Raw genomic sequence first — 267,495 nt, 5'->3', positions numbered from 1 at the left:
AAGCTGTGATTGGTTTTAAAAGATGTATACGAATTCTTTGATCCTCCTCTCTTCCAATGGTGAAGTCTAATTCTCCCCTTGAGTGTTGGCTGTACTTAGTGAATTCTTCTAATGAATAGAATGTGGAGGAAGTGACATAACTTCTAAGTCATAAAAGGCATTGTGCCTTCCTCCTTGATCTCTCTTGTGGATTACTAGCTCAGGGGGGAATCCACTGATGTGTTATAAGGATACTCAGCAGCCTAAGAAGAGGCCCACATGGAAAGGAACTGCAGCCTTCTGCCAACAGCCATGTGAGTGAGCCATCTTGGAAGTGCATCCTCCAGCCCCAGTCAAGCCTTCAGATGAGTGTACCTCTAGATGACATATTTTTTTGGTAACAGCTATACTGAGATATATTTCACATATAATTCACCCATTTTAAGTGAACAATTCAATGATTTTTAGTATGTTCAGAGTTGTGCAGCCATCACCACTAATTCCAGAACATTTTCATCACCCAAAAGAGAAACCGCGTACCCAATAGCAGCCATCCTGCATTCTTCCCACCCCTAAGTCCCTAGCAACAACTAACCTACTTTCTGTCATAATACAGTTGCCTATTCTGTACAATTCATGTAAATAGAATAATATAATATGTTGTCTTTTGTAACTGGCTTCTTTCACTTAGCATTATGTTTTCAAGGTCCATCCACGTTATAACATGTATTAATACTTCATTCATTTTTCATGGCTGAATAATACCCCATTGTATAGTTATACCACATTTTGTTTATTCATTCACCAGTTAATGGACATTTGAGTTTTCCTACTTTTTGGCTATTATGAATAATGATGTTATGAACAAGTTTTTTTTGTGGACATCTTTTCCGTTCTCTTGGATATATATCTAGGAGTGCAATTGTTGGGTCATATGATAAATCCATGTTTAGTATTTTGAGGAGCTGCCAAACCTTTTCCATAGTTGCTGTACTGTTTTTTGTTTTTGTTTTTGTGCTTTAAGTGAAAGTTTACAGTTCATGTTAGTTTCTCATACAAAAATTTATACACACATTGTTACGTGACCCTAGTTGCTCTCCCTATAATGTGACAGCACACTCCTTTCCACCCTGTATGTCTCATGTCCATTCAACCAGATCCTGTCCCTTTTTGCCATCTCATCTCACTTCTGGACAGGAGCTGCCCACTTAGTCTCAAGTATCTACTTGAGCTAAGAAGCACACTCTTCACGAGTATCATTTTATATCTTATAGTCCAGTCCAATCTTTCTCTGAAGAGTTGGCTCCGGGAATGGTTTTAGTTTTGGGCTAACTGAAGCCTGGGGCCGTGTCTTCTGGGGTTCCTCCAGTCTCAGTCAGACCATTAAGTCTGGTCTTTTTACCAGAATTTAGTATTTTATCTTCTTGGGAGCTACTGTAAATGGTATTGATTTGGTGATTTCCTCTTCGACATTGTCTTTGTTGGTGTAGAGGAATCCAACTGATTTTTGTATGTTTATCTTGTATCCTGACAATTTGCTGAACTCTTCTATTAGTTCCAATAGTTTTCTTGTGGATTCTCTAGTGTTTTCTGGGTATAAGATCATATCATCTGCAAATAGAGTTACTTTTACTTCTTCCTTACCAATTTGAGTGCCTTTTATTGCTGTTTCTAGCCTAATAGCTCTGGCTAGGCCCTCCAGCACAATGTCGAATAAGAGCAGTGATAAAGGGCATCCTTGCCTGGTTCCTGTTCTCAAGGAAAATGCTTTCAGACGCCATTTAGGATGAGGTTGGCTGTTGGCTTTGTATAAATGCCCTTTTATGTTGAGGAATTTCCCTTCTATTCCTATTTTGCTGAGAGTTTTTTTGATCATGAATGGGTATTGGACCTTGTCAAATGCTTTTTCTGAATCAATTGATAAGATCATGTGGTTCTTGTCTTTTGTTTTATTTATGTGACAGATTACATTGATTGTTTCTCTAATGTTGACATCCCTGCATAACTGGTATGAATCCCACTTGGTCATGGTGAATTATTTTTTTGATATGTTGTTGAATTCTATTGGTTAGAATTTTGTTGAGAATTTTTGCATCTATGTTCATGAGGTATATTGGTCTGTATTTTTTTTTTTTTTTTTTGGTGTCTTTACCTGGTTTTGGCATCAGGGTTATACTGGCTTCATAGAATGAGTTTGGGAGTATTCCATCCTTTTCTATGCTCTGAAATACCTGTAGTAGTAGTGGTGTTAACTCTTCTCTGAAAGTTTGGTAGAATTCTTCAGTGAAGCCGTCAGGGCCAGGGCTTTTTTTTTCTGTTGGAACTTTTTTAATTACCTTTTCAATCTCTTCTTTTGTTATAGGTTTATTTAGTTGTTCTACATCTGTTTGTGTTAGTTTAGGTAGGTAGTGTGTTTCTAGAAATTTGTCCATTTCCTCTAGGTTTTCAAATTTCTTAGAGTACAATTTTTCATAGTATTCTGTTCTGATTCTTTTCATTTCAGTTGGGTCTGTTGTGATATTGCCCATCTCATTTCTTTTTGGGTTATTTGCTTCCTCTCCCATTTTTCTTTTGTCAGTTTGGCCAGTGGTTTATTGATTTTGTTGATCTTTTGGAGAAGCAGCTTTTGGTCTTGTTAACTCTTTCAATTGTTTTTCTGTTCTCTATTTATTATTTAATTCCGCTCTAATTTTTATTATTTGCTTTCTTCTGGTGCCCAAGGCTTTTTTTGCTGTTCTCTTTCTATTTGTTAGAGTTGTAGGGTTAATGTTTTCATTTTGGCCCTTTCTTTTTTTTGGATGTGTGCTTTTATTGCTATAAATTGATCTCTGAGCACTGCCTTTGCTGTGTCCCAAAGGTTCTGATAGGAGGTGTTTTCATTCTCATTGGATTCTATGAATTTCATTATTCCATTCTTAATTTCTTCTATAACCCAGTAGTTTTTGAGTAAGATGTTGTTCAGTTTCCATGTGTTTCATTTTTTTTCCTTACTTTTTCTGTTATTGATTTCTACTTTTATGGCTTTATGGTCAGAAAAGATGCTTTGTAATTTTTCTATGCTTTGGATTCTGTTAAGGCTTGCTTTATGACCTAATATGTGATCTATTCTGGAGAATGTTCCATGTGCGTTAGAAAAGAAATTATATTTGGCTGTTGCTGGGTAGAGCGTTCTCTATACGTCTATGAGGTCAAGTTGGTTGATTGTGGCATTTAGATCTTCTGTCCTTTATTGAGCTTCTTTCTGGATGTTCTGTCCTTCTCTGAAAGTGGTATGTTGAAGTCTCCTACTATTATTGTGGAGCTATCTATCTCTCTTTTCAATGCTGTTAGAGTTTGTTTTATGTATTTTGGAGCCCTGTTATTGAGTGGGTAAATATTTGTTATGGTTATGTCCTGGCGTATTGACTCTTTAATCATTATGTAGTGTCCTTCTTTTCCTTTGTGGTGGGTTTTACTTTAAAGTCTATTTTGTCAGGAATTAATATTGCCACTCCTGCTGTTTTTGGATTGTTGTTTGCTTGGTATATTTTTTCCATCCTCTGAGTTTTAATTTGTTTGTGTCTTTAAGTCTAAGGTGTATCTATTGTAGGCAGCATATAGACAGATGGTGTTTTTTATCCATTCTGCCACTCTCTATCTCTTTACTGGTGCCTTTAGTACATTTATATTCAGCGTAATTATTGATAGGTATGACTTTAGCACTGTCATTTGATATTTTGTGTGTGTGTGTGTATGTTGACAGTTTCTTTTTTCCACTTAATTTTCTGTGCTGAGTTGTTCTTCTTTATGTATTTTCTTTTTATCTTTTTCGTTGTTGTTGATTTTGTATTTGCTGAGTCTTTGTTTTCTTGTTTTTTATTTTGATGTGTACCCATTGACCCATTGCCTTCGAATTTCCATTGTTGTTACCTTAATACTTACACCTATTTTTTCTAAGTTTAAACCAAACTTTTATCTCCTTATTCCAGCTTGACTTCCTCTTCATATGAAAGATCTATGACTACATTTTTTAGTCCCTCTTTTTTGTTTTAATATTGTCATCTTTTACATATTGACATCTCTGTTTCCTTACTTTCAGTGTTTTAGCTTTGATTTATTTTTGTGACTTCCCTATCTGGGTTGGTATCTTGTTGCTCTGTCCTGTGTTCTAGTTTTAGGTTGTTATCTAATATTACTGATTTGCTAACTGTAGGACTACCTTTAGTATTTCTTGTAATTTTGGTTTGGTTTTTGCAAATTCCCTAGACTTCTGTTTATCTGGAAATGCCCTAATTTCATCATCATATTTGAGAGACAGCTTTGCTGGATATATAATTCTTGGCTGGCATTTTTTTTTTTTCTTCAAGACTTTATATATGTCATCCCATTGCCTTCTTGCCTATGTGGTTTCTGCTGAGTAGTACAAGAAAAAAAAAATTTTTTTTTTCTTATTGACTCTTCTTTGTAGATGACTTTGCATTTATTCCTAGCTGCTCTTAAAATTCTCTCTTTATCTTTGCTTTTAGCAAGTTTGATTATAATATGTGTTGGTGACTTTCTTTTGGGATCTGACTTGTGTAGGGTTTGGTGAGCATCTTGGATAGATATCTTCTCATTTTTCACAATATCAGGCAACTTTTCTGTCAACCAAACTTCAACAATTCTCTCCGTATTTTCTGTTATCTCCCCTTGTTCTGGTACTCCAAGTACTCATAGGTTATTCCTCTTGATAGAGTCCCATACAATTTTTAGGGTTTCTTCATTTTTGTTTTAAATTCTTTTATCTGATTTTTCCTCCAATAAGTTGGTGTCAAGTGCTTTATCTTCAATCTCACTAGTTCTGACTTCCATTGCCTCAGTTATGCTCTTATGACTTTCTATTGAGTTGTCTAAGTCTGAAATTTCATTGTTAATCTTCTGGATTTCTGTTTGTTGTTTTTCTAGGATTCTTACAGCCTGTTAAATTTGTTATTATTCCCTTGTATAACCTTTTTAAGTTCCTCTATTGCTTTGTCTGTGTATTCCCTGTCTTGCTCTGTATTTTACTGATCCCTTTTTCGTCTCTTAATGAGTTCTGTATATTAACCTTTTCTGTTCTACCTCCAGTAATTCCAGGAAGTTATCTTCCTCCAGAAGATTTCTTGATTCTTTGGTCTGGGGGCTTGCTGAAACCATCATGTTCTGCCTCTTTATGTGATTTGATATTGACTGTTGTCTCCAAGGCATCAATAAGTTATTATATTTATTTATTTTATGTTTACTTATGATGTCCTAGCTTCCTGTTTTGTTTTGTTTTGATATGCCCAAATAGGCTGCTCGAGTGAGGTAGTTTGATTGCTCCTGCCTTTGAAGCTCTAACATACTGTCGCCAGATGGTTAGAACTGTTACTAGGTATGTAAGCCCAGGAATCCATGTACTTTTTTTGCATGGATTAGCTTAGGTGTCCAGGTAGTTGGTAACCAAGTGCGTGGTGCAGGCCCTCCCCTTCAGTCCTAGATGGGCAGGGGTGATTGTTGTAGGCACAGGTATCTGCCTGCAGTAGGGGGTCACATGCTCAGCAAGGCAGGGGGCTGACGGCCGCACCTGAATGTCTGGGAGGAAAGTGTGCCCTTGTTCCCCAGAGCATGTAGGTGGGTGGGTTTTGCAGCCAGACTGCGGGCTCCTAATGTTGTTGGCTGTAAGGACTGGGAGGCACCACTTATTCCTGGACCTCTGTCGGGGGTGGATAGGTGGCATGGGTGAAGCCACCAGTCCTCAGGCCCCCGATGTGGGTAGGCGAGGGCTCCTCTTAATAGGCAGAGTGGTATCAAATGTCATGAACCTGCCACTCCACCATATAGCCGATACAGCTGAAGTTAGGCTTCATGTCTATACCCTGTTGTTCTCTACTAATGAGGGCCTATGCTGTTGAAATGGGCCCACTTGGGTCTATGCAGGTGTGAAAGGCATTCAGAGTCTGTGGACCCCTTATGCCTGTGCCTAGGCAAAGAAGCTGTGCCTGCCCTGAGTTCCTGGCTTAGGGGAGCTGGCAGATTATTTTTTTCCTGTTTATTAATTTATTCCCTCTCCAAGGCCAGGAGAATGGCTCAGGGTGCATGACAGGTCCTACTCCCAGCCCAGGGGACATCGCAATCTCTGAAGCTGGCCTGGGACCTGGTGCAGAGCGGGGAAGGTAAATGGGAGAAAGGTTTTTCTGAAAGGGGCATTTTTTTGATCTGTGCAGTAGGTTAGATGCATGTACTTATCTTTTGCCAGTTGAGCGCTGCTTTTCATTGGCTCTGGAGACTTGAGTAGACTCTCCGCCTCTTGGTCTCTCCTGATGTAGAAAACACACCCAAGTGCCACTGCCTGTCTCACTGCTTGTGCCTGCCAATCCAGCCTGCAGGGTGCTGGTTCCTACCAGGTCAGATCTGGCAACTCCTTGCTGCTTCTGAACTGTCTCTCCTTCCCTCTGCCACTCAGACCAATCACTCAACCTTGCCTTTGATGTTCAGAGCTCCTAGACTGTCATATATAATCGATTCACTTGTTTTTTTGGGTCTTCATTGTAAGAAGGACCACAGAAAGCATCTGACTACTCTATCATCTTGGCCCTGCCTCCCCTAAAGTTCTGCTGCACTGTTTTATGTTCTTACCAGCAGTATATAAGGGTTCTAATTTCCCCCACACCCTCACTAATACTTATTATTGTCTCTTTTTTATTATAGCCATCCTAGTGGATTTTTTTTAGTGGGTGTGAGGAGTCCCTGGGTGTTACAAATGGCTACCACACTCAGCTACTAACCAAAAGTTGGCAGTTCAAATCCACCCAGAGGCACTATGGAAGAAAGGCCTGGTGCCTACCTTTCTTACCACCCAGGGGTGTGGTAAGGATCACAGAGGGAAAGGAGCTCACAGGAAGACATTGCAGTCATATTTTGAGTGCCTTCCGGTCTGAGGGACTGTAGTGCAATGGATCACTTTTGTGTGACCTCTCTAGCCATGGTCTTGTAACTCCCACCCAAGTGATTGTGTGGGACTGTGCAGGTTTGGTAATTGTGGCCAAGCAAAGAGATTGGCCAGTTTTGCCATCCTGCAGTTTTGAAATGAGCCACCACAGAGATGGGAAAGAAAAGATCCCACCCCCACCAAGGAAGAACAGCCAGGAGCCAGCACATCCTTTGGACCCAGGATCCCTGCACTAAGAAGCTCTGGAACCAGGAGACAGAGAGAGAGAGAGCTGTAACCCTGAAGATGGCAAGAAGCAGTGGCAGAGACACAGCAGCAGAGACTGGTAGCAGGAGGTGGCATGGTGGGCTTCTGGGCCCATGGAGAGAAAAAGCAGAGCACCTTTGGGCAGAGGCCAAGGGCCAGGCAAAGGTGTCCCTGTGAGCACAGCTGGGAAAAGGCTGTCCTGATGGAATGCCTGTATCCTGAGTGTTTCTGAACCTGAAATGTACTTGTTACTTCCCTAATAAACCCCATAATCATGAGTATTGTCTGTGAGTTCTGTGTGGCCATTGCAATGAATTCTTGAACCTAGCAGAGAAGTAGACAGTGCTGCCACGGAGGGACGGTTGGTGTCAGGATTGGTAAAGATGGTGGAAAGAGGAGGCATGTCTGACCTCTGCCTCATAGGAATCAACCTTGGGCTGTTGATCTTGTTTCTCATTCCCCCTTGTGAAGTTAGAGGAGGTCAGACACCATCCTCATGCCATTTTTACAGAGACTTATCTGCAGGCAGTATATTAGACAATGTTGCTCTGGTATTCGTAAGGCCAGGAGCCAACTGCAGAACAGACCATCAGTTGCTCATATGCAAGTTCCAGTAGAAGCTGAAGAAAATTAAAACAAGTCCATGAGAGCCAAAATATGACCTTGAGTATATCCCACATGAATTTGGAGATCATCTCGAGAATAGATTAGACCCATTGAACACTAATGACCAAAAAGCCAATGAGTCATGGGATGACATCAAGGACATAATACATGAAGAAAGCAAATGGTCATTAAAAAAAGAGGAAGGAAAGAAAGAAAAGACCAAAATGGATGTCAGAAGAGACCCTAACTTGCTCTTGAATGTGTAGTAGCTAAAGCAAATGGAGGAAATGATGAAGTAAAGCAGCTGAACAGAACATTTCAAAGGGTGCTTGAGAAGACAAAGTATTATAGTGCAAAGACCTGGAGTTAGAAAATCAAAAAGGAAGACCATGCTCAGAATTTGAAGAAAACATTCAAGTCTCGAGTTCCAATTTTTTAGGATTCTATGGGCAAAATATTGAACAACAGAGGAAACACCAAAAGAAGATGGAAAGAATACACAGAGTCACTGTACCAAGAAGAATTGGTCAACAATCAACCATTTCAGGAGGTAGCATATGTTCAAGAACTGACGATATTGAAAGACAAAGTAAAAGCTTCACTGAAGACGGTGGTGAAAAACAAGTCTTCAAGAATTGATGGTATACCAATTGAGAAGTTTCAAACAGATGCAGTGCTAGAGGTGCTCACTCATCTATACCAGGAAATTTGGAAGACAGCTACCTGGACAACCAACTGGAAGACATCAATATCTGTGCCCATTCCAAAGAAAGGTGATCTAACAGAATGCGGTAATTGTTGAATAATATCTATATCATACACGAGAAAATTTTGCTGAAAATAATTCAGAAATGGTAGCTGCAGTACATTGACGGGAAACTGCCAGAAATTCAAGCTGGATTCAGAAGAGGACGTGGAGCAAGACACATCATTGCTAATGTCAGATGGATCTTGGCTGAAAGCAGAGAATACCAAAAAGATGTTTACCTGTGTTTTATTGACTATGCAAAACATTCAACTGTGTGGATCATAACAAATTATGGATAACTTTGTGCAGAATGGAAATTCCAGGGCACTTAACTGTATTCATGCAGAACCTGTACATAGATCAAGAGGCCATTGTTCAAACAGAACAAGGGGATATTGCGTGGTTTAAAATCAGGAAAAGTATGTCAGGGTTGTATCCTTTCACTATTTTATTTAATGTGTACGCTGAGCAAATAATTCAAGAAGCTGGACTATATGAAGATGTCTGGGGTATCAATATTGGAGGAAGAATCATTAACAACCTGCAATATACAGATGACACAACCTTATTTGCTGAAAGCAAAGAGGACTTGAAGTACTTACTGATGAAGATCAAAGACTACAGCCTTCAGTATAGATTATACCTCAACACAAAGAAAACAAAAATCTTCACAACTGGACCAGTAAGCAACATCATGATAAATGGAGAAAAGATTGAAGTTGTCAAGGATTTCATTTTACTTAGATCCACAGGCAATGCCCATGGAAGCTGCAGTCAAGAAATCAAAGGACGTATATTGCATTGGGCAAGTCTGCTGCAAAAGACCTATTTGAAGTGTTCAAAAGCAAAGATGTCACTTTGGGAATTAAGGTGTTCCTGACACAAGCTATGGTATTTTCAATTGCCTCATATGCATGTGAAAGCTGGGGAATGAATAAGGAAGACCAAAGAGGAATTGATGCATTTGAATTATGGTGTTGGCAAAGAATATCAGATACACCATAGACTTCCAGAAGAACCAACAAGCCTGTCTTGAAGAAGTACAAGAGTGCTCCTTGGAAGCAAGGATGGCGAGACTTCGTCTCACATACTTTGGATATGTTATCAGGAGGGACCAGTCCCTGAAGGACATCATGCTTGGTAAAGTAGACGGTCAGCAAAAAAGAGGAAGATCCTCAACAAGATGGATTGTCACAGTGGCTGCAACAATGGGCTCAGACATTGCAACCTTTGTGAGGATGGCTCCGAACCAGACAGTGTTTTGTTCTGTTGCCACTATGTCACTATGTGTTGGAACCAACTCGATGGCACCCAACAACAACAGATTGAGTAATAAGCCTTTTGATTCTACAGCCAATGATTGAAGTTCTCAAGCACGGTTTTGTCTGTGCATTTTTCCAAGGTCAATGGCAGAGGGATGGTGGCTCCAGGACCATACCCCGAGCCTCCTGGTGCCCAGGGTTCCCATTGTAGCCCTGGAATCTGGATAAGAGAGTCAAGGAGCAGCCCCCTGTGTCCAGGCCAGTGAGATGGGAGCTGGAAGGCCCATGGGAAAGCAGGGTGGACCAGGCCACTGGCCTCCAGAGTTTGTTCCAGCCTCTGCTGCCCCTTAATGAGCACCCAGTGCCAGCACCTCTTTAAGAAAACCTTGAGCAAGACTGTCTTAGGCCTTTTTGGGTCCCTTCTTGTAGCCAGGCTGGACACTCAAACTCACTGTATGACCCTGGACAAACCTTTTGTCTTTTTGGCTCTCATTTCAGTTCTCCAAACTGCAGCAGGCCTAATCTTTCTAAAATGTAAACCTGGCCAGGACCTCCCTATTTAATCTGCGCCCTGCCTCCCTGACTCCCTGGTCCTGGGTTGAAGCCTGGCACGCCCTGTGTCATCTGACAGTTGACCTCACCTCTCACTCGTTGCTTCTACGGTCCAAACACAAAGAGCTACGTTCATTTTTCCCAACACCTGAAATGCCCTTTGCCTGAAACACTCTTCCCCCTCCTTCACCTGGCTTGTTCCTACTCATCCACGAATGTTGGCTTAGTCTTCCTGTTATGGACTGAATTGTGTCCCCCCAAAATAAGTGATTCCTAGCACCTATACCTGTGGTCATAATCCCATTTGGAAATTTGGTTTTCTTTGTTATGTTAACGAGACAATATTAATGTAGGGTGTGTCTTAAATCAATCTCTTTTGAGATACATAAGAGATTGAACAAGCAAGTAAGAAAACCCTGCCTTACTTGCTTGTTTAAGCAAGCTGCCAAGCCACATGAAGATTGTCCAGGAGGAGAAGCTCAAAAGAGACAAGGACCTTCGTCCAGATCTGACAGAGAGAAAGCCATCCCCTACAGCCAGCACCCTCAATTCAGACTTCTAGCATCCTAAACTGTGAGAAAATATATTTATGCTTGTTAAAGTCACCCGATTATGGGATTTCTGTTATAGCAGCACTAGATAACTAAGTCAGAATTTGGTATCAAGAGTGGGGTGCTGCTCTAACAAATACCTAAAATGTGGTTTTAGGATTGGGTAATAGGTAGAGACTGAAAGAGTTTTAAGGTGCCTAATAGTAAAAGCTTAGATTATCTTGAAGAAACTCTTGGTAGAATTATGGTTGTCAAAGGCAGTTCTGGTGAAGGCTCAGAAGAAAGTGAGCAGAACTATAGAGAAACTCTCTATTATCTTAGAGAATACATATGGTGCCATCAACAGAATGTTGCTAGTGTGACCCCAATACCACCCAGCATGTCTTCTCCTTTTTCAAAACGGGCAACTGAGAGCTTAACATAACTAAGGCCATGATAAACCTATAAGTTGTTCTTCCTCTGCCTGCCTCCTCACATACCTCTGTTAATGACTGTTTTGGCCAAATGTTAATGACTTTGTTCTCAACTGATGCAAATAACCTTTTGTTCTGGTGGGACTACCTGTGGCATACAAACCCCCCCAGGAAAGTTGGAGCCCAGGTATGAGATATCTATGTCTTTAGCCTAACAAAGAAATGTCTGGCAGGGAACTACAAAGACACTTGTAACCCTTGTAAGATTCTCTATAAGCTCTAATGTAAAACTGCTCTTTGGGACTCCACAGAGACAGCCTGTGTTGCTGCCAGGTCCCCAGTGCTGTATGCATCTCCTTAATAAACTTTTTCACTCTTTCTGACTTGGAGTATGTTTCATTGGCTCGACTGCTCCAGGGCCCAGACCCTAATTGGTAACACTAGGCATGTGGACATTAACTGTGCTTCCGGTGAGGCTTTAAAAGAATATGATGAACATGTGATTGGACAGTGGAGGAAGGGTGATGCTTTTTATTGAGTGGCAATGAACTTGCCTCAATTATGTTCAAATATCTGGCAGAAGGTAAAACTTGTAAGTGATGAACTTGGATATTTGGCTGAGATTTCTAAGTAAGTTCTTAAAGGGGCCAAGTGATTTCTTTGCCACATGTAGTAAAATGCAAAAAGAAAGAGTTGAACTTAAAAACATACTGTGCAAAATGGAAATAGAACTTACAGAATTTAGAAAATCCTGTTGTACAAATGAAGGATGTGTGTCCTAGAATTTTCACCAAGGGTATGGCTATACAATCTTTTGTTAAAGAGATTAAGCCTATGACTGATGGATCTAACCAACTGCCACAGCAGAAAACCCATCAGCTTATACTGAAGGAGACTGTCTTCATTATCTAATGCTGCTATAACACAAATGTCACAAGTGGATGGCTTTAACAAACAGAAATTTATTCTTTCACAGTCTAGGAGGCTAGAAGTCTAAATTCAGGGCACCAGCTCTAGGGGGAGGCTTTTTGTCTGTCAGCTCTGGGGGAAGGTCCCAGTCATCAATCTTCCCCTGGTCTAGGAGCTTCTCAGAACAGGAACCCCGAGTCCAAAGGATAAGCTCCCCTCCCAGCACTTCTTTCTTGGTGGCCTGAGGTTCCACTCCTCTCTGATTGCTTCTCTCTTTTATGTCTCAAAAAAGATTGAGTCAAGATACAATTTAATCTTGTAGACTGAGTCCTGCCTCCTTAACATAATGGCCTTTAATCCTGCCTCATTAACATCATAGAGGTTAGGATTTACAACACATAGAATAATCACATCAAATCACAAAATGGTGGACAACCACACAATACTGGGAATCATGGCCTATCCAAGTTGACACACATTCTAGAATGACACAATTGAATCCATAACAGAGACAGAGATAGGACAAAAGGAAGGAAAGCTACCTCTTGGCATTCTACTGGCAGGAAACATACCAAAGGAGCTACATCTGTTGTCCTCCATGAAAATAAAAGGGCACCATCCATGGAGCAGCTTGGAGATCAGCAGTACTTTTGGAAAGAGCACAGGAAGCAGGGCTGTCTCACTTCCAAAAGGTGGAACCAAGGTTTCAAAGAGTCAGAATTCTACCAACCAGTTTCTGGAGAGTGGAGCTGCCATGCTCAAAAGCAAAAAGGATAGGGCCTCCACCAAAAACTGAGGGGATGGAGCTGCCATGCCCAAGGGGCGGGAGAACAGAGCCTGCCATGACAGGGTGGGGGGGGGTATGGCCGTCACTCAGACGGACGAGGAAAATGGGGCCACCCAAAGCTGAGGGAGCAGAGATGCCATCCCAGCAGGCCCGGAAGGTGGAGCTGAAGGCAAGGACTAAGGGTCTCCACCCAAAACCCAGAGGGCATGGCCATCGCCCAGAGTCTGGAGGGTAGAACCATTCCCCAGATGGTCTCAGAGAAGCCAGGATTTTTTTAAACCTTGAAAGCTGATGTAATTTGTTCTGCTGGGTTTTGGGCTTGTTTGGTGTCTGTTAACCCTTCTTACCCTCCAATTTCTCCCATTTGTAATGCAAAAGTCTATCCTGTGTCTGATCCCATTGTGCTTAGGAAACAGATAACTTACATTCCAGATTTCACAGGTTCACAGATGAAAAGGAATTTTGCCCCAGGATGGAATATGCCAAGAGTCTTAACTCACCCATATTTGATTTAGAGGACCCAGAAGGTGAGATTTGGGACTTGGAATTGATTTAAGACATTGGGGTGATGTGATGAGGTGAATGTGTTTTACATGTGGGAAGGACATGAATTTTGGGGGGCCAAGGGTGGGATGTTATGGATTGAATTGTGTTCCCCTCAAAATAAGTACTGTAAATCCTAGCCCTTTTATCTGTGGTTTTAATCCCACTTGGGAATGGGTTTTCTTTGTTATGTTAATGAGACAGTAATAGTATAGGGTGTGTCTTAAATCAGTCTCTTTTGAAATGTAAAAGAGGTTAAACATGCAAGTGAGCAAGCAGAGATGGAAGAAGAGAGATGCCAAGCCACATGAAGATCACCCAGTAGCAGAAGCACAAGAGAGACAGGGACTTTCCTCCAGAGCCGACAGACAGAAAGCCTTCCCCTAGAGCTAACACCCTGAATTCAGACATCCAGCTTCCTAAACTGTGAAAAAATAAATTTCTGTTTTTTAAAGCCACCCACTTGTGGTATTTCTGTTATAGCAGCACTAGACACTCCCGCTCTGGAAGCCTTCTCTTTTGCCCCATCCCAAGGAGAGCAAGCTGACTTTAGATCCCTACTGAAGAGTGGTTGAGGTCTCAAGATGGGACATGACCTTGGAAGAGGTTAAATGGCAGGTCACAAAGCTCTTCATCAGGCTAGAGGTTTGGGGGAGCACTGTGGGTAGCTGTAGGCTCATGACTCAGACCAACCTCATTTCCTATCCCGTTCTGCCACTACTCCATCTCTCTGAGTCCCTATTTGATGGGCGAACACGTCAGATTCTATCTACACAAGCATTGAACGATAAAACACTAACGTGAGCCACAAGTGTAATTTTAAATTCTCTAGTGTACATATAAGGAGCCCTGGTGGCACAGTGGTTAAGTACTATGCTGCTAACTAAAAGGGTGACAGTTCCAACATAACCAGCAGCTCCTCAGGAGAAAAGACCTGGCAATCTGCTCCCCTAAAGATTATAGCCTAGGAAACCCTATGGGGCGGTTCTACTCTGTCCTATAAGGTAATTATGAGTAGAAATTGTCTAGATGGCACACGACATCAATGACAACAATAAGTAGCCATATTTTAAAAAGTAAAATATGTGAAATTAATCTTAGTAATACATATTATTAATCCAACATGTAAACATGTAATCATTATTTTAAAATTATTAACCAACTCTTTTACATCCTTTTTTCATGCTAAATCTTTGAAATTCAGTGTGTATTTTACACTTACAGCACATCTCAGTTTGAACTGCCACATTTCAAGCGTTTGAAAGCCACATGAGGCTAGAGGCGGCCATATTGAACAGCACAACTCTACATCTTGATCTGTGTGGTGGTTACACAGCTGTGTCTATACGAGTGAAAATTTGTGGAGTTGCACACTTAAGAATTTGCCCTTTATTGTATATAAATTATATCTAGTCTTTAAGAGAATAAAAGGAACAGCCACAGGCTGGGAGAAAATATTCGCAAAACACATATACAATAAAGAACTAGTATCCAAGATACACAACCTGTTATCTGTTACTGTTGAGTCGATTTCAATTCATAACAACTCTATAGGACAGAGTAGAACTACCCCATAGGGTTTCCAAGGCTGTAAATCTTTATGGAAGCAGACCATCACATCTTTCTCCCACGGTACAGCTGGTGGGTTTGAACCTCCAACCTTTCTGTTAGCAGCTGAGTGCATAACCACTGCGCCACCAGGGCTCCATAAGATACACAGAGAACTCTTAAAATCCAAAAATCCATTTAAAAAATGGGCAAAAGAGCTGAACAGACATCTCACCAAAAAATATACACAGTATGTACTGTATGGTTCCACATGAAATGTGTGTCATTAGGGAATCGCAAATTAAAACAGTGAGATATCACTACTGTCAAAGGCTGGGTTCTTTAGAGAAGCAAAACCAGTGAAGCATATAAATACATAGAGAGAGAGATTTATATAAAGGAAATGGCTCATTCGGTTGTAGAAGTTGGAAAGCCCCAAGTCCATGGGTCAGGCTGGAGGCTTCTGACTCACGTAGCTATAGGGCTGGCAAACTCGAGATCAGTAGGTCAGGCAACAGGCCTCTTGCTCACAGGCTGCAGAGACTGTTGAATCCAAAAACTTGTAGGTAAGATGGCAGGTGAGCTGCTAGCTCATGTCCTAAGAACGGGAAGTCAGATGAACAGGAGCCAGCTGCAGGATCTAGAGTGAGCAAAATCCCAAGAGCTTTGCCAGGAAGTCCACCTATAGTGGATGCAGGCCACACCCCCAAGGAAACTCCTTTTCAACTGATTGGCTGCTCATAACAGATCTCATCATAGAGGTGATTACGTTATATCAGATCTCATTATGGAGGTGGTTACATTATTACATAACTGCCAAACTACATCATAACTGCCAAGCCACTGAGAATCATGGCCCAACCAAGTTGACACACGACCTTAACCATCACAACTACATACCTATTAGAATGGCTAAAATCCAAAACACTGACAACACCAAATGCTGACAAGAATGTGGAGCAACAGGAATTCGAGTGCACTGCTGGCGGGGAATCAAAATGTTACAGCCATTTTGGAAGACAGTCTGGCAGTTTTTTATAAGGCTAAACATAGGCTTACCATATAACCTAGCGATCCACTCCTAGGTATTTACCCAAATGGATTGAAAACTTATGTCTACATGAAAACCTGTACAGGAATGAGTGTTTATAGACATTTTATTCATAAAGTTAAATATTAGGAAGCAACCAAATATTAGAAGCAGCTGTCTTTCGATAGGTGAATGGGTAAACAAACTGTGGTACATCATGACCAAAAGAAAAAAAAACGGTTGCCATAGATTTGATTCTGACTCATGGCAACCCCATGTTTGTCAGAGTAGGACTGTTCTCCATAGGGTTTTCAAGGCTGTGACCTTTTGGAAGCAGATCCTCAGGACTTCTCCTCCCCATGTGCCTCTGGGGAGGGGGTGGTGTCCATACTGCCAACTATGCAGTTAGTAGTCCAGTGTTTAACCATTTGTACCAGCAGGGATCCATACAATGGTATATTATTCAGTGATAAAAAGAAATGCCCTAACAAGCTATGAAAAGACATGGAGAAACCTTAAATACATCTTGCTAAGTGAAAGAACTAGTGTGAAAAATCTACTAGTTGCCATTGAATTGATTCTGGCTCATGGTTATCAGAGTTGAACTGTGCTCCACAGAGTTTTCAATGGCTCATTTTTCAGACTTAGATAGCCAGGTCTTTCTTGTGAGGTACCTCTGGGTGGATTTGAACCAATGACCTTTTGGTTAGCAGCTGAGCATTTAACTGTTTGCTCCTGTATATACAGACTGTATAATTCCAACTATCACATTCTGGAAAAGGCAAAACTATAGAGACAAACTAAAAGATCAGTGGATGCCAGGGGTTCAGGGGGAGGGAAGGAGGGATGAATGGGTGAAGGACAAGACATCTTTAGGACAACGAAACTATTCTTTATGACACTGTAATGGTGGACACATGACATTTGTCAAAACCCATAGGACTGTACAACACAAAGCGTGAACCCTAATGTAAACTGTGGACTTTAGTTAATAATGATGCGTCAGTATTGCTTCATCAATTATAACAAATATATCACACTAATGCAAGATGCTTGAGATTAAGTTTCAACAAACGGATGCAATACTGGAAGCGCTAACTCATCTATGCCAAGAAATCTGGAAGACAGCTGCCTGCTTAACTGACGGGAAGAGATCCATCCATATTTGTGCCCATCCAAAGAAAGGAGATCCAACAGAATGCCGAAATTATCAAACAATATCATTAATATCACATGCAAGTAAAATTACGCTGAAGATAATTTAAAAACGGTTGCAGCATTCATCAACAGGGAACTGCCAGAAATTCAAGCCGGATTCAGATGAAAATGTGGAACAAAGGATATCATTGCTGATGTCAGATGGGTCCTGGCTGAAAGCAGAAAATACCAGAAAGATGTTTACCTGTGTCTTATTGACTATGCAAAGGTATTCAACTGTGTGGATCATAACAAATTATGAACAACATTGAGAAAATAGGAATTCCAGAACACTTAATTGTGCTCATAAGGAACCTGTACATAGATCAAGAGGCAGTTGTTCGAACAGAACAAAGGGATATTGAGTGGTTTAAAGTCAGGAAAGGTGTGCGTCAAGGTTGTATCCTTTCACCATACTTAATCTGTACGCTCAGCCAATAATCGGAGAATCTGGACTATATGAAGATGAACACAGCGTCAGCATTGGAGGAAGACTCATTAACAACCTGCAATATTCAGATGGCAAAACTTGGTTTACTGAAAGCAAAGAGGACTTGAAGTACTTCCTGAGGAAGATCAAAGGCTATAGCCTTCAGTGTGGATTACACCTCAACATAAAGAAAACAAAAGTCCTCACAACTGGACCAATAAGCAATATCATGTTAAATGGAGAAAAGATTGAAGTTGTCAAGGATATCATTTTGCCTGGATCCACAACCAACACCCGTGGACACAGCAGTCAAGGAATCAAAGGATACGTATTGCCTCGGGCCAATCTGCTGCAAAAGACCTCTTTGAAGTGTTAAAAAGCGAAGATGATGTCACTTTCATGATTAAGGTGTGCCTGACCCAAGCCATGGTATTTTTCAATTGCCTAATATGCATGTGAAAGCTAGGGAATGAATAAGGAAGACCAAAGAAGAATTGACGCATTTGAATTATGGTGTTGGCAGAGAATATTGACTATACCATAGATATCCAGCCGAACGAACAAATCTGCATTGGAAGAAGTACAGCCAGAATGCTCCTCAGAATCAAGGATGATGAGACTTCATTTCACGTACTTTGGATATATTATCAGGAGGGACAAGTCCCTGGAGAAGGACATCATGCTTGGTAAGGTAGAGGGTCAGAGAAAAAGAGGAAGACCCTCAAGGAGATGGATTGACATAGTAGCGGTAACAATTAGCTCAAACATTGCAGCGATTGTGAGGATGACTCAGGACCAGGCAGGGTTGCATTCTGTTGTACATAGGGTCTCTATGAGTCAGAAGCGATTCGACAGCACCTAATGACAACAACAATGCAACAGGTAAATAACAGAAGAAACTGTGCAGGGGGGAGACTGACTGTATGGGAACTCTCTGTACTTTTGTGTAATTTTTCTGTAAATCTGAAACTGCCCTAAAAAATAAAATGTGTTTTAAAGAAGTTAACAAATATTGGGAACATCCAGCTCAATTGCCATAACGTAGTTCATAAAGAAAAGGTTCTACATTCTACTTTGGTGAGTAGTGTCTCGGGCCTTAAAAGTTGTGAGTGGGTATCTAAGATACTCCACTGGTCTTACCCTGTTAGGAGCAAGGGAGAATGAAAAAAAACAAAGACACAAGGGAAAGATTCGTCCAAAGGACTAATGGACCACAACTACCACAGCCTCTATCAGACTGAGTCCAGCACAACTAGATGGTGCCCAGCTACCACCACTGACTGCTCTGACAGAGATCACAAATAAGGTACCCTACAGAGCTGGAGAAAAATGTAGAACAAAATTCTAACTAACAACAATAAAAAAAAGACCAGACTTACAGGCTTGACAGAGACTGGAGAAAACCCGAGAGTATGGCCCCTGAACACCCTTTTAGCTCTGTAGTGAAGTTGTTCCTGAGGCTCACCCTTCAGCCAAAGATTAGACAAGCCCATAAAACAAAATGAGGCTAAATGGCCACACCAGCCCAGAGGCAAGGATGAGAAGGCAGGAACCCAAGGTCGAGAGGGGAGAGTGTTGACATGTTGTGGGGTGGGTAACCAATGCTACAAAACACTATCGGTAGTAATTTTTTAGCGAGACGCTAGTTTGTTCTGAAAACCTTCACCTAAAGTACAATTATATATATATATATATGGAAGCCCTGAGGACCATGGCCTTTAGACACCCTTCAGACCTGGTACAAAACCCACTCTGGAGATCACCTCTCAGCCAAACAATAGGCAGGACTAGATAGTGAACAATAACACCCATAAGGAACGTGCTTCTCAGAACAGTCAACCATGTGAAACCAAAAGGTCACCATTTGCCCAAAAACAAAGTTCTGGAGGCAGGAAGGGACAGGAAAGATGGGCAAATGGAAATGGGGAGCCTGGAAGGAAGGGGATAGAATGCTGTCACATTGAGGGAATTACAACTGATGTCACAAAACAAAACGTATATAAATTGTTGAATGGGAAAATAATTTGCTCTATAAACTTTCACCCAAACCACAATAAATATTCAAAAAAAAATTAAGCTGACTAATGATGTTAGCATGGTATTATTCGTTTGTCAAAATCCATGGAAAGGTACAGCCCAAAGAGTGAACCTTGATGTAAACTATGGACTGCCGTAACAATGTATCACATGCTGTGACAAGGACGGACCTTGAAAACATGATGCTAAGTGAAAGAAATCAGACTCAAAAGGACAAATCTTGTATGATCCCACTTACATGAAATATCTAGGATAGGCAAATGCATAGAGACCAAAGTTTATTAATGGTTTCCAGGGACCGGTAGGTGGGGAAGAAGAGTAGTTACTGCCTAAAGGGCACTGAGTTTCTGTTGTTGTTAGTTGCCCTCAAGTCAATTTCGACTCGTGGCAACCCCAAGAGTACAGAGTAGCCCTTCTGCATAGAGCTTTCTTGGCTGTGACCTTTCAGAAGCACGTCTTCAGCCCTGTCTTCTGAGGTGCCTCTGGGTAGGTTTGAGCTACCAGTGTTTTGGTTAGTAGTCAAGTGCTTAACCATCTATACTACCCAGGGAGCCACGTTTCTGTTAAGGGTGATGAAAAAAAATTGAAAATGAGTAGTGGTGATGGTTGCACAACATCGTGAATAATTCACGCCGCTGAAATGTAAGTGTAAAAATGTAAATTGATTGAAATGGCAAATGTTCCATTTTATGTATGTTTTACCACAATATATTTTTTAATAATGTATAAATATTAGCTCATCAGCTGTAAAAACCATAAGGGAAACTGTGCCACAGGAGAGGAGGTATTTGGGAACTCTATACTTTTTGTGCAATTTTTCTGTAAACGTAAACCTGCTCTAAAAAATAAAGAGTATTAATACAGAATATATATATATATATATGAAGCTGTGGTGGCACAGAGGTTAAAAGCTTGGCTGCTAACCAAAACAGGTCAGCATTTTGAATCCATCAGGTGCTCCTTGGAAACCCTGGGGGCAGTTCTACTCTGTCCTGTAGGGTTGCTATGAGCCTGAATGGACTCGAAGGCGAGTTTGGAATGCGTTTGGGATACGCATATACGTATATATAGTCTTGGGAAAAAAGAGAAATTCTCAGATTTCTGGCCTGAAAGTGGATTGACAAAGTGGGACAATTTCCTGGGATGAGAGAGGCTGAGCGTGAACAGGCGAGGAAAGCTGAGTCTGAGGCCTTTTGTCCTTTTAGTTTCTCCTTGTTGACAGGCCCTGGGGACGGTCACTCGGCAGGGAGTATGCAGACCTCGGCTGCCCCCTGGTGATCCGATAGCATGTGGCAGGCAACCGGTGATGCTGGTGCCTGGGTTTCCTCCCCAAAGCCTGGGAGGGGTCACTGTGCCACCCAAAATTCCCTCCTGGATCCCACAGTCTTAGGCTCTGCCAGTCCGTGCTGTCGGGACCATGCGGATCGCCTCTAGTTAGGATTGCTATATTTAGGGGAAAAAAATACCACCTCCGAATTAAATTTTAATTTCAGATAAACAACAAATTATTTTTTTTTTAGTATATCCCAGGTAATATTTGGGACATGTTTTTAAATTAAAAATTATTTATTGCTTGAGTGAAGTTCAGACTTAACTGAGCATTCTGTATTTTATATGGTAACTCTACCTCTAGCTCATCCTCCAGGATTCAAAGACAGAAAATCTGGCCCTACTTTCTCACCTCTTTGGGCCTCAGTTTCCTCCTCTGTAAAATGGGCCAACAATTCTTTCTTCAGTGATCTGTTAAAAGGCTTTACTAAGAAAAATGTAAGAAAAAGACTCCCCCACACATGTAATGCCTGTCACACCCTTTTCTCACTGGGTTCCCATAGGCACAGGGCAGAGATAGTCTGCCCCATGAGTGCCTTGCTGCTCTCCCCACACTATCCAAGGTTTGGACTCCATGACTTCTCAGTGTCCTTCCAGGTTTTCCTCCCCTGCACTAGTTATTTCTTTCTTTGGGTTCCTAAACTTTTGTCCTTTCCTCACTGGTGTTGGAAATCCCCCAGAATCCTTTGGGAAGAGCCTTGCTCCCAGGAATAGAGTCCTCCTGATGCAGATCTCAGAGGGTTCCAGAATATGGTCTCAATACTACCTAGTGGCTATGTCCCTAAACAATACAACCCAGATCTAAACCCAGGAGGATAAGCTGATTCACTCAGCCCCTGACCCAAGTGAGATGCTGTCCTTGGTGAGCAGGGCCACCATATGGACAGGTCCCTGAGCAGTCCCTGAGCAGAGGACTTGATGGCACAGGTGCAGTGGGCTTCAGTCTAAACCACTGGACCCAGGCACAGAGACTGAGAAGAGTCTGAGGCTCAGGGGGTTAGATGCCATGCTTGAGAGATTTGCCATTCACTCCAGGTCCCATGGCTAATAAGGCCATGCTCCAAACCTGCCCACCTCCTCTGTGGAAGGTTTGGGGTTGGGGAGGACTGGGGGAATGCCTTAGTTACCTAGTGCTGCCGTAACACAAATACCACAAGCGGGTGACTTTGCAAAACAGAATTTTATTTCCCCACAGTTCAGGAGGCTAGGAGTTTGAATTCAGGGTATAGCTCTAGGGGAGCTGCTGGCAATCCTTGTAGATGTATCTGTCTCTCTCTTCTGCCTGTGTGTGTCTCTGTGTCCATTCTGCTATTTTGTAACTCAGAAGTGATTAGATTTAGAACTGATCCTACTTGGGCATTGCTTGATTAACATAATAAAGAAAACCCTGTTTCTAAACAAGGTCATATTCACAGGTTTTTAAAAAATCAAACCCACTGTTGTCAGTTTATTGCTACCCTATATAGTAGAGTAGAATTGTCCTATCGAGTTTCCAAGGTATAATCTTTACAGAAGCAGACTGACACATCTTTCTCCCAAGGAGCGGTGGGTGGGTTTGAACCGTCAACCCTTCAGTTAGCAGCCAAGCACTTTTCCACTGTGCCAACAGGGCTCATTCGTAGGTATACCAAACCAAGAACCAAACCTGTTGCTGTTGAATCGATTCCGACTCATAGCAACCCTATAGGACAGAGTTGAACAGCCCCATATGGTTTCCAAGGAATGGCTCGTGGATTCGAACTACTGACCTTTTGGTTAGCAGGTGAGCTTTTAACTACTGTGCTACCAGAGCTCGCATCTGTAGATATAGGGGCCAGAATTCCAATACATAGCCTGGGAGGACACAATTCAGTCCATAACAGGAGACTTAGGAGTGAATACTGAGGGTGTTTTCTCTGGCTTATTCTCACTCATTTCTCCACACAAGAGGGTAGACTCGCCACACCCAAGGTAGTTATGGGAGACTGGCCAGGCCCAGGGAAACTTCTCTGCCAAAACAGGTGAGGAGACTGAAGGAGAAGGTGAGGCCACCTCCTCTCCACCTACTGAAGCTGGGCTGGTTCCTGGAATCCTGGAACCCCCTTTTTTTGCATGAAACAGATGAGGAAACTGAGGCCCAGAGAAAGGCAAGGGACCTGTGAGTGCTAACAGATCAAATGGGCCAGAAAGTCCCCAGGCTCCTTGTCTCGCCTCATCTGGCAGGTCCCAGTTCCTTAATCACGCCCTTCTCCTACCTGACAAGTTGCCCTTTCCCACTCTTCAACTTCCCTTGTCTTCCAAGCCCTTTGCCTCAGGACCTCGCTCCCCCTGAAGCTCTGCAAATGGGCTCCTACTTCTTTTGTGTGCCAAGGGCTCCCCTCTCACTGCCCCAGCACCTTCCTCCCCTGCTAGCCCTATCCCTCCCTCTTTCCCTCCACGTACCCTACTCTCCGGCCCAAGGAGGTGAGGCAGGGTTTCAGTAAGAGCAGGCTTTGTAGGCAGATTCCAATCGTGAGCCCAAGTCTTACCAGCTTTGTGGCCTTGGGCATGTTGCTTAACTTCTCTGGGCCTCTGTCTCCTCATCTATAAAATGGGAATAATAATACTTGCCTCACCAAGCTGGGGTGAGGATTAAATTACATAAAGCCCTTAGCATGGAGTGTGGAATATTATAAGCATTTAGTAAATATTAGCTGCTGTTATTGTCATTTTTATTATAGAGAGGTAAAGGAAAGGGATGGGAGGGTTTGGGAAGGGGCAAAAGGGAGTTTTAGGGATATTAAAATGAGAATCCCTGGGTTGATCAGAGTAAGTAGAGGAAGAAATCAGAACAATTCTATTTACTTTATTCTTTCCCACCAGAATTAATATTTTTTATTCAGCACAATTTGTTACAGGCATGAAATAATATTAAATCCATGCTGGATCCTATAAGGGTAAATGCAAACATCACCAACAGATATTCCAGGGCGTATGAGTAACTTTGTGTGCTAAAGCAGAGAAGATATTACTTCATATATTTCTAGTGACCATTTTTCATAAGAAGAACATGAATAAACAATGCAGGTTCCCTATTGTTAAAGTTTCAGGAATTTGGCTATTGCTTTCCAGAAGAGACCATGAGAATCATCTCATTTCTGACAAAGGAAAATTTGAATTCGCCTTTAATCTGCCTTATAAACCAGACAAAAAGAGCAAAGGAGAATATAATCAGCCACCTTTTTTATTTTTTTTTTAAATTTAAGCTGATAGCTGTCTTTTCATAATGACGATGGTCTGTGTCATTTTCAAAGGAGGTAGTAGCTCAAGGAGGAATTTTTCAAAGTAAATGGAAGTGGAGGAGCCCTGGCAGCACAGTGGTTCAGTGCTTGGCAGCTAACCAAAATGTTGTTGGTTCGAACCCACCAGCTACTCCGAGGGAGAAAGATGTGGCAGTCTGCTTCTATGAAGATTACAACCTTAGAAACCCTACGGGCAGTTCTACTCTGTCCTACAGAGTTGCTATGAGCCGGAATCTGCTTGACGGCAATGGGCTGAGTATATTGAAGGGGAATGGAAAAGGTTGCCTGGAAAACAACTGACTATGGGGATGATAGAGGGGGAAGGTTTTTATGTGCCTTTTAGTTTTTGTAAAAAAGAAAAACTCAGAAAGAATGAAGAATACATTTTATATCTGATTTTTACAAATAAAGATGGCTATTATAATGGGTGAAAAAAAAGCATATTGAGAGCTCACTCTGTACTAAGGCTGTTCTAGGTATCCTCACAGCCTTTTCAGGTAGGGATAAATCTATTTGAACAGATGAGGAAATGGAAGTTTCCTTGAGTGAAACTACTATCTAAAATGGTCACAAAGCTAGTGGTGTGTGAGCTGTTAACACCCTCCAGCCAAAGACCATAAGCAACACGCCTGTGGTTGAACAAGTTGGATTTATTACTCATTACCTCCAGGGAGACCATGACCGTAGGGAACCGTGAGACACCTCATTACCAGAATGTTAGAAAGAACTTCAAGGGTTTGGACTTGTGTTAAGTGTTTTGGGACAGGGTTTAAGGAAGCAGGGCTTTGCTTGGGATTAGATGCTGTCTGTGATTGGGCTGGAGCTCTGGTGGCAAAGTGGTTAAGAGCTCGACTGCTAACCAAAAAGTTCAGAAGTCTGAATCCACCAGCTGCTCCTTGGAAACCCTATGGGGCAGTTCTACTCTGTCCTACAGGGTCCCTATGAATTGGAACCAACTTCACAGCAATGGGTTTGGTTTTTGGTTTTATGATTGGGTTTGGTATCTTAATAGATCTTGTATAAAAGAAGGGAAGATTAGACTGAGGTAGAGCTGAAATTGGCAAAGCAGTAGCAATCTCCATATGAGCCAGGACAGGGAAATGCTTGATCATTTTCATGATTTGGCTAATTAGCATTGGTTAATGTTTTGTCTGAATTCAGACATGATCACGGAGGGGTCTTGTTTTTGTTTTGACCCAGTCACAGAGTGGTCTTGTCTGATGTTGGTGTCCTGTGAAACTGTTTGTGTTCAACAGGAGAACCCAAGGTCTAGCTGTGTCAGGCCAGCTTCTGGACGTCGAGGCTGTTCTTCTCTTTCCCAGAACCTGGACTCAAATCCAGGTTTCTGTAATTGGAAACATCCACTGTGTTACTGCCTGTCCACAGGAACCAGAGAAGGCTTACAGATGAGGCATTTCAGACACTAGCCTCTGGGAGCTAAGCAGGTACACCTGTGAGTTAATTTCATTGACTACCTTCACCTCCTCTTCAGGCTCCATCCATAACACAATGCCTGGGATAATGGTAGGCATTTAATAAACACTTGTTGGATGAATGAAACAATGACTATGGGTGTCAAAAATTCCAAAGAACAACTGCCTAAGTTCAAATTGCAGCTCTACTACCTATAAGCATGTGATATAAAAACTTTTCTATTAAATGAAACAAGATCCATACCTCATACCATGTACAAAAACAAATTCAAAATGGATCAAGGAACCTAAATGCTAAATCTTAAAACCATAAGGTTTGAGGGTGGATGAACCCCTGAAACTACTGCCCTGAGATAATCTTTAAACCTTAACCAAAAATATCCCCTGAAGTCATCTTAAAACCAGACAGTAGTTTAGCTTCATTAGTAAAAAAAATGTCTGCCTTAAGCATTGCACTCTTTTAAGAACTATACGGGATAAAATGACAACAGCAACTCGAAAGATTAGATAGGAACCTTACAGGGTGTCGTGGATTGAATTGTGTCCCCCAAAAAATGTGTGTATCAGTTTGGCTGGGCCATGATTCCTGGTATTGTGTGATTGTCCACCATTTCGTTATCTGAACCATAAGCTATGTGTTGTAAATCCTGTCTCTATGATGTTAATGAGGGGGGATGGATGGCAGTTGTGTTGATGAAGCAGAGGCAGGACTCAATCTACAGGATTGGGTTGTGTCTTGAGCCAGTTTATTTTGGGATATAAAAGGGAGAAGCCAGCAGAGAGACAGGGGGACCTCATACCACCAAGAAAGCAGAACCAGGAGCAGAGCTCAACCTTTGGACCTAGGGTCCCTGCTCCTAGTCCAGGGGAAGATTGATGAGAATGACCTTCCTCCAGAACTGACAGAGAAAGAAAGCCTTCCCCTGGAGCTGACACCCTGAATTTGGACTTCTAGCCTACTTTACTGTGAGGAAATAAATTTCTCTTTGCCAAAGCCATCCACTTGTGGTATTTCTGTTATAGCAGCACTAGATAACCAAGATGGGGGTGGGGGGTGAAGAATTAATTTTTGTTGATGGGGAGGGCAATCAAACCCACTGCCGTCGAGTTCATAGCAACCCTATAGGTCAGAGTAGAACTGCCCCAATAGAGTTTCCAAGGAGCGCCTGGTGGATTCAAACTGCTAACCTCTTGGTTAGCAGCCATAGCTCTTAACCACTACACCACCAGAGTTTCCTTATGTTGATGAGGGAGGAACAACTCAGAAGAGGAGGGTGAGAATGGTTGCACAACTCGAAGAATGTAATCAATGTCATTAAATTGTACATGTAGAAACTATCGGTGTATGTTTTGCTGTATATGTTCTCAACAACAACAAAATAAATAAAATTTAGGAAAAAAAAAAAAAAGACCCATAAAGTTCTTGGAAGAAAATATAGGAGCAAAGCTTTGAGACCTAGTTTTTTCAGTGATAGATTATCAAACACAGCAATAATGCACGAGCAACAGAAAACAAAATAGTGGCTTCATAGGGATGATATAACTGATAGGGGTCTAATACCTAAAATATATAGAAAACTTGTACAATTTAAACTATAAAAAGACAAATAGCTCAATCAAAAACTGGGCAAAGAACATGAAAAGACATTTCACAAAAGAGGGTATTCAAATGGCCAGTAGACACATGAAAAGATGCTCAATGACATTGACCATCAGAAAAATGCAAATCAAAACCACAATGAGATACCACTTCACTCCCACTAGATTGGCCAAGATTAAAAAAATAATAGTAACAGGTGTTGGAAGGGATGTAGAGAAATTGGAACCCTCATCCACTGCTGGTGGGAATGCAAAATGGTACAGTCATTGTGGAAAACAGTCTGGCAGTTTCTCAAAAAACTAGAGGTAGAGCTGCCATACCCAGCAATTCCACTCCTAGGTATATGCCCTAGGGATCTAATAGAAGTGACATGAACAGATACATGCAGCCCTATTCACAATAGCAAAAAGATGGAAACAACCTAAGTGTCCCTCAATGGATGAATGGGATGTGCTACATACATATAATGGACTACCACTCAGCAATAAAAAAAATATGAGTTTCTGAATGGGGGATATTACATTGAGTGAAATAAGTCAATCTCAAAAAACAAAACCAAGTATTTATGTTCCTACTTTTATGAAATCACATGAAAAGGTAAATACATACAGAAACTAGTGTCCATTAGGAGCCCTAGTGGCACAATGGTGAAGAGCTCAGATCTACCAGCTGCTCCTTGGAAATTGTATGGGGCAGTTCTACTCTGCCCTATAGGGTCACTATGAGTCAAAATCGACTCAACGGCAATGGGTTTGGTTTGGTTTTTGGAATGTCCTTTAGTGATTACCAGAGATGGATGGTGGTGGGGGGAATTCACTCTCTAGACAGTAAACACTTGTTATTTTTGGTGATGGGAAAGGTGACACCGAATGAGGGTGAAGTGTGCACTGCATGACCAAGGTAAATGATGTCACCAAGATGTACATAAGAAAAAAGCATCTTTTGGTAATTGCTATGGCATGTATAATTTTGCAACAACAACCAAAAAATATATGTTGGGGTATGTATGTAGGCATGTATGTGCATAGGTATATATATATATGTGGGTAGATATGTGTGTGTATAGGTTTATGCATACATATATACATATATATGTGTGCATGCATATGTATTCATATATATATAAAAAAGCACACAAGAGCATAGTTACAGATACTTCCTAGACATAACCAAACACATTGTAGGATTTGTGTTCTGGGTTTGAAGGCTTAGGACCATAGTCTCATGGAACAATTAGCATAATATACCTCATAAAGTTTATGTTCTACATCCTACTTTGGTAAGTGGCGTCTGGGGTTTTAAAAGCTTGCGAGCAGCCATCTAAGTTACAACTCTTGGTCTCTACTCGTCCAGAACAGAAGAGAAAGAAGGAAACAACAGACTCAAAGAACTGGTTACAGAACTAATAGTCTACACAAAGCATGGCCTCATTTGCCCTGAGTCCAGAACAAATGGCGTCCAGCTACCACTACTGACTATTCTGATCAGGGCTACAACAGATAGATCCTGATAGAATGGGAGAAAAATGTGGAGCCAAACCTCATATTCTAAAAAAATCCAGATTTACTGGACCAGTTGAGACTGAAGGACTCCCTGAGACTATTGGCCTGAGATACTCTTTAAACCTTGAATGGAAATTAGGCCCTGAGGTCACCTTTTAGCTAAGTAACAGATGGTCTAACAAAATAAAGAATATCACCTGTGAGTACTGTGCGCCTTTAAAAAATCATCTATATGAGACCAAATGGTCAACAATTACTTTAAAACAAAGATGAGAAGGGGACAGGTAAACTAGATTAATGGGAACAGAACAGAAATAATAATGGTAATGCACTGTGAAGAATGTAACCAATGTCACTGAACAATTTGGGTGGAAATTGTTGAATGAGAACATAAACTGCTATGTAAAGCTTCACTGAAAACACAATAAAGTATTATTTAAAAAAAAACTTTTTATTGAATGATAAAATTGTGCAAGCTTTAAATTTTCCTTTACCCATCTGTAAAATGGAGATAATCACCAAAGCCATTCATAGGGTGACTGTAAGGACCAAATGAAACACTGTAAACCTAGTTATGCTGAACAAATGATAACTGTCATTATTTATTTTTATTATGATTTAGGTGAAAGTTTACATAGCAAGTTAATTGCTATCATTATTTTTTAAGATAAGTAGTCTATTACTCAAAAAAAAAAAGGTATTTGCAATGAATGTCATTGGTCTTGCAAAATTCTATAACGCGATCTCCAGTGTCATTTCTATCACCAAGCCCATATTTTCCAACTACCGATCCCTTTTCTTTGTTTCCAACTTTCGCATTCCAATCACCAGTAATTATCAATGCATCCTGACTGCATGTTTGGTCAACTTCAGACTGCAGAAGATGGTAAAAATCTTCAATTTCCTCATTGTCTTCCTTGCCTAGTGCTGCTATAACAGAAGTACCACAAGTGGATGTCTTTAACGAAGAGAAATTTATTTTCTCACAGTCTAGTAGGATGGAAGTCCAAATTCAGGGCATCAGCTCCAGGACTAGCTCTCTCTGTCAGCTCTGGAGGAAGGTCCCTCTCATTAATCTTTCCCAGGACTAGGAGCTTCTCCATGCAGGAACCCCAGGTCCAAAGGACATACTCTGCTCCTGGCACTGTTTTCTTGATGGTATAAAATCTCCAACTCTCTGCTCACTTCCCTTCCTTTTATCTCTTGAGTGATAAAAGGTGGTGCAGGCCATAGCCCAGGGAAACTCCCTTTACATTGGATCAGGGATGTGGCCTTAGTAAGGATGTTACAATCCCACCCTCATCCTCTTTAATGTATTCTAATCTTGCCTCATTAACCACAGACAGATATTAGAATTTACAAAACACAGGAAAATTTCAATCACAAAATGGAGGACAGCCACATAATACTGGGAATCATGGCTTAACCAAGTTGACACATATTTTGGGGGGACACAATTCAATCCATGACACCCATCTATGGCATTAGTGGTTGGTGTGTAAATATGAATAACAGTCTTATTAACTGGTCTTCCTTGTAGATTTATGGATATCATCCTATCACTGACAGCATTGTACTTCAGAATGGATCTTGAAATGTTCTTGTTGACAATGAATGTGGCACCATTCCTCTGCAATTTGTGACTCCTGGCATAGTAGACCATATGATTTTCTGATTCAAAATGGCCAGTATCAGTCAATTTCAGCTCACTAATGCCTAGGATGACACCCAAATTTGTGGAGCATTCCATATTTTTTATGGAGCCATGGTGGCGAAGTGGTTAAGAGCTCAGGTCACTAATCAAAGGTAGGCAGTTCAAATCCACCTTTCCACTCCTTGGAAACCCTATTGTGCAGTTTTACTCTGTCCTATAGGGTTACTATTAGTTGGAATCGACTCGATGGCACACAACAACAACAACAACAATGCCTACCATATAGGTCTTTATGCATACCATTTCATCTTTGACGACTTCCAATTTTCCCAGATTCATACATTGTACATTCCACGTTGTGGTTATTAATGGATATTTGCAGCTGTTTCTTCTCATTTTGAGTTATGCCACATCAGCAAATGAAGGTCTTGAAAGCTTTACTGCAACATCATTAAGGTCGACACTACTTTGAGGAGGCAGTTCTTCCCCAGTCGTATTTTGAGTGTCTTCCAAGCTGAGGCGCTCATCGTCCGGCACTATATCAAACAATGTTCTGCTGCTGTTCATAAGGTTTTCATTGGCCAATTTTTTCAGAAGTAGACTGCCAGGTCCTTCTTCACAGCCTTAGTCTGGAAGCTCTGCTAAAACCTATCCACCATGGGTGACTGCTGGTATTTGAAATATTGGTGGCATAGCTTCCAGCATCACAGCAACACGCAAGCCACCACAGAACTACATACTGACAGACATTCATTGCAGATACCTTTTTCAACAACATAAACAGTGACTATACATGTGGATCTCACTGGATGGAAAACACAGGAACCAAATCAACCATATCTGCGGAAAGAGACCATGGAAAAGCTTAGTATCATCAGTCATAACAAGGCCACAGGCTGACTTCAGAACAGACCATCAGTTGCTCATATGCAAGTTCAAGTTGAAGCTGAAGAAAATTAAAACAAGTCTGCAAAAGCCAAAATGCAACTTTAAGTATATCCCACCTGAATTTGGAGACCATTTCAAGAACAGATTCGACGTGTTGAACACTAATGACCAAAGACCAGACAAGCTATAGGATGACATCAAGTACATCATACATGATGAAAGCAAAAGGTCATTAAAAAGACAGGGAAGAAAGAAAAGACCAAAATGGATATCAGGAGAGACTCTGAAACTTGCTCTTGGATGTAGAGTAGTTAAAGGGAATGGAAAAAAATGATGAAGTAAAAAAGCTGAACAGAATATTTCAAAGGGCAGCTTGAGAAGATAAAGTATTATATTGACATGTGCAAAGACCTGAAGTTAAAAAAGCGAAAGGGAAGAACATGCTCAGCATTTCTCAAGCTGAAAGAGCTGAAGAAAAAATTCAAAACTGAAGTTCCAATTTTGAAGAGCTTGTCTGCTAACCAAAAGGTCAGCAGGCGGAACCACCAGCCACTCCTTGGAAACCCTATAGGGCAGGCCTACTCTGTCCTTTCAGGTTGCTATGAGTCGGAATCAACCCGGTGGCAACAGGTTTGTTTTTATGGGTGTCATGGATTGAATTGTGTCCCCCCAAAATATCTGTCAGCTTGGCTAGGTCATGATTCCCAGTATCATATAATTGTCTATTGTCATCTGCTGTGATTTCCCTATGTGTTGTAAATTCCTATCACTGTGATGTAATGAGATGGATTAGTGCCAGCTATACTGATGAGAGCTACATGATTACATAGTATCTTAAGCCAATCTCTTTTGAAATATCAAAGAGAAAAACGAGCAGAGAGACACAGGGACCTCATACCACCAAGAAAGCAGTGCCAGGAACAGAGTGCATCCTTTGGACCTGGGGTTCCTGCATGGAGAAGCTCCTAGTCTGGGGAAGATTGATGACAAGAGCCTTCCTCCAGAGCCAAGAAGAGAAAGCCTTCCTCTGGAGCCGATACCCTGAATTTGAACTTCTAGCCTACTAGACTGCAAGAGAATAAATTTATCTTTTTTGAAGCCATCCACTTGTGGTATTTCTCTTTTGCATCATTAAATGTCCAAGACAATGGGGAAAATATTGAATGCTGCAGAAGGCATCAAGAGCAGATGGAGGAATACACAGAGTCACTGTACCAAAAAGCTTTGGTTGACATTTAACCATTTCAGGAGGCAGCATGTGATCAAGAAACAATGGTATTGAAGGAAGAAGTCAAAGCTGCACTGAAAGCACTGGTGAAAAACAAGGCTCCGGGAATTAATGGACTATGAAGTGAGATGTTTCAGCAAACAAATGCAGTGCTAGAGATGCTCACTCTTCTATCCAGGAAATATGGAAGACAGCTACCTAGCCAACCAGCTAGAAGAGATCCATATTTGTGCCCATTCCAAAGAAAAGTGATCCAACAGAATGTGGAGAGTGTCAAAGAATATCATTAATATCACACACAAGGAAAATTTTGCTGAAGATCATTAAAAAATGGTTACAGCAGTACATTAACAGGGAACTGCCAGAAATTCAAGCTGGATTCAAAAGAGGACATGGAATGAGGGATATCATTGCTGATGTCAGGAGGATCTTGGCTGAAAGCAGAGAATACCAGGAAGATGTTTACCTGTGTTTTATTGACTATGTAAAGGCATTCAACCGTGTGGATCATAACAAATTATGGATAATATTGCAAGGATTGGAAATTCCAGGACAGTTAATTGTACTCATGTGGAACTTGTACATAGACCAAGAGGCAGTTGTTCAAACAGAACAAGGGGATACTTCGTGTTTTAAAATCAAGAAAGGTGTGTCTCAGGGTGTATCCTTTCACCATACTTATTCAATCTGTATACTGAGCAAATCATTGGAAAAGCTGGACTAGATGAAGAAGTACACAGCATTAACACGGGAGGAAGACTCATTAACAACTTGCAATATGCAGATGATACAACCTTGCTTGCTGAAAGCAGAGGACTTGAAGTACTTACTGATGAAGATCAAAGACTACAGCCTTCAGTATGAATTATACCTCAACATAAAGAAAATAAAAGTCTTGACAACTGGACAAGTAAGCAACATCATGACAAACAGAGAAAATATCAAAGTTGTCAAGGATTTCATTTTACTCGGATCCACAATCAACACCCATGGAAGCAGCAGTTGAGAAATCAAAAGACGCATTGCACTGGGCAAATCTGCTGTAAAAGACCTCTCTAAAGTGTTGAAAAGCAAAAAATGTCACTTTGAGGACTAAAGTGTGGCTGACCCAAGCCGTGGTATTTCCAATCACCTCATATGCATGTGAAAATTGGACAATGAATAGGAATAAAGAAGAAGAATTGATGCCTTTGGTTTACGGTGTTGGCAAAGAATACTGAACATACCATGGGCTGCCAGAAGAATGAACAAATCTGTCTTGTAAGAAGTACAGCCAGAATGCTCCTTAGAAGTGAAGAATGATAGACTGTATCAGGAGGGATCAGTCCCTGGAGAAGGACGTCATTCTTGGTAAGGCAGAGGGTCAGCAAAAAAGAGGAATACTCTCAACGAGATGGATTGACACATTAGCTTCAACAAGGGGCTCAAACATAACGATGAACGTGAGGATGGCGCAGAACTGTGCAATGTTTTGTTCTGGTCCATTACTTGTGTGATTACAAGTTAGTTTAACATCTTTTCCACTAGGCATAAAAGCACATTATCCTGTCTCTCACTGCATCGCCAGTGCCTGGCACAGGAACTGGCATGTGGAAAGCAATAATCAAAGTTTAATAGATAAATAAATGAATTGGCAAGGACCCAGCCACCTCCCCCCACATTTTTTTGTAAATTTTAATTTTTGTATCATTTCAAACTTACAGAAAAGTTGCAAAAACTATATAAGGAACTCCCATACAAGCTTTACCTAGATTCACCAAAAGTTTGTTTTGTCTCATTTTCTTAATCATTCTCTATTTTTACATATATGCATTTTTTCTAAATCATTTGAAATTAAGTTGGAGAAACTGTGTCTATTTACTCCTGAATACTTCCGTGAGTATTTCCTAAGGACATTCTCTTAACATAACTACAGTACAGTGATCAAGTTCCGAAAATTTAACGTTGAAAAAATACATATTAATAGCTAACCCATAATCCATATTAAAATCTCATCACCTGTTCCAGTGTGGTCCGTTAAAGCTATCCCCTGCCCCCACCCCCAGTCCAGGGTCCAATTTAGAATTACACATCACATTTAGTTGTCGTTTGTTTTTAGTCTCTTTAAACTGGAACAGTTTCACAGCCTTTCTCTGTCTGTAATGACACTGACATTTTTGAAGAGTACATGTTACTTATTTTGTAGAATCTCCCTCAATGTGCGTTTATCTAATGCTTCCTCTTAAGGTTCAAGTTAGACATTTTTGGCAGAAGAGATGTTCTGTCCTTCTCAGTGCATTGTTTTCAGAGGCACGTGATCTCTACTTGAACTCCTGGTAATCTTAACGTCCATTACTTTGATCATTTGTTCCACTGTGTCAACCAAAAACCAAAACCGTTGTCGTGGAGTCCATTCCGACTCATAGCAACCCTACAGGACAGAGTAGAATTGCCCCATAGTGTTTCCAGGGAGCACCTGGTGGATTGAAACTGCCGACCTTTTGATTAGCAGCCAAACTCTTAATCACTACGCCACCCGGGTTTCTTCCCACTAGGTTACACCTCTGTAAAACTAATACTTTCCTTTTGTAGTTAATAAGTAATTTATGGGAGACACTTTTACAGTCTAAATAACCTATTCCTTTAGGATATTTGTTGGTTCTCTATCATGTTTATTAGTTGGCATTCTACTATAGAGTTTTACCGTCTTCTCCATTTATTTATTTATTCACTTCTTTATGTCAGCAAAGACTCATGAATTACTATTTTGTTCAATTAGCTATATTCCATTACTATCATTATGTATTTTGATGCTAAAATTGTCCCAATTTGGCCAGTGGGATCCTCTTCGAGTTTGCTTGTGTCCTTTGACATATGCCTATTATTCTAAGAACACCTCCTTAAATTCTGATGGAACAAGCTCATTCCACACTTTCCTTGCCCTAGCTCTGGTTATCAGTCTCTTCTTCAAAGAACCCCTACTCTAGCGCTTCGAAAAGCTAACCGCTTCCCGTCCGCAGGCGGAACCTTAGATCCGGGTCCTAGACCCGAGAACGGCGCAGCGGACCAACCTTTTCCGGTCGCGGCCGGAAGTCCTTAAGAGGGGCGGCTCCGAGTCAGGTGACTAGAGTTCGCGTAGGTGGGGTCGAAGGTCTTGCCACACGGACTCCTTGGCCGGTTGACTGGCAGGTCAGCCGACAGGCCGACAGGGTGGAGTGGCCTAGGCGGCGTTAGGTGCGCGGAGGCAGGTACGTGAGGGTCTGGGGTGGCGGGCCTGGCGAGGCTGGGAGCCGGGGACGTGGGACCGGGTTCTGCCTTCCTGGGGCCCACGGGCTGTGGCACCTGAGACCCGGAACTCGGAGGCAACAAGCACGGCCATGCCCTGGGCCTTCTGCCTCGGAAGGAAATGGGGCTAGCGTCTTGATTTTCCGTCCCGAAGAAGGGGAGAGACTCCCTCCAGCGCTCCCTTCCAGACAGGGACTGACCCTAACTCCCTTCGCGCCCTTCCACCCCCGCACGGGACCTCCTGTCTCACCGTGGGGTTGCTTTTAACGCGTTTGCCCTAGTATAGAGGCCGAGGCTAGGAAACGTGGTGAACAGAGTTGGACTGGGAGTCAGAGACCTGTGTTGGAGACTTCGCCACCTACAGTCAGTTGTGTGTTCTGGGCCAAATCTCCTTCCTGTGCTGGGCCTCGGCTTTCTCATTTGTAAAACGGGGTACTACTCGTCAAAATATGATTCTCACACCATCTGCTTCAAAATCCCCCGGGATGCGTGTTTTAAAATGCAGATTCCTGGGCCTCACATAAAACCTCTGGTTTAGAATCTGGATAAGAGTCGTGGGAATCCTATACGTACTCATGTTTGAAACCCACTAATATTAGGTGCTTTCTTGCTGGGAGTACAAGGATTCATTCTTCGCTTTGAGGCAGCTAGAGCCTGTTCAGGATCTTGAAAGAATTGTAATGGTTAGCCCAGCAAAGAGTGCACTGGAAGGGAGGAAGTGTCGTTAAAAAGCAAAAGGTTTTATGTCAAGGAGGGCTTCCACTTCTTTGGGACTGAAGGAGGCAGAACTAGTATCAGGAAGAGAAGATTTTGACTTAATAGAAGCACTTAATGGAAGAACCATCAGAGGTGAGCAGCAATGGAATAGATTGCCTCAAGAGGTAGTGACTCCCTGTTCAGGAGGTGTGTAGGCATTAGGTGGATGTTTTTTCCACCTTGAAAGTCTCTGATTCTAAGTAGTTATTTTGACCCTTTCTGGTGCTGACTCTACCCTCAAAGTACATGTGACTTCTTTTTTCTGCCTCTTTTTCTTGGATGACCCCCAACCCTGGGAGTAAAGCCAGTGGGTCTGGCCTTATGTAATCTATGCCTGCTTATTCTTTGCACCATCCCTCTTTTCAGGGACTTTGGAATGGCTCAACATCTCATAGGGGTTCCTTAAATGTTTGTTGAACAAATAACTAAGCAGTTCCCCATCTCCATCGTTTAATAGTTTATTTTCTTAGGACACCTTGGAAGTGCCCCCTTAAGATTTTGTGTTTGATCAGGTAAAGCCAGTGAACTCTTTGGGTTACAGAGTGGAGAAGTCTCAGTTGGAAGGACACTTTGAGATTGTGCAGGCCAGCCTTCTCCTCCCTCAGACATAAATCCTTCCTTAATCCTCTCACCAGCAGTGTGTGTTGTATAGATGTTGTGCAGACAGAGAGTTTTTGCAGTCTATTGGCTAACTTTTCATCCAGCATATGAAACCTGTCCTCTTACGGACTTAACCGGCCAGTTCATCGTCGCTAGTGTGTAATCTGCAGATAGTACTTCTGATATAACTTTAGTTTTCTAATCGGACACCAGAGTTCCTTATTTTGTGATCTGCAGAATTCAGAGTAGTTCACTTTTTAAAAGTCTGTTAGAGTGGTTAAGAATGCATAAGTTGCCCTATGGAGCCGAGAATCCATGTTACGACTCAATTCTGCTGACATGCAAAAAAAGAAAAGGTCGGAGTTGAGCCAAGACTTCCTGCCTGTGTTTATCTGCTTGTTTGTGTGTGTTTCCCATGTTTAAAAACAGTTGTGAAATGCTTGTTCAGATACTATCCAGGTGCCAGGTGAAATGATCTTAATTTGGTGGTTGGGAGATAAGTGTTTAAAACTTCTTAATCTAAAGGTTTCCTTTTTAAAGAAGTACCTAAATTAACATTTTCATGAGTGTGCTCTTCAGGTCACTAATCTGAAGATATGCTGCTGAAAAGGTGGTTCTGTGGTAAATATAAGTTCGGGAAAAGCTACGTACTATTATCCCTTCTTGAAATTTCTCAGTTTATAGTACCATATTAAAGGCACTGAGAAGTTTTGCAATAAAGAAATGTGTTTAACCTTGTTTAATACTGTCAAACTTATTTGAGTAAAACACTCTTGCTTTTTAAATGAAGCACACATTAGCCAGTTCTCACCTAGACCAGCGGTATGCAAACTACAGCCTGTGGGACAAATGTGACCCCACTGTTTTTGCATGGCCTGTGAGCTAAAAATGGTTTTTACATTTTTAAATGGTGGGGAATAAATCAAAAGAAGAATAATATTTCATGATATGTGAAAATTATAGGAAAATGAGGTATCAGTGTCCATAAATAAAAGTTTTCCTGGAACACAGCCCCTCCCATTCATTTATATATTGCCTTTGATTTCTTTAATGCTACAACAGCAGAGTTGAGCAGTGGTCACAAAGACCATACAGCCCACAAAGTTTAAAGTATTTTCTATATGGCCATTTCCAGAAAAAAAATTGATGACTGCTGACCTGTATCAGGTACAATTTTTTTAAAGTCTTTATTTTGAAATAATTTTAGATTTAAAAAAAGTTGCAAAAATAATACACAAATTTTTTGTATACCCTTTACCCAGCTTCCTACATAACCATAATAAAATTATTTAAACAAGGAAATTGACATCAGTACACTCCTAGCTAATTTATAGACCTTATTCTAATTTTTTCTATTCCGAAGTACAGTGCTATCAGTGAAAGGATAATATCCATGTGCCTATAAGAAAGACCAGTTAATACGATGATTGTTCAAATTTACGCATCAGCCAGTAATGCCAAAGATGAAGAGACTGAAGTTTATTTTTTTTATTATACCAACTTCTGCAGTCTGAAATTGATCAAACATGCAGTCAAGATGCGTTGATAATTACTTGTGGTTGGAAACGAAGAAGAATCAGCAGTTGGAAAATATGGCCTTGGTGATAGAAACGACACCGGAGATTGCATGGTAGAATTTTGCAAGATCAACAACCTGTTCATTGAAAATACCTTTTTTCAACAGCATAAATGCTGACTATACCTGTGGACCTCACCAGATGGAATACGTGGGAATCAAATCAACTACATCTGTGGAAAGAGCTGATGGAGAAGCTCAATATCATCAGTCAGAACAAGGCCAGGGGCTGACTGCAGAACAGACATCAGTTGCTCATATGCAAGTTCAGTTGAAGCTGAAGAAACTTAAAACAAGTCCACGAGAGCCAAAGTATGACCTTGACTATATCCCACTGAATTTGGAGACCATCTTAAGAGTAGATTTGACACATTGAACACGAGATTGAAGACCAGACGAGCTGTGAGATGATGCCAAGAACATGATACATGAAGAAAACAAAAGGTCATTAAAAAGAAAGAAAAGACCAAAATGGATATCAGAAGAGACTCTGAAACCTGCTCTTGAACATACAGTAGCTAAAAAGAATGGAGGAAATGATGAAATAAAAGAGCTGAACAGAAGATTTCAAAGGGTGGGTTGGGAAGACAAAGTATAATGAAATGTGTAAAGACCTGGAGCTAGAAAATTGAAAGGGAAGAATACACTCAGCATTTCTCCAGCTGAAAGAAAGAAAAAAAATTCAAACCTCAAGTTACAATATTGAGGGATTCTATGGTTTTGGTTATGGGCAAAATATTGAATGATGCAGGGTCCACTGAAAGAAGATGGAAGGAATATACAGAGTCACTATACCAAAAAGATGTGGTCAACATTCAACCATTTCAGGAGGTAGCATATGGCCAACAATCGATGGTATTGAAGGAAGAAATTCAAGCTGCACTGAAGACATTGGCGAAAAACAAGGCTTTAGGAATTGACGGAGTACCAATTGAGATGTTTCAGCAAACAAACACAGCACTGGAAGTGTTCACTCAACTATGCCAAGAAATTTGGAAGACAGCTACCTGGCCAACCGACTGGAAGAGATTAGTGATCCAGCAGAACATGGAAATTGTCAAAGAATATCATTACTATCATGCGCAAGTAAAATTTTGCTGAAGATCATTCAAAAACAGTTGCAGCAGTACATTGACAGGGAACTGCGAAAAATTCAAGCTGGATTCAGAAGAGGATGTGGAACGAGGGATATCATTGCTGATGTCAAGTGAATCTTGGGTGAAAGCCGAGTGCACCAGAAAGATGTTTACCTGTGTTTTATTGACTGTGCAAAGCATTTGACTCTGTGGATCATAACAGATTATGGGTAACATCGCATAGAATGGGAATTCCAGGACACTTAATTGTACTCATGCGGAACCTGTGCATAGACCAAGAGGCAGTTGTTCAAACAGAACAAGGGGATACTTCGTGTTTTAATATCAGGAAAGGTGTGTCTCAGGGCGTATCCTTTCACCATATTTATTCAGTCGGTATGCTGAGCAAGTAATCCGAAAAGCTGGACGAGATGAAGAACACAGCATCAACACTGGAGGAAGATTCATTAACAGCCTGCAATATGCAGGTGACACAACCTTTCTCGCTGAAAGCGAAGAGGACTTGAAGCACTTATTGATGAAGATCAAAGACTACGGCATTCAATGTGGATTACCCCTCAACGTAAAGAAAAGAAAAATCCTCACAACTGGACTAGTAAGCAACATCATGATAAGCAGAGACAATATTGAAGTTGTCAAGGATTTCATTTTACTTGGATCCACAATCAACCCCCGTGGAAACAGCAGCCAAGAAATCAAATGTTGTATTGCATTGGACACATCTGCTGCAAATGATCTGTCTAAAGTATTGAAAAGCAAAGATGTCACTTTGAGGACTAAGGTGTGCCTGATCCAAGCCATGGTATTTTCAATTGCCTCATATGCATGCAAGAGGTGGACCATGAGTAAGGACGACCAAAGAGGAATTGATGCCTTTCAGTTATGATGTTGGCAAAGAATATTGAACGTACCATGGACTGCCAGAAAAATGAACAAGTGTATGTTGGAAGAAGTACAGCCAGAATGCTCCTTAGAAGCGAGGAATGCAAGACTTCGTCTTAACTTGCTTTGTACATGTTATTGAAGAGGGACCAGTCCTTGGAGAAGGACATCATGCTTGGTAAAGTAGAAGGTCAGTGGAACAGAGGAAGACCCTCAATGAGATGGATCGACATAGTGGCTGCCGCAGTGGGCTCAAGCATAACAATAATTGTGAGGATGACGCAGGACAGACATTGTTTCGTTCCGTTGTACATAGGGTCACTATGAGTTGGAACCGACTCGACGGCACCTGTCTTAAGCTGGATTCTCTAGAGAAGCAAAACCAGTGGAAGTATGTATACATACATACATACATATATACATATATATATGTAGAGAGAGAGAGATCTCAGGGAATGCTCATGCTGTTGTGGAGGCTGACAAGTCCCAAAGTCTGTGGGTCAGAGGTTGGCTGGAGGCTTCTTCTGACTCATGTAGCTGCAGGGGTTGACAAACCTAGATTCAGCAGGTCAGACTGCAGGCTGGTGGCTCACAGGGCTGCTGAGCTGACAAATTCCAAAGTCAGCAGATCAGGTGACAGGTTGCAGGTTTAAGCCCCAAGAACCAGAGATCAGATGATAACAAGCCAGGAAAAGTATCCAGAGCAAGCAAGAGCTTTGCCAGAATGTCCATATATATATGTAGGGTGCAGGCCACACCCCCAGGGAAACTCCGCTTATAACTGGGTGATCACATTATGGATGCGATTACATTTTGTCACAAAATGGAGGATAATTATACCAGATCATGAAGTGGAGGATAATTACATCAGATCACAAAATGGAGAATAATTACATAATATGAGAATCATGGCCTAACCAAGTTGACACCTAACAACAACAATTCTAATTTTACCACTTGTCCCACTTACATCCTTTTTCTGTTCCAGCACCAAATCCAAGATCCCATATCACATTTAGTTGTCAAGTCTCCTTAGTCTGTTCCAACTTGGGACAGTTCCTTGGTTTTTTTTTTTTTTTTTTTTTTTTGTCTTCCATGATTAACACTTTTGAAAAGGACTGGCCAGTTGTTTTATAGTTTCTTTCAATTTTTTTTTAATTGAGATTTAATTCATACGTAGTAAAATTCACCGTTTTATGGTTTATAATTCGTTGGTCCTTAGTATATTCACAAGGTTGTGGAACCATCACCACCTGTTATAGATTGAATTATGTCCCCTAAAAAATGTGTGACCAGTATTGTGTGATTTTCCTATATGTTGTAAACTCTGTCTTTATAATATTGAGGGAGGATGGGCGGCAGTTGTGTTAGTGGGGCAGTACTCAATCTACAAGATTGGATTGTGTCTTCAGGCAATCTGTTGAGATGTAAAAGAGAAGCGAGCAGAGAGACCGGGGTCCTCATACCACCAAGAAAGCAAGAGCAGAGCATGTCCTTTGGATCTGGGGTCCCTGCATGGAGAAGCTCCTAGTCCAGGGGAAGACTGACGAGAAGGCCAACAGAGAGGGAAAACTTTCCCCTGGAGCTTACACCCTGAATTTGGAGTTTTAGCCTACCTTACTGTGAAATTTCTCTTTGTTAAAACCATCCGCTTGTGGTAATTCTGTTACAGCAGCACTAGATGACTAAGACACCACCTATATAATTTCGGAACATTTTTATTACCCCAAAAAGAAACTCCCCATTCATTAGCAGGTGCTCCCCATTTTTCCCTCCTACCCCTAACCAAAAAAACTGCTGTCAAGTCAATTTCTACTCATAACAACCCTATAAGACAGAGTAGAACTGTCCCATAGAGTTTTCAAGGCTATAAATCTTTAGAGAAGAAGACTGCTACATCTCTCTCCCACAGAGCAGCTTGTGGATTCGAACCACCAGAGTTTTGGTTAGCAGTTGAGTGGTTTAACCACTGCATCATCAGGGCTGCTTCTTCTATCCCCTACTAGCCACTAATCTATTTTTTGTTTCTTTGTTTCTGTGGATTTGCCTGTTCTGGACATTTCATCTAGATGAAATCATGTAATATGTGGCTTTTTGTGTCTGACTTCTTTCATTAAGCACAATGTTTTCAAGGTTTATGTTGTAGTATTTATCAGTGCTTCATTCCTTTTTACGGCTGAATAGTATTCCATTGTAGGGATGTAGCACTTTTTGTTTATCCATTCATCAGTTGATGGACATTTGGGTTGCTTCCACCTTTGAGCTATTGTGAATAATACTGCTATAAACATCCATGTACAAGTGTTTTGAACTTATGTTTGAACTTATGTTTTCAATTTTTGGGGTTTTTTTTTTTGGAGTGGAAACAGCAGTCAAAACCAAATGATGTATTGCATTGGACAGATCTGTTGCAAGAGACCTCTTCAAAGTGTTGAAAAGCAAAGATGTCACTTTCAGGCCTAAGGTGCACCTGACCCAAGCAGTGATGATTTCAGTTACCTCATATGCATATGAAAGCTGGACAGTGAATAAGGAAGACCGAAGAAGAATTGATGCCTTTGAATTAGAGTGTTGGCAAAGAATATTGAATAACCATGGACTGCCAGAAGAACAAACAAAACTGTCTTGGAAGAAGTACGGCCAGAGTGCTCCTCGGAAGCGAAGATAGTAAGACTTCGTTTCACGTACTTTCGGCATGTTACCAGGAGGGACCAGTCCCTGGAGAAGTACATCATTGAGTTGGTTCCGACTCTGTGTCAAACAGAACAAAACACTGTCCAATCCTGTGCCATCCTCACAGTCATTGCTGTATTTGACCCCCTTGTTACAGCCGCTGTTTCAGTCCCTCTCGTTGAGTGTCGTCCTCTTTTTTGCTGACCCTCTACCAACCATGCTGTCTTTTTCCTGGGGTTGGTCTCTCCTGAAAATGTCCAAAGTGAGGATAAAAGTCTCACCACCCCACTTTTAAGGAGCATTCTGGCTGTACTTCTTCTAAGACAGATTTGTTCATTCTTCTGGCAGTGCATGGTATATTCAGTATTGTTAGCCAACATTTTGGAGAAATATGTATGCAAATCCTTTGTCCATTTTGTAACTGGGTTGTCATCATGTACATGTTTGCAGATCTCATGCAATCCCTTGAAGTAACTCAGTGAGCTGCTTTGAAGAATCTGAGGCAATGCCATTAACTCCCTGATCTGAATATAGTTGGATTGAGACATGCTGAAGCTCAGAGTGAATTGTCCATTTAAAACTGCTGTCTCTGCAGATCTTGGCTCAACCCCAACCACTGCTGACCATGCAGAGCTGGGGTGGCCATGACCAAGTGAAAGGGGTACTACTTAGTCTAAAAACTAGAACATCATCCAAGATGTGATCAGATCACTAGGGGATCCTGCTGTTTGGGGCTACTCTGGTGTTCATCTGGTCCCAGGCAAGGAGTAGAAGAATCAGTGGTGACTTGGAATGCTCTGGACTGGTAATGGTCTTGGGCAGCTTCTCATGGTGGCAGAGCTACCAGTGCGCCCAGGCCTCTCTTGACCCCACAGCTTTGGCTATAACCAGATCAGTCTAGGACATGTACTTAAAAAATAAGCAAATTCAGTAATTCTAATTGTGAAAGTAATTTGCGTTCATTTTAGACATTTTGGAAAATACAGAAAAGCTTCCTCCCACGCCCACGTACAAACACATCCCAATGTCCCTAGCTCCCGTATCCATAGAGAGCCTTCGTTACATTTGCTTTATTTCCTTCCTGTTCCCCACTCCCCCATGGGTAAATTTTTTATGGTTGGGATCATTCAATGTATACAGTTCTATATCCTGTCCTTTTTTTTTTTTTTCCTATTAACATCTAAATAGATCTGTCTCCGTGTGTTTGCCAGCCTCTTCTGTAAACATTCTAATGTCTGTAGAGAGATCCATTAACCTAACCATTCCCTTACTCGGTAAGTCAGTAAGATAGACAATGTGAATAACAAGCACTTGGCGTGTTCTTCCACCATTTGCCGTCGTAACTCATGGAGACTCAGTGATAAAACTGCTCCACAGGATTTTCAATGGCTGATTCTTTCAGAAGTAGATCACCAGGTCTTTCGTCCAAAGCACCTCTGGGTGAACTTGAACTTGCAACCTTTTGGTTAGCAGCTGAGCCAGCAGCTTAGTCATTTGCGCCACTGAGGGACTTCTCAGCATGTTCTTTGTGGGGTAGAAATGTGGTTTTTAAAAGTAAGGACCAAAGGGGCTTCTGGCTTACAATTCTAAGATGTGGGCCTAATTGCTTTGTGGCTCTCATGGCCCCTACTTGTCTTCGCTTTACATCTGCTGAACATGACATAGCTTCATCACTTCCTTTCATTGATCAGTGGGAACAAAGCACCTGAGGGGTGGGCCGTTGTCCCCCACTTGGCATAAGGACACATGACGATCAGAAACAACACTTTCATGGTCATTGAGCCTGCTTCTGTGGAGATGGCAGTTCCCCTCTGGGACCAATCACCGGGTTGACCCCCCCCCCACCAGGGTAGTCTCTATAGCACCTAACCATTTAATATACACTCTCCCAGTTGCTCCACAGAAGCACTTCTTGTTGTGTGCATGGCGGAGGCTTGTAAACATGATCAGCTCTCTTTTCAGGGACAGAGTAGTAGGGGCGGGGGTCTGGGGACCATGGTTTCAGGGGACATCTAGGTCAGTTGTTATAACGAAGTGTACGAAGAAAACATTCTGCATCCCACTTTGGTGAATGGCTTCTGGGGTCTTAAAAGCTAGCAAGTGGCCATCTAAGATGTATCAATTGGTCTCAACCCACCTGGAGCAAAGGAGAATGAAGAACATCAAAGACCGGAGGAAAATATGAGCCCAAGAGAAAGAAAGGGCCACATAAACGAGACTCCATCAGCCCGAGACCAGAAGAACTAGATGGTGCCTGGCTACCACTAATGACTGGCCTGACAGGGAACACAACAGAGAATCCCTGATGGAGCAGGAGAAAAGTGGGATACAGATTTCAAATTCTAGTAGAAGACCGACTTAATGGTCTGACTGAGACTGGAGGGACCCCAGAGGACATGGCCGCCGGACTATCTGTTAGCCCAAAACTAAAACCATCTCCGAAGCCAACTCTTCAGACAAAGATTAGACTGGACTATAAGGTATAAAATGATACTGGTGAGGAGTGTGCTTTTTAGCTCAAGCGGACACATGAGACTGGGCAGCTCCTGTTTGGAGGCGGGATGAGAAGGCAAAGGGGAACCAGGAGCTGGTTGAATGGACACAGGAAATACAGGGTGAAGAGGAGGAGTGTGCTGTCACATTATAGGGAGAGCAGCTAGGGTCACATAACAATGTGTGTATAAATTTTTGTATGGGAAACTGACGAATCGTGAACTTTGACTAAAAGCACAATTAAAAAAGAAAAAAAAAATGAACGGCTCTCTGAATGTGATGGACCTTGAGCACTGGTGGCACAGTGGTTAAGAGTTTGACCACTAACCAAAAGGTTTGCAGTTCGAATCCACCAGCTGCTTCTTGTAAACCCTATGGAGCAATTCTACTCTGTCCTATAGGGTTACTATGAGTTGAAATCAACCTGACGGCAGTGGGTTTTTTTGGTTGGGCAAAGCCCAGGAAAATTTTTGTTTTTTCTTAACATACCTTTGCCCAGGTACTTCTCAGTTGAGGAGCTTTAAAAAAAAAAAAAAAAAAGTTAAATTCTGAGTGGACCATGGACTCCTTGAGGGTAGGAACCAGAACCTTGTCTGATTTATTTTTGTTGTTGAGCCTGGTGTTTGGCATTCTCTGAATATTTGCCAAACTGACAGTAAACACAATTAATGGAGGTAGCTTGGGACATAAGCCTGATTTGTAAACATATAAAAAAATAGTCTACAATAAATTCTAAGTAGTGGTAGTTTAGTTTTATTATTTTTAACCGTGATTGGTATATCTTAATGCTCTTCTGATGCCCTCCTTAGAATCTCCAATTGAAAGGAAGGGTGAGATCATCGTTTTTGTCGATTATATGTTATTAAATGCTTAGAAAGTTTTCTCCTCCATTGGTTAAATCTTGTCAACCTTATTTTCTTTTTATATTTTACCTTCAGAGTATTTTAGGTGTCTTTAGCTCTACCTAAGTTAAAAAATCTGAATTGAGATATTATAGAATCTGAATTAATGTGGTTTTACTGACTGCATAAAAACAGAAGCAAAACTCTCATTTTGTAAACTTTTCTGGTAACAAAGGCAGGGTAGGAATTATTATGTGCCCATGTGCCGATGAGGACACCGGCTTAGTGGGTGGCAGAGCTAAGACTCAGATTAGGTCTCCGAATTGCTTCTTTCACTGTGTTATTGGAGAAACCCACAGGCCTTCACCTTCACCAGAATCTGCCCAGTCTGGAGATCTTTTCTTTGATCAAGTGTTTTCCCCAGCTGTATTGGTGTGACTTGAAATTGTCAGATCCCTGTCATTCATTGTCATATATTTATTGAACATTTATCTACTCTGTGTCTGGCACTGTACCGATGCCTCTAGGAAGTGTCTCACTAGAATTCAGTGGATAATTCTCTTGGTGAGGAGTATCATTTCAAGAGGTAGGCACCAACTTGGGAAAACCTGACCTGACCTGACTTGAACTTTTTTCTTGTTGCTGATCCTTGATTTTTTTTTCCATTTACTCAAGAGTTTTGGGCGGTACTTCTTACAAAAAAAAAAAATTCTGACTCTAAAACAGTTGTGTAACATTTCCAGTTCTGAAAAACGTAATCACTGAAGATTAGGATACTGATTTTCCACAACTTTAGTTGACTAGATTGACTTATAGTGAATTGTGCTATTTTAAGTACTCGTGTGCTTCAGGTCCATTAACTTGCACGCATTTATGAGGTGTTCCTGAGGTGCCTGGTTCTGAGCTGAGTAAGGCACCTGGAAACTGGACCTGGGCTTGAGGAGATCATTCGGGTCCTGTTTGTGAAGCACATTGGCTTGGGAATTGGGAAACTTTCCCATTGACTGGCTCTGTGACTGTAGGCAAGTGACCTAACTATTCTGAGTTTTAACTTCCTCATCCCAGGGATGCTAATGATGATACAATAGTGTTTACCTCTGAGTAAAGATTAAATGAGATAATTCATGTGAAGAGCTGAGTAAGTGTTAGCTAATGTTATTCAGAGTGATAATAAATATAGCAACAAATGCCCCTGATTTTAATACTTTGGGGGAGAATCTGATTTTGTCTGGATCAAACTAATTGTCTCATTCTAGATTTCCCTTCAAGACATAAACATTAAGTTCTGATGTCTCAGGACTTTGCCTTCAATAGACAATACTCATTCAGAAAGGGAAGTTGTGACTCATTCATTCAGCAAATTAACCAAGTACTTGTTGATTACATAGCTCTTGGGGAATATAAAGAAGCAATACACCTTCAGTGTACCCAGAGACCTTACAAGGGGGAGGAATTAACAATTCTTGAGCACTTAAGTAACCTTGCTTTTGTCTCTTTAATCTTTATAGCTATCCTGTGGGGGAGGTAATAGCTCCATTTTCACAGATTTTTTTCTTTTTTTAAACAAAGGCTCAGAGACAAAATAACTTGTCTAAAGTCATAGAATAAACGGTAGAGCTGAGATTTGAACCCAGTGCCATCAGGTTCTTCTGTGTCATTGCTAGTTTTTAAGGATGAAAGTCCATAAGAAGGTGAAGAGCAAGTGACAACAAAAGGCAGCTTCTTCAATGACTCTTAAAACTTCATGCCATCTCCTGTCTGGAGGGGAGATGGGAGGGTAGAGGGGGTTAGAAACTGGCAAAATGGTCAGGAAAGGAGAGACTGGAAGGAGGGAGCGGGGTGACTCATTAGGGCGAGAGTGGGAGTATGTAGTAAGGTGTATATAAGTTTATATGTGAGAGACTGACTTGATTTGTAAACTTTCACTTAAAGCACAATAAAAATTATTAAAAAAAAAGATAACACTCATAATGGCAAGCAAAAATATAAAGTATCCACGACTCAGCTTTAACAAAGACTTCTTTAAAGAGAACTATGAAAATCATAGAAGCCTTAGAAAACCTGTTGTTCAGAAGATCTGAATAGTTCCTGGGTGGGACAACTTCATATTATAAAAATGTTAAATCTTTCAAAATCATTTAATACAGTTAGTGCAACCTCAAAAAAAAAAAAAAAAAGTTCATGCCAGTGATAGTCCAAATTGCGTTTCACCCTTTCTTATGAAACCTAGTAATCTTTAAGAAAAATCATTGGAGCTTAAAATAAAAAAGCCTTTGGATTCAGAAATAGTAGAAGAGAAGACTGAAAAAGCAAGAACAGCTGCTCCTAGAATCTCCACTCAAATATTTGTCACATCTGGAAATTGTGCGTGGAATATAGTAGGCCGCGATAACTAATTAGTGAATCTGTTAGTGAATTTAAAATATCTTTCCAAACTGCCAAAAATTATGCTATATTTCTCATTTTCTTGTTTGAAAACATACATGTCATTGGGAAGGATGGGGGGAAACAAGCACTCATAGGTATTGCTTCAGAGTATAAATTGGCAGATACTTTTTGGAGGGTGTTTTGGCACTATCTATCAAAATTAAAAATAAAGATACCCTTTAACCCAGCAGTTCTATATTTAGAATTTATCCTAAAGATACAGTCTAGGACCATTTGTTTCCAAGGTGGGAAGCAGGTTGACTGGGTGTCATGGATGATGGGAGAGAGACTTTTTAGTCCATATCCTTTTGAATTTTGAGCCATGTGAATGTTATGTTAGTTGCCATTGAGTTGATTCTGACTCATGACAACCCTGTATTTTAGAGTAGAACTGCTGCATAGGGCTTTTCTTGGCTGTAATCTTAACAGAAGCAGATCGCAAGGCCTGTCCTCCGAGGTACCACTGGGTGGGTTCACACCTCTAACCTTTAGGTTAGCAGTCAATGGCAAACCATTTGCAACACTTAGGGATAAAAAAGAAGCAATAAAATTTTAAAATGCCGTAATCTCAGAGAATTATTATGCTAAAGATAATTCCTACCTTAGAGTGCATTTCCTTAGATTCTTTTTTGTCTCCTACTGAGATCTGAAGGTAGGAGTCCTTTAACGTTTTTTTCCTTATTTTTTCTGAATATTAAAGTAGCAAGAGAGTACTCACTATGAAAGAAGTGGAAAGTACAGGTAAGTGTTAAAAAAAAAAGCTTAGAAAAGAGAGTGGAGGGAGGGAGTGGGCTGTCTCATTAGGGGGTGAGCAATTGGGAGTAGGTGGCAAGGTGTATGTAAGTTTCTGTGCGAGAGACTGACTTGATTTTTGTTCATTTAAAAACCAAAAAAAAAAAAAAAACCAAACTCACTGCCGTCAAGTTGGTTCCAAGTCATAGTGACCTTATAGGACAGAGTACAATTGCACCATAGAGTTTCCAAGGAGCACCTGGTGGATTCAAACTGCTGACCTCTTGGTTAGCAGCTGTAGTACTTAACTGCTGAAGCACAATAAAAAAAAAAAAGATAAATAACAAATTGGCTAAAAAAAATAATGAATATTGCCTGTAAGTACTGTGCTCCCTTAAAAAATCACCTATATGAGGCTAAATGGCCAACAATTGCTTTAAAACAAAGATTAGAATGAAAGGGAACAGAGAAACTACATTAAAGGAAACAGAACAACCAGAACAGAAATAATGAGAATGTTCACACATTGTGAAGAATGTAACCAATGTCACTGAGCAATTTGTGTGTAGAAATTGTTGAACGGAAACCTAAACTGCTATGTAAACCTTCACCAAAAGCACAATGCAATATTATTTAAAAAAAAAAAAAAAAAAAGCTTCAGAAATTTGCCTATAATTCCACTATTTGGAGAAAAATACAGTTAATATTTTTGGCCCTCTTTTCCAATATTTCCACATATTTTTAACATTTTGATACCATACAGTATGTTCAAATGTGTATATAATTTTATACCCTGCTTTTTTTACTTAACATTATGTAATTAAAATTTCCCATGTAGGTAATTTTTTTACACAAGTATCATTTTTAGTTGCCTTATGTTATGTGGATGTACCAGTTTACTTAACCAGGGAATGGGCACCAGTTGGCGAGAGAAAGAGAGGTTGGAGTAATGGAGCCCTCTGGAAAGATTGGTTCTGGGTTAGGGGCCCCGGTAGCCCAGGGCTGCCAGGCAGGCCAGGCTGAAGAGCACTAGAAATCTAAGCATCCTGTAATAGCATATGGCATATGGACGCTTCATGACCTGGCCTCTACCTTTCGTCCTGCGTCAGTCCCAGCCCTTGCTGTCCTACCACTTCCATATGTGCCCAGGGCCCCAGCCGCACTGAACTCAGCATGTGAATTGAATTGTCCACTTGTCCTGGATGTTGTGTCTGCATCTTCCCCAGCATCCCTTGTCCTCAGGCACTCCCTTCACATCTCTGTCAGTGCCCAGTGCACTGGGCTTCTCGTTGATTCACTTGTTTTAGATCCACTTTGGACTGAAACCTTATCTCTCTATCCTGAATGCTTGGCAAATAATAGGAACTTAATAACTCTTTGAAGGCAGGAAGGGGCTTGGTTGAGTAGATAGGGAGATTAGAGGGTGCCAGAGAAAGGGACCAGTGCAGCTCAAGGGAAAGTAGGCTGGTCTTCTCGACCTCACCTGCCCTTCTGACCTGAAAGGCCATCCATGCCCTTGGTCTTCTATATGAGGGCGAGGCCTCTGTGAGCTAGCATAGGAGCCTCAGTACCGCTTAGTGTCTAAATTTTAGAGCCTGGTATCTGTGTGTTCCAAGTTCCAATCAAGTCACTCAGAGATTTTTTCCTGCTGTAACCTTCTGTGAGTATGATGTAGACATTCTCGGAATGCGGGTCTTGCCTCTGCCTGTGTGTGATCCAGCAGCAGTCCCATGAGCCACGGAGGCAGGCTTAGGCACGCCAAGGTTCCTGCGGAAATCTCCTGTGTGAACAAGCATGTGCCTACAGGAATAAGACCTCTGCCAGGCCCCCTTTCAGATGATGCCAGTTTTTTCTCACCCAGATTTGTAATCTTCATAACTAAGATTCATATCTCTAGGTGCCTCTGTGTGCCCTGGTCCTGGAATTTTTAGAGTTAAAGGGACAGAGAAGGCAGATTATGAATATCTGTAGCTTTGTAGAACCTGAGAATTGAACATGAGAATACTTCAAAGACACTTCCTCATGAGGTCGAGTTCCCTGTTGGTTCTTGCAGGGATATGCAGATCTCTTGTTGTTTTCCTTGCTCAGTTGCTACAAGGTGGTCCAGGGCAAGTGGACTGAAGATCACTTCTGGGAAGGTGATAGGAGTGAGGCATCTGCTGCCAGGCTTGGAATTCCTAAGGGGTCATTAAGGATTGCAAATCTGCCATATCCCAGCACCACAGGTATCACCCTGGCCATCTCAAATTTGGGAATGTTTCTCAAACTAGGTGTGAACTCGTTTCTTAAATGGTCAGCTCTGGATGGATGGACCAGATGCTGGCTGGCCTGAGATCTCAGCAGACTTACATCCTACCTCCCAAGTTTATCTGATCTCTCTGTGGTCCCTGGGGACAGTGGCTGGGGGTCATGCAGACTGAAGTCACTGACTCTCACAAGCACTGTGAGCTCTCCCTGACCTACGTGTGAGTTTCGAAAATTCTGCTCATCAGAGAATCATCTGGGATGGGGGTGGGGTCATTTATTAAAAAATATAGGTTCGTGGGCTCTATCCAGGTCCAGATTTAAATCACTGAGGGGTTTTGGGAACCAGCCGTCTGGGACGGTGCCTGGTTTAGGAAAAATAGGCAAAAATTTGATGGAGCCCCTTGTTAAGAATTCTTATACATGTGCCTTGCTTAGTTCCTGTTCTAGACTCCAGGGCCTCGATGGTCTTCCAGTGTTGTTGGTACTGGGGAATTGTTAGTTGAATGAGTAATGATTTTACTCTGCTCACTTCAAAGAGCTCAAAAGTTACAGCATTGCAGGAAGAATTTGAGGGAAAACAAAGACCAGGTGCTTGATTTTGTAAAGCTATGTGTTAAAGGGCCAACATGTGAGAGTGGAAAGAGCATTGGATGTCTCATTGAGAAGTACGAATTTGGTACGTACATGGTGGCCTGGACTTGGGCAAGCATTCTAACCTCCCTGGCCTAGTGTCCTCATCTGTAAAATAAGGTGAGGATCACAGTGATGATAGGGAGGCAGGGCCAAGATGGCAGAGTAGGGACCACGATTTCTGTGGTCCCTCTTATAACAAAGACCTGAAAAAACAAGTGAATCAATTATACATGACAATCTGGGAGCCCTGAACATCAAAGGCAAAGTTGAGGAATCAGACTGAAAAGCAGGGGGAGGGAGAGATGGTTCAGAAGCAGTGAGGAGTTGCCAGACCTGACCCAGCAGGAACTGGCACCTCACAGGCTGGATCCACTGGCGCCAGCACGGCGAGGCACGCCGTGGTGTTTGGGACACGTTTTCGACATCGGAAGAGACTGAGCAGCAGAGAGCCCACTCCCCTCCAAAATCAATGAAAAGCAGCGCTAAGTCAGCAAAAGATAAGTACATGAATCTAACCTACCACGTGGATCAAAAAACACCCCTTTGGGGAAAACTTCTCTCCCATTTACCTGCCCCCTTCCCGCGCTGCAGTGGGTCTGAGCCAGCTTCAGGGATTGCCACATCCCCTTGGCCGAGAGGACCTGCCACACACCCTCAGCCATTCTCCCTGCATTGGAGAGGGAACAAATAGGAAAAAATACCTGTTGACTCCCAGGAACTCTGGGCAGGCACAGCTCCTTTGCTTAGGCACGGGGATAAGGGGTTCATCGATTTGAATGCCTTTCAATCCCTGCAGAGACCTGTGTGGGCCCATTTCAACAGCTGTGGCAAGTTCGTGACATTTGACACCACCCTACCTATTAAGCAGGGTCCTCACCTACCCACATCGGGGGCCTAAGGACTGGTGGCTCCACCCATGCCACCTAGCCACCTGTGAGAAAGGTCCAAGAATAAGTGGTGCCTCCCAGTCCTTACAGCCACAGCATCAGGTGCCCATAGTCCGGCTGCAGAACCCACCCACCCACCTATGCGCTGTAGGGAGCAGAGACACGCTTTTCCTCCCAGACAGGGGCAGCTGTCAGCCACGCTTTTCCTCCCAGACAGGGGCAGCTGTCAGCCCCCTGCATTGCTCAGCGTATGATTCCCCCCACTGCAGCCAGACACCTGTGCCTACACCAGTTACCCCTGCCTGTCTAGGACTGTAGCTGAGAGTCTGCACCTCACACTTGGTGACCGACTACCTGGGCACCTGAGCTGAATCCATACAAGGAAAGTAAATGGACTCCTGGGCCCACATACCTAGTAGCAGCTCTAACCAGCTGGTGACAGGACATTAGAGCTTCAAAGGTACCAATAATCAAACTAGCTTAAATGAGCAGCCTATTTAGGCATATCAAAACAAGAAGTTAGGACACAGTAAATATAAATACAATAACTTATTGATGGCTCAGAGACAACAGTCAATATCAAATCACATAAAGAGGCAGACCATGATGGCTTCAGCAAGCTCCCAAAACAAAGATTCAAGAAATCTTCCAATGAAGAGAACTACTGGAGTTACCGGAGGTAGAATACAAAAGATTAATACACAGAACTCTTCAAGAGATCAGGAGGGAGATTAGGTAAAATGCAGAACAAGTCAAGGAGCACACAGACAAAGCAGTAGAGGAATTTAAGAGGATTAGAGAAGAGCATAATGACAAATTTAACAGGCTGCAAGAATCCATAGGCAGCAAACAGAAAAACAGAAAATTAACAATAAAATTTCAGAATTAGACACCTCAAGAGAAAGTCATAGGAGCAGAAATGAGGCAACAGAACTCAGAATTAGTGAGATTGAAGATAAAGCACTTGACACCAACATATTTGAGGAAAAAATCAGATAAACAAATTTATAAAAATGAAGAAACCCTAAGAATTATGTGGGACTCTATCAAGAAGAATACAAGTGATTGGAGTACCAGAACGGGGGGATAACAGAAAATACAGAGAGAATTGTTGAAAATTTGTTGGCAGAAAACTTGCTTGGTATCTTCAAAAATAAGAAACCTGTCCAAGATGCTCGTTGAACCCCACGTAAGGTAGATCCCAAAAGAAAGTCACCAAGACATACTGTAATCAAACTTGCCAAAACCAAAGATAAAGAGAGAATTTTAAGAGTGGCTAGGGATAAACAAAAAGTCATCTCCAAAGAGAGTTAATAAGATTAAGCTCAAGACTACTCAGCAGAAACCATGCAGGCAAGAAGGTAATGGGATGGCATATATAAAGCCTTGAAGGAAAAAATTGGCAACGAGGAATCATATATGCAGCAAAACTGTCTCAAATATGAAGGTGAAATTAGGACATTTCCAGATAAACAGAAGTTTAGGGTATTTGCAAAAACCAAAATTACAAGAAATACTAAAGGGAATCCTGTGGTTAAAAAATGAGGAACATCAGATAACCCAAGACTAGAACACAGAACAGAGCAACCAGATATCAACCCAGATGGGGAGGTCACAAAATTAAATCAAAGCTAAAGCACTGAAAATAGGGAAACAGACATCATTATGTAAAAGATGACAACATTAAAATAAAAAAGAGGGACTAAAAAATATAGATCTTTCATACAGAGGGGAAGTCAAGGCAATATAAAGAAATAAAAAATTGCTTTAAACTTAGAAAAGTAGGGGTAAATATTAAGGTAACCACAAAAGAAACTAACAGTCCTACACATCACAATAAAAAAGAAAAACAAAGACACAGCAAATAAAAAAATCAACAACAATGAAAAGAGAACACACAAAAACAACTCAGCACAGAAAGTTAAGTGAAACAAAGAAACTGTCAACAGCACACAAACACATCCAGATGACAACTCATACCTATCAGTAATTACACTGAATGTAAATGGACTAAATGCACCAATAAAGAGAGAGTGGCAGAATGGATTTAAAAAAAAAAAATCTCTCACAGAAGATCTACTTCCTGCTCTCTGTTCTGGTTGAATAAAGACTATCCCAGAGTGACCGTGGGAGCCGCATGTTTAAGTAGCTGAGTCAGGACATGAAAGGGGCCTGGGTCCCTGTATCACTTTGTGAAGGAGAGCTACCTGACCAGGACTACCTCTCCTGGGCTAAGTGTGAGTGAGAATAAACTTTATAACACTGTTGGGCTTAAAAAAAAAAAAAAAGGTGATGATAGATGTAAATAAATGTGCTTTGAAAACTAGAAAAGTGGATTCAGGTCAGGTGAAGAATGGTCAGGGTAGAGAAGGGGGCACAGAACCACCCCCATGTGGTTGCTCTGGGGTCATGCTAAAATCCATAGGCCCTACAGGGACCAGGAGAGATTTTAGCAGGACAGTGGCTCAGGTATACTCAGGGCCTGCTTCCGTATTGCTATGTCCAGGTCCCGAGCTAATGAGACCGTTCGGGGCCCTCTGTCCTCTGGGCCACTGTCCTAGCTGTGCTGGGCCCAAGAGACCATGATCCCTTTCTGTGGTCCTGTGGGTATTCGGTGCACAGTTCCCTGGGGATGCTGCCCATCTATGCCTTGCCACCCGGTGTGGTACATGGAGGTAGGGAGGAGGTCAGGCAAGGAAGCTCCAGGGGTGGGCGGCCTGCTCTGGGGCCTGGTTTTTGAGCTGTCAGCCAGGGAGTTGACCAAAATCAGTCACACGCCAGCACCCACTCACTCAGCAGATGTTTGAGTGTAACTAGGACGAGGCTGTAAGGCCTTGGCAGGGGCCATGTGGTCAGTCTACTAGGAATTAGAATGAGAGTGATATTACTAAGTGGTCTGCTTAGAGTTGGAATGTGTAAACTAGAGAACAGGCCTGTCCCGATGCCTGGCCCCCAACTGCTATCTTGCTGCAAGGCTGCCACTCCCTGAAAACTTGATGCTGACCTTTTACTCTCTCAGTTGTCTCCTCATTCTTATTGTAAGAAGTGTGGACCTGCAGAACCTTAGTGGGTTCAGGGAGTGGAAAGGGCAGCAGACTAGGGGAAGTAGCATGTGTGAGCACCTCCCCAGCAATAATGATCCTCCTACCCAGGTGGGGCCTCTAGGCCACAGGTAGTCATAAGACCACCTCAGCAGCCCTGTAGGTGTCATCTCACTTTTCAGGTGAGAAAAGAAATTGAAGCCATCAAAGGATATCCAGGGACACATGGCTAGTCAGTGATGGGGTCAGGACTTGAACTCAGAGCTCGTTAGGATTGAAGAAAACTGGAAAATTGGGGGAAGATTTTTTTAAAACGTTACATACAATTTTGTCTGGTTTCAAAAGTAATACATGTAAAAATATCAGTATTATAAACATAGAGGACTTAGAGAGTACAAGTCATCCTCCCACCAATACACAGATCCAAAACAACCAAACCTGTTGCCGTCAAGTTGATTCCAACTCAGAGCGACCCTATAAAAAAGAGTAAAGCTGCTCCATCGGGTTTGCAAGGCTTCATCTTCACAGAAGCAAACTGCCACATATTTCTCCTGTGGAGCGACTGGTGGGTTGGAACCACTGAACGCTTGGTTAGCAGTCCAGTGTTTAACCATTATGCCATCAGGGCTCTTTAATACAGAGATAATCACTATTAACAACTTGCTATGTTCTTCCACATTTTTCTGGATATTTTCTAGCATTTATATTTTTTATTGTTGTGACAAATGTAACATGTTCTGTAATTATTTAAAAAATGTTCTTATATCTGCTTATTACAAAACATTAAAACAGGATAAAACCCATTGCTGTTGTGTCAATTCCGACTCATAGCAACCCTGTAGAACATTGTAGAACTGCCCCTAGGGTTTTCAAGGCTGTAAATCTCTACAGAAGCAGATTGCCACATCTTTTTCTCACACACGGGCTGGTGCATTCAAACTGCCGACCTTTTGGTTAGCAGCCAAGCACTTAACCTCTGTGCTACCAGGGCTCCTTTTAAAACAGGATAAGAATGTAAAAAGTCAAAGTCTTGCAGCCGTCATAATCCCGGAAGTAACTGTTGATAGTTTAGTGTATGCTTTCTAGACATTTTCTTTGCATATGTATGTATGTACTTATATATATACTTTGTTTTTACCTAAATAAGTTCATATATGTACTCTTCTGCATCCAGACCTTCTTTTTAAAAACAATTTTCAAACACAAAAATAGACCAGTACAGCAAACCCCCATTTATCAACCATTTTCAACCATCAACTTTCTGTCATGCCTGTTTCATTTTTTTCTGTCTGCTTTCATTTTTCTCTTGGAGTATTTTAAAGCAAATCCCAAACATCTTACCATTTCTTTCATAAACACTTATATATCTAACAGATAAGGATTTGTTTTTAAAATAATTTTTATTGTGCTTTAAGTGAAAGTTTACAAATCAAGTCAGTCTGTCACATATAAGCTTGTATACACCTTACTACATACTCCCATTTACTCTCCCCTTAATGAGTCAGCCTGCTCCCTTCTTCCAGTCTCTCCTTTCGTGACCGTTTTGCCAGTTTCTAACCCTCTCTACCCTCCCATCTCCCCTCCAGACAGGAGATGCCAATACAGTCACAAGTGTCCACCTGATACAAGTAGAATGTCATTATCATGCCCAACAAAACTAATTCCTTAATCTCAACTAATTATCCAAGCTAAATCCAGTTTTTATCACTCGTCTTAGCGAGTGGTTCCAGCAACATCCACACACCACTGATGGTTGGTTGGTCTGTCTCCCAAGTCTCAATCTGTAACTCCCTGCAGGCCCCACATTCCCACTGCCCATGCTATTTATTTTTTGAAGAATCTAGGTTATTTGTCTTGTAGAAAGTCCTACATTTCAAAGTTGTCTGATTCATAGAGTTGTTCCACACATTTATCTATCCCCCATGTTTTCTGGAAATGGGCAGTTCGTTTTAGAAGCTTGGTAAATGTCTATGCTTGGAGGCAAGAGCACTTGATTGGTGATGTGTTGGACTACTACGTCACATCAGGAGTTGGTCCTGCTTTTAGTAATGTGAAGTGTGATCAATGAGCCTAACTTTTTGTGGTTGTCTTTCCATATCTGTACATTTAAATCTTGATTTTAAAGGTACGTATTTTTAAACATACTTGGGTTGGGTACTTGGGGGTACTTCAGCTGGAACAATGAGCAAGGGTCCTGGAAACAAGCTATGTCTTAGAGAAGACAAGAGCAAATGGGTTGTGTGGAGAAGTGGAGGCACCAGGTCAGGGGAAGGTCTTGGTGCTGCTGGCAGCAAGCTGCTCTTCTGGGACATCACGTAAAATGATGTAACAGAGTGAAAAAGTGACAGTGAGTGTCCTCCTTTCCCTGCTCCAGTCACTGAGCTCACTTGTGGTGAGGAACACGCATGAGCCAGGAGCTCTGAGTCTGTGGTGTAAAGGAGGGCTTCTTGATCTGAGAAGACTGTTGACAGTTTGTTTCTTACTTCTTCATACTTTGGAAGCTCAAATCAGAGTAGTCCCGGCACTCCTGTGGTGAGTCCCAGACTTGAGAAAGGGCCACCTGCTTTGGAGGGGATGGGTGAGATGACCTGACTCAGCTGGAGGGGAGACTGAGGAGACCATCTTGTCCCATGGTTCATTTTACAGATGTGAAAACTGGCTTGGAGAGGGAAGGGAGATTCCTTAAACCACTTAGCAGACTGGAGACTGGGCTGAGGCCAGCATCCAAGGCTCTAGTTCTCTGACTGTGGTACCCAGCCAGCATTCCTACTTGGGATTTCTGAGATGGTGAGGGTGGCCAGACTAGGCTCCTGACATAACCTGCATCCCAGATTTCTATATATCGCTGGTGTTGGCCTCTTTCTCTTCCTTGTTTGGCCCCTAGCCAGGTTCTCTGACTTGGAGGCTATAGTGGACAACGTTGTTTATACCTGCATTTGGTGGCCAGCTTTATATATTTATTTTTTAATTTTATTGGGCTTTAGGTAAAAGTTTACAGAGCAAATTAGTTTCTTATTCAAAAATTTATATATAAATTGTTTCACGACATTGGTTGCAATCCCTGCAGCGAGAGTGTCAGCACTCTCACCTTTCCACCCCAGGCTCCCTATGTCCATTTGTCCACTTTTCCCGTCCCTTCCTGCCTTCTCATCTTTGCTTTTGGGCAGGTGTTGCCCATTTGGTCTCGTATACGTGATTGATCTAAGAAGCATGTTCCTCACATGTGTTATTGTTTGTTTTATAGGCCTGTCTAATCTTTGGCTGAAAGGTGGACTTTGGGAGTGGCTTTGGTTCTGAGCGGAGTGTCAGGGTGCCATAGTCTCAGGGGTTCCTCTAGTCTCTGTCACACCAGCAAGTCTGGTCTTTTTCGTGAATTTGAATTTTGTTCTATATTTTTCTTTCGCTCTGTTCAGGACTCTCTGTTGTGATCCCTGTCAGAGCAGTCAGTAAGTCCAGCTTGATCTTGGTCGTGTAGTTGTTTGAACACAAATTGATGTCTGGAGTCCCAGTCTCAGCTCCATACCTGTCAGCAAGCTGAGCAATCTCAGACCTCAGTTCCCTGAAGAGATTGAACGAGATCAGGTTTCCCCAAAGCATGTCTGAGTATGCCAGATGATACCAGGTGATAAAAAGATAAACAGCGTTTCCCTCATTGCATTTGTATTGACCTTTTGCTTATGGTGAATAATACTAGTTTTCCATTTATAGCATTGCCATAACTTCCTCTTTAAATGTATTGAGGCTAAAAAATTGATGGATTTAAACAAAATAAAGTAGGTGACATTCCAACGTGGCAGAGGGGGAACACAAAAGATTGAAGTGTACAAGACACTGGGCTGGGTAACCTTTCTGGTCCTTCCTGGTGCAAACCTTTCATCGTTACAGGATTTTCTTTATAATCGGGCATATACCAGTCATGAGCTCTGGCCTGAGCAGATTCATCTGCCTATAGAGAGCTGGATCATAGTTTAGACGTTCAGTGTGATTGAGCATATACTTACCACCTGGGATGGTTATATAGGAGAATGTAAAGGCAAGTGAGACAGGGTCCTGGTTTTTGTGGAGAGCCATCTGGAGGCTACTATGTATTTGTGCAGTTTGGTTATTTGTGTGGTACATTCTGGGCCATATTCGCAGAAGTTTCTGAGTCATCGCTCTCCAGCGGGTACCCCATGACTGTCGTCTTCTGCAGCCTCTGGGAAGTCTGCTCAGGGGTTCGGTCATAGTCTGGGCTCCTGGAGCCGAGAGATGAGAGTATTGGCTTGGAAGTTGGGAGGAGTGGGCTACAGAAATGGATAATTAAGGGCTATCTGCCTTTCAGGATTTCCTGAAGATTCCTGGGGAGACTCTTCATCTCAGAGCTTTGCTGACAGCCAAGGATGGCAAGCAAGGGGCCCTCGGCCTCTACATCCCCTGAGAACTCCAGTGCAGGGGGGCCCAGTGGGAGCAGCAATGGTGCTGGCGAGAGCGGAGGGCAGGACAGCACCTTCGAGTGTAACATCTGTTTGGACACAGCCAAGGACGCTGTCATCAGCCTGTGTGGCCACCTCTTCTGGTCAGTACCCCTACCGCCGCCCCAGAGGAGGTTCTGCCAAGTTTAGAAAGCCTGTGCTCTGGGCAGCTTTGGAGCAGAAGGTGTCCAGCTCACTTTGAGTCCAAACACCCTCAAGCCCAAGAGACAAGAGACCTGAGTGCCTGTCCTAGGTCTGCTGCTGATGAGCTGGGTGACCTTGGGCAAATTGTGTCCCCACCCTGGGCTCCTTATTCCCCTCTCTAAAAAACGTTCATGTAGTAAGTGAGTACTTCCTGCATGCCACTTGCTGTCCTGAGAAGAGAAGCCGGATACTGGTTGTGAGCAAGCACAGGGGAGCCAGGCTACCTCATTGTGAATCTTGAGCCTGCCCTTTCTTACTGGGGGACCTCAGGCAAGTAGTTACACACACTGTGCCTTATTTGACAGGGTGATTTGTGACTATTAATGACTTGAATATGTAAAAGGCTTAGAAGAACAAAAAGCACAGTAAATACTGTGTGTTCACGATGATCATAATAATTGCTGCAAGATTTTACGTATATAAAAATGAAAGGACATGGTCAGTGTCCATGCCAGTCTCCATGATTACAGAGGCACCTCCTGGCTCTGGGAATCCGGGCGAATGTTGAGATTTTATTTTTTCTCTTGAGATTTTGAGCTGGCCCTTGAAGGGTGGATTTGGGTAAGTAGAGGGGAGAGAATGTTGGATAAGGCAAAGAGTGTAGTGTATATCACCCCTGAAGCAGGGAGTTTAATTTGGCAACAATGTAAAAGATAAAAGATAAGTTTACTGATAAGTAAATAGAATGGAGCACAGATTTTTGTCCTGGAAGCCCTTGCCCTAATCATTAAGTTTTAAGCAGAGACTGTTGTGATCAGCCCCATCCTGAAAGTTGGAGATGCTCTGGGGTATCATAAAACCAGTAATTGAAATGAGCAGCAAAGTTAAGAACAAAGACGGGCAGAGGTACCACTGGAAAGAAGAGGGACTCTAAAATGAAATAGACGTTTCTAGTCGCTGGGCTAGTCTGCTAGCCTCTATGTATCTCAGTTTCCTCATTCATAAAATGGAGATAACTGTACCCACTCATAGGTTAATGTGATCATTCAGTGTCATTAGCAATGAAATGCTATTCAGCCACAGCCTGGCTCATGTTAGGTGCTTAATAAGTGGAAGAAATCACTACCATTGTTGTAACTCAGAGAGTTCTATGAGCACGATTCAGTCACCTCCATTTCTTCCCTATAGCCTTTGGGTGTATTTGCCAGTGGAGACCTGCCACGGCTTGGGGTGCCCTCAGCTGAACTTGGAATAGCAAGGCAAGGTTAACGTTGGAGCCAGATGTCAGGTGTCTATTCTGTCCAGGAACATTGTGTATCTGATTTGTGAGGCTAAACTTGTGTGGAAAGGAACTATCTTCTGAGTCTAAATTTTATTTAGCTAGAAAATATGCATGTTGTGTGAGGGACGGAAACCATGTCTACACTTTCCAGTGTCCTGGCACATAGTAGTAAATATTACAAATCTTTCAAATCTGTCATTTGTTGTGTGCAGTGCTGGGTGGTAGAAGGGGGAGCAAACTGGAAGTTGGGAGAAATGAGAGATTGGGCAGCAACCCCTGGGGTGTAACTCACTGAGCTGAAGTTAGCATCCCCATCTTTCCTGTTAAAGAAGTGTTTAGAATAGACTCGACCTTCTAAGCTCATTTCTGACAGCAGAGCTCTTGAGGATAAGGACAGCCTCAAGACTTTGTTTAACTGGATCTGGACTGCCTGGTTGTCCACACATCCCCTGTGAGGCTGTAAATCCACTGAAATCGAGAGTAAAATTGCATGTGCACACGTGAGAATATGGCCATTAATCTCTGTACAGAGGATCCTTGGTTTTTATTGGATTCTCTCGGAGGCTGTAACCCGCTAAAGGTGACCGTGTAGGAAAGCCAGATATGAGATGGCCTGAGTAAGGCCTGGGGTCCCCAGATGTAGTAGGATCCCGGGGTGGAGACTGGAACTTTGTCTCCATTACATCATTTTTCCTGTGCTTTTAGTCCAGTTTTGTCTTTCACATGTCTAATTTCTGATATTTGTTATCCTCGAGGAAACCCTGGCGGTGTAGTGGTTAAGTGCTACAGCTGCTAACCAAAGGATTGGCAGTTCAAATCTGCCAGGCGCTCCTTGGAAACTCTATGGGGCAGCTCTACTCTTGTTCTATACAGTTGCTATGAGTCAGAATTGACTCGACAGCACTGGGTTTGGTTTTTGGTTTGGTATTATCCTCACAGATCCTCAGTGAGGGTGGCTCCAGGAGATGAGCTAACTCCCCAAGGCGGGTTGCAATATCCACACTTTTACCCTGTTTTCCCATTCTGCTGTCCCAACCCCACTGTCAGTGTTTCTGCTAATGAAAGCATTTTTTCTTCCTTTCCCCCTTTCTCTTTGATGACTGATTGCCCTGGGGACTCTGACAGTTGGCCATGTTTACATCAGGTAAGATATATTTTATTTTACTTTGTCTTTCATCAGCTAGGGTTGCACAATATACCCTTAGTCTCAGGAGAGTGCAGTCAGAAGCTGCAATCTCCCCTACTTGTGGGCTCATTTGCTTACTTCTCCTCCAATCCTCTTTACACATCTGCCCATTGATAGGCACTTGATGAAATTAAGGGCCAGTGTGGTACCCTAGAAAGAGCCCTGGTGGTGCAGTGGTTAAGTGCTCAGCTGTGATCCCAGAGGTCAGTGGTTCAAACCTACCAACTGTTGTGCATGAGAAAGATGGGGCAGTCTGCTTCCATAAAGATTACAGCCTTGGAAACCCTGTGGGGTAGTTCTACTCTGTCTTACGGGGTTGCTGTGACTTAATGGCAATGAGTTTGGTTTGGTTGGTGGTACCCTAGAAGGTCCTGACCCAGCTGCCGATGGCGTGTATGGCATTGCAGGCTACCACTTCTCTAGGTCTCAATTCCTCATTTGTAAACTGGGTTGAACTTGATGATATGTTAGGTCCTTCCTGTTTATGAGATTCTGCCTCTATAAAAACTATCTCCTATTATATCATACCCACCTTCCCCCCAAAAGGTCTTGAAAACGTTCGGAAGGGAGACTTTTTAGTATTAACAGAGACCTTTTGTGAGAAAAACAAGTTTGTTTTTCCAGCTTTAGATTATTATGCAAACCAGTTAGTATTCACCAAGACCCAGGTACCTGCTTGGTGATACAGAGCTGAGCCTGGCATTCACAATTGGCGGTGAATAATCACTGTGAGCTGACTGTCTCTGCAGTTGTCAGCAGTAGAGCCCCACACTCATGGGTGGCTTAGGAATGTGGCGGGGGAGGACAGAAGTTCCAGGCCTCTAGAGCCTCAGCTTCTAGATGGGAGGGGAAAGGGAAACTGGGACGTACTCCTGTGACCTCCAGGGCTGCGCATTTGGACCCAGGTGGAGCCTGGTAGACCACACCGGCTGTGAGTTTATGAAGTGCACACGGTGCGTAGATTTTGGACACATCAATTGTAAGATAAAGGAAGTAGAATATAAAATCGTTAAATGCTGCCATAGTCCTGAAGTCCTAGATTCACGTTTCATAAGCCTCAGATCGTTGGGCCTAAAGATGCAATTTATACCGAGACATACATACATATGTATATGTAGAGTCACTGGTGGCACAGTGACATACTCGACTACTATCCAAAAGGTTGGTGGTTTGACCTCACCTAGAGGATCTTGGGAGACAAGCCTGGCAATCTGCTTCCAAAAAGTCACAGCCTTGAAAACCCTGTGGAGCAGTTCTACTCCATACACATGGTGTTGCCATGAGTCAGACAGCACCTAACGTCAACAGCATATACACACACATATGCACATACACATGTGCACGTACATGCACACATATATATAATTAATGTCTATAAAGACATTAGAAACCCTGGTGGCGTAGTGGTTAAGTGCTACAGCTGCTAACCAAAAGGTCAGCAGTTCGAATCCTCCAGGCGCTCCTTGGAAACTCTATAGGGCAGTTCTACTCTGTCCCGTAGGGTCACTATGAGTCAGAATCGACTCGACAGCACTGGGTTTGGTTTTTGGGTATAAAGACAATTGTTGTTAGGTGCTGGTCAAGTGGATTTTGACTCATAGCGACCACATGTGGCACAGTAGAACTGCCCCATAAGGTTTCCTAAGTGGTGATATTTACGGAGGCAGATTGCCACGTCTTTCTCCCATGGAGCCACTGGGTGTGTTCAAACCACCAACCTTTTAGTTAGCAGCTGAGCACTTAACCATTGTGCCACCAGGACTCGTTTATAAAGACATTACAGATAATAGATTTTTTTTAATTTTTGTTAAGAAAGTTAAAATGTTCTTAGTGTAACCAGTGAAAAGGCCTTGGAAACCCAAAATAGAACTTTGGGGTTTTTAATATTGGAAGAGTTCAATTTAAAAATCAATGAAAGTACATAAAACACATTAACACATTTAGAAGGATGAGCAAGGACTATTCTTTAATCCTTTAGCGCATAGTAAATCACCAGGAAAATGAGATCACAGAAAGAAAAAAAATGACTACTATTATAGTACAACTGAGCCATTGGAGAAGGTAGAGATTTTAAAGTTCATTACACCGGCACCAGCGGCTCAGACTGGGTCTCTCAGATCCCTTGGTATAGCCCCAGGGTTGTGGTTCTTTCCTGTCTTATTGCTGGGAGCCCCTAGAGAGAAACAAAGCATGAAGAAGCCCATTTAATTGTGATGGTATTTAAACGCAATTTTGTTTTCCCCACTTGTAAATATTTGTCGAGTGCCAGGAGCAGGAATCAAAGAGAGGTGGTTCCTTGAGGTATTCCTTGGTCAAGCTGGTGTTTCCTGGTTTGAGGCCTGCGGCCCTCCCCTCAACCAGCTCTGTCACCTGGCCTGCCTCTTGACTGACCTTGGCCATTTATATGTACTTCTCTCCTCCTTGCAGTGGTTGGAGACTAGACCTAACAGACAAGTGTGTCCAGTTTGCAAAGCTGGCATCAGCCGAGACAAGGTCATACCGCTCTATGGCCGGGGCAGCACTGGGCAGCAGGACCCCAGGTGAGGACTTGGGGCACCTCTCACACCCACTCCTTCCTTTGGGGTTGAATTCACTTCCACTGAATAACCTTTACTAAGGGCTGGCTGAGCACTCAGTGCTGAGGCAGCCAGACTCCAGATGGCAGCCAGCCTGGAGGGGAGGGAGCCACTTGCTGGGGTGTAATAGAGATTTCCACTGAGTGTGTACCAGCGGGCAGGCCTGTGCTGGACCAGGGACCTAGCCATATGTAAGACCTCACGATTGCAAGTGTGCAAAGTGTTGTGAAGAGGCAGCTGGGAAATGGCATGTGCAGTGGGAGAGTCTCCAGGGAGCAGGATTGCTGCACCGGTGGAGGAGGTGTACAAAGGGTTCTGAAAGGCTTTGTGAAGTACGAGGTGTATAAAGTGACAGGGCTCTGGGAGGCTTTGTGGACTTTGGAATTTCTAGAAATGGAGGTGTGAGTGGGTCCAGCATTCTACAGACACAAGTGCTGAGGGTCCTCTGTGGTTTGGCACTTGCCAACCTCTCCAGCATCTCTTACCTTCTTCCACCCCACCCCAGCACACCCTGTATGCCAGACATATTAGACTTCTCTTAAAGAGACTTACCTTTCACACTGATAAGTCTTTGTATTTACTCTTCCTTGTTTCTTCCATCCATCCTATTCCTGCTCATCCTGCTTCTCCTCTCTTCTCCACGTAAGTTGCTGTCCCCCATGTTCCCACCACACTTCCTTCATATGGTATTAAAGAAATCCCTCTGCACACTATATTGCCATTTGCTCTGTATCCCCCCTAAACCATGAACACCTCAAGAGTAGAGTCTAGGTGTATTGTCTTAGTATATGGAGCATCCTGCCTAGTTATGTGTAACAAGTCCTCAGCCCAGTATTTGTGATGGGAGGCTGAGACCCAGAGGCAAAAAATATAGTGTGGAGTATTCGCCCAAGCATAGTAGGAGGTAAAGCTAAAGTAAGATAGCGGCAGAGCAGAGAGACCCTGAATCTCAGTCCTCTCAGCTGACAGATGACCCTCTGTTTTAGTTTTGATTTGGGATTTCTGATATCTTTGCCTCCATGACCCCTGTATCACACAGGACCAGAAAAGGTATCATAACCAACCTGGGTCAGGCTCTCTGGGAGAGGATTTAGGCTGCAGTGCGATCTGATGAACATCTCATAACGAGCTGATTTTTCCTGGTTTTCTATACAATTACAGATGGAATGAAGAGTTAACACTTGGTCTAAGTCAGCATAAGTTCGTATGGACCAAGTGCTGGCCGGGAAGGAGGGTGTGGCCAAAGATAGAGCGACCCTGAGCTGGTGGTGAAGAGCCCCCATCCATTCAGGGAGCAGCTCAAAGAAGATTGTAATAAATTTATTTTATACCATTTCTGTTTCAGAGAGAAGACCCCACCCCGTCCTCAGGGACAGAGGCCAGAGCCAGAGAACAGAGGGGTGAGGAACATTCTAGGAGAAGCTTCTAGAAATGAGTTCATGGCTTTAGAAATTTCCTTCTTGGCCTTATAATTTTTCTCCCTGATTATAAAAGTAAGGGAAGATTTGTAAAATACAGAAGGGAAAAGTAGGAGAAAAAATCACATAATTACAGCATCCAGAGATAATCACCAGAAACGTTTTGGTCTATTTTCTTCTTTTCCATTGATCTACAATTAGATATAGGCACACAGAAATTTTATTATAGATCACGTGCGTGTGTGTATTTGTTTATTTTACAATACTTTGAACCCCTTTTTAAGATTTCATTCCAAAAATATTTATTAAACGCCTTGTATGTGCTGGGCATTATTCTAGCCGTGGTGATAGATATATCATTAACATAGCAAATAGTCCTGCCCTCATGGAGTTTCCATTCTCAGAGGAGGAGACTTTGACCAGTATACCTTGAGATTTTGTATGTCAGTAATACTGCGTTTAATGACTATATGAGTATTTAGTGTTCAATCATATAGACAACATAATTTATTTAATCCTTGGTTGAGCATTTAGTTTTTTTTTCTTTTGCTGTTTCAAAAATACTCTGATGAACTTACAGATAAATCTTTGAGAAGACTCACAATTATTTTGTTAGGGTAAATCCTTAGAAGTATAATTACTGGCTCAAAAAAATTTGCACATTTAAGTCAGACCTTAGTCTTTAAAAACAATTTCTTGTTAAAATATCTCTAAAGAAACCTTAAAACTAGAATGCACCGCCAGAATTCAGCACAAGTATATTGTCATTTCTCCATGTTTTGTTCATTTGTATACTTGTGTATGCATATTTTTATGTACAGGTAGTCCCTGACTTATGACGGAGTTCCTTTCCAAAGACTCTGTCTTAAGTCAGTTCTAACATAAGTCAAGTACCTTTTTTTTTTTTTTTAGTTTTTATTATTATTGTCTTTTATATTAATATCTTTATGAATCCAATCTTTGTCTTTGGGGCTTGGAAACAGTACATATAAACTTATGGGTATATTTTAATACATACATACATTTTACTAATGGTAAGATGTAGAGAAACACCAGACAGTCATTAAGTATGGTTCATGGTAACTTGAATACGTTCTAAGTTGGGGATTGCTGGCAGTCATCACCATTCTATATGCCGCTTTTAAACTTTGTTTTGTAAATATTTTCCATGATGTTCTCTAGTGTCCTCTTTATGATTTTTAAAGGCTACTGTTTATTCCACTGAATTTTGATATAAGTTATGTAAGATTTCCTTATGGAAGGACTTTTCAGTTGCTTCCCATTTTTGCTGTTGCAAATAGTGCTACAGTGATCATATCTGTACAGATTTCTTTCTACTTACTTGAATTAAAGACATTTCCTGAGGATTCCCAGGAATAGGATTATTGAGTTAGGGATCTTGATAGAAATTGAAATCTTTTCCAAATTGTCCTTAATGATAATGTCTGTGAACACTCGTTAATGGATATTGTATAGGAAGAACTATTTGTTAAGAGCTTTATATGCATGATCTCATTTAAGCCTCACATTAACCCATTTAATAGAAGAGGAAACCAAGGCTCAGAGGGTTGAAGTGACTTGCCCAGGGTCACACGGATAGGGCTGAAACCCAGATCGGGCTGTTATTGAAGTCCCTGCTCTTGACCACTAGGCAACACCACTTTAACCCTTCCCAGGCTCTGACTCCCCACAGAACATTTGCTTCTGACCCAGAAATCTGAGGTCACAGGAAGCCAGAGGCCTTGACCTTGATGACTTCAACTCATAACTCTAGTGTTACAGATAACCACAGCTGCCACTGATGCTGTTTACGTACTCAACCCCAGGAGTGTGAACCCACAAAATGTGAGAACTTGTGGGTCTGTATAGAAGGGAGGTCTGGAGGCCAGTCTTCAGGCTTGCACTGATGGAGCAGTGAATCCTGATGAAACAATTACACCTTCCTGGGTAAGGCGGCCTCAGTCCCAGGAGCCCTCAGACTCAACCATGCTGGGTCTGAGTGGGAGGCATTTCCACACCTAGGAGATGGAAACCAGTTGTTTTCCTTCCCTGTAGGTTTGTCCTCTTACTAAATCAGTTGTTAAGCTTTATAGGTAGTGCCATCCAGCAGGAAGTTTCAAGCTAGATACCAGGCTACTAAATATGGGCCAAGGAGTGGTAACTTTTGTGACTTGTGAAAGACTCACAAATGAAGGTCATTCAGCTTTCTGTGGAAAGCAGTTTCCCAATAATTTTTCTTCTTTTTATTATTTTTTGATCATTTTCTTTAAGGATTTAGGCAGGAGAGAAGAGAACTTTTTTAAAAAGATGTGTACAGTGGTTAAGAGCTGGATTTTCAGATCAGCTTGACCCGGTTTTAGATCCGAGCCCCAGCTGGGTCATCTATAAAATGTGCATGATGCTAATGTAAAGAGTTAAATGCGATTTGTATATCCGAGTGCTTAGCACAATGCCTGGTGCGCATTTGGCACTTTCAAAATGATAGTTGCTTACAATATTATTATTCCAACTGAATCTTTTCATGTGAAGGATGATATAGCATAGAAGATACAGAGGGAAAAATACTGAGGACAGTAGGCCAGACTCCTGACAGTGGTTGTTTTGCAGGGAGAGGTTGACATGGCAGGGTAAAACAAGACAACCCCTGACTTTCTACCTAAGTTATTCCTGTCATGTATGAATTTCCTATAATAAGCACACATTACTTTTGTAATCAGAAAAAAATAAAAATGCTCTAGATTTTAAAAATTATATGTAATAGTATTAAAAGAAAATTTTGAGGGAAAAAAACATGTGCATATCTTGTCCACATACCTACATATTTTTATATACATGTGACCGTGTGTCCACATGCCTACATAATGTCATGTACTTGTGACTGTGGTATTCGCATACCTACATACCATCATGTACTTGTGACTGTGGTGTTCAAACAGTTTTGTCTGATAACTTTGTCAGAAGAGTTTTTCTGTGTTCTGCATAGTCATCATAATAGTCCTTTGAGAGCACGTATCAGGATTTTGATCATGACTTTTATTGTTGGCTAATTAAGGGTTCTACTTTTTTGCTGTTGTAGATAATGTGTAGTTTGTTTTGATATTCCCTTGTAATTGAGCATGTGAGTTATTGCCAATTTTTTGGTGTTATAAAACGATTTTACTGGTTATTAGGGGACTCTGGGAAGGAACCTCAAGATCTAAGAACCCTGACTGTTTTTGACTTTGGGTCAGAGCCAGCCCTTTTTGGCCCATTCACAACTGTTTTAACTGGGACTCAAGGTTGGAACAGCAGAGGGGCATCCGGAGTTCTTCCGCTTTGGGATCTAGATGGGAGGGAAAGATGTACCTGCTTGGAAACAGATGGTGGAGCAGGGAAAAGAAGTGGGGACTGTGTGTCTAAGTCCCTCATGTGAGGTGTGCCATGCTTGGATGGGCACAGGAAGAGCCTGCTTGCTTCTCCTCATGTGCATTTCTTCTACACAGGGATTTCAAGGATTTGGATTTGGAGATGGTGGCTTCCAGATGTCTTTTGGAATTGGGGCATTTCCCTTTGGGATATTTGCCACAGCATTTAACATAAATGATGGACGGCCTCCTCCAGGTAGGACTCTGTCTTCTGGAGAAATCAGGACAGTATCTTGTAACCATACTTGAAGGTTCCTTGGGATTCAGCATTATATAAGTTATGAATAGTTATCACTACAGAGAGAATCAGTCTTTTCAAATGTGCTAAACTCCTTTCAGATTGCTGGTAGTCATGCTAGTGACATTGAGCATTGTACAGAGTGCCTTCCAGAATCCTCACAACAACCCAGGAGGACACATGTGTAGTCAGCTCCATTTTGTGTTCAGAAAATGCTCAGTCATATTTGCTGAGACATACCCTGTATCCATAAAATGGAAAATTATAAATGATACCCAGCTGAGGAATAGTTTAGTCCTTAGTCCTACACCACCACCCTCCCCCCGCCCCTCAACTTTGACAGTTTGGAATGGAGCGGAGCCAGGCAACCTATAAGGAGTCAGGGCCTCTCTGTTCTCTGGCATCTCTGGCAGCTTCTCACAGGACTACAGCGTGGGGCAGGTTCCAAGCCTCAGTCCTTTAGGAACCCTGTCTAGGTGTGACACCTGCTGCTGAGTTTCTTCCTCTAGCCAGCTTGAGAGTGCCAACTGCATGGGTGTAGAGCAGGTGAGGCAGGTGCCCTGTGCTCTGTCACAGTCTGACATCCAGGCTAGATCCTTTCCATGAAGCCTGCAGAGATGCCACCGTCAAGTGAGCTCTGCTCACACTCGCTGGAGCCTCATGTGTTCTGGACACAGTGCAGGCACAGATATGACCAGTGTGTGGTTCCTGAGTCCGTGGTCCAGCATGCATCCTTTGAGGGATACCCACAGCCCAATTTGTCAGCAAGCCCACGCTGCCACGGGCATCGTGGGACCCACCCAGGGCAGAGGTGTGGGGTCACCAAGACTACTCCCCTGCTGCCCTGGCCCACACCGGGAGCCTCCCTATCGTGACTTTCATAGTGCTGTGAGGCCGCGCACCAGGCATGACCCAGCCAAACAGTCACCTGAGGTGTCCAGAGTAGGAGCTGCCTGGGCCATGTATGGCACAGCAGCCGCCAGGCCTGTACACCTGGGAGCCCCGTGCCCCGCAGACCCAGGTGTTCATACTATAACATCCAAATCACATACCATCCTATATCATGGAATGTATCATGGATGTTAAGTAGTGCATGAGTGTAATCTACTCCTGGGTCATCCTGAGATAGCAATCCACACCTGATTCATCCCTGTTGTTCCCTGCCCCACCCTGGTGTGTGATTAATACATCTCTGTGATTAATTGCCTGCATGAATCCATCCGAGCACCCAACCAGTGAGTCTAGTACAGCACTAAGTGATCTTGGTAATGCCCTTCCTCACCTTACCTACCTTGGAAGTTTCTGCTTGGTTCACAGGTGGTTTCCTCAGAGGAAGGAGACCCCAAAGGGCAGGGCATGCCCTGTTCTGAGGGAAGGATCAAACCCTATGGAGGCAGCAGGAACCTGCCTGGTAGCTTGCTTCCCTCGAACCTGGGTTCCCAAGTTAAACAGCTCCACAGCAGAGCTGGACTCTGGATCACTCTCTCCCCTTAAAACAATCACAAAGAGTTTTCTCCTGTCATGTTTGGTGCAGTTTCCGAATCTTGAATGTAGATTCTCTTACCTTACCTTCCCCCAAAGTTAGGACAGGGATTTCTAAACAGTAACTATTCTCAAAACAGAGGAGTGGAGACCCAGGTTTTTGCCCCACTTCTGCCTCTAGCTTGCTAAGTAATGGGAGAGACAGGTCACTTTGCCCGTCTGGGCCTCATTTCTCTCCTCTGGGAAAGGAAGGTACTCCCTGCAGGACTCTCTGAGGCCTCTCCTGGCTCAGTGCCAGAACCTAGTAACTCTGTGATTTAGGAGGCAGTGTTGACCTGAGAGCAACTGAGAGCACAGCTGTGGAGCTCTGCCACTACCTCATGAACCTCATGGTCACCTTATGGCCCTGTGCTGCTTTATACGCACAATGGGAATAACACTGTCCGTCAAGTAGTAATGTGTACAGAACACAGCACGTAGAAGATGCTTAACAAGCTTTTCTCTTATTTTCTCTAAGAGCTTCCTGTTAGTCAGCTGTCATATTTGCATCTGCAGGCCCAGCCCTTTTAGGATAAATTGGAGTCCTTGTCTTCATTGTTACATTTTTACATTTTTTGTTTTGCCTGATGTATTTGGGGTTTGAAATTTTTTTCAGTCTCAGGATTCTTTTGTTAACAGGTGAATGCTGTTGCTTTTGACTCCTGGCCCAAAATGGGAGGGTGTACGGCTGGAGTGTTCTAACAGCCCCTCTTCTTCCTCCTTTCTCTCCAGCTGTCCCTGGGACACCCCAGTATGTAGACGAGCAATTCCTGTCACGCCTCTTCCTGTTTGTGGCCCTGGTGATCATGTTCTGGCTCCTGATCGCCTAATGTGGGGCCCCTGGCCTGCATCCATGACAGAGCCTCTGGACTGGTGACACGCCACCCCCCAGTGTTTGGCTCCCTGGCTAATCCTGACCCCTGGAATCAGTGGGGCCAGTAACACCTCAAGGAGTCTTGCTTCTCCATCAAAGTTTTGGGACTCAGGACCAGTTGGTGAAGACCCCTGAGTGTGGCCACTGTTGTCAACACCATGCTATAACCTCAGGCCTTGGCGTTGGTTTCCTCTCATAGGTGACACCGTGAAATCCTGTGCCAGCCAGCTCAGCCGGTCTTGACTCTGCACAGAGAAGCGATAGCAAAAGAGGAACTGTCAGAGTACAATCTCACCTGAGTCTAATATTACAAAAACAAAGGGACGAACCAAATGGTATTTATGGAAACTTTCTTTTATCTCTTTAAATACCCCTTGGTAAAGTGGCCTCTGAAGCCAGTGGAGTGCCTCATGCAGAGATGCTCCCCTTCCAGACCCCAGTGCTGCTCTGCCATCTCCCTGTCTCCTCTTCCTCCTCCTCAGCAGAGTGGCAAGAATTTGCTGTCCCATAAAGATTATAATTACAGCAGCTGAACCTGAAGTTTGTCCCGTCTCTTCATGAATTCACCAGAGACCCAAAGATCTTTTATTGGCTTTGGGCTATGCTCAGCATCTTTGGCCCCAGAGAGCAGCTTGAATGGCCTCCTGGTTTCCTGGTGTAGATTATCCTTTCTCATGAGATATGCGGCTTCACTGCCAGATTTCCATCAGCTTTACCCCCAGGACTGTGCACATCTGCCTCTCTGTCAGCAGGCGCACAGCTTAGGCCACTGCCCAGGCTGCGATTGACTGCTGCACCAGGAGAGACCTGGGCGGAGGCTCTAGTGGGACCTGGAGTGCTAACTCAGGAGTGACTGAACCGGCAGCCCTGAGCCGAGGCTGCAGAAGCTCAGTGCCTTCTCTCCCAGCACCCACCCACAGGAAGCTGGGGCTTTGTCAAGATAGCCCAGCTGCATGTTGGAAGACCATACTCCTTAGAAACCCTTGATGAAGAGGCAGGGTGGGGGAGAGCCGGTGGGAGCTTGATTTTGGAATGACTTGATGGATTCCCCCTGCAAACTCCTCAGGAAGCATGTGACCCCAGAGCAGGCAGCCCCGATGATTGCTGAAGCCAGGCAGTGAGGCCTGGGGAGCCACCAGTGATGATACGATGTGGACTTCCTTCGTTTGTCTCTAGAGTAAATTGTTCTTCCCAAGCCCTTGATTTGTTTTTCGATTTTACAGGTTTCTTCCTCTGAATCTGATTGAGAGTATGTGGTGCCAGGCCAGGAGGACCCTTCACCTGGTGGACTGGCTTTCACGGGCTTTGCCAGGTCTCCTGAAAAGCCAGCCTCTTCCTGGAGTCCCCAAGGATAGGAGGGGATGGACTTCCTGTGGGGACCTTGCACTCCCTTTGCCAGTCCAGGCCATTCTTGCCTTACCACAGCAATAGCCAAATTCGCATCTGCAAAAAAAAAAGTGGCAGAAAGCCCCAAGTAGTACTTTTCCCCAGGGTGGCTCTGCATAATGCAGGGAAAACCAAGACCTGGAGGAAGATGAGGGAAGCCCTCTTCCCCTCTCCACAGCCCCAAGCCCCTCCCCAATGCTCCTGTCAACACCAGAGTTCAGTGTTTTAACAAGCAAACATGTAAGTATTGAGTGGGTGGTTCGATTGCCGAATCCATTCTGTGTGCCTGAGGGATTTTAAATATTCTTGGATTACCCACTTGAGTGCCCTTTTTATCACTTTCAGAAACCCCTAAAGTCAGAGGAGCCCCTGGAGTTCCAGAGAGGATTGGTGGGATCTCTCAGTGCAGTGGCCTTACCTGGTGGTGGGAGAGAGAAGGGCCCAACAGAGAGGAGTTGCCAGAAGAAAGGAAAGTTGTGGGTAGGAAGACTTTCTCAAAATGGGAATGAGCCCAGGAGAGCTCTACCAGCAAAGGCATCCCGGGAACCTATTAGCAAGGCCAGGTTAGCCATGTGCCCTTTGGATTTAAACTTTATAGGTCCCTTCTCATCCTTCACCGGGAGCTGTGGCAGGAGAACCAACTTGGGACTGCTGGGCCACCCCCAGCAGAGATCCCTCTTCCCACCACACTGCAGGCTCACCACCTTGCCCTTCTGCCAAGGTGGTTTTCCTTCCTTTTGTGTGTATTTTCTGTGTTTGCAGCCTCCATCCTACCCCACCCCTCACCACCCCATCAACTAAAACCAGGTCCCGACCACAGGCAGACAATGACACTGTATGGTGGCACACCTTGACCAGTCACTAATTTTCACTGTTGTGAAAGTGGTTTGATTTAGAATTAAACAAATGGTTTTGTATTACTGTGAGCTGTGGTCTTCTTATCTGTGACATGGGGGGTGGGAGTAGTCACACTGGTCTGGCCTCTGAGAAGCGCCTGTGAGTCCTTGGTAATCCCACACTGAGGAAGAAAGCCTCAGACAGCTGTGGTTAATTAAAGACAAGAAGCCTGGGCTGGAGGCCTGGCTTTATGCAAGCCCTGACCAAGGTGTGGCCTGTCTGACAGGCAGCCCTGGTCCTGATAAGTGCGTGGAATTCATAAACTTGCAAGCGACAAGCTTCCACGATGGAGCTTAGCATGTGGCTGATCAGACCAGAGCCTTAAGGACAATCCTAGGTTAATTCAATGTCAGCATCTGTCCATGTTCAGTGACAGGGCAGATGGATCCCAGCCAAGCTCTTCCCCTGGTGCAGTGGGCATGCCCCTCAGGGAGGTTCCTTAGTAGCAGGGTGTGGTACAAGATGGAAGATGTTGGTGGGCTTACAAACCTGTTGTACCCTTGGTCTCCCTGATGCCAGAGCCATGGGTCATCCCTCTGAAAGGAGCTCTTGTCTCCCTCTTAGACTTCCATCTAACAGTTGAATAGAGTCAAGGTGTAGTGGGGAATGCAAAGATAAGGAAGCAGTCCTTGTCCTTGGGGAACTTGGAAGCCTAATAAAGCATACACAGAAGTCCAATAGGACAATAAAACCTCCAAGTTACCCATCACTCAGCCCAAATAACCATCAACTTACATCGTCTTATTTCATTGTCGTTACCCCTGTGCTGCTCCCTCTCCCCCTGCCCCGGATATCCCAGTCATATGTCTTCTATAAGTATTTTGATGAGCATCTTAAGGATTTTTTTTAACATCACCAAAATACCATTTTATATATCTTAAAAATTAACAGTAGCTCATTAACAATCACATATGTAATCCTTGTTAAATGTTCCTGTTTGTCTCATAATTTTTTGTCCAGTTTGTTTAAATTGAGATCCAAATCAAATCAATACATTGCTATTGCTCAAGTATCTTCCATCTGTAAATTCCTATTTTCTTTGTGGTTTCAGTTTCTTTTTCCTTGCAATTTAAACTGTTAAGGAAACCAGGTCATTTTCTTGAGTTTCCCGTAGTCTCGATTTTGCTCTTTGCATTACCCAAGTGTTATTTCACAAACTGGTCTTTCCCCTGTATTTCCTGCAAATTGGTTGTTAGAACCAGAGGCTTGACCAGATTTGATTTTTTTGTGGGTAAGACTGTGTCACAAATGATGGTATGTACTTCTTTTTTGCATCATATCTGGAGACCCGTAATGTCTGGTAGTCTCTCTATGATGTTAGCAGCCATTAGTCATTATCTAAGAGCAGCACTGTCCATTAGAACTTTCTGCAATGATGGAAATGTTCTGTATCTGCACTATCCAACACGCTAGCCACGAGTACTGTCCATTAGAACTTTCTGCAATGATGGAAATGTTCTGTATCTGCACTATCCAACACACTAGCCACGAGTCACATGTGGCTATTGAGCACATGAAATGTGGCTAGTGGACTGAGGAACTGAATTTTTAATTACACTTTGAATAACCGCATGTGGCTAATGGCTGTTTTATTGGACAGTATAGATTTAGATTCATGGGGATTACAGAATGATACTGAAAATAACTGTTTTAAAAGTTCAGAAGCAAAAACCAGACTTAATGGTCTGACTGAGACTAGAAGGACCCTGGTGGTCATGGTCCCCAGACCTGTTAGCCCAAGACAAGAACCATTCCCAAAGCCAACTCTTCAGACAGGGATTGGACTGGGCAATGGGACGGAATTTGATACTGGTGAGGAGTGAGCTTCTTGGATCAAATAGACACATGAGACTATGTGGGCATCTCCTGTCTGGAGGAGAGATGAGAGGGCAGAGGCGGGCAGAAGCTGGCCGAATGGACACGAAGAGAGAGAGTGGAGGGAAGGAGTGTGCTGTCTCGTTAGGGGGATAACAATTAGGAGTATATCGCAAGGTGCATATAAATTTTTGTATGAGAGACTGACTTGATTTGTAAACTTTCACTTAAAGCACAATAAACATTTTTTAAAAGTTCAGAAGCAAGATTGCACTTCTGGGCAGAGTAGGGCAGCAAAATTGCAGAGAACATGGGCTGGTGGTTGTTGGCATGGCAGGGTGGTGCATGGGGAGAAAATGCTCAGGAAAAAGCAGAGTCCGGGAGCAAAGGGAGTAGGGAAGTAAGGCTGTGATGTAATTGGCTTGTGACGGCTTCATTTCGCCTTTATTTTTTAGACAACGGGGAGCTATTGAAGGTTTTTGAGCAGGGAAGTGGCAGAAACATACTTTCAGAAGGTTGATCAGGCCATCTTAGGTGCGATGATTCAGGGAGAGGAGAGACTGGAGGACAGAGACTGGCTCAGTTTGAAGCAAGTGAGAGTGACACTAGGAAAGTCTGGCGAGACACCTGTAAACCAGAGCCCTCAGGATGGCAGAACCTCAATGTGGTTTTCAGGATCCCGGTCCTCATTTCTCTAGGCTCAGAGGGCTGATTGGGGGTTAGCCAGCAGGATCTGACCTCAACAACTGACCAAGCCATGGACAGGTAAACTGTGGACAGGTGACTTGGGTACTGGAAACCCAGTAGCTCCCCTCCTTGTCTGGGCCTTTTCTGCCCTCCAAGAGTCCCCCCCGCAAGTTCACAAGTGATTTTGGAGTGTTTTTGGGTCCATAATGGAAAGACAGCGCTTGGTTTTACTACAGACAGCTATTCCTTTCCATTTCAACTTGCATTTCTCAGGATGTCCTGGGTCCCTTGCTGTGGGGCAGAGGGTGAGGGAAGAGACTGACAGGCCTTGCTCCAAGGCAGCTGTTGTTGTTGTTAGGTGCCGTCGAGTTGGTTCCGACTCATGGCTACCCTGTGCACAACAGAGCAAAACACTGCCCGGTCCTGTGCCATCCTTATAATCGTAGTTATGCTTGAGCTCATTGTTGTAGCCACTGTGTCAATCCACCTCATTGAGGGTCTTCCTCTTTTCTGCTGACTCTGTACTCTGCCAAGCATGATGTCCTTCTCCAGGGACTGATCCCTCCTGACAACATGTCCAAAGTATGTAAGACTCAGTCTCGCCATCCTCGCTTCTAAGGAGCATTCTGGTTGTACTTCTAAGACAGATTTGTTCATTCTTTTGGCAGTCCATGGTGTATTCAATATTCTTCGCCAACACCACAATTCAAAGGCGTCAACTCTTCTTTGGTCTTCCTTGTTCATTGTCCAGCTTTCACATACATATGATGTGATCGAAAATACCATGGCTTGGGTCAGGCGCACCTTAGTCTTCAGGGTGACATCTTTGCTCTTCAACACTTTGAAAAGGTCCTTTGCAGCAGATTTGCCCAATGCAATGCGTCTTTTGATTTCTTGACTGCTGCTTCCATGGCTGTTGATTGTGGATCCAAGGAAAATGAAATCCTTGACAACTTCAGTCTTTTGTCCGTTTATCATGATGTTGCTCATTGGTCCAGTTGTGAGGATTCTTGTTTTCTTTATGTTGAGGCGTAATCCATAGTGAAGGCTGTGATCTTTGATCTTCATTAGTAAGTGCTTCAAGTCCTCTTCACTTTCAGCAAGCAAGGTTGTGTCATCTGCATAACGCAGGTTGTTAATGAGTCTTCCTCCAGTCCTGATGCCCCGTTCTTCTTTGTATAGTCCAGCTTCTTGTATTATTTGTTCAGCATACAAATTAAATAGGTATGGTGAAAGAATACAACCCTGACGCACACCTTTCCTGACTTTAAACCAGTCAGTATCCCCTTATTCTGTCTGAACAACTGCCTCTTGATCTATGTAAAGGTTTCTCATGATCACAATTAAGTGTTTTGGAATTCCCATTCTTCGCAGTGTTATCCATAGCTCGTTATGATCCACACAGTCAAATGCCTTTGCATAATCAATAAAACACAGATAAACATCCTTCTGGTATTCTCTGCTTTCAGCCAGGATCCATCTGACATTGGCAATGATATCCCTGGTTCCATGTCCTCTTCTGAAACCGGCCTGAATTTCTGGCAGTTCCCTATTGGTATATTGCTGCAGCCATTTTTGAATGTTCTTCAGCAGAATTTTGCTTATGTGTGATATTAATGATATTGTCCTATAATTTCCACATTTGGTTGGATTACCTTTCTTGGGAATAGGCATAAAAAGGCAGCTGAGTACCTGGGTATCTGGGAAATACAGTGTAACCTCTTTCCATGTACAGGATGAGTAAAATCCCTCTTCCCCTTTTGCTAGCATGAGGTGTCTTGTCAGGAGAAACCCTTGCTCCTCATCACTTTAATTCAGCACACCATCTGTAATTAGAGATTTCTTTGGAAACAAAACCCTCTGCTGAAGAGGGATCCCAGGAATCAACGAAAGTCAAGCATAGCCCCCAGCACATTCTGCATACTCAGGACATCAGAGCCACCTGCCACACCCAGAGGAGACAAATCTGGCCAGCATCCTGTTTGGAGAAGATGGTCAAGGCAGGAAGAAAGGGAATTGTGCTGGCTGTTGGTTACCCCAGTGCTGAGACTGCTGGATTGAATTTTGTCCTTGGTTGATCGCAGCTAAATCCATTGCCCTGGGCCCTGGGCCCTGGGCCTGCCCCTTCCTGGGCATTTGGACCCTTTTCCCATGACCTGAACCTGACCTGGGAAGTGACAGTTGCCAAAGACCCATCATGACAGAATCAGATTGGAGAGACCTCAGGGACCACCTGACATGGACAACACTTAGTCACATGGACGACCCTCAAGCCCCTCCAAGGCCACTCAGCCAGCTAGCAGCTGCTAGAACTCAGCTGTCCTAACAACTCTCTGCTGTCATGACTCCTCACCCACTGCTGTCTCCACATACCAAACCAAAAACTAGTTGCCATCAAGTTGAGTCCAACTGATGATGACCGCGTGTTTGGCAGAGTAGAACCACACTCCACAGGGTTTTCAAGGCTCTGGCATTTCAAAAGCAGATTGCCAGGCCTTTCTTCCGAGGTGCCTCTGGGTGGGTGGGTTCAAACACCAACCGTTCAGTTAGTAGTCCAGCACTTAACCATTTATGCCATCCAAGGACCCCACTGCATCCTCAACTGGCATCCCACAGAGCACATCGAGTTCACAGGTGTGGTCTGGCCTACGTGGCATTTAAAAAATATCTTTTAACTTTACCAACATTTTAAAGAGTGGGAGATTTCACTTAACTCTGGATTTTTGGCTTGTCTTGAGCATCAGGAGGCCTGGGAATAGCAGGCTAACATACCAGGAAGGGGCCTGCCCCTCTTCCAATGGGGCATGCATGCTCCATTGTGCTGGGCTCACGTATATGCTTATTTGGCCTGGCAAATGATCTGGAATGCTGGTTGCAGTACCTCCACACTATCTTACTCAGTGCCAACTTTTTCATAGTGGCTCAGAAAAATGACTTCTCAGAGTTAGAAGCCTTTAAGAAAAGTCCACCCTCAAACCTCCAAAGCTACTTGTGGGGGAGCCCTGGCTTCTCCATGCTCATAGTCCTGATTCCAAACTCTACTGGAAAGAGCTTTGACTGGGAATCCGGTGACCTGGGTTCCCAACCCAGCTGTGCTCCAAATGAACTGAGCCATTTTTTGAGGCAGTCGAACTTTCCCCTGTGGTCCTCAGTTTTCCCATCTGCAAAATGAGAAGGCTGGATTAGATGGGCACTTATTTTTTTTTTATCATTAGGCGCTCTGCTGCTAACCAAAAGGTTGGCCTTTGGGCCTCCCCCAGAGGCTCCACAGGAGAAAGACCTGGCGATCTGCCTGTAAAGATTAAGGCCAAGAAAACCCTATAGGGCAGTTCTACTCTCACGTGGGGTCTGCACCTAAAAACAACAGAGGTCCTCTGTGTTGAGACCTCCGCCCTGCGCAGGATCACTCTTAACAGCACCCACGGAGGCGGCGCTCCTTGCACTAGGGGGCGCCAGGGCCGATGCAGAGCCTGAGCCAGGGGGCGGAGCCGGGTTCCGGGAGCGGGCGGGGAGGGGCGGGGCGTCGGCGGGAGGGCCCCGGTGCCAGGTGCGGTTTGGTCCTCCCCGGGCGCCGTAGGCGGTGCATCCTGCGCCCCAGGCCGCGATCCTCCCTCGCCTGTGGCGGCGGCGGGAGCCCAGGGGAGCAGCCGCCGCCCGCGCCTTTTCCTCCCATTCCTCCGGGCCTCTGGGACCATGGCCGCAGAAGCGGGTAAGGAAGGGCTGCCCGTCCCGCCGTTAACTCCGAAGTCCTGGCCCGGGCGCCAGAGGGGAGTTGCAGGCTGGAGGGACCCCGTGAGTCTAGGCTCCCTAGGAGGATTTTAGGTGGACATGGTACTCCTCGGAGGGGGTGGAGCTGCGGGAATTGGGGGTCGGAGCATCCCAGGGAGCAGGGGCTCCGAGGGGCAGGCGGGTTGGGGGCCTGTCAGAGGTCCATCTTTCCCTTTCCAGAGAAGTCGAGGGGCCCAGGTTCCCTTGAGGTGGGGGCTCTGTGGAATATGGGACGTACAGAACTTTTTAAGGATAGGGGCGATGATGAGGAGTTGGAGAGTGTACTCCTTCCCCCTGGTTCTGAGTTTTCTGTGGAAAACGAGGGAGGATATGACTTCCCCGTCGGCATCCAGGGCTTCCCGCGGATATCTGGCTCCCTGAGTCTTGGGGCCCTTTGCAGGAAATAGGGAGTTTGGTCTCCCTTGAGGTTTAGGAAGGGAGTTAGGGGTAGGGAGAGATTGGACCATTCTCCCTGGGGCTCGAAGATCTCTGCTAGAGGAGGGTACGGTGAGTCCAAGGGGCTTTGAGCCCTCTCCTGGGACCTGGGACCTCTCTTGGTCTCTCCGAGGCAAGGGAGGGATGTGGCCAAATGCCTCCCGGAAGGGGGAGGTGTCAAAGAGTGAAGGGCAGCTTATGGGTTAGGTTAGCTGCTCCTGCAGTCCCCTCCCAGTCACCTCATACACTACCCTGCAGCTTCCTGCCCTCCAGGCCTGTCCCCCAGCACTGGGAACCTTCAGACGCCTGTGTTTCCTAACCACCTGTGTGAGTGGCCCAACCTCTGGGTCATCAGGGGTCAGCGTCCAGAAGCATTCTAGAGGTGGCAGGAGGGAATTGGAGGTGGGGATCTGTCCTGGAGGTGTCTGCCACCGCTTCCTGCCTTTTGGCCTGGGGACAGTCACTTCCTCCATCTCGAATACAAGGACCAGGCCAAAGTAGGTCATTTCCTCACCGTGGGAGCATGGGATTTTTCTCCTCATTTTGGATAATAGACTTCTGGAGAAAGAGAGCTAGGACTGGGAATGTCTGCTGCCCCTTTCTCTCTCTTTCTTTTTTTTTTTGCTTTCAAGAGTTGTTTAGCGCGTATTTTTTCCAGCGAATTTTTCTGGTGTCTGCGTTCCCTGTCTTGAACCTTGTGAAAATTTTAGAGTGCAATTAAAAAAAAAAAAAAAACATTGCCATTGAGTTGATTCCAACTTATAGCAACCCTACAGGACAGAGTAGAACTTCCCCATAGGGTTTCCAAGGAGTGGCTGGTGGAGTCGAACTGACAGCCTTTTGGTTAGCAGCCGTAGCTCTTAACCACTGTGCCACCAGGGCTAGAGTGCAATAGTGTTTATTATATTTTCTGTAAGTGAGAAGAAGCTTTCTAGAGGCTGTTTTCTCTTTGCGAAATGGACAGCATAAAGACTGACCCCTTAGCTTGGGGCAGGAGGCTGGGCAGCTTTTACATTCCTACTTTATGCATCCTTCCATTCATTCAAAAGATATTTGCAGGTTACTTCTTCTGTGCCATGATTTAGCTGAGGAATACAGAGTGAACAAAACAAACAGGCTTTGCCCTTTTAGTGCTTACAGCCCTAGACATGGACAGTAGATAACTGAGATAATAATTGAGATAAATGCTATAAGAATACACCAGGGATTGGGGGAGAGATAGGGAATATTTTTCTAAGAAAGACAAGTTTATGCTGATTCCTGAGTCCAGCAAAGAAAGGGCAAAGAACATTCCAGGCATAGGGAACAACATAAAATGGTCCTAAGATTGGAAGGCACATAGTGCCTTTGAAGAGCTGAGACAAGGCCAGTGTAGCTTGGTCCAGAAATGACTTGTTCACAATCCCACAGCCAAATAAGTGGTTGTGGTCCAAGTTCATAGTTTCTAACTTCAAGTCCAGTGTTTCATCTTCTCTGTACCACAGCCACCAGGGTGAGGTTGCCTGAAGTGTCAGAGAAGGAAGTGGGGCTTAAACTTTTGTTGTTCCGCTCAAACTGTGTCCCAAGACAACTCAGATGCCTCTCATGTAACAGGAGACCCAACAACAAAGAAATCAAATATTTACGGAGCGCCTGTGATATCTAAGGCACTAGGCTGGGCCAAGTTTTACCTCTTATAAATTTTAACAAATGCTGGAGCAACAAAGACTTTTGAGATAATGTATAGTCCGTCTGTCTTACATAGGAGGAAACTGAGGCCGAAAGTGGGAAAGTGGCTCACCCAGGGTCACTCAACTAATAATAGACCTAGGACTAGCCTAGGTCTTCTCCCCCAGTGCTCTTTCCAGTATTCCAGGCTGCTAGAGATATCCAGGGTCTGGCACATAATAAGCCCTTAATATTTATGGAAATGAATAATATGTGGTTTGTGCCTTTGAGAGATTCACTGTCTAGTTAGGGTAATTCAGAAAAAAAAGTGTGACAATTCAAGAAAAGCTTTTATAAGGCCTTTATGTGATATAGAGGTGGAGGAGAACTCTGCATACGTTCACTCCACAAATATGTATTGAGTTCCTACTATGTGCAAAGCACTTCTAAGGAGCCCTGGTAGCGCCATGGATAAAGCAATCGACTGCTAACCGTAAGGTTAGCGGTTGAAAACCACCAGTGGCTCCGCAAGAGAAAGATATGGCAGTCTGCTTCTGTAGGGATTTACAGGCTTGGAAGCCCTATGGGGTTGCTATGAGTCAGAATCAATTTGATGGCAGCGAGTTGGGTTTGGGCCAAGCACTTCTAGGCTCTGGGAGTTAGAACCGAAAAAAAACCTATTGCAGTCGAGTCGATTCCAGCTCATAATGACCCTATAGGACAGGACGGAACTGCCCCACAGGGTTTCCAAGGAGTAGGTGGTGGGCTCAAACTGCTGACCTTTTTGATTAACAGCCGAACTCTTAACCACTGCACCACCAGGGCTCCAGTGAACAAGATAGACCAAATCCCTTCCTTCATGGAGTATATGTTCTGATGGGGAGAGACACATGAATAGCATGTGTCAGGGATAAAAGATTTGGAGAGAAGTAAAGTAGAATAAGGGGATAGAAAGGTCCCTGGGTGGCGCTAACAGTTTGTTCTTGGCTACTAACCTAAAGGTTTGTGGTTTGAACCCACCAAGTGGTGTCATGGAAAAAAGGCCTGGCGATCTGCTTCTGTAAAGATTACATCCAAGAGAACTATGGAGCAGCTCTGCTTTGGAACACTTGGGGTCACCATGAGTCAGAATCAACTCGATGGCAAGGGTTTGGTTTTGTTTTTGTTTTTTTTAAGGGAATTGGGAGTGGTGGTGTAGGATCAGTGAGTGGTCAGGGAAGCCTCTCTGGTTAGTGACATCTGAGAAGAGAAATGGAACAAGGGAGTGAGCCATGTGGATATCTGGGAGAAGAACATTCCAGACAGAGAGAATAAAAGAGAATGAGCAAAAGACCTGAGGTGGGAATTTGCTTGGCATGTTTGAAGAACAACAAGGAGTCCAGGGTGGCTGCCAGATTTGGTTAGGGAAAGCTTCATGGCGGAGGTTAAGATTTGAGAAGTCTTATATAGGTTAAAAAAAGGGAAAGGGGAATGATATCCTGGTAGAAAAGAAACTGTGGGATAAGCGTGCAAATGTAGTCAAGTTTCAGGCTCTCCTTAAGGGATGGTAAATTGATATGTGTGGTGGAGCTGTGGATTGGGAGGTGAAGGGGAGAGGTCATAGGAAAGAGAAGGTAAGACTGAGGGGGTGAGTAAACCCAGATTGTGGACAGCTTTAACTGCCAGGCTGAGGTTTGTAGAATTTTCTGGCCTGCAGTAGAGACCAGATGTTTAGAGGCAGGAAGATTCATGACGTGGGCATATTGTTTTTGGAATATTATCTGGTACTAGTGAGTAAGATGGACTAGACAAGGGTGAGGCAAGGCACCAATCTGGAGGTGGAGGTGGGTACAGTGAGCCCTGGGCTGGAGTGTGGGTGGTAGGAATGAAGAAGAAGGCACCTACCAGTGGGAGATGCATCATGTCATGGAGAAGTCATTGAGTATGGAATGGAGGGAACAGGGTAGAGTACAAGAGGACCACAGGGTTTCAAAGCTGATGGCAACCCATCATGTTCAGGGAGCCGTGTTAGGCTTTCTTGCATTTAGGGTGGGTTTTTTGCATCTTCTGGAGGCTGGGCTGATTCCCAGCCCAGGACTGACTTCTGGTCAGTGCAACCTGGAAGGAGCTGGGACTCAGTGGCCTGCTAGGGAGGGGTGGGGCCCACTCTTAGGCCTCACGTGGCATGCCGGCTAGGGCCTGGAGCTGTGGCAGTTTCTTAAAGATTTTGATTCTTCTTTCTCTTTTTAAAAAAGTCTCTCTTCTTTCTCACCTTTGGCCTTCCTTTATACTTGGAAACACTGGTGGCATAGTGGTTAAGTGCTGCGGCTGCTAACCAAAAGGTTAGCAGTCGAATCCACCAGGTGCTCCTTGGAAACTCTACGGGGCAGCTCTAATCTGTCCTATAGGGTCGCTGTGAGTCGGAATTGACTCGATGACAATGGGCTTTTTTTTTTTCTTTTAACAAGTTTACTTAGCAAGAATTAGGCTCTTACCTATTTGTTTATAACCAACAGCAGCTAGAACCTGAAACTGTCACCTAGTTCCATTAAAGTGTTCTTGAGCGTCCACCCTGGGATTGTCTTTGGTCAGGTGTTACTGCCTGTAATTTATTTTTCCAGGAAAGAAAGTCTGAAAAGTAGTTAAGAACATAGGCCTTGGAGTCTAGGAGACCCAGGCTCTAATTCTAGCTCTGACACATTAGCGGAGCATTTCAGTTTCTTCTTCAGTCAAATGGGAACAATAATAGTCCTTAAGCACTAGTTCTCATCTTATGGGATCTTTGTATTAAGTTAGGTCATCTTCGTGTAGTGCTTAGTACACTGCCTGGCACATTATAAGGACTCAAAGTAGTTTTCTTTTCCTATCATTAACAAAACTGGCAGAGAACCACCATATGGAAATGTATGAGTTGGTTAACCAGTTCTCTGATAAAGAGATTCTTTGCAGGCCTTCCCCCAGATAAGAAAATGCCTACTCATTCACAGCTAAGTAAATTTATGGTTGGAAGCGAGAACCTGGGTGGCCAAAATGCCACCGGAACCATCTGTCTCATTTATTTCTATACAGTGTATCCTATTACTGTACTGCACTTGCCCCACCCCCAGTACCTGGTTTCTCCCTCTCCGCTGGGTGTAATTTCTGAACATATCCTTGTCCCTCAGACCTCGTGAGTACTCACCAAGGGCACCAGCAGTTCCTGGCCAAGTCTGTGCCTTGCACATGGGTACATAGAAGAAGTTTGCTGATGTTATTGTAAAGATGTTTCCTTCAGATGTTAGAGATAGTGTATTCTGTTCAACCTTTTCCCCAGCCAGCCTCCCAGATACACAAGAAGGGAGGAAGAAAAGCTATGCACTAAGCAGTTGCCAACTAAGTGCCAGGCACTGCAGGAGATATTTTCACATCTATTACGTTTTTTTTTTTTTTTTATTACGTTATTCCTTTTAATCCTCTTGGTAAGCCTGTAAGGTAGGTGGTATTATACTCTTTTAAAGATTGAGAAACAAGCTCAGAGAGATTAAATGATTTGCCCAGGGACACAGAGACAAACAGTGACAGAGCCAGGGTTCAAACCCAGGTCAAGTTCTTTTACTTGATCCTCACACGTTTTTCCTAATAAAACTAAGGAAGGGGGGTGGGAGCCCTGGTGGCACAGTGGCTAAGAGCTATGGCAAGCTATGGCTGCTAACCAAAAGGTCAGCAGTTCAAAGCCACCAGCTGCTCCTTGGAAACAATATGGGGCAGTTCTACCCTGTCCTATAGGGCCGCTATGAGTCAGGATCAACTTGGTGGGAATGGGTTTAAGGAAGGGCAGAAGAGAACAGGAAGAATGAAGCCTTCTGAGATGCTGGTGTCTGTGTCTTAACCTGAAAAATGAGAAGCCCCTGCTTTGGTGTCACGACTCACAGCTGGAAGGAATCATGTGATCCCTCCTTTTGCAAGGAAGAATCTAAGATCTAGAGTTTAGAAGCTCCATAGTTTTTTTGTATTTTTTTTCTAGAGACACTCCCTTTGGTAATATTTGGTAAGCTAGTGAGAAGGAGAGGCCTTTGGGACACATGGGAGGAGCATTAATCGTTCTGTTAGTCTTGTTGGTAGCCGCTTCATCAGAATGTGGTCCTTCCTCTCTTGGCTGTTCCCCACTAGCTGGTGGATGCCCTTCTGCTTCTTACCTTGTTCCAGATTTATACACCTAACTTGTCAGTTCCCAGGGGTAACAGTGATTACCATACTTCTTTTATGCTGCCATAAAAAAAAAAAAAAAAAAATTTTTTTTTTTTTTTTTTTTTAAACTGGCTAGGTTTTGTTCCTGGTTCTCATTTTGTGCTGGAACTTGAGAAGTATCAAAGATTTTTCTCAAGTGAAAGGTAGATCAGTGCATCTTGGTTCAGGCTAGCATTGTGGTCTCATGAACTAGTGCTTGTGGATTTCTTGCCACTCTGAAGCCTAGTGACCCAGCTCTTAGACCACATTTAAGATGAATATTGGTGTGTTGTGGGAAAAGCATTGGCTAAGCTGGGGTACCACATCAAGCCCTTCCACTGAGTAGCTGTGTGGTCTTGAGCAAATCTCAGCTTCCCTGAGGCGGCTTGGGGTAATAAAGTGCAACTAGCCTGGTAGTCTCAGAACACGGGCTTTAGTTCCTCCTGGACCGGCTTTTGCTAGCTTTTTTTTTTTTTTGTGCTTTAAGTGAAAGTTTACAAATGAAGTCAGTCTCTTATTCAAAAATTTATATACACCTTGCTATATACTCCACGTTACTTTCCCTCTAATGAGACAGCCCACTCCTTCTCTCCACCCTGTATTCCTGTGTCCATTCAGCTAGCTTTTGTCGCCCTCTACCTTCTCATCTCCCCTCCAGACAGGAGCTGCCCGCATAGTCTCATGTGTCTACTTGATCCAAGAAGCCCACTCCTCACCAGTATCATTTTCTATCTTATAGTCCAGCCCAACCCCTGTCTGAAGGGTTGTCTTTGGGAATGGTTCCAGTCTTGGGCTAACAGGAGGTCTGGAGACCATGACCTCTGGTGTCCTTCTAGTCTTGGTCAGACCATTAAGTCTGGTCTTTTTATGAGAATTTGAGGTCTGCATTCTACTGCTGTCATGCTCCATCAGGGATTCTCTGTTGTGTTCCCTTTCAGGGCAATCATCAATTGTAGCCAGGCACCATCTAGTTCTTCTGGTCTCAGGGTGACGTAGTCTCTGATTTATGTGGTCCTTTCTGTCTCTTGGGTTCATAATTACCTTGTGTCATTGGTGTTCTTCATTCTCCTTTGTTCCAGGTGGGTTGAGACCAATTGATGCATCTTAGATGGCTTCTTGCTTTTCGCTAGCTTTTTGATGGTTGGGTAACTCGGTCTTCCTAAATACATTTTTCTTTCAAAAAATGCAACAATTGGATTAGATTAGATGATTTTTAAAGGTCCTTCCAGCCTTACCATTCTGCCATCCTAGTGCCTGCCTCCATGGATTCACTGTTAAGACAGTCATATCGCCAGTTATTAAGTTGGGAGAGAGAGGCATATATAAACTGGTATATTTTATATCAGAATTCAAATGATCCTGAAGGTAGCAAGGTTTGTAATGAGGCATTTGTTATAATTCTCACCTAGTTTTCATTGCATATCTGCCACCTGTTAAAAACAGTAATTCCAGTAATAACTGTGTAGGTCAGTTTTCTGATTACTAAACACCTAGTAAAGAAAGGCCTCTTGTTTGAAACTGCTGTGGACATTTACTTAGTCAAGCCCCCTTACTGGACTCTGACGATCGGAAGCCACTGTTAATAAGTCTGCAAATATGAGAGATAAACATTGTCCAGGGATAGGATGAACAGCCTGTACAATGAGGTATTTTCCTGAAGGAAGAACTTTCCAGGCAGATAAGAATGGACTCGGGATTGGTCTTCCTTTGGGCCTCACAGGAATCTCCAAGACTTCACATTATTATCTTTCTCTTATATTTCCCAGAGTAAAGGTTGGAGGAGAGTTAGGATCCTCAGCAATCAGAACTATGAAGCTGAAAAGGCCTAGAGTGTTCTATTGAAGAGAATCTTGGCTTGAGAAGCTGCGGATGCTAGGTGAATATCTTGGCTCCGTTACTTTCTCATAGGATGTAGATCAAGGCTTGTGCATCTACATGAGACTTTGTCCATAAGTAGTCACCCTGGAAGGAGCGCTGGTAGTGCAGTGGTTAAGTGCTCAGCTATTAACCAAAAGATTGGCAATTCGAACCCACCCTGAAGCTCCACAGGAGAAAGACCTGGCAGCCTGCTCCCGTAAAGATTACAGCCTAGAAAACCCCATGGGGCAGTTCTCCGTCACATGGGGTCACTATGAGTCAAAATTAACTCGACAGCACCTAACAACAACAGTAACCCTGAGAGCCAGAACACTTACTCCAGTGGAATCATCCCTGCTGACTAGTGGAGCTTCTCTTTGGAAATTATCTTTAGAGCTGATAGCACTTCTCAGTTGGATTTGCCATACAAAGGAGCGTCCATTCTGTACCAGGCCCCTAAAGATACAAAGATGATCAAGATTGGATCCTTGGCCCTCAGAACTAGGCGGGGTGGCGGAAGGAGACAGAAACAGGCACAGTGAACAGTAATTACAGAACAAATGGTATAAAACTGGTACAGACAAAGTAGAAACAAACATTTCTGCCTTTGGGGGACCATTAAGGAAGAACAGAAGTTTGATTAAGTATCCTAAACAGAGAAGAGCTTAAGGTGTGAATGTCAGGATGTAAGAACCTGAATGTGTGGTAGGTATAAAAAACAGATCAATATGAAACTACGGAATCTCTTTGTAAGTGATGATGAGAGAAAAAGGTTCTTTGGGGCCACCTTGTGGAGGGCCAGTCCCTCCTTCAATAAATGTTTATTTAGGGAGTATAGTAGGCCAGGGGCCAGCTTTGGTTCCCCTACTCCTTTGAGTCGGAATTGACTCGACAGCAGTGGGTTCTTGGGTTTTAGTCCTTTGGAGGAGCCCTGGTGGCACAGTGGTTAAGAGCTTGGCTGCTAACCAAAAAAGTCGGTAGTTCAAAACCACCAGCTGCTCCTTGGAGAGCCTATGGGGCAATTCTACTCTGTTCTGTAGGGTTGCTATGAGTCAGAATTGATTCAGCAGCAACCGGGTAGTCCTTTGCAGGGCGCAGTGGTCGTTAAGTGATAGAATTCTTGCCTTCCATGTGGGGGACGCTGATTTGATTCCTAGCCAGTGCACCTCGGGTACCATCCATCTGTCAGTGAAGACTTGCATGGTGCTAGGATGCTGAACAGGTTTCAGAGGAGCTTCCAGACTAAGAATAAGAAGAAAGGCTTGGCGATCTGCTTCTTATAATCAGCCAGCGAGTATTCTGTGGATCACAACAGTCCAATCCACAACTGATCCTGGGGATGGTACAGAACTGGGCAGCATTTCATTCTGTTGTACGTGGGGTATCCATGATTTGGGGGCTGACTCAAGGGCAGCTAACAACAGTCCTTTGGAGATGATAGACTAGTTCTAGAGATAGCTAATTTTAATAATGTGTGAGGTATTTGGGTTCCTGCGTCAGGGTCTTTACACATGTTTTCACATCTCTGTCTTGAATGTTATCTTTGCCTCCTCCCTCTTTTTGCCTGATTGATTAATATTCATTCCTTAGAGCTCAGCTTAGAAATTACTTCCTAAAAGAATACTTGTTCCTTTGCCCCCATTTTCCTAGTTATGAACTTGATATTGCCTTCTTACTACTTGTCCTAATTTTTTATTTTTATTTTTATTGTGCTTTAAGTGAAAGTTTACAAACCAAGTCAGTCTCTCATACAAAAATCTATATACACCTTGCTATATACTCCAAGTTGCTCTCCCCCTAATGAGACAGCACACTCCTCTCTCCACCCAGTATTTTCCGTGTCCATTCAGCCAGCTTCTGTCCCCCTCTGCCTTCTCATCTCCCCTCCAGATAGGAGCTGCCCACATAGTCTCATGTGTCTACTTGATCCAAGAAGCTCACTCCTCACCAATATTATTTTCTTTCTTACAGTCCAGTCCAATCCCTGTCTGAAGAGTTGGCTTTGGGAATGGTTCCAGTCTTGGGCTAACAGAAGGTCTGGGGACCATGACCTCCGGTGTCCTTCTAGTCTTAGTCAGACCATTAAGTCTAGTCTTTTTATGAGAATTTGAGGTCTGCATCCCACGGCTCTCCTGCTCCCTCAGGGATTCTCTGTTGTGTTCCCTTTCAGGGCAGTCATCAGTTGTAGCCAGGCACCATCTAGTTCTTCTGGTCTCAGGGTGACGTAGTCTCTGATTTATGTGGTCCTTTCTGTCTCTTGGGTTCATAATTACCTTGTGTCATTGGTGTTCTTCATTCTCCTTTGTTCCAGGTGGGTTGAGACCAATTGATGCATCTTAGATGGCTTCTTGCTTTTCGCTAGCTTTTTGATGGTTGGGTAACTCGGTCTTCCTAAATACATTTTTCTTTCAAAAAATGCAACAATTGGATTAGATTAGATGATTTTTAAAGGTCCTTCCAGCCTTACCATTCTGCCATCCTAGTGCCTGCCTCCATGGATTCACTGTTAAGACAGTCATATCGCCAGTTATTAAGTTGGGAGAGAGAGGCATATATAAACTGGTATATTTTATATCAGAATTCAAATGATCCTGAAGGTAGCAAGGTTTGTAATGAGGCATTTGTTATAATTCTCACCTAGTTTTCATTGCATATCTGCCACCTGTTAAAAACAGTAATTCCAGTAATAACTGTGTAGGTCAGTTTTCTGATTACTAAACACCTAGTAAAGAAAGGCCTCTTGTTTGAAACTGCTGTGGACATTTACTTAGTCAAGCCCCCTTACTGGACTCTGACGATCGGAAGCCACTGTTAATAAGTCTGCAAATATGAGAGATAAACATTGTCCAGGGATAGGATGAACAGCCTGTACAATGAGGTATTTTCCTGAAGGAAGAACTTTCCAGGCAGATAAGAATGGACTCGGGATTGGTCTTCCTTTGGGCCTCACAGGAATCTCCAAGACTTCACATTATTATCTTTCTCTTATATTTCCCAGAGTAAAGGTTGGAGGAGAGTTAGGATCCTCAGCAATCAGAACTATGAAGCTGAAAAGGCCTAGAGTGTTCTATTGAAGAGAATCTTGGCTTGAGAAGCTGCGGATGCTAGGTGAATATCTTGGCTCCGTTACTTTCTCATAGGATGTAGATCAAGGCTTGTGCATCTACATGAGACTTTGTCCATAAGTAGTCACCCTGGAAGGAGCGCTGGTAGTGCAGTGGTTAAGTGCTCAGCTATTAACCAAAAGATTGGCAATTCGAACCCACCCTGAAGCTCCACAGGAGAAAGACCTGGCAGCCTGCTCCCGTAAAGATTACAGCCTAGAAAACCCCATGGGGCAGTTCTCCGTCACATGGGGTCACTATGAGTCAAAATTAACTCGACAGCACCTAACAACAACAGTAACCCTGAGAGCCAGAACACTTACTCCAGTGGAATCATCCCTGCTGACTAGTGGAGCTTCTCTTTGGAAATTATCTTTAGAGCTGATAGCACTTCTCAGTTGGATTTGCCATACAAAGGAGCGTCCATTCTGTACCAGGCCCCTAAAGATACAAAGATGATCAAGATTGGATCCTTGGCCCTCAGAACTAGGCGGGGTGGCGGAAGGAGACAGAAACAGGCACAGTGAACAGTAATTACAGAACAAATGGTATAAAACTGGTACAGACAAAGTAGAAACAAACATTTCTGCCTTTGGGGGACCATTAAGGAAGAACAGAAGTTTGATTAAGTATCCTAAACAGAGAAGAGCTTAAGGTGTGAATGTCAGGATGTAAGAACCTGAATGTGTGGTAGGTATAAAAAACAGATCAATATGAAACTACGGAATCTCTTTGTAAGTGATGATGAGAGAAAAAGGTTCTTTGGGGCCACCTTGTGGAGGGCCAGTCCCTCCTTCAATAAATGTTTATTTAGGGAGTATAGTAGGCCAGGGGCCAGCTTTGGTTCCCCTACTCCTTTGAGTCGGAATTGACTCGACAGCAGTGGGTTCTTGGGTTTTAGTCCTTTGGAGGAGCCCTGGTGGCACAGTGGTTAAGAGCTTGGCTGCTAACCAAAAAAGTCGGTAGTTCAAAACCACCAGCTGCTCCTTGGAGAGCCTATGGGGCAATTCTACTCTGTTCTGTAGGGTTGCTATGAGTCAGAATTGATTCAGCAGCAACCGGGTAGTCCTTTGCAGGGCGCAGTGGTCGTTAAGTGATAGAATTCTTGCCTTCCATGTGGGGGACGCTGATTTGATTCCTAGCCAGTGCACCTCGGGTACCATCCATCTGTCAGTGAAGACTTGCATGGTGCTAGGATGCTGAACAGGTTTCAGAGGAGCTTCCAGACTAAGAATAAGAAGAAAGGCTTGGCGATCTGCTTCTTATAATCAGCCAGCGAGTATTCTGTGGATCACAACAGTCCAATCCACAACTGATCCTGGGGATGGTACAGAACTGGGCAGCATTTCATTCTGTTGTACGTGGGGTATCCATGATTTGGGGGCTGACTCAAGGGCAGCTAACAACAGTCCTTTGGAGATGATAGACTAGTTCTAGAGATAGCTAATTTTAATAATGTGTGAGGTATTTGGGTTCCTGCGTCAGGGTCTTTACACATGTTTTCACATCTCTGTCTTGAATGTTATCTTTGCCTCCTCCCTCTTTTTGCCTGATTGATTAATATTCATTCCTTAGAGCTCAGCTTAGAAATTACTTCCTAAAAGAATACTTGTTCCTTTGCCCCCATTTTCCTAGTTATGAACTTGATATTGCCTTCTTACTACTTGTCCTAATTTTTTATTTTTATTTTTATTGTGCTTTAAGTGAAAGTTTACAAACCAAGTCAGTCTCTCATACAAAAATCTATATACACCTTGCTATATACTCCAAGTTGCTCTCCCCCTAATGAGACAGCACACTCCTCTCTCCACCCAGTATTTTCCGTGTCCATTCAGCCAGCTTCTGTCCCCCTCTGCCTTCTCATCTCCCCTCCAGATAGGAGCTGCCCACATAGTCTCATGTGTCTACTTGATCCAAGAAGCTCACTCCTCACCAATATTATTTTCTTTCTTACAGTCCAGTCCAATCCCTGTCTGAAGAGTTGGCTTTGGGAATGGTTCCAGTCTTGGGCTAACAGAAGGTCTGGGGACCATGACCTCCGGTGTCCTTCTAGTCTTAGTCAGACCATTAAGTCTAGTCTTTTTATGAGAATTTGAGGTCTGCATCCCACGGCTCTCCTGCTCCCTCAGGGATTCTCTGTTGTGTTCCCTTTCAGGGCAGTCATCAGTTGTAGCCAGGCACCATCTAGTTCTTCTGGTCTCAGGGTGACGTAGTCTCTGATTTATGTGGTCCTTTCTGTCTCTTGGGTTCATAATTACCTTGTGTCATTGGTGTTCTTCATTCTCCTTTGTTCCAGGTGGGTTGAGACCAATTGATGCATCTTAGATGGCTTCTTGCTTTTCGCTAGCTTTTTGATGGTTGGGTAACTCGGTCTTCCTAAATACATTTTTCTTTCAAAAAATGCAACAATTGGATTAGATTAGATGATTTTTAAAGGTCCTTCCAGCCTTACCATTCTGCCATCCTAGTGCCTGCCTCCATGGATTCACTGTTAAGACAGTCATATCGCCAGTTATTAAGTTGGGAGAGAGAGGCATATATAAACTGGTATATTTTATATCAGAATTCAAATGATCCTGAAGGTAGCAAGGTTTGTAATGAGGCATTTGTTATAATTCTCACCTAGTTTTCATTGCATATCTGCCACCTGTTAAAAACAGTAATTCCAGTAATAACTGTGTAGGTCAGTTTTCTGATTACTAAACACCTAGTAAAGAAAGGCCTCTTGTTTGAAACTGCTGTGGACATTTACTTAGTCAAGCCCCCTTACTGGACTCTGACGATCGGAAGCCACTGTTAATAAGTCTGCAAATATGAGAGATAAACATTGTCCAGGGATAGGATGAACAGCCTGTACAATGAGGTATTTTCCTGAAGGAAGAACTTTCCAGGCAGATAAGAATGGACTCGGGATTGGTCTTCCTTTGGGCCTCACAGGAATCTCCAAGACTTCACATTATTATCTTTCTCTTATATTTCCCAGAGTAAAGGTTGGAGGAGAGTTAGGATCCTCAGCAATCAGAACTATGAAGCTGAAAAGGCCTAGAGTGTTCTATTGAAGAGAATCTTGGCTTGAGAAGCTGCGGATGCTAGGTGAATATCTTGGCTCCGTTACTTTCTCATAGGATGTAGATCAAGGCTTGTGCATCTACATGAGACTTTGTCCATAAGTAGTCACCCTGGAAGGAGCGCTGGTAGTGCAGTGGTTAAGTGCTCAGCTATTAACCAAAAGATTGGCAATTCGAACCCACCCTGAAGCTCCACAGGAGAAAGACCTGGCAGCCTGCTCCCGTAAAGATTACAGCCTAGAAAACCCCATGGGGCAGTTCTCCGTCACATGGGGTCACTATGAGTCAAAATTAACTCGACAGCACCTAACAACAACAGTAACCCTGAGAGCCAGAACACTTACTCCAGTGGAATCATCCCTGCTGACTAGTGGAGCTTCTCTTTGGAAATTATCTTTAGAGCTGATAGCACTTCTCAGTTGGATTTGCCATACAAAGGAGCGTCCATTCTGTACCAGGCCCCTAAAGATACAAAGATGATCAAGATTGGATCCTTGGCCCTCAGAACTAGGCGGGGTGGCGGAAGGAGACAGAAACAGGCACAGTGAACAGTAATTACAGAACAAATGGTATAAAACTGGTACAGACAAAGTAGAAACAAACATTTCTGCCTTTGGGGGACCATTAAGGAAGAACAGAAGTTTGATTAAGTATCCTAAACAGAGAAGAGCTTAAGGTGTGAATGTCAGGATGTAAGAACCTGAATGTGTGGTAGGTATAAAAAACAGATCAATATGAAACTACGGAATCTCTTTGTAAGTGATGATGAGAGAAAAAGGTTCTTTGGGGCCACCTTGTGGAGGGCCAGTCCCTCCTTCAATAAATGTTTATTTAGGGAGTATAGTAGGCCAGGGGCCAGCTTTGGTTCCCCTACTCCTTTGAGTCGGAATTGACTCGACAGCAGTGGGTTCTTGGGTTTTAGTCCTTTGGAGGAGCCCTGGTGGCACAGTGGTTAAGAGCTTGGCTGCTAACCAAAAAAGTCGGTAGTTCAAAACCACCAGCTGCTCCTTGGAGAGCCTATGGGGCAATTCTACTCTGTTCTGTAGGGTTGCTATGAGTCAGAATTGATTCAGCAGCAACCGGGTAGTCCTTTGCAGGGCGCAGTGGTCGTTAAGTGATAGAATTCTTGCCTTCCATGTGGGGGACGCTGATTTGATTCCTAGCCAGTGCACCTCGGGTACCATCCATCTGTCAGTGAAGACTTGCATGGTGCTAGGATGCTGAACAGGTTTCAGAGGAGCTTCCAGACTAAGAATAAGAAGAAAGGCTTGGCGATCTGCTTCTTATAATCAGCCAGCGAGTATTCTGTGGATCACAACAGTCCAATCCACAACTGATCCTGGGGATGGTACAGAACTGGGCAGCATTTCATTCTGTTGTACGTGGGGTATCCATGATTTGGGGGCTGACTCAAGGGCAGCTAACAACAGTCCTTTGGAGATGATAGACTAGTTCTAGAGATAGCTAATTTTAATAATGTGTGAGGTATTTGGGTTCCTGCGTCAGGGTCTTTACACATGTTTTCACATCTCTGTCTTGAATGTTATCTTTGCCTCCTCCCTCTTTTTGCCTGATTGATTAATATTCATTCCTTAGAGCTCAGCTTAGAAATTACTTCCTAAAAGAATACTTGTTCCTTTGCCCCCATTTTCCTAGTTATGAACTTGATATTGCCTTCTTACTACTTGTCCTAATTTTTTATTTTTATTTTTATTGTGCTTTAAGTGAAAGTTTACAAACCAAGTCAGTCTCTCATACAAAAATCTATATACACCTTGCTATATACTCCAAGTTGCTCTCCCCCTAATGAGACAGCACACTCCTCTCTCCACCCAGTATTTTCCGTGTCCATTCAGCCAGCTTCTGTCCCCCTCTGCCTTCTCATCTCCCCTCCAGATAGGAGCTGCCCACATAGTCTCATGTGTCTACTTGATCCAAGAAGCTCACTCCTCACCAATATTATTTTCTTTCTTACAGTCCAGTCCAATCCCTGTCTGAAGAGTTGGCTTTGGGAATGGTTCCAGTCTTGGGCTAACAGAAGGTCTGGGGACCATGACCTCCGGTGTCCTTCTAGTCTTAGTCAGACCATTAAGTCTAGTCTTTTTATGAGAATTTGAGGTCTGCATCCCACGGCTCTCCTGCTCCCTCAGGGATTCTCTGTTGTGTTCCCTTTCAGGGCAGTCATCAGTTGTAGCCAGGCACCATCTAGTTCTTCTGGTCTCAGGGTGACGTAGTCTCTGATTTATGTGGTCCTTTCTGTCTCTTGGGTTCATAATTACCTTGTGTCATTGGTGTTCTTCATTCTCCTTTGTTCCAGGTGGGTTGAGACCAATTGATGCATCTTAGATGGCTTCTTGCTTTTCGCTAGCTTTTTGATGGTTGGGTAACTCGGTCTTCCTAAATACATTTTTCTTTCAAAAAATGCAACAATTGGATTAGATTAGATGATTTTTAAAGGTCCTTCCAGCCTTACCATTCTGCCATCCTAGTGCCTGCCTCCATGGATTCACTGTTAAGACAGTCATATCGCCAGTTATTAAGTTGGGAGAGAGAGGCATATATAAACTGGTATATTTTATATCAGAATTCAAATGATCCTGAAGGTAGCAAGGTTTGTAATGAGGCATTTGTTATAATTCTCACCTAGTTTTCATTGCATATCTGCCACCTGTTAAAAACAGTAATTCCAGTAATAACTGTGTAGGTCAGTTTTCTGATTACTAAACACCTAGTAAAGAAAGGCCTCTTGTTTGAAACTGCTGTGGACATTTACTTAGTCAAGCCCCCTTACTGGACTCTGACGATCGGAAGCCACTGTTAATAAGTCTGCAAATATGAGAGATAAACATTGTCCAGGGATAGGATGAACAGCCTGTACAATGAGGTATTTTCCTGAAGGAAGAACTTTCCAGGCAGATAAGAATGGACTCGGGATTGGTCTTCCTTTGGGCCTCACAGGAATCTCCAAGACTTCACATTATTATCTTTCTCTTATATTTCCCAGAGTAAAGGTTGGAGGAGAGTTAGGATCCTCAGCAATCAGAACTATGAAGCTGAAAAGGCCTAGAGTGTTCTATTGAAGAGAATCTTGGCTTGAGAAGCTGCGGATGCTAGGTGAATATCTTGGCTCCGTTACTTTCTCATAGGATGTAGATCAAGGCTTGTGCATCTACATGAGACTTTGTCCATAAGTAGTCACCCTGGAAGGAGCGCTGGTAGTGCAGTGGTTAAGTGCTCAGCTATTAACCAAAAGATTGGCAATTCGAACCCACCCTGAAGCTCCACAGGAGAAAGACCTGGCAGCCTGCTCCCGTAAAGATTACAGCCTAGAAAACCCCATGGGGCAGTTCTCCGTCACATGGGGTCACTATGAGTCAAAATTAACTCGACAGCACCTAACAACAACAGTAACCCTGAGAGCCAGAACACTTACTCCAGTGGAATCATCCCTGCTGACTAGTGGAGCTTCTCTTTGGAAATTATCTTTAGAGCTGATAGCACTTCTCAGTTGGATTTGCCATACAAAGGAGCGTCCATTCTGTACCAGGCCCCTAAAGATACAAAGATGATCAAGATTGGATCCTTGGCCCTCAGAACTAGGCGGGGTGGCGGAAGGAGACAGAAACAGGCACAGTGAACAGTAATTACAGAACAAATGGTATAAAACTGGTACAGACAAAGTAGAAACAAACATTTCTGCCTTTGGGGGACCATTAAGGAAGAACAGAAGTTTGATTAAGTATCCTAAACAGAGAAGAGCTTAAGGTGTGAATGTCAGGATGTAAGAACCTGAATGTGTGGTAGGTATAAAAAACAGATCAATATGAAACTACGGAATCTCTTTGTAAGTGATGATGAGAGAAAAAGGTTCTTTGGGGCCACCTTGTGGAGGGCCAGTCCCTCCTTCAATAAATGTTTATTTAGGGAGTATAGTAGGCCAGGGGCCAGCTTTGGTTCCCCTACTCCTTTGAGTCGGAATTGACTCGACAGCAGTGGGTTCTTGGGTTTTAGTCCTTTGGAGGAGCCCTGGTGGCACAGTGGTTAAGAGCTTGGCTGCTAACCAAAAAAGTCGGTAGTTCAAAACCACCAGCTGCTCCTTGGAGAGCCTATGGGGCAATTCTACTCTGTTCTGTAGGGTTGCTATGAGTCAGAATTGATTCAGCAGCAACCGGGTAGTCCTTTGCAGGGCGCAGTGGTCGTTAAGTGATAGAATTCTTGCCTTCCATGTGGGGGACGCTGATTTGATTCCTAGCCAGTGCACCTCGGGTACCATCCATCTGTCAGTGAAGACTTGCATGGTGCTAGGATGCTGAACAGGTTTCAGAGGAGCTTCCAGACTAAGAATAAGAAGAAAGGCTTGGCGATCTGCTTCTTATAATCAGCCAGCGAGTATTCTGTGGATCACAACAGTCCAATCCACAACTGATCCTGGGGATGGTACAGAACTGGGCAGCATTTCATTCTGTTGTACGTGGGGTATCCATGATTTGGGGGCTGACTCAAGGGCAGCTAACAACAGTCCTTTGGAGATGATAGACTAGTTCTAGAGATAGCTAATTTTAATAATGTGTGAGGTATTTGGGTTCCTGCGTCAGGGTCTTTACACATGTTTTCACATCTCTGTCTTGAATGTTATCTTTGCCTCCTCCCTCTTTTTGCCTGATTGATTAATATTCATTCCTTAGAGCTCAGCTTAGAAATTACTTCCTAAAAGAATACTTGTTCCTTTGCCCCCATTTTCCTAGTTATGAACTTGATATTGCCTTCTTACTACTTGTCCTAATTTTTTATTTTTATTTTTATTGTGCTTTAAGTGAAAGTTTACAAACCAAGTCAGTCTCTCATACAAAAATCTATATACACCTTGCTATATACTCCAAGTTGCTCTCCCCCTAATGAGACAGCACACTCCTCTCTCCACCCAGTATTTTCCGTGTCCATTCAGCCAGCTTCTGTCCCCCTCTGCCTTCTCATCTCCCCTCCAGATAGGAGCTGCCCACATAGTCTCATGTGTCTACTTGATCCAAGAAGCTCACTCCTCACCAATATTATTTTCTTTCTTACAGTCCAGTCCAATCCCTGTCTGAAGAGTTGGCTTTGGGAATGGTTCCAGTCTTGGGCTAACAGAAGGTCTGGGGACCATGACCTCCGGTGTCCTTCTAGTCTTAGTCAGACCATTAAGTCTAGTCTTTTTATGAGAATTTGAGGTCTGCATCCCACGGCTCTCCTGCTCCCTCAGGGATTCTCTGTTGTGTTCCCTTTCAGGGCAGTCATCAGTTGTAGCCAGGCACCATCTAGTTCTTCTGGTCTCAGGGTGACGTAGTCTCTGATTTATGTGGTCCTTTCTGTCTCTTGGGTTCATAATTACCTTGTGTCATTGGTGTTCTTCATTCTCCTTTGTTCCAGGTGGGTTGAGACCAATTGATGCATCTTAGATGGCTTCTTGCTTTTCGCTAGCTTTTTGATGGTTGGGTAACTCGGTCTTCCTAAATACATTTTTCTTTCAAAAAATGCAACAATTGGATTAGATTAGATGATTTTTAAAGGTCCTTCCAGCCTTACCATTCTGCCATCCTAGTGCCTGCCTCCATGGATTCACTGTTAAGACAGTCATATCGCCAGTTATTAAGTTGGGAGAGAGAGGCATATATAAACTGGTATATTTTATATCAGAATTCAAATGATCCTGAAGGTAGCAAGGTTTGTAATGAGGCATTTGTTATAATTCTCACCTAGTTTTCATTGCATATCTGCCACCTGTTAAAAACAGTAATTCCAGTAATAACTGTGTAGGTCAGTTTTCTGATTACTAAACACCTAGTAAAGAAAGGCCTCTTGTTTGAAACTGCTGTGGACATTTACTTAGTCAAGCCCCCTTACTGGACTCTGACGATCGGAAGCCACTGTTAATAAGTCTGCAAATATGAGAGATAAACATTGTCCAGGGATAGGATGAACAGCCTGTACAATGAGGTATTTTCCTGAAGGAAGAACTTTCCAGGCAGATAAGAATGGACTCGGGATTGGTCTTCCTTTGGGCCTCACAGGAATCTCCAAGACTTCACATTATTATCTTTCTCTTATATTTCCCAGAGTAAAGGTTGGAGGAGAGTTAGGATCCTCAGCAATCAGAACTATGAAGCTGAAAAGGCCTAGAGTGTTCTATTGAAGAGAATCTTGGCTTGAGAAGCTGCGGATGCTAGGTGAATATCTTGGCTCCGTTACTTTCTCATAGGATGTAGATCAAGGCTTGTGCATCTACATGAGACTTTGTCCATAAGTAGTCACCCTGGAAGGAGCGCTGGTAGTGCAGTGGTTAAGTGCTCAGCTATTAACCAAAAGATTGGCAATTCGAACCCACCCTGAAGCTCCACAGGAGAAAGACCTGGCAGCCTGCTCCCGTAAAGATTACAGCCTAGAAAACCCCATGGGGCAGTTCTCCGTCACATGGGGTCACTATGAGTCAAAATTAACTCGACAGCACCTAACAACAACAGTAACCCTGAGAGCCAGAACACTTACTCCAGTGGAATCATCCCTGCTGACTAGTGGAGCTTCTCTTTGGAAATTATCTTTAGAGCTGATAGCACTTCTCAGTTGGATTTGCCATACAAAGGAGCGTCCATTCTGTACCAGGCCCCTAAAGATACAAAGATGATCAAGATTGGATCCTTGGCCCTCAGAACTAGGCGGGGTGGCGGAAGGAGACAGAAACAGGCACAGTGAACAGTAATTACAGAACAAATGGTATAAAACTGGTACAGACAAAGTAGAAACAAACATTTCTGCCTTTGGGGGACCATTAAGGAAGAACAGAAGTTTGATTAAGTATCCTAAACAGAGAAGAGCTTAAGGTGTGAATGTCAGGATGTAAGAACCTGAATGTGTGGTAGGTATAAAAAACAGATCAATATGAAACTACGGAATCTCTTTGTAAGTGATGATGAGAGAAAAAGGTTCTTTGGGGCCACCTTGTGGAGGGCCAGTCCCTCCTTCAATAAATGTTTATTTAGGGAGTATAGTAGGCCAGGGGCCAGCTTTGGTTCCCCTACTCCTTTGAGTCGGAATTGACTCGACAGCAGTGGGTTCTTGGGTTTTAGTCCTTTGGAGGAGCCCTGGTGGCACAGTGGTTAAGAGCTTGGCTGCTAACCAAAAAAGTCGGTAGTTCAAAACCACCAGCTGCTCCTTGGAGAGCCTATGGGGCAATTCTACTCTGTTCTGTAGGGTTGCTATGAGTCAGAATTGATTCAGCAGCAACCGGGTAGTCCTTTGCAGGGCGCAGTGGTCGTTAAGTGATAGAATTCTTGCCTTCCATGTGGGGGACGCTGATTTGATTCCTAGCCAGTGCACCTCGGGTACCATCCATCTGTCAGTGAAGACTTGCATGGTGCTAGGATGCTGAACAGGTTTCAGAGGAGCTTCCAGACTAAGAATAAGAAGAAAGGCTTGGCGATCTGCTTCTTATAATCAGCCAGCGAGTATTCTGTGGATCACAACAGTCCAATCCACAACTGATCCTGGGGATGGTACAGAACTGGGCAGCATTTCATTCTGTTGTACGTGGGGTATCCATGATTTGGGGGCTGACTCAAGGGCAGCTAACAACAGTCCTTTGGAGATGATAGACTAGTTCTAGAGATAGCTAATTTTAATAATGTGTGAGGTATTTGGGTTCCTGCGTCAGGGTCTTTACACATGTTTTCACATCTCTGTCTTGAATGTTATCTTTGCCTCCTCCCTCTTTTTGCCTGATTGATTAATATTCATTCCTTAGAGCTCAGCTTAGAAATTACTTCCTAAAAGAATACTTGTTCCTTTGCCCCCATTTTCCTAGTTATGAACTTGATATTGCCTTCTTACTACTTGTCCTAATTTTTTATTTTTATTTTTATTGTGCTTTAAGTGAAAGTTTACAAACCAAGTCAGTCTCTCATACAAAAATCTATATACACCTTGCTATATACTCCAAGTTGCTCTCCCCCTAATGAGACAGCACACTCCTCTCTCCACCCAGTATTTTCCGTGTCCATTCAGCCAGCTTCTGTCCCCCTCTGCCTTCTCATCTCCCCTCCAGATAGGAGCTGCCCACATAGTCTCATGTGTCTACTTGATCCAAGAAGCTCACTCCTCACCAATATTATTTTCTTTCTTACAGTCCAGTCCAATCCCTGTCTGAAGAGTTGGCTTTGGGAATGGTTCCAGTCTTGGGCTAACAGAAGGTCTGGGGACCATGACCTCCGGTGTCCTTCTAGTCTTAGTCAGACCATTAAGTCTAGTCTTTTTATGAGAATTTGAGGTCTGCATCCCACGGCTCTCCTGCTCCCTCAGGGATTCTCTGTTGTGTTCCCTTTCAGGGCAGTCATCAGTTGTAGCCAGGCACCATCTAGTTCTTCTGGTCTCAGGCTGATGTATTCTCTGATTTATGTGGCCCTTTCTGTCTCTTGGCCTCATAATTACCTTGTGTCTTTGGCGGTCTTCATTCTCCTTTGTTCCAGGGAGGTTGAGACTGGTTGATGCATCTTAGATGGCTGCTTCCTAAGCTTTAAGATCTCAGACACCACTCTCCAAAGTGGGATGCAGAATGTTTTCTTAATAGCTTTTATTATGCCAGTTGACCTAGATGTTCCCTGAATCCATGGTCCCCAAACCCCCGCTCCTGCTACACTGGCCTTTGAAGCATTTGGTTTATTCAGGAAACTTCTTTGCTTTTGGTTTAGTCAGGTAATGCTGACCTCTCCTGTATTGTGTGTTGTCTTTCCCTTCACTTAAATTAGTTCTTGTCTACTATCTAATTAATGAATGTCTGTCTCCCCCCCTTCCTCCCATTCTCGTAACCATCAAAGAATATTTTCTTCTGTGTTTCAACTATTTCTTGAGTTCTTATAATAGTGGCCTCATACAATATTTGTCCTTTTGCAGCTGACTAATTTCACTCAGCATAATGCCTTCCAGATTCCTCCAAGTTACAAGATGTTTCACAGATTTATCATTGTTCTTTATCAATGCATAGTATTCCATTGTGTCACTGTACCATAATTTATTCATCCATTCATCCATTGGGTGGGCACCTTGATTGCTTCCATCTTTTTGCTGTTGTAAACAGCGCTGCAGTGAACATGGGTGTGCATATATCTGTTCATGTAAAGGCTCTTATTTCTCTAGGATTTATTCCAAGGAGTGGGATTGCTGGATCGTATGGTAGTTCTATTTCTAGCTTTTTAAGGAAGCGCCAAATTGATTTCCAAAGTAGTTATACCATTTTACATTCCCACCAGCAGTGTATAAGTGTTTCAGTCTCTCCACAACCTCTCTAACATTTATTATTTTGTGTTTTTTGAATTAATGCCAGCCTTGTTGGAGTGAGATGGAGTCTCATTGTAGTTTTGATTTGCATTGCTCTAATGGCTAATGATTGTGAGCATTTCCTCATGTATCTGTTAGCTACCTGAATGTAGTCTTTAGTGAAGTGCCTGTTCATATCCTTTGCCCATTTTTTAATTGGGTTATTTGTCTTTTTGTTGTTGAGTTTTTGCAGTACCATTCAGGTTTTAGAGATACGACACTGATTGGAAATGTCACAGCTAAAAACTTTTTTCCGGTCTGTATGTAATCTTGTCACTTTTTTGGTGAAGTCTTTGGGTGAGCATACATATTTGATTTTTAGGAGCTCCCAGTTATCTAGTTTCTCTTCTGGTGTTTGTGCATTACTAGTAACGTTTCGTATACTATTTGTGCCATGTAGTAAGGCTCCTAGCGTTGTCCCTATTTTTTCTTCCATGATCTTTATCATTTTAGATTTTATATTTAGGTCTTTGATCCATCTTGAGTTAGTTTTTGTGCATGGTGTGAGGTATGGGTCTTGTTTCATTTCTTTGCAGGTGGATATCCAGTTATGCCAGCACCATTTGTTTAAAAATAAATAAATAAATAAATAAAGAGACCATTTTTTCCCCATTTAATTGACTTTGGGCCTTTGTCAAATATCAGCTGCTTATAAGTGGATGGATTTCTGCCTGGATCCAATTATTATTACATAATTATGCTGTTATTTAATATCTGCTATATCGTATTGTCTGCTCTTTCCCCAGCACAGTATTAGACACATAGTTGGCATGCAGTAAATATTTGCTGAACGAATGACTAAAGCATGTCCACTGAATTTAGCAATAAGTGGTCACTGTTAATATGGGTGAGAGTTTCAGAGAAATAGTGGGGGTGGAAGCCAGATTGCAGTGGATTGGTAAATGGGAAGTGAGGAAATTAGGGCAGTAATGTGTAGACAGCTTTCCGGGAAAGGAACAAGCCAGAGTAGTAGCTCAAGGAGAAAATGGTATCCAGAGTTTTTTTAATGTGAAAGACTTGAACTTATTTAAATACTGATGGGAAAAAGCCAGTGGAGAGGGAGTAGGGGGGAAATGTGTGTGTAGGGGGGTGACAACTGAAAGGGCAGATCTTCTGAGAGGTGGGAGAGGATGGAATCCAGAAAGGGCGTGCCCTGCTCAACAGTCGAGCCTTTGTGCCGGAGACTCTGGGGAGTCTGACCCAGAATTCAGATAACCTGGACTCTGGGTGTACCAGCTAAGATTATGCAGTAGACAGAGAAGAGACGTCAAGAACCTGAACTGGGGGCTGGGGTGACAGACGGGGGATTGGAGAGGTAGTTGGAAGGCAGAACCAGGTGGATCTGCTTAATAGATATGGAGGATGTAAGAGGAGGGTAAAAGGGGTCTTGATTTTGTTCTCCTAGTGCTTAGCACAGAGCAGATGCTAACTAGGTGTTGACTGAATGATTTTGAGTTTCTCGGGACCGGAGAAAGCAGGGCAGGCTTTGGGGAGTGTGGCAATATCAGGTTACCTTGAATATCCTCGTGGTGGAAAGTTCCGATACTTCTTGAGTTTTGGAAACAGCCAAAAGTCAGTCAGAGCCAAGCTGTTGCATTGTTGAATAAGTGGGTGGTCAGGTTAGAGAATATTCCTTTTGGGTTAAGAAGTAAAAACAAGAAGTGAGGTGTGTCTCTGATGAGATTTGCTGGGGGTGGAGTAGGGCGTGGCAGCTCATAAACTGACTCTAAAGCCCTTTTATGTAAGAGTTCCAAAAATGTTGCAAACAGGTACCTCCAGGCCTGGGGAGAGTCCATTGAATATCTGTGTGGTGGTGTGTCCTTTAAAAACCCTCTCACTATTTCATTATCTCTTCTGTTGTCTGTAACTTGACCTGAGCCTGGCTTGAGTCAGTCAGTTTCTCAGGCTTTCTGCCTTGGAGTCTGTGAGGATGATGGTCCATGCTCTGGCCACTACCACCCTGACACCCCCAAAACAAAAAGATCTCTCTTGAGAGTTTGAGAATTTCAGATCCAGGAGAAATGCGTGATGGTTATCTGTATCTTGTCACTGTGGAGCTAGAGGAGAGGAGCATCCGGGTTGAGGGGCTATCTTAAAGTCCTCTGCCAGCTTGTTGAACGCTCCCCAGGGTACGAGGAAGGCAGCTGTCTGTGCACCAGCCATCCTGGAATGCTGCTGAGCAGTCATGAAGTGCCCTGAGCCGTGCATCGTCTATTCATGGCCACTGTGTCTGTGAAACAGAGTTCAGTGACTGTCACTGTCCCTGTTTCCAGTCTGGAGTTATCCAGAAAGAACAAAGCTGCATTCAGGGCATGCACAAGAGTCTTAAAACAAGCTTGTCCCACTTTCTAGGGGTGAGTCAGGTACCATGGCTTGATCTTAGCTGCCTTCTTTATTTTAAGAAGTTGGCATCTGAGCCATGCCAGGAGAATTATATTTTGTCCCAAGCATCTCCCTTTTCAAGGGACATGGAGAAACTGTGCTTTTGCCCATGCTAATCCTTCCACCTGCCCAGCCCTTCCCCATCCTTTCTCAGTCTTTGGTAAACGTTCTCCATCTTTCAAGGCTCAGCTCCAGTGTCTGCTTCCTCTTCAAAGACTTTTCTGGTTCCCCTAATTGAAATTAGCGGAAATCAACAAGGTGGAGTGGAAGGAGCATGGGCTTTAGAATGAACCAGACCTGAGTTTGAATGCCAGATTTGCAACCTGACCTATCTTCCTCCCACGCCTGCCCCCAAGTTTTGGTTCCCTCATCCATTAAAGGAGTATAATAACATCATATCTCAGAGCATTCTCCATGCTGACATATAGTGACAATAGTGTGTCTCAAAGCATTCCCCATGCTGACATATAATAATACCTACCTCACAGGATTGGTTTGAGAATTAAATGAGATTGAGTCTATAACAGCACGTAGCACAGTTCTTGGCATATAGGAGGTGTTCAATAAAGGTTTGTTTTTTCTATACCCATAACTGTTCTTTCTCTGAAGCACTTTGCTTCTATCCCTGAAATAATATCTAAGTGAAAAACTACACTATGGAAGAGTGGTTCTTTCCCAATGGATTTGCTTCTTGAGGAAGAGCTCCTTTGAGGCCAGGGATGATGTTATCCAATAGTCTCCAGTGTAGAGCTTTGCATCGAGAGGACCCATGATGTTGGTTGAATGAATGAGCTCCTCGACTAGATGATAGACAATCTGAAAACCAGGGCTTTTGAGAAATAGTAAAAAAAATAACATGTTTAACCCAGAGGAGTGTCTGGGGCTAGCTAGGAATAGTCGTTAGCAAGAGTTGACATTAAAAAGCTATAAGCAAGGGCTAAAAGTTCTAAGAAAAGGCAGGTTTTGTCTCAGTAGAAAAAAAGAACCAGCTTTTTGAAAAAAAGGAATGAAACTGTTGTTGAAGCCATGAATTCCCTGGCCCTGGAGAGGCTGGAGAAGTGCTTATCGGGGATCTCGTGGAGGAGAGAGTTGGCCTTCTAGCACAGGCAGATGAGATTCCTTCGATATGAGATTCTGTCACTTAGTCTTATATTACATGGTAGGAATCCTGCCCCTTTGCCCCCTGCTTCTTTGGGCCTCAACCTCTTGGTTTTGTGTGCAGGTAAAGATGCCTGGAGGTGTCGGGGTTGTGGGGACCATGTTGCTCCCAGCCAGAGGTGGTACAGGACTGTCAACGAAGCCTGGCACAGCTCTTGCTTTCGGTAAGTGGGCCTATCCTCCTGTCTTTTCCAGTGCACTATAGGCCAGGCCCTAGTTCATGTTTGGGAAAATACAGAAACAAGCTTCTGACTTGAGAATTTCAATCTCATTTGAGGGAAAGGACGAGCTGAGGAAGAATACTGGGCACACCTCGTATGTGGCCTCTATGAGGCCAGGTTAACATGACCCTCAAGTGGGGAGGAGCCACAAATGGGCCAGGTACAACTGGAGGCAGGATGGGGAAATGGGAGAAGCCCTGCCCAGGGTTGCTCCCCACCCCCACATACACTGCTGTCAAGTCTATTCCGTGACCACAGGACCACACAGGGTTTCTAAGGCTGTAAATCTCTACAGAAGCAGATTGCCACAGCATCTTCCATGGAGCCACTGGTGGTTTCGAACTTTTGACCTTTCGGTTAGAAGTCAGTAGCTTTAACCACTGCACCACCAGGGCTCCTTAGGGTTGCCCAGCACCCTCATTTTATAGGTGAGGAAACCAGGGCCCAGAAAAGGTGACTTTCCCATGGCTGCACTACCGATAATGCAGGCACCTCAAGGGCTGTTTGCAGCTAGCCCTTCTTCACGGCAGGGTACTTCCCTGGATTCCTCCTTTTTGTTATTTACTTTATTATAGAGCTTAGATTATTGTTTTGAGGCAGCCTGGTGTAGTGAAAGGAACGCAGAATTTTAAGTCAGATTTGTTCCTGCCATCTGAGTCTCCCTTTCCTCATCTGGAAAAAAAGAAATGCTGATAATCTCATGGACCTGATAAGGTTGAATGAAATGGTATATGCAAAGCACCCGACACATGGTAGGTGCCACTGAATGGTTATCCCTTTTCCCCACAAGACTGGAATCCTCAAGGGTAGGAGCTTATCTTTGTATTTTCTGGAACATAAAACAGTGCCTGGCCCGTAGTCATTCAGTGTCTGCGGAATGAATGGGGCTGTTCACTCTGGAGGCTGGGTGGGCATGTCTGGCCCCAGTGGACTGAAGTGGTGGGGCTGTGCTTCTGTCTTGAGACTGAGACAGAACTGTAGACAGGCACCATGGGCCATGGATTCCAGCTCCCACACACAGCTCTTATCCTGAAGCATCCCCTATGCTTATAGCAAGCAATTTGGTTTGACCTTTAAGCTCTTGCCTCTCCCTGGGAGCTACACGGGGAGTTGGTCTGGAGAGATTTGGCCTCTGAGAGGGGGATTGGAGAGGAATGAGCATTGTTCTGCCCTTTCAGCTCTAACTCTGAACTCTGCTTTCTTCTCTGTGGATCTGGCTGCCTTGGTTCCTCCTCCTTTATTCCTGAAGAAGTTGATTCTGCCTTTTTTGTGTGGTTTCGTATGATAAGATCAGGCATGTCAGAACCATAAGGGATCTTACAGATCAAACCTTCGTTTATCCCTTTGATTTTACATCTGAAGTTGGTGGGCAGGATCAGAGCGCAACTCTTTGAGTTCCCAGACCTGGTCTTGCGTTAGCATTCAACCCAGATAGTCACATTTGTTCCTGGTGTTTTCCTGCTCCTATGTTTTTGTTTTTTTTCCCTATCTAAAGTAAGCCAGGAGGGGGTAAAACAACCTAGTCTTTGGAACTTGTGCGTTTTCCTTGAATTAAAGAACTTCAGTACTAGAAGGAACCATCTAGTATACAGTATAACCCTTGCACATCAAGGATGAAAGGCCTGAAACTGAAAGGACTTGCTCAGGGTCACGCAGACAGGCCGTGGACGGCAAGAGCTGGACTTAGAACTGCGATCTTAACTCGTTTGTAGGTCTGGTCGGATGCTAGCTTGCTGGAGAGCGCTGCGGTGTGTGTATGTGTGCACCTGCACCTTGATCACCGGGCCTTTCCTCCGAGGCACTTCTGGATGGATTTGAACCGTCAACCTTTCAGTGTGTAGCCGAGCGCTTAAGTGTTTGCACCACCCTTTACCGTGGTGTTTAAGGACTGCAGACTATGGAATGAGACTGCCTGTTTTCAAATTCCGGCTTTGTATCTTATTAACTCACCTTTGGTGACTTCTTTGTGCTTCTGTAAAATGGAGATAATAATACTACTCATCCCACAAGGTTATTGGGGAGGATTAAATGAAATAACCTATATAAAATGCCTGGCATAGTGCCTGAAACATATTAGTTGCCGTCAAGTTAATTCCGACTCATGGTGACCTCAAGTGTGCAGAATAGAACTACTCCATAGGGTTTTCATGGCTGTGACCTTTCAGAACCAGATCACCAGTACTGTCTTTTGAGATGGCTCTGGATAGGTTCAAACCACCAACCTTTCAGCTAGTAGACAAGCACTTAACCATTTGCATTACCCAGGGAATGCAAACTCCTAATAGTCAGTAGCTGTTGTTCTTCTACAGTGTTTTATCTATATGCACCTCCCATTATCTCTCTTATCACATACTCATTGGTCATCTGACGCAGAGCCTCAGAGATTTAGGGCAATTGTGAACTCCTCTGGCACAATTAAAGCAAAGATCATGCCTGTAGGAGAAGTAGGGCATCAGCTCAATCTGCAGCTTCACCTAGCAGACAGAGACTGTTGAAGGAGCCCATCTCCTGACTTGTGAACTTGCCCACAGAAGGTCCAAGTAGATGACATGGTACCCTCAGGTGGAGCCTGGTAATTAACCCCTGGGAGATTGGCTGTTTTTTGGAGTCAGTCTGACCTTCGCCCACATTGGAGGAAGATCTTCAGGTTTGGTAAGGACTGTATTTGTTTGACCGCAGAGGTAACCTGGGTTAGGAGGAGCTTGGAGCATCAGCCTGAATGGTCTAAAGATTTCCTCTACCGCAGCTCCTTTGTGACTCTGACAAGGTTAGAGCGTCTGGGTATAGCTTGCTGGAAACAGGACCCTTCCCTTTCCGTGAAGAAATTCATCCTTCATGGCCCCCTTCCAGCCTTGCCCTTATCCAGCTAGGCTCCAGTTACGGTAAAGGAAATGGCTTTGCTTCTCCCCTGCCCCCACACCTTTGTTTTTCTAGTCACAGGGTGGGGCTGGATATTGAATAGAGAAATTGCTGGGGTTCCACCCAAACTCCTCCCCTTGCCTCCTCCTTACGCTACCCCATCCCCCTGTCTGGAGCCACATCCATAATCCTGCCTTTGATAGCCTTCTGCCCAGTTCTCAGGTGCTCAGTGCAATGGGAAACCATCTAAGGCAGGAGCCTGGAACTATATAGTGCAGGCCAGCTGACAAACCTCCTGGAAAAGTAGCCTAGTCCTTAACTATGCTGGTGCAGTTGGGCACCTTGCCAGGATCCTTCTGATCTGCTACACCCGTGGCTAGCCAGCCCTCCTGTTTCCTCTCCCCAGCCTTCCTGACAGGCCTGTTTGGACTATGAGTACCTGTGGCCTTCCTGTTCCTTGAGCAGTGCCGTTTACTGTACAGCTGGGACCATTCTCTCTGATGCTGTCTGGCCTGGCCCCCTCTCACTGGGGTGGCCAGGAAAGCAGCTGGAGTGTCCATTGTTTGTAGCTGAGGATAAACTGTACAGATGTGAATGGTGACCTGGCCTTTTGGCACATCTGCAAACCTGAAGAGCCTCGACAGGTTTTCTGACGATGGTCCCTTCGCCCTCATTGGTGGTACTTTGCCAAGGAGGAGGGAAAAGCTGCCCTGTTAGTCTTTATGGCCCAACCAGGGTCTGTACTGCTTGACCTGATTCCTAACATCATTTTCAGAGGGAAACTCCACCACTGTTAAGGCTCCTAGGAGCTGTTCCAGGCCTCCTTTCTCAGGATTGGGAGCACAAACTGTTTGTGATATCTCTTTTGAGAAGTAATTGCCAATGACTGTGCTCTGAAAATGGGCTCTAGCAGATAGAAGGCTGTGGTCACTTCATCAGGCAACAGTCTATTTCCGCTAAATTTGTGACTACAGGAAGGCTGGTGAAGAAATGACACACGTAGCAGCCAGAGACTGTGATGTAATAGGCTAACTGACAACGGGGTATTTTCTGTGATGCTGAAATCCGTATTTTCTCACCCCACCCCCAACTCAACAAGCATGTTAGAATTACAGTAATAGGTGCTGTTTGTGGAGTGGTTGCTATGTGCCAGACACTGCCCTGAGCATTTCACATGCATAATCTCATTTAATCCCTATAACAGCCCAGTAAATGTATTACTGGTATTCCCTAGTTTACAGATAGGAAAGTGGAGGTTACTTGCTCAGAGTCACAGAGCTTGTAAGTAGCATACCTGGGATTTGAACCCAGGAATTCTGACTCTTTGCTTACAATAGTCTCTTTGCCTTCCTGAATGTGGGCAAGTCATTTAACTTCAGTGAGACTCAGTAAAAACGCTGACTCTGCCTGCCACACACTGGTGATATCAGATAACATTGAATGGTATTGACTCAAAGGCTTCATAAACTCTATGAAGTGTCAATAAAAGTGCTCTTCAGTTTCTCCTGGGTCCCCATCTCCTGGTGTGGAAGTCGCTGGAGCAACCCTGCCACCTGCTGTTCTACTGTTGATGTTGCTGCTGCAGTTCTTGACCCAAGCTTTTGATTCTGCCTGTGTCTTTCTCCGGAAAGTGTTTGCTCATTTGTCCAGTTTATCTCTAAGGAAACAGGCAGCCAGCGTCATTAAGGCTGGCTGTTGAACACGGGGCGGAGGCCTGCTTGCCAGAGGAGGGAAAGGACAGCTGCCTAGTCCTTCCTCTGCTCCAGCGAGGTACTCCAACATGACAGAGTGGGACTCCTAGGATGTAGCAGCAGCATGTGGTCTTCAGTGTGCCCTGATCCTACTCTGTTCTTTAGGAATAGAGGACTGAGACCACGTAGAAGCCCTACAGCTCTATCCAGGGCAGAAATGAAGAGATGTCGGGTAGGGCCAAGAATGAATGACTGATATTTATTAAGCGTTGTATTGGGAGCTTCACTAAGATGATCTGATTCAGTCCTCACAATAACCCTCTGACCCCCATTTTATACTAAAGCAGTAGGAGGCCCAGAAAGGCAAAGTAATTTGCCCAGGGTCACACAACGCTGATATTTGAATTCAGGTCTTTCTGGCTCACCAGAGGGTCCTCTTTCTACTGACACTCCCAGGAAAGTCTCAGTGGAAACTTGGAGCCAGAAGACCTGGGTTTGAGACTTAGCTGAGCCAGTCACTGCATAACTGTGTAACTATGGGCAAGTTCCTTGGAAACTGTGGGCCTCAGTTTCTCTGGAAACATTAGGATGGTATAATGGTGAAGGGTTAACAGCAGTACATGGCAGCATTGTGCTTCTTACATAGTTACTGTCCACATATAATTTTGACCATCATTTGCTATATTAAGGGCACTGTTAGGGATACAGAGTTGATATACTAGCCTGGTCCCCTAACTGGCTCCCTCAGACAGCTGGCAACAGGTAATAAAATGGAGAGTCCTAAAGTGGACTTCAGCCTGGCTTCCATTAAGTCACTTCCCTGAAACAACTTTCCCTTAGAAGTGTTCCAGAGAACAGTCTTGTCGGTCAGGCCACTGGGGACTCTTCAGTCCTAGTCTTACATGTTTGAGAGAACTGCATTAGAGATAGTAGATAAAGTGAATAAGAGTTTGGAGTCACATGCTTGGGTTTACATCCCAGCATCACCACTGACCAGCCACCTGACATTGAGTCAGCTGTTAAACCTCTTTGCCAATTTGTGCATCTATAAAAGGTAGAAACAATGGCTCCCACATCAAAAGATTGTTAAAAACAACCAAAACTCACTGTCTTCGAGTCAATTCTGACTCTTAGAGGCCCTATAGGACAGAGTAGAACTGCCCCATAGGGTTCCCAAGGCTGTGACTTTTCCGGAAGCAGACTGCCACGTGTTTCTTCCTCTGAGTGGCTTGTGGGTTCGAGCTCCCGACCTTTCGGTTAGCAGCCAAGAGCTTAACCACTGTGCCACCAGGGCTCCTTCAAAAGATCGTTAGGCAGGTTAAATCTGATGTGTAGCCAAAGCCCTTAGCATAGTCCCCTGGCTACAGTTAGGAGTTAATACTAAAAAACAAAACAAAACAAAACCCATTGCCATCGAGTCGATTCCAGCTCATAGTATAGATGATTCATTGTGAGTGTGTTTGTCAGTCTTGAAACCTTCTCTTCCCTTGGCTTCCATGACATTCCATACTGTCCTGATTTTCCTTCCACCTCTCTTGAAGTGCCAGTTTGCTTACCTCCTCTATCCACTGCTGAGATATTGTCATTTCTAAAGATGCGTGCTCTGTTTTCTCAGTAGGCAGTCTCACCCACGTCTGTGGCTTCAGTTGTCCTCTACACACTGATGAGCCGATATAAATATCCCCAGCCCGAAACTCTTCACTGAGCTCTAGTCCTGCTGTCAACTTGACATGTCCATTTGTGTGTCTTACAGGCACCTTAGACAACAGCTCTGGACTTTTGCTCTTCTCCCCAAAACTGGCTCCTCTCCCACTGTAACTTACCCTTTGAATGGCACCACCACCTACCCACTGCCCAAGCCAGAAACCTGGAGTTCTGTTTGATACTTCTTCTCTCTCATCCTCCATATCCAAGCCTGGCAGGTTTATGTCCAGATGATATTTTTAACACATGCACTTCTTTACAGTTCTCCCACCACCACCTGTTCCAACTTACCATCATCTCTCATGTGGACCACTGCAGTAGCCTTCTGTCTCCCCACAGTCACTCTGGCACCCCACAGTCCATTCTCCACAGACCAGCCTGCATGAGTGATCTTTATATGTATATGTATGTATGATATATATATATATATATCTGATTGCATCTCTCCTTACTTTTACACTTCCATGATTTTCCAGTGTTCTTGGGTAAAGGCCAACTACAGAGTTCCCTGTGGTGTGGCCTCCCCCGTCTCCATAGCCTCCTGTTCTCTGTACTCCAGCCTCAGTGCTCTTCACAGGGCCCAAAATGCACCCTCTTCCCCCTTGACAGGGGCTTTGTTCATGCTGTCCCCTCTGTTAGGAATGCCCCCTCTCTCTTTTTGTCTAATTAGTTAGGCAAAAATAATTTTTCACCCTTCAGATGTTTACCTGGATATCTCAGCAAAATACTTATCCTTGCCCCTGAAAACTAGGTCGCATCCCCCATTTTATGCTTTCATAGACCTTTCCTTGAAGCTTTTTTTGGAGTTTTAATTTCACATTCATTCTTGTGATCATCTCCTTAATGACATCTAAGACCTCTAATAGTCTGTAAGCATAACTAGCTCAGGGGCCATGGGACTTTTTGCCCCTCATTGTGTCCCCATTGAACACATAGTTGGCATGGGAGGGATATTTCTTGAATGAATTTCCAGAGCTGGTCAAGAGGTATGATGTAAGTGAGGCCTTCCCCCGCCCTTCCCCTTTCCCACAGCCTTCCCTTATAGCCACCAAGGCTGCAGTTACTGTAAATGGCAGGGAACGATCAGTTCCGGTCATTGGTCATTTTGGCAGACTGCCTGCAAGTGTAGAGGTGATAAGTTAAAGCTTTGTCTTCTGCCCCCCAAAGAACAACCCCACAATGAGGAGCAGATAGGGAGGCTTCCCAGGAGTCCTCTCCAGCAGCAAGTCTTGAGCTCTGCTTCTCTGTAAGTACAGCCCAAACAGGAAAAGGCCCTGGTGTACCTTCTGGAGGGAAACCCTGGCGACGTAGTGGTTAAGTGCTACGGCTGCTAACCAAAGGGTCGGCAGTTCAAATCCGCCAGGCGCTCCTTGGAAACTCTATGGGGCAGTTCTACCCTGTCCTATAGGGTTGCTATGAGTCGGAATCGACTCGACGGCACTGGGTTTGGTTTTTTTGGTTTACCTTCTGGAGAGAGTTGATAGAAAAGTGAGTTCAGCCACTCCAGCCCAAACTAGTTGTGTAAAAAATTGACCTAAAATCTGAAAAATTCCAATGTCAACGGTAAGTGGGTTTTTTTTTGGTTTGTTTTTAATTTGAGAAAACTTTGAAGCTTTATGGCTGGCATTAGCTATAGATGCCCATGAAGTATAGACTGGAAAAAATGTAATACATAGTACCTTTTACTTATAGGTGATATATGGAGTGGGGAGGTGGTAGATAGATTGGCGACTCTCAAAGAACTTGGAAATGAAGTTTGTCCTCATTGAGTTAAACTAACCTATATTCAGTGAGAGCAGTATTGTGTAGCAGTTAAGGGTACAGTCTCTAGAACCAGATGGCTTGGGTTCAAACCCTGGTTCTGCCATTTATTAGCTATACATCTTGAGCAAGTTACTTAACCTTTCCGTGCTTCATTTCCTCATTTATAAAATGGAGATATTAACACTGCCTACCTCCTAGTGTTATTGTAAGGGTTTAATGAGTGAAATCATGTCAAGCACTAGGAACAAGATCTTGGCCAAAGTGTGCACTTGTGAGCATAAGTCACTTGTTATTAGCTACTAGGGAGGCAGATGTCTCTCAGGGCTGAATTATATGTGAATTGGTGATTGTTACATATCTAATTATCAAACAATATCATTAATATCACACACCAGTAAAATTTTGCTGAAGATAATTCAAAAACGGTTGCAGCAGTACCTCTACAGGGAACTGCCAGAAATTCAAGCCAGCTTCAGAAGAGGATGTGAAACGAGGGATGTCATTGCTGATGTCAGATGGATCTTGGCTGAAAGCAGAGACTACCAGAAAGATGTTTACCTGTGTTTTACAGACTGTGCAAAGCATTTGACTGTGTGGATCATAACAAATTATGGATAACATTGCAAAAGAATGGGAATTCCAGAACACTTAATTGTGCTCTTGTGGAACCTGTACATAGACCAAGAGGCAGTCATTTGAACAGAACGAAGCCGTACTGTGTAGTTTAAAATCAGGAAAGGTGTGTGTCAGGGTTGTATTGTTTCACCATACTTATTCAGTCTGTTTGCTAAGCAAATAATCTGAGAAGCTGGATTGTATGAAAAAGAACAGGGCAGCAGGATTGGAGGAAGACTCATCAACAACCTGCTTTATGCATATGAGACAACCTTCCTTGTTGAAAGCGAAAAGGACTTGAAGCACTTACTGATGAAGATCAAAGACTACAACCTTCAGTACGGATTATACCTCAACATAAAACAAAAATCTTCACAACTGGACCAGTAAGCAAAATCATGATAAACAGAGAAAAGATTGAAGTTGTCAAGGATTTCATTTTACTTGGATCCATGATCAGTGCCCATGGAAGCAGCAGTCAGGAAATCAAACGATGGATTGCATTGGGCAGATCTGCTACAAAAGACCTCTTTAAAGTGTTAAAAAGTGAAGATGTCGCTTGGAGGACTAAAGTGTGCCTGTCCCAAGCCATGGTATTTTCAGTCACTTCAACGTGCATGCAAAAGCTGGGCAATGAGTAGGGAAGACTGAAGAAGAATTAATGCCATTGAATTACGGTATTGACAAAGAATATTGAATATACCACGGGCTGCCAGAAGAACGAACCAGTTTGTCTTGGAAGAAGTATAACCAGAATGCTCCTTAGAAGAAAGGATGGGAAGACTTCGTCTCACATATTTTGGATATGTTATCAGGAGGAACCATGCTTGGTAAAGTAAGTGAAAAAGAGGAAGACCCTCAATGAGATGGATTGACACAGTGGCTGCAACAATGGGCTTAAACATAGCAATAATTGTGATGATGGCGCAGGACCTGGCAGTATTTTGTTCTGTTGTGCATAGGGTCACTATGAGTTGCAACCAACTTGATGGCATCTAACAACAACACATATCTAAAGAAGTGATGATTTTTTTCAATTAAAAAAATTAGTTTAAAATCAGTAGTATAAATAATGAGTCAACAGCAGTGGAACAGAAATTGAAAAGTCAGTGAGACAAAATCAGTGGTGTGTCTAGGTAAAGATGCTGAATCTAGGTTTGGTCACCAGAAGAGGGTTCTCTGTTGCAGGCAGGGCTGGTTCGGCTGGTGCACACACCACTACCAGGATGAAACTTCTCTAGTGGCTGGTCATTTCCCTTTATTTAAGTCCATGCTCACAGAGCAACCTTTTGATTCATAGTTCAGCTTCTTGGAGCCCTTGATAACGGGAAAAGTCTAAGGACATGGGTGTTCTGGTTTCTATTGTAAATTCATAAATGGACAGTGGGGTTGATAAATGGTTAGGATGGAACCATCGTAGAATATCTACACCTCTCTGGTACATACAGGATTGCTGTGAGTTGGAATCAACTCAATGGCAGTGGGTTTCTTTTGGCACTAAGAAGTCCTGTTTCTGGACCTACAAGGCCAAAAACCAGATCCGATTAGGATCCTTCACCAAGGTGATTCCTGCCTGGGAGAGGTCTCTGAATGGTTGCCAGCCAGCCTTCTGACCATAGTTCTTCCTTTCGGCATTGACCCACTGGTGAGAAATTTTTTGCTCACATAACTCCTTTTTACAGAGGAAGAAATTGAAGCCCACAGAAGTATAATGGTTTGCTGCTTAAGATCACATAACAAGCTAGTTGTTAGCCAGGGAACGTGTTTAGGTCTTCTCTGCCAGACCAGGGCTCTTATGGCACTGCTAGAAGATTTGCTCAGGTGTCCGATGCAGCCAAGAGAAGAAAATGTGTGTGAAGAGAGCATTTTACACTGAGTGTTAAGCATTGAATTTTCTGATATTAGTATCATGGAGCAACACTGGAACGATTATCTACAGGGGGTTGCAATCCTACTCTTAGGTGCCTATGGCCCTTATAGACAAATCTCAGCTGTTAAAATGAATAGCTCAGTAGAGATGTGGCCTAAGGACAGAGACACAGTTGGGCTCTTGGTGCACACTTCTTGGCTAGCAGACTCCATGGGGATGAATCCTCAGCCAGCCATTCAGGGAGACAGACTGGCAACTGAAGACCAGCGCTCTCTTTCGCGTTTTTCAGGCTTTATGTTCATTTATTCATTGGGAACCTCTGCTTGCTTAAAAACCTCTGGTAACTCTTCACTTTCAGTGGGCTATTCTTTAGCCTGGTGGACATGGCCCTTGGTGGTCTGCCTCCTGCCCTCTCCCACCACCCTAACCTCCTCTCTGGCTACTCCCCTCACATGCCCTGTGCTGCATCTTACGGACCTGCTCACTGTTGCCTGAGCACAGTGTTCCCTATTATGCCTCAGTGCATTTGCACATGTTGTGCAATTCAGTGATATATCCCGTCCTCGACGGAGGAACCCCCCAAGTTCACCCTACCCTTCCCCACCGTGCAAAGGAGGCTATTTCTCCATTTGTATTACCCTCCTCATGCCAGTTAGAGCCCTGTTAGTATTTGTTTATACAATTAGCATCACTCTTAAAGGATGAAACTTTCTAAGGGTGGAGCCATATCTAGTTTGTCTTTGTATCCCAGAGCTTAGCAGAGTATCTGTTGGGCGACAGTGTCTTTGTTGAATGACCACCTTCCTCTTTGGGGCACTTGTATAAAGCCTTTCCAGGACACGTCATAAATAACTCTTTGCTCTACAATATCCTCCCAGGCAAGAGCTTTACTTTTGAAATGGAATAAGACCTCAGCCTATAAATATCATCTAAAGTCTAAAAGCACCAAAGATAGGGTTTCAAGGGATGGCGTGGCCTCTTCACTGTGGCAACCCACTGTGCTGATTTGCCTTGTTTTTTTTCCCCCCAAGGGATATAATCCCTTCTCCCCCCCAAGGGATATAATCCCTTCTCCCCAGGGCAGTGCTGGAGGGGTACTAACAAATTCTTTCTCCAGAACTCTTGCCAGCATGTTTCTCACCCATAGTACCTCATGCATACCTATGTATTACATTGCGAAGAATGGGAATTTCAGAACGCTTAATTGTGCTCGTGAGGAACCTGTACATAGATCAAGAGGCAGTCATTTGAACAGAACAAGAGGATACGGTATGGTTTAAAGTCAGAAACGGTGTGTGTCAAGGTAGTATCCTTTCACCATACCTATTCAATCTGTATGCTGAACAAAAAATCTGAGAATCTGGACTATGTGAAGAATGGGGCATCAGGATTGGAGGAAGATTCATTAACAACCTGCGTTATGTAGATGACACAACCTTGCTTGCTGAAAGTGCGGAGGACTTAAAGCACTTACTGATGAAGATCAAAGACCACAGCCTTCAGTATGGATTGCACCTCAACATAAAGAAAACAAAAATCCTGACAACTGGACCAGTAAGCAGCATCACGATGAACGGAGAAAAGATTGAAGTTGTCAAGGACTTCATTTTAGTTGAATCCACAATTAACACCCATGGAACAGCAGTCGAGAACTAAAAAGATGCATTGCATTGGGCAAATCTGCTGCAAAAGACCTTTTTAAAGTGTTGAAAAGCGAAGATGTCACCTTGAAGACTAAGGTGCGCCTGACCCAAGCCATGGCGTTTTCAGTTGCGTGATACGCATGTGAAATCTGAACAGTGATTGAGGAGGACTGAAGAAGAATTGACGCCTTCAAATTGTGGTGTTGGTGAAGAAGACTGAATATGCCACGGACTGCCAAAAGAATGAAGTATAACCAGAATGCTCCTTAGAAGCAAGGATGGCACGACTGTGTCTCACATACTTTGGACATGTTGTCAGGAGGGATCAGTCCCTAGAGAAGGACATCATGCTTGGTAAAATAGAGGGTCATCGAAAAAGAGGAGGACCCTCAACAAGATGGATTGACACCATGGCTGCAGCAATAGGCTCAAGCATAACAACGATTGTGAGGGTGGCACAGGACTGGGCAGTGTTTCATTCTGTTGTACAGAGGGTCGCCATGAGTCAGACCCAACTCAGCGGCACCTAACAATAACAAGTACCTCATGCCAGGCTGGGATCTGGGTCTTCTTTGTGTCCATCAGTGTCCGACCAAGCCTTCCTGAGGGTGCCCTGCAGTGATCTCGATTTGATTCAGGAGCTGCTCCTTTCCACTTCCATCAATAGCACTAGCTCCTGACAGCAGCACCAACTATTTCTAAAGTTGGCTAATGTCATCCCTTGTGTATGTTTAAAATGTATGTTTCAGTACCAGAGGTGGCCTTTTTATGGGATGACGCTATATTCTGGAGCTACCTTTCTCTCTAGTACCCTGGGCACTACTACAATGTCACTGAGGAAAAGAGAGAGGCAGCTACCACGGGGAGTTATGGATGTGTAAGAACAGTGCCAGGAAGGGTTAAAGTCCCCAGGGAGCCAAGGCTTTAAAAAAAAGTCAACAACCAAACATTTACTTGTTAAGCCGCATCCAGAATAAGAAGGTGAACAACCTTTCTGCGCCTTCACTGCCTTGTGTGTAAGAGGGGCTAATAGCGATCTACCCTGTCTACCTTTCTGGGTTAGTGTAAGAGAAAATGGAATCAAGTGAAAAAGCACTTGGGAAGAGTAAAGCCTTGGTTTTCAAACTTCGGAGTGCATCAGGAATACTGGGGCTTGTTGAAAATGCAGATTCTTGGTCCTGTTTCTCTTTATTCTGATCGTTTTCAACAAGTATCCCAGGGGAATCTGATGCCACTGTTCCTTAGACCATACTTTCAGAAACACCAAATCAACTTAAAAATATATGTGTATGTATATATATACACCCGTTGCCGTCAAGTCGATTCTGAATCATAACCACACTATAGGACAGAGTAGAAATGCCCCATAGAGTTTCCAAGGCTGTAATCTTTACAGAAGCAGACTGCCCTATCTTTCTCCTGTGGAGTGGCTGGCGGCTTCAAACTGCTGACCCTTTGGTTAGCAGCTGAGTGCTTAACCACTGCGCAACCAGAGTTCTTTGTACGTCAAATAACAGGTGTAAGATGTAGTTACTTGAGGCAGCTTACAGGATCTTGGACCTGGAGTCCAAAGACGGGTTTATCTCCCAGCTCTTCCACCTCCTAGTCCTGTGACCTTGAACACCACCTTCTCCTCTCCAAAGCTTTAGTTCCCTCATATGTAACAAGACGACAGTCCTGGCCTCACAGAGTTGTAAGAACTAAATGTGAGCAGGCCCAGCTTAGTGTCAGGCTCACAGAACTCACTTAGTCAATGCTTTCTCGAGTGGGAGGTGAGTGTCCAGTACTTCTGGAATGTGGTGCAGTGTTAACAAATGCCAGACAAAAGACAGTCCTTGGCGCTCACTGGAATCAGTAATTGTGGAAAGAGAAAAGCATAAAATTTGGTGTCTGGAAAGAGAGATCCTTAGAGATTGAGTCCAATCCCTGTTTTACAGCTCATGTACTTGAAACTAGGACAAGGGGAACTGAAACCCCAGATGTATGTGGGTACCTAGTCATGTGATAGGTACAGGTTTTCAGACCAGAGAAATTATTTCCCAAGATACTGAACAAAGGAGGGGAAAAACCATGTTGGTACAGTGACGGAACTATTAGTAACTTTTTTTTTGTTTTGTTTTAAATGATAATTGCTTTTGTTTATTGACAGGTTACAATGTGCCAGGCACTATGCTGACTGCTTTCCGTGTGTTATCTCATTTGGCAGAGAGATCAAGAGCACAGGCTCTGGAATTAATTCAGTTAGCAGTTTTTTTTTAATTAGTGTATATGTATTTTTTATTATGTATTTTTCAAATAAACATGCTGACATTACACCATACCTACAGCTTTGTTTTTTGCTTTTAAAAAAAAAATTGTGGTAAGTATATATACTGTATTTTCGCAGTTAATGTGCCCACACATGTAAGGATCATTCCATACCTGCTATATACCTGATGCTGTTCCAGGTGCTGGGATCTATTAAAAAAAAAAAAATAGTCAAGTAAAAATGGAGTTTTCAGAAAGGAGGAAAAAGAGATCCTGGAAAGAGTAAATGTATAATCCTTTTGACTTTACTACTTCATAAAATTCTCAGCAGATGATGGAATAGTGAGCAATTAGAAAAAGGAGTTGGTACCGAGGATTCAGTAGTAATGGCGTAGTGGTTAAGTGCTGCAGCTGCTAACCAAAAGGTCGGCAGTTCAAATCCCCAGGCGCTCCTTAGAAACTCCCTGGGCCAGTTCTACTCTGTTCTGTAGGGTCACTATAAGTCGGAATCAACTTGATGGCAGTGGGTTTGGTTTGGTTTTTTAATTAGACTTGAGGAAACCCTGGTGGTTAAGCAAAATGTCGGCAGTTCGAATCCACCAGGTGTTCGTTGGAATCCCTACGGGGCAGTTCTACTCTGTCCCTTTAAGGTTGCTATGAGTCGGAATCAACTCAACAGCAATGGGTTGGGTTTTTTTTTTGGGGGGGGTTTAATTGATGGACACACAGATCGCTGAGCATCCTTGAACACATCTTCGCACATTTGTAGGAATATTTCTCTAGGTGAAATTTCTGGCAGTGGAATGCTGGGACCCTTATTTCAGAAAGATGACTGTGTGCTATAGTGGGGAAGGTGAGTTGGAAGAGGGAGGGAGCAGATGAAGGAAAAATGCTTAGTAGGTGGGCGTGGCCATGCTCACTTTATCTTGGTTGGAGTCCTCCTGGCCCATAAAGGGCCCCACATGAACACAGTTCCATGGGCTTCAGATTAATTGTCCAGAACCTTCCTCCAAGGAGAGGTAGGGTATTCATTCACCACTCCTCACTAGAGCATGCACCTAGGGCTGTGGACCTTGAAGCCTGTTCTTTAGCCTCCTGCAGACACCTTAAAGGCTGCTGTCACAGCTGATTCTGAGGGTCAGTTTGCTCAGCTCCCACCAGGTTTCCAGTTTGTGAAATGTGCAGGAGATTAGCACTTCTGCCATTTTGTCCTATCATAACTGCCAGTCCAGGGCCAGAGCCACAGTAATTGCTGAATACCCTGCCAGCTGCTCTGGGACCTAGAAGAGCAGCTGACCACCCAGGCCCATCTCCAAGGGCAGGAAGGGGATAGAGCCTCCAGTGTGACCTTTTGCCTCCAAATTCTGCTGGTTCTGGCTCTTGGAAGTTGGCCCTGAAGAACCACACATTTGGGTCTGAGCAGCGAGCAGCTTATCACATCTGGTGGTCAAACCTTCAGAGGTTCCTCCTGAAATCTGGACTTACGGGGTCGGATGGATTCTACCTGGGAGGAGCTTCCACTTCAGGTCACAACATGGGGAGAAAGCCACCCCTCTTCCAGGGGGAGGCAGTTTTCATGGCATGGGGAAGTCCTCTCACAAGTTCCCCACCCACCCACCCACTGAGTCCTTTGTGTGGGGAGAGGAGGACGCTTGCAGCCTCCTGCATGCATTCCTAGACACCAACTCACTGCGGCGCCACCACTGTTCCAGCGGAGCTGTGTGAAATGTCAAGAGGAGTTAAGCTCATGTGCTCCCTGGCCCTGGTCTCTTTGTGGCTTGCGTTTTCTTCCATCTGCACTCTGTTCATGAGATGGAAATCAGAGGGTACAATTAGCAGATAATTTGCTAGTTCCAGACTTAATTTGGGGCCCCCTTCTTACCTGATCAAATTACAGGGGAACTTAATAGATTTTTGGTGAGAAGTGGTTGGCCTGCTGGGAGAAAGAGCACTCCCTCCTCTCCAGCTGGGCAGCCTTTGCAGTATCCTGAGTTCTATCCCCCCTACCCCAACCCACTCACTTCCTTTCTGGCTCTTGTGTGGGCCCCCAGGCCAGGATCCTGATGCCCTCAGGGCCAGCTCAAGGGGTTTAAACTCACTTGAGATCCAAGGAAAACAGGGAGCCCTCTGTGGCCTCATAGGGCTGAAAAATGTTGAAGTTGGAAGGTATTTAGAGACCTAACCAAGGCCCAGACAGAGGCAGAAACTTGCTGAAGGCCACATAGTTAGTCCATAATCTAGTAACAATAGTCTTAATGATATTAACAGCCAACATTTATCAACCTTTAATGTGTTCCAGACTCTGTGCCAAGGGCTGTACGTGCAGTGGATTGTCACACTTAAACCCAGACAGTCTGGCTCTGGGCCAGGCTGGCCTCCAGCATAGTGTGGTAGAGCCTAGTATAGACAGCCTGCATTTGATTCCTGGATCCATCTCTCACTTAGCAGCTTGCTGACCTCAGGCAAGTGATTTAACCTCTCTGTGCCTCGATTCCTTCTTCTGCCAAGAGGGGGAAATCACAGTTCTACTGAATATGGTTGTGTGCCTTAAAATTCATCCATACATGTGTCTGGCACAGGCTGAGTGCTCAGACCAGTGCGGATGTCTGTGTGAGGGTATTGTGGCAGTCGATAGGGCTGACTGAGTTCTACACAGATGCCAAAAGCTGTTCTTCACTTTAAGAGGCAGTGAAACAGAGTGGCTGAGTGCTTTGGTTCTAGAGCAAGGGTCGTCAAACTATGGCTGTCACCTGTTTTCATAGGGCCTGTGAGTTTTACGTTTTTAAATCCTTGGGGGAAAAGGAGGAGAATAATTGTGACACATGAAAATTAGATGAATTTCAGATTTCAGTGTCCATAAATAAAGTTTTATTGGAATACAGCCATGGCTCCTTTTGTGCTACAGTGCAGAGTCGAATAGCTTAGACGCCGTACTGCCTGCAAAGCATAAATATTTGCTATGTGGCCCTTTACAGAAAGTACCCTAACCCCCGCTGTAGAGTCAGACTTAGCTGGGTTTGAAACCCAGCTCCACCACTTACCACCTATTTGTCCTTGGACTAGTGACTTAACCCCTCTAAGCCTCTGTTTCTTCATCAGTTGAACGGGGAATGATAGCACCAACTCCATTGGTTGGCAAATTAAGTATAATAGATAACAAATGCAGAGCACTTAACACAAGGCCTGGAACATATTAAGTGCTCAGTAGATGTTAGCTTATTAACAGGGTGCAAACCAAATCATTTTACCTTCATTGTTGTCTCTACACCCAGTTAGTGGAAGAATGGGAAAAGACTCCCTTGTAAACCCAGCCACCACCTTTGCCACAGACTTTCTGCAGTGGTTCACAATTAAGAGATGCTGGAGAGGAGTGCTGCCTGGTAGGAGAGAGTGAGGTCTTGGGCCTGCCTGGTCTTCTCCACAGTCATGCTTTCCCTATCTTGGGCCTCTGGGCAGGGGCATGGGGTTTCCCTATGGTGGGCTCTGGTCTGGTTGTCCCCACAGCTGGGTTCTTCAGGTGAGTCCCCAGTCCAGGTACTAGGCCTAGCATCCCCAGAGGCACCCCAGGCCTTACCCACCATCATGCCCTATTTTTCATTTTGAGAAGCATGGTTACCATGGACATAGTGAAAAAGGCTCCACTGCCCACTGGGACCGATGGATTGCATTCTGGGAATGAATGAATGAGAGGTAACAGGTGACCTGGACTCCAGTCCCTGCGCACTCTCGTACTTGCAGAAGAGCTTTGGGTAAGTTGTCTCCTCTTTAAGAGGCAGAATGAAGCCCAGGGCTGTAAGCGGTGGAGTCCCACGGATGAAGTTTAAATCCCAGCCCCTGCTACTGACTAGTTCTTTGACACTAGGTACGTTACCTGATCTCTCTGTACCTCACTGTCCGCATTTATACAGTGGGAATAATTCCTGCCTTAGAGAAATAAGGGTACATGTACAATACTTGGCACACGGAGTAATGTCAGGTGTCATTTAAAACTCTGGGCCTTGTTTTCTCATCTGCATTGGGCCCTGCCCTGAAGTGGAAGTGTTAACCTCTTTGGCCGGCTCCTGGGGCTATCCCAGGCCAGGCAGAGGGAAGGAATGAATGGGGACCTAGTGGCAGGACAGGGCAGGTGTCAGCGGGGAGCCAGGAGCCCAGAGCGCCTCTGGACCTGCCTCTCTTGCCCAAGAGGCCCCCCCTTCTGGGGGTGTGGCTCAGCCTGGAGCTGGAGTCTTGCGCTTTTTTCCCACCTCCGAGCAGAGTTACTGTCCTTTGGGCTGTTTGTCAGGCGGGGGACATTTGGGGGCAACTGTGCTCCCCATGTCTTCTGCCCTGCCTGTCTGTGAGCTCAGGGATGGAAGCTCAGCCAGTCTGGTCATTGTCTGCGGCGCCTGCCTGCAGCCTCCCTCCAGCCCAGCTCCACCCCTTGCCTGCAAGGTCTGTTTCCTAATAGCTGCTCCAACCACACACCTCGGTTCCGCGAGGAGCCCCTCCTCTTCCTCCCTCCCTCCCTCAGGGGTGGGACTGGAGAAGAAAGCTCACTTGACAGCAGCACTTCTGAGCTAGTCACCGGCCCCTGCCCAGGAATGCCTGCTTATGCGTAGCCAGGCTGCCAAGAACTGGAAAGGAGCCGTCCCAGCCATGAGCTCCTGCGGGCATCTGCCGGGGGGCGAGTGGCCCAGAGTCCTCATGCTGCTCCAAAGGGAGAGGTGAGCACTGGGCAGCCCGCCCGCAGCCAGAGGTGCCAGGAGCCCCAGGCCTGTCATGGTGGCCGTGTGCAGCTGGCCTGAGGCACTCCCAGACGGGTTTGCAATTGAGTCTGTTGATCTGGTGTGGGAAGAAGATGGGGAGTTACTTGTCCGTTCCAGCGTACTTCACCTCCAAAGACCCCTTTCGGTGAGTTGGGCTCTGTGTTCCCCTCCCCCTTTCCTGGCCCCTGCTCTTGAAGGGAGGGCAGAGGCCCTCCTGAGTCTGCTTCACAGCCTTCACTCACTCCTCAACCATTGGGTCTGCTGGGCAGAAGCCAGGAGAGGCTGTTCCCAAACCAAGGTGGCCTGACAAAGGGCTTCTAGCAGGGTCCTGGGAACGGTGAGGTGAGGGATATCTCCAGGAGGCAGTGGCCCCGGTAGTCCTGGTAGTCCTGGCTCTCCGCAGGCCCAGACACACTGAAGAGCCTCCAAAAGATGCTGCTGACCCCGGCCTGCAGCTGGTAGTACTGCTTCCGGGTGAAGAACACAAATAGAGTGCTGTTCTTCCAGCTCCCACACGTCTTACCTGCAGGCCATGCCGCCTGCCTAGGAATTTGTCCCAACAAGCAGGATGAACAGGTTTTGCCAAACAGTGTGGATGCTAGTAAGGCCTGGGTGTGGGCAGCCTGACACACAGTAGGCATGCTATAAACGTTTGTTCCCTTAGCAGCAGGCACATTTGCTCTGGGTTGAAGGGCTTCTGAATGCCCAGGTGAGTACAATTGCTGGGGAAAGGCCTGGCCAAGTGCTTCCAGAACTGAGCAATTCGCCCCCACCCCTCCTCAGCCCCCCAGGCCAGAGTGTCCCTGAGGCCCTTTCTGTGGGGCTTCTCAGAGGGAGGTGAGGAAACTTTTCCCTTGACCTCTGACCTACCTTTCTTAGCTGTTTGCCCCACCCCACCTTCATAGAAACTCCCCCAGGGAGTTTCTGGCCCTCGGGGTCCCTTCTTAATGGAGCCATTCCTGGCTGGGGTGGGGCTTCTTTTCATTCTTAGGGAACAGCCTATTCATAGGGGTGCCTCCCCCTCACCAGTGGTCCTGGTTTTTCCTTCTGGCTTCCCCAACCTAGCCCCATGCCTAGATCTAAACGCTGGGCTACTAGTCAGGTGTCCTAGGCAAAGGCAGAGCAGAAGAGCAAAACACCACGGTTTCACTGAGTTACTAGATGCTGGTAGAGTGGTGGGAGATGTCTGGATTGGGGAAAGGGAGAAGAGAACTGGTCCTTGATGTTGACTACCAGGCATCCTGCTAGGCGCTTTATCCTTTAATCTCTTCCCATTTTACTGGTGAGGCAACTGGCTTCAACTTGAATAACTAACATGGCTAGGTTTTTCAGTCTTTCTGAGTTTCTCTCACCCTCCCGTGGGGGAGCTGCACCTCCCTCTTCTACATCTCCCTCAGCGGTGTTGCCCTCCCAGCAGAGAGAATAGAAAGAGGGCCGCCACAGTTTGCCCTGGTGTGTTGAAGGGAGGGCAGGGATTCTTTTCTAAAGAGCCAGCAGGAATTGATCTTAAGTTTAGGAGGCAGGTTTTACTAGGTCGAGTCAAGATGCCAAGTGTTGAGGTAGGGAGCCACTGGTCTAGGCCAGAGCCTCACATTAATCCTGCTTACTGTTAATCCTGGAAAGGCAGCTTCAGAGAGGGGTTGTTCCCTTGGGAGCCAGGAATGCTGTGCCCATTTTCTTTGGGGGCAACATACAACTTAGGAGCCAGAGCAACTTGAACCTTTGAGGGCTGGGCCACCAATGGCACCCAGTTCTGGCTGTCCTTAGTCACGTTCTACCATAGCCCCTGTGGGGAACCTGACAACCTCCCCTCCCCCCAGCTCTGTTTGCCCAGCTGGACTCAGGAGGGGACTGACTGACTGACTATAGACCCTCTCCCCTCCCCTAAATGAGTGGCCACATTCCTGAAGCCACTTCTGAAGAGAGAGCCAGCAGCACAAGGCTCAGCGTCCCCTGCCCCCCTCCCCCCACCACACAGAACCACTGTTCTCCCAGGTATCAGTCTAGTCATTCACCACTGTCACTGCCTGGTCAGAAAGCCAAGAGCCCCCTCCTCTATTGGGGGCCGTCCTCAAGGGCACCCCTGTGACCAGGTGCCTCTTCCCTCCCTGGGCCTCAGTTTCCTCCTCTGCAAAATGTAGGTGCTAGACTTCTGAGCTGTGGAACAAGTCCTTGACCCCAGGCCTCTAGGGGAGTAGAAAGTCCACAGGAGTTTTGGGGCTGTGATTCCGAAGAAAGTGACTCAACCAAATTCCACCGTCAGGCGTGACATCGTGTGAGGGAGGGAATAGGAAGCAGAGAATGAAGAAGCTAATTTCTGTGCCCTATATACTCCTGCCTGACAGGCCACACTCTGTACAGGGTTTCCTTCTGCCTCGTGCTTCATGCCTGCCTCCCAGGGCCATCAACATGGGGGTGTGTTATAGTTACAGCAGTGCTCCCAGGGAAGAAGAAAGTTTCAATTGAGGTGAATTAGGTAGTGACTTTTTATTTGACCTTTTTAAAGGATTTTTCTTTTTATTGAATTTTCCTTGATGTCCAACACTGATTTAACAAGCTTGCTTTGCATATTATCTCTTGAAGAAAACAGGTTCATGTTTGTATTCTCAAGCAACCCATGTGTAAAGGGAGAAATTACTCTGAACCCTGTCCAGTTTAGCAGTATCTTTGGCAGCTGACTTAGGTCCTCTGGGATGCTTTTCATCTGAAAAATGAAGGGTTTTGGATCAGGTGAATGGTTTCCTGCTTAGCAGTTCTTGTGGCTCCTTGGAAGCACGCAGGCTCTTTCCCATTTTTTTTCCGGAATCGCGGAGGTCCTACCTTTAACCGCAGTAAACTGCACAAATTACTTGGAATAACAGACTTCTGGCTTTTGGTTGGAACTGAATTACCTTACTCTGGTAACATTTATTTCTTATTGATCAGAGGCTAGTTATGTGTTTGGTTAATTTTTCTCAACAGGTTAACAACATAAAAAAAAATTATTATTCCGTAATAATTAGAGCTTAGTTGACAAACTTTCAGTCTACAGGGTCTGCAAGAAAGGAGTAATAAAGGGATCTTTGGTGGTAAAAGGCTGAACTCTGATGGACCAGGGTGTCTAGGCCTCTGTCATATCTGTCCCTCTGGACCTCAAGGGAGAGTTGGCATCCCGGTCATAGGGTTCTTGGACTGTGGCGGAAGGGGCTGCAAATTTTCCCATTCAGCCCAGTCAGAGCTCAGAGACAAGAGACTGCTCAGAGGTCAGAAGCTTTTCCGGGACCGCTTACTCATGCAGGAGGCCAAGTGTGATCGTCTAGCCAGCCCTTCACCAGGACATGGGAGGGCTTGTTCTTTAGAGTGTATAAATCTGTAAGAGTGGCTGTTTGATTTTCTTACCTACCCCATGAGGTTGAGAATTTACCTATAAACACTGGGCGGAAGAATTTGGATGTGAGTGAGGCCTAGCCTATTTTATCTCACTTGGCTTCACCCAGCACAGCATTGTGCCTGTTTGTTCCTGCGCACCCTAGATGCACAGTAGCTAATTCCTAGCTGATAGGAATTGATTAGAATCAGTTTTTTTGTTTTTTTTTTTTTTTTTGAGCTGTATGCTTTTATTGTACTTTTCTCAGTTTTTAGAAATTTTTATTGTGTTTTAAGTGAAAGTTTACAAATCAAATCAGTCTCTCGTATAGAAATTTATATACACATTGCTATATACTCCTAATTCCTCTCCCCCTAATGAGACAGCACACTGCTTCCCTCCACTCTCTTTTTGTGTCCATTCGGCCAGCTTCTGACCCCTTCTGCCCTCTCATCTCCCCTCCAGATGGGAGATGCCAACATAGTTTCATGTGTCTACTTGATCCAAGAAAGTTTTTTTTTTTTCAGTTGTGCTTTAGGTGAAAGTTGACAGCTCAAGTTAATTTCCCATACAAAAATTTATACACACATTGTTATGTGACATTAGTTGCAGTCCCTACAATGTGACAGCACACCCCCCTTTCCACCCCGGTGTCTTGTGTCCATTCAGCCAGTTCCTGTTCCTTCCTGCCTTCTCATCCTGCCTCCAGACAGGAGCCATTTGGTCTTGTGTTTAACTGAGCTACAACGCACACTTTTCACAAGTATTATTTTTTGTTTTATAGTCCAGTCTAATCCTCGTCTGAAGAGTTGGCTTCGGGAATGGTTTTAGTTCTGGGTTAACAGAGCATCTGGGGGCCATGGTTTTGGGGGTCCTCCAGTCTCTGTCAGATCATAAGTCTGGTCTTTTTACTTGAATTTGAGTTCTGCTCCAGGCTTTTCTCCCACGCCGTCAGGGACTCTCTGTTGTGTTCCCTGTCAGAGTGGTCATTGGTGGGTAGCCGGGCACCATCTGGTTCTTCTGGTCTCAGGGTGATGGAGTCTGTAGCTTACGTGGACCTTTTGTCTCTTGGGCTTGCTCATTTGTTCATTCTCTGCCCCAAATGGGTTGGGACCAATTGATGCATTTTAGATGGCTGTTCGAAAGCTTTTAAGATCACAGATGCCACACACCAAAGTGGGATACAGAGTATTTTCTAAATAAGCTTTGTTATGCCAGTTGACCTAGATGTCCCCTGAAACTGTGGTCCCCAGTCCCCAGCCCCAGCTACTCTGTCCCACAAAGTGTTTGGTTGTGTTCAGGAAACTTCTTAGCTTTTGCTTTGGTTCAGTTGTGCTGGCTTCCCCTGTGTTGTGTGTTGTCCTTCCCTTCACCTATGCTGAAGAACCCTTTGATTTTTCATTGATTAGATAAATAATTCATTTTAGGACCTTCCTTATCTCCCTATAATGTTGCAGTCTGCTTCCAGAAAGATTACACCCTTGGAAACTGTAGGGGGCAGTTCTACCCTGTCCTGTAGGGTCGCTATGAGTCAGAATCAACTTGATGGCAACGGGTTTTGGTTTGGTTTGGTTTATTTCCCTACAGAAATTGGTTTGATTCCAGGCCAAGAAGTAGGACCATATCTTTGATGTGGTGAAACTCATGTGAAATTGTTCACTACAGAGTAGTAAGTTAGTCTCTGTGTACCTTGCTTACTGGTTGGTTTATCTGCCCGTGTTGGGAGGGAAAGGGGTCTTTTTACATTTGCCCTTGGTGTTTCTAAATTAAAGAGTGGGAGGGGGAAAATGAACACTTAACTGGGCACCTGCTGTGGGCAAGGCATTTGTACATAATTTAATTCTCATAGACTCATGAAATTTTACCATTACCAGTTGACAAATGAAGAAACCGAGCCTCAGAGTCAGGAAGTAACTGGTGTAAGGTGATATAGGTAGTAAATTGTAAAGAAGGACCCAGGTCTTGAGAGTTATTTGTGAGAATCTCAACTGATTATCTTTTTTTTTTTTTTTTTTAGCCTGTGTTTTTTCTGCTGACCCAAAAGGCCTCAGTTTGGGTCTGAATTGGCCCACTGAACTGACCTGACCACAGGGTTTGGTTTACCCTATAATGTTTTCGGAGAGGAGTTTTTAGAGGTCGTCCATAGGCACAGCCTTAGCATATATGGACCTCCAGGTGATCTCTGGCTGGAGGGTTTCAGCCTTGTTCACTCTGGTTCCTCAGCAGTGTGGTTGGTGACTGATGCCTTGGGCCTGCAGCCAGGGTAGATTCTGACTTTCACTTGAAACCTTCAAAAGCTGAAAACCAGAAAAGAGCCTTGGCTTTGGGAAGGCTATAGTGTGGCTGTGGCCTTTGAGAATCTGAGGTGGGACCTTTTTGAGTAGCACCTTCTATTTCCAGTGTATTTTGGATTCCTTTCTTAAAAGGGCAAAGACTGCTGCAGAGCAGAGTACTATAGAATAAATGAAGGAGAAGAATTAATTGTGCCATTAGTAGTCAGTACTTAGGCTTAAGGAGATGCTACAGGAAGTGTTAACACTAAAAGGCATTCAAGTTTCCAGGGCTCCAGCCTCCTTTTCACAGAAGAAAACACTGAGGCCCAGCCTAGGGAGGTGTGCCTATCACCCAAGCGATGTAATAGAGTGGAAACGGCTCAGGTTCCAGCTCAGTCACAGATGTATTGGGCAGCTTTGCAAAAGTGTCTTGGCAGTGGTTTCAGTCCTGTAGCCTGTGAAACGGATGATGCTAGCATCTTGCAGGGTTGTGGTCAGGCTTAGAGATAATATAAGTAAGACACTTCATACTGTGCCTGGAATATGTCATTCAAGTAACAGCTGTTGTTAATAGCCAAGCTAGGACTCTTACGTCTTCCGTGGCAACTTCTTCTAAGACCCTGCTTGTGTCCTGGGGCAAAACAGGGCTTGGGGACCCACAGCCAGAACAGAAGGCTGTTCTCCTTCCTGTTCCTCAAAGGCACCTGCGGCTGAAGACTTTGGCCATGTAGCTGGCCCTGCGCTTCAAAGGCATTTCTTGTCACAGATGTGCGTGTTGGTGATGTCGCTCTCCAGCCAGGTGCTCTCCCAGCAGGCTGCTGTGACTGTCTTCTGCATGCCTGCACTCGTTGCTCTCCCTTCCCCCAGTCCTAGGCCTGGCCAGGGCTACTTGTAGCAAACAAAAGCAGGATATTTATTGGCAATGGAAAGGAGGACAAGTTCTGGTGCTCCGGTGCCCTGCGGCGCACATACCATTGTGAGAGTGTAACAGGGCTCAGGCCTGCAGTGGGGCGCAAATATGTCTGCACCAGCTTTTCTCCATTGCAGACAGGAGAAGGGCAGGGCCTGGTGACCAAGAGCCACAGGACCCTGTCCTCCCTCTGCTAGATCTTGCCATTCCTGCCATTTGCAGTTGGGAGACATTTGCTTACAAGGGTCCTCTGCCAGGCCATTTTGCTAGGTGCTGAGTCAACTAAGAGTAAATGGGACACTGTTCCTACCCAGGAGCTTTAAGTCAGAGGCAGGAAGAAAAAGGAAACCCTTACTTCTAGTGCTGGCCCTCTGTTAGGTACCTCACAGTCATTCAGAACTACGTGTAACCCTCACTACCACCCCCGAAAAGTATGTGGTGGTATTGCCCTTTCACAAATGAGAGGCGAAGCAGCTTGCCCAAAGTTACTTAGGTGGTAAGTAGTCTGAGGTCACTCAAGTGGTAAGCACTGGTGCTGAGATTTGAACTTCGGATCATCTGATTCCAAAGCCTGTGCTCTTGCTTTTGTTCCAGAGGTTACAAACCCAGATTGTCTCAACAGCTAGACAGGTAACCTAAGAGGGGAGTAGGAAGGATAGGACAACAAACCAAATGGCCCTCTGGGTTTATCTTTAGTTTTTCTACTTCTGGTAGAGATATGGTTACAGAAAAATTACTTATTATGGGGAGAATAAGCACAGTGGTAGATCACAACGGACATGTGGTCTTGGTGTCAGGGAGATGATTGGGAATTGTGAGGACTGTGGCAAATCAGAAAGTACATTCCTCATCTAAAAGGCCACTGCAGCTCACCTACTGCCAGTTTTTGCCACATTAGTATTTCTCATGATGAAAAATCCAAATTTTGATGTGAAACATCCCAACTTTTAAGTATGGATGAAAGATTTTAAAATATCCATGACTTAGAACCTTTCTAGACCTGGCTTTGTCCCCTGTCTTCTGTGTAGCCTTGAGCAAATTTCACAGCCAATTAGAGTCTGTTCTTTAGGGCTGTGAAGTGTTTTCTTTCTCGGGATTGATCTTCTCCATGTGAGCGTGAGGTAGTTGAGAGAGTAAAGGTAGCAGGACAGGCAGTAAAGGCCTTCCAAAGAGCCTGACATTTGAGCCCGGCCTGAAGGTTGAGTAGAAATTCAACAGGCAAAGAAAAGGGACTTACTTGACTTCAGAGCAGTCGGGAGCCAGAAACTAAGATATTGGTGTTTTCTGCTCTGGTCTTGGTGTGCCCTGAGATCCTGGCTGGGAGGAGAGCCGTCAGCCTAATTCAAGTCTCAGATTTTTTTTTTTTTTAGATCTTAGCAGACATGGTGGACACGTGTGACATGGTTTCTGCCACCAGTAAGTCTATTATGTGGAGAGTTCTAGATGCATGGAACCATCAGAGACAAGTAGTGAATGACTCTGCAGAAAAGAAAGTGTGATACAGTTCTTGGCCATAGCAAAATCAGACCTTACCTGAATCAAGTGTAAAGTGCAGGTTGGAGAAGGCTAGAAACTCAAACTGGAGAGATATGTGAGCCCAGAGAGTGAAGGACCTTCGATGTTAGGCTTAAGAGTCAGGAAATCAGTATCGGCTGGACTTGGTAGAGAAAGCTTGATGGATGGGAACTGGGTGCTGGGAGAAGGAGGGGGAAGGCAGCTTGGAGTGGGTGGGAAAAATGTAACTATTCAGAGTCGAGAGCATCTGGGGTATAGTCTAATCTCATCATTTCACAGGTGGGAAAACCAAACCCAGAAAGGGCTTGTCCAAGGGCACGTAGCTTCTAGAACTTGAACCCAGGTCTGTCTTCCAATTCAGAGCTAATCTATGTGCCTTTTACTGCATGTTCAGGGTCTGCCCTCAGCCTTCTATATGTGGTTCCTACTGCACAATTCTATGTACTTCCTATCCATACCCATCCTGCCATACTAAGTGCTCAGGGCCCTGAAGTTCAGCATCCATAGGACATGCAGGAAAAGCAACAGGATGGCAGTAGCCAGCAGCAGAGCCATCCATGTTGTTGAGCACCCAGGGTAACTGGGCACTCTGAAGTGAAAGAGGGATTCTCAGGGCTGCCTCTGCAGCCACCTAGCTCAGCTTCTGCTTCCCACAGCTGCTGCAGTGCACACGCGTCCCTCTCCTCTACCCTCTATGGTGCAAAGTGGTAGCACTCATTGTGGCTGCTTACCTTACAGTATTAAGTTTTCTGTAGAAGTTCTCTTCCACAACTAGTTATAAGCTCTTGGAGGGCAGGTTTGGGGGCCTCGTGTATCTGTCTTTTATATCTGCAGTGTCTAGCAAATTACTTTAACAGTGCAATTGCCTTGCCCTCCACACTTTGCAAAAGGCTTTCTCATATATTAACTTATAGTTAACTCACAGCGACTCTTTGTTAGCATGCTACTAGTTGCATTTTTTCCATGAAGAAAATCTATTAAGAGAAATTGTCCAAGGCTTCCCAGCTAATGGCGGTAAATGGCTAAAAGGTGAACTATAGTTATCATCTTTAATTGCAGAAAATATTTATTGAATGCCTGCTGTACTAGATGTTTTATATAAACTACACTTTATCCTTTAATACATACTATTTCATTAAGTTTTCACAGCAATTAATTTTACAGATGAGGAAACTGTAAGAGAAGTTAAATAACTTATACAAGATGATGTAATTAGTAAGTGGCAGAAAAAAAAAAAAAGGGTCATAATTCAATCTCAGGCCCATCGAGCTCCATGCTGCCTCCCAGAAGCAAGGATGTGGCCAGTGTGGGTGGTACTAGGCCTTGACAGCAAGAATGAGGAGTCTGCTAACCAGAAGGAAAGAAGAAGCATTGGGTCGGCAGTCCAGGAAGTTTTTAGCTGTGTGTGCTGGTAGGCTCAGAATGAGAAGGAGGTTTTCTCTGTAGACCTGGCCTGAGAACAAACCCAGCCTGACTGAGAGGTCGAACTTCTCAACCAAGTGGCTGTCGGAGACCAGCTGTGGGTCCTCACATTTACGTCTTGGGCAGTGCTAATGGAGTTTTGTTTTTCCCCCAATATTTTATTTTAAATAATATTTTATTGTGTTTTTGGTGAAAGTTTACACAGCAGTTTAGGTTCCCGTTAAACAATCTCTTGCATGTTGTTTAGAGACATTGGGTACGTTCTTCACAGTGTGTGCACATTCTCATTATCTCTGTTGTGGTTGTTCCATTTCCATTAATCTAGTTTCCTGCCCCCCTTACATTCTCATCTTTGTCTTAAAGTAGTTGTTGACCATTTGGAATCATATAGTTGATTTTTTAAGGGAGCACAGTACTTATGAGTGATACTCATTTTTTTTTTAGCCATTTCTTATTTAGCCAGAAGGTGACCTCAGGGATCCCACTATTGTATTTTGACAATTTTCAAATCTACAGAAAAGTTGAAAAAATAGTTCAAAGACCAGCTACCTACGCTTCATCTAATCTAGAGTCGTCATCTGTTAACTTCTTGCTACTTTTCTCTTTCTTTCTCTCTGTCTATATATATATATATATATTTTTTTTTTTTTCTGAACTACTTAAAACTAAGCTGTTGGCATCTTGAGTCTTTACCCTTAAATACTTTAATATATTTCTCCTGAGAATTCTCCTACATAACCAAAGTATCGTTATCACATCTAAGAAAATTGACAGTAATTTCATAATATAATCTAATGTATAGTCCAAATTCAAATTTCCTCAATTGTTCAAAAAAAAAAATGCCACTCACAGCTTTTTTTTTTCCCCACTCCAGAATTGAATCCAAGATTCAGGTGTTATATTTGGTTGCCACGTCTCTAGGCTTTTCAAATCTCTGTATCTTTCCTCCTGTGACATTAACTTTGGAAGACTCATGGCCAGTTGTCTTACAGAATGACCTACATTCTGTACTTGCCCGATTGCTTCTTTATGATTAACCTTGATTTAGCAAGAGTACTTAGCAATGGTGTCAAAGATTGGTAGGTTTTGAAGAGTGGAAGTAATTGGGCTTCTTTGGTTCATTGAGAGATCTATCTATACCTGAGGGTCTTAACTGGAACTATGAATAGGATTCAGGAGATCCTTGATACCCTCCCTCCATCCACCCAAAAAAGTATATGTACACACATTTTCCTTGTATGTGCATTTTTCTGGGGGAGGCTCTTTGGCTTTCATCAGGCTCTCCGAGGACTCCAAGACCCAAAGAGGTAGTCTGCCAGCTGAGGTAGGCAGCACAGCTCAGTGCTGGTTTCTGGTGCCTTGTTCACTCTGAACTGGCTTCCCTTGGGGAAATGCCACTGAGCTGTGATTTTCCACAGCCCTGGCTTTGGATCAAAAAGAAGACTGTCCCTTTTGTTGGTAGGCCTGGGAGCCAGGACAGCCTATGTTGCCTGATTTCCTGGGACCTATGAGAGTTTTTGTCCTTGTCTTGCCTTCTAGGTGTTCAGAATGCCAGGATTCCCTCACTAATTGGTACTACGAGAAGGACGGCAAGCTCTACTGCCACAAGGACTACTGGGGGAAATTTGGAGAGTTCTGCCACGGGTGCTCCCTGCTCATGACAGGGCCCGTCATGGTGAGTGAGTCCCTTCATCTTGGCCTCTTGTGGTCATCAGAGTCCATTGGCAGTGCCTCTGGGTCCCCATAGCTTTCTGGTCTTCCCATCAGCCAGGGTTTCCTCTCTTTATTTACTCATCCACTCAACATATGTGTGTTGAGAATCTCTTAAGTGCCAGGTGAGAGTCATCCCTCGAAGTTGTAACAGTGTTAATTAGATAGTAGACAAGAATTATTTTAGGTGAAGGAAAGAACAACACACAATACAGGCAAAGTCAGCACAGCTGGACTAAACCAAAAGCTAAGAAGTTTCCTGAATACAACCAAACAGTTCGAGGAATAGAATAGCAGGGGCAGGAGTCTGAAGACCATGGTTTCAGGGGATGTCTAGGTCAATTGGCATAACAAAGTGTATTAAGAAAATGTTCTGCATCTACTTTGCTGAGAGGCGCCTGGGGTCTTAACAGCTAGCAAGTGGCCATCTAATATGCATCAATTGGTCTCAACCCACCTGGAGCAAAGGAGAATGAAGAACACTGAAGACACGAGGAAAATATTAGCCCAAGAGACAGAAAGGGCCACATAAGTCAGAGACTCCATCACCCTGAGAGCAGAAGAACTAGACAGTGCCCAGCTACTGCCAGTGACTGCCCTGACAGGGAACACAACAGAGAATCCCTGATGAAGCAGGAGAAAAGTGGGATGCAGACCTCAAATTCTAGTAAAAAGACTAGACTTGATGGTCTGACTGAGACTAGAGGGACCCCAGAGGTCATGGTTCCCAGACTCTCTGTTAGCCCAGAACTGGAACCATTCCCAAAGCCAACTCTTCAGACAAAGATTAGACTACTCACTGTAAGACAAAATGATACTGGTGAGGAGTGTGCTTCTTACCTCAAGTAGACACATGAGCTTATGTGGGTAGCTTCTGTCTGGAGGTGAGATGAGAAGGCAGAGGGGGACAGTAGCTGGTTGAATGGACATGGGAAGTACAGGGTAGGGAGAAGGACTGTGCTGTCACATTGTAGGGAGAGCAACTGGGGTCACATAACAATGTGTGCATAAGATTTTGTATGAGAAACTGACTTGTATTGTAAACTTTCACTTAAAGCACACACAAAAAAAGTTGTAAGTGTTGGGAGTAGATGGGTGGGTGGTCAGGGAGGAGACACATACAATGGGGAAAGTATTACAGGTCAAGAGGAAGACACACCTAAATTGTGTTTAGGGAATCAAAGGGAGACCCTGGAATGGGTTGGCAAAGAGAGGTTCCAGACAAAGGGCTTTAAGACATAGTCACAGACTTGTCTACCCTGTGTTGGATGGACTGTGAGCCTTTTAATGTGGGTGATCACCTCTGGGGGCTCATTCTCATGGCTGAGACCAAAGCGGTTTTTTGCAGCCTCAGAAATGACAGGAAAGGGAGCAATCTGACTTCTTCTCTGGCAGCTCTAGGGCAGGGGGTAAAAGGGTAGATTATGACTGGGGTCTGTAGATCCTTGATCATGTGTCACTCACTTCACCCCTGCTCGTACTCCAGCAACAGCAGCTGGGCCCAGTCCTCCCTGACAAGTTACTTCCTCTCACCCTGTGGGCCCTCCCTCACCTACTCACCACAGGTGGCTGGTGAGTTCAAGTACCACCCAGAGTGCTTTGCCTGTATGAGCTGCAAGGTGATCATCGAAGATGGGGATGCATATGCACTGGTGCAGCACGCCACCCTCTACTGGTAAGAGAGTGACCCTGTGTCCGTCCTCCCCATACTAGTGGCCGGGGAGAGGGACAGGTGGCAGTCTGGGATGGTCAGAACAGTGGATTCCTATCATAGCTATGCTCGAAACCAGCTCTTTAACCTGTAAGCAAGACAGTTGACGTCTCTCTGGCCTCTATTCTTACCTACCATTTCATGGCGCTGCTCCAGAGGGAGATAATGGCAGGGAAAGCACTTTTCAAGGAGGGTCCCAGAGCAGTAAAGGCAAAGCCCCTTAGAGCTCACCCAGTCCAGCTGCCCCCGGTTGACAAAAGAAGTCAGACTGAAGCCCAGAGAGGAGAAGGGGGTTGGGGCAAGAGCAAAGAGACAAGCCGGGCCACCTCACCCCTGGCCAGTACACCACTAACTGCAGATCGATCACACCACCGCCAGCCCCAGCCCGCCCCAAGGAACCCAGGCTCCTCATTCTGAACAACCATATGAAATCATGGCGAAAAGGGTGGTAGTGGGACCATAGGTAGTGTTACTTGAAGCCACGTGATATAATAGTTGCTGGAAGGGGGGATCCAGGTGGAGCTCCGGAATTTTAGCCCACTTCATGGCCCTTCTCCCCAGTGGGAAATGCCACAACGAGGTGGTACTGGCACCCATGTTTGAGAGGCTCTCCACGGAGTCTGCACAGGACCAGCTGCCCTACTCCGTCACACTCATCTCTATGCCAGCCACCACTGAGGGCAGACGAGGCTTTTCCGTGTCCGTAGAGAGTGCCTGCTCCAACTACGCCACTACTGTGCAAGTAAAAGAGTGAGTATTTGCAGGACTGGTTGACCCCACATCTGTCCAGGGAGCCTGGAGCTGCTGGAGAAAGGGTCCTTGAGCAGAGTCCATAGATGAGCCTCGAGGGGCTCAGAACCCCAAAGCCTTATGAGAGCTCCCTTCATCCTTATCTCATGTCTTCTTACTAGACCCCTCACTATGATGTAGGCACACCTGGGCCTTGGCACTTACCTTTCTCTCTGCCTAGATACTTAAGGCCAGAATCTGCTCACTTCCAGGTCTCAGGTTTCAGAGAGTGTTTGCTCTTTGAAATTATCTGATTTGTTTATGTGTATTAGTTTATCATCTGCCCTTCTCACTAGAATGTAAGTTCTAGAAGGGACTTTGTCTTGTCAGTTCTGCATGCCTGGGAACTGGAACAATGCCTGGCACATAGTAGGTGTTTATTGATTGCTGTTTGGTTGGTTGAGTGAATGTGAATGGAGAAAGGAGAAGAAAATGGTGTCCATGACCCAAAAGAGGTTAAGACCCCATCCTAGGTCTAAGACACCAGATGGAGAAAGAATCTGTGTCCAGCTACTACTAATGATGAGGCATCTGTGGTGCCTGCTCCCTAAATCATTATTGTACACTTACTCTGTGCTGGCAACTGGGCTGGGGCATACAGCACAAGGGAGAGCTACTAGGGCTGGAAAAGTCAGGAGGAGATGAGCTCTACTCTAAACCCTCATTAGATGAAATGAGGAAGGAACTATGTTCAGGACCAAGACAGCAGCATGTTCCCAGAGGTGGGAGTCTGGTTGTGTATGGTGTAGATTGGGTGGTTGGAAGTAGCCAGAAAGAACCTAGATTATGAAGACCCAGCAAGGTCCATTGAGGGGTTTAAGCAGGGAGGTAATGTGACTGGATTAGCATTTTAGAAGGATTGCTGGTGTGGAGGTTGGGTGGATGGAAGAGGGTAAGCCTAGAAGTGGAGAGACCAGTCAGGAGGCTGTTGGAGTGATCCAGGAGGAAGATGGTGGTTACCATGAAAATGAGAGCCGTGAATAGACTGACAAATTCTCAGAAGGCAGGATTCTCAGAGATGGTGGAGGAAGCAGTAAGAGAACTCAAGATGGGGAGAATGATATCCAGGTTTCTGGCTCAGGCCACCGGGTGAGCAGCAATGCCCTTCATTAAGATGGGGCACCCCTGGAATGGGATGGTCTGGGCCTTTGGGCCAATGGCAAGCCTGGGGCCTTCTGAGCCTTCCCGTGTAAGCGAAATTTGGCTGGCTAGGTCTTTAGGACGCCTTTATCCTGCCCCACTTCCTGTCTGACACAGGGTCAACCGGATGCATATCAGTTCCAACAACCGCAATGCCATCCACCCTGGGGACCGCATCCTGGAAATCAATGGGACTCCTGTCCGCACACTCCGAGTGGAGGAGGTAGGGTGTGTGTCCAGGCTGTCTTGTGGGGTGGGACATGGAACAGACCCTCTGGGAGATCAGGCTGTGGCCTTTAACTTTCCCCACCCTGTCTCTTTGTCTCGGCACTAAGCCTGTGACCACTAGTGACCTCCTATATCAGCCTGGTAGGTCCTCAGACCAGCAGAGATGCCAGGCAGAGGGTATTGTGGAGCTGCTGGGAGCTGGAGGCCACCATTAGCCACACTGTGCTTGGATCATCTGGGTGGGTGGTCCTGGGATGGGGCATCCTGTGGGAGCCAGCCTTACACTGCTCTTGACCGCAGGTAAAGGATGCTATTAGCCAGACAAGCCAGAGACTTCAGCTTTTAATTGAGCATGACCCCGTCTCCCAGCGCCTGGACCAGCTGCGGCTGGATGCACGGCTCTCTCCCCATGTGCAGAACGCTGGCCACTCCCCCACCCTCAGTACTCTGGACGCCAAGGAGAACCTGGAGGGAACACTGAGGAGACGTTCCTTGAGGTACCACCTCCCACCTCTGCTCTATTCTGTCCCTATGCCCATTCCTCAGATAAGGCGGATCCCAGTGGAGTTAGGGAAGGAATCAGCTGGCAGGGGCTGGGCTGTGAGGATTGTGCTGACCCAGCTCCCCGCCCTGGGGATCATTGTTCATCACCAGGGCTTGTGCATGATCTGACCCAGCTGTCTGCCAGGTTTCCTTAGAAACCAAAGGTCAGGCTCTGTCCACTGAGCTCCTGAGCTCGATGGGAGGTGGCAGCATGGGCTATGGGGGAAGTGTGGGACTCAGAGCCTAGAAATAGGGGCACACAGAAGATTGACTAAGTATATACAAGGACTCTGACAGCTTTAAAACAAGAGTTGAGCACAAGTTGTCTCACACTCAGGAGGGACCAACAGCCCAGACCTCAGGGTCTGCCAGGCCCATGGGGAGGGAGCAGTCTCCCTGGGGGCAAGCCCCAAGAGGGAGACTTACAGAACAGAAGTCAAGAGCACCAGCCCTCAAGGCAGACATGGCATCCGGGATTCAAGCTGAGCTCCCTACATAGATCACTGCATCTTTCTGTGCTTCAGTTTCTGCTTCTGTGAAATGGATTTGCAAGATAAAGGTGGCTCTCTTGCCCAATCATATAAGTATTAAATGTGAAAAAGGACACAAAGAAGTACAGTGCTCAGCATAGGGTCAGCGCTCAGTGAATGCGAGGTATTGTTAGTATCCCTAGAAATTAGATTCTTTCTCTGTTCTCCTGACCAAATAGCCTGAATCACTCAGGGCTGGTATCTCCTGGAAACTCCCCGCTGCCGCCCCCCCCGCCCCCCCGCACCGTGGTTGTTCCCATCACTCCTGACTGCCCTTGGCCTTGGTGGCATGAATGAGCTGGTAAAGGCAGAGCAGCAGAGGGCAGAGAAGGCCTAGGAATGCACAGCCTGAAAAGGGAAGGTGTAGGGGCAGCAGGGGAGCTATTCACATCTCTGGAGGGCCATCATGCAGGAGAGGAGACAGCTTACCTGAGTGCTCGGGTGGGCGCGGTCAGCAGGAGGCAGACAGAAAGAGCAGGACAAGCAGGCCTGCTAGGCGGGACAAGGCAAGGAGCCAGCCAGCCTCAGTCCTCTCCAGGAAGCCCAGTAAAACAGGAACTTGCCATGGAGAGAAGTTTCTGGGGTTGCAGTTAACTTGCAGTGCATGGACTTCAGCCTTCTGATCCATTCTTCAGTAAGTCAAAGTCATAGTTATCTACCATTACTGTTACTGGCTGCTCTTAAAAATGTAAACATAGTGGCCTTGCTGTTAGAAAAATCATACATGCTTATTATTTTAAAATTCAGGAAATATAGATAGGTGCAAGGATATGCAAATTCCCATTTGCTGATTTTTTGGATGGTATGCTGTCATTGGGATGCAAGTGGTTAACACACCTGACTGCTAACCAGAAGGTTGGGCGTGTGAGTTTACCCTGAGGTGGCTCAGAAGAAAGGACTGGGAGCCTGTTCTTGGAAAATCAGCCATGAAGACCCCATGGAGGACAGTTCTACTCTGACACACGAGTCAGATCAACCCCATGACAGCTGTGGTGGTGGTGGTGGCATGCTGTCATTCGAACCCAGTCAGTACCTTGAATCAAGTAGATGTGGAAGGTGGTGGGTTACCATCTCCAGTGCTGTCATAGAGTGAGCATTATAAGCTAGCAGATGCTGGCCAATTGTTTCAGGTGGGAAGTACTCAGAGTTCCTGTTCTGAATGTGTTTTTACTAAGTGTTTTTTTTAATTACTGATATCAGCAGCCCCAAAAGTGGCACATCTGTCTGACATCAGAGCCTCCTCCCCCATCTCTGCATCCTGTGGAGACTGAGAATTGGAATTGATGGAGTGCCTCTGAAATTTTTGCCTCCAGCTTTTCCTGGCAGATCTCTGAGGCCTGCCCTACCCCATCCCTTCTTGTCCTCAGGCGCAGTAACAGCATCTCCAAGTCTCCTGGCCCCAGCTCCCCAAAGGAGCCCCTGCTGCTCAGCCGGGACATCAGCCGCTCAGAATCACTCCGCTGTTCCAGCAGCTACTCACAGCAGATTTTCCGGCCATGTGACCTCAACCATGGGGAGGTCCTAGGGAAGGGCTTCTTCGGGCAGGCCATCAAGGTCAGCACGGGCAGTGGCTGCTTTGTTCTTCTACTCCATACCCCTCTCTCACCTGCTCTTGGGAGTTCTCTTCCCCCGTAGAGTACCAGGCCTCCTTCCTGGCTGTAGGTGGGGGTCCTCAGAAGGCTTAGTGATAGGGTAAGGAGTTGTACCTTCCCCCAAGCACCTGAGGGCAACATTGCTGGTGCAATAAGCTGTGCCCAGGGCCCCCATGCATCCCATTAGTGGGTGTTCATTAGGCACCCACAGGCCTCTTGGTGCTGGGCCTGCTGTGAGGAGCACACAGGAGTGGCTCCCGCCTCCCCGATGAGCAGTCTTGGGAACTAACCTCTCTCTCTCTCTCTTTTCCTCTGCTGAGAGCTGGGAGGGGGGGCCAGGTAAGCAGGGTATATCACCTTGGGGGACAGTGGGGCTGGAGAGTTCGCCCTGACCCACGCAGCTGCCTGGCGCATGTCTGTGGCACCGACCCTCCTGTCCCCAGACCCTCACCAGAACAACCCAGTGTACTCACCCCTATTTCAGATGACCACAGTCCCTGCTTGGCTTGGCAGGATCCCCTCCTGGCCCCTTCCCCAGCCCTCTTTTCTGGATTTTCATTTTCCTCTCTGCACGCCCAGCTCTCCAGGGAAGAGGGTATATATATACTCCCTGCGGAGTCCACTATTGCTCCCCTGCTGTATCTTCCTCATGAACTCTGTCAGTGTCATCAGGCTCAGTGTGTTTCCCAAAGAACGAGATGACCAGTTGCTAGATTTTTACAAACTACAGAACTAACTACCTTCAGTCTCTGCATTATTAATAGTTGCCCTCCCCATAGGTGACACACAAAGCCACAGGCAAAGTGATGGTCATGAAGGAGTTAATTCGGTGTGATGAGGAGACACAGAAGACTTTTTTGACTGAGGTGAGAAGATGGGTTAGGTGGTTGGGAGTTTGGTGTCACCACTAGAAGGGGAAGGACCTTACAAATAACAGTTTAAAGAGGAAAATTGGTTTGGCATCACTGTCTTGAAAACTGAGCAAAATAGATTTCCTGAGGAGAGCTTCTGCCCCCTACATGACAGCATTATTATGTGTTCCGTGATCGTTTACTAAAGACATACAAGCCAGGTGCCGGGATGCAATAACAGATGGGGCATGGTTCAGGGGCAGTTATGGGGGTGGTGGACACAGAAACAGACCCAACTTTGTGTAACCTGATGCTCTAATCTGCCACCTTAACACCCTGCTAAGGGTGCCTTGAGTGGGGCTGCCCAGAGAAACAGACACCCCTGAGCATTTACACAGTTTCACCATGTCAACTCCCCAAGTTGCTCCCTTACCATACTCTTGAGTTGGCTACACTTTTCTGGGCATTGTCCCTCTAGGCCTTTGCTTCACTCTTGGACCTGCCAACTCCAGTTCCCACAGAGCAGTTCCTAGGGAGGCAGGGTCCCCATCCATGTGGAGACTCTTGGCCTTCACCTGATCTGAGTGCCCTGCCACATCACATAAGCTGAAGGTGGGAGATACAGGTAGCACTTGCCAAACTGCCTCCTGAAGGGAAGGGGTGAGGAAGACATAGTGGGAAGTAACCAACCCTACCTTCCCTGCCACCCGCCTCCTGCCAGGTGAAAGTGATGCGCAGCCTGGACCACCCCAATGTGCTCAAGTTCATTGGCGTGCTATACAAGGACAAGAAGCTGAACCTGCTGACAGAGTACATCGAGGGGGGCACGCTGAAGGACTTTCTGCGCAATGTGGTGAGCACGCCACCCCCACAGCCAACCAAGAGCTGTGGTGGGATTGTCAGTGGGACACCACTACCATGGAATCACAGCGGCCAGAGGGGCCCCCTGCTTTTTCCCCCAAGGACCATGCCAGGTGGAACTGGGCACAGGTGGGAGGGTTCCCCGGAAGACCATATTGACCCACAAGAGGACCAGTGGGACAGGACCCAACAGCCTCTGATGGGCATTCTCCCATCCTGCAGGACCCGTTCCCCTGGCAGCAGAAGGTCAGGTTTGCCAAAGGCATCGCCTCGGGAATGGTGAGTCCCACCAACAACCTTGCCGGGGAGGTACGAGGATTACAGGACGGGCACTAGGAGGCAGAGGCCCAGCCCTGGGCAGCTTGTGTGGGATGGTTTTGTTCATTCAGTAGTTTTCTTGAGTTTCTGTGCCAGTGAAATTGCCCCCGACTGGCTGTTTTTAACTTAGAACCCTACTCTCAAGGAATTCCAAGTCTCCGAGGACAAACAGGGCACAGACAAGGTAAACAGGAGAAGCAAACTGTAGCACTAGGTGGCCTGGGCTTCCTGTCATGGAGGTGTCTGGTGCTGATGGCTTTAGAGCAAGCAGAGCACCCTTACCGCCTAGGAAATCCAAGAAGGGGGCATTGAGCTCTAGTTGAGCCCTGACGGATGGGCCAGATTTGAATAGAAGTTCCTTTTGGCAGAGAGGCCCGCCCCAAGGTTGAGAGAATGACAGCAGCACAGGCCTGGGAGATGAGCGGAGGAAGTAGTCTGTTTACCTGGGAAAGAATGGTACAAAGTAGAGCAATAATACTTAATACTAACAGCTGACAGTGAGTGCTTTCTATATGCCAGGCACTGAGCTGAGGGATTAACATGCATGAGCATACTTACTCCTCACAACAACCCTGAAACTGAGGCTGGCAAGGGACAGCGGGGTTCCTGGGCCAGTCAGTCTGGCCCCTGAGCCTGAGATTTCAACCAGTTCTCTTCATGTGGGGTCTATAAGGACAACACTGGAATAGTAGGTTGGGGCAGATTAAGATCTCCAGGTTTCAAGCTAACAAGTCTGGGCTTCAAGTAGGAAGACAGTGACAGACGTGAAGGATGTGTAAGCAAGAATGTTTTATGACCAGAGCTGTTTTTTAGAATACAAGTCTGGTGCGGTCGATAGGCTGGGTGGAATTGGAGAGTCACAGTCTCAGGGCAGGAAGACTTGAGCAGGGGCTGATGAAATGTTGGGGTTCCTGAATTAGAAGTGTGGCCATAGGAACAGGAGACCGAGAGGCAGGGTAGAGTCAGAATGGAGAGACACGTTGTCAGAAGGAATGGGGTAGGGGGAAGAATTGAGGTGATTTGAGATAGCTAGAGCCCTGGTGACACAGTGGTTAAGTGCTTGGCAACTAACCAAAGTGTCAGCTACGAACCCACCAGCCACTCTGCAAGAGAAAAAAGGTATGGCAGTCTGCTTTTGCAAAGATGACAGCCTTGGAAACCCTATGGGGCAGTTCTGCTCTGTTCCATGGGGCCGCTATGAGTCGGAATCAACTCGACAGTAACAGGTAGAGGCGTCTATGTGGTTGGGAGCACTGTATGTGAAGAGAAGATGGCTTCGAGTGGGGCTGACATTGAAGAAGCCTGAAGGGAAAACCAGGCCCACGGGCGTCTGAGGAGCTGGAAGCTTGGAAGAGGGTGGAGCAGCCTTTAGGTAGGAAGAGGTTAAAGTGTGGATAGAAAGTGAAGAGGGTTAGGGTTAGTCAGGAGCACAGAGCTAACGCGGACCAAGAGAAGGTCACTTCTTCCACTGTCGCAGGCAGGAAGGATCCGAGGTGGGTGAAGCCAGAGATGGGAGGAGAGAGCAGTGCATCTGAGGAACTCACTTCAGATGGCCTAGAGCTTAGTAAAATGAATGAGGTGGAGATGCAAGGGCCAAGGCCCAGTGGAGTTGGGGACTTTAGGAGAGGGCAGTGAGGGTAGCTGGGGTTGGGGTTATAGAGCCTGGGTTGGGTTCTGAAGCTGGGCGGGAATGCCTGGAGAACAAGTTCCATGGCCCCAGTTCCAGAGTTGGGTCTGCCTGATTTTCTGGCCTTTGGCCTCATCTCATGTTTCTGTTCCAGGCCTACCTGCACTCCATGTGTATCATTCACCGGGACCTGAACTCACACAACTGCCTCGTCAAGCTGGTATGCCCCAGAGGCCAGCCCTCCTGGCTTCTTTGTCACAGGGAAAGCTAACTGTCCCCTCTTGCTTCAGACCAGAAGTGTCCGCTGGGTGTTCTGTCTTGCCCCTCCTGCTGCCTCCGCTGCCCTCCTCTGGTCTTCTGAGAGCTCCCAGAGACAGACAAACATGATTCCACCTCCTCTTAGTAGCAACCTATTGAATCATTTGCTTAGAGGGGACTCAGAAGCTCCTGAAGTGGATATAGAGCCCTGTCACTTTACCTGGTTTCATCCCCATATGATACTCCTGGGAAGCAGCTCACTGCTGACCGCGTTTTGCAGTTGTGGCACCTCAACCTAAGGCTGCAGAGCTAGTGGGTTTATGGGGTCCGGTTTGAGGCTGGGTCTTCTGATTCAGCATTCCTTCCACTGCCCCTCAGCTTTACTGCTACAATGTTATTCTTCTTATGAACTTGTAGTCTGGCCTCCTGTGTGTCTACCAACTGACCCGGGCTCTGCCCTCGGGACCCACACCAAACCATCTTAGTCCCTTTTCCACTTGACTGCCCTGTAGCTGTTTGGAGAGCTTATCTACCCCATGTCCCTACACTGGCTACCTCCATCTTGTCTTTCTCTCATCCTGGTTCTAGTCACTGCCTTAAATCCTTCTGGGAACATGGCAGGATAAAAGAAATCCCTATCTCACGTCTGAGTTCCACTCTCCAGGCCCCAGAGTCTCACCCATCCAGGCTCAGGGCCTCTGCTGGGAACACTCTGGTGTTCCCAGGAATTTGCTTTGTGCACAGGCTGCATGTTTAGAAACACAATTGTGAGCCTTATCTGCCAGATAGAGTTTTGCCTCCCTGGGTAGCACAGTTAAGTGCTTGGCTATTAACCAGAAGGCTGGCAGTTTGAGTCTACCCAGAGATGCCTCAGAAGAAAACCAGCCATTGACAACCCTATGGAGCATAATTTTGTAGTCGACACACAGGGGTTGCCATGAGTTGGAGTTGACTCCATGGCAGCTGGTTCAGGTCCTTTGCTGCACACCGTTCGCCCCTTCGTGGCTTCTCTGGCCTATGCCCCCACCCCAGGTCCAGGTTTGGGAACATCTCTACCAGTGCCTGACCTGGCCTGTGTACTACCAGGACAAGACTGTGGTAGTGGCAGACTTTGGGCTGTCGCGGCTCATAGTGGAGGAGAGGAAAAAGCCCCCAGTGGAGAAGGCCGCGACCAAGAAACGCACTTTGCGCAAGAATGACCGCAAGAAGCGCTACACAGTGGTGGGAAACCCCTACTGGATGGCACCAGAGATGCTGAATGGTGAGTCTTGAGGCCTGGGAAGGGCATACCCCAGCGCGGGGGAGTCCCACTGAGGCCACACGTTGCCTCCAGGGCAGCCTGTGAAATGTAGTACCAGGCACCCAGAGCCAGGGCTAGGTAGTTTTCATCTATTGCCAGGTCGGGTCTCATAAACTCCTTCGTCTCCGAACTCAGGGCTGGGAGTTAGGCATCCCATCCTGGGGGAAGGGTGAGGTCTGACTGGCTATTGTGCCCCAAGGATAAGCTGAGCGCTCAGGCTACTTTTTGCCCTAGCTTTTGCATTTTTCTCTCTTCCCTTGCTGAAAACTGAAGTGTGGTGCCCCCTGGTGGATAATGCTCCAACCAGCCAGAGATACTGGATGGGATTCTTTAAACACACATGATTGTGAGGCCTCAGAAATAGCCTGATAGAAGCCTCCTTGGAGTCTGAGGCCCAGAGAGTTGAGTGGTTTGCCCCGACACACAACAGGCTGATGTTCGAGCCTGGATGAGTGTGGTTCTGTTCTCTTTGCTGTACCATGCAGTTTCATCCTGGGCAGTGCTATTTTATAACAACAGGACTGTGGAAAGGTGATTTACGGTGGTGCCTGCTCTGGGCAGCCTTTAGAGCATCCCCATGGAACCTACTCTAGCCTGGGTTCTTGGCTGTGGCTCAGATTGGCCCTAGACCCTGTGCAGAGCAGATAAGGGACTTAAACTTAACAGCCTGCTCTCCTATGTTCCCAAAGGAAAGAGCTATGATGAGACCGTGGACGTCTTCTCTTTTGGGATCGTTCTCTGCGAGGTGAGCTCCGGCCCAGAGGCCATGCCTGAGGCAGCAGGCCTAGCAGTGCTGTCCTGACTCAGAACTGGGGTTCCTCCACCTCAGGAGGAGTAGCTTTCCGTAAAATTAATTGGGGTAGGGTTTTATAGTTTATAACGCATCTTTGCATCTGCTCATGCACTTGAGTCTCACTGGTCCCATGAGGAGGACTGGGTGGGGTGTTTTCAGGTGAGGAAATGGGTTCAGAAAGGGGCAGTTGTGACTTGAAACTCTGGTAGGAAAGGCAGGTTTTCACATGGCTGTCCCTCTCACTTTTGGGGCTAATTCATTCTTGCCCAGTTCCTCTGCTCCCTCCCCTGCCTGGTGGTGCTCCCACCCTCAGCCCAACAAGTTAAGTAGCCACTCCAGGAAGTGGCAGCCTTGTGCTAGGCACTGTGGGTTACAGAGTAAGTTGTGAAACGACTCCTACACTTGGAGCTTAGCAGTTGGGCAGCAGCATAGCTCAGTATATCCTGAAGCAGGCAGTCAAACACACACTGAAAGGCTTCTGTAATTCCCACAAACGAAGTTGTGAATGGGAGAGGAGAAGAGACCCAGGGGCCATGTGGAATAATCAAGACAGGTTTTGTGTTTTTCCAATGTGGTAAAAATATATGTAACAGTTTGGGAACCATATATCTGATAAAGGTCCAGTATCCAAAATTTATAAAATACTCCTATAACTTAACAAAACAAAGACAACCCAATCAAAAATGGGCAAAGAACTTGAACAGACATAGCACCAAGTAGGATATCCAAATGGCCAACAAGCACCTGAAAAAAAGCACATGCTCGAAGTCATTAGGCATTACAGAAATGCAAATCAGAACCACAATGAGATGTCTCGCCCCCATAAGAATGGCAATGATCAAAAAAAAAAACCTGTAAACACTAGGTGTTAGCCAGGCTGTGGAGAAACAGGAACCCTCATCCATTGCTGGTGGGAATGTAAAATAGTCTAGCCACTGTGGAAAAGAGTTGGGCAGTTACTCAAAAAGTTGAACATAGATCTACCATATGACCCAGCAATTCCACTCTTAGGTATATGACCAAAAGACCTAAAAGCGGCAACTCAAAGAGACATATACACCAATGTTTGTTGCAGTGCTGTTCACAATAGCCAAAAGGTGGAGTAACCAAAATGTCCAACAACTGATGATGGCTAAGGAAAATGTAGTGTGTGTATATACACACACAAGGGAATATTACTCAGCCATAAAGAAGAACGAAGTCCTGATGCATGCCACAATATGGATAAACCTTAAGGACAATATGCTGCATGCAGTCATTCCAACACAAAAGGACAAATACTGTATGATCTCACTTACGTAAAATAAGCAAATACAGAAACCAAAAGTAATGAGTGGTTATCAGGAGCAAGAGGTGGGGGGAAGAGGGCTTTCACTTATAGTGCGCTGAAGGTATGTTAATGGTAGTGGGCTAATTTGGAAAAAGAGAGCAAAAATGGTCGCACAGCTTGAAGAATGCAGTCAGCGTCACTGAAGTGTACATGTAGAAAGTGACGAATTATTGTATGTATTGTGTGTATGTTAAAGTTTTATATATATATACATAAAACGTTTGGTAATTCAGTTTTTACGTGTTTAATTCAGTGATGTTGATTACATTTGTAATGTTGTGCAGTTATCACCACTATCCTTTTTCAAGGAAGTTGAAATTTTTTTTTGTTTGATATCAGTTGAGCATCTCCTGTGTGCAAAGCACAAAGCCCCTGGCCTTATAGAGCCTTTACTCTGACACAAGCCCGAGCGGTGTGGGATGTATGAAAGCTACCAGATCCTACATGCCAATTTGGAACATTGCGCTTCTGCTGCAGTGAGGCCTCCTCTAAGTCCTCCTCAGCAAGTGGACTCATTCAAGAGACAAATCTGGGTTAGCAAGATCTGGAGACATGGGTAGAGGGCAGCTCTCTGACCTAGGTTTTTCCCACTCCTTCTCCTGACCGTCCTTCCTGTCCACACACTACGACCCTTTCCTTGCCGTATGGCTATGGCCTTCTCTGTCTGTTCCTGACCAGCATCTTCTCACCTGCAGATCATTGGGCAGGTATATGCAGATCCTGATTGCCTGCCCCGCACACTGGACTTTGGCCTCAATGTGAAGCTTTTCTGGGAGAAGTTTGTCCCCACAGATTGTCCCCCAGCCTTCTTCCCCTTGGCCGCCATCTGCTGCAAACTGGAGCCTGAGAGCAGGTTGGTGCCACCCCTTTTCCCCTGCTCACACAATCCTGAAATGCTTGCCTAGCCTTAGGCGATCTGACTCTGACATTCCAGGTTGTATGGGGAAGACGAGGTTGTAGTATAGCACATGACCTGGATGTGACACACAGAGACACAGTTATTAAATTTTAAAAGAAGAAAATTGACCCAAACCTGTCCCACCCTTTTAACACAATAAACATCTTCACGTTTCCATATTCCCCTTGTCCATGTTCACACACACACACATCTTTTACATAGTTGTGATTTCAGAATAGATAGAAATGTTTTATTTTGTCCTGCATTTTTCATGTGACTACCCAATTTTCCTGTTTATCATTTTTGTCGACTACAGAGAATTCTACTAAGATACTGTCTGAACATATTATAATAAATACCATGTAGATGTTCCCAATTTTTCTGGTTTTTCTTTTCTGGAATGAGTAATATGACAGTGAACATCTTTATGCAGTTAACTAATTTCTCCTCTAAGAATCTTTTAAAATTACCTTTATTCTTCTCAGGTTATAGTTTTCACTATTACCAAAGTTACCCTAGGCCTTTCCAAGTTTTTGCGTTAGAAAACTACAATCTTTATATATGTTTGTTTTTTCTGCTATCAAAAGTCATGTTTCTTTTAAAAAACAAGTTCAAACGTTGCCAAAATATAGAGCCTAGGAAGGATAAGTCTTCCATAATCTCCCCCAACCAATATACCCCTCAACCCTTCTCTTACCTCCCCAACTCTACCCTCCAAGACAACCAGTTGGCACATAATCCTTATTTTAAAATGACTTCTGAAGGTCCAATTTAGAGTTGGAATTTGCTGGTGGGAGGCTCTATATCTTGTTCTCTCATGGGCCTTAGTAACATCAGGGTAAGAGAATGAGGAGAAAATGTGGAGCTATACAACATTTGTTTGCTAATGTCCCTTCTCAGTCATTCTAAATATCTGTCTCTAATTCATTCAAAAAATATATTGAGCCTCTGCCATGTCCTAGGTGCTGTTGTAAGCTCTTGAGTGCAGTGAACAAAACAAAGACCCTGCCCTCACGGTGGGATGATAAATAATAGAATAACTATTGAATATTAGAAGGTGATAAATGCTATAGAAATAAGTGTCAAGCCCAGTAAAGAGGATTGTTTGGGGGTGCTAGTTGCAGTTTTGAATGTGGGAGTCAGGGTAGGCATCATCTCTTGAAGCACAGGTGTGGAAGAGGAGGAGTAAGCATGCAGATGTCTAGGAGTCCAGGGCAGGTGAGCAGTTTCCACAGCAGTAGAGCCAGGTATCTGTGTTCTCCTTGGGAGGAGCTGCTGAGTCTAGAAAATGCTCCTTTCCTGGCAGATCCATGGTGTGGAGACAGGAAGTCTGAGGACTGAAAAGAATCTTTAAAATGTCACTTTGTCCAGTCCACTTTTGATGATAGCATTTTCTCTAAGACATAGGAAAGTCCTCTTTCTCTTGGACTTTTTTTTTTTTTTAAAGCTCTCACCTGGAGACAATCACTGGGCCAGCCTTCTCCCTCTGTTAGCTTTAGTCTTTACAGCAACACTGTGAGTCAGCAGTGACATAGTGTCCCCATTTCCCACAGAGACACAGTGAGGTTAAGGGACTTGCCTGAACTCATACAACTAGGAGAGCCTGAGCGACGGAATATTCCCACCTTGATCTGTCCAACCCTGAGGCCTGGTGCCTTCCAAGCCTCCCCAGAGCCCCAGCCCCTATCCCATATGCCTCTAACTTACCCCTTTTCTTTCCAGACCAGCGTTCTCAAAACTGGAGGATTCCTTTGAGGCCCTATCCCTGTACCTGGGGGAGTTAGGCATCCCGCTGCCTGCAGAGTTGGAGGAGCTGGACCACACTGTGAGCGTGCAGTACGGCCTGACCCGAGACTCACCACCCTAGCCCTGGCCTAGCCCCCTGCAGGGGGGCGTTCCACGGCCAGCATTGCCCCCTCTGCGCCCCATCCTGTGGCTTCCTGTGGATTGGCGGCTTGTTTAGAAGCAGCACAAGCCATCCCTACTACCTCCCCAGGAGGTGAGCGGGCGCAGCACCAGGGAAACACATCTCCACAGGTTTTGGAGCCTGGTTACTGTTTCTAAACCCAATACTCGCCTGAAAGCTGTGAAGAAAAAAAAAAGCCTGGCCAGGAGGAATGTTACTTAGGACCACTTGGGAACTCCCTGGCAGTGGGTTTCCACCCCCAGAGACTACTGGAGACTCTGGCCTACACTAATCAGCATGATGTGGACCTGCTGGGCAGGATCCCTGGGGAAACTCGCCTGTGGGCTCTGAAGTCTCTGGTCAAGCTGGTGCACAAAGACTTCATGTGGGTCTGTGAACCATATAAACTGGCAGCCAGGTAGTGCTCCAAGAGTGTGAAATGGTAGCGGTGCTGTCCCACCTCCCCTGGGACAGAGTTGGGGGAGTTGAGCTTAGAAGAGTCTCTCAGTTGGTTTGCGATGGAACTGGCCAGGAGTTAGGGGAAGGACTGGTTTCTCTTTACTTCCTCGGGGCCACTCTGGCCAGCCCAGAGACCACATTGATGTGAGAGGAGCTTCCACCACATGTTCTCAAACTGTAGTGCTGGAGACTGGGCATAGGTCCCTTCTGCCTGCAACAAGTAGTACAAGTGCCAGAAAGAAAGAGCCCCTGCCCTCTGAAATGTCCGTGTCCTGGCTGCTATTACCCATGCCCTCGTGGGCTGCTTCAGTCGAAGCCCAGAAGCTTCTCACCAGACTTGCAGACATTTTGCCTAGAGCTAGATGGGCTCTGGAGGACAGAGTAGCTTGTCACAGGCCCAGAGTCTCAGGCTGGGAAGTGGGAGGAGACCGCATTCTCTTGGCCTTGCGGCAGCCACTACTCACTCCTCCACATCCCTGATCAGGCAGCATCTGGGGCTGGGAAGAGGTGATGGCAGAGCCCCAGAGCTGAGGCACTGAGGGACACAGCTCCCTGAGCTAGGCCAGCTGGCTTCTACCTCCCTTGTTGCCTGGCCCGGCTCACTAGTTCCTGGCCACAGCCCCGAGTCACAGCCTTGGACACTGGACAGCCCTTGGGGCACCCTCTGCCTTGGCTTCCAGTGCTCCAGGGGCTCTGTAGCACAACTAGATTTGCCTCCTAAGTGTCTGAGTTTAGACCATATTTAAACAATTGGGAATGGGACTGGGATATTGATGCAATGTGGTGGTTTATTTTTTGGGGTGTAGGGATGGGAGTGATCCAGGAGAGTGGTTGTTATTATTAGTATCTTCATCTTGTTCTATCAGTTGGGTGATATGTGAAATATTGTAAATAGACCTGATGAGTTATGGGATCAGATATCATCTCTGGCCAGAGTTTACCTTCTGCCTATACTGTACATATGTGTAGAGGTTGCCAGCTTGTCATGGGGTTGAGCTGTGGGCTCCCAGTAGCAGCAGGGTTTACCATTGTGTGGCTGGTTGTGCCTCAACTGTCCCCGGCAAGTGCAAGTGTGGTGGGCTGAGCTACATTTATTAAGCAGACTAAATAAATTAAGCAGTTAACATAACTGATGATACTGAGGTGAAAAAAGTGACTTGGGGCCTGGCTTTGGAAAATAAATGTGGGTCTGCTGGCCTGTGTCTGTGCCAGGAAGGGCGGAGCCTCCCCTGCTCTTTGTAGAGTAACACCACTGGCCACCTCACCCCAGACCACAGAATTCCCCGTGGCAGGGTCCTGGTGTTCCCCAAGTCCCATCCTCTCTCCCTGGATGCAGATACTAATCTGCTCCAGAGATCATGTACATCCCACCTAAGGCAGCCCATTCCTGGAGGCAAGTCTGACTGACCCATCAAAGCCCCACAGAGCCTGACTCCCACCTGCTTGCTGAGTGGGATCTTCAGGCCCTACTTCCCCAAATCCCCCAATATACATATACTTCTCCAGCCTGGATGTCCTAGTGTCCTCTCTGCAGGGCTAGGTAACACTTTCATGTTGTTAATTGCCGTTGATTCTGATTCGGTGACCCCATGTACAACAGAACAAAACGTTGCCTCGTCCTGTGCCATCTTCACAATCATTGTTATGCTGGAGTAAATTGTTGTGGCCACTGTGTGTTTTGAGTGCCTTCCAGCCTAGGGGGCTCATCTTCCAGAATTGTATCAGACTATTCTGTTGTGATCCATAAGGTTTTCATTGACTAACTCATAGAAGGAGATCTCCAGGCCTTTATTCCTAGTCTGTCTTGCCTGAAGTTCTCTTGAAACCTGTCCACTATGGGTGACCCTGCTGGTATCTGAAATACCAGCAGCATAGCTTCCAGCATCATAGCTACATATAAGCCACCACAGTAAGACACATGGGTACATGGGTGGTGGGACATAACGGGATGAGATGAATACAAGTCACCCTCACCCCTTGTGTTTCCCTACAAGTGCTTGAGAGAAAATCTTTTTCTTCTCACTTCTGCACCTGGGGGTGGGGGCAGGGTAAGCACTGGGCAGGGTGAAGCTGACTGGTTAGTGGGGTCCTGGCACAATATACCCATTATACCCAAAGGTGTTTTCTCCCAAGGCTTGAGGAATGCAACAGGGTAGAATGGTTCCTGAGGAACCAACGCTTGGGGTGCCACTTGTTGGCATTATATAGTGCTATACAGACAGCAACATCTGGTCCTGGGCATAGGTCTTCCTGGGTGTTCCTAGAGGCTGCAAACCTGTTGAACTCCCTGCTAGAAGTCCAAGAAAGACTCCTGGTAGCTTTTCATTGTGGAACCCTCAAGAATCACCCCGCAGGGCCCTTCCTCATCCCCAGGCAGCCCAACAACCCATCTTCGTGCACACCCTTCTCTCCTGTGGCTGCTACAGCACCACCACTCACTCGCCTTGACTCCAGCTCTGGGTAGGGCTGCCTGGATGCTGGTCTTCACTACCTCCGGAAGAATGCTATGTAAGGAGGCTACTGCAGTGACCAAGTGCCTTCTTGGGATGTCTGCACACTGTCCTTCCTGCAGCTTCATCTGAAAGGATTCCTGGTGAGGATACCAGTCAACATAGAAGCTACAGTTACCAGCCATCCACCTGTTGCTGACTCCCAGCTTCCTGATTCAGGACCAAGGGGCAGGAGAGAAGGCTCAACTTCACTGCACAGGTGCCAGCAAGGTGACGTGCAGTTCCTCAACTTCTGGAGCAGTGTTCCTGGTATGCCATAAACACTTGGCAATGTAGAGTCCTTTTTGTTTTGTTTTTAATTTATGTAAGTCAAATGAAGAGCAATTTCCTGCACTTTATATACAGGTATCAGAATGAGGTATATAAAACGTATACTGAGAAATGCTTTTTTAGAAAAGTAGAAACCAGTAATTTCTTCTCCAGTGTCACTACCACCAAGGGACCAACCAAAGGCCTAGGTCTCTCAGCAGACAGCTCCCAGACACAGCCTGCTGAAGGGACTAAGCCATGCTAGCCTCCCTCCCCACCTGACTGGAGTTCAAGTGGAAGTGAAAGGGCTTTGGGAAGGAAGCTCTGTGGGTGGGGCATACCGCCAAGGCCTCCGAGTGGGAGAGCAAGGTATGGAGACCCTGCTGAGCCCCAACACTGCAGTGGGGAAATACTGCACCCAGTCAGCAAGCTGGGTTCTCCTCTTGGCCATGCCAGTAGCTTGCTCTATCATGTTCCCTCCCTAGGCCCTGTGTCCAAAAGGCTTGAAGAACTTAGATCCCTTAACAATACTTCTGCAATTGTTTTACAAGTTAGGGGTTGTGACCTTAGCCCCACTAGAAGGTGCTGGCCTGGAGGCCACAGGGTTACCTGCAAACTTAGGAGCCTGCAGGGACAAGGCCTGAAGCACTTATCACCTGGTCTATGGGGTTAGTTCCCAGGTTAACCTTTCAGAAGCAGCTCACAGGGTCCCACAGTGTAACTCCCATGGGTTGGCTGGCTGCTCTTAGCCCTGCGAAAGTAAGTGAGGTCACTGTCCAACCCTGAGGAGACACTGTCTGGGGCTGTCGCTGCCCCTGCAGCCTAAGGTAAGGAGTGGCTCCTTCTCTGCCCTCATCCTAAGTGGAATGTTCAGTGCAGTTCCTTCTCTTTCTTTACTTTCAAAACAGGAAGAGTCCCTGGGCCCAGGCCCGGCCCACAGCTGACAAGGCACATCACTGCCAGCAGGCTGGGGCACTCCCAGCAGCCTCCAGCCTGGGTCCCTCTCTGGGCCTGCAGTTCTGGCTTTTGTACAAACTCATTTCTGGTTCTCAAAGGTTAGTAGGGAGTTCCCATCCCAGAGTTTTTTAAAAACTATGTATTTTTAAAATGCCTCCTCTCTCTACTTGCTTACCTGAACTGTGAATAACATTGTGTGCCACTCAAGGCCAGGAAGAACAAATGGGAAGGTGGAGACTGAGGCCGTGTCAGATGATAAAGCACAAAGGAGCCTGGAGATGCTCCCTGTCCGTCCCTGGTTTGGTTCTGGGGCTACAGGCAATGTTTTGAAGCCCTTGTCAGCAGCACCATCCACAGGCAAAATCCTGCTCCAAGGGATGGTGAAGGAGCACTGGCAGGACCCTCCCCAGCCTGGCCCTTAGCCCACAGCACCATCCGCTTTTGTCTGCTACTGGGACTCACGCACAAAAGAAAGTGGAAGGAGGGTTTTAACCACAACAAAAAGTGTAGATGCTCCCAGGTGTCAGAGGGTGGGCTGTCCTACACCATCTCATGGCTGCTGCCTACTGTGCGGGCTCAGGCCCCTGGAGTGCCAGCTTGGTCCATGAGGGGGGCACTGCCCTCCTGAAGATCGACTGGAGTCTGGCTTGTGTGGACCACAACAGTTTTTTCATCCACAATTTCACAGGTGGGGTTGGTAAAGGAAGACAAGGGCAGGGTGATTCGCTCCATCTCCCTCTCAGAGGCTTTTTGCTCCTGCTGTGCTTTCAAGTCCTTCCCCCTGTCAGGAAAGAGGGAAGCATTCAGGCTGCATGCTCGTTAGACAGCACCCCGAGGCCCAGACAGGCAAGGCTAGCCATAGTCACAGCGAGTTAAGACTCAAACCCAGGTCCAGGGTACTAAGTTTCCATCGTGTCAGACTGCCTCAAACTCAGTAAGAAGCTCCTGCACCTCTGGTCTCTGCTTCCTCATCTGTAAAGCAGGGATGAAGCAGTATGAACCTTACACTGCTATAGTGAGGCTCAGTCAAGGTAATGTGGAGGAAAGAGATTTTTAAGTTCTCTTCCTCCAGCCAAGGGCTTTGGGAGACCGAGAGAAGTATCCCAGATTCAGCCCTTATTCTCAAAGTTGTCCAGTAAACTGACCCAACCATCTGTTCTGGTGTGAGCCCAGGCTAGAAGTAGAGACTGTCCCCAACCTATTTGGGGGCAAAAAGGACCCTAAGGGCCACTTAGGTCAATGGGAAACAATGGACGATGGCCATCCTGTGAGACCACTGAGAGGTACTGAGAGATATGACATGCCTTTGGATCCTCGTGGTGCTTAGTGACCCAATCAGCACACAACGTTACCTCATTTTACTCATGTGGAATGCTCACGCCATGCTAACAGGTATTTACTGCATATATTCTACATATATTACTTCATTCTCAGATCAACCATAAGAATTAAGTCTCTTCACTTATTTTATAGACAAAGAAGTGGCCCAGAGAGGTTAAGGAATTCTTAGGACATGGTGGGCTCAAACCCAAATCTGCTGGGCTCTGGTTGATCTCAGAGAAGTTCTGACGCTATCAGGTCACCCGAGATGGAATGCTGGGTAGGAACTCTTCTGGTCCCACATGCAGGGCTCTGCGCACTGAGCCGGGCCACCCCCTATGCAGATCAGAGGGTTTGGTGAGTGTCCAGCACACTGCACACCAGAACCAGGGCCCAGGTCAGTATCCTCCAAAACCAGCAACAGCAATCCCCTCCATACACGGTCTCAGCCATCGGAGGAAATCTTCCCAGAATAGGCCCACCCCAAAAAGGCTTTGAAAGGGCAGCTGGTGGCTGAATTAAATAACACAGGCTTCAGCTCCCCTCAGAGAGGGCAAGATCAATTAATCACACATCCATCGTGATGTGAGATGCAGTGACAATAGCTGAAGACTGGAGACAAAATTGGGAAAAAAGAGGGCTGGAGTAGGGAGAGTTTGCCCTGTGGACTCAGAACTGACTTTAAATTATCCAGTTCCCTTTGCTTGTGTTCTAGAACCCACTCAGCAACTGATTAGCTGTGTAACCATTAGGGCAAAACACTTAGCCTCTCTGAACCTTGGCTTCCTCATCTGTGAAATGAAGATAATAACTGCCTCACAAATATAATGAATGTGAAAATGTTTTGAAAACGGTGAAACTGCTGTAAAACCATAGGCGGTTATTATCATCTGCCCTGAATATGACTTGACTCACTAAGCAATGTTACCCTAATTTGGTTTCCCAAGGAAACTCTCCTACTGACCAGCCAAGGCAAGTATTATTTATGTGACTTCAGTGAATTTCTTCATCTGTAGAACATGGAGCTGAGCTTGATCATCTCTAGAGCCCCTGACAGATCCCCTTGCACGATTCCCTGTTTCTCACTGTGAGGTCACAGGAGCCGAATCTGCGAACTCATCCCCGAGTCTCCCTGGGTGATTGAGGGTGACTGAGCTTCAGCATATGCAAGCCTGAGGTTCAGCCTCTTCCATTCCTTCTTGTCATTAGCTTCTGTATGGACACCACCAACTCCCAGAGCAGAATAACCCCCAGCACATACACGGGAGGTAAAGGCACACTGTCCACGTAAAGAGGGCTAGCTGGATCATGTGTGTCTCACTGTAGCCTGAGATTCACTTTGCTCATCAGGTACAGCTGCCATCACATATAAGACAACACCTTCCTCCATAATAAAATAAAGAGCCAGGTTTTTCAAAGGTTGTCCATGTAGAGAGAAACTTAGAAGGCCTTTGGTTTAATTTTATTAACAGAGTCCCCAAGCCAGTGGGAAACCAAAAGTCAATGTGTAAAAAACAGAATATGTGAGCATCTTTTGCCAAGGCCTGAATTTCAAAATCTAAGGGCTGGCGGAAACCCTGGTGGCACAATGGTTAAGAGTTCGGCTGCTAACCAAAAAGGTCAGCAGTTCAAATCCACCAGGCACTCCTTGGAAACCCTATAGGGCAGTTCCACTCTGTCCTATACGGTTGCTATGAGTGGGAATCGACTTGACAGCAGTGGGTTTGGTTTTTTTTTTTTTTCAGGGGCTGGAGGAAGGGGGAAAGCTGGAAACTTCCTAAGTACCTACTAAGATGCTGGGAAATAGCCATTAACCAGGAGGAGAAGAGAGACCTATACACCTAGTGAAGGCAAACACTTCATGTATACTTTTACACCATCTTTTAATTCCACACCAACTTTGCAAGGTAGTATGATCCTCATTTTACTGATGAGGGAACAGGCTTTGGGGTCTGACTCCAGAGCCACTACTTTCTTCGCCAAGCATCTGGCTGTGGCCAGGCAAGCTGATGATAACGATCAGGCTACATCATGCCCAAGTTTTTAGGCGGAAAGAACCCATTTGTGTTAATGGGGCAGAGCAGGGCTGAAACAGCAGCCAAGGGTAAAGGAAGTAGGTGCTGGGGCCAGTCCGGATTACAATCTCAAGTAAGAGGCCTCGAAACACACCCAGCCCCACATGCTTTCTGTTAAAGGTGCCTGGAGATGCAGCAGCTGCCCCGGCTCCCTCTGGAGGTGGAAGAAGGACCATCAGGCCGGCTGTGCTGACCATTAGGCAGCCCAGCTCCCTCTCAAGGCCTGTGGAGGCAGCCAGGCTGTTGTCTGGCAGCCAAGAAAAGAACAAAAGGCTTATTCACTGACTTGGCTCCTCTCCTAAGTGGGTGGAGTGGTGCTGACTTCCAGCTTTTCTCTTGCCTTTTTATCAGAAAATAAGAGCGCCCTCTGAAGCTAGCGCAGACACTACTCTTGGGGCAGAAACAGGGAGCTGCTCAGTCGCAGACTGGCCGTCTGAACCTTGTGGCCTAGATGACCAGGACAAAGACCCTGCCAGGCTAAGCCCCTCCAGCCCCACATGCCACCTTTCCTCCCCCAAGGGGAAGCCTGGTGCCTGCCCATCCTTCCCAGGCAGGGGAAAGCTCCATCCATTAGCCATAGCTTTGTGGCCTTTGACAGAGTTCAAGGTTTGCATTAATTCTATCCCTGATTGCTCCCAGGCCAGGACCAGGAGCCAGGCTGACCAAAGGGACCAGGCACAGATGGCACTGCAGCCTCTAACTTTCTCCTTCCTGGGTGACAGAAGCACTGCAGACTTCCTTCAGGCAACACAGGTTTCTTCAAATTATTATGTAACCCCGAGCACTGCTGTCTTCCCAGTCAGAAGCAATGCTGTGCCCCAATGCTGGGCAGGAAAAGTCCCCCAAAGCAGTTATGGGTTTTAAGCACCAACTGTATTCCCTAACTACACTGTCTTATTTCACCTTCACAATAAACCTATGTGGTATCTGTTTAGAGATGAGAAGGGAGGAGCAGAGATTAAATCTTTTCTTTAAGTGAATGGTAGAGCTGGGATTTGAACCTAGGACTTGTCCACTGCCAGGCAGTATGTCTTTTTAGGATATATTAGGGCTGGGAGGATCATCATATCTAACCCCTTGCCCCTATACTATTTTACAGATAAGAAAACTGAGACCCAGAGAAGGTAAATGACTTATCCAGTTTCACACCCATAATTGGTGCCAGTTCAGGAACTGGATCCCAGTTCTGACTTCTAACCTTAGCTATTTTTTCGTTTTGGTTTATTTCTCCTACTTTGCAATTCAAAGCAAATTTACATTAGCCTATTGGGCGTCACTGGACTTTTTGAAGATTCTGACAATTCTTAGACAGCACTTACTAGCTGTGTAACTTGGACATGCTACTCCTCTAGGTAAAACAGTATAATAGCGCTCCTTCTAGAGTGGCCATGAGGGTTGGACAAGATCATCTGGGAAGAGCACTCCAAGGGCCTTACACAATAAATGTTGGCTGCTCTTGTGATTGTTATTAACTGATTCACATATACTGTTCACATTTCATCCTCATGATAATCTTGGGCAGGTATGTGCAGGGAGGACACAAGTATATGTGGAAGGAGGTATATCCCCATCTAACAGACAAGAAACCGAGCTTCAGAGAAGTGCACTCAGCCTACCACTCTCTCAAGGACACTGTTTTCTGATTTGGGGAAAGTTAAAACCTGCCTTGCACGTGCGAGCTGAGAGCTTGCCTCCATCCCACATGTGGTTTCCTGTTGTTCTCAGAGTACTTTTGAAGAAAGGGGCGGTCTGGTGGTTAGTGACGAGTAGTTGGGTAACTAGGTGCCTTGCCCTCAGTTTACAGAAAAGCAGCTTCTAAGCCTGAAGGCAGTCACATGACTGTCTAGGGGACCAGATCAAGAAGAAGAAGGTCTGGCTTCCTCATTAGGCACTAGAACTGAGCTCAGAATTAAGAAGTTAGTCAGTTCCAAGCACCTGGAGGCCTGAAGACTGTCACAAGATTAGAGGAGAGCCAAATGCTGTCCAGTGGCCGAAGAAGGAGGAAATATTTGAAGGGCTAAACTTAGCCATATGGTTTGGGTCTGACTACTAATTCTCAGGCTAGGGATACCATATCATTTCCTCTAAGTCTGTCAAACAGTTAAGGAAATGAAAAGGCAGGTATGTCCAGACCTGCTATGTCCACCATCCCACTGGTGGCAACAACCATGGACTGGGAGTCAGGAGACCCTCTAAGGCCAATCATTTCCCCTCTCTGGACCTCTGCTTCCTGAATCACAGAAAATCGAAGAAGGACTGGGGCTCAGAGATCACTCATCCAGCACCCGCATTTCATAGGATAAAACAGCCACTGTTTATAATGTGCCATGCACTTTGCTGAGTAATCACGTGCCTTCACCCCACAGCAATATTCGGGAGCAGGAAATAGAAGCAACTTGCCCAAGGCACACAGCTAGCTAGTTAGTGGCAGGGCTAGGAAATTAGCTCCACCAAATGCTAGGTGTGTGACCTTGGGCAAAGTACGTATCTCCTCACATCAGTTTCCTCATCTGTAAAGTGGGGATAGTAACATTTCTCTCAAAGTGTGATTGTGAGAATTGACTTAAAGCATATGAAGTGCCTGAAGCCAAGTCTAGTATGTGGTAAATAAAATAAGAATTATTATTACCCAATACTGCCTTATTTTCATCTGTAAAATGAGGAAGTTGACTACATCATGTGTAAGGACCCATCCAGCTCTGACACTCTAGGTTTATATGATGCTGTGTGACCCACTGGAACTATGGGCTCAGACATGGTCCTCAACACTGGGGAGTGCAGGCCACCATGTCACTTCCCCTTCAGGAAGCCTTCTCAGACCATACAGGAGAAATATCATTGACATACAAGGTTGGAAGTCAGACCCCCTGATTTTGCCCAGGAATGGCAAATTATTTTCCCAGAATCAACCAGTGCAGTAAAAATGAATGCCACTCTAGCTTGTCATCACTGAGATTCAGGGAGCCTTTTCCACATGGTGTCTCTGGGACTTTTCAAAATAAAATTCCTCCTCTCACTGTCCCTGAGTTTCCCAGGTAGTCTCTTTGGCTTTCTCATACAAGATGAGGACTGGCAAAATTACACAGACTCTCTGTGTGCCAACTCACTTTCTCCTCTGGTCCTAGAAGAGATCCCACTGCCTATGGCTCAGGAAATTCAACCCCCAACTGCAGAAAGGGTGGCTAGGGACCTTTACTAAGCAGGAGAATTTTGTAACTCACAGAGTTCAATTTCGTGGTTGCCACAATGAGTGCCCAGCCTCATTTCTGCAGAGCCACCCACTTCATGCCAGGCACCCTAGATTAGACGGTAGGGAAACTGGTATCAAGAGCTGGGCTTGAGCCAGATTCTGCAACTCCCAGGCAGCGTGACCTTGGGTAAGTCACTTTACCTCTCTGACAACAGCTTCCTCATTTGTAATATGAGGAACTAGAACTCCTACTTCATCAGGCTGTGTGTGAGGAGTAAAGGCACCAAAGAAAAGTGTCCAACCACCAGGTGAAGACTAGAACCAAGTCTCTACCTTGTGAGCTGGTTTTACTCTTTCAACACCTTGCTTCCTTTCTGTGTAACAATGCCTCAGAGGAGTCTGGTTTGACTTTGTGTACCTTCCCTCTCTCCTCCTCTCAAGAGAACCCAGAAGGGCCGCTACTGACCTCTTGTAAGTGTAGCCCAAGATGATGCCAACTCCAATGGCAATGATGATCACCATCATGGTGATGCCCAGCACATAGCCTGCCAAGAAGAAGACAGAAGTCCCATTGGCCACATTCTCGACAAACAGCAAATGACACCTCTTGATGGATCCAAAAAGGACATGGGTGGGGCAGTCATACCCAGGGTCCCCAGGTCCTTCTTCTCCTTGGAGTTCATCCGCACACGCTGGCTGATACCAATCACAGGCTGCACGGCTGCTGCCTCACTCCGGGCGGGTAGGGCGTTGGCAGGAGGGAACACCTGTGCTTCATCTTCCCCTGGCATTTCAGAGGCCTCCCTTTCCGTTATGGGGGCTGGTGGAGCCTGGGAAGGGGTTTCTGGAGGTGAGGTGAAAAACAGCCCTCATCAGAACTGTCCTAAGTGAATTTCACATCTGAAGCTGGCCAGAGTGTTGGGGATGTTAGGGAGGTCCACCATAGAATTCCCTCACCCCACAACACACACACATACTGAAATCAAACCCTGCCTCAGGATCAAGATCTGGATAGGCCAGGCTTGAAGGGCTGCACCATGGTTGAGACAAGGCAAGTCTGAGGGGAAGCCATAGAGAAGGGCCTCTGTCCCGCCTCCCACGTTTTCATCTTTTCAAATCTTAGCTATCCTCCAAGCTCAGCCCAGTGCCAACTTCTCCAGGAGACCCCCCCTCAATGCCAGGAGGCACCCCACGACTCCTCTGAGCAGCTCACATTTATTAAGCCCACGCTTTGTGCCAATCCCTGTGTTACTCCATTTAACCCTAGAAAACTGTGTTGCTGCTTCAGGAGCAACACATCCGCGCTGTGGAGTCTAAGAAACTTGGATTCAAACGTGGGCCCTTGCCAGTGCCTTTAGGAAGTTCCTGAACTTCTCTGAGCCTCAGAACCCCACAACAGCTTCTTCCCAGAGGGGTTGTGAACAGAATGCCCGGCAAACAGCACACTCTCCTAACGGTCAATAAAGGCCCTGGGGGATCGCCAAAGGCCACCGCCCCTGGGCGCAGTCTAGGGTTTGCCCGGATGCGGCTCGGGGCGTGGACCGTGCGGCCCAGGCTGGGGCCCCGCCTCCTCCGGTTGTTTACAAGGCGCTCGCGGAGGATGAGCTCACACCCAGATGCGAAGGCGGCCAATGGGTTTTCGATTCCACAGCCTGGAGACAACCCTGGCCAATCGGAGGACGCGGGGGCGGGGCGGGGCCGGCCGGCGTCGCGCGGCCGCACGTGCGCTACGGGTGTAGGGGCCGCTCCTAGTCAGGCCCAGGCTTGGGGTCCGTGTCCCGGGCACTCGGGTACCTGGGCAGCGCAGGTTCTCGCACGGCCGCTTCTCGGGTGCGCCGGCTTTGCCGCTGACGTAGCACCAGGGCCCGCGCGGGTCCTGGTCCGGGTTACGGCAGTAATTGTGGTTGCCGGCGCCTGGGAGAGGAGAGAAGGCGCTGTGGTCTGGGCCCGGGCCGCGTGGCCGCCCGCCGCCCGCCGTTCGGGGCGCACACTCACCCGCTTCAGGGGCCAACGCCAGGCCGCTCTGTGCATCCAGCCAGTTAAGACAGCGGAGGCCTGGCGCGGGCAAAGGCTGGTCCGCCCGGTACAGGTGGCCATTGTCCCAGAAGCAGCCTATGAGGAAGAGGAGCCCCGGGCACTGAGTCCGGCTGGGTCTCCCTCTCCTTGCGCGGAGACCCCGCGGCCTCCCAGCGCTCTTATGAGGCCGGAACAAGATAGGACGAGAAAACGCGTGCAGAGCCCCTAGCTGGTGCCTAGCCCACCATCAGCGCTCAGAGAATGCTCTTTTTTTTTTTTTTTTGTCGGCCGGAAAAGCGCTGCAAAAACGCAAGGGGTTGTTACTCTGAACTTGTGGCCACTTTGGGAGAGGCCGTGGTCTGGGTTGGGGACCCTCAGTGGAGATGGTGGGCAGCCAGACCTGAAATTCCTCCCTGTGGTCTAATGTCTCTTACATAAACTCTGCCCGTGCCCTCTTCCGCGGTACGGCTACCTCTGCCAGGTTCCACGGGCAGCACTTCCTCCAGAGAGAATTCTACGATAGCCTTAGTCAGGCCAAAGATTCCAGAGCATCACCGGAGGGAACCTGCCTTGCCGCTGCCTGGATATGACTCCAAAGCCTTCCTCCCCTCAGCCCGAGTACCCAAGGAGGCTGGGTTCGGCCACACTATGCAATGGCCCCGAGAAGAACAGGGCGCTGGGAGTGGGGGAGATGAACCCCCAAACTGCATGAACTTAGGAGCCCCAAGCAAGGAAAGGGAAAGTGGCTCTTTGCCTTTGTTCTTAATAGCAAAGATGGAGCTGCCAGCCCCTGCTAGGGAGAGGAAGGGGAATATGAGCTTTCCTAGGACAAGAGAAGCCAGCTGAGAGGTTCGTTTCCTTCCACATCTTCCTGTCTAGCTTGGCCATGGTGGGAAGTGAGGAACTTTCCCCGTTCTGCTTCATTAAGTTGCTGCAGAAGGGAAAGCTTACCTCTGGCTCCATAGGCTTCTGCTAGGAGCATGTTGCTGACAAGGACTGTTTGCACCCAGGCCAGCAGCATCCTCGCCTCCGTGGTCCTGCAGGTGGATAAACAACCGGTGTCCAAAGTGCGGGCAATCGGGGTCCCCTTGGCGGCAGCGCTGCCTCCCGTCCTAGCGTTGCTGGCAGACCTGCCCTTGTTCTGCGTTTCTGGTAAACAGCCTCTCTTTAGATCTGGGAGCTACCCAAGCTCGCTGCTGCAGCAGCGCGAGGTGTTTTCGGCGGAAAGGCGCCCCCTGGGTCCTAAGCTCCTGTGTCTCCAAGGTCGCTGACCCTGGGCCCAGATAGAAAGCCGGCCACTGGGAGAGAGGCGAGAGGGGCAGAGCAACGGACCAGTTTGAGACCTGCACGGCTGCACCCCCAGAGCTTGTCATCTCTTCTGTTCCATCTGTGTGAGTATGGAAAGAATTCTGTCCGGCGGCATGGTGGGGGGAGGGGGGGCAAAAAGCAACTTAGGGAGATGCTAGCTGCACCATCAGGAGGAGTTCAGGGTGAAGTAAGGTGGCAGAAACTCTATACTCATTATTGGGGGAAAAAAGGGGGGGCTTTAGGATTTATATATATTTATGAACACAGACGCTTTTTTTTTTTTTCTTAAACAGTGTAATTTTGCCAGGGTCAGATCAGGCCCATTCCCTTCTTTTATTTGGAAGTTGGGGTTTGGGGTGTCATATATTGTAGAAATAGAGAAAGAAATCTCTTTAGTTGAAAACATGTAATGCAAACATTGGGAAATTGGCTCAGTTCTAGTGCAGTAGTCTATTCTTGCTACCAGCCTTGAATTCATACAGAGGAAGTTAAGTAAAATGTTTTCTTTTTGCCCCCTACCCTGTGGGAAATCCATTTACAGTGATTTATATCACCATTAAACTTCGCCACATCCATATGGTTTGGGCCTTTTGGAGTTAGGCAGAAGGGCCTTCTTCCTGTATGGCTGACAGTTCAAGTTCCCAGGCAGCCTCAGTAAAGTGAGAGAACAGAGTGATTGCCAAGACTACCTTGTGACTCAGGCAAATCCCAAAATAGAAATGGAGACTCTGTTTCGATCTGTGGACTTATATTTTGCAGACTGTAATTTAGGGAGAAAAAAAAAAAATCTTGACTCATTAGGCCTCAAAAGCTTTATCAAGGAAGAAAGCAAATGGCAATCTAACTGACCTAAAGTGAATTTGAACTCACTACAATCAGATTTCAGACATGGAGGGGACAGAGAGATAACTTTAGTTCATCTTTAAAATAGTTTGCAGACAGTGTTTTGATTCCTTCAGTCCATTTAAGAAGATATGTTGCTTGGTTTTTACAATCACTCTCCTATTTCCCCACATAAGCTTCTGATTCTCTGCCTCCTGAATTGGTTGACACTGGGAATTACATTCTGGAATCTGTAAATTTATACACACACACACACACAGATATGCCAGAATTTTAAATTCAACAATTCTAACATAATATGCAGTTTTTTAACACTTTATAAATATTTTTGAGAACCTTCTACATGCCAGATATAGTTCTAGCTACTACAGGGAATTTCTTCTGTCAACAAAATATTCAAAATCTCTGCCTTCATGGAACTTGTATTCTAGTGGTGAGAGACAGATGACAAATACACAAAATTCAGGTGGCCTTAAATGCTATGGGAAAAGAGTAAAGCAGGGTAAGGGAGAGAGAATAACTAGGTGGTATTTCACTTGCTCAGAAAAGCTTACAGTATTTTCAGTAGGCTATTTCTATAGGCAAAAAGCTGAAGGGGAAGGGCTCTTGCCACAGTTTTCCTTGAGGGTCCCATGTTTATTCTTATGCCACTGCAGATGTATATGAGGTGTATTTTGTTTCATTATATAAAATACATAAGCCCATAACCCATTGCTGTTGAGTTGATTCCAACTCATGGTGATCCTATATGACAGAGTAGAACTGCCCCATAGAGTTTTCAAGGAGCTTCTGGTGGATTTGAACTGCTAACTTTTTGGTTAACAGCTGTAGCTCTTAACCACTACACCACTAGGGTTTCCATAAAATACATAGGCTTGAGAAAACAATAGTGTAGTTTTCCGTTTCAGAGTAGCAGGGAGTTCGTTTGGTTTGAACCCTCAGCATCTAATCTATTACTTTTGTATGCAATGAGGGCTTAATTTTTGTTGTTTGAGGAAATACCCTTCCTTGGACTGTGACGGACTTCTTCAGCTGGATTATAGTATTTTCTGCTCTGATTACAAAAGAGACAGGCTGTACACAGGCCAGCAGTTGTACCATTTTCAGATTCTCTGCTGTGCCCACATACGAGTGCCAGGTATTTCTACCTAAGGAATCCAAGACTTCCTTACCCATTGCTGTTATCTTATTTTTCTATAAAACTGTTATCTTCCCCAACATATACATCTTGATATATACAACAAAACCGTATTTTATGCCATCTGTCTTATCAGGTACAGCAATGTCTAAGAAAGAGATAAAACAAGCCAGGAGGAGATTTTTCTCAGGTTCGCCATCTCTGCTTTTTCTCCCTCCTGACTAAGATATTTATCAGCGTGATTTGATTGTTGCAGGAATGAAGGCCCTGTTTCTTAGTCTTTCAGAAGCAGATTCTGTTATAACAGATTCAGTACCTTCCATCTTCAAGGAATCAGATTTAGCTCAGAGACGTGCCCATCATCATCATTGACGGTCTTTTTTCTGATAATCCACATTTGAATTTTGCTTCATGTATTGATGCAAAGTGGCCATGTTTTCTGGCCTATGGTTACACTAAGCTTCAGATTTCTTCTGGAAATGATGACTGCAATAACAATCTAATACCCATTACCCATTGCTGTTGTGTCGATTCAGACTCATAGTGACCCTGTAGGACAGAGTAGAACTGCACCATAGGTTTTCCACGGAGCAGCTAGCTGGTAGATTTGAACTGCCAACATTTTGTTTAGCAGCTGAGTTCTTAACCACTGCACCACCAGGGCTCCATAATATGATACAACCCTCCTCAAATACTCATTTTGTATTGTTTATATCCCTGAAGACAACATAGCAAAATATAACACTCATATTTTACTATTTCAGGGATGTTTAACTCTTTGATTAGTCCTAATCTAGAGAGACAAAGGTGTACCCTTAAATCAGGAAATAGCCCCCAAATTGTTTCCCAAGTAGGATGGACAGTTCATTTTGTAACAGGATATGTCAGTGGGGCACCTCCAATAAGGAAGTCATAAACCTGTTAAAAGGCTTAAGAATCACTTTAGTCAGCAAAAGATGTCCGAGATGTTGATAAAAATCTTTGGAGTAGACTCTACTGATTTGGCTCCAGCTTTTCTGTCCATGGTGGTCATTGGGATTGTGCTGAAAGATACTTTGGAGCATAATTACAAACTAAGCAGGGGATAGTTTTATGAAGCTTGTTAAGGAAATAATATTCTAGTCAAAATATCCAAATCCCAAGGCCATTTCTTTGAAAGTATGGCTTTCAGTGAGTTAGGTTATTTCTATCTTTTATGTGCTGGGTACGTAGTTAAGCATTTAATAAATGTTTGAAATAATAAGGAAAAGCAGTATACCATGTAAGGAGAAGAGTCTACCAAGCCTACAGAGAATGGAAAAATTTTAAGGGTAAACAATAAAATAGCCTAGAAGGCTTGTGGATCACAGGTTACTTTGGGAAACAGGACATTCCATACTGGAGGAGAGGAGCGATGGAAGCAGAGAAGAGAGAATTCCTGAGTAAGGGTGGATTTTGACTTTGAGGCTAGTCATAGAAAACATGGCTTTCAAATTAATGAAAACATAGTTGTCTCTGTCACAGGGAGAACGTTAGAGACTATAAACTTAACTGGTTAGTAAGACTGGGTTGTCAGTATGTGAGGTGAATTAGTCTAGTAAGTGGAATCCCTGGGTTCTGCAACCATTAACATGCTCAGCTGCTAACCCAAAAGGCTGAAGGTTCTAGTCCACCCATTGATGCGTAGAAGAAAGGCCTGTTGCTCTACTTGCAAAATACCAGCCATTGAAAGCCTTATGGAGAATAGTTCTACTCAGATACACACGGGGTGACTGTGAGTCAGGATCAACTCGATGGCAACCAACAACAATTACAATTATGCCTCTCTTGGAAGGGGATCTGATGTTCTCCAATCTCAGTAAACTGGCTCTGCAGCTTTTAAAATTCATCAACACTCAGTACAAATTTAGCACTGACTTTTTCAGCAGGAGAAGCAGTGTATCAAATAGTTAAGAGTGTAGGCTTTAAAATGATCTGGGTTTTAGTTTTAGCACTGCAGTATGATCCTGGGTAAATTACTTAGCATTTGTAATTCTCAGTTTCCTTAGCCTGCTGTTATTGTGGTTAAGAGTATAGGCACCAGTGTCAGGATTTAAATTCCAGCTTTGTCACTAGCTAGGTCATTTGGGCAAGCTGTATGACTCAGTTTCCTCATATGAGGGAGATGGAGAGGTAAAAATAGTATCTGGATATATTGGCTATCTTTAGAAAACTTACAATCTTTACAAAGTTATAAAGGTCAGACAAGCACATGTGAGAACAGAAACAACACAGGGCAGTATATAAGTAAGTATTGAAGAACATGGTACTGGAGGTGGGGCCAAGATGGCAGAGTAGTCAGACGTTTTCTGTGGTCCCTTTTACAACAAAGATCTGAAAAAACAACTGAATTGATTATAGATGACAAGCTAGGAGCCCTGAACATCAAAGGCAAAGTTGAAGGATCAGACTGAGCGGCAGGGGAGGGAGAAATGATTCAGAAACAGCAAGGAGCTGCCAGACGTCACCCAGCAGGAACCGGCACCCTGCAGGCCGATTCCACTGGCACAATTGCCGTGAGGCAAGCAGTGGCATTCAGGGTGTGTTTTCCACATTGGGAGAGAATGAGCGGCAGAGAGACTGCTCAACCCTCCGGAACAAGTGAGAAACGAACGGCCCTCAATTGGCAAAGGATGAGCACCTGCGTTGAACTTACTACGATCCAAAAATACCCCTTCAGGAAAATCCTCTCTCCCACTTACTTACCTGCTCCCTTCTTGCTCTAACCTGGGTCCCAGCTGGCTGCATCGCCTTGGTGGGAAGAGGAACCCCGTACTTGCCTTGAGCCATTCTCCTGGCCTTGGAGAGAGAACAAATTAACAAACAGGGAAAAAATAATGTGCTGGCTCCCCTAAGCCAGGAACTCAGGGCAGAAACAGCTCCTTTGCCTAGACACAGGCATAAGGGATCCATGGACTCTAAATGCCTTTCACTCCTGCATAGACCTGCGTGGGTCCATTTCAACACTGTAGGCCATTATTAGCACAGTACAACAAGGTATATACCTGAAGTCTATCTTCAACTGTTTTAGGTACATGATGGAGAGGCAGGTTTGTGACATTTGACACTGCTCTGCTTATCAAGCAGGGTCCTCACCTACCCACATCAGGGGCCTGAGGACTGGTGGCTGCACCCATGCCATCTAGCCACCTGCATAGGGGCCCAAGGATAAGTGATGCCTCCCAGTCCTTACAGCCAACAGCATTGGGTACCCATAGACCAGCTGGAAAATCCACCCACCTTCATGCTCTAAGGAACAGGGACATGCTTTCCTCACAGACACTCGGGTGGTTGTCAGCCCCCTGCCTTTCTCAGCATGTGACTCCTACTTCAGCCAGATACCTGTGCCTACACCAATCACCCCTGCTCGCCTAAGACTGTAGGTGAGAGCCTGCACCACACACTTGGTGACCAACTACCTGGACAGCTGAGCTGAATCCATACTAGAAAAGTAAATGGACTCCTGGGCTCACATACCTACTAACCATTCTAACCACCTGGTGGCAGGATGTTAGAGCTTCAAAGGCACCAATAATCAAACTAGCTATCTCATTCAAGCAGCCTATTTGGGCTTATCAAAACAAAACAAGAAGCTAGGACACAGCAAACGTAAAATAAATAAATACAATAAACTGTCGATGGCTCAGAGACAACAGTCAATATTAAATCACATAAAAGGGCAGAGCATGATGGCTTTAGCAAGCTCCCAAAACAAAGGATCAAGAAATCTTCCAGGAGGCAGGGCTGAGATGGCACAGTAGCCAGATGCTTCTGGTGATCCCTCTTACAACAAAGAGCTGAAAAAACAAGTGAAATAATTATATGACATCAAAGACAAAGTTAGAAAATCGAACTAAGCGGCAGGGGAGGGAGAGACGGTTCAGAAGTGATGAGGAGTTACTGGACCTGACTCGACGGGAACCAACGCTCCTCAGGCATGATCCCCTGGAACAATGGCGGCAGGGCTGGAGGTAGCATTCAGGATAAGGTTTCCTCGGAGACTTAGCAAGCTGCACAGTCTGCTCACACCTGCGGAACCAGAGAAGGACGGTGCTCTCTGCAAAAGCTAAGTACTTGCATTTATCCACGCCCCCAGCTCCCAAGCCAGCTTCAATTTCCCTGGGACTGAAATAGGTCCTGCTGTACAGTCGGAGCCATTCTTTTGGCCTTGGAGAATGAATAAATTAACAATTGGGGGAAAAGATAATCTGCCAGCCCCACTAAGCTGGGGAGCTCAGGACAGAAGCGGCTCCTGTCCAGGCTCAAGTGGTCCCTGGACACTGAATACCTTTCACCCCTGTGTGGCCCCATTTCGGATTAGGCCCATGTTGGCAGACTGTGTATGTGCTTGAGATCTGACTTCAACTGTTTCAGCTGTGCAGTAGAGAGGTGGTTTTGATGTTTGACACTGCTTTGCCTATTAAGCAGGATCCTTGACTACTCACATTAGGGGGCCTGAGGACTGGTGGCTCCATCCATATCACCTAGCCACTCATGACAGGGATCCAAGGATAAGTGGTGCCTCCCGGTTCTTACAACCAAAAGCACTGAGTGCCCATGGTCTGGCTGCAGAACCCAACCACCTGGGTGCTGTAGGGGACAGGGGCATGCTTTCCTCACAGACACTTGGGGGGCAGTTGTCAGTCCCCTGTCTTGTTCAGAGCATGACCCCCCTGCTGCAACCAGATACCTGTGCCTATACCAATCACCACTGCCTCTCTAAGACTGTAACAAAGCCCATACCACACACTTGATGACCAACAAGAAAAGTGAATGGACTCCTAGGCTTATATACCTGGTAACAGCTCCCGCCATCTGGTGACAGGACGTTAGAGTTTGCTTCAAAGGAGCAAATAATCAAGCTGGCTCACTCAAGCAGCCTATATGAGCATATCAAAACAAAACAAAGCAAGAAGCTAGGATACAGTAAGCAAACATAAATTAATACAATAACTTATAGATGGCTCGGAGACAACAGTCAATATCAAATCACATAAAGAAGCAGACCATGATTGCTTCAACAAGCTCTCAAAACAAAGAATCAAGGAATCTTCTGGATAAAGATGTGTTCCTGAAATTACCAGATATAGAATACAAAAGTCTAATATACAGAAATCTTCGTGAGGTCAGGAAGGAGATCAGGCAAAATGCAGAACAAGCCAAGGAACAAACAGATAAAGCAGATGAAGAAATTAAAAAGGTTATTCAAGAACATAATGAAAAATCTAAGAGGCTGCAAGAATCCATAGAGAGATAGCAATCAGAAATTCGGAAGATTAACAATAAAATTATAGAATTAGAGAACTCAGTAGAAAGTCAGAGGAGCAGAATTCAGGAAATGGAAGGCAGAATTAGTGAGATTGAAGATAAAACACTTGGCACCAATGTATTTGAAGAAAAATCAGATAAAAGGATTTTAAAAAATGAAGAAATCCTAAGAATCACGTGAGACTCTTATCAAGAGAAATAACCTACAAATGATTGGAGTACCAGAGCAGGGAGGGATAGCAGAAAATAAAGAGAGAATTGTTGAAGATTTGTTGGCAGAAAACTTTTCTGATATTGTGAAAGATGACAAGATATCTATCCAAGATGCTCAACAAACCCCCCATGAGGTATATCTCTAAAGAAAGCCACCGAGACATATAATCAAACTTGCCAAAACCAAAGATAGAGAATTTTAAGAGTGGCTAGGGATAAACGAAAAGTCACCTATAAAGGAGAGTCAATAAGAATAAGCTCGAACTACTTGGCAGAAACCATGCAGGCAAGAAGGCAATGGAATGACTTATAAGCACTGAAGGAAAAAAATTGCCAGCCAAGAATCATATGTCCAGCAAAAATATCTCTCAAATATGAAGGTGAAATTAGGACATTTCCAGATAAACAGAAGTTTAGGGAATTTGTAAAAACCAAACCAAAACTATAAGAAATACTAAAGAGAATTCTCTGGTTACAAAATCAGTAATATCAGATATCAACCCAAGACTAGAAGACAGGACAGTGCAACCAGATATCAACCCAGATAGGGAAATCACAAAAATAAATCGAGATTAAAAAAATGCTCCAAACAGGGAAAGAGTGATGTCATTATGTAAAAGATGACAACATTAAAACAAGAGTGACTAAAAAACGTAGTCATAGGTCTTTCACATGGAGAGGAAGTCAAGGCAATATAAAGAAATAAAAGTTAGGTTTAAACTTAGAAAAATAGGGGTAAATATTAAGGTAACCACAAAGGAGACTAACAGTCTTACACATCAAAATAAAATACAAGAAAAACAAGGACTCAGGAAAAAAAAAAATCAGCCACAAATAAGAGGGGAAAACAATATATAAACTACTCAGCACAAAAAAGTGGAAAAAAGAAACTGTCAACAACACACAAGAAAGACATCAAAATGACGGCACTAAATACCTATCCATAATTACGTTGAATGTACATGGACTAAATGCACCAATAAAGAGATAGAGAATGGCAGAGTGGATAAAACACAATCTGTCTATATGCTGCCTACAAGAAATACACCTTAGACTTACAGACAAACTAAAAGGATAGAAAAAATATGTTAAGCAAACAACAATCGAAAGAGCAGGATTGGCAATATTAATCTCTGACAAAATAGACTTCAAAGTTAAATCCACCACAAAGGATAAGGAAGGACACTATATAGTGATTAAAGAGACAATGTACAGGGGGATATAACCATATTAAATATTTACACACCCAATGACAGGGCTTCAAGATACATAAAATAAACTCTAACAGCATTGAAAAGTGAGATAGCTCCACGATAATAGTAGGAGACTTCAATACACCGCTTTCAGTGAAGGACAGAACATCCAGAAAGAAGCTCAATAAAGATACAGAAGATCTAAATGCCACAGTAAACCAACTTGATCTCATATACCGAATACTCCACCCAAGAGCAGCCAAGTGTACTTTCTTTTCCAACACACATGGAACATTCTCCAGAATAGAACACATACTAGGTCATAAAGGAAGCCTTAACAGAATCCAAAACATGGAAGTATTACAAAGCATCTTCTCTGATCATAAAGCCGTAAAAGTAGAAATCAATAACAGAAAAAGCAGGGAAAAGAAATCAAACACATGGAAACTGAACAACATCTTGATTAAAAACTATTAGGTTGTAAAAGTTAGGGATGGAATAAAGAAATTCATAGAATCAAATGAGAATGAAAAGACATCCTACCGGAACTTTAGGGACACAACCAAAGCAGTATTCAGAGGTCAATTTATAGCAATAAATGCACACATCCAAAAAGAAGAAAGGGTCAAAATAAAAGAATTAATCCTACAACTCGAACAAATAGAGAACAGCAAAAGAAACATTTGGGCACCAGAAGAAAGCAAATAATAAAAATTAGAGCAGACTTAAATGAAATAGAAAAACAATTGAAAGAATTAACAAGACCAAAAGCTGGTTCTTTGAAAAGAGGAACAAAATCGATAAACCATTGGCCAAACGGACAAAAGAAAAACAGGAGAGGAAGCAAATAACCTGAATAAGAAATTAGATGGGCAATATCACAACAGACCCAGCTGAAATTAAAAGAATAATAACCGAAGACTGTAAAAAATTGTACTCTTAACAAATTCGAAAACCTAGAGGAAATGGACAAATTTCTAGAAACATGCTACCTACCTAAACTAACACAAACAGAGGTAGAACAACTAAATAAACCTATAACAAAATAAGAGATTGAAAAGGTAATTTAAAATCTCCCGACAACAACAACAAAAAGCCTGGCCCTGATGGCTTCACTGGATAATTCTACCAAACTTTCAGAGAAGAATTAACACCACTACTACTAAACATATTTTAGAGCGTAGAAAAGGATGGAATACTCCCAAATTCATTCTATGAAGCAAGCATAACCCTGATACCGAAACCAGGTAAAGACACCACAAAAGAAGAAAATTACAGACCAATATCCCTCATGAACAACATAGAAAAATCCTCAACAAAATTCTGGCCAGAAGAATTCAACAACGTATCAAAAAAATAATTTACCATGACCAAGTGGGATTCATACCAGGTATGCAGGTATGGTTTAACATTAGAAAAACAATCATTGTAATCCAGCACATAAATGAAAGACAAAAACTACGTAGTTTTATCAATTGATGCAGAAAACACATTGGACAAAGTCCAATACCCATTCATGATTAAAAAAAAAAAAACTTTCAGCAAAACAGGAATAGAAGGGAAATTCCTCAACATACTAAAAGGCATTTATACAAAGCCAACAGCCAGCATCATCCTAAATTGAGTCTGAAAGCATTCCGCTTGAGAACGGGAACCAGATAAGGGTGCCCTTTATCACCACTCTTATTCAACATTGTGGTGGAGGTCCTAGCCAGAGCATTAGGCTAGAAGAAGAAATAAAGGGCATCCAAGTTGGCAAAGAAGAAGTAAAAGTATCTCAATTAGCAGATGATATGATCTTATACACAGAGAACTCCAAAGAATCCGTGAGAAAACTACTGGAACTAGTAGAAGATTTCAGGAAAGGATCAGGATACAAGATAAACCTACAAAAATCAGTTGGAATCCGCTACATCAACAAAGACAACATCAAAGAAGAAATCACCAAATCAGTACCATTTACAATAGCCCCCAAGAAGATAAAATACTTAGGAATAAATCTAACCAAAGACATAAAAGACCTATACAAAGAAAACTACAAGACACTACTGCAAGAAACCAAAAGAGAACTGCGTAACTGGAAAAGCACACCTTGCTCATGGATAGGAAGACTCAACGTTGTGAAAATGTCTATTCTACCCAAAGCAATCTACAGATACAGTGCAGTCCTGATCCATATTTCAATTGCATTTTTTTAATTAGATGGAGAAATAAATGACCAGCTTCACATGGAAAGAGAAGAGGCCCCAGATAAGTAAAGCATTACTGAAGAACAACAAAGTGGGAGGCCTCACACTACCTGATTTTAGAACCTATTATACCGCCAATTATACCTATTATACTGTAGTCAAACAGCGTAGTACTGGTACAACAACAGATACACAGACCAATGGAACAGAATTCAGAATCCAGACATAAATTCATCCACATATGAGCAGCTGACATTTGACAAAGGCCCAAAGTCCATTAAATTGGGAAAAGTCACTCTCTTTAACAAATGGTCCTGGTGTAATTGGATATCCATCTGGAAAAAAATGAAATAAGACCCATACCTCACACCATGCAGAAAAACTAACTCAAAATGGATCAAAGACCTAAATATAAAATCTAAAATGATAAAGATAGTGGAAGAAAAAATAGGGGCAATGCTAGCAGCCCTAATAAAAATCAGAATACGCAACATTACTAACAAGGCACAAACATCAGAAGAAAAACTAGATAACTGGGAGCTCCTAAAAATCAAACACTTATGCTCATCCAAAGACTTCACCAAAAGAGTAAAAAGGCAACTTATAGACTGGGATAAAACTTTTGGCTATGACAAAATTTGATCAGCATCTAATATCTCAAATCAACAATATACTGCAAAACCTCAACAACAAAAAGACAAATAACCCAATTCAAAAATGGGCAAAGGATATGAATAGTCACTTTACCAAAGAAGACGTTCAGGCGGCTAACAGATACATGAGGAAGTGCTCACGATCATTGGCCATCAGAGAAATGCAAATCAAAACTACAATGGAATACCATTTTACCCCAACAAGGCTAGCATTAATCCAAAAAACACAAAACAATAAATGTTGGAGAGGTTGTGCAGAAACTGGAACACTTATACACTGCTGGTAGGAATGTAAAATGGTACAGCCACTTTGGAAATTGAAATGGCATTTCCTTAAAAAGCTAGAAGTAGAAAGTACCATACAATCCAGCAATCCCACTTCTTGGAATATATCCTAGAGAAATAAGAGCCATCACACAAGTCGATATATGCTCACCCATGTTCATTGCAGCACTGTTTAGAATAGCAAAAAGATGGAAACAACCAAGGTGCCCATCAATGGATGAATGGTTAAAGAAATAATGGTATATTCATACTATGGAACGATAAAGAACAATGATGAATCTGTGAAAAACATTTCATGACATTGAGAAATCTGGAAGGCATTATTCTGAGTGAAACTAGTTGGAAAAGGACAAATATCATATGAGACCACTATTATAAGAACTCAAGAAAGGGTTTAAATTCTGAAGAAAACATTCTTTGATGATTATGAGGGTGGGGAGGGAGGGAGAGGGATATTCACTAATTAGTAGACGAGAATTAGATAGTATTAGAATTAGATAGTAGGTAAGAACTAATTTGATAGTAGACAAGAATTATTTTAGGTGAAGTGAAGGACAACATACAATACAGGAAAGTTAGCACAACTGGACTAGTCTAAAAGCTATAAGTTTCCTGAATACAACCAAGCACTGAGGGACAGAGTAGCAGGGGCGGGGGTCTGGGAACCACGGTTTCAGCGGACATCTAGGTCAGTTGGCATAACAAAGTGTATTAAAACATTCTGCATCCCGCTTTGGTGAATGGTGTCTGGGGTCTTAAAAGCTAGCAAGCAGCCATCTAAGATGAATCATTTGGTCTCAACCTACCTGAAGCAAAGGAGAATGAAGAACAGCACCAAAGACACAAGGAAAATATGAGCTGAAGAAACAGAACCCAACCCAACCAAACCCAACCCAGTGCTGTCGAGTCGATTCTGACTCATAGCGACCCTATAGGCCGGTGTAGAACTGCCCCACAGAGTAAGAGACAGAAAGGACCACATAAATCAGATACTACATCAGCCTGTGACCAAAAGAACTAGATGGTGCCTGGCTACCACCAATGACTGGTGACTGCCCTGAGAGGGATCACAACAGAGAATCCCTGATGGAGCAGGACAAAAGCGGGATGCAGACCTCAAATTCTAGTAAAAAGACCAGACTCAAAGGTCTGACGTAGACTGGAGGAACCCCAGAGGTCATGGCCCCCAGACTCTCTGTTATCCCCAAACTAAAACCATTCTCGAAGCTACCTCTCAAACAAAGATTAGACTAGACTTTAAAACATAAAATGATTCTGGTGAGGAGTGTGCTTCTTAGCTCAAGTAGACATGTGAGACTATGCGGACAGCTCCTGTCTGGAGGGGAGATGAGAAGGCAGAGGGGGACAGGAGCTGGTTGAATGGACACTGGAAATGCAGGGTGGAGAGAAGGAATGTGCTGTGTCACGTTGTAGGGAGAGCAGCTAGGGTCATATAATGTATGTATAAGTAACTGACTTGAATTATAAACTTTCACTTGAAGCACAATTAAAAAAAAGTGTAGTACAGACAATAAGGTTTATTCATTCAATGAATATTAAGTGTCTTCTGTGCACTAGGAGGAAGGAAACCTTAGTGGCGAAGTGGTTAAGTTTTCAGCTGTTAATGAAAAGGTCAGCAATTCAAATCCACCAGGCACTCCTTGGAAACCCTGTGGGGCAGTTCACTCTATCCTATAGGGTTGCTATGAGTCGGAATCAACTCAGTGACAACAGGTTTAGTTTTTGTTTTATGCACCAGGCAGGCACTAAGCCTGGGTACTGAGGACATAACAGTGAACCCCACATATTTCCTGTTCTTGGGGAGCTCACATTCTAGTGATGGAGCAAATTAGTAGACAGGCAGTAATAACACAGTGAAATGAATGCTACAGTAGGGATTAGTACTGGGGACTGTGGGCACTCACAGGAGGCGCATATGCCCTAGTCTTACATGGTCAGAAAAGGCTTGTCAATGAAGTAAAGTCTGAACATGGGATGGAATTAGCATTCTTGGCAGGTGAAGCAATGTGCAGAAGCCTGGAAATGTAGGCTATCATCGTGGCTAGTAGAGCATTAAAGATGAGGCCAAAGAGGTAAACAATTGCTGGTCAGGTTATGGAGGTCCCTGAATGCCATGTTAAACAGTGGGGAGTTTATCCTGAAGGCAGTGAGGGGCCAGTAAAGAATTTTAAGTAAGAGAGTAACAGACTTATGTTTTAGGAAGATCAGTCTAACCACACCTGGAGGACTGGAGGAAGCCAAGAGAGAGGCTGGAAGTCCAGTGAGGAGGGTAATGCAGTGATCTAGGTGATAGAGAATAGTGACCTGGACACAGGATTTAATCATGATAAAGAAGGAGGTCCATCTGGGTTTGAATCCTGCTCAGCTACTTAGTAGCTAGGTGACCATATGCAAATGACTTAACTACTCTGTGCCTGTGTTTCTTCATCTGAAAATTGGAGACGATAACATACAGCTTGTTGTGAGAACATGCCTGCTTGGCACAACATAAATGAAGGTAATGAAGCTGTTGAGAGGCAAACTATTTAGGAAGAAAAAAAAGCAGGACTCCATGATTGAAGGGATGTCAGGAGTTAGCAAGTAGGAGGGGCTAGAGAATTTGGTTTCTGGCTTGGGAGCTTCAAAGATGGTGATGCCTTTCACTGAGATAAGGAATAGGAGGAAAAACTGGTTTGGGGAAGGCTGAAAGGATATAGCCAGGGGTGGTTGGGTTACAACCAGGGGAGTACGGTGTTAGAGAAACTTAAGAGAAGAGAGCGTATCAGAGAGGAAGAAGGAATGGTCAGCATTGCCAGATGCTCCTGGGAGGGTCTGGTAAGATAACTAAAAAGAGCCCATTTGTTTTCGTAACAAGAAGGCCATTGGCAACCTTATCAAGAGGAATTGTAGTGGTGGTGGTAGGGCAGCTGAAATGTGTGGATTGTGGAATGAAAAGGAGATGATGAGAATGGACAACGTAGAAGTTTAGCTCAGAACAGGACAGAACAAAGGCTGGAAGGATTATGGGCAGGACTGACGTTGGACCCAATACACTGATTTGCCCTACTGGCGTATGGCATTCTGAGTAGTTGAGCATCCATTCTGATTGGTCAGTGGCCATGCCATGCCAGGTTAGGAAGGGGAGCTGGTTTGAGGACAGACAATGGATTTGACCTTGGTGGTTTTTAATTTGACACAAGAGCAAGGTGTGCAAATAAAAATGCCCTGTAAATTTGATATGGGTGGGCTGACCTGGACCAAGAAATCAGATTAAGATGCAGGTGAGTAGGATGGGCTAGGAGGTACTAGAATAAATGCAGGCTGGCAAGAAGGCATAAAGGAGTTCTGGGTCTAGCCTTAGAATTCATGAGTACCATGGAGCCAGATCCTGGTGAGGTGGGGAAACGAGTCTCAAGAGTAGAGGTAAAACCAGGAAGCTCAGAGATGGGGCCCAGGAGTTCTAAGCTATCAGGGAGATGGAACAGGCAAAGGAAAGACCCAGGTTTAGAGTTGGAGTGATTGACCTTGGCTAGATGCTAAGCCTAGTCTAAGCAGTCACATTACAAATTAATTCTTTGGGTTAAATTTAGGAATGTAGTGCTGTTGCCCTAATTTTTGTCGGGTCTTCAGAATGTAAAAATGCGCATCTGTGTATTTCAGGTGCATCAAGCCCTGGTCATGCTGTTAGGCATGAATTACTTTTAGTTTATCATGCACAGTTATAATTAGTGCTTGCATTTATGTAAACAACATATAAATCAGATGTTAATCTAATAAATACATCCCGGGTGGGGGACCAGCAAGGTAAAAAAAAGCAAGGTAGCTGGGAAAATATCTCTGTTCATCCTTCATGATCTTGGTATTTCATTCTACTGCTGTTTATTCTTTCAGTCAGGAAACAGCTATTGAATGCCTTCTGTCAGAGATTGGCCTTCCTTTTATTATCTCATTTCCCTCCTGGCTGTCTTTCCTATCCTGCTGTGCCATGAGAACTATTCTAGAAACTTTCTTCACCTACCTTTTTCCAGAATTGACACCATACTATCTCCTCTTAAGAGATGTCCCTTAAAGAATGTGTATGTCAGAAAATATTAAGAAATATTATAACTTTTATTTCTCAGCCTCTGTTATGGATTGAACAGTGTCCCCCCCAAATCTGTGTTGTAAACCCTAACCTTTGTGCCTGTGTTTATAATCCATTTGGAAGTGGTTGTCTTTGTTATGTTAATGAGGCAGGATTAGTATAGGATGTGTCTTAAGTCATTGTCTTACAAGATATAAAAGGAGCAGATTAAGCAAGCCCAGAGACGGAAAGATAGATGCCAAGCCACACGGAGATCTCCAAGGAACCAGGAAACAGAAGCTGAAGAGTCCAGGACCTTCCTCTAGAGCTGAAAAAGAGAGAAAGTCTTCCCCTGAATTCGGACTTCTAGCCTCCTGAACTGTGAGAAAATAAATATCTGTTTGTTAAAGTCCTCCATCTGTGGTATTTCTGCTATAGCAGCACTACATAACTAAGACAGCCTCCATTATTGTCATTCTTGTTAGTTGCTGTTGTGTCGACACCAATTCATGGTGAGCCCTGTGTGAAGACCTGAACTGTTCCATGGGGTTTTCAAGGCTGTGACCTTTTGGAAGCAGATCACCAGGCCTGTCTTCCAAAGCCTCTGGGTGGGTTCGAACTGTCAACGTTTTGGCTAGTGATTGAGCGCATAACTGTTGATGCCACCCAAGGACCAGCCTCCATTGCAATTGGTATAATGGAGAAAAGAAAAAAATAAAGAATCCCAAACAAGATTATAGAACGACTGTGGCTGGAAGAAAATGCCAGGACGAGAGAAATCAACATCCTTCTACTATGAGACACATCCATAAGACCTGACTGCTGCCCTTCTCATCTTCTGTGAAGCCGGTTAGCAGATATGAGCAGTGTTATGGGGCTGTCATAAGTAGGCTGTCATAAAGTCAGCATGGCAAGACCCTGAGTTCAATAAGAGGAGGTTAAATACCAGCTTCAAATACTCAATATGTTCTCTGAGTTCCCGGAAAATATTTCTACCTGGAGCTTGCTTCTACATTTAACTTTAATGGCTCAGTGGGAAGTCACCCATCACTGCTAAGTGTCTTTGAGCTTTATCCAGCATTGGCAACAGCTTCTCTATTATCCTGACATTAGAATTAGAAACACATACCAGATGCAGCCAGGCTGTAGCCACTCAGGCAATGGTTGAACATTTCCACCTTCTAGGATCTTGTCCTCTCCAACACTGAGTGGGCTAACCTTTTGTCAACTTCATGGGCCATCAGATTTATGAGAAAGCCTCCCCATTCCTAGAGTGGTTCTGCCTTCAACCAGCAACCTACTTTTGCTCTAGGTTTCTGCTCTTCGAGTAGGAGAATCCACTCCAGTGAACATTAAATTAGCAAATATATGTAAAGCATTTAGAAGAGTGCTGCACACATAATAAGAGTATATGACTATATGAAGAAGAACGTGGCATCAGGATTGGAGAAAGACTCATTAACAACCTGCAATATGCGGATGACACAACATTTCTTGCTGAAAGCGAAGAGGACTTGAAGCACTTAGTGATGAAGATCAAAGACTACAGCCTTCAGTACAGGTTATACTTCAACATAAAGAAAACAAAAATCCTCATAACTGTGCCAACAAGCAACATCATGATAAAACGGAGAAGTTGTCAAGGATTTCATTTTATTTGGATCCACAATCAACGCCCATGGAAGTAGCAGTCAAATCAGGTGATGTATTGCATTGGGCAAATCTGCTGCATAAGATCTTTTTCAAGTATTAAAAAGCAAAGATGTCACTTTGAGGACTAATGTGTGCCTGATCCAAGCTATGGTATTTTCAGTCATCTGTATGCATCCAAAAGCTCAACAGTGAATAAGGAAGACCAAAGAAGAATTGATGCCTTTGATTTATGGTGTTGGTGAAGAATATTGAATATACCATAGACTGCCAAAAGAATGAACAAGTCTGTCTTGGAAGAAGTACAGCCAGAATATTCCTTGGAAGTGGTGATGGCGAGACTTCATTTCACATACTTTGGATATTGTCTTAGTTATCTAGTGCTGCTATAACAAAAATACCACAAGTCGATGGCTTTAACAAGCTGAAATTTATTCTCTCACATTTTAGGAGGCTAGAAGTCTGAATTCAGGATGTCAGCTCCAGGGGAAGTGTTTCTTCTGTTTTGGCTCTGGGGGGAAGGTCCTTATCATCAGCCTTCCCCCGGTCTAGGAGCTTCTCAGCATGGGGACCCCAGATCCAAAGGACGTGTTCCACTCCTGGCTCTTCTTGCTTGGTGGTAATGAAGTCCTCAGCCCTGCGCTTTAGCTCTGCCTTTTAGGCCCACTGGGGTGGCAGCTCTGCTGCCTCGGCTTTGGACAGCCGTATTCTCCTAGTTCATCCGAGTGGCAACCATACCCCCTCAGCCCCTACAGGCCTCATTCTGCCCCTTGGACATGGTAGCCCTGCCCCTTCAGCTTTGGGCAGTGGATCCAGCCCCATCCCACTGCCACTTGTGAAAGGCATCCCTCCACTATGGAACCAAGTTGGTGAAGCTCAGACTCTGAAACCTAGGAGACCATGGCCCTGCCCTTTGACACCCAGCGGGGCATGGTTATAGCCTTTGAGACCCCAGAGGTCGTGGCCTTACTCTTTTGAGACTGAGGCAGCTCTGCTTCCTGTGCACCTTGTCTTTGCAGCTTCTGTTTCCTGGTTCCCCAGCCTCTTGGCCGCTCAACCCCTTGGGCATCTTGGGCTGGCCAGGCTTGTGCAAGTGTTACAGAACTCTTCAGATCTACCGATAAGTACCTGGAGGCATCCTACTTCGCCAGTAAACCTTGGCCAGAAGGCTCTCAGCTCTCTCGCTCCGTGTGTTGGTTCCCACTCTGTCTACTGCTGGTCTCCTGGTTCTGCTGCTGCTGCTTCTCAACATCTGTGCAGTCTCTGCTGTTAACAGTTCTCCTCACTTCCTTCTGAGCCCTCACCAGAATTGTCTTTAATGTCCAAAATTCCACCAACAGTCTCTTCAAGTCAATTTAGGCTTTTACTATTAGGCACTTTAAAACTCTTCCAGCCTCTACCCATTACTCATTTCCAAAACCTCTTCCACATTGTAGGTATGTGTTAGAGCAGCACCCTACTCCTGCTACCAAATTTCTGTCTTAGTTATCTAGTACTGCTATAACAGAAATAACACCAGTGGATGGCTTTAACAAACAAATTCATTCTCTCACAGTTCAGGAGGCTGGAAGTCTGAATTCAGTGTGCCAGCTCCAAGGGAAGGCTTTCTTCCTCTGTCAGCTCTGAGGGAAGGTACTTTTCATCAATCTTCCCCTGGTTTAGGAGCTTCTCAGTGCAGGGATCCTGGGTCCAAAGTATGTGCTCTGCTCCTGGCTCTTCTTGCTTGGTGGTAATGAGGTCCCTATCCTTTCTGTTCACTTCTTTCTTTTTATATCTCAAAAGAGACTTACTTATGATACAACCTAATCCTGTAGATTGAGTCCTGCCTTATTAACCTAACTGCCTCTAATCCTTCCTCATTAATATCATAGAGGTTAGGATTTATAACACATGGGAAAATTACATCAGAATCACAGAATGGGGAACAGTCACACAATACTGGGAATCATGGCCTCGCCAAGTTGACACACATTTTTGGGGGATACGATTCAACCCATAACAGACATGTTATCAGGAGGGACCAGTCCCTGGAGAAGGACATTATGCTTGGTAAAGTAGAGGGTCAGTGATGAGATGGATTGACACAATGGCTGCAATGATGGACTCAAGCATAGCAACAATTGTGAGAATGGTGTAGGTCCAGGCAGTGTTTTGTTCTGTTGTACATAGGGTCGCTATGAGTCTGAACCAACTTGATGGCACCTAACGACAACAGTGGGGGTGAAGTGGTTTCTGTTTGCATTTCCCTAATGACTAATGATTGGAGCACTGGTGGCACAGTGGTTAAGCACCAGCTGCTAACTGGAAGGTTGGCGGTTCAAATCCACCAGCCACTCCATGGGAGAAAGATGTGGCAGTCTGCTTCTGTAAAGATTACAGCCTTGGAAACCCTATGGGGCAGTTCTACTCTGTCTTACAGGGTCATTGTGAGTCAGGATCGCATATTGCAATGGGAATAACTAATGACTTTGAGCATTTGCTTATTAGCCATTTGAATATCTTCTTTAGAGAAATTATTCAAATCCTTTGCACATTTTTTCCCCTTTTTTATTGCGGTGAAAATATACACACCAAAACATTCACCAGCACAACTTCAACATTTACAATCCAGTTACATTGATTACATTTTTCATGTTGTGCCACTATTATCACATCCTTTTCCAAAATATTCCATAACATAAACTAAATGCCCCCAAAACGAAAGCTCCCCCTTTCTCTCTCTTTCCCACCCCTGGTAACCACTAATAATCTTTTGTTTCTATATATTTATTTCACATAAATGAGATCATACAGTATTTGTCCTTTTGTGACCGACTTATTTTGCTCAGCATAATGTTTTTAAGGTTCATCCACGTTGTAGCATGGACAACTTCATTTCTCTTTATGGCTGAGTAATATTCTATTGTATGTTCATCTCTGATGAACATTTCAGTTGTTTCCACTTTTTGGCTCTTGTGTAAAGTACTGCAATGAACATTGGTGTCTGCATATTTTTAATATTTTTTAATTGTACTTTATTGAAGGTTTACAGAGCAAACTAGTTTCTTATTAAACAATTAATACACATATTGTTTTGTGACATTGGTTATCAACTCCACAACTTGTCAGCATTCTCCCTTTCTCCATGTGGGGTTTCCTATTACCAGATTTCCTGTCCCCCTCCTGCCTTCTTGTCTTTCCCTGGGGCTGGTATGCCCATTTAGTCTTGTTTTGTTTTATGGGCCTGTTTAATTTTTGGCTGAATGGTGAACCTCGAGAGTGACTTCGTTATTGAGCTGTGAGAGTATCTGGGGGCCATATTCTCAGGGTTTCTGCAGTCTCTGTCACACCAGTAAGTCTGGTCTTTTTGTGTGTATATGTGAGTTAGAATGTTTTTCTACATTTTTTCCCAGCTCTGTCTGGGACCCTCTATTGTGATCCCTGACAGAGCAGTCAGTGGTGATAGCCGGGTACCACCTAGCTGTGCTGGACTCAGTCTGGTGGAAGATGTGGTAGTTGAGGTCCATTAGTCCTTTGGACTAATCTTTCCTTTATGTTTTTGGTTTTCTTCATTCTCCCTTGCTCCAGACGGGGTGAGACCAGTGGAATATCTTAGATGGTCACTCACAAGCTTTTAACACCCCAGATGCTACTCACCAAAGTAGAATGTAGAACATTTTCTTTTTCTGCGTGTTTTTTAAATTTAGAAGCTTATCTTCTTGTTGTTGAGTTGTAAAGGTTATTTATATATTCTGGATAGTATACTGACTCTTATCAGATGTATGATTTTCAAATATTCTCTTCCATTCTGTGAGTTGTCATTTCACATTCCTTATAGTGTCTTTTGATACACACACTTTTTAATTTTGATGAAGTCCCATGTATCTATTTTTTTCTTTGATTGCTTGTGCTTTTGGTGTCATACCTAAGAAATTATTGCGTGTCTTAGGCTGGGTTCTCTAGAGAAGCAAAACCAGTAAAGTGTATAAATATATATAGGGAGAGATTTATATCAAGTAAATGGCTCATGAAGTTGTAGAGGCTGGAATGTCCCAAGTCCCTGGATCAGGATAGAGGCTTTTCTTGATTGACGTATCTGCAGGGGCTGGCGAATCAAAGATTGGCAGGTTGGAGAGCAGGGCTCCCACCCTCAGGCTGTGAAGATCGATGAATTCCAAGGTCTGTAGATAAGCTGGTAGGTCAAGTCTCAAGAGCCAGAGGTCAGATGAACAGGAGGCTGTCTCGGGATCCAGAGTGAGCAAAAAAGCTAGAATGGCTGCTTATATTCACATGCAGGCCACACCTCCAAAGAAACTCCCTTTTAACTGATTGGCTATTCACAGCATATTCAATCATGAGGGTGATCACATGTAAACACTGAAAATCATGGCTCAGTCAGGTTGACACATAGTCTTAACTACCACATTGCCTAATCCAAGGTCATGAAGATTTATACCTCTACTTTCTTCTAGGAGTTTTATAGTTTTAGCTCTTACATTTAAGGTCTTTGATCCATTTTGAGTTAATATTTGTATATGGTATAAGGCTGGGAATCCAACTTCATTCTTTTTTATGTGTCTGTTCAGTGGTCCCAGGATCATGTGTTGAGAGACTCTCCTTTCCACATTGAATAGTCCTGGCATGGCAGCTTTGTCAAAAATCAACTAATCTACATGTATGGGTTGATTTCTGGATTCTCAGGTCTTTTCCATTGACCTATATGTGTATCCTTATGTCAGTACCACATTCTCTTCTAGCTTTGTGAATGCTCTAATTTTATTACTTCAAATGTGCTTCTGATTTTTACTACCTCTGCATATTGCAACCAGTATTTTGTGTTCTTCTCACTTTTTTTTGGAGCATGTATTTCTGTGTGGAACATTTACGTAATCAGCACACTTGTCATTTAAAATAATTAAGAAGTATTTATTTTATTGCCTTATTGTGCCATAGTTGGTTTTGCTAGGCTCTTATTTCACTGTTTTCTGGTTAGTTTTTACTGCTCTAGATAGCCTTGATTCTGCTGTTTCTTCTGCACCCAAACTCGTTGGCTATCAAGCCCCAATCCCTGGATGTCAAGGACTACTGGCTGCTGTTTTTAGTTCATCCTCCTAGAAATTTTGACTTCTCCCATATCCCTCAACTCAGATTCAATATGTCCTGCCAGTTGTGGAAAGAACTGCTGGGCCAGAGGCCTGCTAAGGAACATCTTCCTTGAACAGGCCTCTCCACAGGTCAGGAGTGGCACCAGCCTTATGGGCTGCTGTATACTTTTTTGTAGGTTGCTGTCTTAGCCTGGGTTCTCTAGTGAAGCAAAACCATATATATATGGAAACCCAGGTGGCGTAGTGGTTAAGAGCTATGGCTGCTAACCAAAAGATTGGCAGTTCGAATCCACCAGGTACTCCTTGGAAACTCTATTGGGCAGTTCTGCTGTCCTGTAGGGTTGCTATGAATTGGAATTGACTCAATGGCAATAGGTTTATATATATATATATATATATGGAGAGAGAGAGAGATTTATATCAAGGAAATGGCTCACATGATTGTAGAGGCTGGAAAATCCCAAGTCCATGGGTCAGGTATCAGGCTAGAGGCTTCTCCTGACTCATGTAGCTGCAGAGGCTGATGAATCCAAATCAGCAAGTCAGACAGTAGGCTGCTGGCTCATAGGCCTTGGGGCTGACAAATCCAAGATTGGCAGGTAAGATAGCAGGCTGCTGGTTCAAGTCCCAGGAACCGAAGTTCAGATGATGATGAGCTGAATGCAGGATCCAGAGCAGAGCAAAAGCCAGTGAGCTTTGCTAGAAAATCCATATATATTGGATGTAGGCCACACCCTTATGGAAACTCCCTTTTAATTGACTGGCTGCTCATAGCAGATACCATCATTTAGGTGGTTATATCAAATCTCATCATACCCACCAAAAACCAAACCCACTGCCATCGAGTCAATTCCGACTCAGCGACCCTATAGGACAGAGTAGAACTGCCCCATAGAGTTTCCAAGGAGTGCCTGGTGGATTCAAACTTCCGACTTTTGGTTAGCAGCCATAGCTCTTAACCACACTCCACCAGGGTTTCCTACGCCACCAGGGTTTCCAGTCTCATCATAGAGGTGATTATATCATTACATAAGTGACAAACTACACTGCCAAACCATTGAGAATCATGGCCCAACCAAGTTGACACACAACCTTAACCATTACAGTTATTATACCTGAGATGCTGTAGTGATAAGGAGACACACGGAAGAGAACCTTCTTTGGGACCTCTTTCATGCTGCCCGTGTGAACATTTACAAATGCTGTTTCCATATACAGATACCTGCTTTAGAAAGGAGGCGCTCCCAGAGATTATGGGACTTATTTAAGGTCTCCAAGTGACCTCACAGTGTTACTAGGAACGGAATTCACCCCCATGTCCATGGATTCCCTTCTTGCCATCATTACCAAGTACTCCTTCCCTATTGGGCAACAGAAGGTAGCATGTACATCTCAGTATTTTTCCTAAGAGAGGTTTGGAGTTCCATCTTGTCATTTGGTAAATCGAGTTGATTTTCATCTTCTCCACTTTAGATTCAGTGCCCGTTTCACTGAAGTCTTTGGTAGTTTTTTTTTGTGTGTGTGTGGCAAAGCTCTCTAGTCTTTGTAACTACTGAAAATTGTTACAGGCTAAGTGAATTGATATTTACGTAAGGTAAAACTGAATTCTATAGATCAAGCGATGAATGGGGTTTGAAAGTAGATGGTTTCAGATTGATTTTGTCAATCCACAGTTAAGACCCAGTTTCCACAGTACTTGGCTCTGTGTATCTTAAATGAGGAGAAAATTACCTGGGGCTCTGGAGAAGTAGCTTTTATCCCTGACCCCATTTGTCTAACTGAAGAATCTGAATTTTTCTGGCTCCCTCTGTTGGCCTCTCCTTAACAGTTGCATACAGGTGCCCCTGGTGGCAGAGGACTGGAGCCAGAGCCAAGTTCTGCCAAGAAAAAATAGAATATTGTTGTGGAATGACCTCGGCAGTCCAGGCAGGTTCAAGGAGGAAGAGAGCAACTTGTTGAAAAAATTCTAGGAAATGCAGCCTTCTGTGTAAGTGGCAGGGAAGATGACCCACTGCCAGCTAAAGTCAGGAGGGTAGTAATGTTGGAAGACCATGAATATAGTGACCACCTGGGCCCATAAATGAGCTAGTCATTATGTGGGGGTCAGACCCTATGTTGGGAATGGAGACAGTAATACCTTTTTCCCTTAAGACAAAGCGACCTGTGATCAGACATGATCACCAGGAAGAGAGTCTACAGAGTTTTTATTAAATTGAGGCAAGGATGATGGTAAATGAAGACAAGAGCATCACCAGAATTCATGGTCCTGTGTTGGATAAATAATCCCCTCCCCCAGTTTTTTGAGATGAGTAACAATTCTGTGGAACTTTGGGTGGAGGTTCTGCGCAGGCCTCCTTCCTCTATCCTCCGTATAATGTAACACATTTTTCACACCTACCTACCCCCTGGATCACATTTCTTGGTTTACTTATGTATCTTTTTAATCTTTTCCACAACATGATTTCCCAGAAGGTGGGCTGTGGCCAGGTGAATCTCTCCAGACTCCATCTGGTTGCAGGTATCAGGAAGAGGTTTAAAGATGATCAGAAGATAAGGGCAAATCCCCTTCACTTCTCTCCTATCCCAAACCTAAAAAAACACCCAGTGCCGTCAACCTAAGGGCAGGGTAATTCCACTTAAAGTTGAACATGGAAGATAGGCTTTTCTTCCTCTTCAGGACACAGGGGTGATGCATGTGTCTTTTCCCAGCAAATGAGGAAGGGAACCAAATCCAGAAGAACCCTAACCAAAAAAAAAAAACCCATTGCTGTTGAGTCAGTTACAACTCATGGCAACCCCATGTGTTACAGAGTAGAACTGCTCCATAGGGCTTTTTTGACTGTAATCTTTTTAATATAATTTATTTTGTTGTTGTTGAGAATATATAATTTATTTTGTTGTTGAGAATATACACATCAAAATATAAACACCAATTCAGCAGTTTCTACTTGTACCATTTAGTGACATTGATTACATTCTTTGAGTTGTATAACCATTCTCACCCTTCTTTCCTGAGTTGTTCCTCCTGCATTAACATAAATTCACTGGCAGAGGCCGGGCCAAGATGGTGTAGTAGTCAAATGCTTCCTGTGGTCCCACTTACAACAAAGACCTGAAAAAACAAGTGAATTGATTATATATGACAAGCAAGGAGTCCTGAACATCAAAGGCAAAGTAGAGGAATCTGGCTGAGCAGCAAGGGGAGGGAGAGATGGTTCAGAAGCAGCGAGGAGTTGCCAGACCTGACTCTGTGGGAACCAGCACCCTACAGGTTGGATCCACTGGCATGAGCACAATGAGACAAGCAGTGGCATCTGGGACATGTTTTCCACATCGGGACAGACCCAGCAGCAGAGAGTCCACTCATGGCTCCAGAATCAGCGGAAAGCGCCACTCTCAGCAAAAGATAAGTACATGCATCTAATCTGCCACGTGGACCAAAAAACACCTCTTTGGGAAAAAACTCTCTCCCATTTACCTGACCGTTCCCCACTCTGCTCCAGGTCCTGAGCTGGCTTCGATGATAGCCACTTTCCCTGGGCCAAAAGTAGGACCTGTTGTACACACTGGACTATTCTCCTGGCCTTGGAAAAGGAACAAATTAACAAATAGTGAAAAAATAATCTGCCAGCGCCCCTAAGCTGGGAACTCAGGGCAGAAACAGCTTCTTTGCCTAGACACAGGCATAAGAGGTCCACGGACTTTGAATACCTTTCACCGCTGCATAGACTTGTGTGGGCCCATTTCAACAGCGTAGGCCCTTATTAGCACAGTACAGCAGGGTATATACCTGAAGTCTAACTTCAACTGTTTCAGCTATATGGTGGAGAGACAGGTTCGTGACATCTGACACTGCTTTGTCTATTAAGCAGGGTCCTCACCTACCCACATCAGGGGCCTGAGGACTGGTGGCTGCACCCACGCCACCTAGCCATCTGCGACAGGGGTCCAAGGGTAAATAGTGCCTCCCAGTCCTTATAGCCAACAGCATTGGGTGCCCATAGTCTGGCTGCAAAACCCACCCAACTATGCGCTCCAGGGAACAGGGACACGGTTTTTTCACAGACACTCGGGTAGTTCTCAGCCCCCTGCCTTTCTCCGTGTGTGACCCCCTACTGCAGCCAGATACTTGCAGTTATACCAATCACCCCTGCTCATCTAAGACTGTAGGTGAGAGCCTGCACCACACATTTGATGACCAACTACCTGAACACCTGCGCTGAATCCATACAAGGAGAGTAAATGAACTCCTGGACTGAACTACCTAGTAACAACTCTAACCACCTGGTAACAGAACCTTAGCAATTCAAAGGAGCCAGTAATCAAACTAACTCACTTGAACACCTTTTTGGGCATGTCAAAACAAAACAAGAAGCTAGGACACAGCAAGCAAACATAAAATAAATTCAGTAACTTACTGGTGGCTTGGAGACAATAGTCAATATCAGATCACATAAAGAGGCAGGCCACGATGGCTTCAGCAAGCTCCCAAAACAAAGATCCAAGAAATCTTCTGGATGAAAATAACTTCTTGGAATTATCAGAGGTAAAATACAAAAGGTTAATATACAGAACTCTTCATGAGATCAGGAAGGAGATAAGGCAAAACATAGAACAAGCCAAGGAACCCACAGACAAAGCAATAGAGGAACTTAAGAAGATTATAGAACAGCACAATGACAAATTTAACAGGCTGCAAGAATTCATGGTCAGCAAATAGAAATCCAGAAGATTAACAATAAAATTTCAGAATTAGACAACTCAGTAGAGTCATAGGAGCAGAAATGAGGAAGTGAAAGTCAGAACTAGTGAGATAGAAGATAAGGCATTTGACACCAATGTGTTTGAGGAAAAACTAGATAAAAGAATTTTAAAAAATGAAGAAACCCTAAGAATTACGTGGACTTTATCAAGAGTAATAACCTACGAGTTCTTGGAGTACCGGAATGGGGGGATAACAGAAAATACAGAGAGAATTGTTGAAGATCTGTTGGTAGAAAACTTCCCTGATATCGTGAAAGATGAGAAGATATCTATCCAAGATGCTCATCAAACCCCACACAAGGTAGATCCCAAAAGAAGGTCACCAAGACATATTATAATCAACCTCACCAAAACCAAAGAAAAAGAGAATTTTAAGAGCGGCTGGGGATAAACAAAAAGTCACCTACAAAGGAGAGTCAATAAGAATAAGCTCAGACTACTCAGCAGAAACCATGCAGGCAAGAAGGCAATGGGATGACATATATAATGCTTTGAAAGAAAAAAAAAAAAATGCCAGCCAAGAATTATATATCCAGCAAAACTGTCTCTCAATAATGAAGGTGAAATTAGGCCATTTCCAGATAAAGAGAAGTTTAGGAAATTTGCAAAAACCAAACCAAAATTACAAGAAATACTAAAGGGAGTCCTCCGGTTAGAAAATCAAGAACATCAGATAACAACCCAAGACTAGAACACAGGACAGAGCAACCAGATATAAACCCAGATAGGGAAGTCACAAAAGTAAATCAAAGCTAAAATGCTCAAAACAGGGAAACAGAGACGTCATTATGTAAAAGGTGACCACATTAAATAAAAAAAGAGGGATTAAAAAATGCAGTCATAGATCTTTCATATGGAGAAGGAAGTCAAGGCAATATAAAGAAATAAAGGATTGCTTTAAAATTAGAAAAATAGGGGTAAATATTACGGTAACCACAAAGGAACTAACAATCCTACACATCAAAATAAAAAAGAAGAAAAGCATAAAGACTCAACAAATACAAAAGCAACAACAATGAAAAACAAGAAAAGACAATATACAAAGAAAAACGACTCAGCACAGAAAATGAAGTGGAAAAAAGAAACTGTCAACACACAAAAAAGACATCAAAATGACAGCATTAAACTCATACCCATCACTAATTACGCTGAATGTAAAAGGACTAAATGCACCAATCAAGAGACAGAGTGGCAGAATGGATTAAAAAAAAAAAAAGGTCCGTCTATGTGCTGCCTACAAGAGACACACCTTAGACTTAAAGACACAAACTAAAAAAGGATGGAAAAAAATATGTCAAGCAAACAACAATCAAAAAAGACCAGGAGTGGTGATATTAATTTCTGACATAAATTCACTGGCCCTGACGTTCCTCTCAGAGCCCTGGTTGTGCAGTGGTTAAGAGCTTGGCTGCTGACCAAAAGATCAGCAGCTCCAATCCTATGGGGCAGTTCTACTCTGTCCTATAGGGTCGCTGAGTTGGAATCCACTCATCCACAGTGGGTAAGGTTCCTATCTAATCTTCCGAGTTGGCTGTTTTCAATTTGATCCCATATAGATAGTTCTTAAAAGAGCATAATGCCTGAAGATAAGGCCAGGGAGTAGTCATGGGAGATGAAAGATGAGCTTATACCAGAAAAGGGCCCTACTGAAAATGTCACTTCTGTGAAAACATCATCACCCAACTCAGAAATTCTTCTATGCTCTTACCCAAGGAGCCCTGGTGGTACAGTGGTTAAGTGCTCAGCAGCTAACCAACAGGTTGGTAGTTCGAAAGCACCAGCTGTTCTGTGGGAGAAGGATGTGGCAGTCTACTACCGTAAAGATTATAGCCTTGGAAACTCCATGGGGCAGTTCAACTCTGTTCTTTAGGGTTGCTACAAGATGGAATCTACTCAATGGCCATGGGTTTTCAGATTATGCTCTTTCCCAAGAGCACTCTGTTATTGCTCTTATTTCACTGTATTCTAATTAGCTTGGTTTCAGTTTATGCTTTACATGACTGTGAGCTTGTCAAAGAGAGGACTCAGATATTCTTCCCACCCACCACAGTATGCACCCAGCTCAGTTGGCATGCAATATTGGATGACTTAATGATAGATGATGAATAAATGAATGGCTAGTAATAATTGTTTTATTGTGACCTCATATCATAGATTTACTTCTTTAATTCCTGGAATATTATTTATGTATAAATACAGAGAAGTATGAGTTTAAAAAAAAAAAAAAAGCATAATGCCCAAGGCAGACATTTTTTACTAGTTAAGCTAAACTATTGTTTGGTTTTAAGACTTCAGGGGATATTTTTGGTATAATTAAGGTTTAAAGATTATCTCAGGGCAGTATTTTTAGGGCTTCATCTAATTTTCCCAGCTCCAGGAAGTCTGGAGTCCAGGAGAATTTGAAATTCTGTTCTGCATTTCTGCCCCTCCCCCCTTTTGATCAGGATTCTTCTGTGGAATCTTTGATCAAAATGATCAATAATGGTAGCAGGGCACCATCTAGTTCTTCTGGTCTAATAGCGAAGAAGGCAGTTGTTCATAGAGGCAGTTAGCCACACACATTCCATATCCTCCTCCTATTTGTGACTCTCCATCTTCCTCTGTTGCTCCAGGTGAATAGAGACCAATTGTGCCTTGGATGGTCACTTGAAAACTTTTAAGACTCCAGGCACCACGCATTGAACTAGGAACTAGGAGTTAGAACAGAATAACTAAACATATTATTAGGCCAGTTAACTGGGCTGTGCCATGAAACCATGACCCTAAACCTCAACCAAGAAACCAAATCCCATAAGGTTTTTGGTTGTACAGAAGTAGGCTCAGCAGCTTTTTTTTTTTTTTTCATTATTATCTATTATGTCTGTCTTAGTCATCTAGTGCTGCTATAACAGAAATACCGCAAGTGGATGGCATTAACAGAGAAATTTATTCTCACAGTCCAGCAGGCTAGAAGTCCGAATTCAGAGTTCAGTCTCCAGGGGAAGGCTTTCTCTCTCTGTCTGCTCAGGAGGAAGGTCCTCATGAGGCATCAGTCTTCCCTTGGTCTGGGAGCATCTCAGCATAGGAACCTCAGATACGAAGGATGCACTCTACTCCTGATGCTCCTTTCTTGGTGGTATGATGTTTCCAACTCTCTGCTTGCTTCCCTTTCCTTTTATTTCTTGTAAGATAAAAGGTGGTGCAGGCCACACCCCAGGGAAACTCTGTTTGGATTGGATCAAGGAGGTGACCTGAGCAGGAGTGTTGCATTCCACCCCAATCCTTTTAATGACAGGTAGAGATTATGATTTATAACACATAGGAAAATCACAAAATGGAGGACAACCACACATGGCCTAACCAAATTGACACATATTTTTGGGGGAATGCAATTCAATCCATTACAGTATCTATCACACAACTTTTGCCAGTTCAACTTTGTACAGGTGTACAACTTATTGACAACAATTACAATAACTGGCTGTGCAACCCTAGCCTTAATCAACGTGATATTTCCATCACCATTAACTCTTCTTTTCCCCCTCCCTCCCACCCAGGTAAGCACTAATAAACTTTGTTCTCTGTACATTTGCCTGTTCTTGTCTTTTTTCATAAGTGAAGTCATACAGTATTTATCCTTTTGTGATTGACTTATTTCATTCAGCATAATGTCTTCAAGTTCCATTCTTGTTGTAGCACGTATCAAGACTTCATTTCTCCTACTGGCGAAGCAGTATTCCATTTTATGTACCACATTTTGTGTATCCATTCATCTATTGATGGCTGTTTAGGTTGTTTCTACCTTTTGCCTGTTGTGAATAGTGCTGTAGTGAACATTCGTATACAAGTCTCTTTTTGAGTCTGCCTTCTAGTCTTTTGGGTATATTCCTAGGAGTGGAATTGCTGAGTAATATAGTAGTTCTGTTTTTAGTTTTTTCAGGAACAGCCGCCACTTTGTTTTCCACAACAGCTGTACCATTTTGCATTCCCACCAGGAATGAATAAGGGTTCCAATTTTTGTTGTTTCCTCACTAACATTTGTTATTTCTGTTTCTTTTTTTTTTTTTACTCTTAGCCATTCTAGTGGGAGTGAGATGGTATCTCATTGTGGTTCTGATTTTCATCTCTCTGATGGCTAATGATGCTGAGCATCTTTTCATGTGTTTGGTGGCAATTTGAATATCCTCTTTGATGAAAAGCATATTCAAGTCCTTTGCCCATTTTATGGTTGGGTTATTTGTCTTTTTGTTGTTAAGTAGTCAAAGTTTTATATATATTTTCATTATTAGATTCATTTTTTAAAATTTCTATTGTGCTTTTTAAGTGAAAGTTTACAAATCAAGTCAGACTCTCGTACAAAAATTTATAAACACCTTGCTATGTACTCCTAATTGCTCTCCCCCTAATGAGACAGCACACTCTTTCCCTCCAATCTCTTTTCCTGTCCATTCGGCAAGCTTCTGACCCCCTCTACCCTCTCATCTCCCCTTCAGACAGGAGATGCCAACATAGTCTCATTGGTTATTAGATTCTTGTTGGATACATTGTTTCTGAAGATATTCTCCTAGCTGGTAGCTTATTTTTTCACTTTTTTGGTAGTCTTTTGATGAACAAAAGTTTATAAGGTCCCATTTATTTACTGTGTCTTTTGATGTTTGTGTTTTTGCTAATAAAAAGATTCAGATATTATGTTAGATAATCTATTGTTAAAAGCTAGGCCTGACAGTATTGCCTCTGCTTTTTCTTCTCAGAATTTTATGGTTTTAGCTTGCACATTTAGGCCCTTAATCCATTTTGAATTTGTTTTTGTGTGTAGTGTGAGGCATGGACCATGTTTCATTTTTCTGCATGTGGAAATCCAGTTTTCCCAACACCATTTATTGAACAGACTCTGATTTCACCACGGAATGTACTTAATAGCATCCTTGTCAAAAATCAGCTGACCATATGCCCAGCTGCCACCACCTACCACTCTGACAGGGATTACAATAGAGGGTCCTGCACAGAGTAGGAGAAAAATGTAGAACAAAATTTAAATTCACAAAAAAGACTAGACTTACTGGCCTGACAGAGATTGGAGGAACCCCAGAGACTATGGCCCCTGAACACCCTTCTAACTCAGAACTGAAGCCACTCTTGAAGTTCACCTTTCAGCCAAAGATTAGACAGGCCTATAAAAGAAACAGTAACACATGTGAGGAATGTGTTTCTTAGATCAGTCAACTATACAAGACCAAATAGGCAACACCTGCCCAAAAGCAAAGACAAGGCAGGAAAGGACAGGAAAACTGGACAAATGAAAACAGGGAAACTGAGGTGGAAAGGGGATTGAAACTAATATCGTGAAATAACTTATGTATAAATTTTTGAATGAGAAACTAATTTGTCTTGTAAACTTTCACCTAAAGCACAATAAAAGAAAAAAAAAAATCAGTTGACCACAATGTGTGGGTTTATTTCTGGACTCTCAATTCTGTTTCATTGGCCTTTGTATCTATTGTTTACCCATACCAAGCTGTTTAGATTACTGTCGACATGTAGTCTGTTTTAAAATCAGGAAGTGTGAGTCCTCTTACTTTATTCTTCTCTTTCAACATTGCTTTAGCTATTCAGGACCTCTTGCCATTCCATATAAAGTTGAGGATTGGTTTTTCTATTTCTGTAAAGAAGGCTGTTGGAATTTTGATTCAGATTGCGTTGAATCTGTAGATTGGTTTGGGTACTGTGGCCATCTTAACGATATTAAGTCTTCTAACCCATGAACATGGAACATCTTTTCGTTTAAGTCTTCTTTAATCTCTTTCAGCAATGTTTTATAGTTTTCATTGTAGAAGTCCTTCATGGTCCTGATTAGATTTATTCCTGGGTGTTTTATTCTCTTAGATGCTATCGTAAATGGAATTGTTTCCCTAATTTCCCTTTTAAATGTCTTATTGCTGGTATAGAGAAACCGAACTGATTTTTGTTTGCTTATCTTGTACCCTGCAACTTTGCTGCATTCCTCTATTAGCTCTAGAAGTTTTGATGCAAACTCTTTGGGATTTTCTATATATAGGATCGTGTCATCTGTGAATAGATAAAATTTTACTTCTTATTTTCCAATCTGGATACCTTTTATTTCTTTTTCTTGTCTTATTGCTCTGGCTAGGACATGTAATACAATATTAAATAAGTGGTAAGAGCACCCTGTCCTGTTCCCAATTTCAAGGGGAAAGCTTTCATTCTTTTTCCATTAAGTATAATGTTGGCTGTTGGCTTTTCATGTATGCCCTGCATCATATTGAGAAATTTGCTTTCTATTCCAGTCTTTTTTAGGGTTTTCATCAAGAAAAGGTGTTGGATTTTATTAAATGCTTTTTCTGCACCTATAGTGATGATCATGTGGTTCTTCTCCTTTGTTCTTCTCCTTTGTTCTATTACTTTGATTGATTTTCTCCTGTTGAACCATTCCTGCATTCCTGGAATAAATTCCACTTGGTCATGGTGTTTGACTTTTTTATCTTGACTGTAATCTTAACAGAAGCAGATAGCTGTGCCTTTCTTCCACAGTACTGCTGGATAGGTTCAAACCACCAACCTTTAGGTTAATAAATTGAACTCAAACTGTTTGTGGCACATAGGGAACTAAAAGAACTCCAGGATGTGAAAATTATCATTGGACTTGGGCAGGTGTAACTATGAAATTTCCATCATAAAGAAATGTTTGGAAGAAATCCATTTTTCTGCTAGTTGCTGGGGCTGCAGCAGTCAGCAAAGTCCTGCTTTGTGAAACTGACATTCTGATGTGGAAGGTAGACTGTAAACAAATAATACATAATATGTCAGGGGGGCTAAGTGCTAGGAAGAAAAATAAAGCTGGAAAATGGATAGGACAGAGTTCCGTTGTTTTAAATCTGGTAATAACTGAACAGAGACCTGAAGGAGGTGAGGAAGACTGCCCTGTGAATATCTGGAGAAAGAATGTTGTGGGCAGAGGGATTAGAAAGTGCAAAGTCCCTGAAGCAGGAGCATGCTTGACTTGTGGGAGAAACAGTGAGTCTGGGGCTGAGTGAGGGAGGAGGAGAGGTGGTAGGAGTAAAATCAGAGAGGTAACTAGGGGCTAGGTCATATGGCACCTTGTTTCCTTTGGTAAGGACTTTGGATTTCATTCTGGGTGAGATGAAGGAGTAGTCAGATGCTTCCAGTGGTCCCTCTTACAACAAAGACCTGAAAAAACAAGTGAATCAGTTAGTATAGGAGCTCTGAACATGAAAGGCAAAGCTGAGGAATCAGACTGAGTGGCAGGGGGAAGGAAACATGGCTCAGAGGCAGCAAGGCGTTGCCAGACCTGACCCAGTGGGAACTGGCACCCTGTAGGCTGGATCGGCTGGCGGGTGTGCAGTGAGGCAAGCAGTGGCATTCAGGACACGTTTTTCACATTGGGAGATACTGAACAGCGAAGAGCCTACTCAAGCCTCCAGAATCAGTGAAAAGTGGCGCCCAGTCAGCAAAGATAAGTACATGCGTCTAACCTATAGCACGGATCAAAAAACACCCCATTTGGGAATAGCCTCTCCCCCATTTATCTGCTCCCTCCCCACTCTGCATCAGGTCCCAGGCTGGCTTCAGGAACTGCCATATTTCCTGGCCCAGAAGTAGGACCTGTCATGCGTCCTGAGCCATTCTCCTGTCCTTGAAGAGGAAACAAATTAACAAACAATGAAAAAATAATCTGCCAGCTCCCCTAAACCAGGAGCCAAGGGCAGAAACAGCTCTTTTGCCTAGGCACAGGCATGAGGAGTTCACAGACTTTGAAGGTCATTCACCCCTGCATAGACCTTTGTGGGCCCATTTCAACAGCATAGGCCCTCATTATGGTGAAATGGCAAGTTCGTGACATTTGACACTGCCCATAAAGAAGGGTCCTCACCTACCCACATTAGGGGTCTAAGAACGGGTGGCTCCACCCATGCCACCTAACCACAGAGGTCCAAGAATAAGTGGTGCCTCCCAGTCCTTACAGCATTGGGTGCCCATAGTCCAGCTGCAAAACCCACCCACCTATGCACTCTAGGAAACAGGGACATGCTTTCCTCCCAAAAACTCAGAGGCAGCCATCAGCCCCTTGTCTTGTTCAGCACATGACCACCTACTGCAGTTAGATACCTGTGCCTACTCCATTCACTCCTGTCTAGGACTGTGGATGACAGCATGCAACACATACTTTGTGACCGACTACCTGGACACCTGAGCTGAGTCCATACAGTGAGTCCAGACTCTTGGACTCACGTACCTGGTAACAGCTCTGACCAACTGGTGACAGGACATGAGAGCTTCAAATAAGCCAGTAATCAAACTGTCTCACTTGAACATCCTATTTGGGTATATCAAAACAAAACAAAACAAGGACACAGCAAGCAAACATTAAATAAATAAATTCAGTAACTTACTGATGGCTCGGAGACAACAGTCAATATCAAATAACATAAAGAGGCAGGCCATGATGGCTTCAGCAAGCTCCCAAAACAAAGATTCAAGAAATCTTCTGGATGAAGATAACTTCTTGGAATTATCAGAGGTAAAATACAAAAGATTAATATACAGGACTCTTCAGGAGATGAGGCAAAACACAGAATGAGCCAAGGAATACACGGACAAAGCAATTGAGGAACTTAAGAAGATTATAGAAGAGCACAATGACAAATTTAACAGGCAGCAAGAATCCATAGAGAGTCATCAAACAGAAATCCAGAAGATTAACAATAAAATTTCAGAATTAGACAACTCAATGGAAAGTCATAAGAGAAGAACTGAGAAAATGGAAGTCAGAATTAGTGAGATAGAAGATAAAGCACTTGACACCAACATATTTGAGGAAAATTCAGATAAAAGAATTAAAAAAAAAAAAAAAAACCTAAGAATTACATGGACTCTATGAAGAGAAATAACCTACAAGTGCTTGGAGTACCAGAACAAGGAGGGGATAACAGAAAATACAGAGAGAACTGTTGAAGGTTTGTTGACAGAAAACTTCCCTGATATCATGAAAGATGAGATGTCTATTCAAGATGCTCATCGAACCCCACACAAGGTAGATGCCAAAAGAAAGTCACAAGGACATATTATAATCAACCTTCCCAAAACCAAAGATAGAGAATTTTAAGAGTGGTTAGGGAAAATGAAAAGTCATCTACAAAGGAGAGTCAATAAGACTAAGCTTGGACTACTCAGCAGAAACCATGCAGGCAAGAAGGCACTGGGATGACATATATAATGCCCTGAAAGAAAAAATTGCCAGCTAAGAATTATATATCCAGCAAAATTGTCTTTCAAATATCATGTCAAAATTAGGGCATTTCCAGATAAACAGACGTTTAGGGAATTTGCAGAAACCAAACAAAACTACAAGAAATACTAAAGGGAGTCCTCCAGTTAAAAAATCAAGAACATCAGGTAACAACCCAAGACTGGAACACAGGACAGAGCAACCAGATATAAACCCAGACAGGAAAGTCACAAGAATAAATCAAAGCTAAAATGCTCAAAACAGGGAAACAGATGTCATTATGTAAAAGGCGACAACATTAAATCAAAAAAGAGGGACTAAAAGAACGTAGTCATAGATCTTTCATTTGGAGAGGAAGTCAAGGCAATATAAAAAAATAAAAGATTGGTTTAAACTTAGAAAAATAGGAGTAAATATTAAGGTAACCACAAAGGAAACTAACAATCCTACACATCAAAATAAAAAAGTAAAAATAAAGACTCAGCAAATACAAAAGCAACGACAATGAAAAATGTGAAAAGAAAATACATAAAGAAAAACAACTCAGCACAGAAAATTAAATGAAACAAAGAAACTGTCAACAACACACAAAAAAGACATCAAAATGACAGCACTGAACTCATAAACCAAAAAAAACCAAACCCAGTGCCATTGAGTCGATTCTGACTCATAGCGACACTATAGGACAGAGTAGAACTGCCCCATAGAGTTTCCAAGGAGCGCTTGGCGGATTTGAACTGCCAACCCTTTGGTTAGCAGCTGTAGCACTTAGCCACTAGGCCACCAGGGTTTCCACTGAACTCACACCTATCACTAATTACGCTGAATGTAAATGGACTAAATGTACCAATCAAGGGACAGTGCTAAAATGGATTTTAAAAATATGATCTGTTTATATGCAGCCTATAAGAGACACACCCTTGACTTAAAGACACAAACAAACTAAAACTCAGAGGATGGAAAAAAATATGTCAAGCAAACAACCATCAAAAAAAGCGGGAGTGGCAATATTAATCTCTGACAAAATAGACTTTGAAGTTAAATCAACCACAGAGGACAAGGAAGGACACTATGTAATGATTAAAGAGTCAATACACCAGATGGACATAATCATAATAAATATTTCCACACCCAATGACAGGGTGCCAAAATACATAAATTCTAACAGCATTGAAAAGTGAGATAGACAGCTCCACGATAATAGTAGGAGACTTCAACACACCACTTTCAGTGAGGGACAGAACATAATAAAGAAGCCCAATAAAGACATGGAAGATCTAAATGTCACAGTCAACCAACTTGATCTCATAGACATATACATACCACTCCACCCAACAGCAGCCAAGTATATGTTCTTTTCCAATGCACATGGAACATTCTCCAGAATTGACTACATATTAGGCCATAAAGCAACCCTTTACAGAATCCAAAGCATTAAAATATTACAGCTCATCTTCCTGACCTAAAAGTAGAAATCAATAACAGAAAAAGCAAGGAAAAAAAAAAATCGAACACATGGAAACTAAACAACACTTTGCTCAAAAACTACTGGGTTGTAGAAGAAATTAAGGATGGAATAAAGAAATTTACAGAACCAAATGAGAATGAAAACATCCTACCAGAACTTTTGGGACATAGCAAAAGCAGTGCTCAGAGGTCAATTTATAGCAATAAATGCACACACCCAAAAAGAAGAAAGGGCCAAAACCAAAACATTAACCCTACAACTCAAACAAATAGAGAACAGCAAAAGGAGCCCTCAGGGACCAGAAGACAGCAAATAATAAATTAGAACAAAATTAAATGAAAAAAGAAAAACAATTGAAAAACTTAACAAGACCAAAAGCTGATTCTTTGAAAAGATCCACAAAATCAATAAACCATTGGCCAAACTGACAAAAGAAAAACAGGAGAAGAAGCAAATAACCAAATAAGAAATGAGATGGGCACTATCACAGCAGACCCAACTGAAATGAAAAGAATCATAACAGAATACTATGAAAAACCGTACTGCAAGAAATTTGAAAACCTACAGGAAATGGACAGATTTCTAGAAGCAAACACTACCTACCTAAACTAACACAAACAGAGGTAGAACAACAAAATAAACCTATAACAAAAGAAGAGGTCAAAAAGGTAATTAAAAAACTCCTGACAAAAAAAAAGCCATGGCCATGACAATCTCACTGGAGAGGTCTACCAAACTTTCAGAGAAGAGTTAACACCACTACTACTAAAAGTATTTCAGAGCATGGAAAAGGATGCAATACTCTCAGATTTAGTCTATGAAGCCAGCATAACCCTGATACCAAAACCAGACAAAGACAGCACTAAAAAAAATTACAGACCAATATACCTCATGAACATAGATGCAAAAATCTTCAACAAAATTCTAGCCAACAGAATTCAACAACATATCTAAAAAATAAATCACCAGGACCAACTGGGATTCATACCAGTTATGCAGGATGGTTCAGCATTAGAAAAACAATCAGTGTAATTCATCACATAAATAGAACAAAAGACAAGAACCACGTGATCTTATCAATTGATGCAGAAAAGGCATTTGACAAAGTCCAGTACCCATTCATGATTAAAAAAAAAAAAACCAACTCTCAGCAAAATAGGATTAGAAGGGAAATTCCTCAGCATAATAAAGGGCACTTATACAAAGCCAACAGCCAACATCATCCTAAATGGATAGAGGCTGAAATCATTCCCCTTGAGAATGGGAACCAGACGAGGATGCCCTTTATCACCACTCTTACTCAACATTTTGCTGGAGGTTCTAGCCAGAGCAGTTAGGCTAGAAAAATAAATAAAGGGCATCCAAAATGGCACGGAAGAAGTAAAAGTACCTCTATTTGCAAATAATATGATCTTATAAACAAAAACCCCCAAAGAATCTGCAAGAGAACTAATGGAAGATTTCAGCAAAGGATCAGGATACAAGATAAACATATGAAAATCAGTTGGATTCCTGTATACCAACAAAGACAACATCAAAGAAGACATCACCAAATCAATGCCATTTACAATAGCCCCCAAAAAGATAAAATACTTAGGAATAAATCTAACCAGAGACATAAAAAACCTATACAAAGAAAACTGCAAGACACTACTGCAAGAAACCAAAGGAGACCTACATAAGTGGAAAAACCAACTTCATACGGAAAGGGAAGAGGCCCCAGATAAGTAAAGCATTACTGAAGAAGAACAACAAAGTGAGAGGCCTCACACTACGTGATTTTAGAAGCTATTATACTACTAATTATACCGTAGTCACAACAGCCTGGTACTGGTACAACAACAGATACATAGACCAACGGAATAGAATTGAGAATCTAGATGTAAATTCATCCACCTATGAGCAGCTGATATTTGACAAAGGCCCAAAGTCCGTTAAATGAGGAAAAGACAGTCTGTTTAACAAATGGTGCTGGCATAACTGGATATCCATCTGCAAAAAAAAAAAACAAGACCCATACCTCACACCATGCACAAAAACTACCTCAAAATGGATCAAAGACCTAAACATAAAATCTAAAATGATAAAGGTCCTGGAAGAAAAAATAGGGACAACGCTAGGAGCCCTAATACACGGCATAAACAGAATACACAACATTACTGACAATGCACAAACACCAGAAGAGAAACTAGATGACTGGGAGCTCCTAAAAATCAAACAGTTATGCTCATTCAGACTTCACCAAAAGAGTAAAAAGACAGTCTACAGACTGGGAAAAAAATTTTCATTATGACAAATTCGATCAGCGTCTATTCTATAAGATTTATAAGATACTGCAAAACCTCAACAACAAAAAGACAATTAACCCAATTAAAAAAATGGGCAAAGGTTATGAACAGTCACCTCACCGAAGAAGACATTCAGGCGCCTACCAGATACATGAGAAAATGCTCATGATCATTAGCCATTAGAGAAATGCAAATCAAAACTACAGTGAGATACCATCTCACCTCAACAAAAAACACAAAATAATAAATGTTGGGGAGATTGTGGAGAGACTGGAACATTTAAACACTGCTGGTGGGAATGTAAAATGGTACAGCCACTTTGAAAATCGATTTGGCGTTTCCTTAAAGAGCTAGAAATAGAAGTACCATATGATCCAGTAGTCCCACTCCTTGGAGTATACCCTAGAGAAATAAGAGGCTAGATGTATGCACACCCATGTTCATTGCAGCACTGTTTACAATAGCAAAAAGATGGAAACATTCTAGGTGTCCATCAATGAACGAATAGATAAACAAATTATGGTATATTCACACAATGGAATACTACTCAACAGAAAAGAACAACGTTGACTGCAAAACATCTCATAACATGGAGGAATCTGGAAGGCATTATGCTGAGTGAAATTAGTTGCAGAAGGACAAATATTGTATGAGACCACTATTATAAAAATTCAAGAAGAGGTTTTAACACAGAAGAAAACATTCTTTGATGGTTATGAGGGTGGGGAAGGAGGGAGGGGGTATTCACTAACCAGATAGTAGATAAGAATTATCTTAGGTGAAGGGAAGGACAACACACAATACAGAAGAAGTCAGCACAACTGGACTAAACCAAAAGCTAAGAAGTTTCCTGAATACACCCGCTTCATGGGACAGTGTAACAGGGGCGGGGGCCTGGGGACCATGGTTTCAGGGAATATCTAGGTCAGTTGGCATAACGAAGTTTATTAAGAAAGTGCTCTGCCTCCCACTTTGGTGAGTGGCATCTGGGGTCTCAAAAGCTGGTGAGCAACCATTTAAAATACATCAATTGGTCCCAGCTCACCTGGAGCAAAGGAGAGTGAAGAACGCCAAAGATACAAGGAAAATATTAGTCCAAGAGACAAAAGGCCACATAAACCAGAAACTCCATCAGCCTGAGACCGGAAGAACTAGATGGTGCCCAGCTACCACCAATGACTAGGGCACACAACAGAGAGTCCCTGATGGAGCAGGAGAAAAGTGGGGTGCAGAACTCAAATTCTAATAAAAAAGACCAGACTTAATGTCTGACTGAGATTGGAAGGACCCCGGAAAACATGGCCCCCTTGACTCTGTTTTAGCCCAGAACTGAAACCATTCTCAAGGCCAACTCTTTAGACAAAGATTAGACTGGAGTTGTTGTTAGGTGCCGTTGAGTCGGTTCCGACTCATAGCAACCCTGTACTCTGCCAAGGGTGATGTCCTTCTCCAGGGACTGATCCCTCCTGACAACATGTCCAAAGTATGTAAGACGCAGTCTCGCCATCCTTGACTTTAAGGAGCATTCTGGCCGCACTTCGTCCAAGACAGATTTGTTCGTTCTTTTGGCAGTCCATGGTATATTCAATATTCTTCGCCAACACCACAATTCAAAGGAATCAACTCTTCTTTGGTCTTTTTTATTCATTGTCCAGCTTTCACATGCATATGATGTGATTGAAAATACCATGGCCTGGGTCAGGCGCACCTTAGTCTTCAGGGTGACATCTTTGCTCTTCAACACTTTGAAGAGGTCCTTTGCAGCAAATTTGCCCAATGCAAATTTGGGTCTTTTGATTTCTTGACTGCTGCTTCCATGACTGTTGATTGTGGATCCAAGAAAAATGAAATCCTTGACAACTTCAGTCTTTTCTCCGTTTATCATGATGTTGCTCATTGGTCCAGTTGTGAGGATTTTTGTTTTCTTTATGTTGAGGTGCAGTCCATACTGAAGGCTGTGGTCTTTGATCTTCATTAGTAAGTGCTTCAAGTCCTCTTCACTTTCAGCAAGCAAGGTTGTGTCATCTGCATAACGCAGGTTGTTAATGAGTCTTCCTCTAATCCTGATGCCCCGTTCTTCTTCATGTAGTACAGCTTCTCCTATTATTTGTTCCGCATACAGATTAAATAGGTATGGTGAAAGAATACAACCCTGCCGCACACATTTCCTGACTTTAAACCAGTCAGTATCCCCTTGTTCTGTCTGAACAACTGTCTCTTGATGTATGTAAAAGTTCCTCATAAGCACAATTAAGTGTTCTGGAATTCCCATTCTTCGCAGTGTTATCCATAGTTTGTTATGATCCACACAGTCAAATGCCTTTGCATAATCAATAAAACACAGATAAACATCCTTCAGGTATTCTCTGCTTTCAGCCAGGATCCATCTGACATCAGCAATGATATCCCTGGTTCCATGTCGTCTTCTGAAACCAGCTTGAATTTCTGGCAGTTCCCTGTTGATATAGTGCTGCAGCCGTTTTTGAATGATCTTCAGCAAAATTTTGCTTGTGTGTGATATTAATGATATTGTTCTGTAATTTCCACATTCATTTGGATCACCTTTCTTGAGAATAGGGATAAATATGGATCTCTTCCAATCAGTTGGCAGGAAGCTGTCTTCCATATTTCTTGGCACAGACGAGTGAGCACCTCCAGCTCTGCATCTAGACTGGACATAAAATGGTACTCATGAAGATAGAGCTTCTTAGCTCAAGTAGATACATGAGGCTAAATGGGCAGCTCCTGTCTGGAAGCAAGATGAGAAAGCAAAAGGGACGCAAGCTGGTTGAATGGACACGGGAAATCCGGGGTGGAAAGGAGGAGTGTCCTGTCACAAGGAGAGCAACTAGGGTCACATAACTATGTGTGTATAAATTTTTGTATGAGAAACTAAACTGTAAGCTTTTACTTAAAGCACAATAAAAGAAAAGAAAGCCATTGGAGGGTTTGGAGCCAAAAGTAATGTGAACGAAACATTTAGGAAGGTTCACTCTGGCTGCAGTGTAGGGTGAAGAAGGGAGACCAGTCGGAGGACTGTTGTTGCAGGAGAGAAGTGATGGTGGTTTGGATGGGATACTAATGGGAGGGGAAGAAGCATTCAGCTTCTAGATATGGTTTGAATGAAGTACATCCAGCAGGGTCTGCTGATGGATCCCTTGGGTGTGCAAGAAGGAGAGGGCCAAGTCTACCTCCAAAGTTTTTGGCTTGCCTCACTGGAAGAATGGAGTTGCCCTTTACTGAGATGGGGAACACTGGGAGAAGAGCAAGTCTGAGGGAAAAATCACCAGTTCTTTTCTGGATCTGTTGAGTGAAATACCTACTTGGTATGCAAGTGGAGGTATGCAGTAGACATTTCAAATAATAGTTTCTTCAAAGTTTTGTTGGAGTATGTTCGGAGAATGCAGTGTATATAAGCTCTAGCATTTGGACTTAAGATTTTTTAATTCTTACGTTCCGTTTTTTTAAAACTGCAATTTAATGTTTCTTTATATATTCACAGAGTTGTGTAACTATCACCACAATCAATTCTAGAGCATTTCATCACTTCAAAAAGAAACTGCATATCCTTTAGCAGCCATTCCTCGGCCTCCCGATCGCCTAAGACCTCGGCAATCACTGATATACTTTCTGTCTCTCTGGATTTGCCTAGTCTAGACATTTCATATGATAAAATCATACTACAGGTGGTCTTTTGTGATTGGCTTCTTTCACTAAACGTGACATTTTCAAGATTCATCCATGTTGTAGCATACATCAGTACTTCATTCCTTCTTAAGGCTGAATAATATTCAATTGTATGGATATACCACATTGTATTTTTTCATTCATCAGTTGATGAACATTTGGGTTTTTTCCACTTTCTGAGTATTATAAATAATGCTGCCTTCTTTTTGTTTGCATTTATCTGGTATATCTTTGACCATCTATTTATCTATATATTTTCTTTCATTTATTTTTAACCTTTGTCAAATTGTATAGTTTTTCTTACATTTAAGATACAAGTAGATTTTTAAGCCTCTGGTTTAAGGCTAATTCAGCTTGTTTATAGTATATATACAGATATCCCAAACCCGTTGCCGTCAAGTTTATTCCGACTCATAGAGACCCTATAGGACAAAGTAGGACTGTCCCATAGGGTTTTTAAGGAGTGGCTGGTGGATTCAAACTGCCAGTCTTTTGGTTAGCAGCCATGTTCTTAACCATGGCACCACCAGGGCTCCATATACAGATATCGCAAATGTTATTCTTTTCATGCTGTTTTATACTTACTGTTCATGTTGTTATTTTCTTTATTTTTGTTGCCTTAATCAATGTCTTAGTCATCTAGTGGTGCTACAACAGAAGTACCACAAGTGGACGGCTTTAACAAAGAGAAGTCTATTCTCTCACAGTCCAGTAGGCTAGAAGTCCGAATTCAGGGTGTAAGCTCCAGGGGAAGGCTTTCTCTTTCTGTTGGCTCTAGAGGAAGGTCTTTGTCATCAGTCTTCCCTTGGTCTGGGAGCATCTCAGCACAGGAACCTCAGGTCCAAAGAAGGCGCTCTGCTCCTGCTGTTGCTTTTTTGGTGGTATGAGGTCCCCCTATCTTTCTGCTTGCCTCTGTTTTTTATATCTCAAGAGAGATTGGCTTAAGACACCACCTAATCTTATAGACCTCGTCAATATAATTGCCACTAATCCATTTTATTACATCACAGTGATAGGATTTACAACATATAGGAAAATCACAGAAAATGGTGGACACCCACACAACACTGAGAATCATGCCTAGCCAATTTGACATATTTTGGGGGGAAACAATTCAATCCGTGACAATCAAATTTCCTTATTCTCCTATTATTCTAGAAGCCGTTATGCTTTTCAGTTCCACCATGGTTACCTCTCATTCTAAACGTCATAATCAAATCTGTATTTCTTTATTAAGCACAATTAAATACCTTATTTTTTGCCAATAGCATGCCCATGTAAATAATGCGCACAGGCATATAAATGGATGGAGATAAAATTGTGTTGGAAATTCTGGCATAGCGCACACATGCATGTACAGCACTTCTCCTGACGTTTCCAGAAATTAATTTCTGCCTCATTCACTGTCATTCAATAGTCTGAAAATGTTACTTTTGATCATATTTGTATAATAAAAGGTATAAACCATGGTCAAGAAGTAATGGATTGGGTTTGGTAGTACCCCTGGTAATAGGAAGAAAAAAAATTGAAACTGTTAGTTTGCTCTGGGGCCATTCGCGCAGCCAGACCTGAGAGCGGTGGAGTTCCTTGTAGCCACTGTACACCCCCGTAGGTCACTCTGCAGACGGGCAGAGGGTCGCGCGGAGGGCTTCGCTTCTCGCTGCCACAGCCAAGAACGGTTTAGTTCCACTGCAGGCGAAGGCCCCTGCCCGCACTTGCTCGGGTCCGTGGGGCTAGCGCCAAGTGAAGCCGGGTAGTAGGACGTGAGGGTGCGGAATCTCATTGCTCCACTTCGCGTGGCCCCTAGGAGGCCATTCGTACCCTTCTCATCCTAGCAAGGGTCACGCGACTCCTTTGCGCCCATGGCTCTCACGCCCTTCTCCTGGCGTCCGTGGAGGGCAGAAGATTCAAACTGTCCCAGTGCCACTGGCCAGCTGGACGGCGGGGCAGAATGTGGTCGCTGCTGCAGCAGGCAGGCCTGGCCAGCTTGAGTGGCCTCTGAAGCCAGGGTGCTCAGACCTGCGCACCTCCTGGGCTGGGGCCGGCCACCCTGGTGAGGGCTGTTTCGGGGTGGAAAAAGTGGTTTGCAGGCAGTGAAGGAATCTTGTGAAGAGATAGGCAGCTTTAGAAACTCGAGGGTAGACTGGTGGGGGTCTGCTGCTGGGCACCAAACTGCGTCAACAGGCACCAAGACAAAGACTTAATGTTAAATCCGTGGCGCAGGAAAAAAAAATTGAAATGGAAGTCAGCAACCTGTTTTTAAAATATATGTATAGCATGCTTATGAAAATAACGCTGGGGATTGCGCGGTATGCAAAACTTATAACGTGCATTATTTTTTGTAAAAATATGGTAATCGTGGCCAACATTTACAGTGTCTTACAGTTGACAGCCTTCTCACATACATTATCTTGTTCTGTTTTCACTGTTACCTAAGGTAGTTTGTATTATTTCCATTTTACAGGTAAGAAAGCTGAGATTCAGAAAGATTCTGCCCAAGAGAGCGAGTTTTTGGATGCTGCATTGCTATGAGTCAGAATCAACTGGGCAGCAACTGGTTTGGTTTTGGTTTTCACAGAGAAGACAATAGCCAGTTAATCTTAAAGAGCAGCAGGAACCAACAGAGATATGCCACCTCCCCAAGGCGCCCAGGTAGATGACCTCCACCTCCCCATCCCTGTCCCTGGCCCTGCCAGCAGAGAGGAATGGGTGGGAGCAGTGAAGGAAGGCAAACTACATCCCTCCACCCTTTACTCAATCCACTAAAGCCATGGCCAGGTCTAGAACCCCTCTGGGTGGAGCCAGAACAAGAGCTTTGAAGAGACACTTGAGATGGACATTTTTTATTTTTATTTTTTTTGTGATGAAAATATATACACCAAAACATTAGCCAGAACAGCGTGCACATTTACAATTCAATGCCATTGATTACAGTTTTCATGTTGTGCCACCATTGTCACTATCCTTTTCTAAAATATTCCACCACGATTAACATAAACTCAATTCCCCCCAAACAAAAATTCCCCCTTTCTCCCTCTCTCCTACCCCTGGTAATCATTAATATTTTTTTCCTATATATTTGCCTATTTCATATAAATGAAATCATACAGTATTTGTCCCTTTGCAACTGATTTATTTTGCTCAGCATAGTGTTTTCAAGGTTCATCCATGTTGTAGCATGCATCAGAACTTCATTTCTCTTTATGGTAGCATAATGTTCCATTGAATGTATATACCACATTTTGCTTATACATTTATCTATTGATGGGCATTTGGGTTGTTTCCATCTTTTGGCTATTGTGAAAAGTGCTGCAGTGAACATTAGTGTACAGATTTCGTCTGAGTTCCTGCCTTTACTGCTTCTGGGTATATATTAAGGATTGGGATTGCTGGGTCATATGGTAATTCTATGTTCGATTTTTTGAGTAACTGACGAACTATTTTTCACAACAGCTGCACTGTTTTACATTCTCACCAGCAATGGATGAGGGTTCTAGTTCCTTCACAACCTCACCAACACTTGTTTTCCTTTTTCATTGACATTCTAAAGGGAGTGGGGTGATATCTCATTGTGGTTTTGATTTGCTTCTTCCTAATGGCTAATTGGAATCCACTGAAAGGCAGCGGGTTTGGTTTTTTGTTTAATGGCTAATGATGTTGAGAATTTTTTCACGTGCTTGTTGGCCATTTGAATATCCGCTTTGGTGAACTATCTGTTGAAGTCCTTTGCCCATTTTTTTAACTAGGCTGTTTGTCTTTTTATTGTTTGTGGAGATGAACATTTTTAAATGAATATTTTTATTTATGTAAATATTTCAGATGAACCTTAAATATCAGAAGGAGACTGTTCTAATTCTTGACAGTAGCTCAGAAATAAACATCCATCATTAAATTGCCCAGTGGGCAAGAGGGCTTCAGCATGGTTTCACAGAGGGCTAGTGAAAAAGATGTTTCATGTTTATACAGGATAAGACTCCTCAATAAACCAGTTGCAGTTGTACTTCTTTCCAGTCTTTTTTCTGTGCATCTCTTTAACATTGCTCAGATCTACCCCTGTCTTAGTTATCTAGTGGATGGCTTTAACAAACAAATTTATTATTTCACAGTTTACGAGGCTAGAAGTCTGAATTCAGGATGCTAACTCCAGAGGAATCGACTTGATGCACTGGGTTTTTTAACTCCAGAGGAAGGCTTTCTCTCTCTGTCAGTTCTGCAGGAAGGTCCTTGTCATCAGTCTTCCCCTGGTCTAGGAGCTTTTCAGCTTAGGGACCCTGAATCCAAAGGAGGTGCTCCACTCCTGGCACTTCTTCCTCGGTGGTAATAAGGCCCTTCTCCTCTCTGCTCACTTCTCTCTTTTATATTTCAAAAGAGATTGACTCAAGATACAACACAATGCTGTAGATTGCATCCTGTCTCATTAACATAACTGCCTCTAATCCTGCCTCGTTAACATCATAGAGGTTAGGATTTACAGCACATAGGATAATTACATCAGATCACAAAATGGCAGACAACTACACAATACTGGAAATCATGGCCTCGCCAAATTGACGCACATTTTTGGGGGACACAATTCAGTCCGTAACAACCACCTAGGCAATTTTGTTTTCTCATAACCACTTTTAATATAAGCATTTCCCCCATGGTATTAAACATTTTCTTTAATCATCATCTTTTTTTTTTTAACTTTTATTGAGCTTCAAGTGAACGTTTACAAATCAAGTCAGACTGTCACATATAAGTTTATATACACCTTACTCCATACTCCCACTTGCTGTCCCCCTAATGGGTCAGCCCTTCCAGTCTCTCCTTTCATGACAATGTTGCCAGCTCCCAACTCTCTCTATCCTCCCATTCCCCCTCCAGACAGGAGATGCCAACACAGTCTCAAGTGTCCACCTGATACAAATAGCTCACTCTTCATCAGCATCTCTCTCCTACCCACTGTCCAGTCCCTTCCATGTCTGATGAGTTGTCTTTCGGGAATGGTTCCTGTCCTGGGCCAACAGAAGGTTTGGGGACCATGACCGCCAGGATTCCTCTAGTCTCAGTCAGACCATTAAGTATGGTCTTTTTGTGAGAATTTCGGGTCTGCATCCCACTGATCTCCTGCTCCCTAAGGGGTTCTCTGTTGTGCTCCCTGTCAGGGCAGTCATCGGTTGTGGCCGGGCACCAAATAGTTCTTCTGGTCTCAGGATGATGTAAGTCTCTGGTTCATGTGGCCCTTTCTGTCTCTTGGGCTCATAGTTATCGTGTGACCTTGGTGTTCTTCTTTCTCCTTTGATCCAGGTGGGTTAAGACCAATTGATGCATCTTAGATGGCCGCTTGTTAGCATTTAAGACCCTAGACGCCACATTTCAAAGTGGGATGCAGAATGTTTTCATAATAGAGTTATTTTGCCAATTGACTTAGAAGTCCCCTTAAACCAAATCATCATTTTTAAATGGCTGCTTATTAACTAACCATTTAGGCTGCTTCCACGTTTTACATACATCTTTTATATATTCAGCTTTTTTAGGATTATTTTGTTGGATAACTCCCTACAAGCAGAATCATTCGTTTAAAGGATATGAGCATTTTTAAAATTCTTGATAAATTCTAACAAATCATCCTCCAGAAATTTCTATCATCCAGCATAGAAGAATAAGAGTGAGCCTTGGAACCAAGATCTTCTGACTACAAGTCTCAAGCTTTTTGTTGTGTGCTAGATCTGTGAGCCTCAGTGGTCTTATCTGTGAAATGGAGACAACTGCACCTATCATGCATCATGGTCATGAGGCTCAAACTGTGTGCTCGATAAATGGTCATTGTTATTACAATGAGAACATTTGTTATTTTAAAAGCTGGATGCTGAATTTCTCATAATAAGTTGTTCAGGATACTTTAGTAATCTGCTTAGACTTGATAAACCAAAAAACCAAACCTGTTGCTGTTGAGTCGATTCTGACTTACGGCGACCCCATATGTTACAGATTAGAGCTGCTTCATAGGGTTTTCTTGGCAGTAAGCTTTATAGAAAGGAGGCTTGGTGGCACAAACAGTTAAGCACTTAGCTGCTTCCATAGAGATGACATCCAGGAAAACCCTATGGGGCAGCTCTACTCTGTCACATGGGGTCTCTGTAAGTCGAAAATTGACTCAATGGTACCTAACAACAACAACAACAAGAATCTTAACGGAAACATGTTGCCAGGCCTTTTATTCCCAGGTATCAACTGGATGGGTTCAAACCACCAAACTCTGGGTTAGTAGTTGAGCGCAAACTTTTCGCACCACCTAGGGACCCTTTTAGACATGATCAACCAAAAAAACCCACTGCCACCAAGTCAATTCTGACTCATAGTGACCCTATAGGACAGAGTAGAACTGCCTAATGGGGTTTCCAAGCCTATAATCTTTACAGAAGCAGACTGCCCCATCTCTCTCCCATGGAGCAGCTGGTGGGTTCAAATTGCTGATCTTTCATTTGGCAGCCAAGTGCTTAACCACGTGCTGCCAGTGCTCCCACTAGACATGATAACCCACCTGTTGCAGTCAGGAAAGGTAAATTCCTGTTCTTCCTTATCCACTCCCACTCAGGATAGTTTCAGGTTGGAGAGACAGCTGAATGCTCTGTGTAATACAGTTGAGGGGTGGTGTAGGATAGAGGAAATGAGGGGCCAGAAAAGGAGAGGATGATGAAGGAAGAGTGAGAATAACCACCCCCGAAGAGCAGTAGGAGCTGAGGAAGAGCCTTGGTCACATGTCCGCTGTGGAAAGATTGACTGAGGGACTAGACCATCGGAGTGTCTGATGTGTTGGCTATAATTTAACCCCTTTTCTCTCCCAGTTTGGGTAATTGTCTGAACACATAATTGATTTGCTAAGCAGTAAAGGAAAAGGTCTGGGTTCCATGTCTAGGCTGATGCGGGTGGAGAGGAGGGACCATCTTCAGGTGAGAGAGGGAATCCCACTAAAGTGGGAAATTGAAGAGAAAGGAGCCCCTGAGACTCCCCAGAGATACTGGAGGATATGCCTCTTACCCCAGATGAGATGGGGCTGAAGTCATTCTAATTTCCAAATTAATGAGCAGAGTGACCCCATAAAGCAGGAGGTCTGGAGGGCACTGGCATTGTGTGACATTTCTATCACAATAAGGCTCCCTGGAAATGTGAAAGCTGCAGGAACTGGCTCCCACAGCAAGGCCTGTGTATTTGGGGTTTTCAGGCACCTCTCGTTAAACTTACACAATTTAAAGCATTTTAAAATGTTCTCAGGACCTAGGGTAGGTTGAGCCCTGGGAGGGAGTCCCAGACAGGGGAAATGCCTGCAGGAACGTTGCTGGGCTCTTCCCACCTGCCATGGGTTTCAACTTTTGCCCTGTGACCTGGTTTAGCCTTTCCTCCTGGGCTGTGTTTTTGTGATACACAGCCTTGGGTGAGGGCAGGTAACATCATTTATCTCCTGCTCATTCTAGCATCTAGCCTCCTGTCCTTTTCTCCAGCCCAGACAGGCCCCTACAACGGAGCTTGATCTGCCTTGTCAAGCCCTTCTGCACCATCTGATGGCTGGCTGACTTTCCCAGCAGGCCCTGCACAGTAGAAATTCGTGCAGAACGGGGAGGTGGTACAGAGGAAGACACAGTGATGGAGTCTTGGGCTCTGGTTGGGACAGTTCAGGACTTGAGTCCTGGCTCTGCTGCTCCACAGCTATATGACATTGGCAGTTATATGACCCCTCTGGGCCACAATGAGAATAAAACAGCACCTGTCTCCTAGGGTTGTGGATGATGTCAGGCTCCTGACACAGGAGTAGTGATGTAGTCAGTCACCTGTCCTTCTGGAGGGAACACAGAAGCTTTGCAGATGAGGGGTCATTCAAGCTGGGCTTTGAAGGATAACAAGGATAAGGACTTTCTAGGCAGAGAAAACTCTGTGAATAAGTATAGAGTTGATCATCATCCAAAGAGAGGCTTTAAAAAAATTAAACACAAACCCTATCACTCAGGGAATTTGTGCTCTTTGGCATGGACACCAAAACATTCAGCAGCTCAGGGCACAGATTCTGACTCAGAAGGGGAGACCCAGAATGCCCTCGAGGGAGTCTCTTTCCAGCGCTGCCACAGGCTGTGACCTCTGCTCAGGCACAGAGTTAGGGAGGGCAATAGACTCTTCCCTGAAGGAGAAATATGTATTTTCCTGGTGTGCTCGCCCCCAGCTGTACAAAGCAGCTTTATTCAGAGACACCCAGCTCCACACTGCCCTGTCCTCACAAGAAACTTGTTTTGTTAGGACAGATTTGTCTCTTAGATAAACATTTAGCATTTTCTCTCACAGCAGTTTAGCCAAGAGATGCAGATCCAGACAGTAATCACTTGCCCTTCCCTCTCCTGCCCCCAGCGCTCCAGCAGATGGGCAGGGGCAGCTGTGGGGAGGGTGCGGAAGGGCTGCAATTCTGAGGGCCCTGCTGCCAGGTGCTTAGCCTGCTTCCTCCCAGCGCAGGGAGGGATTTACCAGAGTCTGCAGATCCCTAACTATGGTCAGACGAGTGCTGAGCATTGTCACTTGCCTTGTGCCACCCGTGGGAGAAGGCATGGCTGTGGAATTTCCTTCTGCGAGGGACACTCAAGAGAACTGTGGAGTTCTGAATTCACCATCCAAACTGGCACCCCCCACTTACTTTGTCCCTGGTGCTTCCAGCCGCCCGGGTGAGCCAGAAAGCAGAGGTAGATGAGACAGCTGAGCAGATGGTAACAGGATCTAATCACTGGCCTTATTCACTACTTCCTCCATGCCTTCCTTCTGCCAGCTCCCAAGTCCTTGTCCTGCCCTCTTTCCTCTGGCCTTCCTCTTTCTCTGCCCTATTCCCAAAAGGAGACATGAATGATAACAAAATGACCAGAAAATAGGGTAGAAGGTGAATTGGGCAGGCAGTTCTTGTTTTGAGCACAGTAGACCCTTCTTTGTGTGGGCTCTGGAGTGCACCTTGGTTGAGGGATGTGGCATTGTACTCTCCGTGGGTCGATGGACTAACTGGCAGACCAAGAAATCACAAGCTCTGGGCGATAGATCAGTTTAGCTCACATGAACCGTGAGTCTTTGGGAGCTTGGACCTGAGCCTGGGTGAAATCCAAGACCTGAAAATGGGGCAGGGAGAGGCCTGGAGGAGCAGGAAGAGAAGCTGGCCTGTGCAGTAGTCGGCAAACTGCACTGTGGGCCAAACCCTGCCTGCCACCTGTTTCTGTATAACCCTAGAACTAAGAATGGTTCTTACATTTGGTAGCATGTTAAAAATTACATGAAATTCAAGTTTCAGCATTTATAAATGAAGTTTTATCCTAACAAAGGCATGCCTGTTTGTTTATATATTATCTCTAGCTGGCTTCTCTTGTACTTCGAAGGCAGAGTTGAGTAGTTGTGACAGAGATCACAGGACTCTCTCATAGCCACAAAGGTTTACCATCTGGCCCTTCAAAGAACAGTTTGCTGGTCCCTGCTCATGTTCATCCTTCCTGTAAGAATGAGAGGGGATAATGCAGGTGAGCTAAAGGGACTTCTTTGAGTGTTTCCTATGCACGCTACAGGTACTATCTTATTTACTTCTCACAGCAGCCCTGTGAATACTCATTTTCCACTTGAGGAATGGGAGCCACACCTGCCCAAGGTCACCCAGCTAGAAAGTGGTAGCACTGGGGCCTGCACCAGGCTGGCTGTCTGCAGACCACTCTGAGCCTGGGCAGAGTAATGACGTGTCCCAGAGAAGAGCAGAGTAGCTGCACTGCAGAAAGGCCATGGAGAGGGTGAAATCCAAAGGCACAGCTTGTGAGGAAGAGCATGCTGGCAGAAGGTGTTCTGTGGGTAAAGCATGGGGGCTGGGAATTAAGTGGATGCACTGAGAATGGTGAGGAGCCTGGGGTGGGAGCTCCAGTTGGACAGGACAAGCCATGGCACTTCCCAGGGCAGGGTGTCTGTTAAGAAACCAACCCTAGGCCTCAACTGCTGGGTTCAAGTCCTCACTGCACTGCCGTCAGCTATGTGGCGACAAGGTGTTAATTGTAAAAATACCTACCTCACTGGGCAGTGTGAGGACAAACTGAACGAATATGTGTAAAGTGTTTATTATTAGGGTTATGTTGCTAGGAACAGGATGCAAATGAAGGTTGGCATAAAGGCATCACAAATTAAAAAAAAAAAAAAAAATGTGGGGGTTTGTGCTTTGAGGAATACTAAGTAGGAAGCATGGGGCTGGAGCCAGGGTAATCCAGAGGAGGCAAGCTGGTGTGGAGTTAGTTTTGAGTTGAGGGTCTCCCCGGGCAGCCAAGAGAGAAAAAGTGGGAACAAAGGTGGCCAGGGAAGGGGCTGTAGTTTACTCACATCCATGGGAAGCCTGGCTTTGTGCCCTGCACTGGATATACACGATCTTAATCCTCATTACACCCTACTAAGTCAGCCCTGCCATGCCTACTTTACAGGTATGAAAACCAAGGCTGGAAAATTGTAAAAAGCGGCTCAGAAAATAGATCCTGCTCCTGGCTGCAGCCCAACCCTGCTAGCCCCCTAGGTTCCACTCTTGGCTGCCAGCAGTAAAATTTCTCTGTAGCCATATGGGCCAGGTTTCTTGGTATTAAACAAGGCCCTCTGCTCCGTGGGTTCCCCCTCACCTCTGCCACGGGCAGAGATGGGTCATCACTACCTCGGGGAGGGGAGCGCAGCACTCCAGTTTGGGTCTGTCCTTGGCCCAGGCCCTTGGGCAGTGGTTGAACTGGCTCCCCACCATGGCATCTCTGCCTGGGGTTGTTGCTGGTGCCCCTACACCCAGTGTGGCCTCAGGATGCTTGGGGCAGGGCCCAAATCACCTTCAGATGGTTAGTCTAAAAATGAAGAATGAGCTTACTCACAGGGCTCCTGGGCCCCTCCTCTAGCTGCCTGACTTCCTCAGTGGCTGTTTTCTGTTGCATTGTGTAGGCCTCAACCTGGGGGCCCCTAGGGGCCACACATAGTACTGAGTACTTTACAGGAGCTTGGGCCAGCCAAGTCCTTGTTCAAGCCCAGGTTCTCTTGCCTTAAAGCCCAGCAGGTATGACCAGCTGGCAGATTCTGTCGTGGTCACAAAACTCCATGTCCATAGCACCTCAGCATCCTAGGGTCACCCGTTCCTTTGATACTCACACTATATGGGCTAAACCTCCATTCCACATATTCCTGAAAGCCTAGCGGCTTATTTCATGTTAATGGTGTACTTTAAAGGCATAGCAGACAATCTGCCTTTAAACCAGTGTAACAGTGTAATTAGTGGTACTAAAGTGGATCTAAATCATTTTGTGCTTTGTTGGTTTCTCCTGATCTGTTTATTTTCTTTTTTTAGGAGCCATGGTGGCACAGTGGTTAAGCACTCGGCTGCTAACTGAAAGGTCAGCAGTTTGAACCCTCCAGCGTGGCTCCATGGGACCTATGTGGTGGTCTGCTTCCATAAAGACTTACAGCCTTAGATACCGTATGGGGCAGTTCTACTCTGTCCGTTAGGGTAGCTATGAGTCAGAACTGACTTAATTGCAATTGGTTTTTTTTACATCACTTTTTTTCCCTCTATTTGTTCAAACGTTAAATGCTGTTTCTATTTGCTTAGGGGTTTTCCCCTTCCCTAAGATTTCTCAATCTGGCCAGGGCAGGGGAGACTCCAACTGCTGAGCTTCTCAGAACCCCTTGGCCATGAGGGTTTTCTCCCTGCCCATAGTCTTCCTTTGGTCCCAGCTGGCCATACTGTTGACTCCCCTCTAATTTCAGGTCTTCTCTCCCAGAGTCCCAACCCTGCCTCCCACCTTCCTGGGCGACCTACTTGCCCCACCTCATAGTTCTCATTATCTGAAGTCATATTTAAATCTGTTTACTTGCTATCTGTCTTCCCATTAAGCTCCACCAGGGTATCTTGTTCTCCAGGGCCTGGAACCACGCCTGACATTCAGCAAGTGAAGACAACAAATAGTATTTGTTGAATGAAGGGATGCTGGCTGGCAGCTAGATCTTCAGGGCGAACCTCCATCTGTCAGTCCTGGTAGATCTGATGCACGAAGGGGAATCCTCTTGTGTGAGAAGGCTTGTTGTCTGCTTGGGAAGAGAGGTCTCCTGGGATCCTGCCCCACCCTGGATGCAAGACTGTAGGCTGTCCACCCTCTGGGTCCCAAAGACCCTGTCAGCTGAAAAACCAGACTCCAGGAGTAGGTAGAGTAACATACTAACGTTTTTAATACAGTCTAATCAGTTCAATTCACATCATGAGGTCAATCTGGGCTTACTCAAGTGTGGCACACCGAGGTACACAATGTCCCCACCTGCTGGCTTCTCCCATTTTCTGGCTCCCGATAGCATCTAAACCCATACCTCCCTGACCAGACTGGCATTTTTTAAAATTTTGCATAAAACTATCTCTTCCATAGACTTTAAACAATCAACTAGCCAAATTAATTATGGTACATCTAAACAAGGTTTAATACTAACCCTAACATGTGACTGCGGTTTACAAAGAGCTCTGTATCACCTGGGATAGCTTTCAGTAGCAATTCACTACAACTGGTCCTAAAAAATAATAACAATAATAATAATTAGAGAATTAAAACCCAACAGCAAGTTGAATGGTTAAAATCATGTAAGAACTGGAATTTGGGGTGAGGGTGTCCTCAATAGCTGAGCTTGTCCCAGCAGTGAAATGCTGGCCTCCAAGCAGGGCTCCGGAAAGTCTAGGGCCCTCCAGGCCAAGGCTTGAGCTCAGAGGGACAGACCCTTACCCCATGGTCCATGGGATGCTGTAGGCTTCTGGCTTCCTTAAAAAACAGCTGGGCATCGGTGCTGTGTAAGTGGGTAGAAACCCTACCATGGTTTCTTTTGAGGGATGTGGGAAGGGGAAAGGGGTTAAGGGATTGGAGAAGTGGGAGGGGACCGAAATCATTGAGGTCCCAGAATGCCATGGAGTTGGGTTTGGTTTTGGTGTCACTAAGAATTGAGCACCAACAATTCTAGCTTCTGACCTTTAGAGAAACCAGGATTGATGTTGCCTTGGAGGCCTATGTAGTGTTTTCTGCCCTTGTCCCATACTGGATCTCGCAGACATGCTGCAGAGCATCAGATGAGAATCTATTTCTAAAGACCATTGGGGGACTGGGTGGTGGCGAGGGGAGTGGGGTGACAGGGTGGAGGGGGGGAGTTAAAAACGAATAAAAATCTCTCAGCTACAGAACCCGACGACATCACTTCCCTCCGCATTCACAGCATTTCTCCGCAGTCCCCAGAGGGACACACACATCTCTCATTTCCCCTCAGGCCCCATGGGCTGCTGGTCAACCTCAGGATCTACTAGAGATGATGCAAATGCTGACTGAACTATCTGAAACCCAAAGGACTCGAGGAGAGACATGTTCTGCTGGGGAGAGAAGGGTGAACCGAGGGCAGGGCCCAGGTCTCCTAGGGGGCCCCCAAGAGCCCGGACATGCACCTTCTGGATGTGTTTGTTCAAGTAGGATTTGGAGCGAAAGAAGCTCCCGCATTCGGGGCATGGGTACTTCTTCTCCCCATCGGATTCCATTTTGTTTTTGGGGACTGCCATGTCACAGGAGAAGGAGCCGTTGGTGCTCTGCTTCTCTGGAGTCTTTAGGTCGCTGGCATCTGAGAGGTCACCATAGGAGTCAGAGCTCTCAATCGGATCCTGATGTGAGCATTTCTGGCCTTCTACAAGAAAAACAAAACACAAGGGAGAGATGAGGCCAGGCTTTGGAGATGCTCCCTCCTGGAGGGGTTGTGGAAGGGAGCCGATGGCCAGCCACTGCCTTGGCAGAACCCACGGAGGCTCAGCCGGTCAGTCTGGGAGCCTGGAGTGCCTAGGGGGTGAGACAGCAGGGCCCTGGGGCCGCCAGTCTCCCTCGCTGCGACTCTTCATGCAGGTGCACACGTATTGCTCACCACCATCTCAGCCTGCTTCAAGGAAGGGGGGACATAGAAGGGGCTGCCACTGCTTCTGGCCAGAACTCAAGACCCCGAGCTCCTGGGCGCTCTCCTGGGGGCCTCTGGGGGAAAAATTGCTGCTCTGATGATGCCGAGGGGGATATCAGGGTCTCGCTCCTGAACCAGACTAGCTGCACTCTAGGAAGGCAAAACCAGAGCCGTGAGGGCTTCAACCGGGCAGACCCCATCAATGGCTCAGACAAAAACCAGTCCTTTTCCTCCTGCTGCAAACACAAGCCCTGCCTGGACCACCTGCCTTCTGCCAAAACCCTTCCAGACACAAGGGGCCAGAACACAGAGGTGAAAGCAATTTTGAACAACTCCATAAGCTGTGTGTCTGGGCCTGAGATGGCCCTCACTGCTCCACCTTGCCCAGCCCACATTGGCATCCTCAATCAATCAGTAGCTTCCTGCCTGGGTTCAGTGTGCCATGCCAGGAAGGGAGGTCTGTGATGGGAGCACGGAGCATGCCATCTCTACCATCTGCTGAGCCCCTGGCCTCATCCCTGAGGCAAAAGCAGCTTGAAACACCACAGAACCACCTGAGTCAACAAGTGAAGGTAGGGCCTGGGCAGCTCCCTGCAAACCAGAGTCCCCCATGCATCACACAAACGCAGCCAGTCGCCCTCTACAAAGGGCCGCTCACAGCAACCAACCACCCCTATCACAGGAGAAGCCAGCTGCTGGCTCCCCCACCCACAGGGTCAGAGGAGAAAGCTTTCAAGCCGCAGCTCCACACCATCCTCAAAGGGCGACAGTCAATGGACAGGCACAGACCGACTCGTCATGCAGGGCCCCTTTTCGTGCCCTGGGCAAGGGGCATCCCTGCAGGCCCCGGCTAGTGGGGGCCACCAAGAGCAGGGGAGGAGGGCTGAGGAAGAAGAGGCGCGGCTGGATCTCAGCAAGGCCCTAAAGGCTCACTCACTGCCCTGGAGTGAGACACCCACTGTGACTTTTATCCTGGAGGCCACTGCCACTCAGATTGCTGATCCTCCTGGAGGCAGCCTTCCCGCCTCCCCACGCCCGGCCCAGCGCCCTCACAACACAGTCTGCGCAGAGAAGCAAAGTGCAGAGCAAGGGGTCGCTTGCCTTTGTTGCCATAGGTCCTGGCGCAGTGGAACGCTGCTCCCCCATTCAGGATGGGCTCCTGGTGCCTGGAGACCTGGGGAAGGGGAACACCGTGGTGGGTTTTAACATGGGCCTTTAAGTAGGAGGCAGAGGAGAAACCTAAACAAGACAAAAGGAGATGAGACCCCGCGGCCAGCACACACCTCTCTGCTTCCCCCACGCCTCTCATCTGGCCGCACTGGCTAGCATTCCCGGGTCAGCTGCACCTAGAAGGGGCCCCCTCTTGGCTCAAAAACAGCTCCAACCATGTGAGCCATGTGCTCTGGATAGAGTAGGGCAGTGTCCAGGAATCGGCTTCTCTGCAGAGCCTCTCTGCAAGGCTGCAGTGAGGGGCTGGGGCTGGCCACCGTCGTAGGCTGGTCTGAGACCCTGCCTGCCCATCAGGGCCAGGGGGCAAATGCCTCGAGGCTTGCTTGATGCCTCAGGAATGGGTGCTTTGAGTGGATGTCCCATGGCCCCACGCCAGCTGCAAGGACCATGGCTAGAAATGTGATCAGACAAGTACACGGGCTCCAGGGCAGTCACAGAAGTCCAGCAAGCAGAATGCCTACTTAACACTTGTCAAAGTAACTGGACAATAAACCAGATTCTATGTCAGATGGGGTGGAGGCAAGATGAAATCCCAAAGGAACGCCTCCAGGAGTCCCTCTTCTACCTGTTAGGAGGTTTTCTATGATTTTGCCAACTTCCCCACTTTCAGAGTAACTGCCATTTAGTAATTGTTTAGACCTTTTGAAGAACAACAACAAAAATAGGAAGTTATGTTATAGGGGCACAGCCATCTCTTCTTCACGGTTCTCTCTCAGGTTGGGTTTTGGAGCATTCACCAGGTTCTCTTAAGGAAGATGAAACGGGTAATTTCTGTTGGTCTTTATTTTGGGGGAGGAGCAATCCAGCCATCTTGGAGCTGCTCCAGTCAGTTTGAGCCAGGAGATAGCTCAGGCTGGGAAGAGATCTTTGCCCAATTTTCACACCAGCCAGGAGTCTGAAGATGCGGAATCAGGTGGGCAGGAGAAGGATTTCAACTTGGGTTTCAAAGGAAGGAGCTGTGCCACCAAGCCCCACCGTAGTCAAGGGTCACATGTCTTCCGGCGAGAACTGACGCTTTTTAGCTAAGGCCCACTTGGAGCGCCAGCACCCTGACAGTACGCCTTTAGTCCACTCCAGGATCTGCTGACGCCATCGCAATACTTTCATTCCCTTTTAAATTTACAGTTGCAGGGTAACAGTGGGATCCACCGCTACAGGGTCAGAGGCTAGAGAACACTGTGTAATGATGTCCGCACGAAACTTGTTTTATTAAAAACTTTAAAGTGTTAGGCCCTCCTGAATGCCGCCAGAACTGTAATAAATAAGGGTTCACCTTTGGTGAGTGCTGACCGTGTGAGGGGCCCAACACAATGCAGACATTATTCTGTAGACTTCCCATAATGACCGTGTAACGCGGGAATTATTATTATTGCCATTTTACAGATGAAGAAATAGGCTTGGTGAGGTGAAATAACTGCAGTCATACACACAACTACTAAGTGCAGAGCCTGGACTCGAATCCAACACCATGTGCCAATAGAACTTGGCGCTTACCCACTGGGGAACTCTTTAATGGCTCCTGTGGCTTGGCCCTGGGCCCTAAAAACATCCCTTGGAGTGTTGTAACCATCATACCCATTTATACTTATGTGTCTCTCTGCCATATTGGTGGGTGAGGGTGGCCTGACAGCAGCACTTGGTGCTAGAAGGAAGTGGAAAACCAAGCAAATCTTCTTGCCTTGCCCGATAACAGGCGCTTCAGAGACCAGACATATGCTGGTCTCTGCTCTGTCTGGCAGAGTGAGTTGTCCTGTGCTGCGATCTGAGTGGCCTGTCTGGGGCCAACCATTTAGGGGGCTGACAGGCTTAAAAGGATCCCATGTTCACATTCCAAAGGGGGAGGCTGTAGTCAGCAACGAGTTGGCAAGTCTAATAATGGGAAAGAGGGTCTCAGTCCTGCCCCTTGGGTCAGCACTGTGGAGACCCTCAAAACCAAGCGGAACCAGGAAGTACTGGCCCTTGGCAACGAGTGGAAGATACGAGCAGTTTCTGATAATACGATGTGGCCACTTTAGAAGAGGATTTTCTTCTTTGTTTTTAATTCCTTGCGGGGCCTCTGAAGCCGTATGAACCCTTTCCCATGACGTGCCAAGGCAGGTCCACTGCAATCAAAGAGGACAGAGTAGAAGCAACAGAAATTATTCAGTTAATTCCTCATGGGGAGAGCGAGTCCAGGAGAATACAACAGATGCTCAACAAATACTTGCTACATTTTCCTGAAACACAGTCTGAGAAACACTTGGCTAGGTCCTCTTGACTCTCCCCAGCTGCAGATTGTACTATCTATAGCAGAACTACATGGGGAGGCGGGGAGGCGTGGATCCACGGATCCACAGCTGCCACTTGAAGCCCAGACTTTAAACACAGAGCAAATCAGCAGCTAAGTGTTAGAATGAAACAGAAGCTGAGTTTCTGAGCAGAAGACATCTTTTTAGCCAGGCATATTTAGCTGCCATTCTAAACTCACTGGCCCATCTACCGCTGATTAACCAAGAGCCAAGGTGGCAGCCTGGTCCCAGCATCAGAGCGGTGGAGGTGCCACAGCCCACAGCCCCCCTCCCTTTGGCTCCAGAGACAAAGAAACCCCTCTACTGCATGGACTCCCAGGACAGAATCCTCCAAGGGACTGACTCTCCAACCCTCTGAGGCCACCTGGAGTTTATTACTGAAAGGCTACTGCTCCTTAGTTGCTTTTTCTTGCCTGGTATGCCAGCAATTCACACTCCAGGAGCAAATCCTCCTTTGGCAGGTTCCACACACATGCAAGGGTTGGACTGCTCTCACCTGGTCCAAGCCGTGGCAGGGCCCTACCCAACTGAGTTGTGTTGAAGGGAGACACAAAAGTAGGTCCACGTTAGCTCAGTCTAGGGGAACGGTATGCTGTTCCCCGTGTCCATGGTTGGCCCTGGTGACAGCCTGCGCACTTAACCCCCGACTGGGGAGAAGGCTTCCTCTACCTTTTAAGTAGAAGGATGATGTGTCAGTCCAAATGTTATCTCTGTCAATGAGCTACCCCTCTTGCCCACACCAACACATATGCATATATACAAAGATCCTGCTACAGAAATTAAAAAAGGAAGAAAATGATGATCTACAGATCCCTCTCTCCTTCCCACTGCCGAAATCAACTGATTTCCTCAACTTGAAAATGAGGGAGCAAGCTTTTCTAGCCGTAACACCTCCCTCCGCTAATAAATATCTTCCTCTAATGGTATAATCCATGTCCTGACATGCCTCTGGGCAAGGACAAGGTCATCCAGCTTATAAACTTGCATCTGACTCAAGTGCAGGACTTAGGGCAGCAAGATTGCCTCCCCTCTTTCCCATTATTCATGACCAGGGGTTATTTGTGTGTCAAAGACTGAAAAAGATTAAGTAAATTAATACTGAAGGATCTCAGAGGGTACTTTGAAGTTCACTTGATCCAGCCTCAACCAGTTTTGATAAGCTGGCTGACATTTAGCTTTTGCGTAGACCTCATAAAGACAAGAATATTCATTCACTTATTTACGAAGCTCCTACTGTCATCCTACTCTTGGTGACAGGCAGGACAAAGGATGACACAGAGTGCTCTGCATCCTCATCTGATACCTCGATGTCTTTGGTGTTCAGAAGACCCTTGTCCTCCTAGGAAAACTCTTCTTTTTTTTTTTTGATCTCTTCCTACTTCTACCCAAGGAATGAGGCCAGAGGTAGAATCCTGCTTGTTCTCTTCTGATAAAGACCATCATTGTTTTCCCTTCTTTATGAGTACTCAGGGTGGGGTGAATCAGAGCCCTCTTTTGTCTTCTTGGAAGAATGGGACTTCAACCCAAAGATGTTGTCTTGCCATCCGGATCTAGTCCTGGCTTTTCTGAGAAATGGTGGGTTCTGGTTTTACTCTTTTGGATCCCCTGCCCTAGTCATGGAGCCCATTATTGTTGCCCAAGTTCTCTTTATTAGCCTGACAAAAAAAATCCTGATGTACAATAGTTGTTGGCTTTGCCCTACAGCTGTCTCCTAACTGGGTCAACTTTCCCCATAGTTCCCTGCTGCTCTCAGCTCGCCTTTCTTCCTGAACAGATCCCACCAGGGCTATGGTCCTGGCTCTCCCCACCACTTCTCCCCCACTCTGCAATCAGGACTGGACTTTTTCTGAGTTCTGTCATCAGCATCCTCCATTCTCTTTGGTTTTCAGCCTCTGTTCTTTGATCCCGGCTCTTGGGCTGGGAACTTCAACATTGGAAACTCAATAAAACATCTGCTGACGGCATGTGGCGACAGGCTTAGAGTTGTTTAGGGGCACTGTCAGGAAGCCAGATTTGGATGAAGCAAGACAGGAAACTATCTTTTTCTAGGGCTGGGGCAGCCACACTCAAGATGGTCAGTCCTACAGCCTGGTAACTTCTCCCTGCATGCACAACCCGAATGCTCACTACCTGGAGGAAGCTCCTGCCAGAAATGGGTTCTAGTGACACATCAGAAAACATGACAGATGATTTAAGCTGCTTTTATTACCGCTTCCCTAGTTTCACAGTGGCTTTTCTGGTGATAGGAAGGCAGGGAAACATCAATATCCAGGAGCCTTCAAGACAAATCCCAAGCATACAGTTCCAGGGAGAAACTCAGCCCCAGGCCTCCAAGAACACCCAGCTACTCAGCAGTCTCCCTCTACCAGGGACCTCAGGGCAGCCAGCACAGGCCTCAATGATCCCAGCCAAGGGCTGTTCAGTGTTGTCTGGGTGCAAACCAGATTGTCAGCGAGCCATGTCCCTCCTAACTGTCACAAAGTATAAGGTGTGCAGCATCTTGGGGTTCAGAAAACTTTCACATACATACCTCAGTTCCAGGATCCCCACAATAACCTGTGAGGTGGGCAACATGGCAGGCAAGGAATGTTTTCCACCCCATTTGAGAGATGAACAAACAGGCTCACAAGAGGAAGTGAGGCCACAATATAAAGCCACATAGTGAGGTGAGAGGGGCTAGAACCAAACCTGGGTCCCCTGACTCCTGGTTCAGTACTCAACCCACTAAGCCACACCCCAAATTTTCAGAAACATTGGGACAAGTGTGTCCCTGTAGATAAGGACTTCCCAGCAATGTCCCCAGCCTGGTCAAAGCAAGCACACCATGCAGAAGTATCTTTGTGCCCACCATACATAGCCATCCCGACCTCCTTCAGCACAGATAACAGCACAAGCCTCCTCTACTGACACCACAAGACACAAACCTCCAGCCCTTCCAGTAGCCAACAAAATCCGGCAGAACCTCAGGACAGGCCTGGCCTCATCCAACACAACACTGGTGCCAAAGAGTGAGACACGAGCTATACCGACTTTGTCCTCCAGCATGCTCACCTGTTCAGAATACCTTCCACTTTTTCTCATCAAGGCCACAACCTGAGTTTGAGATCTTTTGACCATTTGTACTAGAAAGTTTCTACCCCTTGTTCATCTCCAGATTTGATCCTCTTCCCTGGCTACTGAATTTCATGTGCCAGTGAAGCCTCAAGCAGGACCCCTTCCATTCCACCTCCTGGGACCTAATGACTCCTCCACCACCTTCAGGAGTTCAGAGGTATCTGCAAAATACAGCCATCCTGCCACCTGAGCAGCAGGTGTTTTGTGGGCCCAAGCTTGGGAACAGCACTTTCTCTTCCTGTTCCCACCTGCTGGTCTCTTGCGACCACCCATTCCAAATAGCCCAAGCTTCTTGGGAAGGAAGGGTTGACATACAGCTAGCTGTTTGAGCTGTAGGCAGATGGAAAACTGGTGGTTGGAAGGCATTTATCTTTCAAGGGGAGGGGAGAACCGTGCATAAGAGTCTGAGGCAGGGTGAGCAAGACACCCCCCGGGCCTCCCACACAAGCTCAGGCCCATCCTCTGTAAGTGAAGAAACAGTGGGAAGATTACCTCGGTTACAGATACTGCAGAAGTTGCTGGGCCCCTCACTGTGCTTCTTCAGGTGATCTGCCATGTATGCTGCCCGCAAGTACTTCCCACACACTTGGCAGGGCACCTTGTCTTCGTGACAGGCCAGGTGGGAGCGCAGACGGTCTCGGGTGGCAAAAGAGGCATTGCAGGTCTGAGGGCAGAAAGGAAAAAAACCAAATGAGGCAAAATCCACCAATCCGCCCAACTCTCCACCTAGCACACCATGAAGCAAAACCATCCTGGCCATGATGTGGGCCCCCTTTGTAGAGACAGCTTTAGAGCATGGCCCAAACTGTCTACCCGGAATGCCAAGTGGCTGCTCTTATTTCCCATGATGGGACACCTGAGTTGAAATCACTGGTTCCAAATGGTTACCACAAACATGTCAGAACATGGCAACCTAAGTTCTATACTTCTCTATAAGATGAGAAGAGTGATCAATGTCTTCATTCTTAAACATGAAAAATGGACTTTAAGAGCACTGGCTATAAGAGAATTTACAGATGAGCTACTGGCATATTGACAGACCAGTCCTCCTGGTTTCTATCCTTAGGCTCTCCCTAGTTGCTTTATATAGAGATTTCAATTTATTCACTTTATTCAAAAGTGACGTTAGTTTTGGCCACAGGGAGATGGAAAGGCAAGACAAAGCATAGAGCTAGCTCATCATGATATTCACATGAGTTTGTACTGAAAAGCTGCCTATAAAATGATAGTGTCAATTTTGTTAACTTTAGAGTTAACAGAAAGAATGAAGGCCAGAAGCTTTTGGGCGCATCTGTGGAAAGTTAAGCTGGTACTCGTGAGGATGCTGATGCTACCCTGCCCTGATGGACCACTCACTCTGGGCCAGGCAGGTACCAACTACGCTAAGCATTTTAAAGGCACTTAGCTCATGCAATCCTTCCTTACAGCAGCCCGCTGAGGAGGCAGGCTGCGTTATCAGCCTCCGAGAGAGCATGGCCAGAGAAGGCTGTGGCATAAGCACTCATTCACAGCCAGTCCCCAAGGCTAGATAGTTCAGGATCTCAGGTCAGCAGCCTGAGAAGGCAGTACCAGGTCACTGGGCATGTCCTGTACCTGAGGACCAGACACAGCATTGGTCATTGATCTCTCCAGATACCTCTTCCTCAGTTGAGGATCACAAAAGCACCTCAGCCTTGGGGTCACAGAATGTCAGACCCTCAGGAGAAGAATCTGGTGACTTTCATGCTGTACTGAGGTTCTAGTCAAGTTTGACATGTTTCTTTTTGTGTGTTTACTTTTTTAAAGCTGTAAGAGCAAGTACTGTTCACCTTTAAGTGAGTTATAGACTGAATGTTAACCCACTGGAGATGCACCACCCTGTTAACCTGCTAGAATGGAGCTGCTCCTGCTGCCTGTTTAACAGAAGCAGATCCTGAGATCTTGAGGTAAGTGAACACTGTCACCACGTACAAATGTTTATCTCCTTACAGTACAGTCACAGCAAGAAATAAACACAGCAAGGCTGTGGGGACAGAGGCACCACTGTTACTACCTGAATCCAGAATGTCTGTGCTTTCTTTCTCTAAGGAAGTGTTACAAATTTGAATAGGCCAATTTATACCAACGAAATACTGTTTTACCCTTTTTATATGTTGAGTTTCTTTGTTTTATAAATGAGAAAGCTAAGTTTAGAAAGTCGTTTGTCCAAAGCACAGATGGCTACCGGAAGAAGCAGCAGGCCGTTACTCTACCAGTCGTCCCTGTTTAGAGTTGTACAAACTGAGGCCCTGAAAGGGTATGGAGCAGTTAGGATGCAGACTGGCCTGTTCTCTTGCCATCTACATTCAGTGGAGGTACTTGTTTCAGGTGAGTGACAAGTTCTGATACCTTTTAGCACCGTGTACTCAGTAGCCATTTCATTAGCAGCCACGCCTCTCCTGACAGGAGAAGGTGACAGGATCTGTGCAGGGAACTGCAACACTTAGGTGATTCAGAAAGCATCATGGACACTTGGTCTCATGGTCATAGGTTGGCCCTACCTCAGGGGCCTTGTGACCCAAAGTCAGGTCACAGTGGGGGCAAGCAGAATCTTCCACCCAATCCATCAGCTTGTGAACCAGAGCAAGGGCTGCCATAAATGCCCTCAGGAGAGAGGGGTGCACTTGTTGATTCACCCACATACAGAGCCGGCTTCACCAGCCAGTGACTGAGGACCACCCCTCCATCGGTCAGAGGGACCAAATATGGATCCAGTGAAAGAAAACAGGCTGAGGGCACACATTCAGGATTCCTTTCCCACAGTCCCGAGGAAAGGGGACTACTGTGGGGATATGAAAGAGATGCTTGTTATTCTCACCAGCCTTCTTTGGGGATCTGTCCTCAAAAGGCTTTGTCTATCATACTAAGCTATCTAAAGATGATGGACAGCCAAACTTCAGTTATCCACAAGTGGATTACCCATTTGGGGGATTAGCTAAGCAGAATTAAAATCCTAGACTGAGCTGGCTTCCCCACTCCTCCCATTGATTATCCGACAAGGAATGAAAGCCAACTTTTGCCTGAGCAAACATAATTAGGCATGTAAATCTGCTGCTAGAGAAAAAAAAAAACAAAACAGAAATCTTCACTGTGTTACAAAGCCAAACTGAAGTGACTGTTGGCTCCTCTGTGCCAGAAGTGGCCCTCTGCTGCTGAAGTCCCTAAGACTTCCCGGGGAAACTGTGAAGGCATGAGTCCAAGTCTAGGCTGCCAGAAGTTCAGACAACACAGGACATGAAAGAGCCTGGTCACTTGGCCCAGGAGATGGAACAGAGAGAAAAGAGGCAGCTGAGAGACAGAACGCAGAGGGAACACCCAGAAGTTCCAGGCTGGAGCCACTCGGGAGAAAAGCGTCCCTGTCCTGGAGACAGAAGACAGAGCCCCTGCTGGGGGGAGAGTGGGCCAGTGGTACACAAGGGGCTGCCCTGCTCCCTCCCAGGTAACCATGCTGTTGCTGGATGCTCACCTCTGGTCACCACTCAACGCTGATCCCCAGCCATGCTCCCTCCCCTCCCCTGCCACTTGCCCTATCCCAGACTTCCTAAAGGCTGGACCAGCTTAGGATTGGGGCCCAGCTGGTACTGGTACACTAGTGTACACCCGACTCTTGGTGGTGGTAGAAGTCTGGCACCCTCAGGGGCTTCAGTAGCCTTTCCTACAGCCCTGGAGGTTTAGCTCCATGCATGGGCTTTGCTGGGTCCCTTAAGGGTATCAGATCCCTTTTTCCCACTTCATTCCTTCTCTAATGAGTTGTTCCTCCAGTTAAAACCACCCAAGAAGTGGGGCCACTGGAAACAAGGGGAGAGGTCTGAGCTGCTCTAGCCTCAGTTTCAGGCTGGGCTCCAAATGGGGGAGACGTCCCAGCCCACTGAACCCATAAACTCAGCCGTGCCTGGGGCATCTCGGCTGGGCCCAGCAAGGGAAGAAGACTCCAGCCCAAGGAGAGGCTGTATGTATGTCACTGCCCAGCCCCAAGCTTCCTACTCCTCAGTTCAGATGGCCTTTCACTCAAGCTGTGGCACCTGTCTGTGTAACTGTCCCCTTCCACGCTCTGCACTAATGTCCACACAGCAGCAGAAGGGCTGAGAAGTACGCCCATGCCCAGCTCTGCCAGTGGCCCCAGGAACCAACTCCCAGAGAGCCCTCTACCTCTGATGCTTTCAGAATATCGCACCATGCAAAACAGATGCCACTTCTGTTTAATTAAGCCCAGGCACACCTGGCTAGCCAGCCCAGTGCAGAGAGCCAGCACGTCTTCCCCTCGGGGTGAAGTTGTGGCTACAGGGCTGGAGGTGGGCCCGCGGGTCTGTGAGTGTGCACTGGAGGTGGAGCAGGAACAGGCTCGTACACCAAGGGACAGTGATGTCAGTGTTATGACACAGACCAAGGACAAAACACACAAAGCCTCAAATGTTAGAATGAAAACTTTTATCATCACTCCTGTTCTCCCGGCGGAGCCTGCAGGGCTAAAGGGCACACCAGTGGGATCCAAGGGTCTACATCTGCTTTATCAGCCCCATATAAAGCTACTGGTTAGTCTAGTTCCTGAGCAGACCTGCTAATAAACCTTAAAATCACAGAAATCTAATATACTAGCCAGAAATTAAAGCAGGACCCGTCTGAGTGAGCAGGGACGAGGGCAACATGGGTGACCCCACTGGAGTTGTACCAGAGTCTTCTCTGGAAGCAGATTCACTCCCCAGGGGCGGGGGTTAGCCAGGCCCCATTCTACAAACCCCATGCCTTATGGGAGGTAATGCCAGGGTCGGGGAACAGATAAGCCAGTGGCTTAGTTCTCACAAAAGCACCAACCTCTAAAATCACCCAGGCAAGTACAGATGCCTAGGCGTATCATCTGTTAAAGGGGAGAAAAAAAAGGCAAGATAGCCCAGAAAGAAACCCGGAGGCTGTAGGAGGATCCAGAAAGGAGCTCCTTGCGCTCCCATCTCGGAGCCCTGAGCTGGGAAAGGCCCCAGATCATCCAGGGAGGGACTGGGCATGGTGGGCAGGGACCACCCTGCTGGCCTTTCCCAAAGCAGGGGTCTCAGGCCAGGCACCATTCCTGCTCCCCTCCACAGGAAGCCCTCTCCGGGAAGGCCCAGGCTAGCCTACGGGCCACTGGGCAAAGGCCCTGCCACCCTCTGGGGCGGTCCAGCCCTGCCTCAGATATCCTGGTGGGGCTGGGCAGAAGAGAGGGCTGCTGGAGTGTGCTGGGCCCAGGTTTTCAAGGGCTGGGAATGATTTTTTTAGAGAAAGGGAAAAGGCGGTGTCAGGAACCGAATGGGACGACCTCCACAAAGCAGGCTGGGCAAAGTCCCATGATGGCAGGTCGCTAGGAAGAGGTTCCAGGGGCGGCAGGCCGCTGCTGCTCCCAACCCACACCTGGAAAAAGGGCAGAGAGTGCAGGTTACCCCCCCAGGCCACTGGGCACAGCCCCACTGCCCTCTGGACTCCTCCTACTCTGCCTCAACTACTCAGCACATTACCTGGGACAGTCAGAATGTGCTCCACATTGGGAGAATCACAGAGAGAGAAAAAGCAGCAAGGCAAAGACAGATCCCAGCCAGCCCACCCCTGGGTCAGCCTCTGTCTTCTCATTCTCCTCTGGGGAGGCTGCCCGGTCTGGTATCTGTGAACACTGTCCTCACCTGGCCCCTGGGACTCTGCCCTACCTACAGCACATCCCTCCCTCCCAACAAGTCTCACTGAGCCCTCCCCTCTGGCCACCAAGAGGGGAAAGAGAAACACGGTGTCCTATCAAAGGCTGTTGTGAGCTCCCCACCACCTCCCTGTTGTCTCCCCCTCAAATGGCAGGAACTTGGCACAGGAGAGGGGAGCGAACCAAGGAGAAAACAAAGGTGTGTCTGCCATCCATACAGGAATGCTCAATGGGCAGGAGAGGAAATTCAAGTTTCTGAGCACCAGCAGGAACTCCAGATACTGTTCAAGCAGACAAAGGGGGGAGAGCCCGGCCTAGCCTTCCCTACAAGCTGCTACACAGAGAAGACAGCTGGCAAGAAGAGAAGACCTTGCTCTCTGGCCCTCCAGAAATGCTGGCTGTTGGGACACACAGCTAGGGATGGTTTAAACAGGTGCCAATGCTCACACTGGGCCCACCCGCTCCCCCACCACCCTTTGTGCCCTTAAGCTGAGGGAAGCCAGAGGACCTCCAACTCAGGTCAGCCTGCCTGTCAGATGAAAGGAAGACTCTGACAACAGAGTTATTGGCTAGAGCATAAGAAGCCCTTTACAAACCCTTCCCTCCAGTTGTGGGTCCCTGGATACCGCTGGGGAGTCATTGCCCCCAGACTGACATGTGTGCAGTATGGCCCGCCAGCCAAGGAGCCGGCAAACACCAGGAAAGTAGAGCCAAGCAGGAGACCGAAGGCGGAGTGGGAACCAGAACTAAGCAACCAGGAACACTGGGGAGTGGGGGTAGGGGGCGGGAGCTGGGGGGAAGAACAAAGGATGAGAGCTGACGGAGGGACAGCAGGAGGTGTGCAAAGCAGTGGTCAATCAGCCGGCCCCTGGCACACAAGGCCCCCGGCACACACATCAGTTGCTCTTAGCCGCAGTTGTAAGAACAGCGGCATCCTCCTTTAGCCCTTCTCTGCCCAGCCCAGCCCCTACCTGACACTTGTGAGGCCGCTCAGAAGTGTGCACCTGCTTGATATGTCCATTCAAGTGATCAGGCCTGGAAGAGAGAACCAAGAGACTTTAAACCTTGGAAGAGAAGGCCAGACTTGGCCAGAAGCTCCCCACCCCCAACACAAGCACACACACTGCCAGAGAGGTCTCTCCCCACCCAGCTCTGGCTCCCACAGGCCCCACCAGGTCTCTCTGCCCTGGTTTTCTCCAGGCGAGGAGTGGAGGGAAATGAGCATTTGACTCTGACCTTGCCTGTCTACCTCCTTCTTCTCCCCAAACCACAAACTCAGTGATTTCTGGGATCAGAGACAGGGCGGCCTTGCTGCAGCCTTTACAGGAGGGGGTGGGTGTGATTCATTGTCCAGGACTAAAGCCCCTTAGAAACTCCGCGTTCCCCTCCCCCAGCCTCTCCCACCACAGCAACCAATGAATGTCACTCAGATGGAATTTAGTCCCCAGAGGCCACGAGATGGAGCTTAAGTCCCCAGCTGGGCTGGTAAACCAGATGCCCTCCCCGGGCAGGTGGGCAGGGACTGCCTGACCGGTAGGACTGGTTCCTGGTTGGGGCCCCTCTGAGGGAGTTCTCCATCCCCAGCTTCACATACACAAGCTCCTCAGGATCCAGACAAGTTAAAACCAGCCTTTTATTCTGAATATTTTCTGAGAGAGAAACCAAACAATCCTCTGCTCCCAAACAAGTCCTCAGTTCCCCACCAGGCTTACTAAAAAGTGAATTTAAAAAGAGATCCTGCCCCTCTTCTCCCTGCCCTGAGGACATAAAGGGGACCTGTGGGTTCAGTGAGGCTCTGGAGGCGAAAGGTCCCAACAGATATAGATCTTGGCACGAAGAGCCTCTGGGAGTTTCCTCGTGCCCTGATCCCAGGAGGCTGAGATGTGAGGCTGGAGTCTCTGTGCTGGGGGGCTTGGTGTGGCCAGAGTGAAGATGCGCTTGTCCCAGTCCTTCCCTCGTCAGCCATTCATGCTGGGAGTAGCTGGAGGAGCCCAGCCTCCCGCCCCCAGACAGGGCCCCACGCCTGGTGCCGGAAACACAAAGAGAGCCCAGGGAGAAGAATGGCGAGGCCTGGTGGCTGTGGCCTGAGGAATCCAGCCCTTTCCCACAGGCCCTGAGGAGAGGTAGTGGGGGGGCACGCCTAGTGCCAGAAAACTTCCCTGAGGAAAAAGAAAGCAGCTCTTGGCAGCACCATCTCAAAATTGGGACCTTTAAAACACTCTCCCCAAACCTGACATGGCCCTGTAAGGTCTAGTGATCCCCAAAGTCCCACATCGCCAGATCTTGGCAAGGAGCTGTCCTACAAGCCAAGAAGAGGCCAAGCCATGGGCTGGGGCACCTTTCCTCACCTGGAGAAGCCTTTCCCACAGCTCTGGCAGATGTAGGGCTTGCCCACGGACCCGTCATGGGACCGCACATGGTAGGACATGCGATCTTTCCTCTTGAACCTAAGTCCACACACGGGGCAAGAGTAGGGCTTCTCCCCAGAGTGGGAGAGCTTATGCCGGTTGAGATGGTACACGTCTCGGAAGATCTTGCCACAAATCTCACAGGCCACCTGCTTCCGGGTCCGGCTCCTCTTACGGGGGCCATCAGGATCCTCAGAGATGGGTAGCCCATTCTCGCCCAGCCTTGGAGGAGGAAGATCAATGTAGCCCAGCTGGAGGCTGGTGACGCCGTGCTGTGCCTCGTGCTGCCGGAGACGGTTGGCATCAGTGAACACCTTTCCACACAGGCCACATGGAAGGATGCCTGCCTCCCTCAGGCCCCCTGGGGAGCCAAACATTGAGTCCAACAGGTTGGCCTTCCTTGGGCGGCCCCGGCCTCGTTTGCCAGTCAGGGGAGGGGCACTGGATGCCACGTTGGGGAATGGGGAAGTTAGCAATTGGGGGGATAAAGGTCCAGCCACCATGGGCAATCGATCCACCCCAGGTAACACAGGCAGAGAGGACTGGCTTGCAATGGCTGCACCTGCCGCCCGGGCTGCCTCCTCCTCGGGCTGCATGCTGCCCGCAATGCCATTGCTGTTGGCTGCCAAGGCTGCCCCATTGGTCATGTCCAAAGGGAAGCCCAAGTCCGAGGTCCCAGGCGGGCGGAAAAGCATGATGTCGGCCCGAGCAGGGGGCACCAAGATCTGCACGTTGGACTGTTTGATGACTTCCTGGCAGATCTCGATGACCGACCTCATCAGCAGGAACTTGGCGGCCGTCATAAGCTCAGGGAAGCTCTCCAGGCGCACCACGATGCGGGAAGTGTAGGCAAAGTCCAGGATGTCCCCGAACACCTTGGAGCTGATGGTATGCATCTCCAGCTCACGGCTGTCCCCGGCCCCGCCGCCGGGCCCCGCCGCCGCGCCCCCCACGTCGGTGGGACCGCCGTCAGCAGCTCCACTGTCGCCCAACTGGGCGCTGAACACGGACTCAAAGTACTCGCTGCAGGCGGCCAGCACGGCGCGGTGAGCTGGGAAGCTCTCGTCGCCCACACGCAGGAGCACGTCGCAGAAGCGCCCGCCGTTTTTGCGCTGCTGGTTAAGGTTGTGCAGCATCTCGGTGCTGTGCCTGCTCACCTGGTAGGTGTAGCAGCCCGACGGGCCGCAAGAAGCGTCGTTCACTCGCTCCATAGCCGCCACCCCCTCCCCACTAGCCGGGCCGCGGCACCTGCCCGCCCCCCTCCCTTCCCTGAGGCAGCGAGAAGCGGGGTGTAACAGACGTATCTACACTCTCCACACGTGCCGGCCCCGGACTCTGTGGTATCGCAGGTGCGCCGAATGCACACACCCCCTGCCCAAATAGGACTGTCTAGACCGTGGGGTGCACCACCCCCCACATTGCCGCCCCCAGGCTGACTCGATCGCGCGCTCCTCTTTCCTCCCTGTCCGCCCGCCTCCCTTTCTCGGTCTACCTTCCGGGGGGTAAGCGAGAGAAGAGGTGGCGCCCCTCCTGCAAACGCGCCTGCCACCTCCCCTCCCTCCCGCCAGGCGGCGCCGGCGCGCAGCCAAAAGGAGCGCGCGCGGGGAGAGGAGGAGGAGGGGTCGGCCGCACAAGCGCGCGCGCGCGCCGCGGCTTTTCCCGGGCCCGCTGGGGGCGCGCGCTGCGTCCCCTGCAAAGCGCGAGCCGGGGCGGGGGCGCCGGAGCGGAGGAAACAAAAGGCGAAGGCGGCGGCGGGGCGTGCGCGGGGGCGGTGGCGCGAACCAGTCCCGGAGCCCGGCGGGCGGTGGCGGCAGCGGCGGCTGGAGCGGGAGGGCAGGCGGCGGCGGGGTGGGCCCTTCCCCGGGCCGGGCGAAGGCGGCGGCGGAGCGGAGGCGCTGCGGCCCCGGGCTCCGTGTGTTCGGAGCGGAGGAAAGATGGCAGCGGCTGCACTTCCTCTTGCACTTTCACCCCTGGGGGGAGGAGAAGGAGGGGGCGATACCAACAACACCCCCCCTCTCGCTTGCAGGAAAAAAAAAAAACGGCAAGCTCGGCTTGGGGGCCCCCGGCGCCCCTGGCCGTGCACGTGCGTGCCCGGATCCTTGGCCCGGGCCGCCCCGCACGGCAAACTTTCCACTTTCTTTGTGCCGAGCGCCCCCCCCTCACCCAACCTAGGATGCACGTCCCCCCGTCTCTATTTATACAACCCCCCCTCGCAGCTCACTCCCCCCTGCTTCCTGCCCCCCCTCCTCACTCCCCAGCTCCGCCAATGCTAGCGCAGGCTGAGCCCCCGTCCGCCCCCGCCTCCGCACCCCGCCCGCAGGGCCGGGGGCTGCAGTTCCAGCCCCCCCCCCCACGACCAATGCAAACGAAGCGCGGAGCCAGCAAACCAGCTCCCACTGGCTTTCCCCTCCCCGCCGACAGTGGCGGCGAGCGGCCCGGAGGGGGGCTGGGGTTGGAGAGCCTGGCCCCCCAGCCTGTGATGCGCACCCGCAGGCCGAGCTGGCGTCGGGCACCCCTCGGAGCCTCCTTTTGATGCTCGAGATCCCCAGAAGTCGCCTGCGACCGCCTCCCGGCTATCAGCTCGGGGTCCTGGCCGGGGGCCGGCTGACCCTACGAAGCTGCTTCATCCCGCGCGCTAACCGAGCCGAAGGGGCTGCGCGCTCGGGAGAGCTGGAGAGAAGCCAGCGTCCAGCCTGTCCCCCAAACCACTGCTTTGTGCCCTGGGGAGCAGGAAGTCACCAGCTCAGGGAGGCGACTAGATAGGGGCGAGGGCGATGGACAAGAGCAGGGATCCCAGCGCGCCAAGCAGCCCCCTAAGTAGGGGTATCGAAGGGCCAGGAGCACCATCGGGCCTCCCCAGGCCCAGAGCATCCCTAGTGCCCACAGCCCCGCGAGACGCCGAGCGCTCAGGCCCTCGGCCCCGCGGGTAGGCCTGGGCGCTTTGTCCCCGGCCGGCCTGGGTATGCTGCTCTGTGCGGGCTGGACGCCGCGGTTCGCCCGCCAGGGAAGCGCTGGCGGCCGGCGCTGGGCGGCCAGTTCGGATCCCCGGGCTGCAGGCGTCGCGTGTGCGAGCGGGAAGTTCCCACAGTTGCAAAGAGGGAGCGAAGTGCGTGTTCCAAACTTTCCACGGTTCCAAACTGAGCGCTTCCATTAAGAGAAGCAGTATGCGAGGAAAGGCATTCTGGGTATTAGTATGCAAATGCACCGCCTGGCTTCCAGCTCCGCCCGGGAGCCCCAGCGCCGCGCGCCTAGCTCGCGCCGGGCCACGCTCGCCTCGGGGTTTCCGGGCGTGGCACCGCGGGAGGACTGGAGTTCGAATCCGAGACTGCGGGATCTAGTTATGTACCCTGACGCCAGTTCCTTGGTCTTTCTGAGCTTCAGTTAAACTGAGTCAGTTTCCTAACTTATGTCTCCAGAGCGCGTATTTCTGGACAAGTTCTGTGTCCTTACACACCTCTGCACTCTTTAGGGCGTAATAGCTGCCAAATGCCCGTTGGAAAGAATGAATGAGTCCTAAAGATCTGAGGAAAGTTCCCTGGACCGGGAGTCAGGAGATCTGTGTTCTAATAGCCCAAGTTCACTGTGACCTCCCTGAGCCACAGTTTTCGCGGGCAGATTCCGGGCCCCAGCGATTTTTGTGTTGAGAGTGCTACTGGGAGCAGCCGCAAAGAATGAGGAAAGGGATCGACTCAACGGCAATGGGTTGTATATAGGATCCTTCCAAGATAGGTATGGATATTCTTATTCTCCTGCTGAAGGAACTGAGGAAGGTGAGTGACTTGCTCAAGACTACACAGATAATGGTGGAGCCGGGCTTCCAACCCGGGAGCCTTTCTCACTGTGCCCCTTTCTCACCTGTGGCTTCTGAAGCCCCTCAATGCTCCACGTGCGCCAAGACCCGACCTACCCTCGATCTGCCGTGCAGCGTGCTTGACTGGCTTCATTCCTGAGGGTTGACCCTGTGCATAGGGGCTTAGGACCATCACCCAAAGTGCTCTGAGGTAAACAGGAAAGATGCATCAGCCCTGTTTCGTGGATTGGAAGACTGAAGCTCAGGGATCCCGAGTGAGTGGGTCAGGATCCCACCGTGGGGAAGGGGCCAGAGACAGGTTCAGACCCTAATGCTGACCCCAATCCGTAGCTTTTTCCTGCATATCGCTTTGGCAGTGGTCTCTCAACTCCATCCGTAACAGGGCCCTCAGTCTTACCCATTGTCTCTTGGTCTCCCAGATATCCATTCTGTAACTCAGGCTATAAGACAGGCTTGCAGAGCACGTGTTTTTGTTTTGCTTTTTTTTTTTTTAACTGAAGTGAAACTCAAATAACAAAATTAGCCATTTTAAAGTGCGTTTCAGTAGCACTGAGCACATTCACAATATTGTGCCATCACTACCTCTATCAAGTTCCACAACACCCTAAAAGAAAAACCCCTTACCCATTAAGTAGTCACTCCCCACTCCCCACTCCCCACCTGTCTGCTTGCTGTTTCTATGGATTTACCTGCTTTGGATATTTTACAGAAATGGAATCATGCAATATGTGACCTTTTTGAGTCCGGGTTCCTTCACTCAGCATAATGTTTTTGAGGCTCATCCGTGTTGCAGCATGTATCAAAACTTCATTCCTTTTTTGTGTCTGAATAATAATTCGTTGTATGTGTGTACCACATTTTTCTTTTTCCATTCATTCATTGGTAAACATTTGGGTCGTTTCCATCTTTTGGCTATTGTGAATAGGGCTGCTATGAACACTCGTATACAAGTATATGTTTGAGTATTTTCAGTTCTTTTGAATATATACCTGGGAGTAGAATTGCTGGGTCATATGGTAATTCTATGTTTAACTTTTTGAGGAACCACCAAACTTTCCCACAAAGGCTGCACCGTTTTACATGCCCACCATGCATGCCCTTTTATAATTTTAAAGCTGGCCAAACCTCCCATTTTGATGAGCATGCGGAGGCCCAGAGAGTTTAAGTAGCTTGTCCGAGATCACGCAGAATGGTCTGCACTAGAACCAGGCGTTCCTGATTGCCTAGCTCTCTACCCATTAAGTGCCTCCCACCTACCTTCTAAGACCCAGATGACCTGTTCTGAGCATTCATTGATTGATTTGACAAACCTGTCTGATGAATGACTAAGCTAATCGTATTTATGAAGCTCCTCCTTTTGTTTCAAATTCTGTTGACAGAACCCTTACCCACCGCCATGTTTCCAGTATCCAGGCCACACACTGAAAAGATGCAGCGCTCACAATCCCTGCATCTGTCTTCTGCTGCTGGCCTGGCGGGCACTCTTCTGTTGCCATGGAAACCACGTACCTTGGTTTTGGCAGCTTACCAGTTGGACAGGAAAACTAGGAGCATCTAGTCTCTCAGGCTAAACGGAGCTCTCAAGGTCATTCATTCATTCACTAAATTGGTATTTATCGAGCACCTACGTTTTTTTAGAGGCTAAGGTTGCCCTCATGGAGTTCACAGGCTAGGGGAGGAGACAAAAACCAAGGAAACAAAAATGGCTTCTTCTCCCTCCCTCCTCCCACTTCAAATTCTCCTATACTTCCAGGCCTCTCTGAAATTCCACTTACCCTGGAGCATCCTGTCCCTGAGCTCAGAATCCAGTGGTAGCTGCTCTCGGCTCTCACAGTGCATTTATTTATTTTTCTGATTGCAAAAGTGACATGTGCATTGCAGAAAATGTAGAAAATATGTGAAAGCCCAGAAGAGAGAAAAATAAAAACAATCTCCTATAATTTTACCACCAAGAGTTAAGCGCTGCCAACCTTTTCCCCTCCCTAAATGTGCAATTATTCCTTTTTAAACGTAATTGGTTCTTATTTTACGTACTGCTTTATACTCATCTCATAAAAATTTATTTTCCTCTAACTCCTTTTGAAGCTGCCTGAGGGCAGGGACAGAGCACTGATAATGGTAGTAAACATTTGTTGAGCGCTAAAAAAAAAAAAAAGATTTTTTTTTTAACTGTGTGCCAGCCACAGTGCTGACAATGTTCCTCCGTTTGTCCTCCTGTTAATTCTGCAGAATAACCCTATGAAGTAGCTACTTTGAAAATTCCTATTTTGCAGATTTTTTTTTTTTTTTAATTTTATTTTGCAGATGAGGAAACTGGGGCCCAGGAAGGGAAAGAGACAGCCCAAAATGTGCAAAGGGCAGAGCCATGCCTAGAATCCAGCCTGATCCTTGGGCTTTCTATAGTAAGTAGGCTGCCAGGCTTAGTTGATTGATAGGCCATGAGCCAGGGACCTGATGGGAGGAGATGGTGGGAGACATCACAGGCGTGAGGTGCCCTAGTTTTTGCCAGAGAACAAGAAACCACCCCTCTGGCCTTTGTCAGGCTTGCGTAGGAGGAATGTGAAGGCAATCCACTTCTTTTGCTAACTCTCCAACTCTGGGCTGCATTTAGTTCCCTCATGACAATAGTGACAAGACCAATGGTTGAGCAGTCTTGGCATACTTATAGGTGCTGGGACAGAGCTCAGCGGAGAGTTCAGATTCCAGCTCTGCCCCTCGCTGGAAGTGTAGCTTTGTGTGCCGTGAGTTGATTTCATCCTCACAGCCTTCCTCTGAGGACAGAATCATTGCTCCCTGTTGACAGGTGGGGTAACTGAGGAGATAGGTGTTTCTTCCAAGCCTGCACTAGGGAAGGGTGGGGAGCAAGGGGAATCCAGCCCTCCTTGACTCCCACAGCCAGGCTCTTTCCACTGAACTCTGGGCCTCTTTTTTTTCTTGACAGTTGGATTTCCTTTGTGACTGGGAAACCAAGCAAAACTGGTTTCAATCAAGTTGGTTTGACTCATGGCGACCTCATGTGTGTCAGACTGGAACTGTGCTCCAAAGAGTTTCCAATAGCTGGTTTTTTGGAACTAGATCACCAGACCTTTCTTCTGAGGCATCTCTGAATGGACTCAAACCTCCAGCCTTTTGACTAGCAGCCAAATGCATTAACCGTTTGTACCACCCAGAGACTGGGAAAACCAAAAACCCACTGCTGTCGAGTCGATTCCACCTCATAGTGACCCTGTAGCACAGAGTAGAACTGCCTCATAGCGTTTCCAAGGAGCGCCTGGTGGATTTGAACTGCCAACCTTTTGGTTAGCAGCAGAGCTCTTAACCGCTACGCCACTAGAGTTTCCAGAGACTGGGAAGAGGGTGCATATTATCCACCTCTCCTGGAGGCCCAGCTCCTTAAGCTCCATCAAGGATCCTGCCGGAGGCACAGGCTTAGGAGTTCCTACTTCCTGCCTCCACCCGGGTTATCTCTGTCCCTCTGTGTTGTGGTCTTTGGGGCCTGACAGGGACCCTGTGGGCCATGGCTTATCATCTGCCATGTTTCCTGCCCCTGTGTCACCAGCGGGACCATAACTCTCTCTCTTCCACTTACTGAGGACCAAAAAAGAAAATTCTCACATGCAATTGTTTACTATTTGATGTACTCAAATCTATGAGGAGTTTCTTTTTTGAGAGATTTAAGGAAGATGATAAACCATGACATACACACGCATACTCACACACACACGCACAAAAAGCAAACTGGAGAAAACTGGCTACATATTACAGAGGAAGACTTAATATCTTTAATATAGAAAGAGCTCTTAAAGATCAATTTAAAATAAACACCTCAGGAATTTGGGTGTTCATTTTACTCATTTTTAAGCATTTTGTGAATTTGAAATTTTTCAAAATAAATGAATTTTTTTAAAAAGCACTATCCCATCACACAACATTGTGGATGTACTAAATGCCACTAAAATGTACACGTTAAAATGATGAATTTTACCTCTATAAAATTTTTTTTAAAAAATACTCTATGACCCCGAGACTATGACTCCCGGACACGCTGGTAACTCAGAGCTGAAGCCACTCCAAAGTCCACCATTCAGCCAAAGATTAGATAGGCTGATAAAAAAATATTAACACATGGGAGGAATGCACTTCTTAGTTCAATCGTGTACACTAGACCAAATGGGCAACACCTGCCCAAAAGCAAAGATGAGAAGGCAGGAAGGACAGAAAAACTGGACAAATGGACACAGAGAACCCAGGGTGGAAAGAGAAATGGGGAGAGTGCGGACACATTGCGGGGATTATAACCAATGCCACAAAACAATTTGTATATACGTTTTTAAATGAGAATCTAATTTGCGCTGTGAACTTTCACCTAAAACACCATAAAAAAAATTCTGTGATAAAAAATGAAAATAAAAAATGCTAGGGGGGAAAAATGAGCAAAGTACCGAAGCAGGCAACTCACAAAAGAGAAAATACAAATGACTTATAAAAACAAAATCATATTTACACCTTATTGGTTGGTCTCTGTTTAAATGTTACTTCCTCAGAGAGGCTGCCCCAAACCAAAACCCACTGCCGTCGAGTCGATTCTGACTCAGTGACCCTACAGGACAGAGTAGAACTGTCCCATAGAGTTTCCAAGGAGCGCTTGTTGGGTTCAAACTGCCCACCCATTGGTTAGCAGCCATAACACTTAACCACTATGCCACCAGGGTTTCCAATCCCTAAATCCTTCTGTTACATTTCCAATAGTACTGTAGCCACCCCCTTTCACAACGCCTCCAAGCCCAATACCCCTCAAGGTGATAATTACCCCTTAAATTATTCTCTTTCCCACTAGATAGAGGCTCTGGTGGTAGGGACTCCAACATCTCCACGTTTCCATCGTACCTCCAAAGCCCAGCACAGTGCCTGGCACAGGCACTCATAAATATTTGTTGAATGAATAAATAAATTTTTTTAAAAACTTTTTTTTCCTATGAAATTGGCAAATATTTTGCTAACTGGTGTTATGACTGACAAAAACCCAGAGCAACCCAGTGCTCTCATACACTGGCTGTTGGGAGAGTAGATTGGTGCAGCTTTCTGGAAAGCAGTCTGGCAACATGTTTTAAAAGCGTTGGAAATACTCTCGCCCTTTAATACGGCAATTTCATTTGTAGAAATCTGATGAAATAATCACAGCTGTGCACTAAGATATAAGTTCAAGAATATTTGCTGGAGCACTGTTTCTAATAATGAAACTGGAAACCATCTGTATTAGTTAGGGTTCTCCAGAGAAACCAGAATCCCTATGTGTGTGTTGAGTCCATATATGTATATATGTTTGTTGTTTTGGGTGATGCCAAGTTGATTCCAATTCACAGCAATGCTATGTTACAGAGTAGTACTGCCCCATAGAATTTTCTAGGCTGTAGTCTTTACAGGAGCAGATCACCAGGTCTTTCTCTCATGGAGCCACTGGGTACATTTGAACCACCAACCTTTCGGTTAGCAGCCGAATGCTTAACCATTTGCAGCACCAGGGCTTCTTTATGTATATATGTATATCTATGTACGTATGTATTTATGCATACATATGTGTGAGTGTAAGTCCGTGTTGCTGAGTCCACGCATACCTTCCATCTCTGTTACCATGGCCACTTTTTTCATGAAGCCAGTGGGCAATGACGGGAGTGGCTAGAGAAAGATGCTGACTGGTATTCACAGAATGAGTCATCCTTTCCAATTGATTATTAAAATCCTCCTCTCCTAAGGTCACCCTTTGGTGAGCATTCACTTGGGACACAAATATCTTCATGATTTTTGCCCACTCAGAGAGATCTACCAACATATATCTTACCTAGACCTCCTTGTCACCAATTTTCCAATCATGTTCGTCCCAAGTCCCTCACCATCCAGTCAAACCATTAACCACAACCTTTGAGTCAGTGTACAATCACACATCTGGTCGTTTCTCCTTCCAAGCCAAATGACAACCAGGTGCACTGCTTGAAGCTTGCCCACTGGGAGGATTTCTTTTCACCACTGGATCCTTAGAAATTTCACTGAGGTGTAAGGCCTCTAAATTTTTGTAGGATTTCTTTCCCACCCTCTGTCACCCAAATAGCTTACCAATAAGTCTAGAGTAGTTGCTGCTTCTTGCTCACTATGTCCAATCAGTATAAATGTCATCAATGTAATGGACTAATGTGATGTCTTGTGGAAGGGAAAGGTGATCAAGATTCCTGCAGACAAAATTATGACATAGGGTGGAGAGTTGATATATCCCTAAGGGAGGACAGTGAAGAAGAGGTGTTGCTGGCAATGAAATGACATTTGGAACAGCAGCTCTGATTTGAGTCATCACCTGGTTAAGTTTATGATAATCCACTGTTAATTCCAAGATCCATCTGTCCTATAGGGTCGCTATGAGTCGGAATCGACTCGATGGCACTGGGTGTGGGTTTTTTCTGTTTACTACACGGGCCAAATAGGCGAGTTGAATGGAGATGTGGTGAGAATCACCACAACTCTATCCTATAAGTCCTTGGTCGTGGCACCAATTTCTGCAATCCCTCCAGGAATGTGACATGGCTTTTGGTTTACTCTTTTCCTAGGTGGAACGGTTCTAGTGACTTCCATTTGGTCTTCCCTGCCATAATCACTCTCCCTCCACAGATCAGGGAATTAAGGTGGGGATTCTGCGAGTCGCTGAGTATGCCTATTCCAATTATGTATCTAAAAACTGGGTAAATGACAACAGGATGGATTTGGATCCTTTGGACCCACTGTGAGACAGACTGGAGCTAAAACTCCGTTGATCACCTGACCTTCTCTAGCCCCTACTCTGACTGGTGGACTACAGTGATGTTTTAGGGCTCCCGGAATTAGTGTCAATTCAGAGCCAGTAATTCCTGAAATGTCAGATTATTTCCAGTTGCCCTGGTAAAAGGCCTTAGATTCCTTAGTGGGAGGCTGGGAGAAATATTTGGCAGTTTAGTGGGATCCTTCATCAAGGAGGAAATCCTGGTGTTGTAGTGGTTAAGCACTATGGCTGCTAACCAAAAGGTCCACAGTTCAAATCCACCAGACACTCCTTGCAAACTCTATGGGGCAGTTTTACTCAGTCCCGTAGGATCGCTGTGAGTCGGAATCAACTCAACAGCAATAGGTTTGGTTTTTTGTTTTGGTTCATCAAGGAAACGCAATCTGCCCAGCATTCATGGGGTTATAGGTCTATAAATCGGCCCAAGTCTGGGAGTTGATTGAGGGGCCCTGACTCTCTGTTTTAGTGATTCAATTTAGACTTAATGTTCAGTTGACCTAGAGCTATTTTACTTATACAGGTCAAGTAAGAATTTAGTAGGCTTCATATCTATTTTATTTCTAAGGACGCCATGATCAACTTGTCAATGCCATAGGTCTCTGGGTATCAGACCATTCTGATTACTGCTTTGACTCTGATATCCATTGTGGTAACCATGCCCACTTTGTGTTTGGTGATTAAGTGCTGCCACTTAGCCCCTGCCACCCTGAGGTCCAATTATCCCCATTATATTAGGTTTCCCAATTCAGTGGCAGCAGTTCCCACTATAATATTAGGATTCCCAATCCAGTGGCAGCAGTTCCTACTGTAATATTTGGCAACCACAGAGCTCTTCCAGGATTCTGGGGCTCCCTCATAAATTTAGTCCTCATAGTCATGGTGAAAGGTGTGCCCCCTGGATCCTCCTGGGGTGAGTGGCAGGTCTTACATGATAAATCTAGCATTCCAATCTCCCTAAGCCTTTGGATACCTTCTTCTACAGTGTATCAAGCAGCTCTGGCATTTCACTTTTATTTGGGGTAGGCTACCTTTTGGTCCATGTTTTAGCCCACCAACCAAACAACTGACCTCTTTCTAATCCCTTGAGCTACATTGAATCCAACTTTATGTTCCTTCCACAACTATCTCACATCCTTAATATCCATCCCCACACATACTGTCCAAATTTTCTGTTTGTATAAATTAGAAAAACCATGTAATTATTTTGGAGTGTAGTGTACCTCGTCATGGGTCACACTTTGTACCTTACCTTTTGGGGCCTGTTGGGATTTCAGTCTAGTTATAGATTGAGAAGCAAAGATGAGTGGTGAGGGTGAGTCCTGAGTAGAATCAGTGTCTTTCAAGGCAGCTGCCTCAATGGAGGCCATTGTAGTTTCCTCAGGCAAAGCAAGGTTAATCTTCTCAGAAGGGGGTGGGAGGGCTGCTTTTGAAACCAGACCAATGGGTCCATGACCAGCATGCAAGAAACCAAACTCTCAGATGTTGTCTTTGAGAAGAAGAAAGTTTATTTCACAGGCTAGCAAACGGGACCTTAGAGGTCTCGACCTCAGACCGAGTTCCCCAATCTGTGCAAGCAATTTACAATTTATACTTATACATATTCATCTAAGGGTGGAGGAAGGTGGTGGGCAGGATCAGAAAGTTTTAACTATTCATGGTTTCTACTGATTATTCATCATGGGGGAGGGCTAAGACTTGGCATGAAAGTGGCCTATGGACCCTTCACTTTTGAAATGAGCTCAAGTACTGCTGATAACGTATATCTGGTGATTTTGGTTCATTGGCATGAGTCTTTCATTCCTCGACATAAGCTCTCTGGCATTATTGAGCATGTGTGGCAGCCCAGGGTCGTTTGTTGGTCATCACGGTCGGTTCTCCATATTTCTGGCTATTCTGAGCCAGTTAGATCTGGACTCTGTCGGGGTTCTCCAGAGGGTCTGTAAAACAACTTACAGGAAGTGAGTGACGTGGTGGTGGTGGGGGGGTGACGGGGAGTGGTCTGGTAACTAGCGGAGTACTAATTAATTAGGTGTATTCAGCCTCTAGGGTCCCCTAACACTTCTACTGGCAAAGAAGACTCAGTAGAATTTAGGGGTTCAAGGTCTCCAACTTCATCAGGATCTGCCCATATGTCCTTATCCCAATTTTCTGGAACCCATTTCTTCCCAATCAATGCCCTCGCTTTAACATCAGACACCCTGCAAGGCTGAGAATTCAATTTGTGTTGTAATTCAGCCACTTTTAGGATGAGACTCTTGGTTTGTTTTTCAGTACTCTCTGCTCTGTGGCTATAGGACATAACGTTTTCTTTCTTACAGAAAACAGAAACTTTCCGGTCATGTATGCAGCATTCGAGCTGAGAATTTGAAGTTTTGAGCTCATCTTCCCCCCACCCCCACTTTGTCTAGTGAAATTCAGAGCAAAAAGCTAATGTTCTCAGTTTGACAAATCTGTGATCACCTAGAGCCTTCACTCTTAAAAGTTTTTGATTAGGAGTATCCACGTGTCATATTTGCAGACCTCTGTTGCCACATCATGCCACGGACTATTAGTGCCCTCTTTACTACTGGAAATAAACCATTAGTGACTTTAAATATTATCAGATTGTTGTTAGTTGCCGTAGAGTGGATTCCGACTCATGGTGACCCTATAGGGTTTTCAAGGCTGTGACCTTTTTGGAAGCAGATCACCAGGACTGTCTTCTGAGGAGCCTCTGGGTGGGTTTGAACTGCCGATCTTTCAGCTAGTAGCCTAGTGCTTACCTATCTGTGCCAGCCAGGAAATAATTCCAGAAACTCCAGAACCAATTCAGAAAACACATCATTGTGATTCTCTTCCTCTCGAATCACTCTTGGTACCAATATCTGTATTAGTCAGGGCTTTCCAGAGAAACAGTTCTGTGTGGGAACAAGAGCTTGGTTTGGCTTTCTGTCTCTAGTTTCTGAAACTAGCACTTGAAATTCCTCAGCAACTCAAGATGTCTTTGTTTTTCTAAAAGATCCAGTCAACACTAAAATGTGTGCAAATGAGGTGGGGGTCCAAGGACAATACCTCGTGAACTAACACCAAGAAAAAGGGGTGGGGGGCATGATGGAGTCAGTTATGCATCTTCAGTGATTCAATCAATCATTGAATATGCATTAAGGCCCCAGCTATGTATATACATTGAGGCCCCAATAACTATTATAGAGGACCCTGGACTTTGGAGCTTCCTTTTGAGCTTCCAGATTGATGATGCTGTTGTAGGGAAAAAACATCACAAAGTTTAGTAAAGCAAAAAGAAAGTTTTATTCAGCATATATTCAAAAAGGCAAAAGTGGAAAGTAGACAAGCATGCTTCCAGAGTTAATGTCTGCCCAAATCTGAGGAAGGTTACAGAATCATCGGTATATATTAACATCACAGAATGGTTAGAATCATTGAAAGCTTCACCTTTTCACAGATTGGCTAGAAATTGTGATCTTACATTTTGAATCATCTTTCTTAGCAATCATTGGTACAGGTTTCAGTAACATCAGGAGGGTCTTCATTGGTCCAACAATTTTCTTTTTGCCAAATGCTAATAGAAACGGATAAGAGCGAAAAATCTTTTGTGTTCTGTTTCATTGGCTTATGTGAAAGTTTCCCTAAAAGATAATTTCCAAGATTATCCTATCTATTGTCTTTATCATTGGGCCCAGGTGATGTGTCCTTTCTAGTCCCTGGGAGTCCTTGTGAGACCTCGTGTGCCTAGCTCCAGCTGGGTCATATTCTCTATGCTCAAGGACAGGGAATAATGATTCCAATATTATTTTCTAAACCAATGCATATGGAAGGATCAGCATATCTCTGAGAGCATGACGCTCCACGCTGAAAACTATCCCCCAGACCTCGCCTGTGCATCTCTTTGTGTATATCCTTTTGTGGTTATATTTAAAAGGTTGTAGTGAGTATTTTTTTTTTTTAGTGAGTATAACCCTTTCTGTGAGCTCTGTGAGTCATTCTAGTGAATTATCGAACCCACCAGGGCAGTGAAAGCCAGCAGAGCCTGACATCTGCCTAATTGACAGTTGATTAGAAGGATGGAGTCCTAGCTTGAGAAGGACCTACCCTTTGGTGCCTGGGGGACAGAAGAGGACTGTGCAGGCAAGCATTTTGTAAAGACGTTAACTCTGTATAGTTAGGGTTAGGGAGAGAAAAAAATGCTATGTGAGTGGCTGGTGTCAGAGATGGAAAGGTGGGAAAGTGAGGATGTGGGTTATTTACACATTTTGGGGATTGGCCTATGTCAATTATTATTAGCGCAAGAACCCATAGGGCAATAGGATATATATGTGTATACGTCTACACACACACACACACACACAAGGAGTCCTAGATGGTGCAAACAATTAACGTGCTAGGCTGATAACAAAAAGGTTGGAGGTTCAAGTCTACCCAAAGGCAACTTGGAAGAAAGGCCTGGTGATTTAATTCAGAAAAAAACAGCTATTGAAAACCCTATGGGGTTCAGTTCTACTCTGAGTTGGAATCAATTTTCAGGTATTGACTCACGTAATCATGTAATTGTGGAGGGCTGACAAGCCCAAAATCCGTAGGCAGGATATCTATGTTACAGTCTTGAGGCAGAATTCCTTCTCCTTCAGGAAACCTCAGTTTTTGCTTTTAAGGCCTTCGACTGATTGAATGAGGTCTACTCATACATAAAGGGTGATCCCTTTTACTTAGACGGTCAATTTAGAGTAAACTGATTTTAAATCTTAATCAAATAAGATACTTTCGTAGTAACATCTAAACTTGCGTTTGACCAACAGCAGGCACCATAACCTAGCCAAGCTGACACATAAAGTTAACCATCACACCATCTAAATGTCCAACTGTGGGGGTTGGGGTTAAATGAACAAAGGTGATGGTGCTTGGGCTGAGTTAAGCTTCTAGCTGAGGTCTCTGGGTAATGTGTGGTTCAATCATCAGCTCCTTTTGAGCACTTTGTGTCACCACAACCAGAGTGTGAGAAGGCAGTGTGTTCCTGAGTCACTCCTATTACCCAGCCATTGGCACAGAGCCCAGAGCCTGGCACACAGTAGGCAGTCAACAGGCACACAATTCATGTTTGTTGAACTGAACTGACCTAGAGGAGAGAACTCCTTTGGATGTCGATCCTGGGTCTCTATCACAGAGCATTGCCCTTCTCTGTGCCTCAGTTTCCTCACTAATAAGATGGTGAGCACTCAAAAATGGTGCTCTCGTTATTATGGTTTGCCAAAGGGGTGATGGTCTGGCTTGGAGGCAGCCAAATTCCATACAGACTGGTTTTTGAACTAGTAATGTTTCTTGGATTAAGTAAGCATAAGAAAAAAAAAGAGTCTATCATTTTATTTTTAATGTTTATTTTTTCTGCAAAGGATTACTGAATGAAGAAAAGTGAAGGAAATAGAAAAAAATTAAATTATTCACAGCCCCATCACACAAATACAAGTATTAAAATATTGATGTGTTCTAGTCTTTTTTTTTTTTCTATTTCAATGCGTAGTTTTTTTAGTTTTTGTTTTTTAAATAATACTCATGAACATACCCAAGGAAGCCTGGTGGCACAATGGTTAAAGCACTCAGCTATGGTGAGGGCTAAGGTTGTGTGTTAACTAGGCAGATCCATAATTCTTAGTGGTTTCTCAGTTGTGATGTAGTTTGGCACTTATGTAATAATCCCTCCATGATGAGATCTGATATAGTCTCCTCCATGATGAGATCTGGTATGAGCAGCCAATCAGTTGAAAGGGAGTTTGGCCTGCAGCAAATATATATGGACTTTCTGGCAAAGTTCATTGGCTTTTGATCTGCCCTGAATCCTGCATTCAGTTCATCATCATGACTGAACTTGGGTTCATGGGACTTAAGCCAGCAGCCTGCCATTTTACCTGCTGATACTGGATTTATCAGCCTCTGCAGCCTGTGAGCCAGTAGCCTGCTGTCTCATCTGCCAGTCTTGGGTTTGTCAACCCCTGCAACTACATAAGTCAGGAGAAGCCCCCAGCCTGATACTGACCCGTGGACTTGAGACTTTCCAGCCTCTACAACTGCATGAGCCACTTCCTTGATATAAATCTGTCTTCTCCCCTCTAGATACGTAGATAGATGGATGTAGATGTAGATACAGCTTCACTGGTTTTGATTCTCTAGAGAATCCAGCCTAAGACATTTGGTACCAAGAATGGCTCTAGATAAACAAAATTGTAAGGATGAGTTTTGAAATTGGCTCCCAAGTTTTAGTCTTAAAGCTGTTGATGAGTCTGTGTCTGGTAGTAAAGAGGGTACTGCTAATCCGTGACATGTGGTGGCAACAGGAATACACAAAATATCACTACAAATAGATCAAGTATTAGTGAAAGAGGAGGCTCTGGATGATCGCATGTTTGATACATTTCCACAATTTTGTCAGAATGAGAAGCATAAGGAAGCTTGTTGGTTGGTACTACTTTGGATAGAAAAAGTAGTGAAAGAAATGGATGAGCTCAGGGCTTCAGAGTCAAAGCTCAAGTGCCATATAAATGACCTCAAAGTTGCCACTTGTCCCCTGAAAGAAACTGACATTTGTTGTAGTAATAGAGCTAATATTGCCAAAAACCAAATGCAGAATCTTATTGTAAGAGTAGCTGAATTACCATGCCAATTGAATTCCCCTCAAATGGTGTCTGAGGTTAAAGTGAGGCATTCGTTGGGAAGAAATGGGATCCTGAAACTTGGGATGGGGATATATGTCAGGAAGTTGGAGACACTGAGCCCCTAAATTCTACTGAATCACTTCTGCCAACAAAACCGTCAGCCCCTACACCCTCATTTAATGAGATTAACCCAGCTGTGTCTGAAGAGCCTTTGTCTGAGATATCACCTGGGCATCATTTTGAGGTAGATGCCTTACAAGACATTGCTGAATGTTCTCAAAACACATCCCGCCACCCATTTTTTGCTTCTAGACCTATAACTAGAGTTAAGTCCCAATGAGCCTCAAAAGATGAAGCACAAAGTGTGACCCAGGAGGAGGTATGCTACACTCCAAAATAACTGCTTCACTTTTCTAATATGCACAAACAGAAACCTGAGGAACCTGTGAGCGGCTATCTAGAATACTTCAGCTGGCCAGGCCAGCAATACACCTTTAATGTCCTTGCTTCTTTGGGAGCAAGGAGGAATGAAGAAAACTAAAGATACAAGGGAAAGATTAGTCCAAAGGACATCTACTATGGCCTCCACCAGACTGAGTCCAGTACAACTAGATGATGTTGTACCACCACTGACAGCTCTAACAGGGATCACAATAGAGAGTCCTGAACAGAGCTGGAGAAAAATGTAGAACAAAATTCTAACTCAAAAAGATTCACACTTTCTGGCCTGACAGAGACTGGAGAAACCCTGAGAGTATGGCCCTTGGACACCCTTTCAGCACAGTAATGAAGTCACTCTTGAGGCTCACCCTTCAGCCAAAGATTGGACAGCCCCATAAAACAAAATGAAACTAAAGGGGCACACTAGTCCAGGGGCAAGGACTAGAAGGCAGGAGGGAACAGGAAGCTGGTAATAGGGAACCCAAGGTTGAGAAGGTAGAGTGTTGACGTGTAGTGGCGTTGTTAACCAGTGCCATAAAAAAACAATATGTGTAGTAACTGCTTAATGAGAAACTAGTTTGTCCTGTAAACCTTCATCTAAAGTACAATTAAAAAAAAAAAAAAGAAAGAAAAAATATTTCAATGGTGAAGATTTTCAGAAACATGCGTAATGGATTGTTTAATTGGAAGTATAACCCGAGGCAAAAAAAAAGAAACCTAGGGAATATGTTTGGGAATGGCTATTAAGGGTGTGGGATAATGGTGCAAGGAACAGAAAATTGGATCAGGCTGAGTTTATTGACATGGGCCCACAAACCATAGATTATTCATTAAATGTTTCAGCTTGAGAGGTTAGCAAAGGATCTTATAGTCTACTTGGTTGAGTTGCTGAAGCATGGATTATTCAGTATCCTACACTAAATCAAGTTGAAGTACCAGACCTGCTTTGGAATACTGTAGACCCACACATGGAGTGCCTAACGGACACACTTTTCACCACAATGGTGAGGAACAAATTTGTGAAGGGAGCCCCAGCATTCTTAAAGACCGATGTGATTGCTGTTTTATGTAAGTCAGATTTCACAGTGGGAGCTGTTCTAACTGAATTAAAACACCTAACTACAATGGGGCTGATTGGACCACATGGAGATAGGAGCCAAAGTGGTGGCACTCACTTGACAAAGACCAGGTGGGCATGGATACTGTATTAGACAGTGGAGTCAAAGCAATAATCAGAATAGTCTGACTTGTATAGACTTAAATGATGTTGGCTACTCAGTCTTGGTGTCCCTAGGAGTGAAATAGATGGGAAATCTACTAAATATTTACTTGACCTGTACAAGAGGGAGAATTCTAAGTCAAGTGAATAGCAGTTTAACTTGAATTGCCACAATAGAGATAGTCACGGCCCCTCAATCAGTTCCAAGACTTGAGGGAGCTTGTAGACCCATGACCCCTTGAATGAAGGGAAAGCCAAGTCCCGTTGTGGAAGGATCCCACTACACTGCCAAAAATTTATACTGTTAATCTTTCTCCCAGCTTTTCCTAAAGGGATCTATGGCCTTTTACTAGAGTAATTGTTGATTGGGGTGAAGGAAATAATCAGAATTTTGGGGGATTACAGAATACTGGCTCTGAATGGATACTAACTCCAGGAGACCTAAAATGTCACTGTGGCCAACCAGTCAGAGTGGAGGCATAGGGTGATCAGGTTATTAATGGAGTGTTAGCTCATGTCCATCTCACAGTGGATCCCAGAATCCATCCTGTAGACATTTCCCCAGTTCCAGAATGCATAATTGGAATAGACATACTCAGCAACTGGCAGAACCCACACATTGGATCTCTGACATATAGAGTAAGGGCTATTATGGTAAGAAAGGCAAAGTGGAAGCCATTAGAACTACCCCTCCCTAGGAAAATAGTAAATCAAAAGCAAAACCGCATACCTGGAGAAATTTTACAGATTACTGCCACCATCAAGGACTTGAAGTATCACCTATTTGGCCTGTGCAAAAATCAGATGAATCTTGAATAATTATAGTGGATAATAGAAAATTTAACCAGTGGTAACTACAATTGCAGCTGCTGTTCCAGATGTGGTTTCATTGCTTGAGCAAATTAATATAGATTCCTGGACTCAACAGCACTGGGGTTTTTTTATCTCATATGTAGCTATTGATCTGGCTAATGCCTTTTTCTCCATACCTATTTTGAAGGACCAACAGAAGTAGTTCGCCTTCAGCCGACCAAGCCAGCAATACACCTTCAGTGTCCTACCTCAAGGATATATCAGTTCTCCAGCCCTGGACCTTGACTGTTTGTTGGCCATTTTGAATCAGGCAATCATATGGTCTACTATGCCAGGAATGACAAGATGAAAAGGAATGGCATTGCAATTAATCATCAAAAAAAACTTCTCAAGATCCATCCTGAAGTACAACGCTGTCAGTGATAGGATAATATCCATACGCCTGCAAGGAAGACCAGTAAATACAACTATTATTCAAATTTATGCACCAAACACTAAGGCCAAAGATGAAGAAATTTAAGATTTTTACCAACTTCTGCAGTTTGAAATTGATCGCGAACATGCAATCAGGATACGTTGATAATTACTGGTGATTGGTATGCTCAAGTTGGAAACAGGAAGAATCGGTAGTTGGAAAATAGGGCCTTGGTGATAGAAACGATGCTGGAGATCACATGACAGAGTTTTGCAAGATCAACAAATTCTTCATTGCAAATACCTTTTTTCAACAATATAAATGGCAACTATACACATTGACCTCACCAGATGGAATACACAGGAATCAAATCAACTACATTCGTGGAAAGAGGTGATGGAAAAGCTTAATATCATCAGTCAGAACAAGGCCAGGGGCCAACTGCGGAGCAGACCATCAATTGCTCATATGCAAGTTCAAGTCGAAACTGAAGAACATTAGAACAAGTCCACTAGAGCCAAAGTATGGGCTTGAGAATATCCCACCTGAATTTAGAGACCATCTCAAGAATAAATTTGATGAATTGAACACTAATGACTGAAGACCAGACAAGTTGTGGAATGACATCATACATGAAGAAAGCAAAAGGTCATTAAAAAGACAGGAAAGGAAGAAAAGACCAAAATGGATGTCAGAAGACACTCTGAAACTTGCTCTTGTACATTGAATAGCTAAAGCAAGTGGAAGAAATGGTGAAGTAAAAGAGCTGAACAGAAGATTTCAAAGGGTGGCTTGAGAAAAAATAAAGTATTATAATGACATGAGTAAAGAGCTGGAAATAGAAAATCAAAAGGGAAGAACACACTCAACATTTCGCAAGCTGAAAGAACTGAAGAAAAAAATTCAAGCCTTGAGTTGCAATAGTGAAGGATTCTATGGGGAAAATATTAAACAACCAGGAAGCATCAAAAGAAGATGTAAGGAATACACAGAATCATTATACCAAAAAGAATTGGCCGACGTCCAACCATTTCGAGAGGCAGCATATGATCAGGAACCAATGGTACTGAAGGAAGAAGTCCAAGCTGCTCTGAAGGCTTTGTTGAAAAATAAGGCTCCAGGAACTGATGGAATATCAATTGGGATGTTTCAACAAATGGATGCAGCACTGGAAGTGCTCACTCGTTCTATGCCAAGGAATTTGGAAGACAGCTACCTGACCAACCAACTGGAAGACATCTATATTTATGCCTATTCCCAAGAAAGGTGATCCAATCAAATGCAGAAATTATCAAACAATATCATTAATATCACATGCAAGTAAAATTTTGCTGAAGATCATTCAAAAGCGGCTGTAGCAGTGTATTGACAAGGAACTGCCAGAAATTCAGGCCGGATTCAGAAGAGGATGCAGAACCACGGATATCATTGCTGATGTCAGATGGATCTTGGCTGAAAGCAGAGAACACCAGAAAGATGTTTACCTGTGTTTTATTGACTACGCAGAGGCATTCGAGTGTGTGGATCGTAATAAATTATGGATAACATTGTGAAGAATGGGAATTCCAGAGCACTTAATTGTGCTCATGAGGAACCCATACATAGATCAAGAGGCAAAGTTGTTCGGACAGAAGAAGGGGATACTGTGTGGTTTAAAGTCAGAAAAGTTGTATGTCAGGGTTGTATCCTTTCACCATACCTATTCAGTCTGTATGCTGAGCAAATAATCCAAGAAGCTGGACTATATGAAGAAGAACAGGGCATCAGGATTGGTGGAAGACTCATTAACAACCTGCGTTATGCAGATGACACAACCTTGCTTGCTGAAAGTGAAGAGGACTTGAAGCACTTACTAATGAAGATCAAAGACCACATCCTTCAGTATGGATGGCACCTCAACATAAAGAAAACAAAAATCCTCACAACTGGACCAGTGAGCAACATCATGATAAGCAGAGAAAAGACTGAAGTTGTCAAGGACTTCATTTTACTTGGATTCACAATCAACACCCATGGACGCAGCAGTTGAGAAATCAAAAGATGCATTGCATTGGGCAAATCTGCTCCAAAAGACCTCTTTAAAGTGTTGAAAAGCAAAGATGCCACCTTGAAGTCTAAGGTGCACCTGACCCAAGCCGTGATATTTTCAATCGCATAATATGCATGCGAAAGCTGGACAATGACTAAGGAACACAGAAGAAGAATTAATGCCTTTTAATTGTAGTGTTGGTGAAGAATATTGAATATACCATGGACTGCCAAAAGAATGAACAGATTTGTCTTGAAAGAAGTACAACCAGAATTCCTCATGATTAGTTGACCAGAATGCTCCTTAGAAGCAGGGATGGCAAGACTACTTCTTACATACTTCAGACACGTTGTCAGGAGGGATCAGTCCCTGGAGAAGGGCATCATGCTTGGTAAACTAAAGGGTCAATGAAAAAGAGGAAGACCCTAAATGAGATGGCTGCAACAATGGGCTCAAGCATAACAATTGTGGGCATGGCACAAGACCTGGCAGTGTTTCGTTCTGTTGTACATAAGGTTGCTATGAGTCAGAACTGACTCAACGGCACCTAACAACAACAACAACAGGGACCTTAATCGTTTTTCCCTTCCAGAAGATGTCACATTGGGCCATTACATTGATGACATTTTGCTGATTGGACCTAGTAAGGAAGAAATGTCAATGACTCTAGACTTGTTGTAAAACATTTGTGTGCTAGCAGGTGGGAAATTAATCCCACAAAAATTCAGGGGCCTTCTACCTCAGTGAAATTTCTATAGGTCCAGTGGTGTGGGGCATGTCGAGAAATTCCTTCTAAAGTCAAGGGTAAGTTATTGAATCTGGCCCCTCTCACAACTATAAAGGAGGCACAATGCCTGATGGGCCTTTTTGGATTTTGGAGGTAACATATCCCTCATTTAGGAGTGTTATACTAGCCTATTTATCAAGTGACTCAAAAAGCTGCTAGTTTTGAGTAGGGCCCAGAATAAGACAAAGCTCTGCAACAGATCAGGCTCTTGTGCAAGCTCCCTTGACACTTGGGCCATATGATCCAGCTGATCCAGTAGTGCTTGAATTGTCAGTGGCAGATTGAGATTCTGTATGGGGGCTTTGCAGGCCCCTATTGGTGAATCATAGCTCAGACCCTTTGGATTTTGGAGCAAAGCCCTTCCATCTTCTTCAGATAAGTACTCTCCTGTTGAGAAACAGCTTTTTGCTTGTTACTGGGCCTTGGTAGATACTGAACACTTAACCATGGGCCACCAAGTGACCGTGTGGCCTGCACTGCCCATCGTGAGCTGGGTGTTGTCTGACCCGCAGAGCCATAAAGTCAAGATGTACATAGCAGCATTCTGTTATTAAAGGAAAGTGGTACATACAAGATCAGGCTTGAGCAGGACCTGAAGGCACAAGTCAGTTGCATGAGGAAGTGGCCCAAATGCTCATGGTCTCCACTCCTGTCACATTACCTGCCCTCTCCCAGTCTGCACCTATGGCCTTATGGGGAATTCCTCATGATTAGTTGACCAAAGAAGAGAAAACTCTGGTTTACAGATGGTTCTGCATGGTATGAAGGCACCACTCAAAAGTGGATGACAGCAGCCCTACAGCCCCTTGCTGAGACCTCCCTTAAGGACAGTGATGACTGGAGAGTTCCTCCCAATGGGCAGAACTTTGAGCACTGAACCT

The 267,495-nt window shown here is 44.9% G+C and overlaps 4 protein-coding genes and 2 long non-coding RNA genes across 11 annotated transcripts; 3 read left to right on the top strand and 3 right to left on the bottom strand.

The window, feature by feature from the left end:
- The first annotated feature begins 35,716 nt into the window (after nucleotides 1-35,716).
- On the top strand, nucleotides 35,717-76,216 carry RNF185 (ring finger protein 185). The gene is made up of 7 exons (XM_049866216.1): nucleotides 35,717-35,887; nucleotides 61,132-61,365; nucleotides 63,813-63,831; nucleotides 66,301-66,413; nucleotides 67,795-67,849; nucleotides 71,350-71,467; nucleotides 73,763-76,216. Exons 2-7 carry the CDS (start codon nucleotides 61,190-61,192, stop codon nucleotides 73,858-73,860), a joined length of 579 nt encoding a protein of 192 aa, XP_049722173.1. The 5' UTR covers nucleotides 35,717-35,887; nucleotides 61,132-61,189; the 3' UTR covers nucleotides 73,861-76,216.
- Nucleotides 76,217-82,222: 6,006 nt separating this feature from the next.
- Nucleotides 82,223-159,205, top strand: LIMK2 (LIM domain kinase 2). Of its 3 annotated transcripts, XM_049866208.1 has the most exons (16): nucleotides 82,223-82,398; nucleotides 109,700-109,799; nucleotides 140,000-140,135; nucleotides 141,736-141,845; nucleotides 142,443-142,631; nucleotides 143,928-144,033; nucleotides 144,339-144,535; nucleotides 146,479-146,665; nucleotides 147,483-147,569; nucleotides 148,276-148,407; nucleotides 148,638-148,694; nucleotides 150,515-150,580; nucleotides 151,705-151,879; nucleotides 152,608-152,663; nucleotides 154,737-154,894; nucleotides 156,662-159,205. In XM_049866208.1, exons 1-16 carry the CDS (start codon nucleotides 82,383-82,385, stop codon nucleotides 156,804-156,806), a joined length of 1,917 nt encoding a protein of 638 aa, XP_049722165.1. In that variant the 5' UTR covers nucleotides 82,223-82,382; the 3' UTR covers nucleotides 156,807-159,205. The 3 variants fall into 3 exon arrangements, with proteins under 3 accessions (XP_049722165.1, XP_049722167.1, XP_049722166.1); XM_049866209.1 differs by lacking the exons at nucleotides 82,223-82,398; nucleotides 109,700-109,799 and adding an exon at nucleotides 125,877-129,139; XM_049866210.1 differs by lacking the exons at nucleotides 152,608-152,663; nucleotides 156,662-159,205 and having other exon boundaries at nucleotides 154,737-154,861.
- An 880-nt stretch (nucleotides 159,206-160,085) lies between these two features.
- On the bottom strand, nucleotides 160,086-170,780 carry PIK3IP1 (phosphoinositide-3-kinase interacting protein 1). Its single transcript, XM_049866215.1, has 6 exons — nucleotides 170,573-170,780; nucleotides 169,601-169,717; nucleotides 169,400-169,519; nucleotides 168,252-168,449; nucleotides 168,072-168,150; nucleotides 160,086-161,801 (listed from the first exon to the last, which is right to left on the bottom strand). The coding sequence occupies exons 1-6, from the start codon at nucleotides 170,640-170,642 to the stop codon at nucleotides 161,597-161,599; spliced, it is 789 nt and encodes a 262-aa protein (XP_049722172.1). The 5' UTR covers nucleotides 170,643-170,780; the 3' UTR covers nucleotides 160,086-161,596.
- A 25,086-nt stretch (nucleotides 170,781-195,866) lies between these two features.
- Nucleotides 195,867-197,078, bottom strand: LOC126065769 (uncharacterized). The gene is made up of 3 exons (XR_007514925.1): nucleotides 197,005-197,078; nucleotides 196,529-196,638; nucleotides 195,867-196,268 (listed from the first exon to the last, which is right to left on the bottom strand). It is a non-coding gene; the product is annotated as an uncharacterized LOC126065769 (long non-coding RNA).
- Nucleotides 197,079-227,150: 30,072 nt separating this feature from the next.
- On the bottom strand, nucleotides 227,151-244,927 carry PATZ1 (POZ/BTB and AT hook containing zinc finger 1). Of its 4 annotated transcripts, none has more exons than XM_049866203.1 (5): nucleotides 243,594-244,927; nucleotides 242,217-242,280; nucleotides 236,061-236,232; nucleotides 230,038-230,175; nucleotides 227,151-228,675 (listed from the first exon to the last, which is right to left on the bottom strand). In XM_049866203.1, the coding sequence occupies exons 1-5, from the start codon at nucleotides 244,862-244,864 to the stop codon at nucleotides 228,257-228,259; spliced, it is 2,064 nt and encodes a 687-aa protein (XP_049722160.1). In that variant the 5' UTR covers nucleotides 244,865-244,927; the 3' UTR covers nucleotides 227,151-228,256. The 4 variants fall into 4 exon arrangements, with proteins under 4 accessions (XP_049722160.1, XP_049722161.1, XP_049722162.1 ...); XM_049866205.1 differs by having other exon boundaries at nucleotides 228,549-228,675; nucleotides 230,038-230,110; XM_049866204.1 differs by lacking the exon at nucleotides 230,038-230,175.
- Nucleotides 244,928-248,851: 3,924 nt separating this feature from the next.
- LOC126065770 (uncharacterized) lies at nucleotides 248,852-251,085 on the top strand. Its single transcript, XR_007514926.1, has 3 exons — nucleotides 248,852-249,049; nucleotides 249,769-249,866; nucleotides 250,406-251,085. It is a non-coding gene; the product is annotated as an uncharacterized LOC126065770 (long non-coding RNA).
- Nucleotides 251,086-267,495: the final 16,410 nt, after the last annotated feature.

The sequence above is a fragment of the Elephas maximus genome, chromosome 22 (genome assembly GCF_024166365.1).
Source record: "Elephas maximus indicus isolate mEleMax1 chromosome 22, mEleMax1 primary haplotype, whole genome shotgun sequence".
Taxonomy (NCBI): Eukaryota; Metazoa; Chordata; class Mammalia; order Proboscidea; family Elephantidae; genus Elephas; species Elephas maximus.
Note: the sequence above shows the minus strand (reverse complement) of the source record. Positions and strands in the feature narration are given on the sequence as shown.

What these genes read in the sequence shown, in the direction of transcription:
- PATZ1 (XM_049866203.1), bottom strand. Translation starts at nt 244,864, where the DNA reads ATGGAGCGAGTGAACGACGCTTCTTGCGGCCCGTCGGGCTGCTACACC. An exon ending in AGCGGCCTCACAAGTGTCAG is followed by an intron (nt 236,233 to 242,216) that starts GTAGGGGCTGGG and finishes TTCTGCCCTCAG; the next exon opens with ACCTGCAATGCCTCTTTTGC. An exon ending in CAGGACCTATGGCAACAAAG is followed by an intron (nt 228,676 to 230,037) that starts GCAAGCGACCCC and finishes TTTTTCTTGTAG; the next exon opens with AAGGCCAGAAATGCTCACAT.
- PIK3IP1 (XM_049866215.1), bottom strand. Translation starts at nt 170,642, where the DNA reads ATGCTGCTGGCCTGGGTGCAAACAGTCCTTGTCAGCAACATGCTCCTA. An exon ending in CGAGAACCTGCGCTGCCCAG is followed by an intron (nt 168,450 to 169,399) that starts GTACCCGAGTGC and finishes CCTCACCTCCAG; the next exon opens with AAACCCCTTCCCAGGCTCCA. An exon ending in GAAGGACCTGGGGACCCTGG is followed by an intron (nt 168,151 to 168,251) that starts GTATGACTGCCC and finishes TCTTCTTGGCAG; the next exon opens with GCTATGTGCTGGGCATCACC.
- LIMK2 (XM_049866208.1), top strand. An exon ending in CAGCACGCCACCCTCTACTG is followed by an intron (nt 141,846 to 142,442) that starts GTAAGAGAGTGA and finishes CCTTCTCCCCAG; the next exon opens with TGGGAAATGCCACAACGAGG. An exon ending in TTGGGATCGTTCTCTGCGAG is followed by an intron (nt 152,664 to 154,736) that starts GTGAGCTCCGGC and finishes TCTCACCTGCAG; the next exon opens with ATCATTGGGCAGGTATATGC.
- RNF185 (XM_049866216.1), top strand. Translation starts at nt 61,190, where the DNA reads ATGGCAAGCAAGGGGCCCTCGGCCTCTACATCCCCTGAGAACTCCAGT. An exon ending in CAGAGCCAGAGAACAGAGGG is followed by an intron (nt 67,850 to 71,349) that starts GTGAGGAACATT and finishes TCTTCTACACAG; the next exon opens with GGATTTCAAGGATTTGGATT. An exon ending in TGATGGACGGCCTCCTCCAG is followed by an intron (nt 71,468 to 73,762) that starts GTAGGACTCTGT and finishes CTTTCTCTCCAG; the next exon opens with CTGTCCCTGGGACACCCCAG.